A 288,358-nucleotide genomic window follows, 5' to 3' on the forward strand; every position below is an offset into this window, starting at 1 on the left:
ATAATTTCAAAACCACTATGCAATCTTGCGTAGTCAGTATATGTTGTGGGCTTATATAGTGCTCAGATCTTCTAAAAAGTAAGCCCAAGACCACATAACAAAGCTGGCAGAGCAGAATATGATTTAGGATCAACCACTGACCATATGGCACTTACTTCTCCATCCTATGCTGCTTCTTGATCATGTGAAGCTAGTCACAGCTCTAGCAACAGAAATAGCAGGAGTTGTTTATTATCCTCAGTGTAGTAATGATACCTCAGGCCACAGTGACAAGTAATTGAAACAACAGGGGTCTTAGAGATACTTAAAACCAGAGATCTTAAAATATACAGAAACCAGTGTAGACAAATGGAATGTGTAACTAATAAATTGTCATCTATCTGCAGTATAGTATTACAGACCAAATTCAGTCATTCCAGAGACTTCCACAGTGCCACTTGCTACTCCTCAGAGTGTAAATCTCCATCAGGCTGAGGCTAAAATAACAGCAATAATAATAATAATTAGTTATTCACACATACATTTGCCTAAAGGGATTTCTACTTGTAAATGTCAGACAGGTGAAGAGTAAATTTAACACCAAGGTGTGACAACAATCACATCCAATTAAAGACCTAGTGGTGTGCAGTACTGAATATATATGGCCTAAAGCTGATGAGGAGTTAATCAAGTAAATAGCGATCTTTATAAATATTGTTGACTTATTGTATCATGTTGTGCTGTCCTGAAAATATGTTGTGTCATACTGACTACAGATTTAGAGATTAAAAACAAACCAGAGTGGTTTCTCCACAGTTGTATTTGCCCTAAAGAGATGTCATGGAGCCCTTTATTAGAAGCTCTCAGGAAGGAAGGATACAATCTTCAAAGTAAGTCTTATGCCATCAGACTCACTGATGTGTATTTCTCTGTGTTCTTTATTAAATGAGATTGCATTTGATATTTTTCATTTGCCTTTATGATCTATTAATAACACTTTACCCACCCATCACTCTCTATTTTCTGCATCATTTTATCCAGTGCTTTTGCTTTTAAGATGGTCCTAGAATTTATAGTACTATTCCATGTACTGTATGCATTTTGGGCATATATTTTATGCATTTGAGATATATCATACTTAACAGAAAGTTTTGCAAAACCATAGTCTCACACTGTAATGAGATACAGAGAGATTAAGTCTATTTTAGTACTTTGGCTACTGGATGGCAGGTGAAGGACAATATGATTAAATGCAAGATAAAACTGTGAGCTGAGTGATAAAACCAGACAAGTACATGAAAGATTCTTCTGTCAGAGGTTTTTCTTATTTGTCATGTAAATATTGCCTGAATGCACTATTACTGAAACTAAAGTTTGTAATTTTGTGGCTAATAATTCTCCATTAGAGGTGCTGTTTCATTTATCACTATGGGATTGTCTTTGGAAGACTAGGAAATAAGACAAAGTCATATAACAGTAGTCTCCCCTAACCCGTGCTCACTTGGCTCTACTGTTTATTTCTAGTAGTGTGCACCATTTGCCAGGGGTGAGATCTAGCAAGGTATCACAGAGTGCTGCCAGTGTGGCTCTGCAATGTATAAAATCGTCAGCTGGCTCCAACAAAGTGCTCAAAAAAAAAAAAGAACCAAACAAGAAAATCATATTGCTAGGCTCTCTAGATCTTCAGAGGGGAGAGATATGTACATCTGCTGGGCGGTTAATGTGCTGAGCGGGGAAGCACCAAGGATATGCTGAGCAGCAGAACCTACTCAAACATCACCGTAGATTGTTTCTGCCATTAAAGTGTGGAAGACTGGAGAAAAAATGGGTATGACACTCTGGCAACCTCAGGTGATCTTTTCAGGACCCAAGGTGATGCTTTGGAAAAGTCCCAGTTTGCTCAGCCCTGGTTTGGGGATCCTGATGCTGCACTAGCGAGTGTGGTGGGGCTTTGGTTCCCTCAGTTTCAGCCCACTTCCCCTGGCTTACTGGGAAAATTGCCCTGATTTTGAGGGTGTCAGTATATGAAGAATGGGGGTATTAACAGTTGGAGTTATCTCTCTGATAACAGCATTTCCATCAGGAAAAATAGAAGACCCCTTGCTAGCAATATTCCAGCTCCATTTTTGTATCATGCCATAGAAACCCAGTCTGATCTAGGTTTTGGAATGTGGCTGCAGCACCTGAGCCTCACACCACCAGTGCACACTAGTTCTAGCAAGGGATGAGGTTTGCAGAGGTTTGCAGAGGTTACCCATGCCTCTCGCTGAAAGGCTGTGGGGGCTGCCTGCCTGCTCTGACGCAGCTTTGGAGGAAGACAGTGCTCACCATAAGCTACTTGAGAAAATTGTAGGCTCTGTAAGTTGCAAAAAATTACTGGCCAAAGATTTTGAACAGTGAATACATTTGTTCTCAAGCTATTTATGAACAGGAAAAAAACCAAACCTCATAAAAACCAGTGACGGGTTGAATACACTTTGTTTGTCTGGCATTAATGGATGTCTGAAGGAGCTGGGTTGCATGACTCATTCAATCAAGCTGTAGAGATAATCAAAAGGGGTGAGAAATGCTTCCAAAGGATCTGCATTCTTCAAACATCCCAAACTCCCAGTGAGTTCATAGAGAAGAATTAAGATGAGGTTTCCATCCTTGCAGGTCTCCTGTCTCCCTGGTACTTTCTGTACAGCAGAACCGAGACTAAACCATCTCCCAGAGCTCACCTGGGAGCTGCACAACTGCCCCTTTCTGTATGACATTTGTTACATGCATTTCTAGTCCCTGGGCTGGATCTAAGCAGTGTGCATGTGACCTGCTGCCTGCCTCCTGCCACACTCTTTCCCTGTCACCTGGGGATGAAGACTTGCTGTGCAGCCCTGGGTGTCTTGGTAATGAGCTATCTGGCTGCTCTTGCTGAAGTTCTGGGGTCCCTCATGGATATGTGACACCCAGGAGTAAAATGGAATTATCACTATAAAAAAATCTGATCTTTTCATGTCTATAATTTGTTCCTGTTTTTGTGTGCTATTGCATTGCATTAAGCTCCATCTAAAAATAAAAAGCTACAATTCATAATCAGAGAGAGAGAGAGAGAGAGAGAATAATGCTGGGAATCCCAGATTACTGAAAAGGAGGGGAAAAAAAGAACCAACACAAAATTTCTGCCTGAGATGATTAAAGATACTTCAAAATTTTATAGGGAACAGCCTAGAAAATTGCTACAGAAAATGGTGGGAGATAAGGCAGAAAAGGAGTTGGTTATCAGAGGAAGAAATTGGGGATCTTTTTTGAAAAAAAGTCTCCATATGAAAATATCCTCCTGGTCTCCCCCCAGAAAAGGTGTCAAGAGCAGATATAACCACAGAACATACAAATGATCAGTGTCCCATGCTTCATTCAATCAGGCAATCAAGATAATTAGAAAGTATGGGAAAGATTGATTAATGGCCAAGACAGACATTGAGTTGACCTTTTCTTTATTACTACAGCAGTGCATTTAAATAGTCTCCACTTAGTAGGGTTTAAAATAGAAAAGTGAGCTGTTATAGATATAGTAAATGTGTAACTAAGAATGCATGATCTAACACCCCTATTCTAGCTTGCTTCCCACCTTTAATCTCCACATCATCTCATCTAAATTTGAATTAGTTTAATTTCTTGAATCCATGCTCTAGCAGCAGTACTAGTTACTATCTTAGAGACATGAATTTATTTAATGGTAGTAAAATAAATATAGTTTTAAATGTTTTTATATTGAAAATATGAAGACCTAGGGGTCAGTGCTACTTTCTGAATTAGCATTAGTCATGTTATTCGGGAGAATAGGACCAAGGGAACTGGAACAGACTCCTCACACTGGGAGCCCCAGGCTCAGTGATGAATGAGGGACCTTTTCCAGGGCTTCTTGGTGGTACCTGCTGCTAGGAGAGCCTGGTGTGTCCACAGCTGGGTAACCTGGGATGCTCCTTCTTCATGTCAGGGTTTTTGTCTCAGTGACCCACAGCTGGGGCCAATGGAGCTGCCATAGCACCAGTGCCAGCAGTGACAGTGGCAGAACACAGAGAGCTGGCAGAAATCTGAAGGGGGAAGAAACTTTTCTAAGGCATCTTTAGCAGTATTAACCAGTTTGATGGGTACTAAATGAGAGCTACAAAACAAGCTAGAGGGTAGGAGTTCGTCTGTGGTGGGGACTGTGTGAGTGCATAGCAGGAAGGGGACACCATGCAGGAGAAGCTTGCAAGGACTTGTGGTACCCATAAAAAGAGATCCTGAGCCAAAATATGTGGCTGGCAATGCTCATCTGATGGGGGCTGAAAATAAAACATGGGTCACAAGTTGCATAGGCTGTCTGACTTGTGCTGGTGGGCTGATGGTACGGAGCTGGTCACTTAAGCAGCAGAGTGCAGGGCACAGCAGTGCTGTCCTGGTCATGCAGGGAAGTGGGGACTCAGCTGTGTCTTTCAACCCTTTGAAGAAGGGTTTAATTTACCTTTTTATACAAATCATCCTTCACTCCAGTGAGAAATACAGCAAGCTGGACTCTATAAGATGACCCTAATAGCAAATGTAAATGAGAAGCAGAGGTAGGTACAGACACTTCTTGGAGGCAGAGAGTGGGAATGAATGATGCTGGATTTTGCCTGGAGGCAACCCAGGGCAGCACTGTTGTCAGATCTCGAAGAAAGATTGTGCACTGTGCATCCTGCCCTCAACAAGGGCTGGATGGCAAGTGGTGTGGGTCTGAGTGCCACCAAGCCCGCTGTGGAGGGCTCAGTTTCCCACTGAGGTCCAGTGATACCTGCTGAAGAGTCACAGCGTTTTCTCAGGAGCTGAGCTGAAGAACTGTGTGTAGTGCTCAAGGCTGTTTGCTGAACAGTGCTCTTCCTCACAGGCAGGTCTGCAGGGAAAAGTGAGGGAAGTTAATTAGTAAAACTGGAAGGCATTTAGAAAGAAAAGTACGTATTTGGAAAAAAATCCACACCAGTCTCTGTGGTATAACACAGGTGAAATAAACGGATTTCTACAGATAGAGTATTTGCAGAAGTTTACAAAATCTGAAGGGAAATTATAACATTAAGCAACGTTTACAACTACAGAACGGTGTTTGAAGCAAAAAATGTTACGTCAATCTGCCCCCCTCCAAATGGATTGTTAGACTTTTAGTTTTGTAGACTTGAAAGTCATTGACATATTGTATGAAAAGTTTTCTTCTGTGAGTTATCTCTATTAAGTAGAAATAATCTTGATCACCAGCATTGGATCAGGCATTCAGCTCATGTAAATCAGCAGAACTCCTCTGGTGTCAATAAAACCACCTTGATTTACAGTAGCAGGAGATCTGAGCAGAGTACTGCTTTGAAAAATTAAGGTGTACGTTTATTCATTGTTTCAAAGGTAGAGGCTTGATCTACTCTGCAGGGGCACAGCCTTGCTGTGCCAGGCAGCTCTGCTGAGGTCCCTGCAGGCTCAGGAGGACCAGGGCTTGCTTACAGCATGTACTTTGCAGCATCAGCTCCTCATTGAATAGGAGCAAGTCCAGCACTTCCTGAGGAATGCCTCTTTACCCTGGCCCATCAAAAACGCACTTGCAATGGCAATTAATTGGTTCTGGGATACCCTCCAATGCAAATGGCCAGATCCAAAGCCCTCTATTTTGCTGGCTTCAAAGGGCACCAGCTTAGTCTCAAGGGTGTCAGTTTTGAGACTGGTGCTGGTGCTTTATATGCATCTAGGTCACATTTCATCTGTGACCAAACACGCGAGCTGTGATCCTGGGCTGATCTCAAAATGGGTGTAGGGCCACGTGAAGCCTTTTTTAACCCCACTGCTCCACTTGCTGCTGAATGGGTATGACAGTGGAGGGGGGGTTACTCAAGTGCATGGAGGTGTTGTTGCCTGTCTGTGTATGCTGGACTGGACCCAGACTTTGTAGTCCTGTTCCTATAGCACTGGCAGGTAGGTGAGACTCCAGAGCTGGTCTTGTTGAGAATGTTGCTCTAATTCAAAGAAATATGTTTTAAAAGGCTAATAATGAAATGTGTAACTCACAATATGGAAATGTAGCTGCATTTTAAACCAGAGGGCAACAAACAGCTGTTTTGGAGACTGCAGAAGGTGCCATTGGGTTAGAGCAGGGTTTTATTTGGTGATTATACTGCATTAAATGCCATAGAACTGGTAGTTCAATGTGGTGAGATACAGAGTACTTCTGTCTAGTGCTGAGCATTTTCCACTCTCATTGACTTCACCAGAGCAAACTGAGGGAGCTCAGCACCTTGGAAGGTAGCTGCAAGCTCTGACATTTGAATCATATTAATAAAATAAGTTCCCTGAGTGGGATATGCATTTCCCCTCCCCCTAAGTTTCAAATAATACTACTCCTTAAAGTAGGAACAAACATTTCACTTATGGCTAGAATGCATTTATTGGTAATTTTCACATAAATCAACTTATATGAAAATGTATTCATAATCCAAGCCTTCTCTATAGTGATAAAATGTTTCTGCTTCTGTGGTAGAAAATAGCTTATTATGCAAACAGCATTGCTAGTGTTACATTATGCATGGGATTCACCTGGAGAACATCACAAAAGCTTCAACCAAAAGGAAAAAAAAGAGGGGAGAAAATCGGGTGTTCCATTTACTGCACCACTTGCCTATTATAATTAGCTGTAAATGAGCTGATATCTGTACTTTGAAATGTATTTCATATATGCCTTGGTAACACTATACAAATAAGAAAAGCAGAACAGAATGGAAGAATATGAAACTCACCAAGGAATGGCCTTGCAAAATGTCACCCCAATTAAAAAGCAAAAGCCAGTTGCCATTTAAAACGGGTTTGTTGTATTTACTTTGAGAATACCTTCGTTATATTTATATACTACTTGATTCAATTCAGGATGCTGCAAGTTCCCACTGGACTGTAATTATGAATGACATTGTTGAGAAGTTTGATTAAAAAAGATCTGCGCAGGTTTAAAAACATATTGCCTCAGATGTTTTTAAAATACTAATGAAAAAAATAATTAGTCCTAGTACAATCATCCAAGGTCCAGTGTCTCATGTGCCCTTTCTTACTGAGAGATAAGAGGGTGGTTTTAAAGAAAAGTAGGAGGATCACTGCAGCAAGGGTAAATCCTCTGGAGACAGTGAATTCTTAGTTGTTCTTGTGGCAACTTCTTTTGGGAAGTTCTGGAGAGACATCACACATCAGAGCAGCTCTTGCCCAGAATAGGTTTATAGTCAGGGCTGGTCAAGATGAGATGTCTGTGATTTTGTAGTCTGAGGGCTGGTTTTCAAGTAATTCTGAGGCTTTCACAAACCACTCAGCTTCAGGAATGTATCTGACTCCCTGCACTAGCCCTATCTTGGCCACTGTCTTTATGCCTACAGTGTTGCTACATCTCTCAAACCTTCACTGGAGGGATTCTTTTGGCTGCAGTCTTCTTGCAGGGGCCAGATGTTTCCATCGTCTTCTCTATATCAGCTTGTAAACAGTGAGCTCTTCTGAAAACATTTGGCTAAGCTGGAGCAATCTCTTTCATGATATATTAGTTTGATCAGCATTTGTGGCAAAGGCAGGTCAAACATAAGCAGGGCTTCACCACCCTTCACAATCTTTTGGCCTTGCCAGTCAGCCAAGAGACAAAGTTAGTCTAGAGAAAAACAAGATGACACTGAAGTGAGGAAGGGAGATACTGTGAACCAAAACTGGTGTGTGGTGTTGCTGCTCTGTGGCTTGCTGTCAGCTGACACACATCCCTCAGGGAGGGTATGGGGCTTTGCAGCGCCCTCCTGCATGCAGCAGGTCTGCTATTAGCATCTACCAGATTCTCCAGTCTGAGGCAGCCTGAAACCTTGTGCAAACCTCTTTGTGAATCAGCAGTTTGCAATGGTGATGTTCCCCAGAGAGTCACTGGGGCTTGGACTGGGTCTGGCCAGGACGGACTATAACTACAAGTTCCTGCTTTTTCTAGCCCAGCCCAAATTTGCTATCATTTTTCATGTCCCTGGAAGATATGGCTGTGTTCATGTGATCTGAGGGAACCGAAAAAGTTATATGGGACCATATCGTGATCTTCCAAGACCCTGAGCACTGAAGGGGCTGGTCTGAGCTCACCGCTCACTAGGCATTTGCTGGCCCGGGAAAGCATGCCCTGACCTTGGAGGAGGGTGGCTGGTAATGCCTCACTGTGACCGGCTCTGCTGGGCTCCAGGGTTTAGAAGTCAGTTCTGCCTCATGAGGTCTCATGTCAGCATCACAGTTGTTTTGCTTAAGCAAGAAGCTCCGTGGCGTTCAGTCTGCAGGGAACTGTACCTTCCAGCATGAGCCAGCTCAGACCAGCCGTCCTGCAGCAGTGGTATCTGTGGCTGACCAGGTAAACTTGGGTACTGAATGAAGGGGGTGTCTTTTTGGCTCTGCACAGCTACCAAATGACACAAGGCAGGAGGAAGAGAAACAACTAAGAAAGTATCCTCAGAAAAAGGCTGGAACTTGAACATTAGAAGTTGAAACTCTCTGAGAATGTGCCAGACAATTGGAGATGGTTTAAATCTCACTTCACTATCCACAAGATATGGATGCTGGCAAACAAGAAGATAATTGGAAGGCAATTTTTTTCTGGCAACACTTTGATCTGAGGCAGCTCATGTGCTTAATGGTTTTCATTTAACTCTTTTGGAGACATCACTGGGAAGTGATGAAATACAACACAGAAGACAAATGTGTTGCTAGCATTGCATATATATACTATATATAAAAAATACATAGTATATACACATATATATACACATGCAAGCATATGTGGATATATACCTATCTATATATCTATAAATCCAAGACTCAAAAAAGAGAAACATAATCTGTGATGCATTTAATGCCAACAAGCCAATCCTGGGGTCCAGAGTCTTTTTTAAGAGACAAGATCACGACAAGAATCTGGGGAACAATACTCACAGGAGTAACTGTTTGAGAAGTCAGAACTCATCTGTGGCAAAGAAAATAACATTTCTGAAAGGCAGTAACTGAAGCTGTATTTTTTCTTATGGAGGCTATGTGAAGTGACACTGTGTCTGGTAAGGGCAATTCAGAATATTAGATGAAAAGAGAGTGGCAGAAAGTCATGGCCAACAAGAATAGCATACAGAGATTCACTGAAAACCAATGTAAGCAAAAATAATGCCTGATATTTGGGAAGATATGCAAAATTGAAATGGATTATGTTACTTTGCAAGAGTGCATATGCCAGCAGAGTGTGCACAGCATGGACAAAGAAGATGACAACAGCATCACTAGCTCAGAGCAATTCCTTCTTTGTACAATGGACACTGCTTGCAGAAGAGGAGTGGAATATTAGCTTGAAATCAAATGGAACATTTATGAATTTTAAGTTGGACACAGGTAGACAAGCTGGTGTGGGGCCAGAAACACAGATATTATCATGGAGATAACAGCCACAGGCAGTAGGAAATGAGTTGGAAATGTTGGGACTTACAGTGGGAAGCTTATCTCTACAAAGGGAATATGTGAACTAAATGTATAGGCAAATAATAAATTTTAAAATAAGGATTTATAGATGTACCAAAGGGGGGGGGGAATCTATTTTTGACTTAAAAACATGTAATAAAAAAAGTACAATTATTAAAATTAAAAAAGACTGAATCTATTTATCAAGAATTTGAGGGGATATTCCAGAGTATAGACAAGGGGGCAAAAAAACCTCCCAGACTAAATCTGAATAAGCCTCTTCATCCCCCATCTAATGCCTCCATAGAGGGTTTTCTCTCATCCTAAACCAGAAGACAAAAGCACAACTAGTGATGTCATTGCTACCAAATCACAGTTAGTGGAGCATCTTTCCAGAGTGGATACAATTTCTGGGGAAAAGAGAACCTGTGGTTACTTACTGATACATTAAATAAGGATGTGAAAGCAAAAGTCTGCTTCTCAGAGAGTGACATCTTTGGAAACATGGACCTTGCCAAAGATACTCTGGGTGTGATGTGCCAGTGCCAGTCAAGAAACTCCCTTGGTGAAAAAGAGTTTGCTGGACCGAATTCGTGTCTTCTCGAGGAGCAGCTAAGGAGCTGCTAATTGCACTAGATCATTGTATGTGCCCATAGGACCAAGTTATGTTCCCGAGGAGAGTTCAGCAGCACCGCCATCATTCTGCACCCAGTTTTTCCATTTTTTTGATTGAGAAATTTGTTTCCACTTTCACAGGTTTTTTTGTCCTATCTCTACCTTGTCTATGATCTTAATTATGTTACAGTACTGATGAGCTGATTTTCTTTTTCTCTTTCTGGATATTATTTAATGAATTACCTAATGAAAAGATATTAAATGAGAGCATACTCTGAAGCTCTGCTGCTTTTCAAACCTTGGGAGACTGTGAGTGCTCCTGGTTCATTCTGGAGCCTGGGTTACAGACCTCTCCCAACTCCATGGTGCCTTTTGCTTCTTTGTCTCAAGACAGAGGTCTGTGTGGCTCTCCAAAGGTTATAGAGAAGTCTTATCTCCACATTTCTTTTATGTCATGAGTTACCCCTGCAGATGGCTGGTGGGCTCACAGTGATAAATCTGCAGAAAAGTCATTGAGGAATATTAACTGAAAACTCACTCTGCCCCCTAACCAGCATCACAAGTGCCCTGCCTGGCTTTGCAAATGAAATGACAGACCTGTGTGAAAAGAGGAGCAAGTCTCTGACATCAGATGTGCAGATTGCAACATTAAACAGGACGCTGAAATCAGCATCCTCAGTTACAGGATGCTGAAAATCCTGCTGCTCTCTGAGTTCAGCCTAAGGAAGGCGAGTCTTTTCTGGCACACAAATGATGATGACCATCCTGATGTCCCTGCTAATTGCAGGGGGCATTGGACTAGATGACATTTAAAGGTTCCTTCCAATGCAAACTGTTCTATAGTCTATGATTCTATGATCCTGCTTGTGTGATGCTGAGCTGGTTTTACTTCTGCATGGAAATGTGTCATGTCTTCATATTCCACCAACCCCACAAACTTTGCCTTCACTTTCTCAGAAAGTTTTATCTCATATTGTAAAAAAAAAAAAAAAAAAGAAAAATCCTTTAACGTTCAATATACTCAGCTGAGTTTAACTAGAAATGACCAAAAATAGGTTTGAGACAAACCAGAGAGGCAGAGACAGTTTAGTGGAATGACCTTTCCTATTCCTAAAGCTATGGCTTCATCAGTAATAGCCTGTTCCTTGAGAGAAGCAGTAGCTGGGCTGGAAAAGGTAGAGTTGCTGCATCACTCTGCCCTTCAGTGGGATGCTACAGGTTCTTTCTGCCCCACTGCAGGCCTTCAGGTCTGGCATGAAGGCCAGTGGGATCACACTTGCTATGGTACAAGCTAATTTTCCTGCTCTTTATGGGAATGCAAATGCCAAGAGATGTAAACGTGTTTAAAGACTTGCGGTATTTTTCCATTTTTCTAGGAAAAATGACAGGTGTGCAAAGGAAGGATCCAGTACTGATGTGACATATGGTGCGGTAAGAGATAGCCAAGGAGCAAGAGCTGGCCTCAAGGACTGGAAGCTTCCTATGAGAGCCTCCCAGGCAGCTGAGATTTTGGGATGGTGGCTGGGAGCAGAGAGGAGCAGGAATTACTGTGCAAGGGTGGAAAAAGGTGGAAAGAAGACGGTGAGACCGTGAGATAAGGTGTCCTTTCAGGCTGCTAGACAAGAGAGAACAGTGCTGCTTCAGACACAAGGCTGGGCTGATAGGGTAATAGCTTGCTATAGTCAAACTGCAGAGTGGGATTATTATGGCTTTGGATAAGAGCTATTAACTATTGTTAAGGTGATTGATCACTTTTATCATTTTGTTATGGAAGGAGTTTCACAATCAGAGCTAATCATGGGGCATTACGGTGCCCCTGTCTGCTTAAACGCTGAAATCCAGAGATAGATTGTGAGATGATTACAGAAATTGCAAGATTGTCATTTCCATATTGAACATGGACTGGGCAAAAATCATAGCAACACAAGTATTGCTGAGACACCCCATGTAGGGGAAAACACTTGTAAAGTTTGCTTTCAGCCTCTGGAGAGGGAAACAAACAAGTTTGCTCACTGTTCTGTTTAGCTTTTCCAGCACACAAAGTTTCTACAGTTTTAAGACTGCACTGCTGTGCATCTCCTATGGTATATGTATGTGTGGGTTCTCTGGTACTGACTTCTGCTGCTGCCAGCAAGATTTGCTGAGGTTTCATCAGGGAAAGCTTTGAGAGAGGTTTAAAGCAAGGAGTAATAAATTGTACCTCACATGCTGTGGGATGGAGAGTCAGATGTAGAAACATGTTTTAACTTAGTGTTGCATGGCCAAAAAGATGTGTTCAGGTGTCTCCAGAGCAGCAGGATGCTTTCCAAGAACACAGACTTCCATCTTACTCTCTTGCATAGTGTTGGTAAGGCCTTTTATGAATGTTTCATCTCAGAAGTAGAAGATGGGAAAAGAAAAATCTGTATTAATTAAAATTATGCAGGTTCTGAGAAAACCAGTTGGATCAAGGCACATAAGTTCTAGGTGAATCCAGCATGGAGATCTGATCAGAAACAGAAGAACTGGTCCACGAGACACACTCTCCATTAGCACATGGCCGATCCTACATTAAGTTTCGAGGTGCCCAGAACATATAAAATAAATTCATATCTACACCTTGATGTGCTCACTAGTGATGAATGAGAGCAAAGAGAGTGTTAGCCATACACTCAGCATCAGGAAAATAGCATCAAGGAAGCAGCTCTTTCTGTGCTTTTTCAAGGCTTATTTTCTCTTCTTGGGCACACCATGAAGAACAACCTACAAAATAATGATATGCACCATAAACAATGTCATGTTCAGCTTCTATTGGAAGGTGCATGTTCAGCTTGGCCTTGCAGAAAATAAGCATATAATAGTAAACACAGTATAAATAAGAGGAAAGATACTGTCTCAGGAATGGACAGAATGGAAGAATACCAATGACACTGTCCTGGCAAGTCAAACTTGGATTCAATTGTAGAAATAATAAATGGTGCAACAAGAATTTTGCAACTAACCATCATATTATTTTGCAAAATATTAATAACATGCCCAACCAGCAGTGCATATGTTCACCAGTGCAATCTCTTGAAATGTTGTTTTTCTGCAGTTACTGACTACTACAGGCAAAAAGAGATATCTTCTACTACAGCTCACCTGCATCAGAGACCTCATGCAAAGAAACCCTTCCCTGTCAGTTCCTTGCTCATTTAGAGTCTGTTACCTCAGGCAGGCCCTTCCTCACATCTTCCCTGTTATTTTTCCACTTTTCCCTGAGAATATGAACTCTTCTAGTCCTAAAGCTCAATATATGCAGAATCTGTTTTTGTACATAACAGGTCTAGTTCTGCTTTGAAATTATCACTTTCATAATCTATGAATGGGAACATCAATAAAAAATGTAAGCTTTGTGGGGTCTTCCTGGTTCAGTGGATTTCAGCACAAGTCCATGTACATGAAGTGCCCAAAAGACATGTGGGTGTTCTCCTATGACATGTATGACCACTGACCAGAATTTAAACCATCAATTCATTGGTCATAGTCCATTCATCTGTCACTGATGCAAGCGAAGTCCTGTTCATAATCCTAGATATTATACCAATGGGTAGAAAAATACATACATAAGATGAATTTGGAGATGTTTTGTATGACTAAACATACCTGCCTTGGGAGGAGATGATTTTACAGGGAATGGAGAGTCAGTGTTAGCTGCTGTGCCCGGATTTCAGACGGCTTTCTGAACAGAGGGGAAAACCAACTCTAAAGTCTTTGAATGTGCATGCTAGCTAGATTAGATTTGTACTGATAGCTTTTGTTTCCGTTCCTTTCTCTCTTGCCTAGTTTAATATGCATGGCTATATATGGAGAAAATGTGTCTCTGTGCTGGCATAGCAAAGATAACCTTGAAGAGTATAAATGAATGTACGTATTGATGGAGCAATTTGTGTTTTTATTGATTTCTTGCTGTGTCTCGCTGAATTCCTAGTATGTAGAATAGGCTGTAACTATTTCGTTATGAAGAATGCTACAGAATATATTTTCCCACACCAATTCTTAAGGGACATGGACAATTTATACGTGAGAATATGAAAGAAAGCATACGGTATATATTGATTATTATTATTTATTGCTACAAGTAGGATTTAGGGCTCCAGCTAGAGATACAAGACTTGATATCAAAAAAGGGTGGCATATTTTCTTTATAGGAAGGCAGAGCTGCCAAGATGAAATAACAAGATTTTAAGCCTAAAATACATAGCTTTTGCCGATGTGGAGAAAGTTGAAGGTGAAAAGGTGACACAGTGATGTGTTCCAGAGAAGAAAAGATGTTGTTGTAGAGCAGTGATTAATGCTGCCAAAATGCAATTGGTGGCTAGGAAAAAGAAGGCTGGTCTCGCTCTCCTCTATGCTGGTGGACCAGCTGGTGTTGTAGGTATTTTTCCAAGCAGGTGAAGTGGGGAAAGGTATCACTGGCATGCAGGGCACTGGGCTGAGATGAGGATGTCGACCTGGTCCAGAGGCAGGTAACACCCCAGGCCCTGATTCTGCACACGCTTCTGGACCTGAGATCCTTTGGTTTATTTAAACTAGTTATCTTCTACATGCACACAGGGGTCTGTAAATTAGGGATCTCGGTTGAATTGGTGACACAGTGATTAGTGATTAGATTAAACTGAAGATGGTGGATGTCATTATGGGTAGCCTGGTTGGATTTTCTTCCGTTCATCTGTTTTGCAATCCATTCTCCTATTGCACATTCCACCTGCTCCGAGGAGAGAAATAAAGCAGAGAAATGTATTGAGTACTAGCTCCTGTGCAATCTTGCTGAGTTTTGGGAGCAGACAATGCAGATCCCCCAAGTGCTGCTTAAGGCAGGTCTATCCCACATTTGAACCAAGCCTCCATTCAGCTCAAGGAGAGGAAACTGCACCTTTCTTGTCTGTTTGCTCATGAACCCGGAGATGAGCAGTGTGTCCGTCCTGCTGCACAGAAATTAGTAACATCAGAGACACCATGCTGGGAAGAAGGCGCTTCCATTTGGCCCAATATTTGCTTTATGAAAGTGCTCAGAAGTAGATGCCTAAGAAAGCACATAAATAACTGCACACATAGCATGACACTTCCATTCAGATACTGAAGGACTTTCTAAGCTAGAGGTTGCCTCTGAATTCATGTTTAATAGTCACCAGTGGCACCATCCTCCATGAATGTGTCTAATCTCTTCTGAGCTCATTTATGCTTTTGGCCTATGTAACATCCTCTGGTATTAAACAGCACAATTTAATTATACTTTGTGAGAAAAAGTACTTCCTTTGATTCCTGTGTAGATCTGGGCCTCTTAATTGTAAATAAGCATACACGGCAATTCATAAGGCTTTTAAAATGGATAACGGAAGTCGTGAAGCTGATCACACTGATCTGCTGTGTGAGGCTGAACACTGAAATGTGGGAGTGGGCAATGCCAAAGGTCTGAGCAACTAAAGGTTGGGAGCAACAAAATGGAATATTAGTACTTTACCAGACCTTGCAAGATTTACAGGCTTCCAGGGAACAGAGAGAATAATTATGTGAAAACACGAGAATGTCAGAACAATGATTAATTGTGTGATGTACATTATCAGTGAAGTTGTGGGTCATCATGCAGGTAACTGTCTATGATGAATGCCTGTAAATGAAGATTGTTTTAGCTTATTTCCTTTCCATTCATCTCCTTACCAAGACTTGAACTGCAGTCTTCAAAATTTGTGTATACCATGGATTTGTACCATTGTATGGTGTTCCTCTTTGTTATTGTTTCTTTCTATATACTACATTCTCAAGAAAAATACAGAATCTTATTTTTGAAGAGTGACAACCTATACCTAGGCCAGCTTTTAATTCATTAATTGAGACAAATATGCAGATTTAACAACGACTTAAAACTGTGAAGTTTCTATGCATAAATGAGCTGCAGGTTTGTCAAGGCAGCTCCCTGTTGAAGGCTGTGGACAAACTTGGTGATCCTTACAGCAACCTGGTGAGATAAGTGTGTCAGTACATCCTCACAGGAGGGCAGTGACTCTCCTGGCCAACTCTGAGCAAGTGCCATGGGGACTTCTGCTCAGACCTGGCACTTCTCTTGCCATCTTGCTTGATTTTTAACAGCATTTTGTTGGCTAAGCAACCTGTTACTGTCTAAAGACGGCTAATTTCCTTGGCCTCCTTCCTCCTGGCTTTGTGGCTTGCAGGGTGAGGGTTTCCACTTGGTAACAGGTGTTGGGGAGAACCCCTCACTTTGCTTCTGACCATGCCACAGATCTCACCTCTGTACTTTGAGCATTTTAGAAAGGCAGATTTTGCTTCACAGCACTCCTGTGGAGACAAACTGGAGAGAGGTGAATGGGCCCACAGCTCATCTGATTTCATAGAAGAGCCTAATTTTCAGTATTCTGTTTTGGAAAAGAGTCCATGGCTCTTGGTCCAAAGGAGACGCAGGACACCCTCCTGGCATGCCACCAAAATGGGCTTCCTGAGCCTGGTTTAAATGCCTCCTCGACTCCATCCACGTTAGCCCAGCTGGAGCAGAGTCTTTGGAGTCCTGCTGCATTTGCTCACATGCTGTGCCTGGCTGGGCATCAGCCCTCAGCTGAGCTGGTGTCCAAAGACCTCCTCCTTAAGATTTCTCTGTGTTGAGTGCAGGAGCCAACCTACCTTCGAGCCAACCCTTTTGACAAAATGGTGCCTTATCAATTAACCTGCAGGACATCGTATCTTCATTAATACCGCTACTGAAGGGAGGAGGAGGTGATGCTAAGGAGCTAGGGATAATAAATTCCCACAGAGCTGACTATAGGATTGTTGTCTTTAGTGAGATATGTGCACAGATTCCTGTTTCTGTGGGAAATTCCAGTGGACTTTCCATTCTGTGGAAGACACAGGAAAGACAACTTCCTGTGGAGCAAGATAGCCAAATGTTCTGTTTGGCATGACTTATATTTACAATTTTATTTTTAATTTAAAATTTCTGAACTAAATAACTTGAGGATAAAATCAAATTATTCTAGACCAAATATGTTGCAACAGATGTTATAACTTTTCAAAAATGTTTTATTAACTGAAACAAAATGTTATTGAAGATTTTCCTGAGAGACATTTCAGTATCAAGTTATGGAATTCTTCTAATTGAAACATTTTCTGACAGAAGATTTCAAGCATACTCTATATTTGTTTTGCATGTGCTTTTTAAGGGTTTTTAATGCATTGTTATAATTTCAAAGTAAATGAAAGAATAATAATAAAGGAAAAAGAAACTCTTTCTGGCATTGAGCATTTAGCAATAATGGACAGTGCAAACCCAGAAAATATTTTTAAAATGGCCTGTACACTCCTACTGTTTTACACTGAGAAGAAATTGCTTTTGTAAGCTACCAGCCTTATTTTATACAATGCTCAGATATTACAGTGCTTTCATTAATTTATGCTGACAATATTGTAAAAGAATCCTCCAGAAGTGCACAGGAGGGGAAACTTCCTGGAGAAGTTTCACATCTCATGGACCATTTGTACCATTTGCTTTTAACAGCAGAAGAGAGTTTCCTGTTTTCATCTCTCTCTCATAGGAGGAGAGTGGTTTGGTGACAAAGGAGCACTCAAAATACATCAGTGTTGCCAAGGCAGAAATATAAAGCAGTAATCTGAGGATCTTGAGGGCACTGCACAGACTATTAAACTAATGGAACAGCTGTTGCTGACAGAGGGGCAAGGTTTCCAGGGCTTTGGGAAACTCTTGTAATTACTTGCTAGGGTTTGTAGTATTGTTGCAGATGTTGGAAATTCAGACACTAACTGTTCAGCACTAAATGTTGTATTTTTTGTGAAAACAACTGAAGGTTAGGAGGGGGATGTATTATCCAACAGGATGATACCAAAAGCCATTTAATGGTCACTCAGAAAATGATGCCAACTTCTTTCAGACCACCAGCTCCTCCATTCAGGACTCTTGGCTAGTACTTCCATCTCAAAGTCTTCTGCTAAGAGCATGCACAGGTTCCCCAAACAGGTAGAGCAGAGATCATTGTTTCTCTTTGGGCGTTTCATGCACCCTAGAGAATGAAATGGTCAGAGGATCTGCTTGCTCTTCTGCAGTGCTCTGTGGTTGGGGCGATGACATGAGAAATAGGAAGTCTGGGATGAGAGCCCCCTTCAGCTTAAATGGGTACAAACTCCTCTGTGTCTGACCATGGTATAAAAAAAACCACTATCAACTGCTCTGAGGTCCTGATTCTGACGGTGTGGCTAGAACCTAGTGGACAGGAGCCTGGCTCAGAGCCTAGCATACAGGAGATCTTTGGGGTGTAGGGAAGAGTGACTAGTTTCTGGTCGTTGGTTGTTCTTACAGAGGAGGTCAATGTGTGCTGAACTGGAGGGATCATCAAAGCTTCTCCAAGAGCTGCATTTCAATAGGCTAGCTGCGTACTGGGTGGGCTTCTTTGGATTTCAGCAGACTTGTGGTATTTAAGACCATATTGTGTCATAATAACAAATTTGGAGTGGCTCGAGAAAAGCAAGATCTCAAAGTATTCTCCTTCTCATCATCGATGTTTCAAGGCAAATGTAAGATTGAATGATGTGAAGGGTTTGTGACTTGAATTTTTAACAGCTTCCATAAACTCTCTCTGAGAGAGATTGGTCCTTCTTTTCGTATCCCAAACACTAACTAGATCCCGTGCTTCTACCTGACAGTGACAACACAGTATCTGCTACTGAGATTTGTTCTAAAGGTTTTGTGATCTGGGCACAGACAACCATGACAACAGAAACTGCATAACGTTTTCACTTATTTCTACACAGGTCATTAAATAAACTTCCTTCTGTTATGAAATACTTATTTTTCAGTACCTTTTGGATGACTGCTAGGTCAGAATCCCACCAGTTTGGATCTTGTATGAATCCATAGAATAAACAGCAGTTGTGATTTCCAGATTGAGAATGAAGCTCCTGAAGCAGGTCTGATTTTCATTATAAATCCCTAGTACCTCTCCTACTGAATTAACCAGAAATTTCTGAAATCATAGGATTTTCTTTCTTTTTTTTTTTTTTTTTAAATGATAACAGAGAACTTTTAACAAAAATGCATACATCCAAAGTCAGTGCACAAATGAGTGTAGATAAGCCAGAAAATTAAGAAATGAAGGGCTTTATTTATATTGATTCTGGGATTTTGCTAATAATTATATGGCAACAAAATACTAAACTAATATTACCAAATACAAAAAGAAAGAGAAAAAAAGTCAATACTTATTATATTCATACTCGGAATGGTCAGATAGCTATGACCAGTTTTTGACACATTTGCCAATATTTCCTTCCCCCCTCCTGTTAGCAGCTGTCTGGCAGAACCTGATGAGTGGACACAAAGGGACAAATCCATCCAGAGTATAGCTCCAAAAGAATGACTCCAGGGACATGCTCAGTCCATTATGGAGAGCGGGGAATGCAGGCTGATTGGCATCTCTCCAACATTACAAGATTGTATTTAAAGATGGAGAAATTACTTTTAGCACATGCTGTTTCCCCACCAAAATGTATGCACAGAAGTGCACACTGTATTTTCAGGAATATGATTGCCTTTGAAAGATAAGCTGCTTGGATATGTTTTTTATTCTTCTGATTTATTTATGGATTTATAGGCTGAAAGGAAGTTTCTCTTGGTGGGGGAAGTTTTTTGTTTTGTTTGTGTCTTTTCTAGGAATTAGCTTATCATATTTGTAATAAGAAGGATGGAATCCATGGGTGTTCAATTAACCTAAAGTAATATGTGAAAGCTGGTGTCATTACAAAAGATTAGGAAGATCTCTTCAGGTGGCACCTTGCCTGAAGAAACTCTTTAGAAATGCCAGTAGATCTATTGGTGACACTGCTAAGATCAAACCTAGCTAAGAACAAATCCTCTTACCTGGAATCAAACACACTTGTTTATAATTGAACTTCCCGAGGTTTCTGAACTTGAATACTTATTGGCTTCCTGGAAGGCCAGCGAGCCAGAGCAGGAGCCATCCTGTTGCTCTGTGCTTGTTCACTGGCTTGTCCAGAGGAGTCCAGGTTATGACCAAGCCACTGAAGCACTACAGCAACGAAGAGCATTGGTCTGTTCCTGGCTCAAACCTTTGCTCTCCTTTTTTAAAACTAGTTTCTCCAGATAACAGCTATGGGCTTGAAGGGACTGACATCTTGAAGTTTTCCAAACGTAAGATAGAATTGCTAAGCTAGGAAAGGTTGCTACGTGTGAGAAGATATATCTTCAAGCCTTTTAAAAGCAAACTCTGAGTGAACTGAAGCTAAGACGTGAAACCAGATGGTTGCTCTGCTGAGGTATGGTGGTGTTCTGTGACCCTGCTTTGTGCAGGATGCTGTCATGTGTCCTACACTTCAGAGTGACAAAGAAATGGGAAGGTCACAAATGGCCACAGTACCACAGCCTTCCTTTTCATGCACAGTTTTTCTGAAGAGGTATGTGGCAGATAGCACTACTGACAATGTAACCAGCTGTCCAGAATTCATTTGTACCAAGGCAATCTGTGTTGTATTATGTCTCTGAAATCTGAGAATGTCACAGGAAAATGTATTTGGCAGCAAAATACAGGTTTCTTTTAAATCTTACTTCTAAATTAAATGGTGCTGGATTACGTCTGGATTATATTAGCATTTACCCTTGGGGATGGTGCTTGAACTCTAAATCTTTGCTTATCAGATCCATACTAGGCAGGTTACTGTCACTGTTTTTCTTGCTGTCATGATTCAAATGTGGACCAGCAGGAATAGTTACAAACATGAACTTTCCTCTTCTTGCAACATCCCCTGGAGTTAATGCATTGCTGTCTGGAATAGTTCACGCTATTCCGAAGAGCTTTAGGGCTTTCCCTCAGTGGCTTAATGACCCTTGGAGCAGCTCTAGGCCGCTCTTCTCCACCCCTCCGCGCCCGGCGGGTGTTGTCAGGTGTGACCAGCGTGCGGAGCAATCCCGCTACACGGAGTGTAACCCCTGAGAACCGAGCAGGCTGCGCGGGCTCCGGGCGGGTGAGTAAGCGAGCCCCTGCCGGGGGATGCTGTCCCCGGGCGCGACGAGGAGCGCGATTCGGTCGGAGCGGGAAGGCCCGCGCCGCCCCGCGCCGCCGCGGCGGCAGGTGTGTGGGCCTCGCCCCTAGGGGGCGCTGCCCGACGCCTTTTGAAGGGGACTGGATTGAAAGCGGCAGGCGCTCCGGAAAAAAAGCAGTAAGGTGCTCAGAAAAGGTGGGTGGTTTGGGGTTTTTTGTTTGGTTTTGTTTGGTTTGTTTGGTTGTTTGGTTGGTTGGTTTTTAAATTAAGGACCATTGTTTTGATTAACATACAAAGCTCTTGAAACAGTCGGAGAATCCCTCCTGCAGTGATCATACACCGGGAGATGTGGCTTACATGTATTTCCATAAGCGCTTCATTTCAAGAAGTAACCGGCCCCACAGGGAGAAGAAAAGGTGGTCAGAGCCTCACGTGGGGTGGGACTCGGGTGGGATTTTACACGCTTCCTCCTGCTCTCCGCTCTCTCCCTTTAAGCACAACTAGTTAACAAGGTTTAGCAATGCTTTGAATAGCTTTGGGCATTGGCTGGAAATGCAGATGCTGAGTGCCCTCCCTTTACTTCACATCGGAGGAACTGTAGGTGAAATAAAGCCTCAAAGAAAGTTCAGTACTTCATGAAATCTTACGAAAAGTACAATTTTCTGAATTAATACATCGAATGAGATTTAGATTTCAGACAGGATTTTTTTTTTTTTCATGTTTCTCTATACCAGATAAGTTTGGACGATGGAGATACAGGTAGCTTATGCTGCACTTTCCAATTCCAATATTTTTTAATTGCATCAATACCTTTAGGATGGATCTTACTGAAAAGTGGTCCTGTTTTCCAGCTAATAGTGTGCAGAGTTTGCCTCAAATAAATATGGATGCTCTTGTCCTAATGGTGAATCTGAAGTCTGCCAAAGTACTAATCTGGCTGTCTGAAAATAAAAGAATATCAAGAAAAAGTCAGTGGCTTTAATTTATTCAGACTACAAACAAGGCGGTAAACTCCTGTAAGTGTTTGGGATGCATCAATGTTTCCCTGAATCTGTCAGTTACGGTTTTTCAGGGCATAACTCGTATTTGTTTGCAGACACAGGCAAGGCAGACAGCGTGCTCTGACGAGCTGCATGCACAGGCTGCTTCAGCAGATTCCAGGGATTTGCTCTAGCTGTTTATTCCAAAAATAAGCACATGTCCTCCTAATAAATGTTGTATGCAAATATGGCTCAGTCATTTCTACATGAGATTCTAATTCATTCATTTAAAGATGTTCATTTTGTAGTGTATGCAAATTTGCATATGTAATTCAGCAAAGGCAGGAGCAATCTTTTATTCTCATCACTTCTGACATTTTAATCAATGATTTATGTCTTATTCCTACATTTATTAGCCCTCCCTCAGAATGCTACAGCAGATTATTATGCATTGATATTTCTATACATATATAAAGCTCATTAAGTCTCTTTGACAGAAAGATGGTCAAAGTGCAAGAACAGGGGGCAGGCGTTTGAGGGCTTATGCTTTACCTTCTCTACAGGCTGGTTGTGCTCATTTGATAAACAACTTCCCCGTGTCACCGTCGTTCCATCTGTACAATAGAGATAGCATTGCCCGAACTCAGAGGTGCGACTAATTGGAGTTTTTAAAGCTTCTTGAGCTCCCTGCCTGGAAGCTACTATATAAATATTCTTCTGGTCACAAAGAAAATTAATGAGGTACAGTCCTATGTAACAGAGATATCACCCGTTATTTCTAGGTTTTTTCTGCATTTAAAGGTGGCTGCAGACAAGGTATCCTCTTCTTCTAGAGACTACACCTTGTAGGTATTCACAGTCACATACTCACTGACTTTTTGACAAAATACAGCTTTTACTGCTATTTCCTTCTTCTAACTTGGTTGGCTTTCCAGATCTGAGGGACTAAACTGGATTTTATTACCTCCTAGGCACCATCAACAGAATAATTTATCTGGTCTCAATGACAGTCAGTCACTCCTCCGTAAATCCTTGGAGGGCAGTTGAGTTACAAAGATGATTGGGAAAGGCCGAATTGTAAGACACAGAATTAGAGAGGAGTCATTTTAAAGGCCTGATTTAACCTACAGACCTTTATGACCGGGATGAATGTGTGAATAGAAAGACATCAGGCAGGATCTCAGATCCCATTTTGAGTCTGAACCAGGTCTCTGTATTTAGAAGAGTTATTTATGATGAGAGAAATCAACAAGGGATTTTTCAAAAGTATAATTTCATCTTAAAGGGTGGAAATATAGTCCTGCAAGTCTCTTAGAGTTAGAGCTTTGCCTAATGTGATTTTTGGAAATATATTTGTATTCCTATATGCAATAAAGGAAGCCCTGCACCCTGCAGGAATCCAGTTCTTATTTCCAGAAGTGTAAATCCATTGATGGTACTTGTCAAAAGCAAAATCTCAACCATGTTTACACTACAGGAACTATAAACTTACACTTTGTGCACGGGATTGTGTGTTTGGTAAATGCCACACCATATTCCTGGAGAACACAGGCATATTTCCTTACTCAGTACAGCTGCTGCATGCAGCTGAAGTTCATGGTGTCCCTGTAAAAGGAAAATTTCTGGAGGACATTGGAAGTGTCAGTTCAAACTCTTTTCAATGGAGTAGTTTATGAATTACACCTGCTGCACACTCCAGTCTGCATCCTATGTTTGAGTAAATCCATGTGATGGCAGTTACTGACTAGTTGGCCCAAAGTAGAATATACAACTGGATGTTTTCATTATAAGAAAATCCAGCCTACATATAATTGCACTCAGGTATTGTTATGAGTCCTATGACTGTCAAGTATATCCAGATAATTTTGATATCATGCTGTCAAGTCCATGATAATGGGGATAAACAGGATAAACAACTTGCATTATGAGTTTCATTCTAAGAACAACAAGTAACTATTATGATACATACAAAAATAAACATTTTTGACATTCGTCTAAAGCTAAAGATTCTAAAGGGGCATGTGTGAATATCTCTGTTCTTGGACATGTAACTTTAAAAAATGCAAGTCGCTACTAGTGAAGAAATGTATTAATTCTAGGGTGGTGCTAAGGACTCAAAGAAAAGTGGGGAAAAGAGGCGCTGTAGTATCTTACCAATCTCACCTCTTCTAAAATCATTAGTCAGACTCTCATCTTCTCTCCTAAGAAAACTATTGTAAGAGTAGCCTAATTCCACAACTCCAAGGCTAGACAACTATCTTGAAAATGAAAGAAAAAAGATTATTCTCAAAATGCCATGATTCCAGGGGCTGGAGCACTAAGAAAGTCACTGTCCATCCTCCTCCTTTTCTTCCTCTTCTCTCTCCTGGCAGGTGAGAAAAAAAGCTCCAGTGTTTCATACTGTCAGGAAATGATATTTATTCTCAACATTGCCAACACATTTCCTATTCCATGTTATGAAGGCATTTCAAACACTTCTAATTTTAAAAAAATCCTTTAGATTTTATTTTATTACATTATATTTTATACCAAATGTGAAAAAAGACAACAGGAATTTAAGTTCTTGCTTCTTCTGGTTTATGTTGTTACTCAGGCTGGACCTCAGCACCACACACAGTTGGCAAAATGGAATGCGGGGAAGAAACTTGATTCTAAATGGAATGGCTTCCACTTTCTGAGGAGCAGTATCACAGAGATTCAGTGAGAAATCATCCAAAGAATAAGATTTCCCCCTTCAAAGGGGAGCTGGTAAGCAGCTACTGTCTGCCAGGAAACACACCCTGTATGAGACAAATCTTGAGTTTAACCCTCCTTGTCCCAAGGGCTTCCAGGTCAAAATACCCAGACCCCTCTCTTCTCCCTCTGCTGTGTCACCAGGTCCTGCAGGAGAGTCCCTGTGACACAGACAGTGTCTCCTCCTGGCAACTTCTGTACCATCCACTGATCCTGGATGCTATCTGGATATGGACTTCCTCCACATGTAGTGTCTCTGCTAAACCTACTATTTCAGGTCTGGAAGGTCTGGGCAGGAGAGCAGAGAGCTGACCAGGGCAGTCCCACAGCTGGGGCAGCCTCGTCCGTCCCTCACCCTTCACTCCTTAATCAGCAAATATACCACTGCCTCTTTCTAACTAGCAAATTCTCTGCCAGAGGAACCTTCTCCAGCACTTCTCAGGGGTTCCTCAATCTGTAATTAAATAAAGAGCTCTGAAAATTTGAATTAATAGTAAACATAGCAAATATAAACCTAAAGGAAAAAGGATGATGGAGGGATGGATAAAGAGAATATACCAAAGGATTTGCAGAAATATTAAACACAGAAAATAGATCAGGAGAAACAAAACAGTACACAGGGATGACTATTGAATGCATTTCTTATCTTTTCATTTGTGCACTTTTTTCATGTGCTATAAAGAGACTTTTGCGCTCTCTGCTATAAGGAGACAATTCTACAGCTGGATCCTCATAGAGGAAATGCCACAGGCAGTGTAGTGCCGCTGCTGGTAGTTAACACTGCTGGCATCTTTCTTTTATAGCACCCACCATCATGTGGATACCTTCAAAGATGTGCTCCAGAACAGAGGCAAGATTGCACCAAGATCAGCAATGCTAGTGCAGAGACCAGTATGGGATCTGATCCCTCTCGTGGGCTGGTGCCACTGACCTCTACCATCCCATGGGAGGCTGAGGACCCCATCACATGCCTTCTTGGTTTGGGAAGGACCTTCTAAGAATATGACCTAATTAGTGCTAGGGAAGCTAGGAGTCTAAGGGATGAACGGGGCCAGACCTGAGCATGGACAGCAAGGCGGTGTGTGGACCACTTACACTGCAGGTTCTTCTCTCAGCTGGGACTTCTGGCTGTGAATCTTAACATTATTTGTAGCACTCTCCCTTTGGAGTCTGTTCTCCGGTGCCAGAAAGGTCCTGCAGAGTGAACACTGAACTTCCTTTAAGTGGGAAAACAGCAAAAGGAAATGAAAAGCGCAAAGTGATTTCTGCTTCTGTATCAGACACCAACAAACCAGACGCATTTTCAGTTAGGTACCCATGTTCTGAATTTTTAATTGCATGATATACGGTGTCACTGAAAAGTCAACCCAGAGCAGCATGTTCTGTGCTGCTGCTCCCTCAGGCTGCTCTTACTGAGCAGAGCTGGTCACCCAGTGCATGAACCTCTCCAGCCATTTGAACATTTCATAAAAAGCTGCACTTCTAGAAGGTTTGATATGTTTGCCAGTACCCACACAGGCCCTAGTGATTTATTTTTTGGTAGTAAGTACTACTCATTCATTGAACTTCAGAGTTTTCCTGTGTGGTTTTAAAAGTAATTTGGCTAGAGGTAAGAGCTGCAGATCCCACGGGCTGTAGTCAGCATTTGTTTCACATAAATCATAGCTTACTTTAGGTTACATTTTCTTTGAAATGGGAAGCTAATTTATTTAGTTATGTTGGTCTGAGGGCATCAAATTGGACCATATTGTCACTCCTAACAAAAACAAGCTCACAGGCTGATCAGGACATCATTAAAGGTAATTGGTCAAATGACTTTGTCCAGCCATAACTCTAAAGGTACATGCCTGATAAGTTAGTCAAAGCTTCACCTTTCATGAGCTGTCAGTTCATATATCACTCCTGACATGAAAAAGGCCTCATTCTCACAGTGTTAGCACCAGAAGGTTTTATTTATTCTTAAAAATAGCATCTGTGCACAAGACAGTCTTGAAAATTTTATACCGTAACTAATATCTTACTGAATCAGACCTTAAGGATAGTTCTCCTGGGATATTTGAGTTTATTTTGTAACTGTTCTTCTCATTCATTGAACTCACACCTTTCAAATCAATCCTTAATATTCAGTCCAAGCAAAAGAAGCAGTCATGCTTCTGGCTTCTAACAGTAAGATGAAATAAGTTTAATTAGTCAGTAAAATTATTTATGGACAAGTGGCTTCTTGGTAGCCTCTGCCATCATTATGTCTCAGATTAACAGAATAATTTTTCAAAATTAAAAGTTTCTTTGCTAATTTATTAATTATATGTCCTCTCTTTTTAAATTTTTAATGCTGCACTTCACAGCACTGTAAAATAATTATAAGGAACAAGACAGTGGTCTCATTTATGATTAACTTGAGGATGTTCCCTCTATTTCTAGAGCAGGCCTTACCAAAACCCCAGGGGTGACCACTGCTGGTGGGGTCCCAGGCATGAGGTCCCAAAGCTTTCCTCGTTTGCTTTAATATGGAAGTAAGGCTGCAGAAAAGAGCTATCTCTAACAGGTAATACTGGATATGGATCCAGATATTGTGGTTCTTTCCTTACACTGACTTTGCTGAAGAATTAAAATTTAGGGAGAATAAAGATATCTCCAACCCCAAACTTTAGTTCTCTTCACAAATTAGAAGGTTGAGCCATCATGTTACAGTGCATTTACCTACGGAATTGGTAATTTTTTTGCCTATTGTCAAACTTTAATAGGCCTGGCTGCACTGATTTTGATGGAATTAATGATCCTAGAGGATCAAAGGTGTTAACATGACCCTGGCTTTGTACAGCATTAAATAATAATGTGCAACATTTCATATGCAGGAACTTCAGCCTCCTTACTCTGATGATCTTTTAATGTTAAAAGGAAGGAAACATTAAATATAGCATTTGAGATCCAACTTATTAAACTTTTTGTTCTAACATAATTTCTTATAAATGTTTTCTACATTTGAAAAAACTTAAGTAAATTCTACTATTTCACATTTTCTTTTCATCCCTTCTTTGACAGGAAGGAGGAGAAAAGAGAAGTGAGGAGAGAAGCAAAAGAAAAAAACCCCGAGCATTAAGAAGCTATTTTGTGTGCTGCTGCTGGGATCTCTTATTTTTCTTCTGGTGGACAAATAAGTAACCTACACACTGGGAAGGATCGACAGGAGGGACAAACTGCAACTAGTACTGACTCCAGCATGTGACCTGGAGAAAAGCAGGTGCAGTAACTGCTCCTGGCAGCCACTCTGACTCCATTGTGGTTGCAAGGCCATATGCCTGTACCACATCTTCACCCGCAGTGACACTCATGCCAGCTGTCAGCCTGGCTTAGCAGAGACCTGACGGTGAGGGGACCTTGCATCCATGCAGCCCGTGGGTGCCCAAGGTGCCTCCCTGGTCCCCAGCCTCAGTCGTGGCTCCACTGGGAAGGATGTGTTTCCAGATGCACCAGCAGTATGCACAAGCACATGGCTCTAGGCTGCAAAAACAAACGCAAGGGAAAATCATGGCATACAGACATACCTCAAGTGCAATCACCCTCTCTGAGTCTTGACGGGCTTGTACCAGACAGAGTCAAGTTGCGCAAGGTATTGTTTGTAGTCATGCTTCCACTCATATCTGGGGGCAGTTTTATCTTTTTCTTGGGTGGAAACTTTTTTCCCTGAAAGATTGTCTAGGAGTTGTTGGGTCTGGAGTTTTTTTGCACATGTATACTTTTAGCATCTGAAATGTCCCATCCTGAAGCTTGATTGATATTTTCTAATTTTGCAGCTACCACCTTGTTGTGGTTTAAACCCAACCAGCAGCCAAACATCATGCAATGGCTCCCTCACCCTCCCCCCATCTGGGGGATGGAGGAGAAAAATTGCAGGGGTAGAGGGAGGCTCATAGGCTGAGATAAAAACAGTTTAACAATTGTAATAAAATAAACCAGTAATAATAATAAGGAAGTACAAACGGGTAAGGCACAATGCAATTGCTCACCACCCACCGACTGGTACCCATCCTGTTTCCACCTAGTGATCCCAAAATACCAAGATCCTGCAATTACAATCCCAGAAGCGAAAGAGAGAACCCCCTCCTTCCCAGCCACCCCTCTTTTATATGCTGAGCATGACATTACATGATATGGAACATTTCATTGGCCAATTTGGGTCCAGTGCTCTGGCTGTGCTCCCTCCCAGCCTCTTGTACACCTGTGCATGGGCAGGACATGGGGAGCTGGAGAGTCCTTGATCTCTTAGCAACAACTGAAAACATCAGTGTATTATCAACATTCTTCTCATACCAAATCCCATACTGAATCCAAAACACAGCACTATTCTAGCTACTAAGAAGCAAAATTAACTCTATCCCAGCAGAAACCAGGACACACCTGCTATTACTAGAAGATATAAAGAACAGCTGTCCCCTATCCACTTTTTCTATGCTATTCATAATTTGACTATATCCTCCCTATGCTGTTTCTGTTCCATGCTAAAGAGCCTTAGTCTGTTCTTACTCCTTGTAATGGAGATACTCTGTTCACTCACTCTTGGCACCATGCCCTTTTCCAGTTGTCCTATTGTCTTTCTGAACCTCTCATCAACACTTTCATCACGTAATGTTTTCTAGCTATTTAGATGTCTGTACTGCATAGTTTACAATCAAGCTAATTTGTTTGTATCATTTAGTAGAAATTCTGTCTCCTTATACCCATGCTAGTATTCAAAAGATGCTAATTCTACAGTATCTAACTAATACCCAAACATTCTGATAATCAGAAATGGACAAATCAGCAATCACATCTCAAACGGATCTCAGCATGACTATATAAATACATGTGGGTACATGGAAAAACAGGCTGTTTCTTCCTAAAAGTCTACAATGTAAAGTTTAATTCCAGACGCTACACAAAAATATGTGCAGACAGGAGACATAAGGCTTTGTTGCTCTCTTAATTCAAACTTGGGTACAAGCTACTGAAAAACTGAACAAAATATTATGCTTTTAGCCCTTCCTATTAGTGGTTTGTCTCACTTTTCTACCTGTTTTCACATTACAACAACTCATTCCAATACATGACCAGAAAAAGAAAATGGAGGCATTATGATATCGGGGAATTGCTCATCTGAGTTTAATAGCTCTATTTTTATCATTATTGATTGAAAATTACTCTCTCTGAGGGCTGTTGAAATATGTTTTCATGATACATTTTGCACCAAAAATGCCAATACTTACTGCTCAATAATCCTGCCTTTAGTTTGCCGAGTCCTTCATCTGCTAAAAAGAGGCTCCTTTGTGTAACACTCCTTTGTGCAGCACACAAATACACCTCGGTGTAGCAATCATTTGTAGTAGGGCTGTCTCACAGTGTCACTGAGATGAAGCAGATTAGAGGAGATGCTAACTTTAAGTGAATGACAAATGATCCAAGGGGATGCACGATTACCAACCACTTGATAATCGCCGCATGATAAGATCATTGTGGCTTGATTGCATGTCAAGGCTGTATGATGCTGCTTGTGCTGTGGCGCACCCTGAAAGGCACCAAGAATGATCTGATATGGAGATCTGTGAGAAAAATATTTGTTGAATTGATGGATAGTTTCTATCTCTTGTATTATCTGAGCTGCAGCATTATGTACAAAATGCAACAGTAATCCTTTGTTTGAGCCTGGTAATCTGGGAATTGCCATCTCCTCATCATATGGTGTTGGAAGCCAGGTTCTGCCTAGCTTTAGCGCAAGAACAGGGGCCTAAGGGTGCCTTTGCCACCCAAGGGCATGAACCACTCACCATTGTCTTCCTTCAGATCAGCAGCCTCCAACCTGGGGGATGTAACTATAAACACTCCAGCTGAAACATTAGGCGGGACTACAGATCTGACAGGGAGAGGGACTGTCATGCTGATGCAGGTGCTAGTGTGTTGACAGGAGAGCAAACAGCAGGGAACCACGAGGAAGCACCATCCCCAGGGTCAGAAGCATCAGCTTCTGGCAGGGATGGGGATCTGCGCAGCGTCCCAAGCAGGGAGCAGAGGGAACACCTCCATCCCACTGCTTGCATGCTAAAATTGGTCCGTGAAGATGTTGTTTCCTGGGATTGCTGTTTCTTCCTTTATGTTTCATAGCACATTTGTAGGTGTCTTTCCTATTACTATTATGTGCAGCAGGTACTGCTGAAGCCTGTTGTGGTTTAGGAGCTGAATCCTACAGAGCCATAAAACTCATGAGTCTCAACAGGCATGTTGATGTTTAAGACTCTCAGGCATTTTAAAATTGTGCAGTCAGCAGAAGTTTCAGTACATAGCTGTGATGGTTTTTTTTGTTTGTGCCCTGAAAAGTCTTGCTCCCAAAAGATGTTGATTAAAAATTTTAACAGTGGTTTTAACAGCCAAGCTACATGAAAATGCTCAGCCTTTAAGTATTGTCCCCAGCATTAATAAAATTAGCAGGAATACACTCTGCATTTGTGTAACAATTATACCCCAGTTTCTATTTCGTTCCTCTAGATCATCTTGCTTGCTTCAAGTATCCTGTCTCCATGATTTATTGCTGGATCTGCTTTGTCACCATCTGCTCTGCTGTTGCTCAAGAAAGAACAAATCCCCAGAAAACATTACTGTCCAGACTAAGCACCATATAAGCATCCCTTGCACATTCAGCCAAACATTGACTAATGGTGAGCTAAGCTATAATCACAAATTCCCTCCTTTCCTGTTCACTACTGTTCAAATTCATATCAAAAACTTGGTGGAATTCAGCTATCTTCCTTGGGGATATAGGTTACCATCTGTCTGGTTTCCAGTGGTACATTTAAAAAACATTTGTCCCATTTTCATAAACCATCCTGCTGCACAGCAACCACTTTAATATCTAATTACACAGCATTATGTATCACATATGTCACAACCAGAATAATTTGACCTAAGTTTCTCTTATCTAGTCTAGTCTGTTTTGCTGTTTTCAATTAAGTTGCCCAAACACCTACAAATCCAAAAGTATGCCTCTAGCTAATGTAATTAAAAAAATAAGTAAATATTGAACTGCCTGAGGAATATTTTGGATTTAATTTGGTGATTTATATAAGATTTTCATTTCAAAAGCAAGCTAGATTTTAAACTAAAGGTTAATGTACTTACCATCACATAAAAAAAAAAAAAAATCCAAATTAGTAAAACCAGGCAAGAGAATAGCAAAAATACCAGTTGTCATGCTGCCCACATAAACACATACAAACACAAAAATACAACAAAACACATTAATTTTCCCCACTCCTCAAATCTTCCTGGCTGTCCCCAGAGGCCTGTGCAAAGAACAAACAATCGTTCTGTGGTCAGTCCACAGAAGAGCACCTTCCCAAGCCACATCTGTTCAGGGTGCTTGATGCAAAGCTTACTCAAGTCTGTTGGAAGCTCCCTGTTGACTCTACCAGGCTGTGGTGCTGTTGGGGGCCCCTGGAGAGGGTCTGGGGACAGGCAGCCAGACTGCACCATAGCTGCGTCCCTCCTCCCCAGCCAACCCATGTGTCATCACCAATGGCACCTCTGAGCATCTTTACAATGCAGATAATGATGATCAGGGCTCAGATGCTTTGCACCGTGATTTCAAGTGCACATGAAACCACTTCATACCAAAATCCCATGGGGCTGTGGCATTCACCATCCTAGACCAGTAGTTTGCCTCACAACACTTTTCCCAGCTGTGCTGTATTTCTGCTTTGCTCATGCCCCAGGATTATGCCTAGGAGAGATTATGCCTAGAGTACCCTACTTCCCCTTCCCCTGGCAAGGATTTTACTTCTTCCCTCCAGCAAAGTGTTGAAGCAGAACAGAATTGCCATGAACACAGTCTTAGAGGGTTAATGGTCTGTAGGTCCTCAGGGGCTTGTTGAGGGTAAAGGATAGGGAAAGTCTTGGAAAACCCACTCAGTTCTTCTGGGAGAGCTCCCAGCCAAAGAGTGGGATAAGAGTGTCTCAGGAGCTGGGGTTCAATGAGAGAGGAAAGGAGAGAGGTGTACTCTACTCAAGTAGACCTCTTGTCCAAAAGTGTTGGTATCCAGCACTAAGTTGTTTCATGATACTTTTCACTACCATCAGGTCCTGGAAGATTCAAATAGTACCTTCCATGACTAGCCCAAGGAGAACAGTTACAGCAGACCTCTCTTGAGATGACAGATGATGGATGCTAGCAATTTTTTTTGAGCACTTTTTTTTTTTTTTTTCCCATTTGTATCTAGTCAGAAAGCAGCTATTTCATTCCCAGCTATTTGCCTAAAAGAAGCTATAAATTTAACATAAGTTCATGGGGAACATACAGTCTTGAGGGTGGTAAGATATTTTCCTGTAATCACATGGGTACTGTCTGCACTAAATCTGAGGAAAATTACTCAGAAGTCTCCCTCAATTTCTCTGAGTCTTCCAGATAGATATGACATAGTTAGTCCAAAGAACGATGTTGATGATGGAGTCTGTAGTGTAGGATTCTTCCCCAAAACTCAGAACCACCTTAGAAGAACAGGCACCATCATACTTGTCCTGAAAACAGAAAAGCTTGATCAACCAGGCTGTCTCCACTCAACTGCCTTGGTATTTTTCCACATGAGGAAGACTCTGGCTGCTTTGCAAAGAAAAGGTCCACTCTGAGGAAGCTGTATTGTTGGAGTGAGGGACAGATTGATGTGTGGAAACAAACTCTACAACTCGGAGAGAGTTATAAAGCAGGTATATTTTATTCCGGTGCTGGGGTGCAAGATGGTGTGTTTGAATATATAGAGGTACCTTGAGAGACTAACTCTGTCATTCCTAGAGCATGAATGACCGTTACATAAAGTGTATGACTGTGCAAAGGAGGCTCACATCCCCTGGGACTGGTCACAGTTTAGTTGCACATTAGCAAGCCTCAGTTGTCTGGTAGCAGTGTCCTGAACAGTGCGGACATTTTTTCAGGCTCCCCGGGGCTCAGAGGGAGATGCAGGAGAGTCAGCAGCACAGGGTTGGAGGTGCACACGTAGTTGGAGCTGCCCGTCTTCTGCAAACGGTCATTATTTTCAGCATGTTATTGGTGTTAAACTGAATTCACAGTAGTAAATGCCAGATTTTATCAGACAGAGAATGATGTCTTTTAAGAAATGGACATTGAATTCTCAGGAAGAATTGCAGCAAAAAAAAAAAAAAGGAAAGTTTGTAAATCACTTAGATTTTAAAGAATTTGTTCTATTCTACAGACATCCCAGTAGGACAGACAAAGCTCTTTGTAAGAAGAACTGCACAGACATCATAAAACATTTCATTATACTGAGCTAGTCAATGAGATTTAGAAAATATTCAGACATCAATACCAAAGCCTATTTGCTAACTACCCCCAGTGGTAATATTATACTATCGGGTGCAGCTAGCTGGGAGAAAAATAATCTAATACCCTTTAAAATTTACCTGCTGTTTCAGGACAGATTATCTGACCAAGTTCAGTATGACTGAAGTTATCTCAGAGGAGACCTCCTGAGCTCTATGGTATTCAAACCAACATCTGAATGAGTAAAAAAGAATGCAGGTAAGTATCATTATTTATGAGATATTTCATTATAAGTCTATCAGTGGACATCTTACCTCCTCAACTAACCAAAACCCAAAGAAATAAATACAGAAGGAAAGCAATCTCTACATTTACTTTGATGTAACTTTGCACTTTTTGCTGAGCAACAGAATCTATAACTTTATGCCCAAAACTTAATTTACACATCCATTTTTGAGCACATTCACGCATACAACAACTGTGATTGCCAGAGCAATCATGCTTGCAGCCAAGGTACAAAATAATCCTCCATTTATGACTTGCCTATGCACAGAGGTCTAAGTACTCCAATAACGGCAGGATTTAACAGCTCATCCCACTTCTCATCATGGAATTAATCAGGACAACTGATGGTAAGGTAGGCTTCCCAGTTAATAAGCAGATAATAGTAATGAGTTTTGTGCACATAAAGAGACAGTATCTGATGTCCCTGAGCTGTATACCATGGGGCAGAAGTCAAAGGTTTGTATAAACTTATTAGAGGTGAGAGTGGAACAAAACAAATAAATTATCTGTATGATTAAGTTGCCTTGTGAAGGAGAGTGGTCACAAGAGGCCATTAGAATAACGAAGTCTTGGCTCTAGCATGGTAAGGAAGCCACTGCTCTGGGCACCTACACGTTTTCCATAGAGATTGCTGTGTCACCAGTTCCCTGCTCCTGCTCATGTGCCATTAATTCACCAGTGGGATGTGCAAGTTAGATCAAATGGATGCTGCTATTTTATTTAACTGAATTAGGGTGCAAATAAGTCTCAGGATGTTTACAAATCCTTTCTGTATCTTTGCTGAGTCTCCACATGGCTGCGCAAGGAGCTGACCAGTGTTCACTCCACGTACTTCCAGTGGTTCTAAGCTTTTTTTGGGGCCAGCTGATAACTAGATTACCTGTTATGCTATTTCTGTAGAGAAAAATAAGAAGAAATCACAAAAACATGAACATGTCTAATCTTTCATCTCAAGCCAATGGGAATACTCTACAGTATTCTTCGCGTAAACCCGAAGTATTCACTAAGACAGGATGTTAATTCCATTTTATGACTGCTGGTAAATGCAAGAGAGAGAATACACATATATCCATCCCAGAATATGCATTAGTAAATTTCACAAGTGTTTTAAGAATGTCAGATGACTGAAACCAAAAAATATGAAGTGTATTTTTATGATTTTCAAGACTGATAATTGTTTTACTGTCTCAGTTTCCATACAACTTCTCCAACTAAATAAAAAGCCCTGACTGGTACAAAGAACTTGAGAACATGAAAAGTGTCTTCAATTTCAAACATGGCTTCTGTTAACCAGAAGCTACCCAAATTCTGTTTTAGGAAAATATTGATAAAATCTGCTTGGTTAGTTAGTAAAAAGGTATTAGAGTTAGTCTGCAAACCACAAATGCATCATCAATATGACAAAACGAGTTGTATTAGTAAAAACCAACCTAAGTATTTCTATTTTTACTGTGCTAAAGACTGTGATTTCCCAAAGCATGTTTTTAATACCTAGGGGATATTTGACAGAGGGTGTGAGAACAAGCCATTATGAAATCTATGTGATCTAGCATCTGCAGCTGAGCATACCTGATGACGGGGGTAATGATGGGAGAACTACCAGTTTCATGTTGTGGTTGTTTGACTTTGGCTAAATGCTAGGTATCCATCAAGTCACTCTATCACTTTCCCCCCTTTCCCCTTGTTTTCTCAACAGGGCAAAGAGGGGAAAGAAAATAAGATAGACCAACCCTTGTGTGTAAAACAAAAGCAGTTTTAATGTAAGCAAAGTGAAGCAAAGGTCCGCGCGTGGAAGCAAAAAAAAGAGACCAGATTTATTCTCTCCTTCCCATGACCAGGCGCTGTTGGGCCTTCTCAGGAGCAGGGCTCCCGTACGTGTAGTGGTTGCCTCGGAGGACCAAGGGTGACCCCACCCCCTCCCTCCTTTCTCCCAGCTTTATACTGAGCAGACGGGATATGGTCTGGAATATCCCTTTGGTCAGTTCGGGTCAGCTGTCCTGGCTGTGTCCCCTCCCAAGATCTTGCCCCCCCCCATCCCACTGGGGGAAATGTCGGGAAGAGCCTTGGTGCTGTGTAAGCGCTGCTCAGCAGCAGCCACAGCACCAGGGTGCCATCAACACCCTGCCAGCTCCCAGCATAAACCACAGCACCAGGAGGGCTGCTGTAGGGGAGAAACAATTCCGGCTCAGCCAGACCCAGTACACATGTAAAGATGTGAGCTTATATTCTGTCTGAACTCTCTTAGGGGTAAAGATCTTGTAATTTACTACCAGAGAGCTTTGCAGAATACTTTCCCCATACTTAAAAGGAACTCTTAAGTGTTTGTGTAATAGAGTTATAATGATTAACTATACAGCATACAGTGAGGTGCAGAACAAAACTTTAGGCTAAGAAAAAGACAAATAGGTGACTGCAAAGAAGTACAATAATTCATCTGAAAATTGTACTAAAGAGTGAAGCAGCTTCTGAGCAAATACAAAACCTCACAGAAACATAAGATTAACTCGTAACTAGGTTAATCTACATGGTGTTTAGCTGTTTTACTCTTTGGTACTCTAAAGAGTAGGATTTGCAATAGGACTATTAATCAAAGTGATGGAATAATAAAATCTTCACACTAAGCCCGGAAGGCATCAAGTCAATATCAAAATCATAACATTTTAAGTTAAAGCCGTCTATCTGGACTTTGGAAATGTTTAGACTACACAACCAAATGTTAGAAACCAAACATTTGAACTAAGCTGATAACAAATGATCATTAATTAAGACTGAAGTCAACAATCTGGCACTGAAGAAATTTCTAGGACCCTGAGCCAAAAGTCTGAAGTAAGATGTCCAAAGTAAGTTCGTAATAATTAATCATCAATTTGAGATGAGATAAGCTCACTGGAGGAAGCCAAACGTGGTTAATACAGGGGACTACAGGCAGCCTGTATGATAAATATTAATTTAGCTTCTGAGAGGGAGGCTAAAGGGGACTCAGGATTCAGCTAATTTAGGACTGTTTTTTCTAATTAGATAAACAGTAATTTAGAGCTGAGGCTATTAACTATTATTGATGTTGTCAAAGATTTATATTGAGATGGCAGCTAACTACCAAACCCAGCTGTTGAACCCAGTTGTGCTAGGCTGTGTCCCAGCACATGTTAGTGCCAGCCCTTGCTCCACCCACCTCGTAGTCTACAACACAGCAGTTTATTGCTACAGGAGAAGTACAAACAGCCTCAGTAATAAAGTAATAAACACAAGTGGGATGTGCTCATTTCATAGCCATCCAGTAGCAAAGGTCTCAGCAGCTAGGTTATGAGCAGAGCATGCTCTGCTGGGCACTGGGGATTTTCAAGCGACAACCCATGGGCTGCTGGTTGTCTGCAAGGCACAGAGAAGTGGGTGGTAAAAGCAGAAGCTGCACGTATCACTGGTTCTTCCCCTGTGTCTACTTCTGCCCTATGCAACGATTCCCAGTTTCATTATCTAGTGTCCTTCAAAAGCTTCTTGAAGAGGACAGTTGTGTATAGGTTAGAAGACGTAAGTGGGGAGCTGAAGGAGGACTCTGAAGTGACATATTTTCTCTTGAGCTTTTTCTGCTGCAGGAGGTAGCCGTGGAGAAAAAGTTGCCCGTGTGCTATTTATATAAGCTATGTGTGTGGTACACTCGGTATCCTCCTGCTTCTCTTCCCCAGGACAGTGTGACACATCCCTATGGAGCTGCTGGCTGTGCCTGAGCAATGCTTGCAGCCTTGTTGTATGGATGATTCAGGCTTGGGGGTGGCCCAAGACTACCCTTCTGCAATCTCTGTAGATCGTCCCAACCTGGCTCTTGGAAAATGCAAGCAGTGGGTAGTAGTGGCTGCTGGCAGGGAGGCGTGAGGTGAAGTGAGAGGCAGCTGGAGAGAGCCAGAGCCAGGGCAGGAGCAGGGAGCTGGGGTATGAAATACCCACTTCCAACCAGCAGCTGGGACCTCACCTGGTGCTCTCACAACACGCCGTGCGGACTGGGCTGTTGTGGTGGGAGCTCTCCCACCAGAAATGGGATGTGCTCCTCCGGCTCTCCCGTGTGGTTTCACCTCTCCGTTCCCAATATGTCCTTGATACTGTAAACAACATCGTTCAGAGAAATAATTCCTCCCCAAACCGTGTCTTAATTCTCAGTCGCGCATATCATAATGGCCCTCCCGCAACACATTCTCTGCACCAACAGAAACTGCTGCTTGAAGAGGAGACTCTGCCACACTTCTTGGTTATGAATCGCCCCTCTCACTTCTCTCAGCGATAAGCAGCTCCTGCAATATCCCAGGCCTGCACCGTAGATGGCGGTGTGCAGTTACTTTCCTTGGCATATTTACCTATTTGCTGGTTTCCTTGACATTTGCTGGAAAACTACTTCACTCAGTAAACAGCAAAACCGATAACATCTGAGACTATATTTAAACACTACTAATTTCACATCTGAAATAGGAGTATTTGTTAAGTGTCTGCTGTAAACTTTAATGTATCATAAATCCAGTTGTTTTTATAGGTCAGATCCCAGAAGAAATCTAAGCAAAGAGGCTGAAATGTAGATAAGCAGAAGAAAGTTTCCTCCAGCTGTTGTATATAAGAATAATAATTAATACTTAGAAGTACAGTTATTAATTCCCCAAACACATGACTACATTCAGCCTATGTGAATACTTTAAGTCAAATTCAAAAGCTAAAGGCTTAAAGCGAACATTACTGCTCTCCAAAATAACTAATGTGTTCACCAAAACATTTTACGAATCTACTCATGGTTCTTTAAAGATTTAGTCCTTTTAGGTTTACTACATGGCAGAGCATAGCCTGTACTAGTTCTGTATTCAAAGATGTCTTCCTACTGTTTTTTTTCCTTGAGTAACAATCAGACTTCACAACTGCATTGCACCTACATGGTGTTTGTGTACCCTGCTGTTTGTGTCACTGAAGTACAGCTGATGTCAGCCAGGAGGGTTTGAGCTGACTTTTGTTCCCTAAAGCTGGGCTTCAGGACAGTCATCTGATGACTAACAACTAAGCATATAGGAAGAGATAAAAGTTTTGTTCCTTGTCCCAAAGATTTTATCTCCCAATTAGGAAAATTGGTGTGGAGACCAAGATGTGAAAGGGCAGAGTGTGGATGGGACTGTCTGGCTTGAGCAGAAGTCACTCCCAGGCTGACTCAGGAGCCCCTAAAGAGCCCCTAGGTCCAATGTCGCTGTGCAAGGCTTTTGCCCCCCACTCCAGCAGAGCCATAAGCAGAGGGGATATTAGGTAAGATGACTATAAATCACACTAGTGGCTGTCTGCTAAAAGTTCTCCAGTGAAAATATTTCTTGCATGATTAAGCGCTGCAAACCAACCCAATCCCTCTCGATGTGAGGCTTGAGCAGCAACAGCAGGCTTGTGTTAGTGACACCAAGTTACTATCGAGAGCACCGTTATTGCACTTGCACACAAAGATGGAGGTGCAAGTGGTCCGGGCCCATCAAGGAGCAGCTATGACATTTGAAAGTCACCGCTTGTTAAACAGCAGTGAGAGAAGAGCTGTTCACAGACATTGTGCCAGAGGACACTGCAAGGCAGTCCACCTTGCAGGCACCCTCCAGCTGGGGAAAGGCAGCTGTTCACATGAAGGAAGGTGCTGTGGGGGGACAAGCACTGGAGTATGTATGTCATCTCTCCGATGAAAGCAAGGGAGGCTCATCAACTAACAGAAGAGGTTGCTCCAGGGGAGAACTGTGGTGGGGCACAAACACAGACCGTGCCTGGCACTACTGAATCAGGTTTGTGATGATGGTAAGAGCCAGTTTATAACTTACCAACTTGTCTGAGGATGACAGATCTCATGAGACAGCCAAACAGAGCAGCCAAGTTTGGAAGAACTGTGACGAGACCTGAGTGAATCAGGTGAGTGGGCACCACAAAGGCAAATGTAATGCAGTGCCTGCAAATACAGGGTACTACTGTTTAGAGAGGCACATTCAGACTTCAGTTTAGACACTTTACAGGAATTTCAGCTCACTGTATAATTTCAGAAAAAGGACAGCTCAGTGAAGACATCTGCTCATTGTTCAGCTGCTGTCAAAAAAATTGCCAGCAAAATATTTTGGAAAGAGTATTAGTGTGCCTGCTCTAGGACTTGAGTTAAAGCCAGCCCCCAGTTATTACTGATACAGAGTTGAAGGCTATTATGTATTGGGCTGACTAGATAAGACCTCTTTCCTGCCCATAAATCGTTTGGGTAAATTTCAGGACTGTGCACTTCAGACCAGAATCCTCAAGAATTTCCTCTCTGTACACCCTGATCAACACGTGCCTAACAGCTTGCTCACTGCACCGGGGAGGTGGAGGTGGTGTTGCAGCAGGGCTTTATACCTCCCCTGAAGCTGTTACTGATGGCCAGAGAGATTATTTTAGATTAGGTAAATGGCAGGATCCATCTGGTTTGGGATCCAGAAGCCCAGCGTATCAGAAGCAACAAGCAGTTGAGCACCACTTGCAGCAACTCTGCTGCTGGTCCAAAAGGCACTAGGTTGACCCAGTCACCTGCCAGGAGCTGAGGCAAAGCTCTTCCTAAATCCTACCCACCTGCAGCCAGAACAAATCATATGTGTTCAGTCTTTAAACTCACCCAATCTTTCATTCACTGATTGGATTATCATAAATATGGATCTAATTTATGTCATCAAATGCTGATTTTTTCAGACCTGCAATGTCTTAGGTACTTTGGGAAATCTGCTGTACATAGGAAATGTTAAGAGTCTGTACCAAGGACAGGACGGATACAATGAATGAACAAAACGTAACTATCTTTTATGAACATGCAATGCGATAAATGCAAACCTTAATGGGTGCCCCTCTGTTGGGTGCAATGTAGCCTGAGGAAATGCATGTGGAGGACCTGAGGCAGAGGAACTGAGGGAATGCTCCCATGTTCAGAGATGCACAATTGGGCCCTAGTTTTTAGCATTGGATAGCTGCTATTTAATGCTCAGAATAAATAGGTAACAGCAGTAATATAAGCATTTTAAAAATTCCTGTTTGTACTATTAAAATATTTAATTATCTAATTGGTTGATGATTGAAGTGTCAGGGAACAGTTTAGTTTATCAGGTTTAGTGCTATGAAGGAATTATTCTTTTAGATCCAGAGGATCCATTGCTGAGTTATTTGTGTAGAACTTTGATGTGTTAAAAATAATCTACTGGTGCTAGACATTAATATATCCTACAGAACTAGTTCTCCCATAGCTCTGTGAATGATGCATCTTACTTGAGGCTTAAGGCACTCTATAACCAGTCCATCTGGAGATTTCTTTACCTATTAATTGTCAGTTATTCTCATGCTTTAGTTTCATAATAATAAAAAATAAACTGCATACTTTTAAACTTAGGCACATGGTTATTAGTCATTCTGTTAATTAAGGTTTGAAAAAGTGCTCTCATATTCAGCACTATTTATTAAAAAAAAAATGCATCGGTATGTATTTACTTTCTCTTTCTGAATGTTCAAATGTTCTTTTTCTTGGTGCGAATGAAAAAAAAAAAACCAAAACCAGTTGTCTTCATCCCCTGGTAAGTACGTTTTCTCTTTACACTAAAATGTCATGTTCTCTCACATCCTTTCACTTTTTTTTGGTCATTAATTCTGTTGCAAAGAAAAAGAAATGCACACTCTGCTACAGAGCAAAGCAGGTCTGACTGATGCTATCTCTCTCCCCTGACCTTTCTGTAGCACTGTTCATTAATATGACTATACCACTAAATCTTGTGTTTGGGGGATTAGGGAATTGCATGGCAATAGCATATTGAGCTTTCCACCTCTAGCTGGTAAGTTTTGGTAAGACTGTTAGAAAACACAGTTATTAACTAGCAATAACTTATTCTTTCTCTATAAATTACAGAGAAGGAGCCAAATTATAGCTGATCAACATTTTCCAGGTGAAACTGGTCAAAGTGTGGCCATTTTTCAATCTTGGGTTTTTTTTGTTGTTGTCAAAACATTTCCCCATGTTCAGTTCTTTCAAAGTAGCTATTGCAAATACAACAAACCAGCCATTTTTACACTTTATTTTTTACTTTTTCTTTAGGATTTTATTGGCTATTGTTGTTGGCAAGAGTTGTTGGTGTAATTACTTACTGTTTTTTTTTCAGAACTGAGAAATGTTGCTTGGAGAATTTGTTTCTGAATTCAACAGCACAGGAACTTCTGGTTTAAAAGCAAATTAAACACCTCTTCAGAAAACCTTGCTTGGTAGCCATAAGACAGGCTATTTTTAGCTGCAGCTGGAGTAAAGGAAAGGTAATTGCACATCCCATAAGATCATCAAGTCCTATCTCTTCTGGACATCTGTCCTTGCTCTTCTATTCCTAACAGCTCTATGTGTGCCTGGATGCTGAGAGAGAGCAGAGAGCTCTGCTGTGGTTGTATAGAAGAGATACATTCAGTGCACGTTAAGTTACTGTACATAAGCAAATATCTTCATGTTTTGTGACATGGTCTATACAGCTCAAGAGTAAGACGAGTGATCTCCTAAAGGATAGATAGGGTGTAGATGGGATAATATGTCCCTTGAACAGGGATGGCTGCATTGCTGGCTTGAGAATGTCTTCTGCTCTTGATGCCTTAGGAGAATAATGATTTCTGAAGTCTGAACCTAACTCCTCCACCTAGCAGTGCTACAGATTTCAAGGGAACATTGCTGCGATATGCATATATACGTACCAAGATACCAGTAACCCAACAGCCTACTTCTTGAGTGAGCCCTGCAGCATTTATAGGGTGATTAATCTCACTTAGTTTGACAGTCATTAGGCTGAGATAGCCTGACTTCTAAATTTTTTTCCAAAAGCTGTAACTGGCTTTCTCCATGGGTTAGTTGTAGGTGAGCATAAGAGGTGCTGCTTTTAATAGCTGGCCCACATAACCTTACCCCTCAAGTATTCCTGAGGGACTTCAGAAAATATGGTGATATTCCTGACTGGTGTGAAAAACAACACAGTGCTGGTCAAACTCCAGAAACATTTATTCAGAAATAAATAATAACAATTTGTCAGACCTGCAGCTCCCAACCCAAAACAGATTAGAATGATCAGATATGCAAGGATACTGAAAAAGAAGCAAGGCAAAAGAAAGAAGAAAAGAACCACATTTCCTCTTGACTCAGTCAACCAAAACACAATTTGCAGGTTTCACAGGTCTGTCTTAATTTGTTGATGTAGGCAAGGGATGGGGCTCTGCACCCAGAGCTGAAGCGGAGACTGGAGACGTGGTGGGAGCCTCCTCAGGGCATGGGACTGAGGCTGAGGCACATCCAGGCTGTGAGTTGTGTGTGGCCTGGCAGGTGACAGAGATGTGTGTGGCCTGGCAGATAGCTCTCCCAGCAAGGTGGTTGTAGGAAGGTCTTAACAACCAGCCAAGAATAAGGATATAGCTTTAGAGAACAGTGTACAGGGTTTTATTCAAAAAGTCCTTATGTGCTTAATGAAGCAACACATGTAGCTAAAGGGTTTGCAACTTAGATTATACATTTTTTAATTTTTTATTTTTTTGAAGGAAATTTGCTTGCACCAGGCTGTTTTTAGAAGCTGGTGACTCAATTAAGCCTTTATGTTCTCTGAAATTCAAGACCATATTCAGTGAAGAGCCAGAGTGAAATGACCAGTCCCGGTGGTTACACCAAGCAAGATCTGAGCTGAGCCTATCAATATCCTAGTCAAGATAGAAGTGTGCAATTATTTAGGAGTGTTTGGAAGATCCAGTCCCTGCTCAGACTCTAGTAGCCAAGCCAGAGTCCCAGGGTTTTACTAACACTGGTAGTGTCTGCCTGAAATGGTAATACAATTAGCTCTCATGGGTCATTGAACATTTTGTAGTCTAAAGGAACCCCGAAAGTATCATAGTGAAAACAGAAAAAAAAAGCCCAACCTAAAAAAACGAGTGTAGTAAAATTACTAGTAGGAACTATGAATTTGTTTAAGGGGATTTTAGTACCTCGTTTTACATTCAATCAATTTGGTAGAAGTGTGGTAATTACTGCAGACATGGATATCATGATTTCAGAGGACATTTAAGAAAAATTGTTCGATCTTGCACTGAAGCAGATGAGGAGTGCTATAATGTGCTCTCCCCATGGATTTGCTGTGGGGACAGTAAGAAATGTTCGGTAAATAATACCTGAAACTACCAATAAAATTATCTTCTCTGCCTGTTACATGCCTAACCTTGCCTTCATTACTTTTAATGCTAAGTTTATAAACAACAGTAATCACAGCAATAGCTATGTGGGGTTTTAAAAACAATGTTTTTCATTCAAAATTGATGATGGCACATCACCTGGAAGCTGGAAGGGTTCATCTAAGAATAAGTAATAAGCAAAGTCGGCATGGGTACTTTACAGGAATGTTACCCAACAAAATACAGTCTAAGTGTGGAACTCCTAGACATCTGATGTCCTCAGACTGCAGATGGAAAACGCTCACCAACAGTCTGCATGATATTTTCTCCTGTATTAATTATTTGTGGGTTTAGTTTAAAGTAGGTAACATAAATAGATGAAAATGAATCTTCTGGCATCTCAGATTTTTTAAGGATGTGGTTATAGAGATGCAACCTTTACAAAGGGGAGTAGAGCAAAGGTTTTTGTCTCTCTGGGTCAAACAACCCAGTTCATCTCCAGTAGAGTCCCATCACATTCTGTAAACTGCATGAGTATTCCAGAGAAAGCAAAAAATAAGCACAAAGAAGTTAAGACCTCAGCAGTTCACAGGAAAACTGCCCACGTATCCTCAGACTTTTAAGGTTGGCTGTAAGAGCAGTACCTGAAATCTGCCTCTGATTTTTATTTGGCACAAGTGAGATAAATCCACACGAGTGAGTGAAATTCCATTTATCCACACAAAAATAAACCAACCATATATGCACTTTAAAGAAAATACTGAAGCCCCTACAGGACTTTTCTTGCAGGATGGGGCAATTTGGGATTCAAAGAAAGAGGGGGCAATTAGGGATTCAAACAAAGAGAAGGGCCATTGTGCCCATCTGGTGGACACCCTGTACAGCTGCCATCAAGCACTGTCAGTTTACACGAGGGGAGCAGAGAGTAGCCTCTGCCTAAAGGAGGACACAAACTTTTTATTAACAGTCCAAGCACTAGAGATGCCACACAGAAGATATAAATCAAGGTCAAAATCTTTGCCGATACCCACAGTTTGGGAGGCGCCCCCCCCCCCCCCCCCCGAATATCTCTGCAATTCCTGCAGTAGCTTAATATCTAAAATACATGTATCAGAAAGTTTCTTTTCAAACCTCTTTTTTTTTTTTTTTTTTTTTTGGAAGCTGGTGATTTAATTAGCAAACTCAACATTCTGATGAACTGTGACACATTTATTTAGCAATTACTCCCAAATGTGGCTTTGCTGCAAATCTCACAGGATGGATCTGTTGTCTCTCTGTCCTCTGCACCTGAGGACTGTTAAACGTACCATGCAGACTTTACTGAGCTCCGGCTCCAAGCCTCATCCTGGTCAACAAAGAGATTCCTTTTGACCTTCCTGGAAGCTGGATTAGGCCTTTAAAAGCCATACATTTTAAAACATTCCATGGAGGCTATGTTTGCTCTAAAACCACAGCAAAGTAAATGCAAAACTGTATTAATATTTAACATTGGCCTGTAAAAACTAGGAACTGAGTCAGGACAGCTGGTACAAGTTTAATTCACATCATCATTTCAAAAGGAAAATGCAGAAAAGGACAGAATATCACATCTTCACGACTGAAATCTATTTTCTTTAATATCCAATTTTGTTATTTCTATACCTACACCTGTTAAATAGCCATGAAAAATATTTTGCATTTATACGATTTTTTAATTTGCTTTTCCTATCCTGTAGTACTGGTCATACTTCAAGAAAGCAAAACGGAAAAAAAAAAAAAAAAGGATCAGAGGGAAAAAAAGAAGAGAATAGGTTACTTAAAAGAAAAACAAACACAAATATTGTGCTTGTGAACTGTATTTGGGGTTGGCCAGAAGTCTAAGGCCTTGATAGATAGCTCTCAGTGCACAATTTTATTGCTGGTACACAGCACACTTTGTTCCTTTTGTTTCACTAAACCTGCCAACTTTGGAAATCAGTGACACAGGCATTCAAAATGTTTGACAAGTGGTCAGACCCCGATATACATATTCATACCTCAGCGGTAAATGATGGCAGGAAGTTTCAGCTGCAGTAAAAATGAATTCTTTAGTTCAGCCCAACTTTAATATAATGCTAGTTTCGTAAGCACGTCTACTGTTATAAAGCAGGAATGCCTCTTAGCACACTGGGGAGACATCACTTAAAGAAATGTTTCTTTGCTTAAACCAGAAGTCCAGATCTGCTCAGTTAATTTATTTTTATTTTTATTTTTTTCTCTAGAATAAATGAATAAGCGGTTTCTTTTGTGGTTTTTCTGATGCTTGGTGACTTGTTATTCTTCTTCCAGCAGAAAAAGGATCAGACGCTCATAAGAACAGATGTGTCCCTCCTCCGCAGCCCCACACTCGCCCTCTCCCTTTGGGAAACAAAGGTGACGGGCCTGATGTTTGACTTTAAAAGAGGCTGTAAATCTTCTGGGGATATACTGCTATGTCTTTGCACATAAAAAGTATCGAGGAAAGGAAACAGGTTAAAAAGCAAAGGGTCTCGGTAATACATCATACGCTGTGCTTGTGTTTTTTTAACTCTTAGAAGCGCGGGGCCGCTTTAATAAACCGCCAGCGCGGTGAGCCCCTCGCGTTGGGGCGTGAGGCGCCGCCGGGCACGCTGGGGTGTGCCGGGGTGAAGACGCCGGCGTTTCCGCTGTGCCGGGGTTGCAGAGGCGCCGAGCCCCCGCGCAGCGCCCGCTGATCCGGCCGCAGACCCCGCTCCGTCCGGGACCGCTCCCGTCCGCCCCGGCGCGACTCCGAGGGCCGGGGGGCGTGCGGGCAGCGGCGTGCGGGCGGCGGGGGGGTGCAGCCCGCCGGCGGCGGAGCGCGGGCCGCGGCGGGGCCGGGGGCGGCAGGTGAGCAAGGGCGGGCGGCCCCGGGAGGGGGGCGCGGCCGCGGGGGGGGGGGGGGGGGGAGCTGCCCCCCACCCCCCGGGCGCGGCGCAGGAGGCCCCGCACCGCACCCGGGGCCGCCCCCTGCCTTGCCCCGGCGGGGCGGGCGGGCGGCGGGGAGATGGCGGGGCGGCGGCGGGCGCCGCTGCTGCTGCTGCGCTGGCTCCTGCTGGGGCTGCTGGGCGGCGGCGGCGGGGGCCAGCCCGGCGGCGGCGAGTACTGCCACGGCTGGGTGGACGGGCAGGGCGGCTACCACGAGGGCTTCCAGTGCCCCGAGGGCTTCGACACGGCGGCCGCCACCATCTGCTGCGGCTCCTGCGTGCTGCGCTACTGCTGCGCCGCCGCCGAGGCGCGCCTGGAGCAGGGCGGCTGCACCAACGACCGGGAGCCCCCGGACCCGGGAGTCACCGCCCGTGAGTGCCCGGCCCGCGGGTCCCGGGGCTGGCGGGAGTCGGTCCCCGCGGAGCATCCCCCTCCCCCCCCTCCCCTGGCGGCCGGCGGCCACCCCCGGGGCTCGCCCGCCCCCGGGGCCCGGCTTGGCCCGGCCCGGCCCGGCCCGGCTTGGCCCGGCGGGTGGGCAGGCGGCGGGCGCGGCTCCAGGTGCGCACCGGGAGGAGGCGCCGGGGGTGCGGGGCCGCGGGCGGCAGAGCGGGCGCCCGGGGGCGCGCTCGGTGGCCAAACCGCACCGACAGAAGGGGCCCCGCAGCGGGACCCACCCCAACTGGAAGGCGCGTTTGCGTTTTCAGTTTGCATCGGCAGACTTAACTGCGTCTTTTTAACTTAATTTTTCCAGGAGGTGAGAGTGGGCTCCGGTTCTCAGCAGCCACAACCCCACCGTGCAAGGGGCCGTCAGGTTTTCAAACAAAAGAAATCCGGTAGCGCACACAGAGACTAGTTCCCCAAGTCACATATTCCGGGATTATTTTCCACTTTACGCGTGGAAGCGACTTAACTGCAGCATTTGAGCTGCGCCTGCAGTTTCAAGCTGTTACATCGGACAGCCCCGACAGTTTTGAGGGGTGAGGGAGGGGGAGAGGAGCGAATTCTTGAGCGAAACGAAACTAGATTCAGCAAATGGGACATGAGAGAGACAGCTTTTACCATTGATAACTATGAGAACTGTCAGCAGAAAGACATTTTGACTGGTATGCACAGGGTTTAAACTTCAATTTTGTTGTAATAATGATTGAAAGCTCCGTCTCCTGAGCAGCTCAGTGTGTTAGTGGGACAGAAAGGATGTGGGGCTTCATAAACTCTGTGGAGCTTATTTCTGTGCAGCAGACCTGTTACTTCAGTAGGCTAATGTGTACGGCTTTTCTTATTCTTTCTTCTCCCAGAACCCATCTACGTTCCATTCCTCATTGTTGGATCAATATTTATTGCCTTCATTATCGTGGGCTCTCTGGTAGCGGTTTATTGTTGCACATGTTTAAGACCTAAACAACCATCACAGCCAATACGATTTTCTCTGCGGAGCTATCAGACCGAGACTTTTCCCATGATCTTGGCCTCCACAAGCTTCAGGACGCCATCGAGGCAGTCCAGTACCGCAACAAGTTCCAGTTCGACCGGCGGCTCGGTTCGCAGGTTCTCCTTTCCCCGGGCAGAGCCAGGGTGCGTTGTGGCATCGCCACCTCCGCCGTACACATCTGGCTGCTTCCAGACAGCCCACGCAGTCCACCTGACCCAGCCGTCGGGATTTCTGGCGTCACCGCCGTACTTCGGGTATCCGCTCCAGCCGGAGCCTACCCTGGCTGTGAAGAGCTGCTCTGATTTTAGTCAGAGCTGAAAGTCTTTGGGAAGAAGTAACGCAGCCTTCGGATGTGCAGGGACCGCTGCTGCTGGGTGTCACACTGGCATGCTCTGTGGCTGTCGAAGTCAGAACTGTTCCCCTGGGTGAGTTGCCCTTGAAAAGTGCAAGGTCTCATTTGGGATCTCATTTCCCAAACTTGGATCACATTTACAAATGAATTGTGAAATATTCCAAACAGTTGCTCTAAAAACTGACTGCTCTGATTGTTCAGTCTAATTTGTGCAGAACATGCTCAGAGACAAGTAGAAAACCCATTTTGGTGTAAAGGTACTCATTTCATGGTGTTATAAATGGCATCTTAACCCTAAATGCTGTTAATTTAGATAACAAACAGCAGCTGCGTTCCACTGATAATAATCAGACTAGTTCTATAAAGCAGTAAAAAGCCTGAGAAGAGTAATACTTACTAAAGAGGATCTTGAAAACAGCTGACTGCTTCCCACTTCCATGAGCAGTGAAAGTAAGAGGAACAATTTTACTACAGATACCAAAATCTATTTTTTTTTTTAAAACACATACCTGAACTTACACTGCATATTTGTATTAGTAAATTTTAACTACAATAGATAAAATGAGTACTAATTAGGCTAGTTGAAAATGAGCCAATCCTAAGCAGACAAATAATTACCTATGAGAAAAGCAGAATGTATTCAGTGTATCACTAATAACTTCTCCAGATAAAATTCTAAAAATGGCATTATATTAAGCATTTTACAGAAGGAAGTATTTATTGTTGGCTTTTTGCTCAGCAACGTCTAAGTTGGACAACTGATCATAAAGTTCTATTTGTAAAATTAGCCATGTATAAAATGTAAAGACAAACTTGTAATTTAAAATGTATTTACAGCATTGACAACACTAATTATTTAGTAGTCACACACAAAAAATTTTATCAATAAACTGTGTAGTTGAAATGTTGTGTCATCTATATGTCACTCTACAGATAGCATTTGATGGGCAAGTTTTCATTTTGATGGTGTAACTATACTGTATTTTTTCCAGTTAAAAATAGTTAATTTTACATCTTCAACTGCACCTGTTGTGCAGATTTAATATCATATAGAATGCTGACTGTATAGCAAACTAATGGACTAATGAATGTCTTTTATATGTAACTGTGGTAAAAATGTGGCAAAAACTACACTGATAGTAGGAATAAATTTTGTTTGCCCTTCTACATTCCTTCGCCCAAGTAAACCAACAAACCAAATGGAGGAAGAAAAAAACGCATCTAAACCAAACATGCGGCAAGCAAATGGAAAACACACAAGAAAAAATGCAGTCACTCAAGGACTTCTCTGTATACTTATTTTTGTGAGCAAATGAAGTAATTCTGTGTGTCAGAATCTACAGTATCAGAGGCTGAACTTTGCTATTTTACCAGCCCCAAACTCCCTGCGTGTAGGATCAGTTGAAGTGCATTACAGCTGACCTATTTCACAAGTCATATTAAAATTACAGCACACTTCTCTGTATTTTAGAAAAGCTTCATTGGCTGTTCTCAATTGATGAATAATTTATTTTTCTTAGTAAACATCTAGCAATCAGTATCTTGGCATTTATGAAAAAATATTTTGAAATAACCCTTTTAATATGCTTTTTATTGTATAATTAACATTACAATCCAACAGATAGTACTGCTTGGAAATGCGGTTTCTAAGCAGAAAAACAAGTTGTGTGCAATGATGTTTTAAGTAATAGGCTCTAGCTTGAATACTGTAAGTTTTACAAACAAAAATCATGATACCCAATAGTGTAAACGTTTTACAAAAATCTAAAAAGTAGATTTTGAGTACTTGGGAAGTTAATTGAAAGGTAAGTGGTTTAGCTTGCAGGTTTTTTTAGTCTTTAAGGAAGGGGGTGGGTAGATTTTTGCCCACCTTTGCTGATGTTTCTTAGGACTCTTCACTGAACATTTTGAATGGGTAAGAAATACAGGACTTCATCAAGTAACTTTCTGTAAAAATCATTTAATATTGCAACAGATACCAGCTGTTGTTTGGAAACATCCTGTGAGATCTGCTGATCATTCCTGTGTAGAGCAGAAACAGATAGTAAAACAATTGAACTATTTTTTACAAATTAGTATAGTCAATCAGTAGAGATCTTTAGTAAACCAAGGCAACACAGATCCTTGTGGAAGCAGAAACCTGATAAATTTTAACTAAGAAGGTGCAATTTTATGTACCTTTAGAGTACTTAGTCATCAGAGCCACTGTTGCAGGTGGTGGGTAGGTGAAATTTAGTTTTCGTCATAGGCTGTACATAGAGAAGCCATGAGTTGGACTGTTAATTGCCTATTAATATTCGGTGGTGTACACTCAACAGGTCACGCTCCTTCACTGTAATGGTCTCAGTGGGCTCTACAGTCAGATCTATGAATGTTTTAATGCAGAGATGGATTTTTGGTACACCTGAGTACAGGCTTAGTAAAGATTTTAATGATTATTCAGCCTAAGTAAAGGCTGTGCAGTTTTCCATGTAGTGTGAAACTCAGCCTAGCAGTGAAGACCCCTCTGAGCTATTTCCTTTCCTCCCCTGATGCTACATAATGAGTTTGACCTTGTAAAATACTTGAAGAACTTGACACACAGGAATAATTTCATTGAATCAGACTTACAGAAGTCTGTAAGTTTACAGAGTGCTAAGCACGGACTGGTGGCCAGAGTGCAACAAATCCTGCAGACGGGTGTCTCAGGCTGGGAAAGATCAAGTGTAGTTAAAATATCTGTACTGGGTTACCTGTAAAAGAAGTGATGTGGGGATTATGCACCATCTGAAAATAAAAAGAAGAATCTGTAAGTTAAGAAGAATCTATAAGTTATTGTTCATGTAGCTACAGTGGCAGTGACCTACATGGCTGAAGGGAGGCGGGCAGAATACAAACCCACAGACAGACATGCTTGTTGCCTGTGCCAGTAGTTTCCAACCCAGATGCAGTCAGAGTGCAGGTGAGAAATGCTGAATTTCCTTCCTAATGAAAAGAACCTACTGGCACTAGATGCTTCTATGACTTACAGAAAACAGTAATTTTTCTAAAACTTGCAGATGACACAAATGGCATTCTGATACAGTTTTAATGACTAATGAAACAGTTTGAAGGGCTAGATGTATGCTTGAACTAAAAGAAATTGCTATCAGAAGTAACATTTACACACTGTTTGCTTTACTGCCATCCTTATTTTTTAACACAGCAGGTTTAACTATTTCTTCTATTTCTTTAGTAATACTGGAGTTAGTTCATATTTTACTAGCAACAACAAAATAAAATGAAACAAAAATCGTGATAAATTAATTATTGTTACACACAATATGCACAAAATGCTTTGATTGCTATTAACTGGTAATGGCAGGTCTGAAACCCAGGCCTTCTGTGGGCAAAGAATAATAGTGGCATGAACTAGATGAGCCATTTGTTTTGTATTTCTACATTTTGGGTTTCTTCATTGTGTAGCTCCAAAATGCATCAAAACTCTACAGTGCTAGGAAAAACATTACACATACTTGCAAGAATGTCTGAAGGATTTTATTTGAAACTGGGTAAGCGGTATGGTATATGGCTGTGTAAACTCATGGATTATTTGTCATACTAATTCCAGTGGAATTAAAAAAAAAGTGACAATTTCAAAATTAGTTTGTCACTACTGTTTAGTTACAGCTTGACAGTAACATTAAGGATATGGAGTCAATTTTCAGCGCTGTTTCTCTGTGTATTGCATTGTGCTCCGTGGACCTGATACTCTGAACAGAGCTGCTTTTGAGGGGGCTGCTGCATAACAATACTCATCAAGTTTTTCATTCGTAATTACACTGAGGCTGTAATTCAGTAATGCCGTCTTCATTAGCAAAGGCAAAGGAAGAAATGCCTTTCTTTCTATTCTCTACACTTGTGCAAATTCAGGGGACTGTGGTGTAAATCAGGTTAGTGAAATGATTTAGTTTAAAAATATAATTTGCCATAAGAAAGGAGGGAAAGGATTTGAAAGGGAGTCTGGATCATTATAAACTGGATTATAACCCGAATAATTTCAATGGCCTCATGACTGCCAGTGTAACAGGGGTGGTGACATACCTTGAGGCAGAATCTTAAACCAGCTCTACCATTAAAGACTGGGCATCATGAAACCAAGAGTGTGAAAGATGCATCTATTATCGAACCTGCCTTGACAGAATACAAAAATCTACGAAATAAATTAATTGTCTACCGTGTATATAAAGAATCAAGTCACCTATCTACAACCAAAACTCAGTTTAGGTTTGGATATGCTCATTTATATTCAGTGGCTGGGCACTGTTAGGAGAAAGAAATAGCCAAAGGATACAGTATTTATCACTGTCATCTGAAACAGGAGATGATGTTTCTTTATTCCCACTTGGTATCATTCTTGCACTGCATACTTCTCTTTCAAAAAATGGTATCACCACCAGAGTATGTTAGGGCTCTGCTGCAAATCACTAAATTGCAGACCTCTGTGCTCCTCCCCCCCCCCCCCCCTTTTTTTTTTAAAAAAAAAACAAACCTTTTTTGGACATCATATGAGAACTGGAAAAGGCTTTTAAAAATAACCTTAAAACCATTTTCTGCTTTTTCAGTTTACCTTAATAATGTAAGAATTCTTTGGTATTTGTGAAATGCTATTTCTGGTATGTCCCATTTTAAAGAATTCAAAAACAAGAGTGATGAGATATATGTTTTCCTTTGAAAGTAATCCCTAGTATTTGCAACCAATCAATTCAACAAAACTTCTTCATTTAATGGCAAAGTTTATTCATTTTTTAACAATTAAAAGACAAAACATTTAAAATTTGCAGTTCAAAACATGCACATTCACCAAATGCCAATGACATGTAACACTGCATAGAACTGAATGTGTTACTAAAAGAGAAGAACTATTTATAAAACACAGTGCATTTAACATCCAGTTAAAACTAAACCTGAGAAACTACCATAAACACTGAGTCAAAAAGTCTTCATTCATGCAGCTTCATAATTTCCACGACAGTTTCAGCAGTAATGGCTTAGTGGAGCTGTAAAACCTCACTTTATCTTGAATGCAAATTTTGCTATTACAGACTGACTGCTTTTTGCAGCAGTTCATACATATCAAACACTGAAAATCTTAATGAAAAATTACGTTGAAGTAGAAAAACAATATTAATGCATTTATGGCTTCTATTCTACAATAAAGAAACACCATAAAATATGGTTTAAAAAAATAATTGTTCTGGTCACAGCTTTGCAATAACAAATCACTCTCTTCCTGGAAAAAGTATCAACCCTCTGAAGTGCCCAACTTTGCACATCATTGCTCAGAGTAGTCCTTATACTCACAAACAGTCCTGTTGAAGCCCCTGTGAGTAACGGTTTGCATAAGCAGGAACCAGGTTTGGAATGCTAAAATATTCCTTTGTTTAATAAAGATCTATTGGCTAACAGTGAGGAAACTGGGGAAGCAAGGGCAGAGCGGGGGAAGGAGAAACTGATTTGTTGAGTTTTGTCACCAGTGAAAACATCCAGTACCAAGAAAGTTGAACTGATAAACTCATTTGCTTACATAGTACTAGCTTCTCGATATATTATGAGCAGACTTTTAACAAAGGCATTAAAAAACAGGGAACAGCAACCACCATGCATTGCCTCAGAACACTTAGAAATATTGCCTCATGCAGACAGAATGATAAATTCATCAGAACTACAAGTGCTTTTACACAATACATAAGAAAAAAAGGGAAAAAACTCTCCTTTAACACGTATTTCAAATTACTCATCATTCAAGATGGGTTTAAATATAACGAAAGAATTCTTAAGACACTTCACGCTCATCTCTGTAACACTGAATTTTATGGATGCATGTGGACATATAGGAATCTTCAGCTATCTCTCAGTGTTTGAAAATATTTATCATTTTATACAAATAGAATGATGACTAAGTATAAATCTGTTGAAACTGCTTTGCAAAAATAAGTGTAAAATTAGGAAATGGCAAGAAAAAATTCCAAATACAAATTGTCAATAGATTTGTTAAAATTTGTTTCCCGTTACTTACTCTTTTGATTCATTTATATATATATGTATATATTTAAAAATAATCAAGCAACAGCATTTATATAAGATATCTGATTTCTAAGTGGCACTGGTTCAACTTTTTGATGGAAATTTTTAATACTAACTTGTAGTTGTTATGCAGTGCACATGAAACATGGAAAAGTCCATGTGAATTCTGTATTTAATACAGATTTGAACTTTCAAACAATAAGAACAGAGGCATTGTTACAAGCATTTTTGCCTAAATGTTTTTTTCTTTAAACAAACATATGCACAATCCCCTTACTTTAACAAAGATATGATGTACTAACAGGATGGTAACAGATTATATTACTTTGTACTCAACATGAAAATAAAGTGCATATTGTATACTTGACCTGATTTAAAAATGGGCACACATAGCTAAGTTGATCTTATATTTTAAAATGGAAATGTATGAGCAATCAAATAGAATTGCCACACTGTGTTTTTTACTATTTCCAAGAAGCAATATCTTCCAACCACTAATTACCAGAAAAAGTATAGAGACAGTAGAAAAACCCATCAGAAGTAATAAAACTGAAAAATGCACTTTGTGAAATAATACTTGAAATGCTGTAAATATGTAAGGATGAAATACTGTGATAAGACTATCTTAAAAACCTTAAATTACAGTCTAAATTTAGAATCTTAGAGCTGTTTCAATTGCTTTCTTCCTTTTTAAGATATTTAAACTGGGGATATACTGTGTGTTGTTTTCCACAAACTATATTACAATGGTGAGACAGAATTTTATTTCGCAGGAAGAATAAGAGATCATATAAATTTCTCATTGTAAATATTTTACAATGTATTCTAGTCCTCGTGTTCTTTTCTGCAAAATCAGCAATTAAACCATTTAGAACAGAAAAAAAAAAAAATTACCCATAAAGAGAGTATGTATAGATTGAGTTGTTTTATATGAGTTAAGTACACTGAAAGATTATAAAGGAGCAACAGTGTCATGGTTAATTTCAGAAATATTTTGAAGTTGGTCATTGTCCCTTGGATGACAGAAAATAAGGATTCCCATTTTAGGAAAGGGGCATGCCCCCAAATTTTTTCTTGCCTTAGGTCAAGTGATTTGGCCCTCCCATATTGATCCATCTATTTATCTATGCCTGAAATGGCTTTTCTGAAGGCAGTTCTTGTCTGCATGACTGACTGGCAGTACTGTCTCTAGTGGGATACGTTCCCTTTGTCCCTGTGTCTTCTGTTTTCTGTTTAAAGATCACTCCGGGAAAGTGAGAGGAAGACATTGCATAACATGCATATGAAATGCAGACTGCCTTCCCATTTATACACCTTCCTAAAGATGTACTTTTATATAGTGCCTTTTGTTGGGCTTTCCATGTGTATTTGTAAGTTTCCCTTAGAATGGAGCATCAGAAACTTGGATAGTGCAATAAGGTTTTATGTTAAGTTTAGTTAGATGAAAGGCAAGGAGGTAAAGTCACCTTTTGTGAGTGTAAGACTAATGAAGGAGGGCAAAGAAAAGATGGGAATGGATGACTTGTTACTTTTAAGTTGAAAGTGGATGATTTGGAGAGCAGAGGAAATTCTTAATTTAATAGATCACTGGGGATGTCATTGTTCTGTTTTTCCATCTAGTTGATCTCTGTTCAAAGAAAAAAAAGATCATTTCTATACAATCCACAGAAATGTAATTAAAAATAAAATCAACTGCTACTATAGAAAAATGTATTTTAAATGTAATGATCATGGCTTTTAAACTCAGAATTAACCATGGACTAAAAAGCTACAATGTGATTTAACTAAATCCTGAAGTTAAAGCAGCTTTTCTTAGTTTGAAACCTGATGGTTGTTGCATGGTAAGCTGGGAAATACCATGTATAACAACTTTAAAAAGCCATCACAATGTTCTCATTTAACACCTCCCTCTTTTTTTTTTCCTTAAACCAGGCATCTATCTTTTTCTGCAGTCACTTCCTCTCCATTCTTCATTAAAGGTGAGAGTATACAGGTATTCTGCATGACCAGTAAGTTGTAAAGAGGCTGCTGCAATGTATTTCACAACTTTATAGGAAGTGGCTTTAGTGCAAATAAAACAGTACATACCACAGAATAGTGAAGGGCATGCTTTGCTCTCTATTTCAGTGTATACATTTCAAATAATTTAATATAAAAAATTCAAAATTTAACTTTTTAAAAAATAAGTTAAAACAAATTTTCTTTTTAACCTACAGTGTAAGCAGATACAACTAAGCATCGCAAAAATAATTAATGTTTGCTAAAGGGAAGTAAGGCAGAGCAATTATTAAAACTGAACAAAATAATATGTGTACTCAATTTTACAAGGTGGCAGCCATTTTCAACATATGCAATACTAAATGAAAATAAGGGGAAATCTTGTATAAGGCCAAAGGTGCAAAGACTTGCAGTTTTGAAAGCAAATGCCATAAAGGCCAGACACACTGTACTGTAAATCTTTCTCCTCAAGTGTGGAGACTCAAGCGTGTAGTTCTGAGATCAGGACTGGAGTTAATTTCTTTTAAAATTATTTCTAACAACAGAAGACATTTATGGAACTTCTTTGGCAAATGTTTTTAGGTTTGTTTGACACAAATGTCTATAAACATCTTGACTCAAAATTTTTCTTGAAGGTGAATGAACACCATTAAGATGCTATTTTTTTCAGCACTTGTTGAAATCAAAGGCTTGTTATCAACCATATTTAAATATATTAACACTTAAAAACCTTCACAGATGCTAATGGTCTGTTTATGTAAAGTATGTTTAGCGATCTGACCATTGCTTCCGAGTATATGACCAGTCACCTTCATTGTAAAATAAGCAGGCTGGCAAGATACAAGGTAAATTCCAATCTGTTTACAAAGGCTAAGCAAATACTTGTTAAAAAATTTAGAGATGGTGTTTTACAGTATTGTTGCACAGTGCTTATGTCTACTGAATACACAAATCCAAACTTTATGGAACAAGACTATCATAGATCTGGTAACTGGGCCATGGTCACAGCTCCCAGCAAAGATCTAGCAGTCTGTCTCACAAAAGTAACTACTAAGGCCCAAATCTTGAGCTGTGTTCCTTCACCATTCCTCAGGCCTTTGTTTCGTGGTATCGTAAGCTCTTATTACTTCAGACTGGGAAACGATTCCATTTTCATCTTGAGAAAAGGCGTAGCCATCTACAGATACAAACCAAACCAGAAACCAATTAAGTTTTGATCCCATTTTTTTCTTAAAGCTTTAATAAAAACAGCTTAACAAAGGTTAATAGAGGGGAATAAACCTCTTTTCAGCAGTTAGTAGATAGAAAACCCATGCCATTTCTTAAATAATTTTGCAATTGTAAAATAGCAGAAAGAACTGTGCAATATCTTAGGAATGAAGAGAAACCTACCAACAGGCAAAGAAGGCTGTCTACTGGTTTTAGGATACTGCATCTTTTATTTTAAACAAATGCAGTGAAAGATAGAATTTTACTTCTATATTATTAATGGATGTTAATTTTTATTTGTCAGTGAGCACTTACGAAGCAAGTTTTGCTGCAGCGAGTCAGAGCGATACAAGTTCACATGGTTCTTCTTAAAAACGTTCTTCAGTAGTTGGGCTCTTTCAGTTAAGCTAGAAAGAAAATGGAGACGTGTGAAAAATACTTACTTATTAAATACGGTATCCCTTTATCTTTGACTCCATTAAATGAAAATTAATTATTAAATGAAAAGTGTTGATTCTTTTTCAATTGTGCCTGAACAACAACATGAGTAAAAGTGTGTGCAAGGGCAGATTATGAAGTCCAGATCACTGGTAATGTTTTTACTTGTCACAGTACAGGCAAAACATCTGTGTGAAGCACTGTTGTGTGCTGACAATAAAAATAAATGAATAGTATTGTAAACATTTGAATATGACTCCTTTAGAAACACGCAGTGTAAAGGGAAGGCACTGGCTTCCTTAATGTAGCGTGGCTTGATCAGTGCCAGGCTGAATTACAGTCTTTCTTACATAAGACAGTGCTCTTAGCCTCTACTGTCACAGAACCCCAAAGGGATGGGAAAAGAAGATGGAGGGGAAGTCACATCTGTGGCCATCAGCTGTGTGTACAGAAACATACTACTTTCATGAAGTGTTGTAGCAAGGTGTATTCCACATGAAACTCTAGCGGGTGTTTTTCTGGAGATCATACCCAAATAACAGACTATTATTACTAGAGTTTGGTCACTTCAGGCCATCTCCTTCCTTCTCAGCAGTATTGTGTCTGTTGTGTTATGTGTTTATTGTGCTTTAATATGATTCAAGCAACTCCATTTCAGTCCAACTAGAAAACAGGAGTATTAAGCAGTTTTTCAGTTGAGACTCGAGCATCAGCTGCATGATGCAAACTGTAGAGAATGGAGTAGTGAAGGTATCAGTTTTCCTTACTGTCCATCTTTCTTACATTTGAAGTTCTCTCAAATAGGATTCTACATAAATAAATAAATAACAGATGGACTAGCCATAGCTCAGAAAGCTTTTGAAATCTGACAGTTTTGATATTAAAGATGTGCAAGGGACCATATGAAAAATACCTCACACAAAAGCTTCAATTTCTTCCTCTAGATTTGATATTCACTGTGTATTAGAGCTTCTGTTTCAGAGAAATACCAACCCATCATTTAAACATTTCCAGTGCTGAAAAATCCAGCCTCTCCCTTTGTGAACTGGTCTAAAAATTAGTTATCTTAAAAAAAAAAAAAAAAGTATCTTACGTTTATTCTGACTTGCTTTGGTTATAGTTTTGCTAGTAGTAACAGATTTCACATACCTATATTACTGAGTTTTGATCAGTCAAATGAATTTTTAATATTGTCAATTAGCTCAAAAGACTTACTTTCCCAGGCTACCAACCAGACTAAATGGTGCAAGAAATGGCTTCTCTTACTAGATTAGCATTCAATCATTAAATTACAAGTTCTCACTGTTTCTTCACTGAGTATATACTTCTTATATAAGAAATTGAACCACTGTGTTAAACGGAAGATACTAATGGTCTATCTCCCCTTTCTGGTCCCCTCCAGTCTGGTAGTTAAAGCATATAACCAGAGGTGAAAGCTTGGCTCTTCCAAACTGGAAGAGGGAAATAAACCCACTATTCCCACACCCATAGAGGAATGTTAACTGCAAAATCTACACGGTAAGGGGATAAACAAGGTAAACTGCTTCTGTGGTCATGTTTTGAATGAAAAGATGGAATGAGACTTCCTTGTAAAAAAGGAATTAGGTAGCAATTCCAGGAAAGCAGTTGGCATCTGCTGACTGAACCAAGAATGGAGAGGTTAGAGTGCTGAGACACACCTTACTCAGTGTTTTCATAAGCTACCTCTTTGAGGATGGTTTTTTTCATCCTGATTGCTCCTCTAGTATGTGTAGGAGCCTTGTTTTTTAGTTCAGAGCTACAAACTGTTAAAGTGACAGGATTATAAAAAATTTAGGACTGAGATTTAAACCACAAGGATACTCAGATTGAATAAATAAATAATATCATGTAAGATGGGAGGTCAAAGAGGTGGAAGACCATGTGAATACTTAGATACAGTTATCAGTTGTATCTTCTTTGCAATACATCTGAGAAACCCTTCTTCATGTGAGCTGAAATCAACAAATTTCTATGAAACTTTTGGTTTTGAAGAGTGTTATTTTTTAATAAAAGCTAATTTTTTAAAAACATAGCAGGCCTATTCTAGCATTTTTGGTACCATCATTGTTCTTTGCTTGTGCTCCAGAATGAAATGTTCAGACTGCTTAAATGCTAAGTACTGAAAATAGTGCCTTAAATTTTACAAGAACATAAAGTATGCACATTTCTTAGTTTTATGTGTAATGAAGTTTCTACTGCACAGAACCGATTGTTTGGTACAGAAAATACAAATCAAGTAGGAAATACATTTGTGAAAAGTGTTTCCAGCTATTCAGGTATTAAATTCCACTCTATTCTTATACTTGAAAAATTCCAGGCTCTTTATTATGAATCACCCTATTGCCATTCAAAAGCATATTTAAAAATCTAGATGCAAAGCCATGAAAACGTGGTTTCATAATTAACCAATGATAAATCAGAGTAACTAAATGCCTATGCTCATTATATGTACCTATATGGACAAGCAGAATATTAACTGATTTTGAACATGAAATGTGTACATTTACAGGCAATTAATCTCGTTCATAGAAAAAAAAAACAACCTACTTTATATATTCCTGACCAACCACTTGGCTGGTCTAAAAGTAATTTCCAAGTGGACTGAATGAGAAACAATGATTATATGAAACAGCATTTGCAGTATATATCTCTAAAGATGTTTCCACAAGTTTGGGCTCTTATTCATGTTATTGTTAGTCTATGTAGTAGTCAACTCAGTAAAAATATTTTTGGAGTAATGATTAATACTGTTGTTTTGGTTTAAGCATTGTATATAAAATATCAGAAAACAGTTTCTGAACAATGGTTTATATACAAAAAGTATCATTTTACCTTAGTCATTTCAATTTTAAGCAGAAATGGCATTGTGGCATTTCAATTACAATGGCTCTAATGATAGAAATCATACTTTTTTGTGGTACAAATTTATTAATCCACTGAAGCTGTTCTATTATTTATGCTATCAAGGCATCCTTAAGTCAATTCTATTCCAACATGAAACTTTACTTTCTGCCGGAAAAGTGCCATGAAAAAGTCACACCTTCTTGCTCAAAATATATTCCTACTTAAATGGACAAATATATGTGATAAAACCAATTTCAATGTGTTGCCTACAGAAGAACAAAGTATTTTTGGACAGTTTTGGGGAAAATTCTGATTACACATCTTTACAGACATGGGAACACAAGATACGATAGGAATGCTCTTCCCAAGCCTTCAATAATAAGTTCAAAAACCTTTTCAAATCTGCAATGTAAAAGTACAAGGGATGACAGATTTTTAAGACTATATTAGCAGACCCTACTTTTAAAGCATATGCTAAAATACAAGGAAGATATTTGGAGACAATATTTTAAATTATTTCAAAGTAAATGTCAATTTTGATCCTAATTTTAGGAAAACAGCTGAAAGCACGAATTGAGAATTTAATAGAAAATTCCCATCTAAGATTGTTTGATAGGAAAACATCAAAAGGTGAAGCCTTACAATCTTAGTTGTATTTAAATGCATGCAATATCCAGTCAACACAGTTCTAAAAATCTGCAACAAATATACTCTAGCTGAAAAAAACAGCAATAAAAACTAACACTAATATGCTTCTAAGTAAACATTCAGATACTGTTTGATTACAGCATCTAGCCAATAGTAGAATCCTGACCTGTTATCTGTGGACGTTGAGCCTCTTATTTTGTGTTGTAATATTTTTAAGATGTGAATGGACAGAGTGGAAAAGTTCCTGAGTTATCTTTCTCACTGTTTCCCAGTTACTTCTTAAACAGGGTTAGGTTATTTTGGCATTTCTTGAGAACAAACCCTTCCTGATACAGCATAAAAAGGTACTTCCAGAGGTATGCACGCTAGAAAAATATTATTTGGTGCTGAAAAATACACATTAAGTTTTTAAAAAACAACTATTTGTTGTTGCATGAAAAGCACTACAACTCAAGAATGAAAAAAGTCTCATGTACATATTTAAAACATATGTAGGGGACATTCCTTACCAATTTAACTACTTTGTACTGGTAACTAGTTAATCCATGCTTCTGCAATTTAGAAGACTCAAAAATGTTTACAATAGTTCAGTCAAATTTTTGAAGATTCAAGTAAGTCAGTTCAACAGATCATTTCTTTAAAAATTAATACTTTATCCATAAAAGGTGAAGTTTTGGCTCTATTATCTGAATTAAGATATAATGTAAAAAACAAGGGAGGGAATAAATCCTTAAGAGATGTTAAGATGTCTAACATCCATTGATTTCTATGTTAGGTGGATGCTTGTTTGAATACAGGTCTAAAAATAACTTTGTGGAGAAGGAATGGATCCAAGAGACATTCTGGCAGGTAACTAAACAACTTTTATGAAGCCCTTGTAACTACTTAACTGTGGGATAAAAAGGTAATTATAAAACTAGTGGTGAAATCGCCAAATTCCTCTTACCTAAATAAGAAGGGATTTGGAAGACATTCTGTAGGATGAAGGAAGCGCATATTGCTACACAGCTGAAGTAAAAGTAGCTGAACTGGGGAATGCAAGAGAAGTCTTGGGAATTCAGGTATGCAACACTAAAGGTACATGACCTTACTTTCTTCTACACCCACAAGATGTTCTCCTTTTAGCACTGTCTAGTACTAACGTCAGCTTTCTTTTCTGCAATTCATTCTTCTACAACTTTTGCTCTTCGCAAAACAGCACACAGCATAACATTGCTTCTGGCTCAAAGCTTGGCACATTGATATATGAGTGGGTTAATTTGGAGGAAATTCTTGCCCTGAAGCTGCCTGAAATGGGCACTGCCAATGGAGAGAGGCATCCATCACAACCAATTTAGATCACCTTTAAAGGTAAGAGAACTTACTCTTGCAAGTAGCAGTTGGGTCTTCCCGTGATGAAGGAAAAGTATGCTCAGTGCAGGAATTGTCATCAACTAGGGGATTTTGCAGTACCTCCAGCTGTTACAAAGACATCATAGAGCCTGATCGGAGACACTGTAGGAATGTGCTCCTATGCAGCCTGCACTAGACTAGGTATTCCACGCCTAATGGTATTTCCCCTGGTATTTGTCTATGGTACCAGGGAAGATGAATTCCACTAGAGACAAAACATTCTTGTGAAAATAATTTCTGAGAAAAGAAAGGAAAAGGAGTAAACAGACAAGCTGGATGTTTCACCCATTAGAAATTGTGGTCATCACCCTGGTATCCAATGTAAAATTTGGTCTCAACCTGGTAAATCCTAGTAAGCTGATTCTCACTGAACTGGAGGAGGGATACAGTAAGACTGAAGGAGCAAGGGAACTTAAGTATCTTTATGAACAAAAGGTGCTTCCTGAAAATTGAACCTACAGTAAACGAAGTGTCTGTTTGTGTTTTTTCTGGTCTCTTTCTGTGTAAAGCTTAGTAGGAAAAAAGAGTTCTTGGCTAAGCCTTTTGCCATGAAGATACTAGAAGAACAGCAGTCTGAAGGAAAGAAAGAATAGGAAAATCAAGTATCAACAGTTTCGGCTTTTTTTAGACTTCAAAAAAACTCATGAAAATGAAGACAAGGAAAGAAAGCCCTAGCTCAGCCAAACAGTACTAATGAATTGGAAGGGGAGAGAGCGGGTCTTTGTCATCTCATATTCCCAATTCAGCAAGTGTTTGCTACAAGCTAGGGTGAAAAATTCTGAAGTATAGTAGTGAGAGCACACCTTTATGCTGAGTTTACACATAGAAATTGTCCAGCTGATCAGTTTTACTTTCTCCCTTTTCAAATTACCTGTCTGACTCATGATGGAGGATGCAACAAGGCAACTCTTGTGGAATCTTAAAGTTATTTCTTACCTCATACAGGTTAGCCAAATCTGTTTGCTCTGGACTGGCATTAGATATAAAGCCATCTTGTTCTATTAAATTTCAGCAAATCCTAGACGTATTTTGCTATTTGCCCCTATGCTATCAAGCAGGTTTTAAATTTTTAGATTTTTTTAACTGTGCTTAGACCCAATTTATAACTATACTAGTGAATGATGAAGGTTTAAACTCAATTTGTATTAATTGTTAACACAGTCAAAAGTGACAGAATTAAAATCATACCTCAAGTCTGTTCTATATATAATAACTAGAAACGTGACAGTCAGCTACAAGAAACACATCAGTTAAAGCCTTTGGTAAAAAACCTACATCTGAGCACATGAAAAAACCATACGGGCTCAGCAGACCTGAAACCTCTTTACGGATGCCTTTTGTTTGTATGGATTTTTAGAAGTAACCTTTTGTCTTTGATACATATATAAGGCTGAAAATATTTAAGTCTGTTGTTTGGGGTTTTTCTAAGACAATAATCTACAGATTTTTACAGTACCTCTTCCCATGCACAACTGCCCCAGGATCCTCAGATTTTGCTTCCAACTCCTGAACTTCATCTACCAGTGTCTTAAAAGTAGTTCTCTTTACTCTGTAAATAATACAAAATACTGCCAGATTTACTCTTCTTGAAAGTAAAAGAAGAGATTGCTTTAACACTTACATAAACATTCAATTTAAAAATAAAATTTCCCAGATGACTTAAAATTAAGCTTTACAAGAATATTACAAAGTCTAAATAATGTATTTTATCAGCTGTTCTCACAAATTAGAAACAAATATTTATAAAAAAGACATTACAATTATCGAAACATTTAAAATACTAAAATGTCAAAAAACCAAACAAGGTGAAAAATAATTTTATATAATCACCAGAGCCGATCTTCATTTGCTTTTCTTATATTAGTAATTAGAACACACATTTAAAAGTCAGTACTTTCTCCCGTAAACCTGGACATTTCTGTACTCACACTTTGTATACTACATCAAAAAGTAAAGCTGTCATAGGAATACACAGAAGTCCCATCCAAAACACTCCAGAACTGAACATCATAGCTGCCTGGAGGGGAAAAAAGTACAAAAATGTGATGATGTCATGACAAGAACTAGGAAAAATACCTTAGAAATATCAATTACTTTGTTCAGAGAATCAAAAGCAAGCTTAAACAAACTATTCTAGACTCTCTAATGTGAAATAAAACTCCTTTCTAAAATCCCCTGAGTTGATATAGAAATCCAGTAGCTAGTGAGGACTAATTCATGTTAAGAAGCTGGTAGAAAGATCGCACTGCTTAGCTCCTTGAGAGAGGGGGAATCTAAGCCTCCACAACCCTGCTCTGAACCACTATGCTGATTGTAGCCATTTCTATTAAAATCAGGTTTACTGAAAATCCATCCCCTCCCTGCCTTGTGCAATCTTTGTCAATACATTATGAGCACAATTTCTTATTTGCAATCAACCCTAACAGAATATAATGGTTCGTGAGCCTTGATATGGATATTGGATGCTGTTACAATCATTTTGCAATATAACTCAGATCAAAGTTATCTCCAACAGAACTCACTGTACCACAGTTCCCACACTGCCACAGACTCCTTGTTCAACAAACTGCTTAAAAATGAGAACTAAGAAAACAGCTAATTACATAATTATGGAAGCATGCAACATATTGTTAAATGAAGATCTGACACATTAATGCTCAGAGAAATATTTGCAAACCAGATCATTGCTTTTAGCTGTGTATTTGCTTTTTTACATACTGCTTTATATTAATACATAGGGATTTCTCCTGTTCATAACTGGGTCTGTAAACATACTAATAACTAAAACACGTTAAAAAGCCAAAACAAACATAATGTATGGACATTAAAGGAAAAAACCCCCTTTAATCTACCCTTGTAATACATGCTCAAGTGTCTACATCAATAATATTATGGATGCAAGGAGTATGATAAATACTTAATGAAGCATATTACTAAAAGATTGTTTTACAATCAGTATTAAAAAAACCTTTGTAATAGAATTAGGTTGCACAGAGATTGAAAGTAACATTGCTACACGGCGGTATCCTTTCAAATCCTTTGATTCATTACTTAGAGACTAATTCATTTCAAAGGTTAAACCTCAGTACATAACTAAAATAAATAAGCTGAAATTTTAGTAGTATTAATTAGCAGACAAAGGCAGGTAGCTTCCAGTAGCTAAAGTCTAATTTCTGAATGTGCATACATGAAAATTTTAGAATTATACTTGATACATTCATACGTACAACCAAAAGTGAATTTGCATATAAGTAAAAAGTTCTATTTACCTTGTTTTTGTATCCCAAATTCCTACTGACACTGATACTTTGGAAAGCATTAGAATGTATTTTAACTAAAAAATCGGTAGACTTTCCACAGCTATGTTAAAAGGACATAGCTATTGCCCTGAGATTCTAGTAATTATTTCTGCCAACAGTTGTCAGCAAAGGTGTAAACACTGAGCAATGACAGGTTCAAAATAAAACAATTCACATTTTCAACAGAGGAAAAAAAAAAAGAAAATTTTGTATCAGGAAGTGGAGAAAATGTATTAGCACAGTTACTTTATAAGCAAAACATGACTTTTGACATACTTGATGAAATACTAATTTCCTAAACCAGCAGCTAATAGGAAATGTCTATCACAACTATATTTTGCAAGACATTTTATAATTAGCAATTAAAGAGACAAAGTTTCCTAAAAACCAAGAATAAGCATAAAAATACAACTTGAAATAATTACGACTCCTACTTCCTATTATTAACAAAATTTTTTAATTTGTAAGAACATAGCAAAGAGCTGTCCTTCCGTTAGCCACCCTGTATTAAATGTTTGCTGGTGAAACACCAAAAGTGATAATGTAGGTCTTAGGATGTTAATTCTGACCATTGTAATGCTAACTATGAATGAAGGAACAACTGGCGCCTACTATTCAGTCCATCCAGCCTTTGGCTTTACAAATGAACAACATGAATTGAGGAAAAAAAAAAAAAGTTTTTCTGCGTCATATTTGAAAGCCTGTCAGATTTTTTTTCTTTTACAGAGTTAATCCAAACCTAAAAGATTTAAAGCCGACATTCGCATTAAAGACAGAGGGCCTCTTTGTATTTTTTGGACGAAGAGGGGAAAAAATAAAATCCCACAGAGGTATTTCCTTCCTTTCTGTACAAGAAAGCTCTCCCCTCACTCTGTAGAAAACATTTTTGTCTCTAACTTTTCACATCTCTCTACACATAGGCAGGTCATCTGGGAAATGGCAAACCAATCCTTTTCAGACAATGGCACTAACAGGAGCAGCCTGTTCTGGGGACGGACTCTGGCTGCCTCTGTTCGTGGTTTACAAATTGTTCCTAATGTGAGAGATTTGTGGTCTATGCCAAGTTTTCCCCCTTTAGGCCTTGTGAAACCAAATGGAATCTGCCACAAAAGTGGCTCCCAGGGGAATTCAGAAGTAATCCAAAATGAGTGCTGGGAAGCCTAGTTTATTGTAGGAATTACAAATCCTGCAGGGAGGATAAATTATTTGTTGTATGTGTAGCTCATATTCAGCATTGGGACTTTCTAAAATGAAATAGCATTGTTTATTAAGTGCAATGTACAGATATTTATATAAGTTCTTATTTTTTAAAAAAGGAAAAAAAGAAAGCTGAGAAATACTTCCTTTCATGGCTAGTGGCATATTAGAAATCCTGGTTGCAAAAACATTTTTAATGCACTGATGAAGATGTACTGTTAGGAAATGACGTGCCAAAATGAACAGAGAATATTCCCTTTTTTTTTCACTATGAAATCATCTGGCAGACGAGCTAGCTCAGATTTTGAAAAGCCTTCTAAAAGTAGAGAGCAAGATGAAAAGAACAGTAAAATTCTTGTTGCAAAAAAGCTTATGAAAATCCTTTTCAGTTTATCTGTTTCAGATATCACCTAGGTACATATCCTCTTCCCTGCAAACCACAGAACTATCATAATACCTCCTCAACACCATCAAACCAGAAACAGTTTCTCAAGAGCCTACAGAGACAACTTAATTAGTTTTAGTTATCTGCATGTGTTTGCCTTCATACATGCCAAACTTACTGTTGTAATATTAACAGATCTGCACTGACTCCCAGTGCAGTGAAGTTCTACAAATGAGTTTTTGTACAGGACTAGAAGGCCTCTAGTCCTCCTTTGCTATTTAGAGTTTAAAAACCATATCAGAGTTCCTACTAATTAAAAACTAAGTAGGAACTCTGTTTATTAAATATATTAAGAAGGGAGTCCCTCCATTTTCTGCAAATACAAACAATACAACAAATAGTAAGAGGTACTGAAACTGAGGGAGTACCAGGCAGTCAGGAAGCAGATAACTGTGGATATCTGCAGGCAGAATCTTACTTGAACAGATCTCCTATATATGATGAGGAAAACAAGTAAGGACAGACTAAGGAATATGCCTTTACTTTTTCCCTAGATCTTCTCATTCTCTTCAGCTAAGGATACAAATAGTTGACTGCAAGATCACCAATTTCCTCACTGCAGGTGGGTATGAAGAGTGGACTGTATCCCACAGAGGGATGATGAAAATGATTGTCTTAATTATATAAACACAAATAATAAATATTATTGTAAATAATAAATATATAGAAAAGTTCACAAACAAAGACATGTACTATAAAACCTAAAGCTTCAAGAAGTATGTCTGTGGTGATACAAAGCAATACAGAGACTTAGGCCAGGTCTCTTGTCTACAGATGTGTCCTTAGTTCAGCCCCTTGTTTCGGTTAATATTTTAAGTATTATTGGAACACACATCTTGCCTTTTCCTAGAGAGTACCTTAATCACTCAGGCTGAGCAAAAGCCAGCACATTGTCTCTTCTGATCCAGTAAATATTTGATTATTCCATACAAAGAAGAACAGCAGAAGACACAGTTCTCTGTTCAATCACCCTTTCAGCAGAAAACATTACCCTGAAAATTGCAAAGGAGACAGAAACTTAAATCTGGCTTTTGGATAACATTCATGAATATTCTAGTATTTAACTGTTGGATAAATGGGTATTTTAAAAAACATAGGTGATAAAGGTCTAACTGTGGGAGGTAGTTCAGGTTTGTGAATCATCAGATTAGTACTTATCTCTAACCACAGTAAGGCATTTGAGTCCAGAAAGGGATGAAATGCAAGACTGCACCTCATCACACGTTCTTGTAACTAGCTTAGAGTGGCTGGTCATTTTCACTTTGTGAATTAAGTTCACAGTCATTTAATTCCTTGCTTGCATTTTATAAAAGTCTATGTTACCTCAATAGATATTTCACATTTGGAAAAAAGAGCCAAACCAGCAATTAATCATGGTGCCAGAAATAGCTGTTATGAATTTTATCAGTAGCTATCTCTGTTGACTCTAGACAAAACAGTGATGGAAGTGCTTTCAAAGATAAAAAGCAAGAAAAAAGAAAAAAAGGCTTCACAATAAATACTAATACCTGGAAATTTCCTCAAAAAAATGCAGAGGAGAATGACACACAAACAAATAAAGCTTTCCTGAGAATGAGGAGAGAAGGTTCTGTTAGCAGAAATTTGGCTTTTGTTAGTGGTACAGCTTGAGCTAACAGATCTGAAAAGTAACCTTTAGAAAATTAAAGAGAAATAGCCACTTGGATGTAAAATTCAACAAGCTAGAAAATGTTGGCAAGGTGAGATTTATCACACTACTTTTAATCATGCTTGTAATCAGAGAACATTAATTGTTCTGCAAGAAAAGACTAAACTTGTCCTCTTTTGTCTCAGAGTAAAAGGTTCACAGGGAAACCTGCCTGAGTCGATTAAAAGATGATGTAAGAAAGAGTATCTGGAAAAAGGAGATGTAAAGCCACAATAAACAGATGAATTCTGGTGATTCTACAGTTTGTTACCAGGGTAAGGGTTCTCTGAACTGCAATACATGTGACAGGAAGGAGTACAGGAAACACTTAACGAGTTTCACTAGAATTCCTACAGAACTGGTCATTCCTCACTACTGAGCATCAGAAGAGGAAGTTGCTATGGAGAAAGATGGCAGCTGAGTATCATTAATCTTTTAAGTGTTGCTGTATGCATGACTACAACAGGAATGTGTACTAAATTTGATTCAGAACATTTTAAACAGAAAAACCACATAACTTTTATTTATAAAGGAGATTGGCAATATTATGCTGAGGGAAAGAATTCAGTTAGAATACTGATACTGGGAAATGACTAACCAATAAAAAGGAAGACTATTAGAATGGTAATATTACCAAGACAGACCATCACAAGCAGAACGGGTGAATTTGACAGTTCAAAGATCATGTCTGCTGTTTCTGTTTGTACCTGTGCAGTTAAAAAACAAGAATGAGAATGTAGTTGCTGAATATGGAATCTCTGAAGTATATCTGGGAATAGCATACTCTGGCTCCAAGTATCTAGTACTAGACTAAGTACAATTAAACTGCGAAGGTCAGAGGACTCAAAATGGAAACTACCTAATGGGAATTAAACGGAAAAAGAAAAACCCTTTATGAAAATATTTTGGATTCCTGAAGTGAAAGACTAAAAGCAAACTTTATATTTAAAGAATTAAATAAGCTTAAAATAAGTTATCAGAATAGTAACAGAATATTGGGCTCTCAGATAAGGATAGATAACTAAAATGGGTGTTAAAGGATGAATTCTGATTTGCTTCAAAAAATCTTCGAGTTATTTTATGAAGTAATAATATTCGCCGCAAATGTACATTGATTTACTTCTCTAAACAAGAGGTTCACATAGGTATGTAGGGGAAGACATATACAAATACCTGATTATTGATCTGTGAAGACACACAGGTTTGTAAAAGAAAGCTAGGAAAAAACTTGGAGGGGGATGAAAACGTGCTAAAAATGTGGGAAAATGCCTATAGGGGCCTTTTGCTGAGAATGGGATTGAACAAGTTTTGGACTAGGAACAAAGACCATAGCTTTTGTTGTTTAATTATTTCAATGTTCTTGAAAACTGTATTTTAGACATGTTCTGTAAATAAACAACAGTCCCCTCACTGAAAGTTTACTACACCAACTAGTCCCCCCAAAATGAAGACCCAGAATTTTGGATAACATTTTAATCCAGATTGGGAATACGCAGTGAAGCACAGGGGAAAAAAAAAAAATCTACCAGCTAACTCTGCATACCTACTCCAGATATTAGCCACTGAAGAATGGCTATTTTCCACAAGTTTTGTGATAATGAAGTAAGAATTGAGACTTTGGTATTTGTTTACCATATAGAGCTCAAGGCAATTTTTAGAAATACAGATTGTCAACTGAGTTATATGACAGGTTCCCTTAAAAGCATGGCACAGTACTTCTCTTGTTTCATTGGAAAATTTAAAGGGAACCATTAGTTTTCAAATTTTAGGGGCATTATTTACACACACAGCACACACACACACACCTGCTAATATTGAGGATAAGTACCATAGCAGTTTTCTTATTTATTTATTATGATGTATTCTGTAAAAGTTACTAAAACAACACTCATCTGTTTTAAAAATGCAAGAGACAGGTATCCATTAATTGCACCTTTTACAGCTGGAGGGACAACACCACAGGGCGTAAGTGATAAGATCCTTATAGAGAAGCTGTTGATGTATGGGCTAGATGAACAGACTGCAAACTGGCTGAATGGCTGGATCCAGAGGGTGGTGATCAGTGGCACAGTCTAGCTGGTGTCCAATAGCTAACATCATACCCTAGGGGTCAATACTGTGGTCAGTCCTGTTTAACATCTTCATTAAAGACCTGGATGGTAGGGTACAGTGTACCCTCAGGAAGTTTGTTAATGACATAAAACTGGAAGGAGCGGCAGATGCACCAGAGGGTTGTGTTGCATCCAGAGAAACCTCAACAGGTTGGAGAAGCAGGCTGACAGGAACTTCATGAGCTTCAACCAGGAGAAATGCAAAGTCCTGCAGCTGGTGAGGAACAACCCCAGGCATCAGCATATGCTAGGGGCCACCCAGATGGAAAGCAGCTTGGCAGAAAAGGACTTGGTTCTGATGGACACCAAGTTGAACATGAGCCAGCAATATACCCTTGCAGCAAAGAATGTGAATTGTATTTTCGGCTTCATTAGATGAAATATTGCCAGTGGAGGATGAGGCAGGTCCCCTCTACTCCGCACTGATGCGATCACACCTAGAGAAGTGTCCAGTTCTGGATTCCCCAGTACAAGACACACGGACATACTGGAGGGAGTCCAGTGAATGGCCATGAAGATGATGAAGGGCCTGGCGCATCTCTCATACGAGAAGAAAGACTGAAATAGTTGGGAGTATCTAGCCCAGAAAAGGCACAGGGGGGATCTTATCAATGAAGATAAATTCCTGAACAGAGGGTGTAAAGAAGACAGAGCCAGGCTATTTCCAGTGGTGCCCTGTGACAGGACAAGAGACAATAAGCACAAACTGAAACACATCTGAACATCAGGAAATACTGTCTTACTGTGAGGGTGACTGAACACTGGCACGTGTCGTCCAGAGAAGTTATGGAGTCCCCATCCTTGGTGATATTCAAAAGCCATCTGGATGTGGTCCTGGCAACTTGGTGTAGGTGTTGTGGGGGCTGGACCAGATGACCTCCAGAGGTCTGTTCGAACCTCAACCATTCCATGATTGTATACCAGCCTGAATACTGGCTTTGCTCTGCATCAGACTAAAAGAAATTCCCCCTTTCAGATTAGACTTCAGATAAACATCTCCCTCGAAAAGACCTGTTCATTAGAGATTGAAGTACCTGGACAGCTACCTTTTTAAAATTGTGTGTGGGTTTTTTTGTGTCTAAGGGGATTAAAGGATGTATATCTAATATTTTAAAAAGCACAATTCCATATAAGCAGGTTATGTGGAATAATACAGACAGAAGCAACATTTAAGAAACTATTAGTACAGTATATTCTAATACATCTTTCCTACATGGTACAGCTAAATCATCCAACAAGTAATATTATTGTTTTTCACAAAGATTCTGCAAACCTCAATCAAATTCTGTAAAATACATGCTTGTTCCTTCAGTTTCTGTCAGTAGTTTTATAGATCCCCAGGGTCAAACAGAGCAGAAACATAGTGCTCTGGAGAACTTTACAGTGCATTATCTACAGTACCACAATCAATTAAAAAGTTCTGCATATACTGAACTTTTGCTTTTAATCTCAAAGTCATACTTCTTATTCCAGTAAGTATTATAATTTTAAGATGATTTATTAATCACTTCAGTGTATAAAAAGAGGCCTGACAACTGGAGCACATAATAGTAAACACCCAAAAGAGTCAGGAGTTGTACTAGTGTGAGGTATACAACAGGTTGGTTTATTTTTCCCCCCCTCCCCAACTACTGGTTTTCAACTCAAACCACAACCATTTTTGTTCAAGAGTTACCTGTACCAGCTTAGAAATATATCTATTTTATAATTTTAAAAGTCAATCTGCTTTTTTAAAGTGGCATTAAAAAGAAAAGTAGCCTTTTGAATTGCAAAGATGGAAACATTAATGGAAAGGTTCTAGCAGCTTTATACCCTACTGACACATGAATGGTAATTACACTTACTAGGTGATATAAGTTACTGAAACTTCATTAGTTAATGCAATTATTGCAAAAGGACTACACAGATGTAAAAACATATAACAATTTAATCACAGCATCATTTATTTCTTTCAGGTAGGTATAATGCACAATATGACAAAACACGGCCAACAGGAAACTTCTGGTAATGCACTGGATCACAGATTAAAAATGCATTTTGTTCAGCATCACAGAACAGTTTTCTGTGTATTGAAGAGTCTCAAAGAAAAAAAAATAAATCACATCTGCAATGTAAATACCTCATCAACTACGAAGAGACTTGGCATTTACTTTTAGATATTTGTGCAAACTACATGTGGTTTAAACTGAGAAAATACTGTAATTTGTTTAAAAAAATATTTGAAGTATACTTCACTTACTCTCTTTGTTAATGTCATACATAAAACAGAACTATCAACTTCAGTTACATCAATGCAGTAGAGAAAGAGATCCATGCAGTTGATCTACTCAAGTCTGCAATGAAAACGTTCAGGTCTGTAGTGGCACCTTTTCTGAAATTAAATAGAGCTTGTTTCATGTAATGGGTCAAAAAAGATGTCCTGTGGTATGACCCACTTCTCCATAACGGTGTTAGATCTAACCACAAAACACCTACAAAGAACTTGTTTTGGGTTTTTTCTTCTTTCTTTCTTTCTTGTGCATCTAGATGTAAAAGCACAATCTTTACCGGTAAAATATTAAGAAAATAGCCTGTAAAGGTGGTTGTTCAGATGTTTCCACACTAGACAGTACTGACAGACAACAAACGTGGGAATAAACATTACTGCAGATGAACACTGTACTGTAATAAAGACTGTGTTACAGAGACTACAAAATTGCTACAAAATCACTGAAAACTTCTGAAATGTTTCCCATATTTCTCTTGTACACTGTGCATCAAGTTCCCTCACACAGAAATAATGTTTTTCTACTACTACCAAAATCCTCCTGGTAGAAAAAATATTTTAACACTTTGCTATAAGCAGATAAAACTTGCATTTTTAGTATTTTAGGATCTGTGTCTAAGACTAGAAGAATATAGTCCCTAATTCTTGGAATAAACTGAAGAAGAAAATTTTTTAAATGAATGGGTCTAAAGTACAAACAAAAATAATATGAAGGTAAATAATAACTTCAGCTTAATTAATGATAAAATATGTAAGTCTTATTTCAGACTACTAAAAGACTTGTAACAAAGTTGATCTGCTACAATACCTGAACTAGCCATGGATACTATATAATTAACTACTAACTACTTAGGTTATCATCCCTTTTTTATCACATATCCTTCTTCAATTTTACAGCCTATTTTCCCATTTTCTTCTGCTTCGTAAATCCTATTGCTTCTCTCACTTTTTTGTCCATTTTTCCTTCTAGGCTGTGTCTACAGAAAGACAATGGTGAACGGACAATTTTCATCTGAATAGCATCAGTGAGGGAAAATGAAGTTTTCTTCACTAGGGACTTTTATTTTTTTTAAACTGGAATAGAAACTGGTTTAGGGTTGACAAAATATAACTGGTTTCTTGTTTGAATGTTGATTCTAAGGTTTTGTCAGAATTTTACTGCGGAAACATGTTTCAGCTACTATAACCCAGATGCCTGTTATCAATCTCTAACAGATATCAGCTATGTAACTACCAGTTATTCGTATCAGGAGAATACCTGTGCTAGGATACCTCCGCTTATGTGAGCCAGAAGCCACCTTTCAACTCTTCTGATGCACCACCTATTTGGCAACCTAGTTACCACTCTTTGGACTTACGAGTACTGTAACATGGAGAGCCATCTAGTTCCCATACTGTGAGGAATGGTACTGTACAGTTAGGATGAGCTGGTCCAGTGTGGGAGTAGCAATCTCGAATGCCCAGAAAACAAAGGTCTTGACTTAGAATGCTGAGGCAGTTCTGGCATCAACAGGGCATTTTGGATCAAAGGGTTCTTGTTTGGTTTTTTTGGGAAAACTCGGAGCCAAAGAGAGGAAAACAAAAATGCACTCGATTACAGTATTAGGAACATGACAAAGAAGGAGGGGGGCAGTGGCCTAGACAATGAACAAAACTGCTGGCACTCTGTCAGAAAGTCATAGTTTTTCATTTCACTATATTTTCTTTCAGAGCAGAGTATTCTACAGTATTTCCTTCTGTATTACTAACATACAGAGACATGTGTAAAAGCCATCTTCAATTATCTTCTCTCCAACTGGAATGATTCACAAAATGCTGGAAACAAAATTAGTGTAAAAAGTAGGGAAAACTTGCAAAAATATGTGACACACTTGTTTCTTTGTTCAGTAAATTATTGAGTGATGCTTTGATACTAAAAGATGAACACAAACCAGAATTCTTACGATTTAACTTTGGGCTGCTGGCCTCAGTGCTCCAACGTGAGTGTTTCTGCAGCATAAACAGACTCTTTTCTTCTATTACAACTCTTTTTTTTTTTTTTTTTTCTTAAGGCATTATCTTTTAGTGTTCTCCATTTAAACACATTTATCAGAGCTGCATTGGTATTTCATAGGAATAGATGAAAAATCCAAGTTTCAAAATACTTAGATGAAACCTTTCCTCGGTATCCAATGAATGAGTTTTCCATCAGCTCCATATGCTTTTTCTCTCCCCTTCAAGAGCTTTAGTATTTTTTTTTAACAGAAGCAGCAATAAGCAGCAAGAATCTTATTATTTTAATGACATTAATATGAAGTTAGACCGAATCCTTATTAAAGTGTTTCAGTAGGTTCTTTTCTGTCTAAAAGAAGCCATGAAAAACATGTTTGTAGAAGACGGATATAATCTAGTTGTGACTGAATAGTTGGATGAACATTGTATCAAGAATACTCACTACTAAGACTATAAACCAAGGCAGAACCCTTGTTACCAGCTCTAAGGAGCTGAAAGAGAATACTTTTAAACTTTGCAAGGATTATAGTTGGTAAAATCTTCTTATAAATCTACAGTTTATTAAAAAGGGGGCAATTTTTAATTAACACATTTGGAAAAAAAAAACCCTGAAAATCCCCTTCAGCATGATTTATCAGATCAGGCCAAGGCAAAACAGACAAAAAGTTACAGAAGTAAGGTCAGCTTTTGACTTGTTCATTTAATTTCTGACAAACGTACTTGGATGAATTCTTCAAGTTTGACTTGCACATTTGAAGAAATCAGACAAGTAGTATTTGCACAGGCAAGCAGAGGTGTCCATATGGATTTCTTTCTATCATACCACAATCTTTTCCACAGTTGAATTTGTGAATCTTTTTGTTCAAATACTTATGGAAGGTCTGGACTTGCTTCAGAGAAACCCAGTGAATTCTGCCCTGCCAGACACCACCTGGTCAGCGAGGTGGGCTCTGTGAGACCATACGAAAAATCCTGCTTCCAGTCTGAGCTGCAGTATTTGTCAACAGGACTTTTAGCCAGAGTAGAGCTCAAAAAGCTAGACCAGAGCTTTTAGAATAAGCTCTTACAGTCTGTGAGATGTTTAGGAGACTTTATTCTGACGTTACAGACCTCTAACTATATTCTTAGACAGAAAACAAAACCAAAACCAACCTCACTTCACAACTACCCCCTCAAACAATTGCATGCATGTACACACATCAAAAGCTACTATATACACACGCATAAGCAAACACTAACAAGATATCTATTTCAAGTACGTTTTTATCATAACAAATAAATTAATTTGGGTTCGTAAGTCAGACTACTTTGGTGTCATGTTGAATTCAAACCCTAAGGGTATTTATTTTTGTGGACAGCTAGATCTCTTTATGAAGAGAGGTATTTCCAAGTTCATAGGAACTACATTCCCTTCAGAAACATATTTTTCTCGCAATAACTTCAGACACTGAACATGTACTAAGTAAAATATTCAGTTACTTCAACAGTGAAGTAGCCACCTTTATGTCATACCAAGTATAACACACCCTGCTGCTCCCACTGTGCTTATCACTATAAAAGTTATTGTGTTAAAGAACAATGTATACATTTTTTACAAAAGTACTTAATTCTTTGTGCCTTCCATTAAAATGTAGTAGCGACAGAAATGGCTATACACTATTTTTCCCATAACTGCTTATGTAGAAGATGAGTTTGTGGGTCCAAATTACCTCCAAGTGAGGGAGAGATACACATCTAAATTTCCCACATCCTGTATTAATTTTTAAATTGTTTAACTATTTCACAGGGGTGGAGTTAAAGGCACTCTTTTACTGGTGAAAGGCTTGATTTAGTTGATATGCTTTGAGAACTGTTAGAAGAATATCTTTCTGAAACAAGCAGGTATTCTCAGTTTCTGATTCCCCCCGAGAATGAACTAAACTTCTCAGCTCAAGAGGTATTGGCCATGTCCAGAAGCAGACATTAGTGTCCGGTAAATTAATCCTAAACTTCAGATGTTTCTGGAGCTGAATTGTTTTGAGAATTTGGGACTGAAGTCCCAATTACATCAGCACAGGCAGCAATTAAGCATCCTTTATGGATTCAGTCCTATTTGCAATATTCAGAGCAGGTTTACACAAATGGAATAATAAATGAAAGAAAAACCAGTAAGTACTGTCAAAAGGTTAAAGATACAGTATAATAATGCATTCCAAGCAGTACATTAATAGAAAAGGAAATGAGTGCATGACAAGCAGCTGCTCATGCACCTCAAATTTTTTGTGGCATTCTACAGTTTGAAACACTTAGCAAATTTGTATAATTGAAAATGAAAAAACAGCCTTAACCAGTGCACTACTTGTGCTGTCTCATTATTAATAAACCTCCAGACAAATAAGCACCGTAATTCTGAGTTCTGAATTTGGTAAGACTTCTCTTCAGAAAATTAAAACTTACTAAAGAACTGCACAGCAGCTTACTTGTCTATTCTTCCTCACTAGACCATATAATCACAGCTTGTTAGTTGAGCTCCATTTTCACAAGAGTAAAAATTAATTCTGTTTTAAACAAACATGGCTACCACATTGAAAGTATAAAAGAAGGAGCCCTCTTATGCACCTCTAGTTAGCGAAAGGATCCAATAAAGATTAGGCCTGTACTAAAGACTGAAATAATATTTTTTTGCATACATTCGGGTATTAGTTAAAATACACTTTTACCTCTCCTGACATATCAGGTGCCATGGGAATGACTGGCCACAAAGAAGAGTAGATTCCAAAAAACACTACCCAAAGTGCTATGCTGCCCCAGATAGCTATATGGCTGAACTGTTAAAACAAACAAAAAAGAAAACAGAACAAACATCACAGATGCATTATGACATAACAAAAGATCTTTGCTACTTAGTATTTACAATGTGATTTTGATATACTGGATGAAATTTCCATGCCTTGTATTAATTTAACTCTGCTATTTCGGTTAGCTATTTTTTAAAGCAAAATGATACTTTCAGCAGCAATATTCCTGCATTTTAAACCAATTTAAGTTCAGTTACAATCAATTGAGAGTAATTTGATTTTTCTAGTTTAAGGATTACTTTAAGCCTTATCCCAATGTCCTCCTTTTCAATATTAAGCATTATTTTTTGTATGTGGATATTCTCTCTTTCCATGAAGTAACCACAGTTTAATTTGACACTGTTGGGAGGGCTGACAAACTATAAGGGCATAATGTAATAAATAAGAAGAATACAATTATTCATCCACCATATTTTATAGAACATTTGAGAATATGGTAAAGACATCTGCTTACCAATGTCCAATATGAGGTCTCTAATCCAGCCTTCAAACACACAGTTAGAACCACAAACTTAAAAGAGAAAGAGAGAGAGAGAGAGAGAGGATTCTTATTTAATATGGGGATCTTACTTAACACACTCAATTTATTAGTATGGGTAAACTTTCAAGAAAACCAAAGAAAAAGTTTAATGATTTTCATATTGCATGTTTACTTGCACAAATAAAATAAGGGAAAGGATAACCAATCTCCAATTTAAATGTGACTTCCTTAATAATATTCAACAAAGTACTGTGTATGTCAATGCACGTAGTTGTGTAATAGGATCCAAACCAAAGCCTGTAAAGCAAACCACAATCATTTCTATGGACCTGAAGAAGCTATGGAATAGCTTTTCCACTTTAATAGAATCTGGTCCCCCCAAAAAGCAGCAGCCCCAAAGTGAAATTCTTTTAGACCACAGCTACCTGTATTTCTCCTTTTTTTTGTAAGTGTGTGCTCTTAAATCTGAAGTTCAAATGCCTATTTGAAATGACTGCAGCAGAATAGCACTGCTATTATGATTTATAGATACACCCCAGTTACGAGCTAGTAATAGAACACTAGGAATGATTAGCTTTCATTAACAGTCACCACTCATTTGATTTGGAAAACTCTTCTTTTGTATTAGAAATCTTAATTTCCCTTGCCTCCTAGAACTTTGCAAGTCTGGCTCTTACTGAGTCATTAGCTTCTTTACTGATGGTATTTTGGTGACACAGACAGGTTCATGAAAAGTGTATTCCACTTCAGCAGAGATATCAGACCCCCTAGCTATGGAAGGGATGACTACTACTTTCTACACAGAGAGAGATTTAGAAGATCTAGACGCTGAGCTGAAAGCTTGCAACTGCTCAAGCTTACATTAGTCTAAATTAGAACAAAAGTTCACTTTATTAGTACTTTGTTAGTAAATAAGTCACCTTTGTCAAACCCTGAAAGCCAGAGTTAAACGTTTGCAGCTTAAGACCTTTGTTCTGCATACAAGTAACACGTTGAATAAATCTGTTATGGAATTTTCATTCTTCCCTCTCATCTTTACTTTTTCTATAGAGCAGTCTCTGAAAACATCATGTTACTGTCCTGTAGGACATGTTTTATTTTAGTTTAGTGATGATTGAAAGTTTATAATCCCACAGCAAGGACTAGTTGATTAAGGAAAATTGTTTATCTCCTTCCTTTGAAATTCACACAGATGTGTTTTCTGTTTAGCAAAGAAATAGTTATTACATTATGTTACTCATGTGAAAACGTATCACAAGTTTTGCTTTATGTGCAGCTGAAGAACATAAGGCTGAAAACCTGAGTCACAAAGACCAAGCTGCAACCGTAACATCTATAATTTAAACTCTAGTTTGTTGGCCAGGTTGGCAGCTATGATGTCAGTTTGCCTGTGGCTGAACTTTGAGTAGCCTCAGAAACTCAACAAGAAATTTACTTAAGTGAGAAGTTGAAAATAACTGGTTAAATATGTATGACAAGTCTTTCACTATATTTAGCGCATAGAAGGATGCAAATCCTGCCAGAAAGCTTTCACCCTAGCTAGAAGTTTATGCTTTTATTTCTGGAATCTTGGATTTCAGTTATCACTGTATTATTAAGGACAAAATAAAAAAAAAATACCATGGTGCCACAATTCCATTACCTAAAACATGTGTGAAATACAATTAGAAGAAAATTAAAGACCATTATGAGTGTTATAATTTACTGAGTCTATCCAGTTGTGGTGCTGTATTTGGATGTGAAAAAAAAAATGAATTATGGCAAGAAAAAAAGCATTCATCTGGAACACTTGCTTGCTACTTTTGAGTCAGTTGTAAGAAAAGAAAATATCCTTCCTTAAGATGAGATCAAGAATTCTCATTGCACAGACAAAACACACACTGCAGGTCTCTAATAAAGGAGATGTACCTTTTTTATATATACACCCTCCCTGCATCTTAACTGATACCCCCAACAAAGTTACCAACTATGCACAGTGGCTTCCTCAAGAATATGGGTTTTATTGCTTCCTCCTCCCCTTGATCCAAACTAACAATAGCTCACTGAATCCCACCCAGGAAACAGGAAATCAAACTTGTATTCTGTATAAAGCACTGAGCTTTTTAAAAAAGACCTCTCAAGAATGGTTGTACAAATATTTTCATGGCACTCTACTCCTATTTGAAATCTATGTTTGAAGAAATAATTCCAGGACATGATATGAATCAGTGGACATTCCTGACTTTCTCTGTAGATCCAAAGAAACTATATTAATTTCTGAATCCCTTTGCTACTGACTTGTGTGCAAGCGATGAATGTAGACTTCCTAAAACCAGATTAAAAGCAATGGGAAAAATGAGAAGCTCTTAGCCTTGTGATTTTGATATTTCAAAGCAATGACTGACAATTGTCAGTGCATGTACACTTCACGTTCGCAGATTTCAAAAAAAATCTTCAACATCCCCCAATTTTGAAAGCCTTTCAAATATGCATGTGTTCTCCGGACCTCCTTGAGTTCCTGTGCAAGAACAGGAATACATCAATTACAACTCCCATCTCTCCCTAGATTTTCTATCTGAAGTGGAGAATCTGGAAAACAAATGAAAAAGCAGGTTGTCTGGACTTAAAATGGTGAAATAATGTTTTCTTGGGAAATTCCTGGCCATTCTGCAGGTTAGTAGCAAGCAGTTAGGCTCTCAAGATGATGAAGCTTCAGCTTTCCTAGTTGAAAACCAGTTGCAGGTGACAGAACTATTGCAGTGTGACCTCTGTTTTAACATTTATGGATACAATTTGACAAGTAGTAATAAGAAGCTCCAGGTTACTATGTTTAAAGTATAGGTGATGGAAAATGTTGTCACAAATCTGAAAATGCAGGCTTTGATGTTTTTGAGTCAGCTGATGTCACAGATTATACTCAAGATATTCTGCAGTACAGTAAGTTTTCAAACTCTCAGTTCCACAGGACCTAGTGTAATCCAGTAAACTCTTAGTACAGCTATGTAACTTGTTTCCTCCTGGTGTCAAGCTTGGTTTTTGGAAAGAAGCACAGAGCAAAGCAACTGTGTGGGATGAAGTTCTGAGATTGCTTCAGGAAAGAACTTCAGCTGTGATTGCAACAGTGTGTTGAATAATTGGGCTTAACAAGTGTACAGTTCTAACTCACTGTACAAAATGATGGCCAATACAAAGGATAATTTTAGACCAATCAGGGAAAAGGAGATGCTATCAGAAAACTTAGGTGTTAGCCTTTGGTGCTAGAGTAGGTGAAGTTACCCAACTCATGTACACGTACATACAATTCATAAAATAAACCTCTGCCCAACTAAGCAAGGTTGCAACTTCCAAGTACAGTAAATAATGAAACATTTGCAGATAGGGTGAAAACTCAGTGCAGAGAACCTCTCCCCAAGAACAACCTGTGTCACTTAGAACAACAAGTGGTTCTGGTAAATACTCTTATGATGGGGAAAGGAGTGACATTCAGATAAATGATTGACTTCTAAACACTGCCTGGTGTTATGAGATCATAATGCAAATAGACCTGTGTCAGTTGAACTACTACTGTCAGGACTGAGCTATGACAATGACTATGACCTTACATCTTAATTTTATTAAGACTTGCACAGAAAACACTTACTCGGGATACTCCATCCATCCCTAATGGAGAGGAGTTCATCATATGATAGATTGCATACTATGGATAGCAAAACATGCTGTGCTTGCCTTTTGGAACAGGGAATGGGAGGTGTAGAGCAATACATTTTTAAGAGAATGTGTGAACAAACAATTTTTCAATGTGCCTGAAAGAACCTGTTTAAAGTCCATGTACTGACTGGCAGAAGAAACATTTTAACTGCCACAGCAGTAGAAAATACACAGAATATCCCTCCTGGTTAGCTGATCAGAAAACACTATTCAACATATTCTCTCATACACAGGAGATGCTGACTGTAGCTACATTCTCAAAGCACTACAATGTATTCTAGAATACTTTCCTTTTATTTCAGTTATGATGTTTCCCTATTCCCTAAGGAAATCCATTTTGACGTGAATTTGTATATGTATTACAGGTCTTTTATTCTGAAGAATTAGTTTCTTTTTTGTATCTGCCAATAACAGGAATTTGAAAATTAATTAAAATCTTAACGTTGAAGAACAGAGGAGAGTACGCATGAGTCTAACTTTGCTTCTATGAGATCTTGGAAAACCCTCATTTATTGGTTAACATTGATACCTAGCAAGTGAAAAAGAGATATTTAGCTTCATTAATTTATTCTAAGAGATAAAATATTAAAAGAAAAAAAGCAATACTGACTAGTATCTATGAGAACAACAGAAGATTACTGTTAGGTGTGGGGCAGGTGAAATTCTGGAATTTTGGTTGTCTCTGAAGAGGCATCCCACAAACCTTGGTTGCATATGGCTCCATCCCTCTTTCGAGGCCCCATGGTAAATTGAGAGAGGGAGAACAGAACTGTATCTTCACAAGTCCACAAACCAGTTCCATATCCAATAACCTGGAAGTTCTCCAGTGCAGAATCTTATCTTAAATTAATAAGCATGCTAATTACAATTCTCATTATTTAAAAAAATAGACCGTTTCCAGTAAAGAACAGGTGTATCTTCTGCATATTCCTTAAACTGCTTTGTTTTAAAAACTGGGATTAGAATGCAAAATGCACTTCAAAGCTTCTCAAAGAGCCATTCAAATGAATCGTAGGCAATGTAGATAGTCAGCTGCTAGATCACCAGATAGCTGTAGGAAGATTTACAGTGTATACAGTGTTACCCAGACTTACAGTGTATACAGTGTTACCCAGGAGCAGGTAATCTGAAGTTTTACCACTGCCAAATACGGTACCTGGAGAAAGAAACAGTGACAAAAATAAAAGCATGTAAACATTTAAATATCCATAATAGCACTATATATATATAAAAATCTTATTTTTGGTATGGAAGAGATGGTAGCACTTCCTACAGGATAAAACCAGCAGATTTCATCTTGAACTGTATTGAACAGTAAACATCTATGACTTTTATAATTGCTAGTTCTTTAAGACACTCAGCGTCTTCAGGAATTACGCTAGAAACACAAGCTTTTTGTAACATCATATATCAATATGAGTAATACAGATTTCAGTAATAATTCAATTAGAGTGACTTTTACAATCAAAGATACAGTATCTTCCCTTCAGTAAAATATGAAATGTAATAGCTATAGTGTACATTTATTGTAACATATAAGTAAACAGAAAGCTTAGAGAGTCAGATTGTCACTGATTCTGGATATTTTTGGTATAGAAACTTATCTTTGCTCTCATCCGTATTTCTGAGATTCGGTTTAAGTAAAAACACAAAATATACTCAATTTTAATTCTTGAGATGCTTGTTATTCATAACATTTTCAAAATGTACCCAACTCAAATCTGTGGACTCATATAAATATGTATCCATTTTACTCATGTGGATACACACACAGCATTTATGCAAAGAATCAATGCCCTAAAGAGATGTGATTGCATAAAAATCACATCTACTGTGGTTCTTAAGTTCAGAACTCTGAAGCAGTACATTTATGCTTATTTAAGAGAACATATTTTATGACTATTGCTAGAGTACAGGCTTTTCTGATCCCAGTTCTGTGAAGGTTCTTGGCATGGGACAACGCACAACTAAACTAGAGGGAATTCCTCATTCTCAATCAGAATTATTGAGTTTGCTAAATTTTTTACGTGTTCAGTTCAGGAACGCTTTTAGCACTCGAAATTGTTCATATACTGCAACTAAACTAGAGCCCTTACTCTGCTGTAGAGATTCTAATCACTGGGATATTGCTTTTTATTTCCATCAAATAAAGAGATATCAAAATATTGTGCATGTAGTAAGGAAGGATAAAATTATAAGACACCAAAAATAAAGAAAAAGAAAACCCACTAATGCTTAGAGAACATAAGGAAAGATGTTTTAAAAAAGCTATGTTGGAAGAAAGAAGAATAAAGGTGTTTTGGTTTTTTTTGGGGGGGTGGAGTGGGTTTAAAACTCCTTCTATGGGGCTGGACAAAGAAAGGTTACAAGCTGATAAAAACAATCTGTTGCGGGAGATATGGACACACACACACGACCAATACCATCAAGCAATGCCAATTTATTGAAGGTAAGCAAGCCCTTTTATAGGTTTCTCCTGTGCATGCGAACGGTACGTGGTACAATCCTTATGACTGGACAGTTAGCTTTGTCCACGCGCTTCAAGCCTTCTCGCGATTGGATAATAAGCGCCACACTCAAATGTCTTTCTCTGCCCAACCCATCTCCTGGAGTTGGTTGCTGAGTTCTTTGTTCTCCCTTCAGGGTTATGTCCTTGTCATGTCCTTGCTGAGGCGTGCACACGTGCAGGATTGCTCACATGTCCATTATCTCCCAACATATCCCTCTTTTTGTTTTTGATCAATCCACATTCCTTGTGGGCTTTTTTGCAACGATTGTTTAATAGAACAAACTAAGCATGGTAAAATAATGACAAACATCACAATTACAATTCCAACAATTCCCCCTTGTAACAACTGCTTCAACTATCCTGTGAACATAGTTAACTTTCCTATGTAACTTGGGCCCCCTACTGGTTTGGAAGGGATTTCAATAAACTAATCACTGTCAGAACCATCGCAAGGCTTAGGATTGTGAGCTTGACCTTCTTTCCAAGGCCGCACCCAGCAAGATGGAATCCACCGTAAGCCATGATCTGTAAGCAAACACATATAAACTCTGCCTAAAGTTAATTGTACTTTAACATGTCCTTCCCATTGCCCAGTATTTAAGTTTTTGAACATAACTAACGGTTGCTGTGTGCCCATACATCACTCAGCGTCACCTTTTATTGCTAAACTGTGAATCATCATTGGTGGTTCCTGACATTCTCCTGTAAGCCTCAAAAAATTTAAAACATATAAAACTTTGTTTAATCGTTCAGCTGGGATCATACCTGACATTCCCCCTTTTTGTTTTTGAAGCATTTGCTCGATGATCGCTTGTCCAGTGGGAGAGTGTGGAATTCCTGTGCAGTGTTTAATGCCCCATAAGATACAGAAGCGTTGGAAGCATCCAGAAATATATGCTGGACCATTGTCTGTTTTGATCTTTCTTGGCACCCCAAGTACAGCAAAAGAACTATATAAGTGTTTTTCAACATGTTTAGCTGTCTCTCCAGCTTGAGCTGTAGCCCAAATAGCCATGGAGAAGGTATCAATAACAACGTGTACATATTTTAACCTACCAAATTCTGCTATGTGAGTAACATCCATTTGCCATAACTGCAAAGGTGATAGGCCCCGTGGGTTAACTCCTGTTCCCAGGCCAAACCCTATTTTTTGTCAGGATGGGCAAGAGGCAACAATGCCCTTCGTATCTGCAAAAGGAATTTTAAATTGTTTATGCAACATTTTTGCTGACTGATGCAAAAAACTATGAGATTCTCTAGCTTGTGCAAACAAATTTGGAGAGGGTCCAGACCACGCTGGAGCAACTAATTGATCGGCTAGTTCATTTCCATACCCTGATCCTTCTTTGGATTGGTGACTTCTGATGTGAGTAATGAAGTAGACAATGCTTCTCTGATCAAGAGTGTGAACTAGTTGTTGCAACAGTTTCCCTAAGCATTTTTTTTTTTTTTTTCTCTTTTCTCTTTTACTTGTCCTCGTTCAATCCTTTTTACTATTCCTACTACATAGAGTGAATCAGACACCACATTTAATCCCAAATCTGGCCAGGACAAAAATGCCCACAAAACTGCTTGGAGTTCTAATTGTATTCGTTGTGCATGACACAATTCTATCTGTTCTATAATTTTTTGCAAAGCAATTTTATGTTTACTATCAGCTTAAACAGTAATGTTCAATAATGGCGTTAACGGCTTTAGATCATCATTGGTAATACCACATGAATTTCTAACCCACTGGATGTCTCCAATCATTTTTTGGACATCATTTAATGTGTCAGAGATCATGTAAAAGTCACTATTTATTACTTTTCTGAGTTACCCGAGCTAATAAGCAATCTGCTCACCGATATTATGGTTATATCTGCGTTAGTATTTAAAATGCCTGTCAGTTCAACAGATTCTTTAGCTTTAGTGAGGGCACATTTTACTAGAGGTTAACCTTGTGTTACTGTCTGAGCTCAAAATATTTGAGAAGTACCTGTTGATCTAAATCCTAAGTCATTGCAGCTTCTCGGCATACTATTAGCACAGCAATTTTTGACCTTTTTGTGACAATATTTTAATGAGGCAGATGGTACAGAGGTGCACTTTCAAGACAATAATTAACATAGAATTACTGCCTCCTGCTAGAGGAGTTATTTCCCTTAAGACACTTAAAACACTTAGCCCGAACAAAGAGCAGCACTGATGACCCAGTGGGCGGGCTCTAGGGCCCTCCGCCACTTCATTCCTCCCTGGCCGCTTCCCTGGCGGGTCGGAAAACTGCACTCCGCGGTTGCAGCTGGGCTGCATCTCACACACGCAAAACAATCACTCACGGAAAACAATCACACAGCCAGAGAAGCTTCTTACACTTATTACTTACACAACATAAAATGACGAATATCACAAATATCAAAATGCCATTGTTCTGAGCAGATTGGTAGCAGGTACTGGAATGGAATACTCTGGTGGTGGGTCAGGAGCAGACAGTTGTGGTTCTGTGCCAGATGAAAAGGTATATGATCTGCGCTCCATCTTCTCCCCCCATGTTGCAGCCAGTTTTTCAAGCTTGTCCACAAGTTGCAGGAGTAAGGTTTCTGTGTTTGAAACACCGACTTGTGAGGCGGGGCTCTGCTCTCCCTGCGAGGAAGGTGCAGGCGGTAATACGTCGGTGCTGCCCACGTTCCCATCGCACCTCGCCCACTGCTGGACTCCAGCGGCTCCCCCGCTCTCTCCTCACTCTCTCCAATGGCGCCAGGTGCGCTTCTGGCATCTCTGGCTCCCGCCCGCGCAGCCCCGGTCTAGCCCCCGCTGCCTGCCGCGGACCTAACACGATGGGATCTGCCAGCGGCACAGGCACGGGAGGCGGCATATCAGAGCCAGAAGCCGCTTCTACAGCTGCAAAGGCAGAAGCGACAGCCATGTGGTCGCCACTCAGCTCCTCCATTGTCTCGCGGATCAGCTTCCAGAGCATGGGATAGCCTCTCACTTCTGCTGACCTTCCCCCCTCGCTGATTGAGTCCCAAAGCTGTTTTCCTATGGATTCCCAGGTAGATATCTCAAATGTCAGACCTGCACTGGAGACAAGTCCTCTTTCCTGGCTCCATTGTTCCAAGCCTGTCAGGGTGGACTTATCGTATTTTATGCCTCTCATGGAGAGGATATTTTGGAGAACTTTCACCACTGCTCACTTGTCCCTGTCGAGAGCAGACCCCATTCCTCCACGGCCGCCGCTTCTTTTCGCGAATCTTCAACCCAAATTACAGCGCGCTGCTTCCTTACTCTCAGACTCCGGGGCAGAGTCTGGATCAGTTTTGACCAGCTTTCCACCCTAGATTGCACCTCCGTCGAGTCCTCAGCGAAGACTTGTGCCAATCTTGAGGGTCCCTGTTTGGGCACCACTTTGCGGGAGATATGGACACGCACACGACCAATATGATCAAGCAATGCCAATTTATTGAAGGTAAGCAAGCCCTTTTATAATGCTCTCTCCTGTGCATGTGAACGGTACGTGGTACAATCCTTATGATTGGATAGTCAGCTTTGTCCACGCGCTTCAAGCCTTCTCGCGATTGGATAATAAGCACCACACTCAGTGTCTTTCTGCACCCAAGACATCTCCTGGAGTTGTTTGTTTGCTGAGTTCTTTGTTCTCCCTTCAGGGTTATGCCCTTGCTGAGGTGTGCACACGTGCAGGATTGCTCACATGTCCATTATCTCCCACCAATCTGTAGTTGAAAACATTTAGTCTTCCACTATCTTCAGCTATAATAGCATATGGTATATTAAATGCTGCTAATTAAGTATGTTTTCACGTTTGTATCCAGTGTTTTTCCAGCCTTCATATCACCTTTACACATACTTGAAATGAAATTCACTTCAGTTATGGATGAAGTGTGCTCCTTTCTAAAAGCTTTTCAGAAACTGTAAAGCCATTTATCACAGGAAAAAAAAGTTCTATTTATTGATATTCTGGAAGAGACAGCAGGTGAAAGTTCACACAAAAGAACAGAATAAAAAAGCTTGCAAATAGTTCTCCTTAACTTAGTCCTCTCCCATTGCAAGACAAGGAGCTCACAACGGCTGTCTCCTTAGGTCTAGTGATACTGGTTGCCTTCCGGGGACTTCCCGATTTAACCTCCTCCCTGAACAGGGTTGCACACCACAAAGGACTACAAGAGCACTGGAAGCCTGAAAACAAAGCTGAGACCATGACTCAATTCAAAGGTTATACAAAAGAGGGAGAGTTGGTAGGTTTACTTGTATATAAGTTTGGCTTCTGTCATTTACTATTATGCTGGCAAAATTGCATCAGAAGAAGCTTCTGTGAAGATTTACGTCCTTGTCACTTTTCATATCCACATGACAGTACATAGAGTGCAAAGACTGTAGTTTTGGTTACTACACAATAGCTAGGTCCCATGAAGCAAATTCTGACAAACAATACTTACAAATCCATACCTACTGTCTGATCACAAATTTCTTGGTAAACTCTACTACAATGTGTGCAATTTGAGATTTTCCACTTGCAGACAAGAAAGAGGTGGACAAGTGAGACTAAAGAGTACACAGGAGAAAATGCTCAAAAAAAGAATGACTGTGAGCTTTGGGAGTTCTTCATGATCTTCAAAATTTGATTTTCAATGTTCTAATAAATACCTGATCAAACACATACTCTCTGCTGCTTAACAATATATATCTAGCAGTAAGCATAATGAGGATAAAACAGAGGAACAGGCAGACAGCTAAGTCTGTTCCCATTAGTCAGAGTGCTGGGACTCAGCATTCTTATGTACTTTTGCACTTAAAGCTGAGCTATCCCTCATTCTTCCCATTCCTCCTTTCATGTCTCAGGATCCTTCTGCACCTTTTCTTTGCTAAAAGAAGGTGGAGGCTGAGACTTGTTCTCAGAAGTTCCTCTCTCTGGTGGATCTTTGTGGCAGGCATCAGTTCCTCCCTAGGAAATCAGTAGCATTAGTTCCCTTTCCTCTTTACACACACAGTCATCAGATATAATTAACTGCAGCTCCCATCCTGTGCTCATTTCCTCTTCAAGCAGAACTCTCTGCACTATCCAGACCCATGGCAGGTACTGGTTATACTGTCCACCATGTACACAATCCCCAGGTCCCATTTCTACTCTCCTTTCTCACCTGGCCTTTTTCTAGGAATGAAAGAGGAAAACAGAAGGCAATGTGTTCAGACTTAGAGACAGCCACATTCCAACATGTCAGTTCTAGCCCAGGGCCTGTGAGCAGAAGAGCCCTGTGCTATACAGTGCTCTCACAGGTGCTCGTGCAAGCATCTCAGCTTTGCTATTCACACATGAACTCTATTCTGCATCACCACATATATTCATTAAACATTTCTCCATTATGTAATAGTTCTCACACAGATTGGCTACAGCTTTGAACAGGGATTTCAGTTTGGATTTGAGGTTGTGTTGTTAAGGTATGCATTGACATTTTGGGACCTCTTTCCTCCTGGGCTGTCTAAACCTCTCCAACACAAACTACTGCCACTGAACTCACATCCAGTGTGATGTGAGTGACCTTTCAGAGAAAACAGGCTGCTACCTACTCCCTTTAACCCATCACAAGTTACTGAGTATAAAATACTCCGCAAGTAATCTTCCCCTTAACCTTTTTTGGCACAGAAGCTGTGACCATCTTGCTCTCATTTCAACAGTTTCAAAATGTCCATGAGAATACTTCTGTCCCCTATGCCAGAGCAGACTGTCTGGCTATATCAGGAAAACTGAGAAGAGTACTGATTTTACAGACAAGCTGCAGGGTACACACTTTTTTTTTCCCTCCCCACAAGGTGGAAGCAAAACAACCCCCCACCCCTATGAGAACTAACACACAAACATGCCCACAAACTGGAAGCAGTGCTTTCAAGTTTGCTCTAATTAATAAAGCTTTACTCTCAACCACCCTGTTTCCTTCTGCAGCTCAGATGCATATACAACAGTTGAACTAGAAAAATGACAGGACTTGAGCTATCCAAGATGTCCCAGTTTCCTCTGTCTCACAAGCCTACTCATATAGATGTAAACTAACGGGTTAGTATGCCCTTGAAGTAACAGGGGAGAAAGTATACACAGAAATGGAAGTGTACAAAATGTAGCAGATGCTGCAAGGGACAGCAGTGATTTAGGATCTTGTAGGTATTTATCATGGTAGTGTAATATATAAAAAAATAGCATAATTAAATAGCAATCTCTTTTTTTCCATCTTGTTTCAGTTTACTAAAAATCTATTTATATAGTTTCATGTACATAATATTACTCTTACTTTTAAACAGATTTTAAATAAAGCATTTTAAATATAATGCATTTGCTCTAGTTCTAGAAATGGTATCTTGAAATTTAATCACACAAAACTGTTAGTATTGTAAAGTTTTCCTAAGAAAAAAAAAAGTTATAGATATTTTGTACCTTTCAACATTTATATTTGTATTTTTCATAATACTTACCATGCTGGAGGGCTTTTAGTGGAAACCAAAACAGAATGAATGAGTGGAAGAGGCCATTTAAACAATGAACCCAGAAAACCTAGGGGAAAACAGAGAAACCATGAGAACCATTTGCAATAAACTAGCTCTGTGAACCTTGACCTTTCTTTTTATCTGTGTGTTAGATTCACAAAATGTGTTTGTCAGGCCACCACTGTGAAGTAATATAACTGACAGGCACTTTCTGCCTCTTAGCTCTTCATGGGTCATTTGTTTATTTTTATGTTTTGAAAAAAAGTGTGTATTATCGCCTTCTTTTAATTTCAAATCAGAAGGGAAATTAAAATGCATACATACGGAAATATCATCAGAAAAATTAAACTAAAGCAGACAACTGGAACAATTGCTACATAGTAGGGAATTAGAGGACTCTAGCTTTTACAATTTATGTTTTGTGTAATAAGAAATTTCGATGGTAGGAAAATCAAAACCTTAGTTTTACATATACCTACCTACATATTTCCACACACAAAGCAATTACAAAAGGACAAATAGAAATATCTTCTTTAGATTTCTTCTTACATGCTCTATTCTTGAAGTGCATAGCTGCATCATATTAACCTTCCTTTAATGTATTTGCTAAATAATTCAAATTTTACTTTCAAACTTAGTTTCTTTTGTAAAATATGCCTTCTACAAATAACTGTATCAAGTTGAAGGATAAACAAGCTATTGACTCTTTCCATAATATATTGTATAAAAACATAAAAAGACTCAAAAATATGTAACCCATTTCCTTCAGTATAGCAATCATGTTTTTTCATTAACAATGCTTTTGACTACTATAGCCTTTATTGTAACTAACTTATGTGTGTTATGACTGTTAAGGTGTTCAAACAATTGAAATTAAGTTGCCTGTCTCATAACATTTTCCACAATGTTTCAAAGTCTTTTGTTAGATTATACAACTAACTAGGTTGTACGATCCAATTTACACTCCAATACTTTGCACATTTGAACTTGTGCTACTCATTAACCTTTGTCTCTCCTTCTTGCTATGTCATTACCAGAAGTTTTTATTTGACAGAAAGCACAGGTGGGTGCAAGAAAAATTAGTTCTACTTTTCCATTTTCCTGACAAATTCTTATTGTTCCGTGCTAATCCTTTAACCTCTGTCATGACCTCGTAACCTTTGATCCCTTTTACCATAACAAACATCTGCATCAACATTCAAGGCAGTAAAGTTTCCAAATCTTTAACACCATCTATTCAACTTATATAGGTGGGAATTTTGTAGCTGGGAAGTTTGCAGACATTTACTCATAGCAAGTATTATATGGGAATAGTCACAGAATTTCCAATGAAGTCAACAATACCTCTGTGCAATAATAAAAATTACAGGCTTATTTAAAAACAGAAACATCCAACAATTTTAACTCATGACTCACATTATTTATCAAAACTATCACAACACAAAAGTGTCTGTATTAATGGACCATGAAAAGTCTGATATTTGCAAAGCTTCACAGTGCCACAATAAACTATTTTCCCTAGTTTCCTTCCAACTTTCAGGTTTGTTCTTGTAGGTGAAGGGATGAAGTAATGAAGGAGAAAAATCTCATATACTTTAGTGAACAAAGATAGTTTAGACAAGTAATTTTATATATAGAGATACTCTAGTTTTACAGCACAAGTGGCATAGATACGAGAGGCAAGTATGCTGTATTATCTCTGCACATCTACCACAGAACATCACATGTAAGCATTAATTCAATGACAGACTGAAAATGTCCCCAAGCTCAACATACAATGACATTACTTGAAATGTCCCAATTATATTTAGAAAAATCAAATAAAATCAGAAGGAACTCTTACAAACATCATGGTATTCATGAAATTGCCTATTCAGGAACAAGTTTAATTTAGGTTTTTTAGAGATTATTTATGGACAAATCTGTAGAAACTGTGTATTTTAAATATTAAAGAGACCTACATTCTTTTACTACTTCTTGTACTAGTCTCTCCAAGATGAATGTTGCCCATGTCCCATCAAAAGTAGCCTCAGATTCTTTTTGATCCACCCTGACACATTCTTAACTGGCTCCGAGTATTTTTTCCCCAAACTCAAAATTAAACCATAAAATCACAATTCCAAATTGACAAAGAATAGTACCAAGTCCCTCCCTCTACAAATCTAATGACAGCTCTTATTGTCCCCTGCAACACTTCTCCACAGGCTTCAGTAATCCATTTCCATATAACAGTACAAATACATACAGCTCAGCAACAGAGGTCTAATCACTTCTGCCTATAGAAGACAGCTTTATTACCAGCAGAAAAAAAAAAATCATGGCTGAAAAAAATAAAATGCTTGCTGTCCATTTCGGTACTTGCTAAAAATGGCTAAGTATTAATTGTACCGTCCACAGAGAAGTGGACAACTGGAAACAGTAGTAATAAAAATCCCTGCCATTTTTAATTATGAGCAACATGGAACAAAAAGGGTAACTATACTGAATTCCTATAAATTTCTGCTTTAATTATGTTTAATTTTTTTAAATCTACCTTAGTATTAAAGTCCAGTGCATTCTGGGAAGTCTTGTATAACTCAGGATATTTCAGCATGTTTTCTTTTCGGCAGGATCTCTCAAATATTCCAAGAGTTAGTGGAGGCATTGCTGTAAACATCTAGATGGATTAAAAAACCACATATTGTAAAACATTAGAGGCAAAGACTTGCTTAAAGACTGCTTACTCAAGAAACTTTCATGATTATTGTTGAAAGTAACTAAAAACACACAAATCATCTTACCACATTGTAAAGACCTATACACCATCTTTCAAAAAGAATCTGTCCAGAAAAGCCATTGACAAATGCAAACCAGATCTGAAAAACAGGAGGACTGTGTATTACTCAAATGCCTTGCAAGATAAGATATGTAGATTTCTTCCTTAGCTTCACAAAAGTGGGTATCCCTAGAACACATTTACAATACAGCTGAAAATGTTCTGCTTTAAATCTATTTTAAAAAAAAACCCAACCCAACTTGCGTTCAGGAACGGATAATGGGAAATCTAGTCAAATATATGAGCAATTCCATCTAAATATGAAAAGGAGGAATTCTTTTAGAATTTAAATATCTAAATTTAGATATTATTTTAGAATTTAGATATCTAAATATCTAAAGGAGGTATCTATTTTCAGAAGAAATTTCATGTTCTTTAAGTATTTAAGAGTGATTTAAGTTCACTGCATTTGTATTGTACTTAATTCTTCATGAAATAAAAATTCTGAGAAATACAGAGTGAGGAACCTACAGATTAGATGCAGTCATTGTCTTATTAGCAAACTTTCTAACTAATACAATTCATACAGTAAGCTGCAGTTCGAAACTGGAAACTGTACTAATATTCCTTACTCATACAGGAAACTCATGAGAGGATGAGGCTTTACCAGAGCACTAAATCAACTACAACTCTTAGTTAACAAATACAAATTCACCTACAGAGAACTTTAGAGAGGCAACTGGATAGCTCTTTCATTGCATAAATTTTATCACTTTTTGCTAAAAGGTTAAAAAAAAATTAATTTGGAAGGCACAATAACACATCTTATGTTTTTCAGTACAGAATGCAGCATGACTGCTTTCTTCTATTTCTTCATGCTTATATTAGTTCAATGACAAAGTGGAGAAGCAGCATGTCTAATGAATCTTTATTATAAGTTACACTGAAACTATATTGCCTATGACAAACATCAAGCTGTAAAGTGACAGAAGTTAGGATTATCTCAACAACATTCTATTCAATTTAAGACTCATTTTTCAAGTGAATTTTAGATGCCACTTTGCAGAGACTTTGCTGCAGTTCACATCTGACTTTATTATGGAAGTATGAAATGCTACAATCAATGTGTACATTTATTGACACATACTCAGGCTGGCCTCCAGGTGACCAGGTTCTATGACCAAGTTCAGGTATTTTTATCATGTGGTGGAATGTTTGAACATGTTTGTTAATACTTTGAGATGGAACCCCCCCTAAAATTAGCAACTACTAACACTAAAAATGGAAGGTAAAATCCAGCCAAAATTGCTGTTTGTTCAACCAATAAATGAAAAGTACATAGATTTATTTGGTGGCCACTTACTGGAACAAGATTGCATACAGTCATGAATGTTAGAGGCTGCAATACAGAGATATAGAATACACTGAATTTCCTGAAGTCTTATAATTCTAAATGTCTTTACTTTGGTTGACTTAACAGTAACAAGCACTATTTTCTAACCTTTTAGTCCATTCATTGAAAAGACAGTGAAATTACTTTATGCCAGCTGAATCAGATTTTTATAAGCTTGTGCATTTTGATTTTTGACTTTTGAAATAGGAGTTATGATTTAACAGTGATGAATTTAGCAGACATTTGTTAGCAGCAGTTTCTCAGTAGTTGAATATGAGGGAGTGAGATGAGTGCAGATGTTCAGTAATGAACAACTGATTATGCACTCAATATCAGCACAGTTTTTTGGATGCTTCACAACTAAGATAAATGTGTGAACCTAATTCACAGCCTCATTACCACTGCTGGACTCCCACTGCTGGAACCACTGTTGTGCTTCTCATCATACATAGTTTCTACATTATTTTACTTCCAACCTAGGAAGACGGCTCTTGAGAGAGTAGTGAGGGAAAGATAATTATTAAGTGATTTATCTTTTTTTTTTCCTCTGGTTTGTATCAAATGCTGGACTAAATTTTAGAATTCTTAATTTCAAAGGGTTAGAGTGGTGGAAAAAGATAGTTTTAATAGAGAACATGTGACTCAGTAGCAGGGCATAAATACGTGTATATCTCATTGCTGGTAATTTCAGACAGTGTTTAACAAAAGTACTACTCTCCAGGAAGAAAATAAAACAGATCGCAAGTAGACATATATCTGACCCTTCATAATCAAGGAGTATATGGAAAGAATATTAACTTTCAGTTGTGATTTAACTAGCAGTCACAATGTTACAAAACAAATTTATAAAGAAAAGGCCTAAATACATGTACTGAATCTATTCCACATATTCACTACTATTAAAAGTAAGTGATGTTAAGCAACACTTGAAATTGTTTTGGAGTGACTGTTTCAAAGAAATGCAAATATTTAAGAAAAAAATTTAATTTGCAATGGAACGACATAGATGAAGTTGCTACCAAGCCTCTCAGAAATGCTATGCATCATATTATTCCTTAAAAACCCTTTCAATTTTATTTTGTGCAGAATTTGTTAAAATTTTCAAGCTTTTAAAACTGAAAACAGTTTTACTGTAGCATTGTAAATAAATCCTTTAAGGCATAATATTAACTTCCTGAAATCTTAGCATTTACTTTATTCCAAAGAAAGCATGTAAGTTGTAGGCATTTTAGTTCAGTTTATTGTAATAAGGAACTGGAACACATCTTGGTGAGAGCTCTAGATTCAGGCCAAGAAGAAATTATATTTGGTAGCACCCTATGGTTCTAAAGTTCTCGCTGAATCTATCAAAAAATGGCTGGGAAAATAAACCTTTTAATATGGCCAAAACCAATGCCCCCTGTAGTAGAAACAATACTGTTATGTGTAATACCAGATATACTACTTTAAGAGACAAAGCACCTTTAAGCAGAAACAGAGATTTTTCTACTGTTTACAAGGTAGTATTTGAATGTTGACATTAACACCACTTATGGCTAAAAAGTAATTAGCAGATCTAGGGAGGAAAAAAAGGCAGGAAGGATAAATACAACCCTCATCTCAAACTGTATGAGGGGAAGAAAGTAAGCCACCTACTTACCCTAACTTCTGAACCTTGGACCCTAGAAAATTGCATTCTTAACCATACATAGAAAAACCACTATGGAGCTTACTATATTATTAATAGTAACAGTGACAAAAACACTTGCGTCACAGTGGGAAATTTATTCATAGACAAGTGTATTTCAACCTAATTATGATGCACAATGAAAGCAGCTGTACCTGCAAAATAAGTTTTTAGGATATGTTGTATATGATACTAATTTAGGAGCAGACTCAGTCACTTCTCTCTTAGGGCATAGGTCCTACTCTAAGAGCTCAAATTACTATTCCAGTACCCCTATACAGAAGGACAGGTGATAGGTGTTCTTAAGAAGCAATTTAGACTATGTAAGTGAGGGGAAAGTGAAAATTCAAATAATTTTATAGTTTAATGGTTGCATAATTTCCGAGGAAAATGAAGGATTTAGGTTTGCAGCCTATCTAAAATGAGATGGACCTCAATGCAGATCCTTGTATTTCTAAGTTTTCAAATCATATCTTGCCAAGAAGTGGGCATAAGCACAACCACTTTCTGTTGAGTGTGTTTTAAACTGAACGTGATTCTCTCTGCATACTTTAGTATGCTATGGCATGTTGAACGACAGCAACTAAACTCTACAGCTCAGATGCAGTACAGGTATATACAGAAAGTCTGCTCATGTTTGGAGTTCTGCAGATACAGGTCTCAGTATGACCACAGGCATTCATATAATGTGTCAGGCAAAGGAAATCTGGAACAAAATGGTAAACTTCAGTTACGGACAGGAGCAGCAGAAAGTGTAACTCAGCAATGGGACGAAAAGGGCTTGGGAGGGGGGAAAAAAACCCCAACCAAACCATAACCACCATCTAACATTTACTGAGTGAAGAAGAGGCTGTTACAGCTTTAATTACTTGGTATAACTGAATTGTTTATATAGTATCACTTAAATTGGTACAAATGGCCATGTTTAAGGATCTGTGACTGAACTTCAAACCTAAACTCCACACATGTTTCTTCTGTTTGTGTCCTGGTCTCTTTTGTTTGAATTTTCCCCTACAGGAAACATGAATGACCTATGCAGATCTTCAAAATTATTTTTTTTTTTAAATTTTAAACCTTTTTTATTTAACATAAACCAGTTATGTTATTACTAGTTATTAATAAGTAGCAAAACAAAAAGTAGGAATAGGAAGATTTTGTCCCTCTGATGTTGGAGATTTGCTTAACTTCACAAAATGAGTAGTTTACAAGAGTGTACGCAGTATAATTTGGTAATTATAAAACCCAATCCAATCTACAAGAGTTCTCAATTGCTAGATCAATCACAATACCAACCATCATTATGAGGTAATGAAAGCCCCCCAAAATAAGTATGAGACTCTGCACAGGCTTATCCTATGTGACCGTGAGGCTCAGTACAGGCTTAATAATGCACATTAGCAGACTATCAGAAATTCAGAGTTTTCACTTGCAACTTATGATACTTCAGAATATAACCTTTAAAGTTTCTGCCACTGGTCCCATACAAAAGATGAGGTCCATGTTTAAATATCCATAGAGTTAAGATACAGAGTAAAAAAAGTTATTACAGGTCACTTCTAGTTTCTTATGAATAGGAGTTTAAATGTCAGTAAACCCTAATCAGTGTGCAGGAGTATTACTACAGACCTTTACTGTTTTCCTGAACCAAGAAAGAAATGGCACTTATTTCATATCACCCCATAGCCGCCTAGGAAAAAGGCTGTATTTTAGATTAAATGGAATCCATTACATTAATTGTTTGATTAGTATTGAGCAGATAATTAAAAATATAAGATGTATCTATTAAGTAAAGGTAGGTATTTTTAGTTATTGTCAGCAAATAAAAGGCAACTTATTTAAAGCAACTTCCAGACATGCCTTTCAAAGTATTATTTTCTAAACTCCAAGACTGAGAAGGCGTGGCCACAAAAGCTTCACAGACATTTTCCTGATGTAGCATTTCTGCATATTAAGCAGCAGCTTACAAATACTCATTGAGCGCTCTGCTCCCACGCCTGATCTGTACAAAAAACTGAAAAGAGAGATTCAAGACTGGCAGTTGTCCTTTCTAGAGACATTCAATGATGAATTTCTGCCCATTCACTCACAGTATTGACATGAGCTATTAACATCTGTGAAAGTTTTTTGAGCTGACAAATGTTGGGCAGACAGGAATTCAAGTAGAAGTCATCTTGTCTTCCAGAGAAGGTGTATATTGTAAAATGGTTGTATGCATTATATATAAAGGGTCATAAGCCATATAAAAATGACCTCTTTGCCTCTCCATTTGCTCAGGAAGCAGAGACTACCTCTTCTAGTCTTTTGTATTTTCAGACTATGATCTCCATACTTTGCATTTAACTTTCTTTCACAAAGAATACAAACAGTACAATTTTATATGCATATTATAAATTTACAATGTGTTTACAGGTGACAATGACAGAAAATTAAGAAAGATAAGGTACTATGTTCTAAAGCCAAATTTTGTATGTTATCTATAAACACAAAGTATACATTAATACTGTTTTTTCAAATACTTCAACAGCTACTACTAATCAAGTACTTCTGAAAGTCTGATCATTTAATCAGATATTCAGCTTTTGAAATGCAGGATTCAACGTCTGCCATCACTTCTAAAGCAAAAAAGGATCTTTAATGGATTTGCTTTTTCTATGGCTTCCCACTTCATGTTTTTCTAAATAGGCTACAACCTTGCTACTACTTAGATTGAAATCTATTTACATTAAAAACACAATAAAGTGGGAAAAAAGGAAAATTTAGAAAATGTAAAAAATATGCTAAGAAAAATGCACATTTTTTGGCTACAACACTTGTACATAAAAAGATGTTCAAAGTATTTTCACATCTTGAAACAGTGTAAAATCACATATATAAATATAAAAGTCAGAAATATTAATGTTTACATCAAGTATAATAAAAATAAGTAATTTTCTTTCAGTAAAAACCACATACATACTATGCAAGTTTAAGACATTTTTTAAGATATTTTCAAATTAACAAGTAAGTTTTAAGAATAACTGTTAAATCCATTAATATACAGGACTGACTTATAAAACTTATTTTGTTATCAAGCTTTGCAACAAATTAAATTTCCCCCCCCATTTTTAACCTAAAGTATCATTGTGAATATAAAGTTTGATGAATTATAAACATAGTTACTATATACATATTTTGTTATAAAAAAGCAAACAGCTGTTGAAAGAAAAAGAGGAAGGGGGGGAGAAAAAAATTTTAAAATCCATTTAAAAATACATTCAAAATTTTAAGGCTGTCACGTGGTCATGAAACTAGCTATACATGCAGTCTTAACCATACCTACCAATAAACATACAGTTATTACAGCACAGTCCTCTCATACTACTGTATTTTCCACAAGACTCCAGTCTCCTTAAAATCCCAAGTGACAAAACTAGATGAGTTACTTTCAGGAAAAGTAGCCCTGTTCATGAACTAGAGCTTAGGGAGACATGGTTATCCCATCAACTAGTGAAAGGTACACAACAGTGTAACTAAACACATATGTGCAAACCATAAGCACTGTTCTGAACAGCAACAGCCCTGCAGTTCAACAGTGACCTGAAAAAGGGCTTCAGACTGTGAACCGGACAGTTACTGGCATCAGCTCAAAGAGCTTATGGCTACTTCTAATTGTATTCCTTAAATACTGTAATGATATTGTAGACACAGAGTTTTAATAAGTTAGCAGTATTATGCAACTCAACATTCAGTACTAATATTCAGTACATATTTTAAAGAAAATTTGGTCGTCAAAAGTTAAAAAAATATTAATAATATTAATCAGTACTAGTGTTTATTGACAGTTTAAATGTTTTTAAAATCATATATAATAATAAAAAGCTCAAAATAAAGGTTTTACTTTCAAGAAGTAACTTTTACTGTACTGTAAAATTACCTCAATAATATAAAGGACTATATTCTTGTAGAAACAATACAAGATGCATTTAGCTACTCTGTTATAATTCCAGGCTCCGTGAACCAGCAACAAGTTCTTCAAATACTTGAACTGCAAAAAATGAAAAATGAACAAACATACAATCAGAACACGCATATACTAATAGCAATCTGATATTAAACTACATTATTGTAGTATTTTACAGTGTAATGACTTACCTGAGCAATTGAGTAGTCTGAAGAATTAGCAGCCTGTAGACCTTCATTCCCACTAATACCAACACCAACATGTGCTGTTTGTATCATACTAACATCATTTGCTCCATCACCAATTGCTAGAGTCACTACTTTAACTTGTTTTTTAACCATTTCTACAACTTCAGATTTTTGAAGTGGTGATACCCTAGGGGTAACAGAAAGAAAAAGGTTTAATAGAGGACTTTCAAATGAATTTATTTTGAAAACTTACTTTATATTCTGTGAAAAGGTATAAAACCAGGCCAACTAACATTCTGGTCAGTGACATGGTCTTGTTATTGCCCTTTAGGCTATATGCTAAAAGCATATTAACAGCAAAATTCATAGAAACCTTGGATTTGTTGAAGCAAGTTGTTAACAGGACTGGAGAGACATAAATTAAACAGCAGCGGGACCCTAAAACTGAGTAATCTAAGAAACCCCAAACACTGCCACTACCAGTATTAACTTTAACTAATTGCAGATTTTGGCATATTTTGTTGTTATGCTTCTTTATTTTCCTCTCTGTTTAAATATGTATTTCATAAACAAACAACAAGATATTTAAGACGGAGATGTCACAGCAAACAGGAGCAAACTGGAGTGGACTGACACTATGTTAACATAGACCACATTGCTAAATTACAGGAAGTAACTTTGAACACTGACTCTTGATCCTCCACTTAAAACTGCTGGTAATTTCTCCCTTGTTCTTTTCAGGACTGTTCCAACTATCCATCATTAAGAAAATGCCCGGTCATAGTTGATGGGACAAATTGTTCCAGTGATGAAACTATCAGTTTTGGCTCCATCTACTATTATGTGTACCACACCTGTACCTTCCATTTAATATTGTAGAAGTTCTACTTCATATGCTGAAATTCAGTCCTTGTAGTATTTGAGATACCATAACAGAAAATAATATACAGAAATTAAGTGCTAGGACTGTGTGTTTCACAGGGTGGGAAAAGGAAGAAACAACCCTAAGCAGTGTGGCAACCCACTCTTGTCTTTCCTGGCTCTGGAGTCAAAGATCAGACCCTGCCCCTCTCCTTTTGTGGTACAAACACAAACAAGAAGTGCAAAAAACTGTGCAAGTCTGTCTTCCCCTAAAAAAGCAGAAATAGTCTTTAAGTAATTTTGAGGAATATGACCTTAAGAAATGCAAATTTCACCAAACCAACATTAATTTCCTATGAAAGGAAAACACTTTCCCACTAAAATAAAGGCTACTTAAGTTATTAGCCATCTAAGGTTGATCATGATTATTCTGAAACATAGCTTAAAACTGCAGGAGAAAACCAAGGTCTTCTAGACATGCTTTCTCCATCCTGAAACACACATTCATGTAACATTAAAGAAGAATTAATTTTTGTCTAAAACAGTAAATTATAGTAACAATCACAATTCTCACTATAGTTAAAACTTATAAATACCATTTCTGAAACTCAGACTACGTAGGAGCTGAAAGAGGATCCCAAACTATTCCTGGTGGAGGAAGTCAGTTTATCAAGCATATTAGAGAGCTCTTTTAAAACATCAAATTTTAAACAGAAATGATTTTTTAAAAGTTGAGACATTATGATCTGTCTTCCTGCATATTATTTTATATGCAGATATGCAACTTCTGAAATTAAAGCACACTATCTTTTCTATATATTCATTAATATTACATTTGAAGCATATTTGTTTGTTTCAACTACAATCCCCCTTGTATTCTGTAGAATGAGATCTTACGTACACTTGAGGTCACATTCAGCATAATCACATTTCACTCTACACCATACTTTCAATGATATCAGTTTATGACTTCAGTCTGTATCACCAAGGTACTCATTTTACTACAGAACAGACTTATTCTTGATCTGATTTCAATGTCACAGAAGAAATAGGAAGGAATAATATGAGCTCCATAGCTCATTTGTAAAAGAAAAAAGTATTCTCTTCTAGCAAATGTCACTATATTTTCATTTTGTCTACCACAGAAAATTATAGGAATAAAAAAATAATTAAAAAAAGTGTTTCAACAAATAGACTAAGAGTCAACATCAGAGAGGTTACTGAGTAACTGGGTACCCTTGTGCTGCTATTGGTGCTTGCCTCTTTTCTAGAGCACGGTGCTTAACACTGATACAGTGTTACGAGAAACTCAGTACACTGTGACTACACTCATCTGTGCTCACACACAATATTCTAATTCATACTGGGTCCAGTAACATCTCTGTAGCTCTTCTGGTTCTCCTCTCCATACGCCAAAGGACACCACCTCACAGTTCACCTGTGGGCAATGCCCCATCACTGGGGAAAAAAAAAACCAATGCCAATTCTGTGCCAATTAAGTAAAATTTCTTAAGCTTTAAGTACAATAAATCAGAGAATGAAAGGTTGCATAAAATTTAATTGCATAATTTTGCAAAAGGAAAAAAATAAAGGAGTGAAAATTAATACAGCCTTTGGATTGAAGGTAGCTATCTAGTTACTTTATTCAGCAGCGTGTACAACACATGCTATCAGAGTTTTGAGAAAGGTACTTGGGAGGAGTACAACCTTGTGGCGAACTTGATTGATACGGAAGCTTCTGAGCAACAGCCCTTCAGAAGAATTCTATGGTTCAAGTATATCAAAGGATTTATATGATATTTTGTTACATGTTTTATTTAAACTCTGCTGATGAGTACAGTATCAAGACTTGCTACAGAGAGCTTCTACAAAAGATTCCTGACCTGAGAACTTCTTTTTCAACTTTTTAACTTTCCAGGAACTGTGGCTCATTTTCCTTTCAGACAGTGTTATATAGGGGCAGATGGCTCTTACTTTCATTGCCTGGCGCATCAAATTTATGGTGAAACCAATTAAAACTATCTTTTTGTTCATTTTGTTCACTTAGCTGTACATTTTTACTACAGAATAATCCATTTAACAGTCTTCTTGCACATTACTCTGAAGTTGGAGTTGGAATTCAGTTTGTCAAAGTTTTTAAGCCAAACATCTGCTTAGAATTAACAACATAGAGATTTTTGAAGTGAAACATCTCCTGAATATTTGTCAGCTTCATCTGTGCTATGGCTAGTCTTTGTAAGAGTCTATTGGTAATAAATGCTTCTGAAAACTTCAAAGAAAGTGATGTAATTTGGACTTTTAAAACAAAGGAGTGCTTAAAATGTTTACTACTGTTATATGAAAAGAGGCCTACATTTTCATTTAGTCGGGACAATATGTTTAAGTGATTTACATTAATTAATTTTTTTTTAAAATTAATTTCACAAACAAGGAAATTTATTACTAATGATGTAGCATTAAAAGAAATGTTTTTTTGACAGATTCTAACTTTTGAGAAGCATGTGATATTAAAAAAGCATGTACTGAACCAGTGACTGCTACAAGCAAATATTTTAGTTTTAAACTTGCAGCCAATTTTTAAACAACCACAAAATATGTCAGAGCATATATCTAGACATGTATTGAAACTAGCTGATCTAAGTATATTACAGAAATGGCAAAGAGAACACTACCAGAACAGAAACTTTCATTTGCCACTTTTTGTTGTTTCATCACAAAAATGCTGCTCATAAAAGACAGCTATATGTACAGAGTATCTTTCAGTGGTTTTACAGTTTAACAGAAATGGCAATATTGTCTCTTCAAACAGCATAAAATGTATTTTCAAATCAAGGAAAGAAGAAAAACACACACAGTTTTGGAAAAGCAGTTCTACACACATCCCCTGCTTGTTACTACTATACTGAACACAACTGGAACTAGTAGAACAAGCACAAAGCTCCAACTTGCCTGTCAGAAAGACTACTGTCATTTGAAAAAATTTTATCCTCAATATGAACTGTGTATCAGTGTAAGATCTCAGTTTAAAAGACAGTAAGACCTTAGTTTGAAATTCAGAGTGTTTTGTGCTGGAACATGGCTACAAAGCTAAACCATAAAAAAAAATAAATATAAAAAAACCCCCCACTTGGTGGCATAACATATCACTTGACAGAAGGACTGAAAGACTACAAACCAGGTGTTTATTTGGATACCATAACCTCATTTGCTTTTCCCTGTCCTTTTGCAAGGCAGAAAATAGTTCAATTTTTGAACACTGATTTTTCAGATTAATCTTAATGCAACACTATTAAACTCTCTACCTGAACATGAGAACCTTCTATTTATTTATTTTATTAATCAAAAGCAGACAATATATTAAGGTGTATTTACAATAGTGTTCATATTTGTACACACCATGTCTCTACCTTCAGGTAGATAACAGGATGGGCAATAATGAAGTAGTAGGCAGTAAACTTATATAATTTATTAAAAGAAGATTTTAATTTGGTAAGAAGTGATGTTGAATTCTGAGAATTATTTCATTCTTGTACAAAAACCAGGCAGACATTTTTCATAGATTCTTTTTCTAAAGCAATTATAACAAGACATAGCATCCTATTCAAATATGGAATTAGATGTAACTTGAATACACAGACAACCCTAAAAATTTCAGTACTATATTCATTGTGAGAACTTGAGTTTGTGACACTGTGCATGCCATAGGGAGTCTAGAAGAGCTTGAATACCTTGTTTCTGAGTTAACTTTTCCTGTTCCAATATAGGAAACAGCTTTTGCTATGATCTACAAATACCAAAATAGTGAAAAATACTCTGAGAACATTAAACTGGCTATACTTATTAATAGTTACCTCAGACACTGATGAAAATAACAGTGATTTTCACAGTTCTGGAATGTTTGATTGCATTTCTAATGCAGATGTCCTACCTGTCTTGCCAATGATCTTGTAAAGAAAAGTTCTTGCTTCTGCTTTTTGACAGATTAATCACTTGGCCTAAACCAAGTTCTTTAAAACACTGACAAGAGCAGTTCTTGTCATCTAGCTACCAAGCATCCAGCTTCCCTTTCATTCAAGCATACAAATGTAGAAAGGTGATGTACTGCTCAGGAGATGCTTGCAGGTTTTGTGTTTAAAGCCATAAAAATGCAAGAAGGCCCCAAAACACAAAAGCTATCACTTATACAGTCCTACATATTCCTTCTTAAATATAAATCTGGAAATATTAAAAGGCAAGCCAAACTGCTTTCATATTGTGTATATTCAAAGAATGCAGATATTGAATTTTCTTGGATCTAGAAAAAGTTCTCTTGTTATGGTAAGCTTACAGCTCTAATATCTGACGTTTACAGGAAAGGATTAAATAGCTTATTGTATAAAAGAACCCTCAAACAATCAGGAGTAATAATAACAAAAAAGGTGTTCTTATCAGCTTCAGGAAATAAAATCACCTTTAACATTTTTGTGCCATTCTTATGCAATGTTATACATGGCTTACAGAAAAAGCAAAGATACAAAATCTTGTCTGTGGAGGAAGCTCTATGAAAGAATCCAGATGTGCTAAAACCTGCAGTTAACTCGTATCAATTTAAGATCAAGATCAGTGTCTCAATCTTACTGAGATTATCCTTGATTGATAACTAACTATTTTTCTAGGTATATGCAAGCTGAATGACTTTGTTTGAAAAGTACGCTCTGTAGCAGACTGCTCTACAGAAATGTTTTGCTTGAATGACTGTATTTCATAAGTTTCTACTGAAGGTGGAGTGGTTTTTACATTTCATGGTTGGACAACATGGATACGTGTGTTTTCTCTGAAATAAAAGAAGTTTCTTAATTTTTGTGTGTCAATAAAAATACTGTAGAGCAAGAATAATGTAAACTTACCTGCAACAAATAACAGCTTTACATGACAAAGCCAAATCCAGGAAATATTGTCTCACTCCAAATGTCAAAGCATACTTCAGAGATTTACCATCAATGATGAGAGCAAAATCATTTTCCTTCCTTAAAGCATCACCAAGAGTACTGCAATGATGGCTAAGTGTCTCTCTCGTTCCCTGTTGCACAGAAAAATTGTGTCCGTTATTTTAAATTCCTATTATTCTTCAGTCCAAATTTTTTTTTCCGGAGTGATCAGAAACACTGGCATTTCCTTTTTGAGGAAATTACCTTTTGATTATGCTATCAAATAGACAGTATAAAATGAAAAAAAAAATTTGTAACAGCTGTACTATTAGAAACCACAGTAGAAATGGTGTGTAGGATTGCTACTGTACTCTGCCAAAAAAACCAACAATGTGTATAAGTTACGGTGGAACTTTTAATGCTCTTTGAATGTCAACAATAGTTGCATAAGTGTTTGCAAAAAGCTATTATTAAATAAGTTTTCTATATACTTAAGTAAAAGAAAATCCACATATGTAGATATAAGAAACAATTTCTGATCACTATTATATAAAATGGTCCTAAATGTTCAGAAAAAAGAAACATCAGAGATAATTTCATAAGTACATGCATTAGTACATGCATTATAACTGATAATTCTAACTATCATATTAAATTTATATGTTAAGACCACAACTAAATATTATACAAGGCATCATATTTTGTATTTTTCAGTTGCTAAGGAGAGTTTGAATCATGCAACACAAGTCCCTATCTGTGATCGAGTACTGAGAACTTCATGTTATATTCAGTAGACAATACATTCATCTGTATTTACTCAGCACAACTTCATAGCCTGCTTTGGGGAGGTCACTAGTAACTAGCTAGTTACAGTACAGCTCTACCATAGAGTGTCATGAAGAAGAAAAAAATTGCTTGTTCTTTTTGAATAGTCTTCATAGAGCTACAACATACTAATCTTCTAGTGCTTCCTGCTGCACAGTCCAGAGGCAGCATTTTAGAGAAAGATGAAAATAAAACTTCTTCTTATAAAGTATTGAATTTGGAAACCAGTAACATCATATGATAACAACATTCTTGTATTTTCTACAAGTTTAACAACCAAACATTTGTGCTACTTCAGTGATGTCAGGCATATGTAAATAAAATTTGGTGTAACCACCTAAAAATAAAACACTGAGTAGTAATTACAAATCTCAAACACTCTGAAATGAAACTTAATAATAAACTTTGCCTTCTCCACCCAACTTACTCCTCCCAGTTTCACACACACTTGTCCACAGTTTTTGCCTACTTTACTTCCACTGGCCTTCTAAAGATTCACCGGTTTATTTAAAAGGAGATTAGGCTGCTGGGGAAGTCTGTGCTTCAAGTTTCCTGGCTCTCCCCCAATAGAAACTCCAAGGGAAACAAGGTACCACTGTTTAAAATTACATGTTAGAAAATCTTTAAAATGACAATAGCTTCTGTAACTATTTTGCAGACCATCTTCTCTGATTAAGAAATATTGCAACATAAAAAAAAAATAAATCAATTTTTCTCATCTCCATGGACTATTTAGCTTCTGACTGAATTTAAGCAATACAAGAAGCCTGAAACTTTATACTCCTCTCATCTGTTGTTTCTTCTCATACATGCAGTATAAATTCTTCCGTTTAAATGTACCTTAAGTTTTTATCACATACATGCCATCAGGTAGCTCCAGGCATGCTACATAAAAAAACCAAACAAAAAAATCCGAAGACAATACGATACACTATCCCAACTGTAAAACTGTAATCTTTAAAATTCCTTTGTGGGCTTACATGTAGTTCTATGCTGAAATCCAATGCCTTAAATTAGAAGCTGTATCAGAACATCCCTTATTCACTTCTACACCATTTCCATTAAATATTTCTCAGTGAAACTGGATGGTTATTAAACTATTTTCTGTTATTAGTAAGTTCACAATTAAAAGAATGAAGCTATATTTTTCATGATTTCTGTCTACAATTAACTGTACTATACTGAAATGTAGCAGTCCATTAAGTTAATATGAAGGCAAAATAAAATCCAGTGTTCTTTTGTACAACTGTAAGAACTTACTAATAAGAACATGTTTTGTTTGTGAAGCTAAGCAGATGTTCAGGGGAGTAAAGCCTCCAAACAAATCATGTTGCAAAAAATAGATATACATAAATGCTTCCTGGAAGTCTTTCCAGTTCTATCCCAGCCAATGCTAATTGGGGAGTGGAGTTTGGGGTATTCTTTTAATTCCATAAATAAGGATATTCGTTCATACAAAAGAGGGTCTCTTATTTCAGCATAATCTTTGTAAACTCAGTTCACAGAGCTGGAATACAGTCTAAACACACAGAGCTGGAATACAGTCTAAACATTTTTTTTTTTTTTTTACTCTAACTTCCTCTGTCTTGCATGCTAAGGTTGTAATAGTGACCAAATTGAGGAGGTATTTGTTTTAAGTCTGTTTTTACATGTCTTAGGGACAGGGGATTCTGCCTGATCCTAAAAGGATTAGAGCTGAGTTAGCTCTTTTTTAGAAGCTGCCACTGGTATGCAACAGGTATTATACTAATATCACAATAGCAAGGGCAAGAAGCATCCACTTACTGCCACTCTTTTCAGTAATGCAAAGAGTACGGAGACCAAGAGAAGCCAGACTTCTTAACTCTCACAAACATACCAACAGTTTTATACAGCCAAGAGACTACACCCATACCTTGCAGAGCCAAGGAGGAGAGGACTGCTACAGACCAACTCCTCTCCAAGATCCTAACACAGGTTCTGCTACACTGGGATTTTTTTCTTCAAGGTTGCATGGCTGCTCAGTTCCTCCTGTGCTGAGGGAACTGTGTTGTCCAGCAGCACTCATGGGATCACAGTTCCCCTGCAAGGTAAGGGACAGACTCCCAGTCCAGCACAGGTGGACCTATCCTACACAAAAGGCAAAGTTTCCGCCACATTCCTTGAGACAATACTCCCAACTATTATGTCCTCCTGACGGCTACTGTTGATATGCAGAAAGCAAAGAGGAATTGCATCTACCCTCGCAGCTGAATGGACTCGAGGTTCTGCAATCACTGCAGTCCACCCCTCTCTCCATTTCCTGAGACCCACTCTACTCCTCCAACAGAATTTTCAAGGCCATTTTTGATGCTACCAGTTGCACTAGAAATGGAGACTGACATCTAATTCCAAACACACCAGCAGGCAAAAGGTAGGAGACAAGGTATACATTAACCAAACAGTAAAACGTGCACCATGAAACGAGGCGGAAAACTATTAATGGAGTCTCTTGTTAAAATATTGGCACAGAGCTAGTTTATTATTATTTGAACTGCCTCTTGCCCTCAAACTATCCAATCACTGCATTTATCTGCTCCTGGATTATGTTATCACCACACAGATTTGCAAGTTACCAGTTTGCATATTCAATTCAGCTGCCACGACATCTGCATCCCCCCATACTTTGACTGTGCTTTGTGTGTGTAGGAAAAGGATATGTCATTCTCTACACAATCTATACACTTCAGTATGAAATAGGGAGTACAGTACAGCTATCATATCAGATACTATATTTTATTCTTAAAGCATATTTACATACATTTATTCTTAAAATATATTAATTCAACTTTTTCATGATCACACTAGAAGTGGTTAATGTGCAATGCTTGTTTACTGAGTTTTTGTTGGATTCCTTTTACTAGTTAAGTAAAACTACCTCTATTTCATTACATATGAAATATACAAACATATATCTGTATAAATAACCTAATAAATACAGAAGTTGTCCCTTGCACTGGTTAATTTTCAGTGAGATTGGTTGAGGAGTGAAAAACTCAAATGCAAAGTTAAGGGCTCAAACCAAAAACCTTTCCTGTTTTTATAACAAACAATAACAATCTTTCTAAAGCTATCCAAATGAACTAAACTAAGAAAATTGCCTCTCTTCATTAGTATTACAGGCTACTTGTGTCAAAAGTTGCTTACTATATCAACAGATTCTGGTTCCAGACATTTATCAAGAGCTTCTGCCTGCTCTGTGTTTGAGATTTTCTTTTAAATTTTATCAGCAAAAATACGTTGCTTAGAACAATTTATATTTGAAGTACAGTCATTGCGATTAAATTCATACTGATGTTGAAAATGTGCATTTAAAAAAGTACTTATTTTAAAAAAAGGAAGTATTTTAATTCATGTTATAGCCTACTCTTACACGCTAACCATTGAATCCTTCAGTTAAGGATTTTTTGCTGATTCTTAAACTTTCTTTTCACTTTCCTCTCACTTTCTCTCCCCAAGTCCTATCTTGAGCAACCTGACCACAATACAGAGTAAGGTAAACTTAATTTCAGAGTTTTCTCCTGAAGCCTTTTCTTCTGAGGAAATTCTTGCACTTCTAAGATAATTTAAGACTCTCTTAGATGGTGGTAACAGAATTTATTTTTTTTTTCCCCTCATGGGATTTTTCAGTTAATACTGCATTCCCACCTTATCTGAAGAATCTCTTCTCTACAAAATACCGTATAATTGCAAGTTAGCAGTTTCAACCCTTACTCGTACTTCAACACCTGATCACAATTTCAGCTGTTTAACCAGACAATAACAATTAATTTTTGGCAGATACTAAGTATTCTGTAAGAAACAGAATTAGAAAGCAATTTAGGATTAGTTTGTTTGGGCATTACTAGGTGCTACCAGAAGCATGGGAAGCTCCTGGCTTTGTGCCTGCATGGATGGAGTCATTTCACTATATGAAATTGGTTTGCTCATTATTCTAAAGTTCATTTGTGTAGTAACTCCAATGTGGTTTTGGAAGCCGTAGAATAATTTTCTAGTTATTCATTAACATTTTGTCACAAAGATATACAGTATTCCAAGTATGCAATACTCAAATTAACTGAGAAGATTATAAAAACAAACAAAAAAGCAACCCTCCTTAACAAACAGAAATAAAACCCCCCACCAAACAGGAGTTTTAGCAGAATTTTCTGTGTTTGTCCAGATAAATAAGATGCTCCAAGTTATTTTTCAGGCTACCTCCACCATGATGTCTGGATATTTTAAGCAGTAAAATAACATATCATTAACTGAAAATCTTTCAGGTTTTACTTACGTCAAGGGAGCCTTCATTTATAACAATCAGTCCCATGTTTTTTCTCAAAAGTTTACAGGAGTGACCTGTTAAAAACATTTGTGTTTTCAAAAATTTTTTCCACAATATGCATTATAATATAACAAAGCATTATTTTTCCTGTAAGAGAACTACAGCCAGAATTAAAAACACGACTCCCACAGATGAAAACATTGGTAAAAAAATAATACTTCATTCTATAAAAATTACACATACAGGTCTTAAGTCAAAACAGTCGGAACTTTCCGTGTGACTGATCTGGCTTATTCACAAAGGTGCTCAGCAGAAGGACAAGAAACCTCTTTACAGGGAGTTACAGAAAACAGGGAACAGATCTCCCTTAGCCTTGCAAATTTTTGGAATGCAACTTGCATTTCATACTAAATTTCTTTTATTCTTTTTTCATACAAAATTTCTTTTATTCTTTTTTCATACAAAATTTCTTTTATTCTTTGATGCTTTAAATAGTATGTATGCTAATGATGCAGGCTGCCTAGACAAATATATGTCACCATTCTTAATAAATTAAAAAGTACTGGTATTATGTGTATTGCCTCAAACCTGAAGGTACTGATGAAAATAACCTTAGATCATGTGTACCATGTGTGTACAAAAAGTTCTTTAAGATTAAAAATAAAAATAGTAATAAAAAGGATCCACGTGACAAAAAATAATTCTTTATTTTGGGCACATATCTAGGCTACTGCAGAAGTGCTGATATGCTCACATGCAAATAATATTAAAAAGCAGCTTTCATATATTACTATTTAAAAATACAGATTTATCACTGTTGAAATTAGTTAATTCATGATTCTTTTTCTTTCCTCCTTTACAATAAAAGGAAAGAATAAAAGGAAACCTCTGATGGTAAAGTTTACACTACTTTAATGGACAATCTATATTGTTTTGCTTTAGTTAAGATTACAGTCCCTACCAGCTTTCTTGGAAAGAAGGAAAAATACAGAAGGGAAAATAAGAATACTTCTATCTTCTTAATATTACTCCCTCTCACTGTCAAGACCCAAACAATGTATTCTTTATAATTAATTTTAGATGCTACAAAAAAGCACAAACGCCTATTTTTTTTCCTCCCCGCTATGGTACCATGAATTTTTCTTGCTGTTACTGCTTTAACAGAAGAAGTATCTACCATTACTCACTCTCTTCCTACCAGTGACTGAAAAATAAGTTAACATTTAAATTCTGGAATGCCATATAATATTATTCTTCTTTACAAGATACCTTTCCTTTTTGAAAGCAATTTTACTCTAGCAACTTCTATAATTTCTAAATCTGTAACAAAGCCACCAAATAAATGCAAATGTAATACCGATGTTAATGGCAGTCTCTTGTTTGTCCCCAGTAAGTATCCAAATTTTTATGTCTGCCTTCATAAGTGTCTCTATGGTTTCAGGCACTTTGTCTTGTAGTTTATCTTCAATTGCTGTTGCTCCAAGCAGCTGAAGATTCTGTGAATGTAAAATATTCAGTACACACAGTTTTTCTGGATTAAATTCAGTTTTAATCTTTCTTTTGTTTAACTTTCCATATTTATGACAGGATTAATGCTCTCTAAATTCATTAATCAGATTTGATATTAACTAATAACGATCTTTCAGTTTATTCCTATGAGCTTTAAAGTAAACATCTATGTGTCTTGACAAACTGCACAGCGTAACCACTAAAACTTCATTCAATTCACAATCTCAATAGTTTGTTCAGCAACAGCTACCTTTTCCTGAGAGGCACCCCTCTGATTTGAATACTTGAGGGGTGCTATTATATCTTCTCTCACTTGTAATGACTTCTGTTCCCCTTGTAAAGAAAATACCTGTCAATTCATCTTAATTTTAAAACTATAACCTTGATTATGTTTGGTTTTAACTTCCCACGCAGGAAACATATACTGTTTTTGTGAATACAGCCATTTTTATATTTCATATTACTGTACCTTTAAAACTAGCTAAAACCCTGTTAATGACACCATTATAAACCTAATAGTGTGCAATCCTGGCTGCAGCATGGCCTACATACTACATGCTGAGCTAATACAAAAATTTGTAGTGACAGCAGGGTTGCCATGGCATTAACAGAGTTATATGGTTTTAAGACTGTCTTGTGCATGTCTGAATAAGCTGCTCATCTATATAAACTGAAGTCCCACAAGTGACTGAAGCTATATACCCTCAGTCTTCTTTTTCATGAATTAAATACTGCAGGTTTTTGAGGCTCTGAGTTTTATGCAGTTTCATGAAAGTAATCTCTCTTATGCTTTACAAGGGAAAAAAGAAAACAAACCCCCCACCCCAAGTCAAGTATCAAAACTTCAAAGAATATTGGTCTCATGAAGTCCTTTTGCTTATACATTTAAGAGCCACAGGAGCCGTTTTTGTTGAGGCAGTGAAGTCCAACCACATGCTTGGCTACTCCAGCAGCAACATTGCCAGAAACTCAAGGGAAAGTGATTATGGCTCTGCTCTTGTGAGGCTGCATCTGGGTATCACCTCCTTTTCTGAGCCGTCAGTACAAGAGAGGTTGACAAAGTGGGGCAAGTCCAGTGGAGGGACACAAAAATAGCTTGGGGCCCAGAGCACACTATATTAAGAGTGCCTGAAGAAGCAGGGTGAATTTAACATGGGAAAAAAGTAGGCTAAGGGAAGGATTCCATGGCTGCCTTCTGCTAACTGAAGAGGGCTTGCAGAGAAGCCACCTTCCTCTAAGAGGTGCATGGTGAAAGGGCAAGAGGCAACAGTCAAATTCTGCAGCAACAGAAATTTTAATTCAGAAAAAGGGCAAAAAGAATAGTTGAGCATTAAAAAAAATAAAATGCCTACTGCAGCTGGGAAAACTCCCCTCTTTCCAAATACTCAAAACTTCACCAAAGTGTTGGGCAAACAAAATTAGCCCTGCTTTGAGGACGGATTTGTGTCTAGATGGCCTCCAGAAGTCCCTTCCAACCTTAACTACTCTATGGTTCCAAGATCATACAATGAAGCAGATGCTTGTCTGTTATTACACTTTTTTTACACAACAGAGCAACTCTGAAAAAAACTTTTCAGTAGTTCAACTCAAAATCAACACTTTTTGGCAAGCTAGCTACTTGCTGCAAAAACTTTTTCAAATTAATCTTTCCTCCATTTTGATCACCTAAACTGCAAGGGCTACATGACACAGCTGTCAGTATATTGCTAGATTTTCTTGTGTCTAATTATTATTCCTCAATAATGATTCAGATTTCATGGTATAGAAAGCAAGGACATTAATTAAAAAAACCACTCTCCTCACCCCCTGCCCCCTCCCCACTCCAAACCAAAAAGCTACACATACTTTTTCAATTAGTTCATAGCTCTCCTCAAGTTTGAGTGCTCTGTTTTGAATAGCTGTAGAAGCACGGTGATAGACATCTAACCACTCTTGATAATCACTTTCTGAAATCTCAGCCACAGCAAAACACAGAGTTCTTAAGCCTAAAGAGAAATCAGACAGTAAGCATGATTCAGTATTTGTTAGTCCCTTCCTTGATATGCCCTGTAATGCATAACTAAAAGCTGAACTTATTCTGTATTTTACTTTTTTTTTTTTTGCCAGATTTTCAATTTACTGCTGCATGTCTTGAAGAAATTATAAAGTAAAAACATGATATAAATAGAAATATTAGCTGAATGTAATACAGATGATGTACTTAATGGAAAAAAACCCTAAATTTTACACAAATTCGACTTATCTTAAACTGTAAACAAAACAGGAAGCAATCCCAAATTACACTTGCTGAACAGGTATATATATTAGATTTTTAGGAACATTAAAACGGTAAGATTTATATTTCTGAATAAAAATTTTATAAACTTTGTAACTTTCCAGCATAGCAACATTTAAGTTAAAATATATCAGCATAATGTTACAACTACCCTCTTCTTCACCCCTCCTCAATACCTTTAGGAAATTCTTGGTTGAAGTTTGAAATTTACCATCTAGAAGCTGATTTTCAGTCCCCTCAGATTTAATTTTCCCATTTCTGATTCTTTCAGCTTTCCAAATTCTTAAAATAAAATCTTTGTGTACAGGCAACATTTGGATATTTTACTTAATTTTTGAGGTGGTTATACTTAACAGATTTTTTCCTTGAACAGAGTCTGAATTAAGCACCACAGCAAGAATCTGAGATTGCAAGATTATAAGAAACATCTATTTTTTGACAACACACATTTACATTCAATTTAAGTAGCTAGGTGTGAATGTTCTAACAGTTCATTTTCACATATTATCAGATTCTTAAATCTCTAGAGCATGAAATTGGCATAACTCTTTGTATACAAAGAAAAGCACTGCTGTAGCCAAATGATGTCTTATGAAGCCACAATTTGCAGGCAAATAGATTTAGGAAGGGGATAGACAGGACTAATGTAGTTAGTGCCTTTGGTCATCTGCCCACTCCGCTGCAGGAGATGAACAGCACCATAACTGAGGATGGCTCAATGCAATCTTTATCTGTTCACAGGTTTCTATTGTGTACAGCTCAGCACCAGCAGCAATTTTGAAATGATCAAGAGGCTGGGTATGAAATAATACATATGTGTCTTTCATCCTGAAGATATTAAATTACTGTTTTAGATGTAAACCATGTGTAATCCTAATATCTTGACAACTGAACAGCATTAGGAACACAGCATCTCACCATCTAGACCTAGAGAATAAACTTAATGCTGACAAATGAACTGATTTTTTTTTTCCTCTGTGCAATAAGGATATGCTAGCAAGGTCCAAAGCAATGAATATGAGGTGAAGGGGAGGCAAGGAATTTATAACTGACTAATATGGATACTATTTCCACAATAACTTCAAAATATTTTGTGCAGATGATAAAATGAAGAAAAGAAATCAGTGTATATAGAATATTAGCAATAAAGTTTTTCAAGGCATTTCTTTTTCTTTTTAAATCAGAGATTAATTATTTTTTCTATTTTTAATTTTAAAAATATACTTTTAATTGTGATTTTAAAAAATCTTCCAAATGAAAAGTGGAAAACAAAATGTCATTAAGTCTGCTTCTTAACAGACTGGAACAACAACACAGGAAAATTACACACTTTTTCTGTTTATCCAGCAGGCATTAACACTCAAGCTTAATAAATGCTTAAATATAAATGCCAGCCATGCTAACCACTTCATTTTTGAACAACACACCAAGAGCATGCAGCAAATGCCAAGGACATACTGTACTGCCACATGAAAGGATACTCATGAGGAATTTTGCAACGTCATCGGCTGCAATTTAAATCTGATGCAAAAATAAATACCGATTTCTTTAATCGATTCCAGAGAGAGAGGTACTTTTTTTTTTTTTAAAAAAAGATTGAATTTATGCTTTTGAAAGGTTAGTAATTCATTCTTCTGAAGAGTAAATCTTTTCATCTGTAGAAAAGAAGGTTACAAAAAGTACTTGAACAAACTTCTTAACACTAATATGTATGTACAGTGGTTTTAAAGGCGGGTGGAATTTTTAACTTTTTATGTTGATTTATTCAGTCTGACCTGACTGCTAAGGAAAAAATTGTATCAGTTGTACCACTGATTTAATGAGAACAGTAATTAAGAATTGGATTGAAATTTCCAGATCAGTTCAGACAGTATAACAGATATTGGTCTATTTTTACCTTTTCTTTAAGGTATATATATAGCCATATATATATATAAATATACAGCCTTATGACTCAAACTATCTTCACATATAAGTAAATTTTCCTGGATCAACCCTGGTTAGGCCTTTATAAAACCCCAAACTGGCCAATCAGTTCACACAACTAGATTCATGAGTTCAACAGGGGTATCTGAGGCTTTAAGTAGTACCATCAAATCTGTTTGTTTTTAGTTCTGCTTTCAACTTTATTATATAATTTATTATATCTTTGATACCCTAAGATTATTTAAAGCTAGCCAAATGTTTCCTGCAGAGATCTTGATATGGAAAACTAACAAAAGAAACAGATCTGTGGCTTGCTTATGCTGTCACTGACAGAATCAAAAGACTGAAGGTGCTGACTATGACACTAATCAAAACGCCAAATTCCATTATAAATCAAAAGAGAAGAATTAGAGAAGTCATATGTTTAACAGACAGAAAGAGGACCTTTCCTGATACAAAATGATCTGTCTGGACATCAGTTGCCAAAAGGTAAGAATTGTATTTGAGAAGGAAAATATTTCAATAGTTTGCTTCCCAGTGTAAGCTTATTTCTTGAGGCACACTAAAGATAACAACTTCAATGTTCTAGTAACAGTGTATTAAAAAAATTAAGAGGTAGAAAAATTGCAGTTCAGATTCCCATAACTATTGGAATTTTTCTCCGAACTACTCTCTCCCAACTCATCAATAAATTAAAATACTATGATACTTCACTGTACAACTCTATAAGGCTTTACGAAGATACCAGAAAGGAGGCATGGCATGGAACATCTAGGAATTGTGCTAGAAGAATTTAACACGAAAACAGAAACTTTTCTACAGTCTGCTTTTCTGCTCACATCTGTACTGAGAAATCCACTATTATTAAGTAACTAGCTGTTTGTATCAATCATCTTAATTTCACAGCCTTTTAAATTGTACTTATTACTCCTACTTGGAACGTGGAGGGGTTCTCCACCCTCAGCAACTGCTTTGTAAGAGTGACTGTTAAAACAGCAGAGATACCACAACACACTATATGGAAAGCTAGTGCTAGCAGTTCCCCTTATTGTGACTGATGACAGAAATAATATAGCATTAAACTACCTTAAAAAGCACCACGCTAATCACTTCCAAGCATCTTCAGTTTGGCTGCTTCTTCCTGTGTGCCAGCCCTACAGCATCCATTGTGTGTGAGACACGAAAGTGATCATGGGAAATGAGATCTTCACAGAAACAATATGCAATGTGTTTGCTCTCTGGAAAAATATATTTTGTCTAAAGGACTCTACTGTGTACTCGGTGTATAGTTTTTGTTTGTTTGTTTTTAAGCATGAACTTATTACTGAAACTTCTCAGGAAGAGGAAGATCTTTTTTAGAAGGCATTACTAAAACATAATTTTCAAACATAACATGAACAAAACATTACAGCAACATAAAATTGCAAAACTGAAAAGTTCAGCAGTAACTCAATTTCATATTTAGTTTTTTATTGAATAATATCACCCACCTTCTGTAGCAAACTGCTCTAGATGTTTTAAGGTGATTTCTTTGTATTTTGAACTTTCAGCAAGACGGTCATAAATTACAGTATCCTACAAAACAAATAAATTAATTCAAAACAATTTAACAAAAAATATTTTTTATGTAGGCAATACAAATCATGTAGAAAAATGGCAGAAAAATATGCAGCACTGCATTAATTTATTTCAGCATCAAAAATGAATAGAAGTAATTTTATTTCAAAGGAAGGAAAAAAGGACATTCCAAACCCTCAGATTCTCTAAATATACAAATTCAGCTATGATGCAGTATTTCTTTCCTACATTTTCTGCTGTTACTTCCTTTCATTTTGAAAAGCGCTGCATCTTCCTTTGGCTTGCCATGTGAGTTCTTTTGATCTCCTAAAATGATTTCTTCCTCTTTAATATTAAGCCCCAAAGGTAAAATTAGTGTTTCATAACTGCCATTCTCAGATTTTTGAAGCCAGCTTGATATACGGGATATTAACAACAGCTTCTTCTCTCCACTTAAGAAGATACAGACTGGACATTTATATTCGATCAACTTCAATTTTTTAAACCTTTCGAGAACTAGATTTGCATCCCCCTCCCCCTCAAACTTGACTTAAGATACAAAACAAGCGCTAACGAGCAACTCTGCCATTCTCAGCTACATTATGATTAAGATATCTTCCCATAGATGCTGTGTTCAGGAAAATTTACTTCTAGTATGACATCAATGGTAGGTTAAAATTCTCATCTAGTGACTTACGCTAAATTACTATTTCTACCTAGTGACTCATGCTCAGCTACTACAGCAAGTAACTAATACATGCATCCATTTTCTTGGGAGTACAGAAGGAAGCAATTAATAATAGCAAACATAAAGGTATTAATCCACTACAAAGAACAGGCTGAACAGGTCGTCATTCCTTTATAGGCAGTTAGTAAAACCAGACATTAACTAGTGCACCACATTAAACAGTTGCATAATAAAATTATGTAAATTGAAAAAGGCATCAACATTCCCTCCCCCACATTTTCAATGTTTTCACTGCAGCTATAACAACTTTTTGTTTATGCATTTGTATTGGTAGCACATGTTCTTCGATACAGTGAAAACAGAATAAAACTCACGGCTCCTTTGCAGTAGAGTCTTAACTTTCCCGAAGGTGTGCGAACTATCACCGACATTCTCTTCCTAGAGCTGAAAGAGAAATAAATGCCCTATATAAGGTGGTTCATAAATATAAATATTTACCAACATTTTACCTAAGAATATCAAAATATATCTTACATAAGAAAAAGAAAAATAAGTAAGGTCTATCTAGTCTATGTTCTAGATGGTGACTGGGATGGAAAAACAGTTTTACTGTCCAATAATTAGAGTGAATACTGGTTTTCTGTGCATAATTCTGTAGGCTTTTTCCCACAAAAACAAATCTGAGAATCTTCACCTTTACTGAATACTGTCTACTGATCACAAAAAAGGATCTTAAAGCACAAAGCATTTATGACCAAGATGTACTGCATCATGGACCATTGCACCTTTTTCTTCTTTCACAGCCAAAAAGAGTCTCTTGTACACTATACTGTGCTGCAATCCTATTTCAGTCATCCCAGAGTTTCATTCACCACGCAAAGTTTTAAGTATGCTAAGAACTTGAAAGGGGCTCACCTCATTTTAACTACTCTCGGGCTCTCAGTTGTTAATAAGAACTAAGTATTTTTTCTTTTTGTCCTCATGACTGAGGTAGGAATTGGAAAAAAGCATGGAGAAGACTGTCACTCTCCTGCTTTCTGTCTTCCCTTGGAAGTCCTCCAACAAGCATACTTTAGATTCAAGATCATATAAGTACACATTTTGACTGGACAATTCTTTCAAATGCCAACTTTTTAAATAAATCCACAGAAACTATGCAGGGAACAAAATACATTTCTCACACAAGAGTTCACAGTAAAATACACAAAAGACATAAAAGTAAATGGTCCCTTTACAAATCCAGTTCCCATTGGCACTGGATCCCATTTATACATCATTAAATAGCATTATTGCATGAATGGTTCCTGAAGTTCAGACTGCTGTAGAAAACATCCAATAAGTGGAATGTATGGAGATAGGTGAAGGAAAGAATTTTTTAATTACCACTGAAGTGACTGAATAGTATCTTCAAGAAAATATTTTCCTATTCCACCTGTGCATGCGCTTTGCTTCAAGTACAGACATCCAAACTGCAATACTGAATTAATTTTTTACTGTGAATATTGCACAAGAAAGCATAAAAAAGCATTAACTGCTGCAACTCTTACTCCATCTCTAATCTAAAAAACCTCAGATAAGCAGAATTCCAAAAACTTTTAGACAGTGTCCAGTTGGGGATCTGCTTAGACAACAGTGGCAAAATTCAGATCATCTAAACCACAGTTAAGTTGCCTAAAATAAAAGCAAATCTCAGATCAACTTTGATTCCTGGCAAGATTATCTAGCCTACTGCTACTTAAATTCATTACACTTGCTTGAACGTTCTGTTAAGGAACTGTGGAGGAATTAGTCATTTAGGCTTTGTATAAACAATAATTTGGTATATATGCCCTTGACAGGTAAAAACTCAGCAGTTTTGTACTTCTCTTGCAATACCAGAAGACTGCAATCCTGAAGTTCTGCATACAGCTGCCTATCTACTGAAGATGTCTCAGAGAATAACCAATGTTTCCTGTAGCGTTCTGAAGCTTTAGCTATGAAGACAGATATTGAATCTTGGCTGACATACATTTTCTTAGTAAAACTGCAATAAAGCTAATGAGCAGGACTTACTGTCAAGGACTTCTAACTTTTTATGAGCCTTTTCATTGCAGTGACAGTTTTATTTCCTTTTACTGGCGAAATACAGAAAACCACAAAATTGCACTACTACAAATAACTGTCAGTGTGAGACCATTTTTTTGTTTTGTTTTCTTCCCCATAAAAGTGATGTGAGCAGCCATAAAGGTGACCTGGTTATAAGGGGAAAAATACCGAACAGAAGATGTCTGCTGAAACACTGACAGAGAAAAGCCTGGGAAGCAGAAGCATCCTTGAGAACTGCAGCAGTATCTCTGAAGTAGAGCTGGGTACCTAGAAACCAGAAACATCCTGAGACACCACAAGTGCGAAACAAGGAACTGTAACTGCAATAGTTACAGTTAACAGGTAAAAAGTCTGGAAAAGGGAGAAAACATCCTGGGAAAGTAGGAATCAGCAACCACAACTGGTTGTTCTAATTGAAAGAACAGGAAAACAGTCTGGAAAAATAGAAATTTGTCTGAGAGAAAACACCATCATCTATTGGCTGTCCCAGATGAAAAACAGAAGTTAGCAGCATCTATTGACTGTTCCAGGTGGTGGTGTCCTACATCCCCTCATGTCTCTGTCATAAAAAAATGACTTGCTTTTACCCCAAATGGAGCCTCTCTCTCTGACAACCATCCCTGCATAATTTTTTCTCCGAGATCCCCTAGACAAGCTATTGGACCATCACCAGGAACACCTGGCTGACTTCAGACTCTCACTCTTTGAAGTGAGACTGTCCATCATCAACTTTGAGGCCCCACTCCTGGGATCTGTTTGGTGAGCACTGTACCTCTACTATTTTGAATAATATATATATATATGTGTGTGTGTGTATGTGCATGCACATATAGGTAACTGATTGTATGTGTATTTCTTCACTAGTGGTAATTTAGTAGCAACTTGTAATATACAGACATATATACTTGCTGATACTATTGATGGCTGATACTATTAAAATATAAATGTACTTTATTACTTATGCATATACTTGGCTTTACTAATAGTAATTTGTAGTAATCTGTAATAAAGAAATTTAGAAAATAAAACCTCTGTGCTCTTGTGTGCCATGGAATCCTGCAAACCCACTGTCATGATCTCTATATAGCCAGAGGCCAGGTAAACCTTTGGCTTATGACAAGGAGGCAGAATAGCTGGTAATTCCCATCACAGGCTGGGTAAACCTTTGGGTTGTGACAAGGAGGCAGAATAGCTGGCAATTCCCATGGAGTTGCCATGGGATTACAGATGGACAGAAACATCTTAAGAGGACAGAAATACTTCCTTGGTCTCAAGATTTGCCACTTCCAGAAGCGGCTCTTCATGGGCCCCGTTACTTTAAAATTTGTCTCAGGTGTAAGATGAAAATTTCTTCAGAGTGTGAGCACAAAAAAACATACTGCTGCAGAGGTTTTGGTACTTCCTCTGTCAGCCACTCTTTCTACATTTAGAAGTATCAGTCTTTATTCACAAAACAGGATCAGTATATTCTGGACCTGTTTGAATGACTGAGAGGAGATAAAAGTCTCAAATGCTCTAGAGGGAGGCCTTCTGTCTGCCCAGTAGAACACCAAGGCAACACGGATTATTCATAAAACTGATCAGATAGCGGACTATCAAGCTATTGCTGTACTTCAGGTAAATACACTGGCATTCTACATCAAAAATATTTAGGTTTTGTACAAGAAGCTTTGCTCCGTAACTCTCACACAAACGGTTTCTGCTAGACTGTGGAGGTATGCCCCAGTGATACAGATGAAAATCAGTCATTATATCAACAGACGGTACATACTCCAGATATTGAGATGTTATTACTATATCTATACTCAATGCTTGCCAGCGAAATTAATTCTGTTACTAAAAGTTTAATTCATTCCCCTAAGAAAGCAAGCAGATACAAGTCAATATCTCATTCAGTAGCACTGCCAGTAATGACACGTTGATGCAAGGACTGGTGCAATTTATGCACTGATCATGGGCATCGCTTATGCTTACTGAAACAAGGAATCACACACTCATGCTCATCTTTGCAACTGGCCCAGGTGAAGTAGTTGGCACAGGGATGACAGTAAGCATAAGATTTTCTATGCTTCTGGATCCTTAACTAACATAGAGCCTTGTCTTCCTCTGCTTCGCAGATACATATTTTAGGAGCTGTTTAGGCTCCCAAGAGATAGCTGCATTTTTCCTATTTGTTACATTTTCAGGTGACAGAATACAAGAACAGGCACAACACCACACAGTTGCTTTCCTGACAGCATGGAGAGCCCTGAACAGCAGAATGTCTGAACAACCCTTCCTTGAGTTTAAGGTACCACAGCAGTTGTGGCATCTGAGTAGAGTATCTACTGGATACAACTTAAACTCAGCACAAGTTATCAAGACACTATTTGCTCCACAGGGATTAGCACTACATTTTAGGAATAATTAGCTGGTTAAGGATTATCAGTGGCTTTCAGTATGCTCACCTGCCAGTTAGACTGAAAGCTACTTCCTTGCTATAATCAGCATATAAGTCTGCTACTTCTCTTTTCACAGGCACAGCTATGATCACTGTAAAAAAGAGACTGCCATAAAAGACAACTCTACCAAACATTCCTACAAGTTTTATTTCTGTAACATACTTCTCCAAAAGTCTATCCTATCAAATGTTGACACTGTTGCACACTACTTGCAGAAGAGTCTTGTCTGGCTTTTACTGGAAGGTGGCAATGAATTAGTTTCCATTTTTTCTGGGAAAAACTTGAAACACCTGGAAACTCTTAACTCAATAGTCTAATCGTTACGATTACTCCTCTGAAGGTATGTGCTCCTACCCATAGAGATGGTGTTTTGGAGCCAAAATTTCTCTTGCTCTGGAACAAGGGTGACCTCTAGCGCCTCCAACAAGTCAGTTCCAAGCAAAGCTAAATATTACAGAATTAAGAACAAAAACAGCTATTAAAAAATGAATGCTTCATAAAGTTGGGTGTTTGGTTTCCACCAAAACGCTTAATCCTCCAAAAGGTTAATATTTAAAAGCAATTATCCTTTCTCTGTAAAGTACCACTGTTTAAATTATAACTTTAGACTGACACAGAAATTTAAAAAGATCTGTGAAATCAAGACAAAGATCAAAACCAGAAGCAATATAAGAATCCTTCACTGCTATTCCATGAATGGAGCATAAAGTTTCAGAGATATCAAACTAACAACAATGCACTTTTTGCTACATACTTGCTAACTTTCTGGAACAGAAAGAGAAAGAAGTTGCTACGGAAGAAAGAAACCATGGCATAAATCTGAAAACTTTCAAATATGTCCTCTACAATATATAAAATGAACAGTAATTGCAAACAGTCATTAAAAGACATTAGAAGGCTTTCAAACTATAATTATTACCTTCTGTCACAATTTTTTTTTTACTGTGGTGTTCTTTCTATGTTTCACATTATTATTGCTATTATCATAACTATAGGCAACTACTTCTCTCAGTTCACCCAACCTATAAGTCTTCATCCTGTTTCTGCGGTTATTGCCCTGGATTTTTATTTTTGATCTTTTTGATTCTCTAGCTAAGCTTAAGGAAACATAATAGGACAGGAAGGAAAACAGTGATAACCTTACGCAGGCACAATTATAAGTAATCATTCTAAGAAAAAAAGAGCTTCCTCTACATACAAATCCCTTCCCCATCCTGTGCCAAAATAAGAAAATAGGCCTACACAAACACTTGGAACACCTATGGCATACATGGATACAATTTAAACAGATTTACGTAACAAGTGAAACTGCATCCAGATTTCTTATGGGTGCCTTTATAATTCCAAGAGCTCTGACAGAAAATTTTTACTGAAAGCAAAGCATGTGATGTTGCTCAGAAGAGAATAGGTTTCAGTCTAGAGTATTTAAACAAGTAAGAATTATGCAAGTATATTCAAGGTCAAATGCAAAATCTCATTCTATCAGTCAAAGCAAACATAAGTTATGTAACGTTTATTTGAATCTTCCCCCCGTCCACAAATATGAAATTTTTAATAAATCACATGGTGCCGGGGCTTTCAGAAATACATTTAAAAGTTCAAGTACTTTCCTATACTATCTTTTCACACAATTTTTTGAAGTTTTGAGATAACAGTTTTTTCAATCTTGGTGAAAAAAGTGAAAAATACTAGTCAAAAAAGGAGACGAGAAAAAATACATGCCTCTGAAAATGCTTTACAATAAAACCAAAAGTGTGATCTTAATCACGGACACTGCTTTGCTTAAAGTATAATCACATATTACAGAAATAAAAGCCATACAGTCTGCATACTTTGCTGATACAAATATAAAAAATGCAAACACTTTTACCCATAAGAAAAATTCATAAAGTATTTTAGTATTTTCACAAAAAGACACTAAGCACACAACATGCTGTTTACCTTGTAAATTCCAGGACATTTAGCAGTTCGTATCTCTCCTCCTGTCCCAGCTAAAGAATTAAAAAAAAAAAGTGAGAATTAATGCAAAAAACCTCAAGCAAAAGAACCAAAACCAGCCAAACAATGTCACAATAGATACGTACCATGATGCACTTATTGAGAAATTATTTAATACAGCAAGAGTAAATACAGCAAATTACACCGTTACTCCAATGTACTTACAGACTCTATGATTACTGAGTCAGGTGTCCTTCCAGTGAATACAAAACGAAGATGCCTGGCTGCTCTGACCAATGCTCCTTCATCTGCAACAAGTCAATTAGTCATTTTGCAGATGTACCAGAAAACTGTGAGTTTATCCAATGATTTAATGGATACATTCTAAGCTTTTCTACTTTTGACTTCCTTTTTCCTTTAAGGATTTTTAAGATTAGAAGTGGTGCTGGAAAGAACTCTTTGTTTCTACTGTGAAAACCGATGAAATGAATTTACAGTTCAGAGGAAGTAAGCCCCCAAAGGAACATGCCTCTCAGCTCAGTAACAAGAACATCCTCTTCAAAGCACCTAGGCAAGCACTTTCCTCAGTGGGGCACTGGACAAGATACATTTCTTTTTGTTTAAGTTCTGTTTTAGAAGAGAAGAGTGGTAAGTCATTCCTGTAAATAATAGATTAACTTCAATAACTACATGCAGGAAACATTTCAAGCAACAACCCAGCCTCCCACAGGCATCAGTTTTCTCCAAATGGCACAGGATGTCAGAAGGGAATTTGCTCACGATGACCAGTAAAACATTGCCATGGCCCAGTTAGCTTTATTTATAGCTCTACCTCTGTCCTTCAATTGCTGAAGGACAGAATTTAGAAAGAGAGCCACCTAGGAGCTGGGACAGACAGAAAAGACAAAGGCTGAAGACTCTCTGCACTTCATGTCATTTCTCCCATCATAACTTGTTACAATAGATTAGCTCAGCAGAGTTAAGCATATTTTAATAATTTTGCCTTTCTTCATCATTTCCTGAATTAAAAAATTGTCTATAAGCCACAGTAGGCTTGAACCAGACCTTTTGTACTATAATCTGTACTCACTCTCTAGTACAACTTATCACAACTTTTATGCTATGAAAAACATTCCTCCTTCATTTTTTATTACAAACACAGTCTGTTCTAAATCAATACTATGGTTACCAAGTACAGAATAGGTTCACAAACAAGGACATCAATTTGTCTCCTGATCTGATTTCTATTTGCATTAGAGCAGTTCCTTCAGACTTTCACAGCAATCTGACAGCAATTTAGGAGTGCTGAATCACCCTTCGCCCTTACATAATCCACAGGATATCCATATGTATTTTCCAAAGCAAATGAGAAAAGTATAAACCCATTTTTGACAAAACTGATTTTAGCTGACACCAATTCTTTTTTTCAGGAATGTGTTTTCTTTTTTAATTTTGAAGATACTTCAAAAAACAATAAACTTTGAATAAAATTTGGTTGTTGAGTTGATAGAATACTTCACTGCATGTTCACTCAATTATTTTAGTCTCACCTGGAGATGCTGCTTGATATATAATTTTATCACCTTCTCTTTCTGGAACTGCTGTATGACACACTGCCATCATTGTCAAAAACTCACATATTATAGGTGCAGTTGGCTTTAAAAAAAAAAAATGTCAGAGCGTGATTAATCATTTAAGCAATAACTAACTGAAATGTAATAATAGATATAGACAACTAATTATCAGGAAAAAAATTAGTGAAATATTTTTCCTCTCTCCTTTAAAAAATAGCAACAATTAAACAAACCAGATATTACCTGCACACTAATTTCAACTTGCAGAATAAATTCTCGCTGCTGTAGTTCAGTATCAGCTATACAGACAGAATTTAGTGGCATTTGCTATCTACAAAAGTAGATAACCAGAAACACAGAATAATTCAAATAAGCATTTTTTAGGGAAGGTAAGTCTGGACGCTGTATGAAAAGAATTTTACTTTATTCACTTAAGTCTCCTTGGATTTTGTCTTTTTTACTAAAATATTACTTTTGTCTAATACCATATTTGATAACCCTTTTTTAAGAATCTTTATCGAATTCAAAAATCATGTGGAAAATGCTGCAAGGGCAGGCAGACAGCTTTCAGAGGAAGACATTTAGATGAATGTACTGGGGACATCAGAGTCTACAAAGCTGAAACAATTTTAAGTTATTTAGCCAAAAGAGGGGAAAAAGAGTGTATGTAGGAAAAACAGTTGACCGTTTTTGACAAAATACAGCTAAAAATCTTATTAGTACAGCTGAAATTTGCAAAATGAATGAACTGACTCCTGAATGGTTGGTCAAAAGAAACTCCAGCGTCACCTCAACTGAGGTTTTTTGTAGCATTTTTATATTAGTAACAGACTAAGCATTTGAACAATGAAGATAACATTATAATTACTCTATAAAATACAATAATCTCTGAAAACCTAACTTAATTCCATAGTGCAGAAACACTAATGGGAGCAGGTTCCTGTCCGCTTAAACTGAGGGTCCCTAGATCCTGCAAGATGTATTCAGAAGGCTGAATTTACAGATTCTTTTCCAAAGCACTTCAGAACACATTTAACACACAACGGTGAAACCTCTCACTGAATGTGTGCCTGAATTTAACTTTAAGATGTATAAAAATGTATTTTTCTAGCTCATATATATACTTAAGACTACCTAACTGAAAGCTTTCAACATTCAACCATCTGCATGCCAAGGATTTTCTAGACAACAGCAGTAACTGGACAATGCCTCTTCCAAGCAGTCTATGTCAATAGCACTGAAAATGACCTGTGCAGGTAAGTATAAGAGCCCTCTCTGCTTTAGATACACTTGAGACTTGCACTCAGATGTCTAGCATTTAAGACTGTGCCATCTGTAAGAACATAATGCTTCACTGTCTGACAGTTACCCTGAAATTATCCTCCCAGGAAGACAAGATTTAAGGAAAGAAAACAGTAGTTTATTTGCACTCTTCAAAAAGAGAATAAAGTTACACTACTTAAGGTATATGTTCTTGGTTATGATTAAGGAAAATCATCTCCTGTATAAATAACGAACAGAAAGTGGTAATTTCTTAGTCAAATCAAATCAAGCTATTAACTTTCTGGGAAATCTATTGTCCCTCTGGGACAAATACCAGCCTCTAGAATGCCTGTTTCATTTCATCATCTGAACTGATGAGCTAACCTCATGAAAGCATATACACAAACCCAACGTACATGGTTAACTCCTGAGTCTTGTCTAAGCCTTGGCACAGAAATACTAAGTCATGTCAGGATAGTAAGTTAATTTGACTGATCCTGACAGCTTTGATGGATGTCATGACATCATCTGGACAGCATAATTAATGTTAAAACACCCACAGAATGAAGAATGTAAGACTACTGTATTTCAAATCCACAACTTCTGAATTATACCATAAAAAATAGAAAAAAGAAAAAAGAAAAAAGAAAGGCTGGATCTAATTAACAAGTATTAACAACAATTGTACAACTATACATGAGGACATGCTGATTTTGTGTAAATATGTAATTTATTTATTTTCCTTCAAAGGACACAATCTTTTGACTTACTGAAAGGAATTGTTTGATTTCATAAAACAACAGTAATTGTTTTTATATAACTTACATGATTGTTTTGAAGATTCTCCAGTAATGATGAGTCGCTAAATGTTTTTTCTTCTCCATTTTGTGAACCCTGCCTAGAAATAATTAAGCAGAAAAGAAATCATCATTAGCATAGTCTTAACCATTCATATACAGATCATCCACACTACTGTGCTAAGGTCAAACACAAATTTTGGTTTGTAGCTGTTACAACAAAGGCTGAAATCACATTCTGGGAGAAAATTAAGTGAAAAGATACTTGTTTCACATCTCCACAGTTTATCTAATTTTAAGAAACCTTGATTTATATAAATACACTTAAATTCAGGGAAGTTTCTCTGCTGACTTCAGGTAATGCAGGATGAAGTAAAACTAAATCTACAATGTAAGACTATGGCTTCTTGCCTTCCGATCTCTAGAATGAGATTACTGAAGAGAGTCAGAACAAGATATGCCTGAAGAGATGACATTTCTTGAGAAATTAGCAGTTTTGGAAAACGTTTGCAAGTGTTTGCAAAAAAGAAAGTATGGTATCTGAAAGGGGTAAGCAAACTGACTTCAGAAATAAGGGAAGTCTTCATAGAGAGGGTTTGTTTTCTATTATTACCAAAGAAGGAATCTAGTAAACTGATGGATAGAAAAGACACAGCAACAACAGTGAAGCAGAAAGGGACTGAACAGATGCAAGTGGAGATGGTTCTGGAGAAATAAAGTAATATATTAACATCTCTCAATTTGCACAAGTCTTCTGGCCAAAGCTGAAAAATGTAGATATTTCTAGGAATACTTGTTACTGCAGATGACTTGAGTATTAAGACAATATACTTGAGTTTGAATATCAGTAAAACAAAACAGTGCTGAAAAGTGAACCAGGTTGGAGCAAAGTATTCTTTTTTCATTTACTTTGGAACTTGCCTGGGTTCACATAATCCTAGAAGAGAGGGAACATGTTTGGTGTTCAGTTGAAGGATAAGCCGTATACAAAGTCAGTCTAATGATTCTCTATGAAAACCAAAAGCAAGCTGTTTTAGTCCTGCACTACCATGAAGGAATATAAAGTGTCAGTACCTCCTCTATATGACCACTTAAGGACTACTTTTTTAAAAAACCCAATATTAAAATGAGAAATTCAAAGCATCCTCATTCACCAAGCTGTTTTTTTAAAATACAAATAGAACCTGAAGTGCCAAATGTTAACACTTCAGATACTTTAAATTTGTTTAGAGTCTAAAGTTTAAGCTTTGTTTCCTTAAAGCTTTCTGACAGAAAGACTTTTTCCAGATTCTCAGTGCTAAAAAAAAAATAGTATTTGCCTGTGTATGTTGTGTCAAACAGTTCTTTCAAAAAAAAAAAAGAAGAGATTTAAAATATTTGGAATTCAGTACATTACTGTCAAACAGATTCTATTAATTACAATAGATTTGTATACACAAAATTTTCATCTTAAGTATCTTATCTCGTAAGTATATACAAGATGTTACTCACTTATAAAAGGGAATGTTTTGGGTTTTTTAAACTGCAGTTCAGGCATCAGTTTATCAATTTCAGATGTGCTTATAAAGATTTTGATGTGTATTAGTCAAAAACAGTGTTATTTCATAAATATCTTATGAGGAAGCATGCTTAATTTTATGTAAGCGTTGCATTATTCTAATGAAATCACTCAGTTGTGTGCAGTTAAGCAAGCACACACACATCTTCCTAAGAAACATCTTGCTACTATATCAAATGATGATATTCAGATGGGGTGAAATTTTGGGGTCTGCTTGTGTGCCACTTCTTACGTGTATGTGGTGGAGATTTTTCAGGTTTTTTTTTTTAATAGTGAGGAAGAGTGACTAATTGTAATCTAGCAAAGCAAGGTTTTGCTCTTTCAAACTTTTTAAACTTGACAACGCTACAGTTTTGTGTGACATACCTTGTTGTGACTGCCTGAACAAACACAACAGCGGTAATTCAAAGACTGTAAATGACATTTTTTCCCAATCTGAGTGTATTTTGAGCAATATTGAATATATTTAATTTAAGAAAGTATGATGAAGTAGTACAAGGCATCATGCAGATGGCAGCAGAAAGGATGACAGGACTGTCTCTCCTGAGGTACCTGTTAGGAGATTAACGCTGGCCCCAAGTGTATTTAGGTGCTTTAATCTCAGTTTCAGTTAAGAACTAGGTAGTGCTAATACTCTAAAACTAGCTGTAGGAAGGAAAATATTAACAATAACTTATTACACATTTTTCACTCTCAAATATGGACCTTTTTTTCAAACATGTTACAGATTATTACTAACCTATTACTAAGTAACAGTAGAAAAGTTTGATCAAAGTTATCATAATACCAACTACCTTAACAAAGGACAAAACTGAATTCTGAATTGTACAGAATTGTCAGTAGAATAATTGATTGCACTTTACTTCAGTGTCCCTATCAGCAATTCTATTCCAGAGTACACTGCTAATGCTGTAGAATACTGATGGCACAGATTTGAGTAAGAGTCTGTCAGTCTGCATCAATTTGAAGCTAAAATAACTTTTGAGTAACATATCTCACATTTAGCTCTTGTTTCTAAATGTCTCGCTCATTGGTTTTGAGCTTGAATCTTCAACAAACACCACACACTGAATGACTTTTAGAGCTTACCAATCATCTGAAGGAACACTATAATCCTCAGGCTCAGGGCAATGGCTGCACAAGAAGTAAGGGAAGAATAGAAACAGGGAGAGGAAAAAGAATCATAAAGGCTAAAAAATTGGATCACATATAAAAAAAGTTAATGAAATCAAATTACTAAAAAATGTCTTAAAGTTATCTTAACTGAGTATTTTGCTAGTGCTTAGATTACAATAAAATATTGCAAAAGTATGTTTCTCTTGAGGCTTCATAAACTATAATTAATCATTTTTTTCAACTGAAAGCTTGTCTACTTACTAACTTGTACTAGCAGATATAAAGGCATTTGCCCTCTTTATAAATCTTGCTTTATATTTCAGTATATATACATTGTTATAGTTTCTCATTAAAAAAAAGGTATTTTTTTAATTATCTGAAGCCATGCTAATGCAGCTTGTCTGGCTGAATTCACATAATGCTGATGAATAAAGCTAGTCATAGAACACAGAGAACTCTCCCATGCGATGACAGAGGTCTGAATATATCACAATTTATAACACAAAGAGGCATGGGAGACAGAACAGTCAATTTTACCCTCTTCTGTGTTCTCAACTTCTTATTTGCATCAATACAGAAAGACAGAGTGATTTTGTTCTCTGAGCAGCTATAAGAGATGCTGGAATGGCTATTCAATGTAAAGAGAAACTCTGCTTTCTGAACAGTGATGCTAATCAGAAAAACAGTCTATGTCTTTTCAAAATGAGGTGGATGGGAGCTGGAAAGTATAGAAAGAAAAAAATCAGATAATTTTTTCTGAAAAATACATTCACACCTAGGTTTCATAAAGGAATAATTTTAGAATTTGTGCTATACCAACTTCACGTGAAGATATATCATGAACTGAGTATCAAATACTGGTTTTAAGTACCATTATCATTAATGATTTTTTTTAATCTTAAAAACTGGTGTACAAAGAATTTGAAAACAGTTAGCTTAGAGCAGTTTCTCTGTAGTCAAAAAATTAGCTCATGTGGTTGAAACTGAGTCCTATATATACACATACACACACTTTTATACACATATTTGAAATACTGGGGTTAGATCTGTATTTTACTACAACTGTTAGTTAAGAAAATCATCAGTATGGTTAATGCAATAAGGGTGTAAGTTATTTCAAAACAGAAAGCCTAGATTAGACTCCTGAAAACTAGGATGTTCAAAGGGATCCAAATGATAAAGCCACAAAAGCCAAATCACCACCTTTATCACAAGCCCAACACTTAATTTCATAACCTCTGCTTGATCTCTGCCCAGCTCTAGAGGTGTATAATTATCTGCTACTGAATGTTCTGAGATTGGCCCAGGTCCAGCATCTCACATACTGGTAAGCCACAATGGCATTTATAATGTAGGTGCTTCGGCTCTATTTATTGTTCTAATCGTATTTTTTCATAGTAAACAGTCTTAGAAGTTTGGGGCATTTACAAAATCTGTTGAAGGAGTTGGCTGCAAATGTTAATAAAGAAATAGTAAAATGCTTTGCTTGCCTTTATTTGGAAAGATTTCTTAATAGCAACATTGATATTTGGAGTTATATCACTATAACAGTATTCATAAAAGCCACCTGAATGGTGGCTACAGTACTGTAGTTCATGCTGCAATTCAAATTCTTGTTCATCCTGCATATTAGTGCAAGAGCATGTGCCTTCATATAATTTTCCATGCTCCATATTTTATAAGTTTTTGCAAGAATGAGGGAAATCATCTTTTTTGTAACATTAAGCAGACTGAGCAATAGAAAAAACATGCAAACTGAAGTTGTGTTACAGCAATAAGCCTTTGGTATTTAAGCTTTATTTTTGTTCCTGCTTGCAAAAAGAGATGTCATGACTGAAGTGATGATACCTCTCATAAGTAACACTTCATGGTCACAAACTGACTTCTAGTTGTACATATTGCCATGCATAAATTTATTTTAACTGTAGTAATAATGCATGGGTAAATATGCACAGGCAGAGGAAAAGAAAGGCACAGAGATAAAGAAAAGTATATAAAAATACCTACCCATAAGCAACTCCTGCTACAGTACACTTCTTAAATTGCATGACGTTGCATGTCAGGGTACCCGTTTTGTCAGAAAATATGTATTTGACCTAGATGAATGATAAAATTAATTATATGTTAACATTCAGAAGTTATTCACATATCTAGTACAATTCAAGAATATAAACACACTAAATATTTTTACCAGTTCTGCAATCTTCATATTTTATAGAAAAAAAAATACAACAGATAAACATGGCAGATGTAGAGTCTCGACACCCATTTCGAAACATAGTAACCAACTGAGATGTCAGGAACCTTAAGCCTGCTTCAGTGCATGGTGGTATACTTAACTAACCCTCACTCTGTGTATTGTTGAAATGCAAAATTGGTGAAGACCAATGGCTTTGCTAGTAAAATATTCTGTTTCTGACAGAAAGGAACACAGTAGAAGAAAAATATCTATATGCATTTCTAAACCCCTCTTTTGACATAGAAATATCTTAAAGGTAAAACATATAGTGAAAAAACAACAGTTCAGAAGTCCCAAGTTGCAGGAATAGAAGAAATATGTTCCTTTCTACCTATGTCAGGTCTCCTATTTCCCTAACAGCATAAATCCTTCCTCTCAGAAACTACGTATGTATTTTAAAAACTGAAGCTGAAATACATGTATCTGTAATATATTTAAATTTAGTTCAAACCTAATCTTAAGAAAAAAGTTAATATAAGAAGAAACGAAGTGGTCTGTGATGAAACAACAGCTCTATTAAGCAAAGGTGAACTTCAACTTAATTAAAATTTATTTCTCATTAAAAAAATCACAGTAATTTTAATTAGGAATTAACTGCATTATACATGGAGCTAATAAGGCTATTCATTAGTACAATTTACTCACCGTCTCCTGTTTAAAGATTCTATTTCTGAGGGATTATAACTTAGCCAAATCAGTAGTTAGAACAAATGTTCCATGCCAGGTTTACGCTTCAAACTGCATTTTCTCGTGTGTAAAGCAGGAATTGCAGCTAAGAAAACTCAGTCTTTTTTTCCAACACCAAAGTTTTGCCTTTCTTAAAAGCTGAAGATCTCTTGGGGGAAATCTCTTCATTATGTACAGTCCTCACATACTTCTGAGAAGACAGCTGCTCTTTTTATTAGCAGAGTCTCCTTTGGCCTCCCTACAAAAATCTGCTCAAATTAAAAATCTCTCAAAAAAGTAGAAGTGGCAATCCCAAGAAGTCTGACTAGATCTTAGTGGTGAAAGTGACTTTGATGAGAAACTTAAGAAATGAAAACAAGAAATGTCAAAAAGAAAATGTGTGTGGGAATGTAAATAACAAACTAACTGCAGAGAGAGAAAAAAAATAGATTGTGTAAAATGATATAATAGGAAAGCTAAAATTCAACAGTTTCTTCCCCACTAGAGGAGCTTGTATTCCCCTTTAAGGCCTGGAAGAGAATGAAATTTTCTGCTATCTGCACTTCCTAAACCCAGTAGGCAAAAGTCCTGTCTTTCTCTATGTAGACCAATGTTAGACAATGTTAACCTGAAACTACTGTTCTCCCAAAAGGCAGGTCTCTGAAGTATTAGTCCCTAAGACTTGTTTGCTACATGGGTAAAAATATGTTATTATTTATTGTACTTGGAAAGCTAAAACCAACTTTTACATTCCCATGCAATAAACTAAAGAATTAGTTATGAAAACTTCTAGGTTAGGAAATGCAAGAATACGTATTCTTGTGTGTAAAATACAGTTCAATTAAATGAGCACATGCTATTTTTTCCACAGGTCAGTTTACCATTACCAGTCAGTGTAATTTTTAGCATGTTTTTAAAGCAAGATGGCAAATCCAGTGGGCTGTAACAGCAAATATAACATGCACTGCTTATGGAAGCATGTCCTGTGCCCCAGACACACTTCTACAAAGTCGTACTTCCATAAAATGAAGAACATAATCCAAGTGATCTCTTATAAAAAGTCTAACTGATTTTGTAGTATTAAAGGAGAACTCTAAAACAAAAGGAAGAATTAAGCCCAAATTTCCAGGGCTTAATTCAGCCATGAGCCCCTGTTCCAATCTTCAGTGGCAAAAAAAGGTAATGTCTTCTACCATGATTCAGCTCTTGAGCATACCCACTGTCTCTTCTAAGCAAGGCAGAGTATGCAAAAAAAATTACATACTGCAGATATACACTATAATAGGGTATATACAGAGACTAAGTTTTTGTGCCACAGAATTCCTCTACTTTTGTAACTTTAATGATACTCTTCAACCTTCTGCAATTACCACATACACACTGATACATAAAGCACTGTTTATTCATTTAATACTGGTTTCAAAAATTTAACTCCCACATACTGCAAAGTGTTTTTAAAAATATCTGACAAAATGAAGAGAACAGAACTAAACAAAGACTATGGCAATAATATGTTTTTTGAAATGAATAATCACATTATTTTAATAATTTGGATTGTAAACCCGTATGAATTAATTTCAATACACAGAGTTAGAACCAGTAATCTTTTTTCTACCTGTCCAAGTTCTTCATTGAGATTAGAAGTACGAGCCATCGCAGCAGTGTCTGTAGGCTCATAGTGCATGTCTACATCCTACAGATAAAAAAAAAAGAGTATATATATTTAAAAAAATAGTTTTCCATAACTTATTGCAAGAAATCTAGTACATAAATAGAAAAGGTAAGTGTAGAAGAGCAGACAAAACATGAATACAAGTTATTTACTTATGATTATTTCAACAGGGGAAGACACAGATGCAATCAGATCACTTCCAAGAGTCCCCAGAAAAAAATTTCCTCTTTAAAACAAAAAATCTGTACGGTTCTTTGAGATTTTACTCCGATTATTTCCAGTTATCTGTCTTATTGAAAGACTGTTGTACCCATGCATCTCAAACAGATTTAGCAACAAGCAGAAATACTACACTGTAACACTTAAAGAGGTCAGTCTTATCTGTATTTTATGCATAACCAGTCATTTCTAAATAGCAAGATAAATATACCTTCAGATAAAACCATGAAGATTTTAAGAGTACATATTAAATGTACAGTACATTGTAAATTGTGTGGGTTTTGTTCTGTAGAGGTTTTTTTGGGGGGGGGGGGGGGGGGGGGGTTGTTTGTTTTTTACTTGTTAAAAAAAACCCTCCCACCAGAGTTTATTTTTAAATATAGTAAAAGATGAAAACATTGTGAAGTATGGCAATGTAATGTAACAGACTGCAGATGACCAACTTCTCTATACCACTATGATATCCACACAAAGATAGTGTTTAAGATAATAAATGTCCAGAGTCCAGATTAAGATAAATTAAAGATAACTAATCCCTCGTGATGTGAGATGGAGGCGGGGGGAATATAAATTAAAACTGTCTTTTGGATTTGTTGTATAAATAGTTGCCAATCTACACATTCAAAATGGTTGAGCCTTTGTTGAATATTTATTTTAGAATGTAAATGAAGAACTTCATTGCATTCTCTTACTGGTCAACAACTTGTTCTATGGTCCAAAAGAAATGAAGAATCAGAACCAGCTGGCTGTTCACAAAAAGATTTAACTTTTAAAGCATACACTTCACCTGCTATTCCACATACACTTTTATCTGTATCTGCATGACATCATATGTCACACACACAAATGTATTTCACACATACGATCAAGGAATCAGATTAAAGTGTTCAGATAAAGTTTCCAAACTTGCATTTGGAAAAAATGGAAAAACTGAAGGCATGCTATTAAAAACACTTACGTGGCTTTAAGGAGAATACCTCACCCCCACCCCAAAGAGAGTAAACCCTTCTTTTCGCCCATTAATTCATTAAGAAAAAAATTAAAGGATGCCAAAATGATCTGTATATATTTTGTTAGAGATAATACTAACAAACACTAGTTTTGTACAAAAAAAACCCCATTAAACTATAGTTGTGGTAGGAAAATCATCAAAATAAAAAAAAAAATAATCCAAAGTTATGCTTAGAAAGAAGAAATGAAACTGGACAAAACTCCACTGGACCACAAAACACATTCTTTGGATCATTATGGATGAAATTGCTTTTTGGATCATATTTTTATGTGTTTTGCACTACCTTATTATTCAAGTATCAATGTGATGCAGGTATAAAAGCACTAAATAAAACCTTTTATTATTGCTGGAATATGAGAAGGTAATAATAAATAGCATTCTTAAGTACTTACATTAAGAAAAAGTTTGAAAAAAATGTACACATAGACAAGCAATCAATCATTTCACTTACTTGTAAACCACTTGATTTTACAAGTCAATGCATATTGTGAAAATAATAGTTACCCAATTTATGAAATAAGCCTGGATAAATTTAACAACTTCAAGTGTAACCAACAAACTGATTGGAATAAGATTATTGAAGAGTATGATAAAAGTCAAGAAATTCAATCCAAAGTTGCTTGCTCCACCATCTGCCAACAAACAAAGCAAAAAAAAAAAAAAAAAAGAATTTAAGACCATACTTAAAAGTATGTATATACTATGTATTCAGAATATTGCATTAACTGCTGATTTTTAAAAAGTTCTGTGTGTAAGAAGAAACTTCAGAATTAATTACAATATCATTTTTGTATAAATATGACTTTCACAAGGGTTAAAGATCTCTATTATAAAGTGGAGTTCAAATTTAGAAATCTCTGACATCTTCAATTTCTGAAAAGCAAACTCAGCAGCCATTCCTTCTTTTGCTACATTTTAACATGATGGTCTGAGATTATCTATATATAGCAACCAAATTCTAAACTCTACGTTTTAGAGTTTTATATTTTTAAAGGGGGAAATACGGAGTGGAATTAATTTTTTCACTATCCATTCTCATACCTTCCTAATTCTCCCGCCTCCAACCCAGCAAAACATTATGAAAAAGGCAAATTCACATCACATGAAAAGAAGAGATGAAATTAGAGTTTACTGAAAGTTCTAAAAGAACTGGAAATGTCAATATATATATATATAGATATATATACATATATATACATATATTAACATATGTAAAAAGCAGTTTTATACTAGTTTTTCCTTTTAAAGTTTTAGATAACTCTAGTAGTAGCACCACAGAGAGCATGCAAATGGAAAACAGCAATCTGCTCCCCAGTATAGCAGAAGGGTAAAAGATGTAGCCGGTCTGTCTGTATTCAAAGACCTCTTGAAGAAAAACAACCTCAGACAGGTTTCCACTACCTATGGAATGTGGATCTGGTGGTTATTCTAAAATCCAAGAGAGCAGGTTTTGGATACTTTTATTAATACCAATTACAGCATTAAAGGAAATTCAAATCTAAAAGATCAGAGAGCTAACATTCACCATGACATTGATATTCTCAATAATGACTACCAAGAGTAAATGGAATTTAAATAAAAGTTATTTATTATTAACATTTAAATATTATTAACATTGCCACTTTTTTGTAATTATCCACAGGCAACAGACTGTTTTAACTAAATGCTAGCAGCATTCAGATGGGGCACTGCTAAGAACCTGTTTCACTCTGACATAATAATTAAATAACTGAAGGGAAAGGGGAATAAATTGCTTCTTATATATTGAAAGTACCTGGTACAAGAACAATTATGACTTTTTTTTTAATGACAAAAAAAAGCAGATTTAAAGGGGATACCTTACAAAATCCAACACAATTTCATTTAATCATGGGGCATACATCTGAAAATAAACTGACACAAGGACAATCACTTGAAGAATACACAAAATATCAGTGGGCAGTATTTCATATTTCTTTTTTCAGGAATAAAAACAAAAGCTTCTGAACTGCTTCACTACTGTGCTGACCACTATATTCTGAAAACTTTCACATTTCCCAGAAAAGAAGAAAAATGCACTGAAAAGAAGAATCAGATGAAAAATCACAAATGATGAAGTACATCTAATGCTATCCTTTTATATTACTGGAAATTGTCAATATTCCATTACTGATTTCACTTTTTTCCACCTCAAAATGGAAATATGAAACTTAGGTTTCTTTCTTTTTTTTAGAAAAAGTTTATTCCTCAACATGAAAAAGAAGAGAAGCAATGTTCTCAATAAACAAAAGTTCATCATAAATGCAGAGAACTGTGTTGTTCAACAGAAGCTTTAGGAGAGTGCCTTCAAATCAAAATTCTAAGACTTTTCTTTCAAAACTGACCGAACCACCTCTAAATCCCTCCTTTGATGACTACATTCAGCAACTTCGCATTCAAGACTGTTATTTCAGAAGAAGAAAGCCTAGTTCTGGTTTTACTGCCTAAGAAGGCTCTAGGCCTACCATAAGAAATTCCAAAAACATGAATAGACCACCAATTGTATTTACAAAAACTTTAAATCTAGTTCCCTCACTGAGGGTCAGGTTATGTCAGTACGGTGCATGCTGCTGTGAAGGCTGACATAACATCACATTGCCTTACATCCACTGTGAGTACAGCTATTCAGTATGTTAGATGAGATCTTTTGTGTCTGTTCTATCTTTTTGAGGAGCAGTTTGCTAAGATCTGATGTTGGCAGCCAATAACTAGTTAGATCTCTGTATAATAAAAATTATAAAGCCACAGCATCATTTCCTGGGATGTGGGAGCATAAAAATTAAAAAAAAGTCACTGCAGTTTTAAATGTAATCCATTGGTAAGAGATGAAAATAGCTTTAGCCTGATGACTAGGAAGCTGACTGTTTATGCCAGTGGAATGCCGATACAGACCTTGCTGAGCTGCAGAGATGTTGAGGCTGAAAGATGTAGAGGCGAACAACAAAACTCTCCTTCCTGAATTTAGCAAGACCTCAGATGGCGCAGTAAGGTAAATTTTATACTTGCTGTGATATACCTAGTCTAAATGACTTTAGTCAACAACCAGTAAAGACTGATAAAAACCACACTGTCTAAAGGATGATAATCATCCTTTCCAAACATGAAAGACAACTAAGCACTAAAATATATTATTTTACATCTTACAGTTTAGATCAAGATACCAGTCTCTCCCAGTATGCCTTCGATTCCATATAGCTGAACCAATAGAGCAAATCAAAGACATGGCAATAAGGATGCAGAACAGAATCAAAATCTGAATATTTGTAATTCGTTCCACATTAGACATTTTAAGAGGTGGACTTGTTGAATTCTGCAAAACACAAAAAACAACAGTGGCTATTAAATACTAGAAGAGATACACACAGTTCTCACTTTTCAAATTACATGTTACTGCATCCTTTTCTAAACGTTCTCCCAAATATATCATAATCATAAATGGCATAACGGTTCACTCAAAAGAAAAAGAGAAGCAGCTTATAAATCCATGAATTAGAGCTTTAGATTTGTGTCACAAGCAGTTTAAACAATCACACAGAACACTCGTAACAGCAACAGCTAACAGCAAATTTTAAAAATGAATGCATACACTTTATCAGTGATATAGAAGACAATTGCCAATACAATCAAACTTTTCCAAATAATTGTTTTACAAATCAGAAAAGCAATAAATAAGATACATGCATGACCAATCTTAAATCTTTTTTCCTCGACAAATGCATCTCCATTTTGGTATTTCAAACAGCACTAGAAAAAGTAATTTCATAGTCTGAGAATGGTCTCTTCCCTCCTCATTTTGCAAATAAAGTTTCACTTTGTTTTTTGACAAGAATGCTTACCTTTTTACTTGAAAGAAAGCTCCACAAGAGGACAGTTTTAGGAGCAGTCAAAAATAAAAAAAGATGAACAGGCAAACTATAATGATCTGATTTGCTAATAAAGCAGTTTTCAAAACGCAAGTTACAAAACAGAATGAACAAATATGCTTACTAGTGGAAAAACTACTCTGAGGCTAAGTGACTAATAATAACAAGAAATTATTTTTATTGGTTTTACTGCGTAAGAAAGATGCTCTATTACTGACATTTTAACTACTATATTGAATCTAGATATGTTTTCTGAAAGGATTTTCCATGCTGCATAACGGCATAATAAGGTAACAAAACAGATAATTTAGAGAAAACCCAAGTGACAAACCTGCATAAGTTTTGTGTCATGTCCCGTATAGACAACTATCCCATGAACCCACTGAGTATTTCTCAGCTGAGCTCCTCGTAGTAGAATCTGATCAGATCCCAATGGAACAGTGCTAGAAGGAAGGAGTTTTATATTTTAGCATTAAAACAATCAATGTCAGTGAATAAATGTAACCAGCAGTTGTTAAAACTCATTAGCTAATTTCTCAAAATTTAGATATTATTGCAATCATATTGCTGGGAAACTAATTTTCAGAGTTAACTTTTTGGAAGTGTTGACAAAGAGAAGACTTGACAGTTTAAAGTAAGTCCAAAAATCTAAGTTTGCAAAAATATTACTTACCACTTAATTTTGACTATGGACAGTAAAGATATGTTACTACTTACCAAGCATACTGAAATTAACACAGGCTAAAAGATTTAAATGTGGTGTAACCACCAACTGCCACTAGCCGAGGAGATCAGTGCTGGTGCAGGTACGTCCTGCAGCAGAGGGGGGGATCACAGCATACAAGGGGAGGTTTCCTGAGCCAGGACACCCCAAGTGGAGCACAGAGACCTGCCAGAAGCTGGTAGCTCTCACAGGACAGAGTGGCTGATGACGTCTGGGTGGGGCCTGCAGTAATGGTGGTAGATTAAATAGAGTGTAACTACCATTAATTGTCACTCACTGAGGCCATCAGCTCTGGTTCAGGCCAAGGGCACTCATCTTACTTGACCCTCAAGGCAGAATAGTGGGTACTACTTGCTTGAGAGCAAAGGTTACAGCTCTGGCTAGGGGATAGGCACCATCTACCCCAGTGGTGGCCGATGCCTTCACCCAGATGAAGCTGCTGAAGGGAGAGGCTGCAGTGCAGACCTCAGGCTGCAGAAGTGCCCAGACCTTTCCCCTGGGGCAGAGCTGCCTGCAAAAGCTGTGCCCAGGTGGAGGATCTCCAGCAGCAGTGGCTGAGCTGCAGGAGGTGGTGAGAAGGCTGCGTAGCATCAAGTGAAGATGGGAAGGAGTTAGCTGGTTCTAAGTGCAGCCTGCAGTGGACCCACAGCCCACGACTGACCAACCAGCCAAAGACTCCCCCACCAGCACACACAGAAGGGAGGGGGGACAATAACACAGAAGAATGGAAGCTTGCAGCAGCAGGGACCTGCAGGATGAAGAGACATCCCCCGAAACCTGAGGTGCCCTTGCAGAACTGCTGCACCACTCTGCAGACTGAAGAAGAAAAATCCATCACATCAGAAGAGAAAGTGGAGGCAGCCCAGTCTGTCCCTCATATAACCACCAGTGCAACTAAGAAAAGGTGATGGGTGACAGTAGTAGGCAACTCTCTTCTGAAAGGTATGGAGGCATCCATCTGCCGACCTGAAGTACTCCCTAGAGAGGTGTGCTGCTTACCGGTGGCTTGTATCAGGGATGTTACTGAGAGACTACTGAGCCTTGTACAGTCCACTACTACTATCTGCTGCTGTTGTTTCATGTGGGAACCAACGATACAGCCAGGACCAATCTGAGGAGTATACAGAGCCCTGGAAGCAACAGTAAGCCTTGCCTGCGTGACCATAAAATGGCGGAGGTCAAGATCCTCAGGGCAGCGAGGAGGGTGCACAGCAAGCTCCCTACCCTGGACTTCGGGAGAGGAGACTTTGGCCTATTCAGGGATCTGCTTGTTAGAGTACCATGAAAGCCCTGGGCGGAAGAGGGGTCCAAGAAAGCTGGTTAATATTCAGGGATCACCTCCTCCAAACTCAGGAGTGATGCATCACAACAAAGAGAAAGTCAGGCAAAAATGCCAGGAAGACTGCAGGGATGAACAAGGAGCTCCTGGACAAGCTCAAACACAAAAAGGAAACCTACAGAGGGTGGAGGCCAGGACAGGTAACCTAGGAGAAATACAGATACTATGTGACCAGCCATGGGTCAGGTTACAAAAGCCAAAGCCCTGGTAGAGTTAGATCTGGCCAGGTATGTCAAAGGCAAAAAGAAAATAAAAAGGTACATCAGTGATAAAAGGAAGACTGGGGAAAATGTGGGCCCACTCTGGGAGGAAAGGAGAGATCTGGTTACCTGGGCTGTGGAGAAGGCTGAGGTACTCAGTGACTTTTTTGCCTCAGTCTTCACTGGCAAGTGCTCCAGCCACATGGCCCAGGATGCAGAAGGCAAAGGAGGGGACTGGGAGAATGAAGAACCCCCCACTGTAGGAGAAGATCAGGTTCAAGACCATCTAAGGAACCTGAAGTTGTATAAGTCCACAGGACCTGATAAGATGCATCTGTGGGTTCTGAGAAAACTGGTGGGTGAAGTGGCTAAGCTACTATCCATCATATTTGAGAAGCTGTGGAAGCCTGGTGAAGTTCCCACTGATTGGAAAAGGGAAAACATAACCTCCATTTTTGAAAAGGGAAAAAAAAGAAGACCTGGGGAACTACAGGCCAGTCAGTCTCACCTCTGTGCCTGGCAAGACCACAGAGTGAATCCTCCTGAAAATTATGCTAGGGGACATGGAAAATAAGGAGATGACTGCTGACAGCCAATATGGCTTCACTAAGAAGAAATCATGCCTGACAAATTTGATGGCTTTCTACGATGGGGTTACAGTGTTTGTGTATAAGGGTAGAGCAACTGACGTCATCTACCTGGACTTGTACAAAACACTGTTCGCATGACATCCTTGTCTATAAGTTGGAGAGACATGGATTTGATGGGTGGACTGCTTGATGAATAAGGAATTGGCTGGATGGCTGCACTCAAGAGTTGTGGTCAATGGCTCAATGTCCAAGTGGAGAGCAGTGATGAGCAGCGTTTCTCAGGGACTGGTATTGGGACCAGTGCTGTTTAACATCTTTGTTAGCAATATGGACAGCGGGATTGAGTGCACCCTCAGCAAGTCTGGTGAAACGCTGGAACAGGTTGCCCAGAGATATAGTACATGCCCCCTCCCTGGAAGTGTTCAAGGCCAGGTTGGACGGGGTTTTGAGCAACCTGGTCTAGTGGAAGGTGTCCCTGCCCATGGCAGGGGGGTTGGAATTAGATGATTTTTAAGGTTCCTTCCAACCCGAGCCATTCTGTGATTCTAATTTTCCTTTGATTCATGATTATGAAATTTTTTTCTAAGTCTATGCTGAAACTCAACTACTCTTACAAAATTGATTTTCCAAAGCAATTTTCAAGTGAAATAATCTTCTGACCTTTTAGCTTAATCCACTCTTCCAGTGAAATAAAGTGTCCTTTATAAACAGGAATAACTGTTTAAAATCCACAATATTTCCTGCACCTTCTTTAAATTCAAAAACCAAGTAAGTTTACTTGAGTTATTCCTTTGAAACTGCACTGAGTAAACGAGCAACAAAACCACATAAGACTCTGGAAACATATAACTGTCTTAAATTTAGACAGCTGACTTTATACATATACTGTAGTTCAGGTTTTTCTTAAAATATAAAAAGTTTTAGATAATTAATACTCTTTTCCTGGGACAAATAATACCCTATTTTTTGCACTTTTCTTTCTATAAATACCAGCTAGTGGTTCAGACTTGCCAATAGTGCTCTAGTGGTTGTCATTCTTACCTAAAACTATTATCTCAACAGTTGTTTCAAACTAACACATTACGAAGATCACAAATAAATTGCTTAATGACAGCAACTACATCTGTGATATATAAGCTATAAAGAGTCTGAGTAAGCCCTGATATTTGGTAACATTTCTGGTAGCACAAAGAGCATAGTCAGTCTTAGCGAGTACGCTTCAGCTAATAATTTTTTCTCGTTCACCATGTCTCCTTCTCTCCTCTCCTATACAAGCTTTTAAGATTCAGACTGCAAGTAAAGAGGAAACCAACACATTCTTCCTCCCCTAAAATTAACAGCAGCAATGTTAATTTGCATAAAAAAATAATTGATCTGGAAAAATATTTGAGTGCTTTCCCATAAAACCCAAACAAATAACAAACACCACTCCACTACAACTCAGTCCACTTACTTTCTAGGAAACTAGCATGGAGCATACTGATTGTTCAAGGAATCATTCTCCCCACCAAGTAAGTATGTTTCAACAACTGAAATGTTGAATGATACTGCCATGGAAAATAACTTCCAGGTGCAGGCACTTAATCAAAAGGCAGATTTGGAAAAAAAAATGAATATAAAAAATACTGAGATTTACTTGCTTTCTAAATCTGAACTGTACTGCTCTTGTATTTGAGATGTGTTCATATTGTGGCAAAATTAAGAGATTAAATGTCCCTTCTAGTATGAAAGGAACTGCTGGGATTTCAATTATACAAGAATCATTAAGAAGGACTTCTGTTGCCATCACAGATTGCTTCTGCAGTTACTTTTATTTAGTTAGTTAGTTGCATTCCTGGATCAGAATCATTCTAAGTTTTTTGGACCATCCATCAGCACAATACATTGACATTTCAGTTAAGGAATGGATTACATGTCATTCCAAGAATAATTAGATATTTTTATTCTATTAACACTAATAAGTATGTCACAGAATACAAAATGCGTATAACCAGAGAAAGTTACTTTTAAGTTCCTTAAAGATAAATTTGAAACCTTTTCAACTATGGACTTTCTCTGGAATGCAAAATGACTTTCTATCTCTTCTACTAACACAAGAATCTCTAGAAAGGCAGGAGTCAAAAAACCTTCCACTCTTTATTGTTGCATTCGTCGAAGAGTCAAGTGAGTTCTAAGACTCTTCCTGCCACCTCCTGATCTTCCTCTTTGTTTTCCCCTCTTAAAAACTATGAAGAGCATGCAGTAATGTCTTTTCTATTGCAGGATCCATTGATTCTTTTTTCCATCAGGACACTGGCTCTCAAATGGATACCCTTCAAACAACTTGGGACAGGAATTTATCCTCCAGGATCTGTTATTGGAAAGACAATCAGTGGGAGCTGTCTCCAGGAGAACTGCTGCATAGATCAAGGAGATGAAAACAGACAGCAAAACAACCAGGGACATAAAAAGCCCAGATCTGCCAGGAGTCATGCTGATCCTCAACACTGTGATCTTACCCCACTCTCTAATGAGGTGATGGTGCAATGAGACTTAATAGAGCTCTCAAGTCTCTATTTCCTGGCCTCAGTCTCCTCAAAACTCTTCACCTCATCTGATTCTTCTTCTATGCTACATAACTAATGACTCCTCAGCAACATATTTGAGTTGTATTTGGTAAGGGATTTTCTCAATGGGAAATAGCCTTTCAGCATACTTTTCTGCCAGGGCTGTCAAGGGCATATGAGTAGCTAATAATTTCTATGACACATTTGAAAGTTTACATATCAAATGTTTTTATAATAAGCATAATTATTCTTATTCAAATGTTCTTAAGAATGTCTTCAGGAAAACATTTATTTTAGGTCTGGATAATCGATATCTGCCCCTGTTTTCAACTTGCTCACTCCTTTTCTCTGAGCCATTGTTTAATCATAATTTCATATTTATTCAAGCTAAAGAACTTTTCTCCTTTCTTGTCATGTCTTAATTGCCTCAGATGACGCAAAAATGTTAAAATGGTAGTGGATAAAGTGGAAATCACAACTGATGGATCTACATAACCTGTTAGGAAGGTCTTAAAGATCTGGATAAACAAATACCGGTTAGATGAACCTGTGCTACTTCTAAAATGAACAGAAACAGAATTCATCCCTCATTTTTTCAGGCTGCAAATAAGTTCAGGATCCAAAAAGTGTTACTTACCTGCAATTCTTTTTCACTGAAGGTAAGCATTATATTAGAGACACACTTTCAAAACTATCCTACTGCACCGAAACTATATTCAAAACATTCCAAAACTGAATTTCTCAAATGACAAATTGCTTGACCAGCAGGTGGCGAGCTCCTACACATTCTTGAGGCATAAGAGCCATTAGCACATTTAATGCTTCTTTCTTAAAATAAAAATTTTAAATTAAAGAATTAGATTAAAAAGAAAAATATGTTTTTTTTCTCTAGTCAGAGAGGAAGGATGAATGTGTGGATCTATTATAACTATTACCATCAGAGAAGAACTACAGGTAAATGTTTTTCTCTTCTTAATAACAAGTACAGTGGAATTATAATAGATCCACACTCTTGTGACTGAAAACTCCTTGAATGCATCTGTAAGAAATCCGTAAATAAAGAATGGAATTTAAAAAAGTATCTAATAACTGATTAGTACTATACATATCAGTCTAAAACCACACACATGAATAATATTGTATACAGAGAAATAAATGCCTACCAAATAAAAAAGAAATCATGTAAATCTTTGGGAATGAAGGAGAATTCTGGATGTAGTAAAGAAATTTATACTCTTAATACAGCACATTTGGTTCAAACCCATAGAAAATTCCAAATATCAATATTTGGTAAGCACTTAAGTATTTTAAGGATTTTTGAAGCAGTTCTACATGCATGTATGTGGGAATTGCACTGAGACTGTCCATTTTTTACAGAAACATATTTTCACTAAGCTAAGGTATTAAATGTCTTTCAGTGACCAAATCAGAAGAATTTGAGGTATATAGTGATGGATTCAGTTACACCCCAGAGTTAGACAAAAGAAAACAACAATAAAGAAGACAGACAAGAAAATACTTCTATTCACTTCTATAATAGAAACTTAACAGACAAAGAATGAGATGCTTAAGAAGTGAGTTACTAGTACATATTCTAAAACTACTAGAATTTGATTAGCATGCCCTTTATTATTAATAGCTATTGCTTTATAAAGGTCAGCTAGTATAAAAACTCAAGTTGTAGACATTAGAAGTACAGTTTTACCTCTGAAGTTTTTTTAAAGAATAGTCTAATAAAGAATATATCACTAGACATTTTTACCTCTCTAGTCTTAACAGAATGAAGACTTTACTATTCATATTTTAACTTGAGTAGTTTAACAACACATAGCTATCTATTGTTAGATTGAATCTACTGAGATGATCTTCCTGCTATTTACATACCCATGCCCATCCAGTCTGATGTTTCCAACGAAGTCATAGAGATGTCGGTTTGGGCTCTCACATTCAATTCTGCCTGAAAGTCTCATCAGGTTTTCTATGTCCTTTATGTCTGACGTTAGTGGCAAACCCTGTAAACAAAATTAGTTTGTCATGACATTACATATCACTTCCCAATATAGAAACCTATGTATTATAAATCTGATAAAAAATGGAAAACCAGTATCCCTTTGGGAACAAAATGAGACTGCTACACTTAGCTGGCACACTGCTGGATGCTATGACAGTAAAAAAGTCATCTTGGTATCTTTTCTCAAAGAAAAACCCAAAAATAAAGTACAAAGTATAACTTAGGAGTAACCATTTGTTTCTTCTGCTTAATTAACTGAACGGAAACTTTTATGTCAATAACCTGCAGCTTTTTATTCAAACCATTAAAATTTCCCAGTCTTCTAAAATGAAATAATATATTTTTATAAGCAATAAAAGATTAAAATAATAGTAGAAATATTATAAAAAAATTAAATTCCTACCTGTCGAATTTTTAAATTTGTCTCACCATCTAAGTTAGATGTTTCAATGTAGCACATAGCTTGTGGTTCACTATTAAGAAAAAAAAATTCTTAATTTTAAATTATAATGGCAAAATTCATTAACCTTCTGTAATCTTTTACTAGTTATTTATGCAATCTTTTTTTATCAAATCTTCAGAACTAGAATAATTTACAGCCTAATCTGTAACACCAACAAATACTTTACATTTTCAGAAAAGTTTGCCAAAATCTACCTACCTTAGATGCTAAAAATGTTGCATGTAGTACATTTTCTATGTTTTTACATGAGAGGAAGGTACAGGCACAAACGCAGTGCATTTGTAGTGACTCCTACTGTAGGCAGCAGTAGTTTAGACATGAAAGTTTTCTTGTAAAGTGTTCTCTTATGAAAAAAGTTTATATTATGAGTAACATAATCACTTTTTGAAATATGTCCTTTTTATGCAATTTAAAAAGCTTTTTTATAAAATGAAAGTATTAAGTTTATGCAGAACATTAGTACCTGAATAGTTCATCTATGACATACTTACAAAAGGCTTATCGCATTTAATTTTTCAATATAATTTTTTGATGTGTAACACAGCAGTATTCTGTAAAATACTTGCAGGTTTTAAAACATCTTACAACCATTATAGAGTGTTAACTAGGAAAATAGAGATACAGAAGGACAAAATTACTTTTCTGCAAGTAGATAATAAACAAGAACAGGTCTAACAGGTCAGGATTTCTGAATTACTCCACTCAGCTCCCATTTTCTGGGCATGAGGACAGAACATCTACTACTTATATCTACAATAGAAAGAATTTTTGATCCTGTAAAGGACCAGAGGAGTCATAAAAGTCCCTTACAACTTAAAAGAATAAATGTTTACTTTCTACACCACTTCAAAGCTTCAAATATTTTCCTTCTTTCTAGCATGAAATTCAAGCATCAAGTGTTTTTTAAGATTTGATTTCTTAATGCAACAGTGGCTACTGATTTGCAACTTAGTTTTAAAATGCTTGCAGAATAAAGTTATGTAGGGTATTTAACATTTCTGGAAAGCAAAAGCATTAAAATGTGATAAATTCTTTTCATAAATTCCTTTCAGGCTAGCATTTTCTTTTTGGTGAACTTTTCTAAAAATGTAAATAACTTCCGTTTAGATTGCTTGGATGGAATCATCTGTATAGAACATTATTACAATTCTAGCATTTTTATTAATTAACAGTAAAAACCAAACAATATTTTTGTGAAGCACTTTTAAAACAGACTAAGGCAACAACGACATTTCAAGTGAGACATGCTTAATTGCAATTACTGTAGCAGATAGCAGTGACCTCCAAAGTAAGTAAGTTACAGTTAGATCAAGGCAGTCCCATTGATTTGTTAAGGAAAGACATAGCGCAGTAACAGTGCAGACAATAGCATAAAGCTGACGCGTCTAAAAGACATGCATTTTGTCACAATACACAAAAACAGCGCTGCTTTTGCCATTGCATGCAGCAGAGATTGTGCAACATCCAAGTTTGTGCAGAGGGTCCTCCACCAGTCCTACCAACATTAAACTATATTCTTTGCTGAAAATATGGAGTTGGTATAAAACATGTATATTCTTTTTAATTTGCTCTAAGGAATTAAATATATATTTAACCTGGTGTGTGTTTATTCAATGACAACTTGTCTCAAAATTTCATGGGGATAGTGTAAAAACAGGACTAAAACAAATTTTAATTTCTTGGAGTGTTATTGTGCATTAATGCTTTAATGATCTGTACATTTATTAACTGAACTCTTTCTAACTTTATAAATGTCTGGGTTCTGGTGAAGAAAGGTGAAAACAAAGCCAAGATTATCAGCGCAACAGCGTTGTTCATATTTGGTATATGAGGACCCACGTACACGTATCCTGTGCAACTAGTTTATTCTAACCTTGATGACAGACTGATGAGATCAGCTGGGAGATGTTCCCCATTGGTCACTTTCACTACTTCCCCTACTGCCACCTACACATCCCAGTTTGAAAATGGTTAGAACAGAAAAATAAGTGACAGGGAAAAAAAACAAAAACAAAACCAAACCCAAACAAATGGACAAAGACAAAAAGACAGAGTTTGAAATTATTATACAAACAATTCATGTTAATTAAAATGTCTGATGACATTTTTTTCAAAATCTATTTTAATCAGGTCAGGAATAAAAGATCTAGAATATTTTAATTTTTTACTTGAGTGGATTGTTTTACTGTAAGGCACCAATTTTAAGCTGCTAAGCACATTGATATTCTACACTAAAAATAAAAAGTTCTTATGCTTATTTCTTTAGTGACAAAGTTTTTAGCAATTCCATACATTGACTAAAAAAATAAAAGCCACAACAAAAGATTTTCCACCAACTTTTCTGAAAAGTCAGGTGACAAGAACCTCTCTATGTATACATGCTGAAAATGATTTTGTGTTTTGTTTCAGCTTTGTAAATTTCAATGTACACTGAACTAGCAAGAACCAAAAGAAATTAAATCTTGGAGGTCTGTGGCCTTCCACTGTAAGAGATTCTAGTTTCCTAAAATAATTAAGATCCTCTTATTCTCAAAAAACTGCTATTGCCTTTAAAAAGAACCAAGTATTATTAGTTTGAAAAAAAATCAGGCCCACAGGCTCACATTGCTATTGAAACCTAATATGCAATTGGGCATCAATAAACACTGGGAAAGCAAAACTGACAAGATTGCCTTCCTGGAGGATGCATGGCCATGTGGAGATGAGAGGTGGAGGCAGTGAACACATGACATTATGAAGGCAGAATTAAGAGGTAATGTAGTACAGGGTTCTTTCCTGGAAGGAGGGCTGCAACAGGACCCTTGTAATATAACTAGAAGGAAGTTTTAGCTGGAAGAAATGCCAGAACTGGGCCCAGAAAAGCAATCACAATTCAGAGTCCCCTTTGCAAGCCTGATCCTAGAAGAAAACCGCCTAGGAGGAAATTCAAGGTGAATAATGGTCATAGGATGGTGTGTTCTGACAAGGGCCATGAAGTGAGGTTAAACAAAGAGGTATCAGTCCTGACAAGTCCAGTAGTAGCTAGCTACTATTTCAATTTATCAACACGTGATTCCTTCAGAGGGGGCAAGGCTTGGAATACAGGCTTTGCAGGCAATCAGTATTTTTCTGTGTGTATACTGGAACTGGGGAACACTGTGAATCAAACATCCTCCAAATTCAAAAGGGCAAAACAGTGAAGACATCCAGGCAAAGACTCAAATTTAGGAGCTTAGGAAGATTATAAAGAAGCTGCTCTGAGAGGATGTAATCTATTTCACTTGCAAAACACTAGGGTTAGCACGACAGAAGCTATTATCAGGTCAATAGAACAAATGCTCTTACTGCATGGTGTATTGCCTGTGAAGATCTTGGTGGAGAAGCACCAATAAAATTTATAAATGATTCTTGAAGCACAGAAATAAAAGGTTTATAGATGATATTCAATACAATATCTGAAGTTATGACAAATATTAGTACTGAAGACAGACTGTGGGGAAAATTTACAGTATTATCCAGCAACTACTTTACATTTGATAATAATTTAATGGAGGCGTTTTAGAAACAGCTACACTTAATTTTGAGCTACAATAGAAGATGGAATAAACAATGTACTATACCACAGTCTGTGACAGAAACACTTAAAATCCTAACCTTATTAATTATATGTATGAGTGGATTTGTTAACTTCAGTGGGATCATATGCATTACAATAATGTGTCCTCTTGTGCCAGAAAAAAATGTGGAAATTGCATTGTAAATATCCAGTAATAAATCAAAATAAAATTGATCATATTTAAATAATCTTAAATTTAAAAAATTCTTAGAATTTATTTACTGACCTGATGAAATAGATGTTGAAAAATGTGCATCTTCCACGTAATATGTGGATTTCTTAAATAAAACTGTCCAAGGAAATGATGATAAACAACCTCTGATTGTCCATGTAAAAAGAGCCACAGCATTACATGCTATAAATTAAGTATTGCTTTCAGTGCTGAAATTATTCATAATATATATGTATTAGGGAATAAAGTGAATGTTCAGCTCAGGGCCCACATCTCATGTTCACTTTTTTTCCTGATTCAGCTATTAAGCTAGTGACTCTATCCACTAAAAAACATTTCTGTTCTCTGTAATGTATCCATTTAAATTAATTTCTATGATGCAATTTGTTAGGTACATATCGCCAACCTGGTTAAATATGGCAGTTGAAGTTCAATTTTTAGACAGATAATCAGCATTTTTTAATTAAATCCAACAACAAAATAACATACTGTTTTTCTTAGGAGTAAATTGAATGACAGTATAATTTTAAAACTGTAATTGTCACAGTTTAAAGAAACAGTGCCTGAAATGATAAAATGTCCAAATGAACAAAAGAATACACTTCAGAACAGCAGCATTTTTGTTTATTCCTTATTTCCTTGGAGCAATCACAAAAAAATAAATAAATAAATGCAGGGTAGAGAAACCAGCCTCTACACTATAAGCATCAGTGGGCATCTCTACCTTGATGAGAGCAGTACAGTGTCAGCAGGTATATACTCTTTGCCTTTTATTATAACTATATCTCCAACATCTACCTGAAAGAAAACTGGGAATTGGTTAATGGTCTCAAACAAAATATGTTATCCCTTTGTTTTAAGCACAGTAAATATTTACCTGCTGAATTTGCTAGAAAGACTGTTAGAAACTCACAGACTTGGAGAACCTATAAGGTATTGGGTACTCAAAGATCACTGGAATTCTTTGGAGATCTGTTCTTTAACAGGCCTAATCCTGACCTTCTCTATGCAGTTCTTTACTTTTGCTGGTTACTCTAAAATATTTTATTGGAAAACAGAAGTTGAGTTAAAGAAACTAATCTTCCCTAAGATCACAGTTCTGCTGCATCACACTATATACCTTATCCTTGCTTCTCCAAATGTGTAAAACAACTTCATCTGAACCTTGCCTCCAAATTACTGTGGGTCAAATTTTGTTCAAGCTTTCAGGTATGAAATCCAATAGAACTAAGGCACTAAATAGACAGCATAAGATTTAGTCCTTGAGTTACCTTTAACAGTCCCTTCATAAGTACTGCATAACAGTCTTGACAGTTCTCACGGTTTAAGCCGAAGAAGTTCAGCAAATACACAAAGTAACAAGTTTCCAGAAAGAAGTTTCTGCCCTGGCACACAAAATAATACTAAGGGACTGTATAATTTTGCCATATGCAAATACTCTTAAGTCAAAGATATTATACGAATTATCTTTCACTGAACCTAAAGCCCACCATTTAATGGCAGTTTTGCCTGACTCATGTAATCAAAACTGACTTGACTTAAAAGTACATTCTGAGACATGTATTAACATACAAAAAATAAAATACAAAAGACTATACATTTCCCATTAGACCAGTTAATTTATATTAATGACAATTATCTGGAGAAACAAAGCAGATATTAAGTCTGTGTTATGCTCTAAAAATCATCAACATAAACACACACCTTTTCCCAGTGGACAATCTCCCATGCACCATTTCGTAGTACTGGAAAAAAAAGAAGAAAAATTTTGCAGTTGTACAATCTAATTGCAGTATACAAGTATGCATTAGATTCCTTATGAAAAGCTGTAAAGTCACAACTCATTTACACAATATTTTACCACATGCTTTGTTTCTATAAATTCAGGTCAAGCATTTCAATTATACAGCACATATTCTGTGTAAGTTTTTGTACCATATCTTATTACAGAGTCAATCAGAACATTTGACAGGGTTTGAGAATCAAATAAATCTGATACAGAATGCTTATTTAAGTATCTGATCAGGATCTCATTTTTATGCAAGCAGGTCTTGATTTCAAGAAAGTGGATCAAAATCTGGGAATACATATGGCCTTTACCTCTAAGTTTTCCTTGAGGTTCTGTCCAGACTAACCCCTTTTCTTACAGTATGTGATATACATATCTCAATGATTTCTGAGAGTTGTTATCCAGCATGCTTAATAAATCTTTAGGAAGAGAGAAATTCTCTTACCCTTCCTTCCCCCAGATTAGTTCTGATATGCTTAGGGCAATAGTAAATGGAGCAGATCCCCTTTCAGGCAGTAAGCAAGGTATTTTAATGATTGTCTCACTAAGCAGTTAAATCATTACACAAAATCTATTCTGACAAACCATTTTCCTTCACTCGGAAAACTACAGATCCAGAGTGAGGACTGGTTGTAATACTGTCCTAAGGAACCCAAGACATTTGATAACTGTACCACCAACTACCTACTTCCATACCCTTGTACCAGCAGTACTGTTTGTGGGGCCATGGTATCAGATAACAGGACTGATGAGGATTAAAAATACACCTTGCATCAATCCAGATGACTAGATTTCACAAACAGATATAGTAGAATAATTGACAGTGGAGTTCTGCAGGTCTGAAATGTAAATAAGCTGCCAAAGGTGGGCAGGGGCTTCTTAAGAAGTGCTGGCTGTAGAAGCACTTGCACCGCTGAAATACATCCTAAGACTGTTCCACATGCGGTCAAGCTGACCTAACATAACACTGCCCCTACAAACGGAAGGTCCTGTTCTGCCCTCACTCCATGCAAAGGTGTGTGCCCTCATTGCTTAATGCATGCTGTCTCTGATGTTTGTTGGACCCTTTGATGAGCCAGTTTAACCCACCAAATGTAAGGAAACTGTCAGTTTTTCTTTCTGGATTTGTTTCTTGCTGGTTTAGCTGGTTAAAATCAGCTCACAAACACGAGTCAGACTCATGAAAATATGCTGAGACACCCAAAATCTCAAGTACTCTAACCCTAGCTTGATCCAATAAGCTTTTAAGCACAATTAGCATACACTGACATTCAATTAAATCCATTTCCTTATGAGAAGAAAAAAAGAAGTGGTGTTGCTATGCACCTTTTATATATTAGTTAGAGAACTTGTGCCATAAAGTCTTCTGCAGCCTGGCTTTTACACTTGTATCTCCCATTTTTCAGCTGTCTATAACAACCAACTTTCAAAAGCATGCTCCATCTTCTCTACAGAAGACTACTTCACTGAACTGCAGAAATGCACATTTCATCGTCTGACAGTGTCTGACTGTGTCCTGCTGTATATGTATGCAGCCTGAGCTAACAAAAACCACCACTAATGCAGCTTAATAAATTCAAATCCTTTTCAAAAGGTTTAATAGTAACAGAACTTTAGAAAGTTAATGACTGACTGAAGGTTAACTGAGATATAGATGGTCTTTAAATAACAGACAGATGAAGGGAAACTCATATACAGAATCTATACATCCACATGTCATTTCACTAACAATTGTGTATGTTTAAAAACAACAAAAAGTGGAGATAGATATATAATGTACTACGTGCATTGCTACTTTTCAGGGTTACAGAACTGCTGAATACGTGAAAACAAAGTAAGAGAGTACCATACTGATTAACTTTTTATTTATTGCTTTGACAATACATTTAAATATTGCTTTGACAGTACACTAGGATCGATGCTGTACTCATGGGAATCCTGCATTAGCTTAAAAAACTTCTTTCTTAGGGATATCAATATTTTATGTATCCTCAATTCACTTTCAACTTCCAAGACGCAATTTTGCATGCATCAGACACTGAGGAATTTTAGGAACAGTCACAAAAGAGCCTAATGAGAGATACGCAAGAAGAAAACAAAGTCTTTTACTGATTTGTACATTCTGGATAAGAAAAAAATTGAAAAGGCACTTCAAGATTCACCGCCACCTAAAACTGTTGGTTGCAAACTCAAAGGCTATGATGAAAGAATTGTGGATGTCTACATTAAGCTTCCCTTTGTTTTGTATGTATAGATGTTATCTGTTTCCCCAGGCCTGTTCTCTGAAGACGTTTAATCCCAGTGCTTTCAGTCAATAGTTTCCCTGTCCTAATCTCTCTATACCTCCTACTGAACTACATGCTCAGTAGTTTCATAAGTTATCTTCCCCTCCATCTCCAATAAATTTTACAGTAAACTTTAAGATTTATGTACAATTTAGGTAGGCTTTAAAATTTTTGTTTTAAATTAGAGACATTTCGAGTGGTTAGCAGTGATAAGCAATTATGATTATCTTCAGTCAATGGCTACAAGCCTTCCTAAAAAACTTAAGGTTAAACTTTGTTATCTATTTAAGTAAGATTCCATGCAAGAATCTGCTCTTTGTGGTAATTTTCATACTTTTTGCAGTCAAATTCACATGACACTCATTCCTACTACTGTTTATAAAACCAGGATCAGCTCTGGATAGAGAGGCCTAGCTCAGAACACGTAACATGAAAAGTTAAAGAGCAGTAAAGCCAGAACTTAAACTTTGGACTTCCTACCCGACAAGCATGTTTAGGGCATATTAGCTAACATCTCCCTCATTTTCTGAGCTAAAATAATCCTCTGGATTTAACACTTTTATCATTTTTTAAAAATAATCATCATATTCCAAAGTTTTGGGTTGGGTACACTGGCTAAATAGCTCATTATCTCCAATCAAACCATTAAATTGATTTAAGAAAAAAACACACAAACAAAAGCAAAAAACTCCATTCATCTTTATCCAATTTTGAAGCATCATCAAATGTTCCATTTTCTGACTTCTCCTTCCAATTCTAGAGTTTTCCAAAATCTAATTATTCAAGATTTGCTGGTTGAATAAAATTATAATTAGAAATGTATACACTTTTCATCACAATCCAGGCCCACCAAATATAGTGGTGATTACAATCTTTTAAAGAGCTACAGCATCCCCTGTGTTAAATGAGTAAATTTTCAAGTTTCTTAGCAACCTCATGAACTTAATCTAGAGCCATTTTGTGGGACAAATATGACTGCAAACTTATTTCAACTGTTTAGATTCCAAATTTGGAAGTAATCTGCATAAGCATTTTCCCACTCAATTACCTATCAACAGTCTAGATTACATTTCCACCACTTGCAAAAAATTCAAAAAAGCAACCCCACCCAACCCACAATTAATAGGTTTTTAAAAATTTCCTACCTTGAGTTTGTTTCTTGTTCACTGCATTATCAGCTTTATGCCTTTTCTAAATTAAAAATGCACAGGGGTTAAACAATTCCATGGACATGATAAAGCTTTCACACTTAAGATAAAAATCACATGTATTAGCCCCTCCCACTCATCAGTTCAACAAACAGATGTAAAAAACATTTTAAATAGGACTATGGACTACTTGCATAGTTATGATCATCAAGAAAGTCACACCCAGTTCCAGGCTAATTGTGTTGTACTAAATTGCCTCTCACAGGCAATCACTATCTAAACACATCAAGGAAGTGGTCCATTTGTGTACCAGAACTTTTCCCTTTCCTGCAACTGAGAGTAAAGATCACGGAACCATTCTTCATACAAATGTCTTCTACAGATCTGAAGTCAAGCAATAACTGTGTAAGCATATGACTTCATTTCCACATTAAGTGCCTGTAGACTTCAGCAACAGTAAAAAACAGAAGAGAAACATACAAAGAAAAATCCACAAAACCCTCCACCCTAAACGGGCCATGATGTTTCTCGGTTTTAATACAGTTGTGAGAAACCTTTTGATACAACTACTAACCACCGGCATTTTCAAGGTATAAACAAACTCAGCTGCAAAAATCTTAGGAGACTACTAGTTTAAACATAGTGTTTAAGAGTAATGTACTTAGTTCTTCCTGAGCAGGAGCATGATTTTGAAAATTAATTTAAACAGAATTAGCTGGTTTAGGTTAACCCTTTTGAATAGAGCTACAGAATTCATGCCTTTGAAATACAATCAGAAACAATCTTGTAAGTTGAAAGAAAAGTAAGTTAATTAAGGGATTTATTACTAATAGAATGCCGGTATGACTCTGAGCTAGCAGCTCTTAAAAGGCCACCTTATCACTTTGCGAAGACTAAGTTATTATTTTTCTACTAGATTTTCATAGATTATCAGCAGATTCTCCTTTCCAAAAGATGGCTGATCTCACAGATAAATAACCTTTGATGAATGGAAAGGCAAAACATCTTGACCAAAGCAGATGTTTATTTGCCCACAGGGAGAGTTTCCTTCAGCTTGAAAAGTTTGATGTCAGTTGCTTTCTGAGCTATGCTGGGTGACAATCATTGGAAATTTTATGACATTGCACATCATAAATTTTGCTAGCACATCTGAAGCATATTCATGGACAGTATGTGTTTTCCATATAATGTCTCCTGATAACATCTTCCACTTCTTGGAATTTCACTCCAGAAAGGAAGCATTTGGTTCCTGAAAGTATTATTTTGATAAGTATTTGTTGATATTGATATATAAGAGTTCCATCCACAAGACAACTAATCTTGCTTAATGTTAGATGAGATAGCCATTCCTAGAGATATCAGATATCTCACTGTGTAAAGAAGCTAAGACATAATGAAAATTAAAGGTTAAGGGAAAACACACTAAATATTTTACTATGCATCAAGTGGTCAACTTTCACAGGAAAAATAGTACAGCTGTCAGTCAGCCAAATACTCTGGCATGATATAACCAGCAGGCAACATTAGATTTCAAAAAATAAGCAAATAGTTTTGTCTGGACTATGGTCTGTAAAACTCAACTGTGCAAGTGAGAAATTCATAAAGTGAGCATCAGCTGTGTATACACGCAAACACACACACATATATATACACACACAGAGCCTTTAAATTAGGAGCTAAATTCTCCCATTCAGTTTCAACTAAGTACAGCAGGAATTAACTATGTCCTGAGGAACTGTTTTTCTTTCTGTTAAGTTTACATTATCTGATATGCCTTTAGGTACCTCTGTAGTATTTAGTAATGAGAAATTTATTGTTTTAGCTGATACACACAGAAAACCCTAAACCTGTTCCCTGTCTTCCTACACACACCAAACTGTACACTTCAAGTTGCAAATAGCAAATGGTACAAACGAATGACATAAAAGAAAAATGAGTGGATGAGATAACTTTAAAGAGGACACTTTGTACAGTAGCAGCAGCCTCAGTTTTATATTTGCCTAGACACCAACAGATGGTTTGTCTGTAAGCATTGACAGCAGAATGGTTAAAAATATCTGAAAGAACATGAATTGATTTTGTTTATGCAAAGAGAAAGCAACAAAGACACTTAAGGAGAAATTGACTATTGGGCAGCAAATACTAGAAATGCAAAACAGAACAAAAACATTTGGTGGAAACATCATTGCCTCTTGCAGGACCACTCAACCCTGTCACTCAGGAGCAACCCAGGGGGACAATATAACCTGCCTACATCCATTCACAGAGGTAACTGAGAAGATTGAGTTTACTGTTATCAGCAGGAAAGGCTGCCCAGCCACCCTCCATTTCAGAGCTTTGCAGCTCACTGCTCTTCCCCTTGATTATGTTTCTGCACATTGCAATTCTGCTCAAGCACAATAAATGTGATGCTGCCAGAAAGCCTACTATTTGTGTGCAGGGAAAGACTACACTACCTGCAACCTTTCCAAAAATTAAGAAAACAGCTCACAACATCTAAAAAAGAAAAAAGAAAAAAAGGGAACACTACTCCTCTAGTAGACAAAGCAATCTGCCATATAGTGATGTATCTAACTTCTTGTCCTCCATGTAACATTCGCAGAACTAAAACAGGAGAGGATGAACCAATTCTTAGCATCTACAGTGATTTGGTAAATGATCAAGACTAGTTCCTTAGAAACAAGAGTCATCTTCTGAAAGACTCTCAATTATGTTATGCAAATTAGAGAGACACGTTCTACCATATGCTTTCAGTGAAGAGCAGGCAGGAAAGTACTCAGAAAACCTCAACATCTTCTGTATGAAGTGAAACAGACCCTGGAAGTCCTTTCAATACCCACAGATTAGAAGTCGTCAGACGGTACACTTCCAAGCCATGACAATATCCCAGCTCTTTTAAAGCTTTCACTCAATGCAAGAAGAAAGCAGAAGATCCACTACCACAAACAGTGACTGGAGAGAGCCAAGGAAAGCTTGGTGTAGGTGGGGGCACCTGCCTGACAAGGACAAGTGTTCCATGACTATTCCTGGCCATCAGGCATCAGCATATCCCACCTAGCACCAAGACATAAAAGACTAACAATAAATTGCATTGGGCTAGAGCAACAAGAAAAAATGAAAAAGGCTGATTCCCCTTGCTGTCTACTAAAACATGCAATAATGTCACAACAGTGAAATCAAGCATTTTATGCATGTGACTTTAGAAACAGAGAAATGCATCAGATGCATGGACCTGGATTTAACAACTGGTGAAAATCCATTTTTAAAACCTAAAAATGGCACATCAGTGACCTGTACTCATTCACCTAAAATGCATCGAACCAAACAGATTACTATTCTAAACATACTAAAAAAGTGTCACATTATAATTATAGTAGCAAGTTAAAAGATACTTTTTAGAAAGGTCTAAGAATTTAGTCATGAAACAAAAATCCATCTAGTTCTGGGTAAGGAGGACAAGTGAAAATGCTTGAGACTATGCAGCCTCCTAGATCCTCAAGCCTGAGTTCCTCAGGGCTTATCTTTTTTTTTTTTTTTAAAGGCACCTCAAATAAAGATGTAAAAATAAGAATCCTGGGAAGATTGTTTTTTTAATCCTACCTTCTTCATGAACTAAAGCCAGAAGTTCTCACAATTTTTCTATAAAATGTTAGTCTAGTATTCATTCACAGATTGATCTTAAACCCAGCTCACAAGTATCATTAGTGGGAGTAAAGGACTCTACCCCTGCAGGAAGGAAAAAAAGAGTATTTTTCTAACCAAATTAATAGAGGTTATTTGGTTTTAAAATAGATTCCACTTGAGATGAATTCAGTAGCTTCTTATCGTCTTTTAGCAGAGCCCTTGTTTGAGTAAATTGGCAGTATTCTGGACTTGACTGGCTTCTGTGGAGTCTTTGGTTCCAGTTCACACTTTAAAAATATGCTCGTCCTTCATTAATAAGAAGTGTTTGAATAGAAGCCATGTATGTAATAAACACAACACTGTTTTACTACGCTGTCACTTGTACATATAGTAAATACACTTTCAAATCATAATACCATATTCTAAAGATTTCACCTTCCCAAGTATGTAGCTTTAGAAGCTTTCAAAAGCATCCAGAAGGCAAGAATGGTTCAACAGAGAATACATTACAAAAATTTTGTTGAATGAATCTATGAAAAATTTGAAAGCTATTTACAAAATATTGCTAGTAAATACTTACAATATCCTCTATTATCTCCTTCACTGCAGCGACAGCTAAAATAAATAAAAGAGGGACCAATGTTGTGTAACGGCCTGTTGGTGATACATCTGGTATTTGCTATTAAAAAGAACAAGAAAAAAATTGTTTACGTTTCTGGTTGAAACACATTTTTAATACAAGAAGCAGTACTTTCTGTGCAAATATAGACAAGGCAACTGGATTCACTTTTTAGACATGGTATTGATTATTTCCAAGAGAGGATTATTATCTTCAATTCAAAAGAAGCTGATACAATAAAACAACATTTGCATTTTAAATAGCAGTAACAGTGGAGTTACATCCAGAGGCTTTAGTGTCTGGAGAATGTTCACCTTCCTTTTCTGTGTTTCAAATTAGAATATGTATTTATAAAATACAACTAACTTTTTCAGTTTAGATTTTTGTTAGAGTGGACACAAGTCTAAGCTTGGGGAGGAGTGGCTGGAGCTGTCTGGAAGAGAAGGATCTGGGAATTCTGACTGACAAGAAGCTGAACATGAGCCAGCAGTGTGCCCAGGTGCCAAGAAAGCCAACGGCATCCTGGCTTGTATTAGAAATAACATGACCAGCAGAAGTAGGGAGGTGATAGTCCCCCTGTACTCTGCACTGGTGAGGCCACACCTGGAGTATTGTGTCCAGTCTGGGGCACCTCAATATGGGAGAGATATCGAGGTGCTGGAGCGAGTGCAGGGGAGGGCAAAGCAGCTGGTGAAGGGCCTGAAGAATAAATCCTATGAGGAGTGATTGAAGGAGCTGGGACTGTTCAGTTTGAGGAGGAGAAGGCTGAGGGGAGACCTCATCACTCTCTACAGCTACCTGAAAGGACATTGTAGAGAGGTTGGTGCTGGTCTCTTCTCACAGGTGATCAGTGACAAAACAAGGGGGAACGGCTTTAAACTGCAACAGGGGAGGTTCAGACTGGACAGTAGGAAAAAAAATTTTCACAGAAAGAGTGGTCAGACAGTGGAATAGGCTGCCCAGGGAGGTGGTGGAGTCACCATCCCTGGGTGTGTTTAAGGGTCGATTGGATGAGATGTTGAGGGATATGGTGTAGGGGAGAACTTTGCAGAGTAGGGCTGATGGTTGGACTTGGTGATCCCAAGGGTCTTTTCCAACCTGAAGGATTCTATGATTCTATTTTTACTTCCTTACAGTTTTAATCTCCAAGGGATATTTCGTATCATAGTAGTTACTAACTGACAAATTTCAAATATCTGCTTTCTGCCAGACTATAGAAAGAAACCCATTTTTGCCAAGCAGGTCTGGGCACAGATGATGCAAGCAAATGCATATGTAAAACAAATGCTGAGAACATGCAGCTACTCAAGTGATATACATGGATGATTATTCGTAATAATTTTTATATTGACTATAGTTGTTAATGGCAACATTGACGAGTGAGAGGACTGCTGCCTTAACAGACTTATAGTGGTTAATATGGGCCATATGACTACAATGAGATCTTTGCAAGGATAGAGTACACTAACTAAAGTGGTGCCTCAATGTGCTTAGCAGATATCCTCAATTTCTGAAAAACAGCCAATGTTATGTATGAATGATATACATTTCTTTTTGCTACCACCACATAGTGCATTTGAAAGAAAACAGGATGTTATATGTACATATGCTATGTTTCTTGGAGTAAGACCAATATAGATCTATTTTCCAGGTTACTCTAGGCCACATTTTTCAAGCAATTATGTGGAAACGAGGCAGAAGGTTACTGCTGGGTAAGTATCTATGTACTGGCTACAAGAGAAAGGGATCTATCACTTCTCCAGCTATTCCTACCCTTTCTCTCCTCCCTACATGTATGATCAAAGTTCCACATTCCACTTACAAATTATTTTCCAGGCAAAATATGAAAGCAAAAGGGGCACCAGCCTGTACCCTGGTTCCATTACCCCGTATTTCTTACTCCTGCCACTGTGGTCTCACCAATAGCCTGACAGGAAATGGTGAACTTCTCCACCCCAAACACCTACCTGCCAGCCTCTCACCCAGCCCTGCCAAGCTTCAAACAGCTTCTAAACCTCACTAGCTTGACGTGCACAGTGGCACCACAAGAAATGCTGCTGGACCACTGGATTAGCCTGAGATGCCAGGTGGGGTCAAAGGGCTGTTTATTAAGAAGTCACAGGTTTGCAGGCAGACAACCTAATTAAACACTGAACTTCAGATTTTTTACGCTTAGAAAACAGCATAAGATAGCTGTACAGACATATCCTAAGAAACTGCTCCAAGCACTTAGAGTGGAAGCAAAGAAATATGAGTAAGTACTGAGGAATAAACTTTCACTTGCTGAAACATCTGAAGTGAGAGAAGAAAAAGTACACATGGTAGTATATGTGCCATTATTTTAGTAATTTTTTTGTTTGCTATGTCAATTCCTAACTCTATGATCTCTACAACTGGCAAATCAACACATTCTAAAACATGCACTGGAAATTATGCAGAAAATGTGTTTTTATCAAATATGATTAAGAACACAGAACTAGCCAATGGTAATTATCACTGCACATGCCCACAGTTCAATTTTCATTCATCATCAGCTATTGCATTAATAGAACACAAAACCTCATAATCTGCTTTATCAACTAGAATTACTGCAAAATTAAAATATTCTCATATATCTGCAAAATGTTATATACTTTTTCAAAAATGCGTCAGTAAGCTTGGTCACGGATAGCCCTTTGAAAACATACTGAATGAAGCTACAGTGGTGGTATAGAAAAAGGCTGTGTGCTTTCTTCCGAGCCAGCACAGTTAACCAGCTGGGATATGGGAAGTAGCTGCTACAGCAGTGGATTCCCCTGTTGTTTTTCTTCAATCTAGACCCAGCTTCAATCCTTACCAGCTACACTTAAAGAATAAATAATCATTTCTCTCCAGCTGCAATTCCTACACCTCAAAAACAGATTACAGGATTAAATTTCATAAAGTTTGGGGTTTTAGGCAGTATCCTCCATTAAGAGAAATGTCAGCCACAGGTAACATTTTTCTATGTATGCTAGATATTTTTAGCTGGGATTTTCCTGCCACACCAGTCTTTTTTCACCTGACAGTACTTCAGCTATACTTAACCTGTTTTACAGGAAAACCTATGTGTGTATGGTGTTATCTCCAAGGAGTAAAAAACCCCACAAACCCAAATATTTATTAAAGGTATGTTTACACAATTCAGATATTCTGCAAGGTTAATGAGCTCAGAAAGAACAGTAGACCAACCTCAGTATCTCTGCAAATGTCTATGTTATAAATGCTCTTAGCAAGTTTCAAACATTAGCATCTTCTTGTTGATCTTACCTGAAGTAATGCAATAAAAAGAAAAAATGCATTAGCAGCTCTTCTGAACTGGGAATAAAGGAACCTTGGCAGGAATGTGATTATGTTGTACTTTGCAGTGCTGAGAGAAAAAGACAAAAACAGGCGCTATTGTTACAGTAAAAAATATTCCTTCCCTCTCAGTTATACAAGCTTTCAAATTAAACAGAACCTTCTGTGATTTCTGTGCTAGCAAACAGATTTGTTTTGGCTGAAACAGAAACCAAAAGACTTATACAGAGACAGTCCTGCAGGCAACCACGAACCAGCTAACCCAGGGAAGCACCACCACCCACAGAAACTGTTGCAAGCTTCCATGTTGAGGCAAGAAATTCCCTTGTCACCTCTGCCTGACCTGTGGGAATCAGTCAAGCCCTACTGCCACTCAGTTACAGGCAACGAGGAGAAGAAAAAAAGAAAGATAAGCTAACAGTCAGGCAGTTGCACCACTGTTGAGGGAGCAGGTAGGGCAGGCTCCAGCCCTGCAGGTCTTGGGCCCAGAGAAGCACCCTACCCCACAAGCTATGGCATATGCTGGGCAGGAAACTCTGCACAACAGCTCCAGTTCAGACAAAATTCTTGAGGAAAGAGGTATAACAAGCCTAATGAGGAGGGTGCTAAGTCAGAACTGAGGAGCTGTGGAGCTTCTGCGCTAGGTGTCAGTTTGCACGATTCAATGCAAAAAGCCCCAACAACAGGATCAACTGAATTTAAATGATGCATTTAAGAAATGATTAAAATTATAAAATTCTATTGAAAGATTTAAAAACTACACCCTTAATTGAATGGAAAGTTGACTTTATTTTTAAACTGATAAATATTGGATATTGTGTAAGTTTTTTCTAGGCTGGAAGAACAGAATACAGTTTATCCTAGTGTAATGATTTCCGCAAAGCCATCATCACAGAATGTTTGAACACCCAGTTCTTTGTCAGCCTTACATTTAAGAACAGACTGCTACCATCTAAGGTCCTAAAACAGTAAGGAAATAATCATGCCAAAACCTGAGAAACTGAAGACTTGGAAGTCTATTTTAACCCCTTTCAAAGTTAGTAATATTTAATTTCATATAAACCAGTCAATTTAAATGTGGAATGAATATATTCTGCAAAAAGCTCAGCACTGTCAAGAAACAAAGGGAAAGACAGAAAAGGCACGTTGTGTATGCAAACAAAAAGCATTATAAAGTATCTCAAGTCCATGAAAAACACCATGTTATTCTCAATGTCTATAAAATTTCTGCATATATCAAAAGTATTTTCAGAAAAACATACCTACTTGGGACAGGGATATCTTTGCTATTCATTTACTTTGAATTTTAACAACAGAATTGAGGATGTTTTCAGATCTAAATATAGATTATTTATGAGTATTCAGTGCATTACTTAAAATTCAATAAAAACTAACAGAGAAGCTGCACCATAAATCATCACCAGAGTCCTAAAGCCCAAACTCAAAATTAAAGCAACCACAGCATCTTTGCAGCTGGTTGACAGTTTCCAAAGCACCAGCAATGCCATACTCAAGAGAAGCACATCCACATTAGCATCCAGCTACCAGAATTATATTCAAAGATGAACTAAACTTCCACTGAACTGAAAGCTGAAGAACAAATTCATACTTCAGGGGTATGCTGATTGTGCAGCTGTAAAGGCAACTCTTTCCCAATCAAGACCTTCCTCACCCCATTCTTAAAAATTTGGAAGGTCGCCTTTGTAATTGAAACAGCTTGCTGCTCTCAGTCCACTTCATTCCCCCCTCCACAGTCTGAGACTCTAACTAGTGTCAAAGGAAATGGCAGAAGCAGAATAAACAGTCTTCATTTTTGCTACGCTATATGCAACGTTCTGAAATTCAGTATGTATCAACAAAAATACCTGACATGATTATTGCAGAATTTGGTTAGCTGGGGCTGATTGATGAATATAGTTCTCAGTTCCTCTTGATCAGCTAGAGAAGTTTTCTCTGAAACATCATCTGTTTTCTCATAGCCTGTAAAAACACAGCATGATTTTCCATATAAATAGATATACACAAGATTCAAGGCACTTAATGACAAAAAAAGACATCTATTGTGATTGTGAACTCAATGCATTTGCCATTTCTTACAGTAACAAGTAATGTTCATTTAAAAACAAAAGAGTTCCAGTCTTTCAAAAAAATTTTAATTAGATATGAAGATAAAAGGTATATAGTCAATATCGTCTGTATATGGTAATGAATAATAACTGTAAATCTGCTGAATTCATGAGTACTCTTAAATAGCTTGTGCCACTTTATGGCAATATGAACTATGGTCTATTGATTAATCAGAATCCAGAAATGAGTATACAAAAAAACCCACATTAATTTTTCCACTTCTCCCAGCTTGATCTTGAGTTAAAAACCTGCAAAATTCTGGAAATTACTTCCAATACGAGGTAAATGTTTTAAAAGAAAGATGCCAAGAGAAATATATGAATGCTAACATAAAAAAGTAAGAAGTTCAAGAATGTAATTCAGAGCAACATGTAGCGAAAAATGTAGTTCTCTGACAAATAAGCATTACACACTCAGAAGATCTTTATATTGTACAGAGATCATTCAGCAGATCAGTTTTCAAGTTTTGCATGTCAAAATTTAACATTGGTCACTGCTGAATTTACAGGGAAGACATATTTAAGGGATATTTATTATAACCTTTATACAATTCATTTAAAACTATTTAATCTATGTTCCTGCACTATGTCTGCCCAATATACACATAACACACTTTCCCCTTTGTGCTTCTTTTAAACTAGTGTTACACACATGCACACATCCTATAGTAGTGTAACAGTTAGGAGTTTGCAAAAGAATGCATAAATATGTAAATTTCTTATAAAAACTTTATGAAAATTTAAACATTAATCTCAATGGTAGAAAAAGGGTTTACCAAGAGGATGTCTGAACAATGAAATTAAATACAAAATCATGTCTCGTATAGCCACCTTAAATCAAAATGATTCGATTTGTTTGCACAATCACCTGTTCTGAGAAGGACTCATTGAAAATTCATTGTAACAATTAAAACGAAGCAGACACAGGAAACCAGTGTAAGCAAACATAGAAAACTAACGTAAACTACCCTACAGTGAGATCAGTTATATCCTTCCAGTTCTCAGGAACTATCTCCAGATCATCATGACCTTTCAAACATAACCAAGAGCGGCCTAACAGCGAGACCTGCCAGTTACCACTGCACTCATGAATGTATCTGATCAAATCCCATGGACTCATGTATTCCCAGTTTTAAGTGTTCCCAAACCTGGTCCTCGCTCCAGACTTTCCCACTGGTATCAGGAACCTGTGGTTCCTGAAGCTGATCTTAGCAGAGACCAAAGTGAAGAAGGTTCCAAGTACTGCATCCTCTTCTGTGTCCTTGGTCTCCAGGTTCCCTGACCCATTCAGCAGCAGGCCCACACTTTCCATAGTCATTATCTCCATGCTGTTACATCTGAAGGAGAACAAGAAGGGCTTCTACAAGTTCTTGACTGGATGGGCTTTGGCTTTGCTAACCCCAGCCCTCTATACTCCTCTCCAGTCATCTGTCCTTACTTCCAGCTCTCGTATGTCCTTTTTTTACATTTGAGTTTTGTCAGGGGCTTCTTGTTCATCCATGCAGCTCTACCGCCACCATTGCTCGATTTCTTGCTCATCGACATGGACCAATCTTCAGCTGGGAGGAGGTGATCCTTGGAAAGCAAGACCACTAAGTGTTTGTTGGTTAATGGGATACCATTCCTCCACCTGGTATAAGTTTTCTGCATGACACTAGCCAGATTATTCCCAGAGAAGCAACATCACTATATTCTTCATTTTGTGTGGGCTTAACTTGAAATGGTATTATTAGAGTTACAGACATTCTCAGTACCTGCCTCCACTAGTCAGAGAAAGCTAAGCTTTGTGTATATTCTTCTATAAGCTACGAGGAATTTTGTACCAACTTGCATCATAACTTTTATCTGTAAAAGGGGATACCAATGTATTCTCTCTCAAGACTTTTCACTAATGTTTTGTCAATCTCTCAGCCATTACAATGATGATCACAGGCTTAAGTAGTCTATTCAGGTTTCAGCTTGTAAAGTAAAACACAGGCGTGGCATAAATCAGCCACCAAAAAGTTATAAAACAGTAACAATAATCTATGTGTGTATAGCTTCTTGTTGAATAAGCACTGTTCATTCTGTATGCCAAATAAGAAAGATACATGGAAAAAGATAATGTTAGCTTGCAACTGAATTCATCATGAATGCACGTTAAAGATAATTAAGGTTGTACATGAGAACTTAAAGCTTATTACTAGCACATTCTATAAATCCTTACAAACAGGTTATGCAAAATCCAAGTCATCCTCCAGTTCACTGCCCACTACATATCCTATTATATCAGAACATGTATTTCAGACACTACCTTGCAAGGTCAAGTCTCCACACACTGTGCAAAAACTTAGCAGAAACTTGTCATTTCATGCCATTTCCCATGCAGAATTCACAGATTCCATTACACTGCAGGAAATCCCCACTACTACATTCTTCCACTGCACTTTCTTTATTCCCTTCCTTCCAGTCTCCCCAGTGAAAGGCACACATCCAACAAACTTCTATTCAAATTTCAGTATTTATCTCCAAAAGACCCTTCAGAGGAACGGCGGCCAGTCTAACAGACTGGACTCACCTGAACAAGTGTTCACACAATACTCCTTGACTCAGGAAACCACATGGGCACACATGGCTGACTAAGCATGCCATTTCCTATTCTTGTCATTACCTCTCTTTGGAGTGACAACCATCGCACAACTGGCTACACATGACCAATCACATGTTTATACCTGACCAACCCCAAAGCCATCACACAGCAAGCACAACCGTTCCAGGTGTAGAACACTTACTTTCCAGTTGCTTGATGAAGGAACAAACATGAAGTATGGTTCCTGTGAGAGCACGTTGATGGAAAAGTTGGAAACTATCATGTTAAAATACCAACCTAGCCTAAGTTCAGGAAATAAAGAGTTCACATATACTACCTTAATTTTAAGGCATTTGTTATAAAACATAACAGTGTAAGTCTTGAATACTGACAGTGCTAGAGTTAAAGCAAATGTTAGCATCCATTAAACACTATATATTAACTATTTGTTAAAAGAGACTGTGAAACTATAGACATTTATTTTCATATATCAGTATTACAGCATTTATTTTTTCTCCTTTAATCAAAATGACAGCAAAAAGGTGCTGAGGAGCTTCATAAACATTCACCGCCTCACTTCCTACTACCTCGAATTCACTATTTTCAATTTTCACTTGAAAAGCAACCTTATGAGTTATGTTCTGATCCTCACATGTAGCCCTCTATACACTGCAGCTTCAGTAAAACCAGCTATCCTGCCCTAGGTGCATTATACTACCGTGAAAGCTTTAAAGGTTACAAATGTCCTATCACCTCCCTGCCTAAACTTTAGAATACCGTCACTTAAAAGTACACAGACTAAGCAGAGCTCAGTATCAACGAGATACAATTTTTCCTCAGTGTTTGTCTATATGTGTATATATACAGAAAAATATCTAAAAGCTGATGTTACTCAAATTATTATGTCGTCTCAAATGGTAAATATGCTTAATTTAAATGACTAAGATGTTTTACAAGCAACAAGACATAAAATATTCTTTGATATGCTCTGCTTTCATATACGATTATCAGTAAGAATGTTTAAAACAAAAAAATTAATTCAGCACTTGCTACAGACCTTCTACATCCTACCCTCCTCACAACGCCCTGTCTTTAAATATGCATATACCACCCTTTGCAACAATACCATTATGTCTTGCTTGCATTACCTACCCAACAACATCAGTCAAGAGTTAGCACACCTGAGTTTCAGCTCCTGTGCAGCTACACATCTATCCTGATTAGCGAATAGATACCCAATGCCTGGCCAGAGATTGAGCACACTCTTCTTGGCAGGTAGCTACTGATTTTCAGAACTGCCTGAGGTCAAAGAGAACTCTTGTCTGCACAGCTGCAAGGCAAGCCAAAGGTCAGGCACTGCTGCTGGGCTCTCAGCATGTCAAATGTCTTCAAGGGATACTAGAGCCCCCAGAGTCTGTGGGCTGGGCAGACCTACCCTAACACAGGGGGTTTGTTTTGTTTTTAAAGTCTATATATTATGGTTTGTAAGTGAAATATTCCACTAATTTGTCAGATATAGGACCATATGTTCATAGGTATCACTTTGAGCGTGGCTGGGAGTTTCCCCATGATGCATTCACTAGAATTGCAACTAAAATATCTATTGCATTACCAGGGTTTGTTTGTATTCTGCATCTTCAGAAAACTATCATAAAGCATTTCCAATTTGTGCCATGCCTCACCCACACTCATCTAGCATAAACAGATTAAATCATCAAAGCTTTATTTAATTATATTCTTTCTTTCAAATACAACCTGCAAGGAAATCTTCAATTTGTTTTATTTACATAAGGTGAGCAAAGAATTTGACATCAACTGGTTGGTATTCAAAAGGCCCAAAATAATGTCAGGAATGAAAATGAAAAAAGGGATACACTTTTCAACAGGGATGGATATTAAATGCTGTGGTAGTTTATACATTCATATGAAACGCCTACCAATCTATAGCTAAGAGGATAGAAATCAAGACTGCAGACTTGTGCCACTATTACAGTCGCTGATGTAATCTGGTACCTTACAGGAAATCACATCTAAGATGCGTATCATTTCAACTCTTCACTTTCAAATATAAGAAGGACATCTATCAAACCACACTTGTAAACCTGTGTCTAACTGCATTACGTTATGCCCTGACTTTTAAGCGCTACCCTATGAAATTTTAAAAACCAAAACTATAAGATAATCTAAGAAAAAGTCTCACATATTAGTGCAGCAGGTCTACATAAAAGTTCACTACTTCACAAAAAAGAAGCTACTAAGTGCTATGTTTCTTCCTCCAGAAGAGTGAGGATCTACTGGTATCAAGCCGATTTGTATGAACTCAGCCTATTAATCAAATAAGCAGAGGACAGTCTGTCACAAAAATACTGCCTACAAGTAATCACAGGAACAATAAAAGCATACCCATACTTGAGAAGGGAAATTCCACCAGATCACCTCTTGGTAAAAGTAGCTACATTTTTGATGAAGGCATGTTTGAGAAGATGCAAAATTTAAAAGAGTTGGTCGCCCTTCTGTAATCCATTAGAAGGTTCCAAGACAATAGAAGAATGCTGACCCAAACATTCAGAAAGTTCACAAAGAAAAAAAATATAAAACCTGAAGTATAGAATCCAGACAGGAAGGATAAAAAACTCACAACACATTCGCAAACAATAGCAGAGCATCTGCTGTTACAAAATCTGATTACAAAAAAAAACAGTGTGAAGAAGGAGAGTAAGAATTTAAGATGAAACATTCTACTCTTTTTTTTTCTTTTTTTTAAGTGTAGTTATTGCTGTGTTACAGGTATTAAACTGATATTCACCTAACTTCTTGTTTATTCATTGCACTAACCTGTCAGAAAAGCTTAATTCCAGGGCTTAAAAGTAGCACCACTCTTTTTGGTCTAAAGGCCACAACAATTTAACATCACAACAAACTCTGAAGTACTCTTAGTAACAATTTTCAAGTCTTTTATATACGTAACAAGAGTAAACCAGCAATTATTACATTTCAGACAGGAACTGTGATGCTATACTAGTAAGACCTGACATTCAGAACTTAGAATGAATACATTCCAAGACTTTTCTTCTTCTGCTGTGGCTTGCAACATTGCTGATATTTAACCAGAGTTGAACTGATATTTGACCACAGCTGAATTATCAAACAGATTCTATGACATAGGTTATTTACATGCCCCCACTGACAGAAAGGCATCTGACTTTAAAAAACCTGTAAGTCATCACTTAAAAAAGAATAATAGAAAATGCCAACACATCATACTACTCTGACAACTGATGACATAGCAATGGCAAGTTTCAAAACTAATTTCCTCTTAATACTCAGAATCAAACTTTCTGATAATACATTGATTGTTTTACTATTTTATGTCACTACAGGGCCAAAACCATTAAGAATATGCTTTGATATCAATGGAATGCTACTATTACCCTAAACAAATAGTTCATTTACAAAGCTGTTGCATAAACTAGAATGACCGTACATAATATTTTGTTCTGCACTCTGAAATTATTTGCTAGCAGAACACAGAACCTGGAAGTTATTATCGGATAAGCACAAACCACCACGAATTTCAATAAGTAACTGAGGTTTTGGTTCAGGATTTCCTTTAATTTGTCCAAAGTCAAAGAATAGACCTGCTCCTACAGGTCCGTGTCTTTCCTGTGCTGAGGACTCCAGAGCTGGATGCAGTGCTCCAGGTGGGGTCTCACCAGAGTGGAGTAGAGGGGCAGAATCCCCTCCCCTGACCTGCTGGCCACACTTCTTTTGATGCAGCCCCGGATACAGCTGACCTGCTGGACTGAAAGCACACATTGCCAGCTCATGTCCAGCTTTTCATCCACCAGTACCTCCAAATCCTTGGCAGGCCTGCTCAATCCCTTCATCTCCTAGCCTGTACTGATACCAGAGGTTGCCCTAACTCAGGTGCAGGATCTCGGCCTTGTTGGACCTCATGAGGGTTCACATGGACCCACTTCTCAAGCCTGTCAAGATCCCTCTGGATGGCATCCTGTGCCTTGGGCATGTCAACCGCACAACTCAGCTTGGTGTCATCTGCAGACTTGCTGATGGTGCACTTGACCCCACTATGTCACTGATGAAGAAGATATTAAAGTCATCTCATCTTGCACAATTTCAGCTTCACCTAGTTTTCATATAGGCATTTACCTCCACTGATATAAAGAACTAGTTATTACCTACTGTTGTTGCTAGGCAGCACCAAGGCATCTCACATTTCTACCCTTTCTCAGTGACCTTATATAGTTCACTGAACTCCACCAATACACAGAAGAAAAGCATTAAACTTCAGGAGAATCCTACTAAGAACTCTCAACCACAATTCCAGTCTCCCAGAGTCTCTCAAAAGAAACAAAACACTTTGAATGATTCCATTTCATATTATTTAATGGATGTATATATTAAATGTGTAGTTATATATAGCTAAAACAATCATAGTTAATTACTGTATTTAATAAGGCTAGATGTAGACTACACTACTCAAAGATTCCCCATGTGTTTTGTAACTGCAGAATACTTGACACCAATGCTATTTCCACAGCACCAAATGTCTGAAGCCCAGGCAGGATTCTGAACTCAGGTTACTGGTGGTAAAAACACAGGTAGAGCTTTGCTAAATTCATTTAGGAGGGCCAGACCTTCCATGCCTCCAGACTTTATTGGTACACATACCACTTTAGGACTGCTATGTTTCCTATGCTTGTGGTAAACTGCAAGTGTTCCTCCTTGCAACAGGAATAACAAGAACAAAATTCTATTTAAAAAAAGATTCTAAGCATGCCCAGTTATCTTTCATCAGCCATGAAGAACACCAGAACCTGCACAGGTTTGAAAAAGTGCCATGAAAATAGTTCCTTTTTGAACAAGTTCCTTTCTCTATGCAGGTAGCATGTTGTCTTACAGATATTAAAACACCTACAATTTTTATTTTGTAATAATTTACAGACTGTAGTGTGAATTCCTCTGTGTGACTGCTGACCAACTCTTGGGAATGATAGTTGTGTGCACTGTCCTGACCTGATTTAGTTTCATCTGAACACACCAGTTGATTTTCTCTAACAGTATTACTATCTCTTCATGTCAGAGAGAGCTTAGTTCTGAGATGTCAAGACAGTCCAGACTGATAAGGTAGCTCATGATCCGTGGAAAAGGTCTCTGAAGCAGAAATTAGCTGCTGCAGTGACAGAAAAGAAAAATGATGTTTTAACCCCAAAGATACAATAAGAACCAAACAACCTAGATTAAGGGAAGTAATATTAAGCTTCCCTACCAGACCCCACAAGTCTTAGGCTGCTCTAAGGGATGGTCCATGCCCTAACAGCACTTACGTAGGCTGCTGTTTGTGATTACAGTAGTACCAGAGCCTTCCAAAGACCACACAGGAATGCTGCCAATAACAAGAATTTCCTACTCTGCACTGTAGGTAGGACTTTGGTGGAGGTCTCAGAAAGCAGTCTTATCATCACTTGCACAGCACTTATCCAAGAGGCTCCTGTGGAGGCCAGAGCTAGGGTTTTATGGTTCCTTTATGTCACTGTGAAACACTAGGAATGAGACCCACACTGCAGCACTCTGGAGTTCTCTTTTAGAAAACAGTAACATTTACTTATGAAGAACTGTTTACAAATGCCAGCCACACAATCCAAATGTGTGGACTAATTAGATTGGGAGCCATTAATCTCAAAAAGAAAAAGGGAAGTAAAAGACTCATTGAAATTGGTTTCATTGTGAATGAACCGAGTATAAACAAACTGAACTGAACATAAATAAAATGAACTAATAAGCATCACATTAATCTAGGAGTAAGTAAACAGAATAGTTTTTTGATTATTTTCTTGGGGTAATAGTATATATAGTACAGTATGAGTCAATAACATCATTGCTATGATGAAAATCATGTCATTTTCCAAAAGTTGTTTCTTAGAAGAAGGTTCATACCTATTTTCAGTATTTTTGAGAAACCTCTTAAACCCTGTATTAAACTGTTTTACAGTCATCCAACCTTTAACACTATTGAAATAAGCTACACTCTTTTTCTTTTTACTGCATCTGCACATCTTAGACATTTACCTTTAGAGAACATCATATTTGTTGATTTAATAACCACTAAGATTCCTGTAATTGGATCATTTTAAAGAGAGCATCAATTTTTTCAGTTTATTTGTGCTAATCTTGCAGTGAAAATCCACTGTCTTTAAAAGAATGACTGGAAAAGAACCGAAATTAAGCACCAAAAACTTGGACATTTAACATATGCGTCTAATCGCTGTTGGTACAGCCACACAGCTGCTCTGTCTGTAAACGCATTTCAAACATCTCCCTGGAAGGGTGTACCTTCTTTCTTCCCTTCTCAGAAAGATCTATTCTTCTATTTCTTGGCCAGATAACATTTCCCAGGTAGAGGCAGAGCCAGACCTCCTACAGACCTACTTTTGGGGGAGGAAGGCATGTAACATGGGAGAAAGAGAAAAGAACATCAAGAGCTTAACGTCCAATCTATGTTCCTTCATGCTCCTCCTAGCACACGGAGAAAATAAAACCCTTTGTTTGGAAGAAGAAAGATACAGGGAGAACGCTTCTGCTGTCTTATATAGCCAAACAAAGCAAAAAATAATCAGCCTGATGTAATGGTTTCAGTGCAAAAACTTTCAGACAAAGGGCTAAGACCTGCACACCTGCCTCAGGGAGTATGTGTCATTACAGTGACACTGCTGCCATCACCTACAGCAGCTGAAAATCGGATACTGTCCCAACAGACTGATGCTTTGGTACCAGTGGTTTCAAATTTTACTTTTGCACGCAATACATATGACATTGAGGTAATTTCACTGCAGTAATTCTTTTTACAAAGCAGTTCTTGACATGTTGTTATCGGAAGGCTGAGCAACCCTAACCCTGAGTTAGGCATGAAACAGCAGCATGGCCTGAAGCGTTCCGGCACGTTCCCTGTACCAGAACCGGTTCCCTGTCGCGACCAGCGTGCGGTTACACACTGCGCACTGAAGCGGTACCCGACTTATTCCCGGGACGACTATCCCGGCCGTGAGCCACCGCTGCCTCGCCCCTTCGCCGCTCGGGGCCGGCGGGCCGTGCAGCCAGACACCGGGGAACACAAAACAACCGCTCGCCCTGAAGCGCTGCCATCGCTGACGCGTGAACCGCTGCCCGGGGGCTCTCCGCCCCCCGGCAGACACGGGCAGCCCTGCATACGGGGCAGCCATGCACACGAGACCGCCCGCAGCACGCCACGCCACCGGCAACGCTCACGCCCAGCGCGGCGGTCGATGCGCGGCCGCGGCAAGCGCCCGCCGCCGCAGCCCCGCCGGAGGCGGCGGGAGACGCACGGCGCGACCGGAGGCCGCGGTAAGGGGCGGCGGGCGGCGCTGCAGCAGCTGGCGCGACACCGGGTCCCGCCGCCTCCTCGTCTCCCCGCCGCCCCCTCCCGGCCAGGCGGCGCAGACCCCGCCGCAGCTCCGCGCCGGAGGGTCGCGGAGTGCCGGCCGGGCTCCCCCCGTCCTTCCCCGCGGGCGGGGAGAGGCGGACGCCGGGCGGCACTTACCCTCCGCGCGGGAGCGGATCTCGGACACCGTTTTCTGCACCGCCGGCATCGCCGCCGGGCGGGGAGCGGTGGCGCGGCCGCCTCCTCCCGCGCGCCCTGCACCTGCCGCACGCCGGAGCGCGCCCCGCGCCGCAGCGAGCCCCGGGGCGAGGGCGGCGGCACCGGCAGCAGCGGGACGCGGCGGCGGCGGCTCCTCCTCCGGCAGACCGAGGCGACAGGCTCCCGCCCCGGCTGCGCCTCCCTCCGCTGGCGGCGCCGCTCCTAACTGACAGCCGCGGCGGCAGGCGCCTGCCCCCTCCGGAACCACCGGCTCCGCCCCCCTCCCCGCCTCCTCGTCCCGCCGCCATGTCCCGCCGCCGCCGGGCTCAGGCTTTGCCGGGCCGCTACGTCTAACCGCGCACCGGCGCTACGGGCGGTTTATGTCCCGCTGCTGGAAGGAGCGGAGGGTTTCCCATGTGACACCCTACGCCCCCGTGAGAATGGAACGCGCCGAGCCCCGGGCCGCTGCCCGGCAGAGGGGCGCGGGCGGGCGGGGGCAGCCCCCGAGAAGGGCGGCCGGTGCCTCCGTCCCCGGCAGCCGAGGCGGTGGAGCTCAGCCTCGGCGGGGCGGGCAGCGGCGGGGGGCCGGGCGGGGCGAGGTGGGCTGCGGAGGGCGGCGATCCTCGTGTGGGCGCACGCTTGTGGGGGCGGTGCGGCCGGCGCGGCGGCCTGGATAGGGCGTGTCGGCGGGCGGAGGGCAGGAGGCCGGGCGGGCAGCCTGCAGGGCTGGCAGGCGGGGGGGGAGCCTGCAGGGCGGCCCGGCCTTGCTTATCTGCAGAGGGGGCTCCTCCCGTCCTTTGGTCGAGGTATAAAGGAAGCGAAGGGCGCGGTGGGGGGTGGGAGGCGTTCGTCCGGAGAGGGAATTTGAAACGTTGCTCTCAAGCCCTCATTCGGGGGGATAGAGGGTTAGTGCCGCTCTCTGCTTGACAGGCAGCTCTCAAACTCTCGCCTAATTTTTTTATTTTTAATTTCTCATAAATTAGAGTGCTGCAGATTGGCAGCCCTGAGTCAGTGTGAATCCAGGCTCTCCTCTTGTGTGGGCTGGTGGAAAGGAGGTCCCAGCTGCAGATGCCTCGGGCTGAAGCAGCGGCGACAGTTTTACTTCTCAGACGTGACACTTGGGTGACTGCAACAGGCTGAGCAGCGTGTCTCTGGCACGTTGTCCCTACGTCTCGATAAAAACAGCCACAGCAAAAACACGATGAAAATGAAAATAGGAAAGGTGATAGGATTTGGAGGTAGGTCTTCTTGACATACTTACGTTTTGCATCCATTTCACTCAGGCATAGAGCATACTGACTGCCTAGAGGATGATGGAAGTTATGAAATAGAATAAAGCTACTGTTGTCCCATGAATCTTGAGAGGATTTGAGGCTGACATGTTCACTAAAGGCCACCATTGTCTCCTCCAGAAAATACATAACACTGTCAGATTACAGATGTGGGATTGCTGCAGATTTCTTTACAGGGCATACATCTATGGCATGAGAAAATAAGATATATCTAGTCTTAACAGCAGCAGAGTTAGTCTTTTTGTTTGATAAAATTGTATAAATTTAATCTGTGTAAATCGATCGGGCAGCACGTCATTCATGGAGAAAAGTAAACCAAAATTTTGTTTTTCTTAGATCCCAGGAAAGAGGAATACTTTGCTTCACAAAAGACTACACTGGGAAATAAATGCAGCTTTTTTTTTCAAGCCATGGGCCAGAAAAGTCCTGGAGGACTCCTCTCCGAAGGAGATTGCTCCTCTGCATCATCCTATGCAGCAATCAGTGGGTTGTTTGTAGTTTTGTTTTTGTTTGTTTTTGGGGGGGGTCAGTTTTGTTTTTTTTTTCTGAACCAGAAACAAAGATTGTAGAAAGATCTCTCTTCATGATTTTTTACTGGAGAAACAAATGCGTGCATGCACTGCTCATCCAGTTCTAAGAAATACTCAGTGTAGGTCAGTCAGCCGTGGGCAGAGGCTTGGCCAATGCATTAATTTCTCTAAGAAACAGCTTTTAGTTTTCTGTTGAGATTCCATTGAAGCCTGACTGAAGCAGTCATTTAGGAGACTCAACATATATATAACCCTCCCAGCATAAATAGGATCCTTTCATGAAAAAGGATTTTGCGTGTGGGGTTTTTTGCAGTTCACAGCAGCTACACTATTGTTAAAAGACTGCAACCAGACTGAAACTCACTATAAATTTATATGCATGCCAGTCAACATACATTTTACCCCAAATCACTGCAATGCTTGTGACAAATAGGATTGTCACTTAAATCCACTTTTAAATCCCATTTTATGTCTGAACTTTTTTTGGCTGCAAGATCCCTGGCAAGTGGTGCTAATTACCAGTGCCTTTGGGCAACTGGAAATTTACCCACTTGAGTAGAGAAGATACTAAAATAATGCTGCCAAGTGCTATTTAAAATTGTGAATAGTTATTTTACAAATAAGATCACTATCCACATCACAAAACAGCACAGCAACAAAATCAGTAGCTTTATTCCTGGTATACTTGAGTTATTGTGAATGCTTAATATCGCCCTTTTTTTTTTTTTTTTTTTTAAAGAAAAAGCCTTTTTTTAGTTTATAGTACAAATAATATTTGAAAAAAAAGATAAGGAATGGGGTTTTATTAAATCTTACCATCACTTAATAAATTCTCCAGTTTTTATTCTACAAAGCCTCGCTGGTAAGCTAAACACATTTAACCATTTAGTTACACAACAGTTCATCCAGATGTCCTCCAAATGTAGGAAACAACTATATTACATAACAGTCCCCATCCACTTGAAATATTATTGCAAGAGAAGGCCAGCAGTCTCTATCCTTTTTCCCTTCCCCCCACAAGATCTGCCAGCAGAACCAACTGGCCCTTGTATTTATTTAATTCCTTTGGAAATCAGGTGTATGAGGTCCATCCCTTCACCTCTTCAATGGTAAATGCAGCCTGTGTCACTCAAGTGGTTTCCAGCTCTGTATACCACCGTTCTCATTTTGATATAAACAGGTCAGAAAAGGCTTCTGCAGCTTTTTAACCTGAGAGTACACACAGTTGCGCACGCTTGAGTGTGCGTTCTATATTTAAGGAATCCAATATTTGTTTCTGAATCATCACTTCTTTGGAATGTGCATGACAGGGCTGCAAAACGGAAGCAAGCCAGTCAGCTTTCCAGCAAAGGTGTAAATTAAACAGTATACCTATATTATGCTTTAAAGATTAAATGACACTCTAGTTTGAGCTTCCTCTTTGATTTCAATGTGTATTTTGAAATATGTGGAAGCTCTAATGGAACTGATAGCAATTTATTAGGATTTATTTATTAGCACTACCTTTTGGCACACAAGAGGACAGCAACCTAATTTTTTAAATATATGCAAGTTATTTCAGATGGAGAAAAAGCCTTGCAATGTCAGCTGAAACGTTGAGCTGGTAAAATACCTTGATTACAAGTCTATTTGTCTGTCAAAAATATTATGTATACTACTTCATAGTTTTATGGATTAGACTGAGCTGTGGTGAGGCAGCCTTATCTCACCACTTCATCTTTAATGGCTTTCGGTTGTATAGACCACTTCACCCAACTGAAATCTGTTCTTGCAAATGGTATAAATGCTTATTAGAACTTTAGAAGCTTCCATTATTTACAATATACCAACTGTCCACTGTAGTAGCCTCCCAGAGAAGAAATTTACAAAGTTATATGTCAACTCATTGTTATTTTATAAAGTTTGAAATCTCTTATGTTAAGCTTGATTATTCTCAGATAAATAAATCTTCAAAGCAAGTTTATTTAAATTATTTGACTTTTCTTTGCTGATATTTCAAGTACTCCCAGTGAAATTCCTGATAGTTCTCTGTGTGGTTTAACAGAAACCAGCAAATCTTGTTTGCCCAGATGTGACATCAGAAACAATAACTGTCCTATACTCTAAGCCAGCAAAGACTGTTCAGTGTTCACATGTACTTATCAGTATCTCACTTCAAGATATGAAGATTTGTCTTCTACTTGCTATTGTTTATGTAATGATGCTTTGCCCTTAACTGTTCTGTTCCCCATCCCTCTGGCTTAAAAACAGATCACCTGTGGAAACAGGTTGTGAAGTTTTCATTATAGAATGTTTGATCTGTACAAGCCAGTATAAATTTATATTGTGTGCATCCTTTATGATTACAAAAGACAAAACTTCTCCTTCCCTGAGGCCAGATATGTTAATGAAAGAAACCTCAATCCCCTGAAGTGGATATTTAAACATATAGAACATACCACAAAACACATCAGATAATTCAACCTCTAGGCTGATTTATAGAAACCCTTGAAGGCATTCCTCTTGGTTTTTCACTCAGTTGCTGTAGCAATGTCTGAGTGCATAAACAAAGCATAGGAAGGCCAAAAACCCCAGACAAACAGAAACTAAGCAGATCCAGAGTATAACGGCTACATATCCAGAGTATAAAGGCTACATCTAGATATCCTTTTCTTTGTAGACCCAGCTCTACACCTGAGCCTAAACATTCTTTACTCAAATTTCCTTTATACACTGTTAGATTCATGTTCAGGGCACTGGAGGAAAAAGACTTAGCGATACATAATTCCATGGTTTATACCAAAACCCACAGTTGCTTGCAATGGAAATCTGCAAGGAAATGTGTGCATCCTGTAACACCTTGTGGCAGCATCAAAGAACCTAGTTCCTGAAGAGATCTGTGGTAGTTGGAAGCAGTCTACTTACAGATGTCCACAATGATGCAATGTAGTTATGGTCAGTTCTTGGTCTATTTTCTAGCTTGGCCTTGGACAGACAGTAGAGATATTAAACATGTTGTCAGAAACATTCTTTCTGGTCAACAAAAGTGAACCTATCAGTACTTCTTAAAATCCACCTCATTATCCTTTTCTGAGAAGATGGGCAACATAGCTTTTTTTTTTTTTACATGTGGAGGGAAGGGAAGTTATCTTTTCCCAAAATACACTCCAATAACTCAATTTGCATTTAAGAATGATGAGATGGATATAGACAGAAAGAGAGGCTATGTGAGAAGCGATCCTTGGGAACCTCTGCTATCCTAATTGTGCCATATACTTCTGTAGGAGTTGTCACATATGACTTCCAAATTCTCAACTTTGGAAGCTTTCTTTTACCTTTTGAATGGATTTTAGGGTAACTTTATGACATAGCAAGAGATGCATGTTTGGGGATTGCATATTTATTTGTACTATCACCTTTACAGGAGTATAAAAAAGTGAGATACCTATATTCTCTTCCTAAGTGTGCCAAGGAACTTGTTGTGTGACCTTGGATAAACACTTTCTGACAGCTTTAATTCCATTTCTTTGTGATTTGAGCTGTTTGCAGGAAAATTTCTCTCTTGATATTCATTTGAGTAGTGCCAGCCCCACTACAGTGTGGTCCTGGCCTCAGTAATAGTGCTATTAACAGTGCTTAGCCTTTCATAGAAGGTGTTCAATACTGTGGTCTTTAAGTAGTAGATCTAGGTCATGGTAGAGAGAATTTCTTACAGGATTGCCAGTACCTAGCTGCTGTACCCACAGGACCTCATATGCTACCACAGGTTAAACAGGAAGAGCAGTCAGACAAAAGCAGACTGCTAAAGGAAAACATGAAAGTCCATGTTTGTATGTGACTCTCTTGATAGTCACTCACAGCTGTAGAAAATATCAGGATCAAGAACATAATGCCTGAAATAAAAACTGCCAGAAAGCAAGGCAAAGATTTGAACTCTTGCCAGACTACTTGGCATTCATAGTGGGTTCAAGGCTATTGTAGCATTCTGCAGGCATCCCTTGATGTTTGTGAAGCTGCAACAAACACACAAGCACCCGTTGCTCAGCAGACAGAAACCAAAGCAGTTGTGCTGGTAGTTTCAGTATAATATCATGGCGAGCAGATCTGTCACACAAGGAACATGGCACGGGAGCAAGCATTGTTGGCACATAAATAGAATGGATCAGGAAGAGCGTGGCCAACCAGATGGCCTCTTTGTGGCTCATCACACGCTTATGCAAATACTAGATTAAAACCACAGAAGAGAAGAAAAATGCAGATGTTTATGTTAGATTGGTTTTTTCTGTGAGGGCAAACCATGTAAAAAAATGCTAAGAGGGTAAGGACAAGTAATGTACACAGGTCTTAATTATATAACATGACCATTTAATCCTGCTGTTCAGTGATTACTTTCACCTCGATAAATTGGTGAAAATTTTAAGTTATAGGGATTTCCATTGATAGCAATAGTATAATTTGCTGCTGCTTTCCTCTATTTTATGCTGTCTTTAACACTTTCAATTTTAAAGATGTTATGACACTGTAAATGTGGAATAACTGGATGGTGAACGAGGGCCCTGAAGTTTAAATTTAAAATAAAAATTTTAAATCTGCAGATACTTTTCCGATAGCATTGTTAAAATACTCATATCCAATTAGATACATGTTTCTGGGAGAAAGAAGGAGAACCTCTGTCAAAAATGCTTCCAGTTTTCCCAGCAGTCAGTTACAAAAAGCACTTCCAAGCAATTTATATATCTATTGGTATAGATACCACCGGGAGCTATGGTAGCAGGAGCATTCAAATGCTAGTAAAGAAAAGGAAATCATAAACCAAAAATGCATCATCAATCTGAAATCCACCCAAAGCAGAATAGATTCTGTTAAACAAATCAATATAGTACAAGAGTCAGCTCCCTGTTTTGAAAAGAGTGAGCAGGTGTCATTCTCTCTGTAGCAGTAGGGCAGTACAACGGGCACTATCTGTTGTCCTGCAGTGTAGCAGATTTGAGCTTGGAAACAGATCTCCATGCTGCCTTGTCTCTCACTGATTTCGCTGCACCCAAATATGAGCAGGCAGCCTTTCGAGAGGGAGAAAATAGTGTGTGGTGGGGGAATCCTACGTTAAATATTAACTGATCATTTAGTTGAGAAGCTGCAGAACCTTTGCTGAGATGGAGGTGATCTGTCTGATCGTCAGAGGAGAGCTTTATGATGTTGCTCAGAAGAAATTGAAAATAAAGTCAAATGAAATTGGGCGAATTGGACTCAGTACATCTGAGCTTGCAGATTCCCAGTGCAGTCAGTGTTTGACAGCCAAATCTCTGAAGATTACACAGTTTGCCAAATATATTCTCTCCTAGGACTACCGGGAGAGAGCAGGTTTCCCTTCTGTAATAGCTCTTTCCAGTGTCTTCCCTGGTATCAGGAGGGCCATTAGTAGATTAACATTCAACCAAGAAAAAAAAAATATTTCCTGTGCTTTTCAATGGCACTTCCCAAGACAACTGTGTGCCAGGAAGGATGAATTGGGATTGCAGCACTGAGGACTGGAGTCAGGAACTACTCGTGAGTAGGGAAGATTGTAAGGGAACATTGTACAAATCAAAGGAGGAAAGATCTGGCCTGTGAGTTAAAACTAAAGTGGATACACTGGATAAAGTGTATTTAGCTACCAAAGTACACCTCTCCTAGGACATCAGGAAGCTCATGCTTTCTACAGAATCATGCACAAATGTCTGGTGTGTGACACTGGGGTGGGTGGTTGTCCTAATCCTTGGTTAAGAGTCTCAGCTCTTTGACTCTTTTGAGTAATAACCAAATATCAAACAACTCCAGCAACAGGTAAGGCTTGAAACTTGTGACTGTAAGTATACTCATGGAGTTTACTGCATGCTTCAGCCAGTGGTTCCGGGAGGATATTAGTCCATCTGTAAAAGGATAACTTTGCAATAAAGGCATCAGATGGTTTAGATCTAAATCTTATAGTTTTAATGAAACCTAATGAAAATAACCTGCATGATGGATTTTTAAATCATTGATTCTAGAATGCCTTTGAAACTGTAGGAAGTTTCACTGTAAGGCTACAGAGCCAGTTTAGAAGAAATCACAGCATTCTGGCTGCCTGTTGAATCTTACAGGCTTTAACTTATTCATGAAACACTGTCCAGTTTAGACTTTGATCACAAATCACTTTTCCTGAGTTCTCAAAGAAGTTTCTTTTTCATACTTCTGTGAAAACTTTCTTTTGACATCTTCCACATCCTTCAGTAAAAAGAAAAGCTCAGAAAGGAATCCTGGATATGCTGGACATGACAGTTCTTTTTTGCTATTGACCTTAGGAGTGCAAGGATACTGCCCAGAATTTTTTTCAGTAGTTTTAAACCCATCATGTTACTATCTAGTCAGTAAAAGCAAACCACAAACCTCTTCTGACTAAAAAATACAGTGCCAAATAATGTTATGCTATAAAACAGGATTATTCTGCAATAATCTGACCTATTGCGTTATCCATTTTCTTTCTGTCCTCTCTGCAGCAAGGTAGTGTGGGATAATTATAAAAATATGAAGGTCAAAGGGGCTTTCTCATATAATCTTTAGAAGAGTGTTATTACTAAATGAAGAATGTAATTATGTCTAGCATGTTTTGGATGTACATGACATGGTATTTTACTTTCTACTACAATAAATTCGGTCTTCAGCGTTCATTTAGCTCTGCAGTATCACAGTGAAGAGAGCTGTAAGAGTACCTAGATAGAAAGGCAGCAATAACACACTCCAAAAAAGAAGATTCTCATGTATTTTGTTTCAGGAGTTTTTGAACAACCAATGTGATGGACTAAAACATCCCACTTTCACTTTAAGAGTACCCATTCATTTGCAGACATTGGATTTGGCATATGTCTAGTTGCCATGGGATAATATTTACCATTACAGAACAGCATTATTTTCATCTATCTCTTTGATAAACTTGATCAGTTGTGTTGATGTAACTGTAAGCATTTACAATGTGTATTCTCTTTTACATAGGTAATAAATACAGATAAATCTGAGGAATGAGATCATGGCTCATGTACTCAAAACCTTGCAACACTGGGTCTTTATGAAATAGTCTAACCAGGTGCATGTATGAAATATTTTTCTTAAAGAGTGTACTCAGCTAATGCTTTGCATGACCTTTAAACAGAATAATGTCCTTGTGCTGGGTTCATTACAGGATGAAAACATGCAGCGTGGTAGGAGTCTCTAAAAAGCTTTGAGAGGTTCTAATATAGATAGAGTGAATGTAACAGATGCCCATTATTCTGTGTTAGGGAGGTGAGAATTTATGTTTTATTTTTGAGATGTTTGACATGCCAAAAAATCTCTATCAGTCTGAGTAATCAACAGTGTAACAAATGATTTAGCTCATTCTCTTCGGCTCCCTTTTTATTTATGTATCTTCACACTATAACAATTATGTGCTCTTCTATTTCTGTTTTTCAGAAACATGCTGCATGATTAGTCTGTTAAATCTCTGTATGCACATCTCTATTGCTTTGTTTATATCTTAATAGGCCAGATTAATCACAGACATTCTCAGATAAAGGCAGTGGAATGAAATCAAATGAAATGAGCATTGACTGGCAAGTGGAGTGTTAGGAAGGTGTGCAAGGAGCCAGGTATATATCTTCCATTAGTCCAAAATAATGCCTGCTATCTGAGTGGATGACTTGGCAGAAACAAGATGATCACAGCTCTTAGTTACCAAGCACTTAGGACAAGTGCCTGTACTTCATGTATGTGTTCCCAGGTTATCTGCTCTAAATCTGAATTTAGCTGAGTGTGTCAGTTTAAAATATCAGACCTTAGAGGTAAAGATGGGCTTAATGTTTCTTTACAGATGTCATTGCTCAAAGGTGGAGGCTTAGCAGAGTTCTTGGCATTGAAGCTGAAAATGCCAAGCATTATCTGTCTCTATGATAACTCTTCCCCAGAACTCAGAAACCATAGCTTTTATAATAGTGTTGGGAATATATAAGATGCTTTCTGATCCTTTGCAGACATCCGGCTAAGCTGCTGAAATTTCTGGTATCACATGGGACCTATTTTATTCTGTAGTATGAATGAATACTTTTTCAGCAGGAGCTCTAAAAGTTCTCATGGACTTTAATGATCTTCAGTGGGTCTGCAGAGGCTTTTTACCATGAGCAAGGAGGTGGGATTTTTTAAAATCATCAGCAAGGAAGGGTTTTTTTCTTTTTCTTTTTGCTTTGTTTTTTACTATGAGCAAGGAAGTGTGTTTTTTTTTTCTTTTTTTTTTACCATGAGCTAGGAAATGTTTTTTTTTACCACGAGGTAGGAAGTGAATCCTTTTTGACAAGAAGCAGTTACGAACTTCTGGAAGTAGAATTTCCTCATCTTCTGCAGTGTTTTTCTATATAAGTTCTGAAAAGGCCACAAAACTTGTGAAGTGCATATTGTGTGCATTATACCTTCAGGATATGCTCTGCATCAAAATTTCATTGATACTTTCCCATCATCTATATTGAATGGCTTCAGTGTTGTAGAGATCACTAAGACTATAGCCACAGTCACACCAGTGCAACATCTTCCTCTGAGTCAGAGCCTAATGGCATTACAAGGTCTGCAACAGCTGTTGCAGAGATATATGGGTGACTCATCTGAAAGCTCACTATGAATAAAGCACTAATCCAGCATCATAGCCTATTTTGCTGGCCAAAGAAAAATGTTAAATATAAATAAATCTGTAACAGAATGCAAATATAGTGGAAGGTTGGTATGATTTCAGAGAAATCAAAAAGCTCTATTATCCCAGAAAAAGATAAGTGAAGGGGAAATTAAAAAAAAACATTTTCTCCAAGTGTTCAATTTCCATTTATCTTTTAGTTCTCTAGAGATACCAACAACTATTCAGATAGACTCCATGAGACTCATCTGAGAGAAAAGGATCATAAAATGTAGATTACCAAGTAAAACCACTATTACGTCAGAATTTTGGAAATTAAAGCAGATGATTACTCAGATTTTGAAATACAGATCAGTATTCACCATGGGTGAAGTTTAACTAGTTCATCTAATGTCAGCTGCAAAAGCTCCATCAGCTTCAGTAATGCTGGTTTTCATTTTGTATCTCTTACCAAGCTAATTTTATGCATGCTAGAATATAAAGATTGGCTTCCTCTAAGCCAAAAAAATATTGCTTTTTACATTATTTTAATTCTCAAACATTAGCCTGCTGGAAAGGATGCTATTCCTACTCAGAGAAATACGTGGTGTAAACTTAGGTCTGGAGAGATCACATTCACTGTCACTTTTCCCTGCAGTGCTCTGGAATAAACTCAGTTCAGTGTTACTGAATGTAAAGATCGGAATTAATAGAACTGAATGTGGTTTGTGCAATTTCTCAGTTTTAGTAAGCTTAGTTATGGCTTTAAAACCCACTGAGTTGGTAATCTATTTGTATTTTGGCAATACCAGACACAGCTGCAGTGTGCTTAGGATCTACAGAACAAAGTGTTCTTGAACCAAATGAACTCTATGAAGAGCTGATTTAAGCAGAAAGTAAATATTACTTTTCTGTATAAATACAGAAAATAAAAATATTATTTGCTAAACTGGATGCTTTTCTGGGAAAGGGGAGGGAGAAAAGTAAAGGCGCTTCACTCTTATTAAAGAGCAGCGTGTCCCACTGACAGTGTCCCCTTTTTATTTACTTGTTTTCTTCACTAAGCTAGAAAGCAGATGTTAATTTAGCTCCAGATAATGCCTCTCATTTCCTGCAGTGATTTCTACAATTGTCTGTCTACCAGTAAAATGTAGCTGATAATAGCTTTTGGTAACATTTATAAAATTCTTAGTTTAGAACAAATGAATGGTACTGCTTACTTTTCATTCTGGTCTAGTAAAGGGGCAAATATAGAAAACTAACTAAAGTTTTCAAAATAACAATGTATAAAATTATGTATTATTTTATAGTCATACTAAGCATTTCCTGTATATTTATGGAGAACCGTTTTAGTTGTGGTGATGAGTTGCCTCTAATGATTGGCAATGTTGAATCATTACTCAGTGTGCAGTGATCAAACACGAACTGCAACTGCCTTGTAAATCAAAGCAATGACTCAGCTTTCAGCACATGATCTTTGCCTTACTGTCCTTTCCCAAAGAAAATGTGGCAGTGAAAAGAAACTGATTCCTTTCTCCCATAGGGAGGGAGCAGAGAGGAACAGAAACCTGCCCAGTTTCCTGCAGGGTCCCTTCCCTCCTCTCAATTCTCTCTGTGAGTGTGGCCAGCAGCTGCACTCCCGGGACTTTCACTCTTACTGTCTTTCTCCTCTTAATGGGAACTGCCTGTTGCCACCTGGAAGAAAACTGTAGCTTCTGCTATAATTGCCATGTGAGGGTGTCAAATATATTTGGGCAGTATGATCACAGGCCACTCATGAAAAGGAAAGATAGAGGTAGGCCCTGTCTAAAGGGGAAGCTGAAGAGTCATGCAGATGTGCTGCTGGTGCAAGTGTGTTAGCCAGTGCAAAGCACCTCTGCTTCAAGAAATGTTGCCTTACACAAGGCTGAGGCAGAGGCTGCAAAAGCTGGATCTCTCTTTTAAAGCCCAAAATGTCAAGATAAAACCAAGGAGACACATACACTAATTGCATTTTTGTTGATTGTGCAAGAACATTATATTTACTTAGCTTTGTGATTAAATCATTCTGGGGAAGTGGATGTTGTCACTGAAAAAGCACCTGTTATAAACTGCATTTGACAGATAATAAAATTCATGTTATCAGTTGAAGTCGCTGCCTTTGCACACACAGCTGAGAGTAAAAGAAGCAGTCCTGAGCTTATCCTTACAATCTCTGACTGAACAACTTTAGCATGCTTTTTTCTGTAAAATGAGTTTGATTTTTAGTCCTGTGCATGAAAATCCTCTGTTTCTGTGGAAGGCAAATGGCCAACTGTAATGCTGTACTGTTTTTGACAATAACATAAACTGCAAGAGAAAAAGAAAAAATATTAGCTGGCAGCAATCATCTTATTATGTATATTCCATACATAATTACAGCACAGAAGGAAAAAAGCAATTGTGAGTGGTCATTTATGAAACTGAAGTAGGACATTCATTCACAGTGTAAAGGAGAGTACTGGGAATCCCATGAGATGCTGGTAATCACTTTTACAAGAATTAGTATAGCGAACTCATTCATTCCCCATTCCGCAGCACTTATTAATTATTCAATTAATCCTGTCTGAGAAGACACATGTTGTATGCTATAGGAGCACATACTATGGTATTTATTAATTTAGTTCGATGTTTGACAAGATTCAAATTTGCTTTGCCAAGTATTATTGGTTTAGTTGCTTTATTTTGCTTATCACTGAGTTTACAACAATCACCACCATCTGTGTTTTTACTTGACAAGCTTTCTGAAAAGAATTAATTAATTAAAAAAATGTTTGGTGTTTTAAAAATCTATTGTAGACATTTTGTCTCAGATATTAGCAGTATCTGTCAGCCACCAAATAAACATAGCTAATCTTTTCATGCCTTGGAACACTTTAATTAGGTTTTAAACTTCATTTTTAATCTAGATCTTAAATCAACAGTGATTTCAAATTCAAACTGATATGCGTTTATGAACTGATAAAAATCAATACATTTGATGAACAGTTGGACAAAGTGCTGAACGGATCCTCATTATCCATTTGGGTGCAAAAAGGTTGGTTGAAGTTAAAGTGCTTGCTGGAGCACCATGCCGTGCCTTAAGGCACAGGTTACTGCTACCGCGTGCTTTGTGTCGGGGCTGCAGTCCTCAATGTTCTGTACTTCTGCAGACTTCAGATACATTTGGCATTCTTTTTTAATTTGTCCATGTATTTTATAGATGAGCCATTTTGTTTCATATTTTACCATGAAATACTTAGTATATTGGTCCAAACCCACTGTTTATATGGTTAAAGTGAAGATGTCACTGCTCTGGTGAGTGCCTTTCTTACTCAAATTGTGACTTGATTACACTGGGAGCAAAAGAGATGTAGTGAAGAGCTTATAATTACACAGTGAAACGGGACATACTCTCTACCTGATGCAATTTTCACTTGTGTAGTCCTTTCTGTCCTTGCAGCAGACAGTTGAGTGGCTGAAGAGCAACTTTACTATGTTGGGAACTCCTCTGTTGCACTGCAGCATTGCAATCATTCTGCCTGTGTGCCGTTGCAGCGGGCCGAACAAACGCCTTTGTCAGCTGCGTGCTAGGATCAAGAGCCAGCACAGTGACAAAAAGACCAGTAGTTTTCCTAAACACTTGCTTTCCAGGAAAATAGCTTGCCTTTTCTCACCCCTAGAAACTTCTCTCATTCTCAGTATGTGCTTAATCTGTTATCATCCTCTTCTAAAAGATCTGAGGATTGCTCGACCTGATGCAAACCCTGTCTCTGGGACAGCAAGGCGAGTTGGATGAAAGAGTCTCTGTCAAAAATATTTATCTGATGGCATTGCAATGTGAATGCATATGATAATTCTGAAAATATATGGAAGAGCATGTATATCAGAACAGTGCTTGATAATTCTGACACAGATTTAACCATATAAGATTATTCAGTACCTAACTGACAATACACCTGAAAATAAATTAAAACAAATACAAAAGATAGGATATGTGCAAGAACCAGTTTTAGTGATCAGAGATAACTGTTCTGTTAGCAGAAGATTAACACAGTTTCTCCACAGTCCTTGTGCTTGGGGCACCTACACGAGCAGTTTAGCTGCCATCCCTAACTTGGGTTTTGCATACACCAGACCAGTCCCTGCCTTGCCAGGCCTCCCTGTTCCTATGTCCAGACTCACATCTTCCTTTTCTGTCTCAGTATGAGAAAAAGGGAAAAGTCTGAATCCTCAAAATAGGATATAAAATGGCATATGTGCATGCATGTATGGGGACACACACTAGATATACACCTATATTTCTTCATGAAAACAAAGAAGGAAATAATTTCAGGTGATTTCAGGTGCCCAGGGCCCAGGTATGTTAATCATTACAGGCAAAAGACAAAAAGAAATGCAGCTTCAAATAAAGTACTGTTTATCAGAGATATGTTTTGTAAGAATTACAAAGTAACTATTCTCTGAATTGTGTATACAGCTGTGATGCCAAAAAATATGTTATTCTCTGGAAATTCTTATTTCTGTGGAGAAGAGGAAGGGAATGATGAATGCTTTAATACAGCAGTAGATTTTCCTCTCGAGTTTACAAATAGGCCTTGAATTCTCCTCCTGGGTTTTCCATCATTATAATTCCACTTGACCTGAATCTTCCTTGCATACTTTGATTTTATAACACGGTCAATTTTGTTTGGCAACGGACTTATTTTCATCCTAATTACTTTTCTTGTCTGTGTTTGTTATTTTCACAAAGTGATACCGAGACTAGAAAGAAATAATAAAAAATAAAAGTAACCATAGAAGTCCTAATATTTGCCAAATGTTTTATTTTGTTTAGCCTGGCAACTCTCCACTGTGAAAAATGCTGGTGATCAGTGTTGGACCTGGCTGGAAAAAGTCTGAGTTACCAGTGAGGTGACACATAAACAAAACTACTTTAAGAATGCAAGAGTGCAAGTCTACATAGGATTGGGCTTCATCAACCTTATAATTTAGGAAATTTGTGTCAAAATTTATTTCCATATCCGGACTGTCTGAGGCTTTTTTGCACATTATTATCTTTTGCTACCAATAACTAGCATTGTACTGAATATATGCTTTATACAGAAGTGCATTGCTTTGATTACCTTTCTTTGTCTTTCCCTCCCATCCCTGACTGATACTGAATATATCCCCTGTATTAAACTTTTTCAACAAGATTTTAATCATGTGTTTTCTAACCTTGCCAGATTTTTATTTACCTGTGTTTTCTCTTTTTATCTGCTGTTGTTTGGTGGATAGGTTTAATTAACTCAGTTTATGGAATACTTCTCAAATTATTCCTGCTAGCAGGGATAATAATTACTCCATATAAGCTCTGTTTTGTAAATTAGAAGGTAGTAAAGACATTTACTTCTCACTTACTAGTAAAAGATGCATTGGTTTCTTCCAATGTTGCCATGTGTTCCAACACAATGAGAACTATCCGCTTTTTTTAAGAAAATTTTTTTTGCACTCCTTCACATCTGAATGTTCTAGAACATAGGAGAAGGACTTGTCAAATGAGTCAGTTGTTTTGCTTGGGATATTGATTCTGCTTCCTGTTTAGAGGACACATTTAAACTTTATATACTGGTTGGCTTTTTGGGTTTTGTTTTTGTTTTTTTCTCATTTCCTGGAGCCATTTTATATGGGAACTTTTCTTTGCTCTGAAAAAAATTTTACTTTTCATCAGTTTCTTCTTTCTTGAAATATAGTTACATACTATACCAAATGAGTAAGAAAAACAATTAAGACACAATGGTAAGTTAAAAATAAAAGCCTCAGTCTAGAAATTCAGGATCCCTCTGAACTTCAAGTATAGTGATTTTGCCTTACCTCCTGGCTTTGCCTGCATTGCTCTTTTACAACCTGAGAAGCTAAGATAATAGGGTAAAATGTGTCTGTCTGTCTGTCAAACATAATAGTAGTAGCCATAACATTGAAATTCAGTTCTGCTTTAAGATTTTTTTTAAAAAAACAGTTACTAAATAACCTTAGAAAAGCAATGTCCAGAAAGGATTGGGAATGTGATTGTGTCAAGATTAACTGGCCAAACTCTGCACTCAGCAGTTTCAGTCTGAAACATTTGCTGCTTCCCCTCCTCATCTCCAACCTTCTGCCCCTGATCTCCCCCTCTTGCTCTTATCTTGGCATTTCAAAACCTTTGAGCATCTAAACAATTATACATAGAGATGGTAAACACTTAATCTGGGATTTTTTCCTCTCCTTCCTTTTTAAAAAATAAATTTTTTGAATTCCAGTTCTTTAAAGTGTATGTCAAATGATTATTTCACTGTCTTGAATTTTGAAAGGCAGTAAGATAGATTTTAAATTCTACTGTATGTTGTTCCATTGAGCAATATTCCAAGTTATAGTTTAATGGGGTGATTGGCAGGGTATAATAAGAAAATAAAAAATGTTTTTAGACAAATTTTCAAAATCTGATTAAACTGGTTTTGTAATTACTTATGAGAGTAATATTAGACCTACTCTTCTATTTGTGTCTGCCTAGTTTCTAAAAATACATCAGACAAAGAATTGTAGTTACATTTTAATGCCACCCTTGAAAACGTGTGTGTTGATTTTTTGGGGTGTGGTTTTGTTTGGTATTTTTTTTCATTAGGAAAGGTCTTGCTACAGAGCACTGCTTTCACAGATAAATGGTAGGCATGTATGACACAGAAGGTGTTCTGTTGGTATTGCTGATGCCCAGCAGAACAGGAAGAAAGCAGAAGCAGACATTGCACATTGCACAGGCTCCTACAGGATTAGAAAAGAAACATTTCACTCAACTGCCAACAGTGTCACAGCAGCAGATTCCTAGTGCTTGATTACAGAAGTGTTGACCCTTCTTCATTCTTTAGGACTTATTTTGTTTTCTGGGGGAGTGGTGGAATTTGGCTTTGGTGTCCAAACTTCCCTCGGGCTCTGAGTATCACATGCAACACTGGACATGTCTCCACTGTGGAGATAATTTGAACAAGTCTGTTTTCTTGGATTAAACCAGCACAGGTGGGACTGTCCACATAAAAAATGGCATTTGAGCCTTTGTATCCACCTTCCTGATGGAGTGACTACTACTGATGTTACAAGGTCTGGGGACCAACCCATGACTCTCCTCACTGCAGTCTGTTTCTTTGATAGGTCCTGCACAGGGAACAGGGGGAAAACTATACTCTCATTCTCTCACTGCCTTTAGGTCTTTTCAGTATCCCACATTCAACAGTATGGTTACAGTTGGGGTTTTTTTAATTCAGAAAAATTTTAGTAGTTCCTTCAATTTAAATTGTTCCTTACATCTGGAAGATGTCAAATTGGTTCTTGAGGTGATAATAAATCACTGTAACAATGATAAATAGGAAAAATGGGAAGAAATTTTGGTTTGTGTTCCTCACTTTCTTTTGGAAGAGCCTTTTCCCTTGCTGTTTGCCTTCTGTTTTTGCTACAGGCTCTAATGAGAACAGAGACCATGATGTGCTAGGAGATCTGTTACTAAGAATTTGAGGATTATACAAGTTGGGTTCATGGTGATATCACCCTATCTTCTGAGCCAACAATAAGGTCTATTACATTCAATTCATCAGTTAACTTTCAAGACAGTAGAGACATCTGTGTAATTTTTCAAATATAGCCAATAAGCAGAGCTATGAAAGTTCAGTCTTCTACATTGCTTTAACTTTCTAGATTAGCTGTTTCATTATAACCACCAAGTCATTCTTTCTTGGCATCACACTCACATTTCCTCTGTCTCCCTTTCCCTGAAGAGACTTATATTTAAATATTAAATTAGTGTTAAGTGAAGAATAATTTGAAATGTCTAGAAAATTAAATTTTAAACACTGATCTAAGCTATTCCCTCTACGTCAGATATTACCCTCATTACTTGAAGCAATTCTGTGCCATCTCGCATCATGCGCCACCACAGATTACTAGGTTGAATGCATGGTCATTAAAGACAGGATGATGAGAGAGAGAATAATCCCCTTAAGTGTCTTTTTCATCTGTCAGCTCCCTGGCTAACATGACACAGGGACTCCACTCCACTCTGCAGAAAGACAGACTAATATGGGTCTGTGGCCAACCTTGTGTTACTGTGGTATTCCAGCTACCTCTTTTCTCATTATCCACAATCAGTGTGCAACTTTTGGCCTAATATTGCTTGTTTTCATGTACTTATTTTCCTCATAGATATTATGAAGTCCACACCTGTAGACATGATTTCTGGAGAAATGATCAAATATGAAACAAAGCTTCCCATAAAAGGTAGTGCCAGAGGCTGACAAGAGGGACAGAATCTAGCAAGGGCTGGAAAAACTTGTGTTACAGCAATGTCGTTGCCATACTACACTGCATTTCATTACTCAGATACAGTTTTTTCCTTCTTAGAGTATTGCTGCACTGTTTCATGTAAACATGGGTGTACTTTTCCAGAGCATCTGCTTTTAAAACCTCACCTGGTTTTACCCTGCTCCCTGAGTATCAACAAAGTGACAGTAAAGTAAAGATTTAGGGTACCCTTATGTTTCTCCTCCTATTGCTTTCTTGGGAGGTGAATTTATGATTACAGCGCTATGGCTGTGGGTGTGTGGTAGGGAGAAGGTTTGATCCAGTCAAAGTACAGGGCAAGACACTACCATTAACCTGACCCAGTCGTAAAGTCCAGCAACTTGGCAGGAATATCTGAGCAAAAGAGGTGGCATGCTTTCCTTAAATTAGACTACTTGTCTATTTTAGGTATTTTTCAGTTGTGTTTGGCAGCACAACGTTACAGCTAGATTTTACCAGAGGAAAACAGGGAGCCCTGAGTCGCAAATGCAAAGAAACTGTGCCCGTCAGTAAGTGTCACTGCAAAGGAACGTGCCACCTTGCTAAGGTAACGTGCAATAATATCCACCATTCTAGATTGATACAATCTTTATTTCCAGGCTAATTATCTGGTTTCAGACTAAAGGTCATCCTAGGCTGTGAAATGGATTTCGACCTTTAAAAATAGCTATATCTTGAGTGTGCTCTGCTCTTAGTTTATAAGTTAGAATTCCACTTTTGCCTCAGTTTATTTCCATACTTCTACTCTAATCACACTGAGGCAAGCTGTGCTTGCAGGGGCCCACAGAAAGACCAGGATCTGGGAACTTTTGTAGCTGCAGAATGTAAACACTTTTAGATGTCTAAAGAAAATAATCATGACAGAAGGGTGACTACTTTAAATCATCATGGTTTTCCTTTTTTTCTATGTTTACTAGGTCAACTACTATGAGATGTAAATGTTCCCAAGACTTTCTAAGAGTCAGCACAGGCCCACATTTGCTGTGTACTCTGGAAATCTGATCTAGAATTTCAAACATTCTGCTAGTTTGCAGCAGATTAAGCAACTGTGAGCTGATTTTGCTTCTCAGCAATTCAGCTTTTTAAATTTCTAGCTCTACTTGCTTAAGGCAGAGCCTGTCACATGCACTGGGAGACAGGTTAGAGAACGCTTTACCTCTTCACCTTCAGTTACACCTGTCTTTTAAACATAAACTATTTTTCTGCTTCAGACTTTCAAACAAACTCTCCTTGTGATTGGGAGCAGTTTACCTTCAAAACTCTGTGAGGAGCAGAACTTCTCAGATCGCATCCTAATGAAGTGGGCTTCAGCCTCAGGCACAAGCATCCTGGCACAGCTCAGAAGCAAAAGGGCACACTGGGAATTGTGCAAACCGGCATCCCTAGGCACTGGGGCTTGTAAATTTCCTGATGGACAAACTATGAGTACTGTGATGTGTTCAGTAAAAGTCTTATACCAAACAGTGGCAAGGATGAGGACATGAAATTGTAATGTTACTCAAAGGTTACAAAAAGTAGCAATCATAGCCTTTACGTGGTGTGCATTACTTTGGAGATGGGGTAAATGTTGAAGGATCTTTCATTTCCTCTCTAATTTATTTTTTTAAAGATATGTTATACCAAAAAAGGAGGGGGAGAGGAAGGCAAACCACTGTGATTGATTGTTATTAATTTTCAATAGCTGCACAGAAAAAATCTGGCCACTGACTTTGAAAGATCTGTGGTGTAGACTCCATATTAATATGGATATTGCTAGTTCAGTACTGACAAAGAGTATTCAATACATTACATAGAAAGAAGTTTTGAATTTTCAGAATGTGAACTGCATTCAAAGGAACTGCACAACCATTTCCAGTCTCAAGTGAATGGTTTTCCTCCTACTTGCAATTGAGAACATCCCCTTGATAACCACAAGATATAATTAGGTGTAATAACATTAGAAAAGAATGTGGTTTTTTAAAACTTATTTTTTAAAAAATATAGATTACTCTGTGTGCTTACACACACACATACTTATTTAATTTCCTTCTCTCTTTTCCTCTGCTGTACCTTCTTACGCTTAACAGCTAAAAGAAAAAGAAATTAATACCTCACTAACTGCAGCTTGGAAATCTCTGTTGAAAGGAACTTCACGAAGAAAGCAGTTGTTTGACTATGCCTGTTGATCAGTGTACTGACTATGCTTAGGAATTTAATGACTGATTTGAAAGATTAACATAGGTGGTTTCACTGTCAATTTAAGTCATTGGTTACATTCTGCTCACGTAAGTTTCAGTGGGTTCATGTGGGCCACTGTCCCGATCCGATATCGAGGAGGGTTCTTAAACAATCCTGAGAGCGAGATTAAGACACAAACGAGGTCAGATGCTGCATAACCTTATAAACTTTATTTTCTATAACAACTAATAAGAGCGATAGGACAGAGAGGAAAAGAAAGGAAAAGGTCAGAATCCCTAAGCAAGAACACGGTAGAGGCGCAACTAATTACCACCACCACGACTGGGGATCCGGCGATGTTCTGTTGGTCTGATGATGCTCCACGTTCCTGGCTCCGAGTTGGTTCCCCTCTTCTAGTTGGTTCCTATCTTCGAGTTGGTTTCCCTCTCCAAAGGAGTACACAGTCTGTCTTTTTTATAGTCCCTGTCCCCACAGTTTGTCTGCCCATTTCCACGGGGCTCGTTGTTGTAGGTGCCACCCCGTGGTCCTCCGTGCGCGCATGCCCGGGTGTCCATGTGGTCGTGCTGGCGAGGGGCCGATCTGTCTCGCCGTGGTTTCCCCTCCACCCGGCTCACGCATAGGCGCAGCTCGATGGGGGACAGCTGAGACTGCTGATGTTCTCGTCTAGGGCAGATGTGGTTTTCATCGGGGACTGTATGTTTCCTTCAAGATGTGCTCCTTTATGCTGAGTCAGGAAGTGGTCGTCGTGGAGACAGCGATGTTGAGACATACTAAAAATCCAAAAAGTTCCTTACACCACCCCATGGCTCAACATCGCTCTCTTCGTAATGGTGTGAAAGATAACAGTACAGAAAGAGGAGAAAGAAAAGCTAGAAAAGTGCACAATACAACAACAAATGAATTTTTTTTCTTTCTTTTTGATAAACATTTTTTTTAAACACTATTCTTAACAACAATAAACATTTTTTAACACTATTTTAAAACATTTTTAGTCTAACAAGTATATATTTTTATCAATATTTTTAACAGTGAACATTTTTATCTAACAAACATATTTTTAACAATATTTAAACATTTTTATCTAACAATTTTAACAGATATATCATATTTAAACTAATTAACCTTATAAAACTAGAACATCTTATAAACTAGTTTTAAGGCTCTGAATCCGCAGAGGGATGCAGCGACAGTCTCCATGGAAAGCACTTACAGGGACAAAACAGAAGTATGACAATAATAAGCAAAATAATAGCCAACAGAACAGAAAGGGCAACATGAATTAAAAGTAATGCTAAAAAGCAATCCATTGTAAACAAAAAAATACCACAAAATGGTCAGGGCCCTGCAAGCGCACGTGGTCTGCTGCTCCGGTCTGTTGGAATCGGGATCAGTATGCGCAGAGGGAAAAAGGGCTTTCCTTATCCCAAAGCGCATGTGTCATTTGAGCCTGGAAAATTCTATTTTAAATTTAAACCAAAACAAACTAACATTTCTAAAAATATTAAAACTGATTAACTTTATAAAACAAAGACATCTTACAAACTAAACTTGAGATTCAGGAAAATCATCAGAACAACACGAGGGCAGTTGAGATTCGGGTAAAGCGGCAGAAAAACATGATGGTTGGGGTTCAGGAACAACGGCAAAAGAACAGGATGGTTGAGGCTCAGGAACAGTGGCAGGAGAAGACGATGACTGAGGAGGAGACGCAGGGGAATCAGCAGAGGAATCTAGCGGTTGTTGCTCAGGTGAAGCGGCAGAGGAAGACGAAGGTAGTTTACAAAAATGACATTCGCAATGGCAAAAGAAACATTACAATAACAAACAAGGCAATAGCCGATAAAACAAGGATTAAAGCTAACGCAGAAATGCAATCCATATCCATGGTTGCAATAGACTGAAAAAAATTGCGGAGCTGCAAAATGATGGTCTAGTTTGCCTGAGTTGGGGGTCCGTCTACGCAGCAAGAAAATGGATTTCCACGCGCCCCGCCCAAAGCGCATGTGTTGTTTAGGCCTCAAAGCACCTATCCTAAATATAAACAAGGATACATGTGTAGATACATACAAGGCCCAAATGATTGATACAGCGGTAGACTTTGATTGGCAAACAGCACGAATCTGTTTTACACCATCAGGTGAGGCGGTAGATCTAAATTGCATGTTGGATACAACATGTTGGATTAACTGAACAAAGCAAGGAATGATACAGGGCAAAAACGTCAAGGCAATAAATGCACATAACAGATAAAATAAAAGCCATTTTACCCATGGTGCTCCAGGTAACCAAGACCATAAATCACCATTCCAGCCATTCCATGTTTGAACAGGGATGTGGGCCAGTTTCACTATAGTTACTTACAATTTGTGCTGGGGCAAGGGGTGTAGAGACCCATGGCCAGCTTGACAATCCTAGAGGTCCTCCACAAACCCAGCAGTGACTTAAAGGTTTGACTTACAGTTTTTGCTAACAAAACAAACTCATTGTCCTCAAACGGGTCATATGGGTTGAGGGGAAATGGAGGAATTGGTTTCCCTTCACTCCCATAGGTAAATGCACAGAATACTATCATAAAAAAATAGCATATACATCCTAACCAAATTACACTAAAATCTGCATCTGCTTCACTTCTTCTGTGGGTGCGTCTGTGTCGCTTGCTTCCTCCTGAAAGTGAAACAAAAGAACAAATTCGCTTCTCGGGTTAGAAGGAGGGAACAATCCATCTAGTGTGAATCTTGTGAGTTTTCCCACAGGCATCTTTTGCTTTCCAGGTGTATTTATTAAGAGGTGTGTCCAACACCAGTGGCACTTTGCCCACTGTGAGGAGTTCAACCAAGACAGGTTGTCCTGGGAAATGAGATGCGTTGCTAGCATGGTCGGGACCGTGTGGGGCTGGCATGATTGCTGGAGGTTTAGGACAGAATGCTGTGATCTTTGGGCATCCATTTACTCCCCAGCAACTGTTGACGCTGGTCACTGCATCCCACACCCGCTCAGCCCATCCTGGCTTATGTGGTTTGAGGAAGCGTTTCAGTAGACCATTCGTTCTTTCCACAATTCCATTCGCTTGTGGGTAATACGGAGTATGCAACGCCCACAAAATTCCTTCCTGAGCTACCCACTCTTGGACCACTTTGGCTGTGAAATGTGAGCCATTATCTGATTGGATCGACTGTGGTTTGGGGAAGATTCCAAACCATTCTTTCAGAGCTTTTACTGTGTTTTCTCCTGTTGCTTCAGAACATGCTTTAGCTTGCACTAGCCCAGACACTATCTCTACACCTACCAGTATATAGTATTTGCCTTCTGACTTTCGAAAGGGACTGATGTAATTGATCTGCCAGGCCTCCCATAGGCCTTTTCCCTCTCTTAAGTGCAGGGGGTCACTCCCCAGTGGATGTCTGTCCAGATGGACACGGCATTGTTCACAAGAAGATACACAAGTTTTACACTCTTCCCTGGTAACTGGCCACCCTTGGGCTTGTGCCTCACAATACAGGTCTTTAATTCCTGAATGTTTCCTTTTTACATGTAGCCATTCTAACAGGCGTTCCCAATTTTCTGCTGAGTGCTTTGTAGGGGAGCCAGCCGAGCTAGTTCATCCACCTCAGCGTTCCATCGGCTCACAGGGGTATTATCTTGCTGATGAGGTGCCACCCAAGCTACTGCAAATTTCCCTTGTCTGGCAGTGGTAAGGATTTCCTGCCATTTTTCCTTTTGCCATACGGGTATTCTGTTGACCTCCCATCCATTTTGTTCCCAGAACGGAAGCCATTCAGTGCAACCTTTAAACACAGCATAAGAGTCAGTATAGATATAGACAGAAGAAGCAGACTGAGCCTCGTGTTGGAAAACACTCCACACAGCAACTAATTCTCCTACTTGTGCACTACCTTCTCCTTTGGTAATGATCTGTTCCTTGGTGTCTATCCGAAGTGCCACAGCTCGGTATTTCCAAATTTTTCCCTCTCACTTTGATGAGGCATCAGTAAACCAGACATTTCACAATTGTTCAGAAAACGGAGAAGCTACTTGTATTACAGGCAAAAGCTTGGGTGTTTCCCTACTCGGGTCTACCTCATCCTGTATATTTAACACTTTTGTGGTTCCTTCAGTTACAGAAAAGATTTCACAATAATGTTCTATTTGTGTATACCATTTTCACACGGAGGCTCTCTGGGCTTACTCCATCAGGGGGTGGAGTTCCTGACAAAACTGCTTTGATCACTTTAAATGGGCCTCTGAGAATTATAGATTGTTGCCGAATGGTGCGTTCGGCTTCTCTTAAAGCTAGACTGACTACAAATAGAGCTTTTGTGTTGCAGGTGAGTTGTCTTACAAACATCCATCCTCCGCATCCCCCCCTCACCTTTGGGGAGCGGAGGGTCTAGTTTACTGTCACCTTCTCTTCTCCAGTCGGCTCCTCCCCAAGGTCTATTAAGGGTGGAGCAGTAGGGGTATGTTTGGAAGTGACCTTTTGCTCGGGCCATTTCTCCACAAGTTGCTCTAATTTTTGAGTCATGAGTCCATCCATCAATTTCCGAGGAATGCCTTTTTGAAGCCCTAATTGCCACAATCCCAATCGAGTTAGGGACCTCTCTCTCCCAGGATTCTGAAATCGGGGTGATCCGAAGCCTTGTCCCTTCCTCACTGATGATTGTTGCCCACTAATTTGCTCTGCAGCCCGCACAACCCTGGTTTCAGTTCTTTGAGACGGTCCACCAACAGGACCATATTTTATCCCAAAATTAATCAATTCCTGGGCTACATCTCCCCATGTCCATACTTTCTTCCCTGGCCATTGATGGTCAGGGGTCACTATCCCCTCCAGAGCGGCCGTTATTCTTTCTCCAGTAGGAGTGTTTTGAATCTTCCCTTGCAATTGAATATCAATGGGTTTCAGGGAGTCAGGGAGTCCTCGTATCAGAGGACTCATCCTTTCTGGGTCCACAGGCATCATCATCGGAGAGCCTTGGTGGGGCTTGAGCTCCCGATCATACATCATCTGCAGACAGGCTGCCTTCTGTACACTTTCCACTAATTGATCCACCGTCCCTGTTATGGCAAGGGGATCTCCCCTCTCCAAGGGGTTCAGCCCTCTGGCCCAGTATGCAACTCTCTGAGTCAAAGACCATGGGGCTCGGCAGTCGCCAGTGGTTAGAAACACACCAGGACCCCAATATCCTTCTGCTTCTTTCTCAGACAATAAAATTCCATCCCCTCCTGACAGAGACACTCTCCACACGTACTCTGTCTCTGATACTTTTGCAGTCCTTGAAAAATCTTTTTTCAGTTTTGCCAGTTCAGTTGATGTAAATGGGACTTCTTTGGTGATAACCTGAGGATGATTATCACTATTGTCCTCATATAGATACTCTGTTTTAACCAGTGGATACATGTGGGGGTAACTTTCTAAAGTTTCTTTTGCCTTCTGCAAATCTCCTTGGGGATAGATTTGACGTATCCCTTTCTCCAGAAGTTTCACTTCTGCCTCGGCATGGGTATCTGTCTCTGCCAAAATGTATTCTCTCAATTCGTCTTTCAATATTCTATTTTGATCCCTTTCCTCCTCTAACAACCCTTTAGTATCTCTCAATTGGTTCTGCAGGGTCTATATGACCGTCTGCAGCGAGTCTATCAAAGTGTCAGTTTGGCTAGATTTCTCCTTTTTTTCTTCCATTGCAGCTGCCAGACTCGCTCCTAGCACTGCACAAATTATAGCTTTTCCTTTCCCCTTTCTAACCTTAGCTTCCTTCTGCAATACCCTTATCTGATCCACCACACTCTGTGGTTGGAACCAGTGGTTTTTCGCCCAGTCTCGCCCCTGAATTGAGGGACGGGATCTGTGTGCCTCCAAAAGATCATATAATATATCTATTCCTTCAGCCTCTGAGGGCGCATCATCACAGCCATTCCTTTTCCCTTTTTCTGATACAAAGGAGACATCGTCCTGAGAGGGTCAAACCTTAATGTCAGATTTCCCCTATTCTCTCCCAGGAGACCAAATGTGAATCTCACACAAAAGCAATGCAAAGGGGTTTTCGTCCTGAGAGGGCCACAACTTGATAAATAACTTTCACCTGTTCACTCTCAAGAGATCACAACTTAACCCAAACACAAATGCAACATCACTGTTCGCGCTTTCCCTGTTTGCTCTCAGGAGATCACAACTTAATATAAAACACAGAGAACTTTTTCACCCTGAGAGGTTTGCATTCAAGACAACGAGGTAACACAGCACTCTCGTCTCAAGGGATCCTGTCCGTGACGCCAATTTAAAAAATGTCCCGATCCGATATCGGGGAGGGTTCTTAAACAATCCCGAGAGCGAGATTAAGACACAAACGAGGTCAGATGCTGCATAACCTTATAAACTTTATTTTCTATAACAACTAATAAGAGCGATAAGACAGAGAGGAAAAGAAAGGAAAAGGTCGGAATCCCTAAGCAAGAACACGGTAGAGGCGCAACTAATTACCACCACCACGACTGGGGATCCGGCGATGTTCTGTTGGTCTGATGATGCTCCACGTTCCTGGCTCCGAGTTGGTTCCCCTCTTCTAGTTGGTTCCCATCTTCGAGTTGGTTTCCCTCTCCAAAGGAGTACACAGTCTGTCTTTTTTATAGTCCCCGTCCCCACAGTTTGTCTGCCCATTTCCACGGGGCTCGTTGTTGTAGGTGCCACCCCGTGGTCCTCCGTGCGCGCATGCCTGGGTGTCCATGGTGGTCGTGCTGGCGAGGGCCCGATCTGTCTCGCCGTGGTTTCCCCTCCACCCGGCTCACGTGTAGGCGCAGCTCGATGGGGGACAGCTGAGACTGCTGATGTTCTCGTCTAGGGCAGATGTGGTTTTCATCGGGGACTGTATGTTTCCTTCAAGATGTGCTCCTTTATGCTGAGTCAGGAAGTGGTCATCGTGGAGACAGCGATGTTGAGACATACTAAAAGTCCAAAAAATTCCTTACAGCCACTAACCATATTTGTCATTTACATGGCTAATTCTAATGGAAGCTTTATTTGTTGCATTACATGATAAACCACTTCTCCACTTCTTCTAAGCATGCAGTTACAAGCTTCAGAGCAGCACCTTGCTCTTGCTGTGTCTCACTTCAGAGGACTGTCTTTCCCTGTGGGTTTTTAGTGTCTGGAAAACATTCATGCACATCATGGAAAGAAGGAAATATTACACTGCTTTCTACAAAAAATATCTTTCCCAATTCCCTTCCCCATTCCTTTCTGAGATGTTTTTAGGTCAGATATTGCTATTTAAAAGTGAAATCTCTCTCTTACCCATGGCTCAAGCAAATGAACTCTTTGCAGGGAATCTGCTGGAAATTGCAGTGCAGGAAGAAATTTTCCTGTAAAACTACAAAACAACTGCAGTCCCAGAATAGCAATAAGCTCTGGGAAGCCATTTCTCAGCTACCAGAATTGCTTGCCTTCCTACACTGGTCTACAGCAAGTCCTGTGTATGCCATGTGCTGTCTTGCACCCAAGAGTTGCTATCTGTGTAGTCAAAACCAGACCTTCCTTGACTGGGGACAGAGATGACTAAACTTCACCCCCAAATAAGAAAGTAAGGCAGAAGTTTTTAAAATAACTATATTCTATTCATTAACTATCCATCATAAGGAAAGATCTGCAGAATCCCAACAGCAGCTTACCATGGCTCAGTGGTTTCTGATGGGAAAACAAATACATCACATAAAGGGAATAAAGTGCTTTTCTCTGGTTATCATTCCACTCCAGACTTTTGTGTCGCAGATTTCCTGGCAGACTCTCACAATTGTTTCCTCCTGCAGCTTCTGGAAATGATCTTTTCTTCACTACAGAGAAATATGCCCACAGCAGAGATGGGTTTTATTTGTAGTATTCTTTTGTATTTTTCCATTTTACCATTAACTGATTTTTAAGCTCTCAATCTCTTTCATGTGTATGAACATCCTTGCTGTCAAGACTTGTACAGTGCTCCAGGTATTTGTTGATATGTCCTGAAATCTCTGCCTATTAAGGTATTCATATTGTTGTTAAATCTTTGATGAGCACACTGGGTCTGAGTCATCCCATGGACTGCATCGAGCAGCTGGTGCATTTCAGTAGTGCAAATCTGGATGCATATGAGGAGCTGAAGGAGTGCACAGAGCAGGTCCCAAAGAAGTGGGTCTGATACAAAGTTCCATACACAGCTGAAATAATACTCCATAAATGAACTTTCCTTTTTGATTTGTTAAAATTCATGTGCACAGGCTGTCATGAAATCTACTATTCCAAATGGGTTATTAAAGAAAAATATCCAAAACAACTACTTTTAACTTTGAGTCTGATTATTTAGCTAATGAAATGGAACAGCAGGCATTTGGATATGAGCTAGCTGGCTAGTCCTTGCTCAGAGAGTGCCTTTTCTCCTCCCCCATTCCTCCTCCTCGGTAGCTAAAGCAGTGGCAGCTCCTTCTCCCGAGGTTGCTCTAGCACAGCGCTGCATGGGGGCCAGCTGGCTCGTTTGTCTTGCCTGGATACTGTGCCACCTTGGAAACACACCAAGTCCCCACCTGTGCAAGGCCTTAGGATTGAACAGTGGCCTGCGAATTGCAGGATATTTGACTATGATTCAAATGGATACCACTAGGGTTTTTTTTTTCCCCTAGCCAATGTGACTGCAAAGCACATTTCTGTGAGGGCTGGGGAAGAGCATATTGAGCCTATCACCTGATGAAGTGGTTAATCTCTGCATGGCATCTTTTACCTGATGAAAGACATCACATGTGGAAGTTAGCATTGCTAGCTGTTTTCCTCATGACACCTGAAATATCTCAGAATGAATGGGTTCAGAAATGAGCATTCCCTGCCTCTCCATCACTTCCAACTCCACTGTGAAACATACTCATTTCTTCCATTACTTTCTTCAGTGATTTCAGTTGCTTCCTATGTACACAGCATTATTTATGTCTGTGCTTGTGATTCGTTACATTGCTTACAGGTGTCTAGAGTCTGGAAGCCTCCTGTAAAACGTGATTTGTAAATACATCCTCCATGTGAGGTGGGGAGGAAGAGAGGGCTCTAGCACTTTGTTGCCTGCTGCACTGCTGAAGTATGAAGGTAAGAAATAAAAAAAAAATCTGTTCAAAGAAATCTGTTCTCTATTGAAAGACCTTAAAAAGGACATTTAAAATTAAGAGGAATGGTAAATTGTGTATATACATATATTTATCACTAAAGTACCGTTTGGTTTTAAATCATAGCTGCAAAAACAATTCCATCCTTACTTTTGAGAGAGAACGAGATGAGGGGACTGAGAATTGTCCAGGCTCTTCCCCTCAGTCCTTCTGCCCATTCTAGAACATTGCTTGGTGTTTCTCTCTGCTCCTAGCATGTAAGCAGAATTTGGCAGCTAAATGCTGCGAGAAATTAAATGGAGCAGTCCCACCTGAGATGTGATGGGAAATAGAGTCAGTCTTTAATCTAGTTTTCTATACCTTTGATGTCTCTGACTTTGCAACTTCTCTGCATTTTTTCCCTGCATATTTCCTAGATTTAACCACTCTAAGAACTGAGGAAACCAATGCTGCCACAGAAAAATCATATTGACTATAATAACATGGCAGGGTCAAACAGCAGTATCGAACATCTAAAATCCAATACACAAATCTCTTGACTCTATCACAGGGTGAGATAACAACTTGTCACTCTGTTCCCAGAGCAGCCATATGATGAGAACAAGATGAGCTTCTGCTAGCAGTGGAAGGATGGGGAATCTGGTGATATCTGGCTCTGTCAGGGTTTGAAACAGAGAGTGCTGCCTGACGCAAGCCCAAGGCTGTGCTTCTATCTTCACCTTTGACCTCTCCCTCCCTCAAGTGCAGATTCTTTCTGTCTTATCCCAATACTCCCTCCTCCTTCTTTGTCTGAGACACCAATTTCTCTCAAAATGGTTAGAACCAGCCTCTTTTTCTGTTTGGGAATAGCCCCCCGGAAACCAAAATAGAGATCTGAACCTTGCTTTACTCAAGCCCTTCTGCTGCAACTTTCAGCATCTAGGTGTTTTTTTTTTCCATGGTCACACAGATCCAGCCACTTGATCAGCTGCAACACCTTGCAAGGACTGGGAAAAACAATTGGCAAGCAGATTCCTGTTTAGTTAACTGGTTTCAGTAATGTGGAAAAAGCAGTGCATTCCCCTCCTCCATCAGCTCTCCTCTGTGACACAGCAGAGTATTTTTTTCTCTGCAGTGCTTCCAACAAAACTCAGCCTGAGGCAGAGAATCTGGCATAGAAAATTTTAGTCCAAATAGTTAGGCAGAGATATAAACAGCTAAAATAGGATCTTTCAATGGAAACTGTCAGGCAACTGACAATAGGTGGTATCACCAGCTCTGTCTATTGCCATGTATATCCAGCCTTCCTGTGCACCCTGTGTTTGGTGGGGCGACCTCAGAGGAAAGGAAGACTTGAACAAGGGAGTGTGAACCTTTCTCTGTAAGTTGCCTATAGCTGTTCAGATGTTTTCCATTTTATCAGCATCAGTGGCAAGATGTAGCATAATGAATGTATGAGTATTATTAAACAATTAGCCAGGTGACATTTTTGGATTTTATATTACCCTCTAGTAAAATGTGTAACACTCATACATTAGTAAGTGATTAAGTATTCTGCTGGGTCTCAGACTGCAAGTAATTATGTGTCATTTTAAAGACAGCCAAAGGAGCAATGTAAAATGCTTAAATGAAAAAGAGAGAAAGTAGAGAAAGACAGACCTCAAGAAAATGAGAAAAAACTCATGATCTGCACTACCTTATACTTAGAAGATACTGATGTAGCATAACACACTTAAAATTACAGCTGCATCAATACCTGATGGGAAAAAATAATTTAGCTCAAACCAAAAAGAAAACTGAAATGTTTTTACTGAAATAAAAATTCTTCTCAATGTCTTATACAAGTCTTCCAGAGGTTAATTACAAAAATAGCTCCTTGTTACAGCCAAGCCTTAGGTAGAAGTAGCCTTCTCTACAGACCAAGTGGCAAATAACATCTCTCACCTTCTAGACAAATAAATACAATTTGTATTCTATTCCATTCTATGAGCTCAGCCTTTCTCCCTTGTTAGAGGGGAGCTTTATCCCATAAAACCCCTTTCCCTCCCCCAAAGTACTTATGGTTAGAACAATGATACTTGTTTGCTGACTTGAGACTGAAGCAGAACTGCCATCTTTCCCCCCACCAGCCATTTGAGTCCTTGCCATGTTACACTAAGTGTACTACCACTAGTAGTAATTGCAGATGACTAAGTAGCGCATTGGTCCAAGAGGGAATGCTTTTTACCCTTCCCTGTTTGACAGTGGTGGAGAGAGATGGAAGTCAGTTCCATCACAAAATCCACATGCAATTTAAAACAACAACAGTAAGAAATATAGCTGGGCATGTTTTCTGCTACCTCCTCCACAGACTTGTCTCTGTTCGTCCAGTGGGTGGCATGTTCATAAGAACATCCTGCAAAATGATTGGGACTATCTAGAGATGATCTGGGAGTCCCTCATCCTTTTCCAGGGATGTAAGGCTGCTGTCCCAAAAACAGCTCTCAGAGAAGCCAGGTGGCAACAGAAGCCTCAGGAACTTTCCAATTTCATGCAACAGCTGGACTGATTCTGGAGTCCTAATAGGAGAATAAGAGCAAGGCTTCCCTGCCTGGTGGAGACTGTAGAAGATGCTTTTTTGCAGATGTATCTCTTCTTTTCTGGGATGCCCAGCCTCTGATATCTCTACCTTGCACACCTGTACAAAGGAGGTGAAAGGTCCCAAACCACTTTCAGCTAACACAGAACAGGCTTCACTGAAACACTCTCAGATGAACTTCAAGGTGGAGTTTTTTTTAACCTTGACTACAGGAGGCTCTGTGTAATTAATCTGTACAATAGAATGAGTCCTGAGAACATTTCAATATGGAGGCAATATTTAGCTGTAGATCTAATGTTAATGTTTCAGTACTGTTTGTTGGAGGAAGACTGGCATTTGCCTTGCTGTTCTTGCTATATGTGTCCCTTCCCACCCATGAACTGCTTAAAGTAATTTTTTAAGCCACACCAACCCAGACTCCTGGAAACTAACCCCTGATGGATGATGTAATTTGAATGAAGGATTCCTTATCTTCTTCTAGAGTAGAGGCACTTTAGCTGTTCCTCCTTCAGATATTTTACAACCAGCAGTAACAATAAAAGAAAGAAAGAAAGAAAGAAAGAAAGAAAGAAAGAAAGAAAGAAAGAAAGAAAGAGAAAGAAAAAACCCTGGAAACTTTTTACATTTTTCCTATTGCTATGGAAACGAATTTTTATTTTATTTCCACACATCAGTGCATGTTATTATGCTTTATTATGAAACTCTGGTAAGTCTTATCTTCCTATAATGAAGAGCTTTAATGTAATTTATGTAATGTCCCTTGAATTGTTGCAGAAGTGGTAAATCTAGACTTTGAAGTAATGCTTTACAGTACAATTTTAATGGGATATTTTGCATATCAGCATCTGTGGTTTCAATGACAAGTTTTTGCCTACCTGAGAGAAACTTGGGTGGGTTATTTGAAGACACCAGAAAAATGGCTACAGGTGGTGTCTCCAGGCAGACACTGAAGGTACAAGAAAGAGATCTGAAAGAGATCTCACTATATGCAGTGCTACAGATATCTCCTTAGATGCAGACATCCCTCTGGAGATCCTGTTATTTCCTGTTAATCTTCTGCAATCTACCATGTAGACTTCATTTATGCTGTGCTGGGGGGATCTTAATTTGTTTTCTAAGACTCTCTGCCTGTGCTCTTCTCAATATCCATACCTAGACCAGCTGTGGAAGCAAAACATCTTTTTCCTTAGAGTATTAAGTAGGCATTATATCCCGTCACGTACTCCATGAACAGTCAGATATATGAGAAAAGCTGAAAATTAATCAATCCATGCCTTTTCCATGCTGAATTTGTTAAGTCCTACAGAGATCATAGTTTTGATTAATACTTGCCACATGAGACAACTGACTGTATCTAGTGCTGTCCTAGTTGGCCTGTATCTAGTGCCAGCCACTAGTTGGTCAAGCCCAGGTGTACTGTGTGTTGGTGGAAAAGTGTTGGTAGTGGGTGGGCTGCAGTGTGACCTCTGAGGGGAGACTGGAGGCTGCCTCATGTTGGAGACAGCCAGTTTCAGCCAACGGCCCCACTGCAGAACACAGCTGAGCCTGCCATCCCAGCTGGTGGTGCCTTGATAAAAGCATATTTAAGAAACAGCTTTTTTTCTGTCAGAGCAGAAAAATACAAACCAAACGATGGGGCCTCCTTTTGAAGATAACATAACATAACATCAGTCAAGAGAAGCACACCTCTATTAAACCCAACTCCTCCCAGGAGAGTTTAGCAATATGCCTTGAGGACCTTCCTGGGTGCCCAAGCTGGACTACTAGCTGGATGCTCAGGAGGAGTTTCCAACCTCATGCTCAGCACTTCCTGGGGGCCTGAGAGCTGAGGGACCAGCCGGAGAGGTCACTCCAACCCCACTTTCCCCTGAGCCAGCTAGATTCTCCCAGGACTTCTGTCATTTAGTTTTCACTGTAAATAGCAAAGGGTAAGGGATGGTTCAGGACCAGACCAAATGGTCTTGACAAGTAGCTCTTGCAGCTGCTGTTGGTCCATCTCTCTCTCAGGGCTCATAAACTAAAAACTACTGTTGCAGGCTGGCTGCTTAAAAGAACTATTTCCCACTTCTGGCTCTAGATTCATCTAATCCCTCTGCTACTAGTGCCAGTCCTGCTGAGTCAGCTCCCTTCTCTGCTGGACCAGCATCTGTATCTCCTGACTTTGCAACTCCTGCAGCATCAGTTTATCTATTTTACAGCACCTTTGAGCACACAGTAGAGAGTGGGGTCAAAACCAGAGACAATACCTTTGTACTGCATATCTGGAGGTCTTTTGCAAAGCTATATAGATGAGGAAAAAAAAAACCCAACAGCACAACACTGCTTCCTGGGCTTCATACAGAAACTGCTGCACAACCCATCCATCAACTAGTACAGGTGCAAGCCAACAGCTGGGTTTTTTTGCTTAAACAGTGAATATACTTGCTGGAGTGGCGCTTACTGATCATATCAGCTATCACTGAAGTATTGTTTTGCAGTCATTGTAGCCTCTTGGGATCCATACAGGAGCATGCAGGAAGATTGTACTCCTTTTTCTGTCACAAAAAACTTGAGGTCTCTAAACCTTGTCTTCCATAAAGCTCAGTCTGCTCACAGAAGAGATGCTCTGCTGACCTGTCTCTATCACCCCCACTTCTAATTATTGTGGGAATAAACCATCTTGGAAATTAGCTACCTGCAGTTTTACGTGGGAATGGACTGTCTGTGGATTTTTAGATATGGAAGAAACCATGACTATGTGTGTCTATCATCTGGGGTAATATTTCAGCATGGGTTTATGAAAGGCTGGTCCTGCTTGACAAACCTGATCTTCTGCAACAGGGCAACCTGCTTATTGGATGATGAAAGGCTGTGGATGTTGTCTACCATGACTTTAGCAAGGCCTTTGACACCGTTTCCCACAGCATTCTCCTGATGAAACTGGCTGCTTGTGGCTTGGATGGGCACACAATTCGCTGGTAAAAAACTGGCTGTATGGCCGGGCCCAAAGTGTTGTGGTGAACGGAGTTAAATCCAGTTGGTGGTCGGTCACGTGTGGTGTCCCCCAGGGCTCAGTTTTGGGGCCACTCCTGTTTAACATCTTTATTGATGATCTAGACGAGGGGATCGAGTGCACCCTCAGTAAGTTTGCAGATGACACCCAGTTGGGTGGGAGTGTTGATCTGCTCGAGGGTAGGGAGGCTCTGCAGAGAGACCTGGACAGGCTGGAGCCATGGGCTGAGGCCAACTGGAGGAGTTTCAATAAGGGCAAATGCTGGGGGCTGCCCTTGGGCCACAACAACCCCCAGCAGCGCTACAGGCTTGGGGAGGAGTGGCTGGAGAGCTGCCAGTCAGAGAGGGACCTGGAGGTGTTGATTGACAGCCGGCTGAACAGGAGCCAGCAGTGTGCCCAGGTGGCCAAGAAGGTCAATGGCATCCTGGCTTGTGTCAGCAATAGCGTGGCCAGCAGGGACAGGGAAGGGATCTTACCCCTGTACTCAGCACTGGTGAGGCCGCCCCTAGATTCCTGTGTTCAGTTTTGGGCCCCTCACTACAAAAAGGACATTGAATGACTCGAGCGTGTCCAGAGAAGGGCAACGGAGCTGGTGCAGGGTCTGGAGCACAGGTCGTACGGGGAGCGGCTGAGGGAACTGGGGGTGTTTAGTCTGGAGAAGAGGAGACTGAGAGGAGACCTCATCGCTCTCCACAACTACCTGAAAGGAGGGTGCAGAGAGCTGGGGATGAGTCTTTTTAGCCAAGTAACAAGTGATAGGACAGGAGGAAATGGCCTTAAGTTGCATCAGGGAAGGTTTAGACTGAATATTAGGAAGTTAGGGGGTTGTTAGGTGTTGGAATGAGCTGCCCAGGGAGGTGGTGGAGTCCCCATCCCTGGAGGTGTTTAAGAGTTGAGTTGACATAGCTCTTAGGGATATGGTGTAGTTGAGAATGGTCAGTATTAGGTTAATGTTTGGACTGGATGATCTTCAAGGTCTTTTCCAACCTAGGTGATTCTGTAATATGGGTGCTAGGACCATGATTCTGTCTTGGAGACAGAATTAGAGGAGAGAAATGATAGGGTAGATTTACCTATGTCTAGACAGTCACAGGAATAAACACTGAAGATAGATGGTTCATATTTGGTGTGGAATTGCCAAATGCTGGTAGTTCTGAGCTAGCATGGGGAAGTGAGGGATATAGTGCTATGGAGGGGTAAGCATGGCCAGGACATCTTCTGAAGAGGGCTCAGTCCAGGCCAGTATTCATCACAATCAGGTTGAAATTTTAGAGGAGAAGTTTAATGGAAGTTAAACACAGAGTAAGAGTTGCCTATTTGATGTAAATTTCTGTTTAAATTTCTCTCTTTTTGTTTAATGGGGACAAGACCAGGCCATTAAAACCACTGAATAATTTCTAATAATACTTGGTGACTAATTTTAACATATTAAAAATCTGTGGTGCTATTGAAGTGGAATACTTTGAACACTAACCATTTTGCTTTGTCAAAATATTGTAATTTCACTGTCTTTGATTTAAATGTAGTTCCTTAAATCTCAGCTACACATAAGAAGTGAGTCATGAATTTAAATGGCACAGATTAAAGTCTAACCAAATATATTCATCATTTTCACAGGAGATATTGATCTTGTCTGCCCTTTACATTGTAGCTATATGTAATACAACATGGCTGTTACTGTCAATAGGGTATGTTCATATGAAAGGGAAGAGTTTCTGGTAAAAATACTGTATTTCCCGTTGAATGCCCATGTACCTGCAGAGCATGTATATTCTTTTAAATATATCTGTGATTGCAGCTCCCATATTTTCTGTTCTCATTTCTAGAAGGGAGACATTTTGCATTCTTTGCCCAGTACACATAGTCTGGCCATTTCTGAAAGATGCATTAAAGTAAAAAAAATATAAGATATGTGTTAGGTAAGAGCACAGAAGCAAACAAAAGTGTTTTTTTTTTTGAAGTGGGAATATGTTAAAGCTGCAGACTCTAACTCTAAACCTAAATACCTAAAATGACATAACTTATCCAGACACACATAGTTCCTACACATCTTCCTCTTCCATCTTTATACTGTAAGGACCTCTTTGTACATATCTTCCACTGGCTTCAAATTAATCCAGATCTCTGTTACCTGGGTAGTTACATGCTCATGGTTTTGGTCAGTAATGGCACAACTTTGCAATATATGTAAATATATGTACGTTCCTGGTATATATATGTAAATATGTATATATACATGTTCCAGAATCTTGCCTTGTGAAGATTTCAGGAATATACTGCCAGGATAGTGGCTATGGGGAAGAGAGATTGGAGAGTGCTGTAGGGATCCTTCCCAGCAGTCTCATACTTGCATTTTCTCTTACATGGTGCAGCATTTCTCCTAAGAGAATGTGCCCTGGGGACATTCAGGTGCAATAGGTAGGGTTTCAGTTACACCAGACTATTAAGTAGATCTTGCAACACAGAGAAATTTACTGCATATTCATTCCTATACCTCCTTTTCTCAAATGCTTGTAATGTTGCAGAAATGCTTATGTATAATTCATTCTCTATCTTCTTTCCTCAGGTCTGCTTTTGCATTTGTTGGCATAGTGCTTGTAGATATAAGATTTAATGTCGAGCTCTGGCCCATTGCTTCTACATTTCATATAGTGAATCATAAGCTTTGTTTCTCTAAATAAACAAGGATTATCTCACTTGATTTTCTGGGACTTGTTGTCACCTTGTGTGTAAATTATCATCATGGTTTTGCCACTGACCTGCTGCCATCTTAAGGTCTTTATACTGTAAAATATTTTTCTCACACAAATTCCCTGCTGTTCCCAGAAGAGTTATGTTAGTTAGTGTGTGTGTGTGAGCTTTTGGGATTTGAATTTGCTCTCATTTTGATTTGTTTTAGCTTCAGTGTGGTGTTTCCTTTTTTTGGTTTGTTTGGTTTTTTTTTTCTCTTTAATTTTTTCTTCTTTTTCTTCATCTGGACCTTTTTCTTCTTAATTTGTCTTATTTCCACTCATCATTTTTGTAGTCTTAATTGATCCTTTTCTCTTTCCTGGATCCATTTTACCCTTGATCAGTTTTTTCTATCGGGCAGTTCCTCTGTCATTGGCCCGAGATGCTATCTGGTAACATGGGAGCCTAAGAAAATAAAGGAGGATTATCATAAAATGTCAGTTAAATCTGGTTGGAAAAAGCCACAATGGTGAGGAAAGAAGAGATAAGATATGTGAATACGTGGCAAGACAAAGATTCACTACTTCTGAAACAACCAAAACAATGTTGTAACAGGAGATGAAATCATCTGGAAAATGTCTATAATTTTCACTCTAAGGCAATCTCCTACTAGGTAAAGATTTCAAGATGAGCAACTAAAAAACATATGAGAGAAACCCGCTGCGTTTTTCACTTCAAGACACAAACCACGTTTTTGTAGAATATCCAACTGTTTGCTTTTTGCTTTTTAAAATGATAATTTCTTTTCCTGCTGCTCTTTTATGACTTGTATCTCCCATGCAACAGATACATTGGTACAGTTTTCTCCCACCACTTTTGTAGAGAGTGAAGATGGGTAAGTGATAATATCAAAATCAGCTTTGAGATCCAACAGAAGGTGATATTAGATGACCCTCATGCTAAGCTGCAAGGAGACAGTCAGGAAGTCACTGAAGCAAGGTGGTTAGCAAAATGCTCTAAGAAGAGGGCAATATTGAAAGTAGGGCCAAAGGCATGCATAATGCTTCTTTGGCCCAAAGCAAGATTGATATTTTATGGTGGTGACATTTTATTTTTTGTAATAAAAAGAGAGGGAGAGTAGTTTTCAGTGAGACAGGTAATTCAGTGAAGGAAAAATAGCTGACTTGTCATGCTGAGAGATGCCCTGTGGAATGAATGTAACTTGAAAACTGGAACTGGAAAGAGATGGAGGGGAGTGGGTCATTTAATTAAAACATCAGCTTGTTTAACATTTGTTTAACAGAGAACAGAACTGATGAAGTGGTGAAAGCTTATTGACAGCAACAGCAGATCTGAGTTTAAGACTGCGTTTAACAGGTGTCTGTCCTGTGGTAAGTTTAGTAAGTTATTCTCTTATTCTCCAGATAAAATTAAAGTCCAAATCACTGTCCAAAGTAAGAAAAAAGTGGTAATTTTCAGACCACCTACCCTAGTACATGAAATGATCTACTGTGGCTTTTAAGCTTGAAGGAGGAGTGAGCTTACTCAATTGGGCCTGCTGGACCATTGGTTCTTGCATAGACTTTAGAAGAATGGCACCAAATCAGTGCCATTTTCAGGTTTTGTATGAGAGATATTAAAGCACTTTTACCAATATTGCAAGTGTTGGATGATGTGACATTGCAAAGCCTGCCTTGTCTTAAGGCATGTCCCCATCCATCTCAATGTTGCTCATGCTGCATGCTATAAAGTATTTCTTCTTATGACAAATAGGGTGCCTTCGTGGAAGACTTTTCCTGGCAGAACAGCCATGCTTTAAAAGCAAAGATATAAGCAGTATCACTGATGTTATTCATGGCTCCAAGACACTTACTTTAGTGAGAAAAAATTGGCTGATATACTTTCCAGGGTAGCCACTGTGTTCTTGTGGTCTAATTGTCATGTGTTGCATAAGACACAGGATTCTGGTTTGAAAGCCAGGATCTTGAGAGTCATAAGGCAACTGAAAACCCAAGGATAGGCTTTCCTCTTGTTCAGGTAGGACCTCAGCCCTGGTTTAGCAGGTGTCTGTCATTCCAGAAAGGTGTGAAGGCCAAGGCGAACAAGGGTATGTAAACCTTGTGTGCGGCGGGCGGAGGAAGCAAGCAGCCGATTCAATGTGAATGATAGAGCAAGCTTCAACTTTATTGAAAGAAATCACACCTTATATAAGCACTCTACAATAATCATGCATACTGCTGACAAATCTATTGGATACATGTAAAAAGCTACATTATAATATCCCAGCCCCTTGTGGCATTTCAGATATGTCACAACATCTTCCCTCTTCTGAAACTGTTTTTTCTCCCAGGGCCGTTCCTTTATCATATACAAGGTCATAATGTACCTTAGTTTCTCTCTTAGTTAACATAACAGTCCGTTGTTAGCATAACTGTACCCTGGGTTTTTTCCTTTGTTTACCTCAGATGGCTGCAATCAGCTCCTGCAGAGACCCATGGCCTTGCTCTCTGCAAGCCTTCTCCAACACTTGTGTGCCTCCTTTCCAAAGTGTGGTATAGACACAACTGAGGCCTCTCCAGTGAAGATGCTACTGGAGTGAGTGGAAAAGCATCACTGAGCCTTGGAAACTGGCATAAAGTTCTGTGATCCTACCACAGAGCAATATATACACAGCCTGGCCAGTTCTGATGCCTTAATAGGTCATTGTCTCTGAATGAGTTGATCTTTAATGTGTCACTTTCCCTTCAGCTTCTAACAGGAGACTTAAGCCACTGCTCAAGTGGAAAATATGAAATAAAGCTGTTGGTAAAGAAAATAAAGCAAGCCTAGAAGTGCTATTAATCTTTCATGGACTACCTGTTACAAAAAAAGATGAAATTAATATATTAGCTGCAAGAGGATATTGTTATTGTAACGTGTCCCACTCTAAACTTAAAAACTTATATTAACCCTTAGAAAACAAGTTCTTGTAGGTCAATGCCTACAAGAGCAGTTGCAAAGACAGTAATTTGGATGACTAGGAGATTGTTTGCTTGGAGAAAAATCTTGTAGATCCCTCTTCATAGAGCTCACTGGGGAAAGCAGTGGCTAGAGAACTGGTGGGTTATTGTTGTGAGAAGTCATCTTTTATTTAAATTTGGGACTTTGAAACATCCTTGCCTTCTTTTGTTGTTATCATAAGACTGTCATTAATTTGGTCGCAGGCAGAAGCTTTGTATATCCAGCTTTACATCAAGGGCTTGAAAGAGAGATCATTTCCACAATTGTTTTTGAACTCAGCATTCATCTCCAGAACATCCTCCAAACAGTAACAGCAGAACAAGATCAAATAATTTTGCTCTTGATCATATTTACTCCAGATGGAAAACTGTCTTTCACTTTGAGCTTCTATGTGGAACATTCACGTTCTCTGTGAACAGCTGCTCTCAAATTTCTTGTAGTTGAACAGGCACACATCACTTACCTCTTCACCTTATTTATAATACTGTTTTCCTCTAATTATGGGAGTCATATACAGTGATTTCAGTCTTTCAGGTCTCACTACATGAATGAAAGTAGATGAGACACTCCAGAAATCACAACTTTGAAATCAAATCAGAGTTCAGATTCTGTTCAAAGTCATGGTGCAAGTATTTTTTTGTAACTACATTTCTGTTTACATACCTTGCAAACCTAGATTTATATACCAAGAAATGGCATGGCAATAACTAGTTCTGTGTGGTCATGACCAAGCGACCTTGGTACAAAACTTCAGTTTGTTCAAAGCACCGTTAATGTGCTTTCATTTTTATAGTGGCTAATTCAACAACCTTAGGAAAACACTCCATTGGGATATGTACAGAATATCTTAATGCTATCATTGCCAGGTGCTCCAGGCTGCTATTGTTTCTTATGTCCTCATCTTCTCAGTGGAAGCCAAATTTATCAGTTTTGGAGGTCTCAAAGGATTTTACTCAGAACTCTACTTTGATTTTGAAAAAAACGAAAAATTTAATTTTGCCAGTTTTCTGGAAACAGACTAAAGTTGTCTGTTGCCCTGTTATGCAACTTAGGGTATTACCTTTTTGTCAAGTTCTGTAATGAAATTTTAGCTGGAGGTATGTAAGAAATAGATTTGTTAGACATATACAGAAATCCTACTATGTATATGAGAACCCCATATATTTATTTTTTTTTATAATTTGAGGGATTTTTTACATAAATGAGAAAAAAGGTAATGTAATAAGAGGATAACAGATTGCTTGATACTAAGTGTATTCCAAAACATTTTGCATTTTTAGATAACATAATGGGCAGTATTTAGCATAATTTTTTTCATATCGTATAAAACTTTAATGTTTTATAATGTTTTAACTCTTCAGAAAGAAGATCTGAAATCTGCATCAAAGATACACAAACATATGACCATATTTGTACCAGAATTTCAGGTTTCATGTGCAATTTCACACTTGGGTGTAATTTCATGCTCAGGTGATTGATTATCTGCCTATTTAGTTAGACATTTTTACCATCAATTATAGTAATTTGTACAAAATTTCAGTAAAGGAATAGATGATTTCCACGAACTTTTGTCTAATGATAGTTTAAAACTACATGTAGTTATTCATGACAGTAACAAAATACAGTGAAATAATTTTTTAATTCCTAAATAATTTTTTTCTATTTCTTCTGAGATTTTCTGGGAATTGCAAAAGTAAAAAAGAACATCCCTAGTCCTCCATTACTGGTTATTACTTGAGCCTGAATATCAGGTTAGAAGGACTTTTGGTCTTCTGACTTGACACAGCCCTTTACATGTTTTTTTAAAAGCCATTTAAAAAAATTGAATTTTTCTCCTTTATGAAATACTAAATCAATTTCACTTTGCAAGGAAGTAGTCATTCTTTCAATATAGAAATACTTGGGACATATAATAGTTCTCTAGTATAATGAAGAGGGAGTTATAAGCTTCTGTTGTAAAATACCTGGATTCATTTTATAGAGTGTCTTTTGCTCTTATACAATAAAGATAATGGAGCCTGTATTCTCAGTGCATCTGAAATACATTCACTTTCAAACTTATGTGTTCAAGAGCTACTGTCTTATTACCCTGTAAATTTGACTGCAAAAGGAATGAATCATTTTCTCATGTGTGTTACTACTGACTTTCTCCTGATTTCAACAATCCTGAAACATTCTTCTAATCTCTGGATGAGTTAAAAGATTAAAGTAAAGCAATCATGCATCATATGCTTGAAAACTTGGTTAAGGAAAAGTGGCATTGATTTTTTTTTTTTTTACAGTATTGTTGATGCATTTGCCATACTAGGATTTACAACAAATAGACTATTTCTGCAGTTTTAATTACATATGATTGGCTTAAAATGTGAAAGTAGTAAGCAGGAATTATAAATGGTTGTTTGCCTGTGGATGGGGTTTAGTGTTTGTAACTTAGAAACATATTTTTAACTTGAAAGTAACATTTAGACTGACTATTTCAATATATAGAATATGAATTAAACCCAGAAAAGATACTCAGTCATTTGTGGACTCAGAGCTGAACAAATACTGAAGGGCACGTAATAAAAAATTCTGATAAACGTTATAACCCTACAGTCTGTAAAGGCATTGCTCATAAAAGAGAAGTGGCCTTTGTACACCAGTTTCCATTCTGAAGTCTGCCACCCTGCCACTGGAACATCAACTATCACATCAACATTCTCAAACAGGAAGATTTACATTAGAAATGATTACATGATTCACCAGTCCCATGGTAATGAGGTTTACTTGCAAGAAACAGGGGTCCATCTTATTGTTAAAACAAGAGGGAGACTTTGTGCCATAGCTGGCTTGCTGCTTATCATTATGGCAGATCCCATCTTCATTAGCTCATTTGTTAAACACCTTATTTTTGTAACTGCAGATATATGGTAGTTTTGATTCATTTGTCTGCTAGAACTTCCTCCGTGCCTTCTTCAGCAAGAAGAGTTGTACTCTTGTGTGAGTCTACTCAGCATATCCTCTGGAAGCCCTAATGTACTTTGGAATATGCACAGGATTTTTGTGTTCCTTTTACACCATTTATGAAATAGCAGCTGATGAGAGAAAGGCTCTTTACAGACTGCTGGGTAGATTGGAGCTCACTTGGCTTTCATCAGCAAGAGACTCTTTTCTCTATGACGAAGTAACAAGAGTATGATCTGACTGAAATGCCATAGGGCATGTGCAGCCTCTTTGGCTCTGTCATATTGACATTACTCTGCCTTCTCTAATTGGAGACATTTTTAAAAAAAGGTGGAATCTCTCCAGGAAAAAAAGATACATTGTAACCAGTAAACTCATGTCAAGAGAACTAAACTAGGATTTATCTGGTTTGTATTGAAGATGATGGAATTCAATATTAACCTAATATTCAATACGCTGTAATATTTGTTGAATCAGTGAGATTCTTTCCATTGACTGCTGTGGATTTGGCTTAGAGCTTTGTTATCTCTTTTTGCTGGATCATTCCACTTGGCCTCAAAACAGGCAAAACTGTTTTTATCAAGTAAATCAGAGAGAGGAATTAAAACACTTCTTTATCCGTTTTCCCCGAACTTTCTGCTTCTTGGGAAATAGATTGTTTTTCAGTTAAGAAAATGTTATTGGTGAATACATGGACTTTGATATTTTTATTCATATTACGAAAAACATATCACTGTTGCTATTTTTTTTTTTTTCAAGATGAAGGAAAATAAGAGAGTTCCACCTTGAGCTATGCCCAGGTATTGCAGATAACTGTTAGACTCCGTAATTCTGTGTGAGCACATTTGAAAAGTAAAAAGACTCAAAGTCTGTGTTGGTGTATAACTAGAGATGGCTAGATATACTAGAGTAGTATATACTCACTGAAAGGGAAGGAAAGAAAGATAATGTTTGTTGCAAATTAGTGCCAGAGAAATGTGATGTAAGATTTATCATTTATTCCAGCTGCCATATAAATATTTTTTTCTTCTACATGAATGGCAACTTCCAGTCTTGATTCTACAAAGACACATGCAAATGTCATTTGCTTTCTTGCAGTTACTGGGACTCCCTGTAATGACCAACATTATGCTTGCACTCACAACTCTGAGCAAGTAGGCTATCTGCTCCAGATTCTGACAATACATACAATTCATGGTAGTGAAAAAATGTAACTACAGGGTGTTCGTGTCTCCTATGGCAGTGGCTACTGCAGTGCTGTCAAAGTACAAAATAGGGAAATATCCTGTTGGAGGAAGACTGTCATAAAATCTGAGACATGTTTACAGGTTTTGGTTTTTTCATTTTAGTTGTGTTCCCATTTTTTAAGTTCTGCTTTCTTGCTAGGCTCTATTCAGATTCCTGTATTTTTAATTTTTGCTATCATCAAAAATTGAAAACTCATAAAAAATAGGAAAATTGTTGAGGAAATACTTCTCCTATAGTTGCATTACCACCTTCAGATGTATCTTTTGCTTTATGTTCATTGATTTTTACATGTTTTTCTCTTTATAAACTTGGCAATTTAATTTCTTTTGAATCATCCTTAATGTTCTTGGTGCATTTTTAAAAATTGCTTCTTATATTTGATGCTATTGCCTTTTGTAATTATGATTTTTCTCTAAGAAGTATATTATATAGTCTGACTTCTGCTTCCTTCATTTTATTCACATTGGATGTAACAGTGAAAGCCTGCTTTTATTATCTCATATCCCAAGCACATTAAGACCTGTTTCCTTACTTGAATTCTAAACATCTAAGCTACTGCAAAAGTTGTCTCTCATGGCTTTATATGGAGTCTCAGGATACTTGGAGAATATCAATAAAGCTTTTCTTCTCAAGTTAGATTATGATGCTCTTTCTGGAAAAAAAAGTAAAATTAGGACTATGAAAGCACCAGAGTTCACAAGTCAAAGACAAAAACTTCCTCATCTTTTTAACTCATAAATTTTAAGCCAACACATCTAATGGCTCAGCATTTATCAAAAAGATAGTGGCAGTGCCACTGCTTCTCTATGTGTTATCTCCCTGTCAGTAACATTGCCAGAATTCTTTGTGTGCTCTGGTTCCCTCTGTTGTACAAGGTGTAAGTACTTGAGTCTAAGGAGAACTTTGTCCAACTGACATACATAGTGGGGATATATATATATATTCAGGCTTTGATTTAACAGGAATTCTATGTTATTATTTGTAGTTTCTTGTATTATGTTCTATATGTAATCACAACCATATTTATTACACTGATTTTGCTATTAGTTTTCAAATATGCTTTTTTTTTTTTTCTGAATTTACCAATAGAACCTGAACAACTCAGACATATCTGATCCCAGGATTAGGCATAATGTGCCACCTTATAAATCCAAGAGTTTGAATAATACACAATAGGTGTGATGATAGTTCACAGAATGTAATGCTCTCCAAAATAAGCTTTCTATGTCTATTGTCTTTGGTTCAGCACTTTCTTAAAAAATTTTCTTCATCACTTTCATTAGTAGAGAAAGCCAACAACATTTTGTCTATAAACCATCTTTTTTTCTTATTTTCCTTATTCTTGCTGTTGTTGTACTTAACTGCTTCACTCGGATTTTTCAAACAATGCTGTAGCAAGAATGAGCCGTTGGCCAAAGACGACTACCATCTAATATTGCAAGAGCAAATAAGGAAAACAAAGGCAGAGAATTTTCCAATTTGTTTCATAGCAATGACACAAATCTTTAATAATGTTTTCATTGATTACACTCGCTTGCTCAGCATTTGCGCTAACAGAAAAATTATTACAGTCTGTAATGTGCAGGACTCAAGCACTGATGAACGTTTTACTGTGTCTATCAGCTACTTAATTAGAATTAATTATTCATAGACTTCCCTGATGAAAGACCTCATTATTACAATAATCATATAATGTAGGTTGTCAGTGTTTTCTGAAATACCTTGCCTAATGGGGTTATGGAAATTGCTTGTGATTTTAGTCTAGCAAAAACAAATATTAGAAAGAATCCTGAAATGTGCTCTGACAGAATTATCTCATTGCTGTACATTGAGGCAGTCCAGCAGATTGCAGAGCCTGGTGCCAGGCCCAGACCAGCCCCTTCATAGGAGCAGAGGGTGAGGACCATACCCATGTCCAAGTAGGTTGTGAGAGGTGCAGTATGTTCCTAGGGAGGTTATGGCAGGACCTCAGCAAGCACAACGCAGGACTGAAATCTGGGGAGAATGGGAGCAGGTGAGTGGCAGTTCTGTCTGCTGGCAGACCTCTGCAGACTGTTGAGGTGTTGGGCTGAAACCTTTCAAGAAACTAGTGCCTCTCTAGAGAATGTCAGCTATTGCTAACTGGCATGAACTAATACTAGCAGATGTTAACTTGTGGGGGGCAGGTGAAGGAGCACGAGGGTAGCAGGTACTCCGAGAGAGCTGGAGAGCCAAGGCTGTCTTGTGGAGCATGAGTGCTCAGGGTGAAAGCCATGAAAATTCCGGACACTACACACTTTCCTTGCAGATCCAGATGAGATGTTTTGTTTGTTAGAACACGTCTGCCTTAATCATCCCTGAACATTTTCCTTTTTTGAGATGTTCCTTAGAGTTTCCAGTTAATTTTAAAGAACACTCACTTATTTTAGAGTTGAGTTCCTTCTACTTCAAATGAGAAGAAATGGCAGAAACATGGTAGGACAGAGTTAAGCTCACTCAAAAGGAATATTTTCTCTGCCGTGTGCTGCCTTGGTCTTCATTAACTACTTTGTAGTGTGGCAGCAGCCCCTGAGAGGTGAGTGATTAGCAAATGAAATGAATGGCACAGAGAAAAACAGGTTGTAACAGCTACCTGGCTGCATAGCATATCATAGGAATTCCAGGGCCATTAGTTTTATTTTGGTAATTTATTAAAAAGATATTGTTCACATAAGATGTTCAAGCCTTTACTCTGCAATTACTGGGAGGACACTGAATTAGCAAAGGCTGTATAAATGGGGCTTGAGGGCTCTCACTTTGGCACTGTGCTTAAACCCAAACTGGAGAGAAAATGTCATGTTTAAAACTAGAAATGAAGCTATTGATATGTCATTGCTTTGTCATATGCTCATGGCATAAGATGTAGTCTCTTATATTTATTTTGTGACCAACAGAAATCTTTCAGAATTCTACTTTTGCATTTTTTAGATAGCATGTAGAAGGTGTGTGGTGCAGTTGACACACTGAAGGGAACAGATGCCATTCAGAGACGCATTGACAGGCTTGAGAGGAGGGCCCATGAAAATCTCATGAAATTCAACAAGGCCAAGTGCAAGGCTCTGCACATGGCTCAGGGCAATCTCAAGCACAAATAGAGGCTGGGCAATGAGTTGACTGAGCGCAGCCCTGAGGAGAAGGACTTGGGGGTATTAGTGGATGGAAAACTGATTATGACCTGACAATATGATCTTGAAGCCCAGAAATCCAACAATATCCTGAGCTGCATCAAGAGGAGTGTGGCCAGCAGGTCAAGGGAGGGGATTCTCCTCTAATCTGCTCTCATGAGATCTCACCTGAAGTACTATGTTCAGCTCTGGGGTCCCCAGCATAAGCAGGACATGGACCTGCTTGAGTGGGTCCAGAGGAGGCCACGAGGATGATCAGGGGGCTGGAGCACCTCCCTGATGACGATGGGCTGAGAGAGTTGGGGTTGTTCAGCCTGGAGAAGAGAAGGCTCCAGGGAGACCTTATAGCGGCCTTCCAGTACTTAAAGGGGGCTACAGAAAAGATGGGGAGAGACTTTTTACAAGGGCTTGTTGTGATAGGACAATGGGTAATGGCTTTAAACTGAAAGCAGATAGATTTAGGTTAGGTGTAAGGAGGAAATTCTTTACTGTGAGGGTGGTGAGACACTGGCACAGGTTGCCCAGAGAAGCTGTGTCTGCCCCCTCCCTGGCAGTGTTCAAGGTCAGGTTGGACGGGGCTTTGAGCAACCTGGTCTAGTGGAAGGTGTCCCTGCCCATGGCAGGGGGGGTGGAACTAGATGATCTTTAAGGTCCCTTCCAAACCAAACCATTCTGTGATTCTGTGATTTCCCAATGGTGCCTGCTATGGTATCTGATATGTCAAAGGAGAAAGAAGCAAATAGATTAGTTTGTTAGTCAGTGTTTTATCTAACCCAGAGAGAGAGAGAATGAAAGCAGTCTAGGAATGTGGTATCTTTTTACAAAAGTGAATTTCTGCCATGAAATTTAAGATCTAATTCCTTATTTTATCTTCTTGGTCTTTGGGTAGCAGTGTCTTTGGTAGGAGTATTTCCCAACAAAATTTGATCTGAAGTTTTAGATATTCTAGATCTATTTTTAAGCTGCCTGGAAAGGACCAGGGCAATTGGCATCTATCCCTCTATTCTTGGAAATGAGGCTGTTTACCTAACTAGTTCTGTGGATTAACTAGAGTCATGGAGAAAGATCTCAATCTGTCTAAGCATTAAATGATCTGAACTACTTTCTGTATTGTGATTGATGGTGGCTGTCAAGCTGCTGAAGTATCTCACTTAGGCTTATTGGTAAGGATGATATCCTTTGAATTGTTCAGGCTGGGCTTCATCTGGAACAAAAAATTGCAAAGCTTAAAGACAGTGAAGTTTGAGGCCACTCAATCTTAGAGACAAGGCTTTCTTGTAGATCTGTGCCTGATCTCATTCTGTCTGCTTTCTCTTTCTTCTCTTTCAGTGGTCAGTAGGTTAGTTGGGTATCTACCCATAAATGTCTAGCAAGGACAAAACCCCAGCTGACTGCTCTGGTGATTACTAGATCGCTGCCTGTTAGCTTAGTGCTGTTGAGGCTGTGAAGGTAAGAGTTACCTCTCACATGAAAATGTAAGTTGCAGAAATGTGGGGAAGAAGGAAGGAAACGAGAGTGTTGGGAAAGAAGGGGAAAGGAAGGGAAATGGAGAAATCTCCTTCCCTCCTTCTGCAAAGAACATAAGATACTTTGTGCAGTTAGTATTGCTCATTTGACAAAAAGCATTTAAACAATTTTGAACTTTCTGTGAAGTTAGTATAAAATAGCAGCTCTTAGAATAGCATACCATTATTAATTCTGAAATTGTTTCAAAGTCTCCTTTTTCCTCCCACTCCACACATTACATAGACAAAGCTACTGTTATTTTTATGCTTAACTCCCAGTATATCTGAAAATGAACAATGAAGTATGCTCGTATTAGGACCAAATACATACATCATTTAATTCTGCTTCAGTTACACTGCTCTGTAGCATGCATAGGGAAGCCTGTTCCTCAGCTCTGTGCTAAAACTGGTTCAAGTGAAGGTAATAGTAGCCCTTTAGCTTTTTCAGTATTTGAAAATGTAGAAATCAATTTAACAAATTTCTATTGACTTGCTTGCATGAAATTATTGCACTGTCATCTGCTTTTCACAGAAGTAGATGTAAAGCTAAAGATTTTTGTGCAAGCCTGTCAAATAATTGTGGTCATCTTGTAAATGATGAAAAGTTATTTTTACCTGAGAGTTATTGCCGTGATGTTGATGTGTGTCGGGCTGACACAGAGCTGGTGGGAGTGAGATATTACTGCCCTCAGAAAATACCCCAAGCTTGTAGTGCCACGCAGTTCATTCTGGTCAGGGGAAGGTGTAAATGATGGAGTAGCCCCTTCGGTATGTTTATTTACTGGGATGCATACCCTCGTGTGGCAGACTGCACGTATTGCATCGACACGGAAAAGGAGAAGCTTGGAAAGCTTCAAAAGACCTTTGCCCCTACTATGGCAAAATGCAACATAAATAGATGTTATGACATCTGTCTGGAGGAAGGGTTGGCTGCCAGAGAAAGAAGAAACTGACCACGTCTCTGTTTCTTTCTGTGAACTTGAATGGGGATGAGTTCAGTAGAATTAGACCTTGTGGGATTTTATTTTTTCCCAGATATTTGGGAATGGTCATCTGGGATGGTACAAATAACGAGTCAAAACAACTCTTAGCTTCCTACAGGAAAAAGTATTCACACATGCCAGTGACTCAAATTAATTTAATTTACCATATGAGTCAAATATGAATCATGATGGATAGAAACATAATTTCTGATTGTCTTGTGATTATTTGCTCTTTCTGAAATCCCTGTGTATATGGTTGGCTAAAACTTTTTTGTGGTATATCAATATATTTTAACTTGTCGTTACATTTTTGAATCACAACATTTGGAATCTTTACTGTATAAGACAGTATCTTCACTATCTTTGTTCTACAACAGTTCTATCTCACCATTTTCACAGCCATAAAAGCACGCTAGGCACATTGTGAGGGATTGAGGCACAGTTTAGGCCTAAACTAGCATGGGACTGGGCATTTTAATAATAAAGTTATAAAATATTTCAGTCACCACTTTGAATACAAGTGTATTTACTCGCACCGGATTTCATAATGTGTATTCCTTCTTAGGGAGCTGGGAAAACAATGCAGTCATATCTGTGTTAGGAAAAAAAGGTGGGTCAAAACTAACATGACCAACAGGCCTAGGAGAGGATAGGAGAAGTAGAAACCTGACATTTTGTGCCGGTTTTTTATAAAATTAGTATGGTTGTCACTAAGGAGGGATTTGTCTCAGCACTCTTACTTAACTCTCATTAAATAATATTCTGCTGGATAAATTTCACTTTTTTCCAATACAAATTTCAGATTTCAGTTTGTCATTATTAACAAATCTGGGTTTTGCTGGAGCTATTTTACTGGCAAATATCTGTTTTGAAAATATGTCTGACCAACTAAATTCAGGCTTAATGAAAACACGGTATTTACAAATGTTGTACAATTCCAGGACCGGATGATCACACTGATGTTTTTCCACAGTGTCACAGTGTAATTAATGGTGGTAATCAGAGACTGGGAATGGGGTGACTGTATATTTTTATGAAATCATAGGTCCATCTTCACTGATTGGAGCCATGTGATCATTTCTTGTAACATTCTCTATGAATCACAGGTCATTATACTTCTTCCATCTATCCTGGACTGAGCGCAGTCCCTTAGATCCTGAAAGATATCTAACTTCATTTTAGGATATTAATGTGCATTTGGCTTCAGTTTCTCATATTCCATGGTGTCTGAATGGAGTTGGACATGAACTCAGAAGAGTATTGTCATGTCTAAATAATGTGATGCTGTGCCTGGCCAGAGATCCCCGGGCTAGTTTTGAGCAGGCTGGCACATGTTCATGATGTAGGGCAGCCTTATGTTGAAGTACTAGCACAAATTCTGGAAACAATTGAGGAGGAGATGGAACAGGAAGCAAACAACCCTTGTTCTCAGCTGGGCTTGTTTGCACTGCGTTGTTGTGGTTGTATGACTTTCCACTGCTAGCTTGACAAACACTGGCCAGTATCTTGGCCAGTGCTGCAGCAGGGACACATTTTTCTGTTCTAGAGTATTTTCTCCAATCTTGAATAATTTATTTCACTCTTGCCTGCACCTCAACTTTATTACCATGCTCTAACACTGGGTTTATCAAAACTGGATCCACTAGCTTGTATGCTTTTTCCAGCAATCTAGATGAAGTTCTGAATAGAATTACTCAGAGATATTTTTCAGATTCACTACTTTTCTGATTCATTTGTTTTGGCTGTATAGTTTATATTAATTTTTTCTAGATGTAAAAAACTACATTTTGCTGAGTTGAACTGTGATTTTGATGTTTGGCCTCTACCCCTCTGATTTATTACATGCACTTTATTGACAACTGTGTAATACTGATTTGTAGTCGTATTTTGTCATGTTGCTGTACATCAAATACCTTACAGAGCTGTGTGGATTGCGTCTGCTTAGTTATTTTAAATCAACAAAATTTATGTTCTTAAAGAATGCAGTTGGATTTGTTTGACAAAACTGATCTATTTCCCACAGAACCATAGTGACTGATATTAATTAGATTCCTGCAATTCTTAATCAATTAAATCATGTACCAGCTTCTCCTTGATTTTATCCAGGACCGATGTCATGCAAAAGTACGCTCTTTTTGAATCTTTTTCTGTTTTGCAAACACATCTTACCAAGAACCCCATAATAGATAGTGCATTTGTATACAGCAGCTGGGCAGCTGAGAATGCATTAATTAGTGTATTGTAGCAGTGACACATTATTTATTATGCCATCATCAGAGAACACAATTAAGTTATTGTAGAGTTGCTATGGTTTCCAAAGGAGGTACAGTGCAGACTAATTACCTCAAGATGCCAGATGGTGCTGAATAATTCCTGAGCAAATGCCCCATCACCTCTGCCTCTCCTCCATTTGTATAGTAAACAAAACATTGATAAAATGGAGGCTGAAAATGTAGTGATTTCCCTTTATAGGTCTCCACAGGTTTCTGTTTGCCCTGAGCATATTTACATTCTTCAGACTTTATTGTTTAATTTTCTTCCATCTGTGCAGTGATCCTAATGAATGAACTGCAAACAAGCACATAAGAAAACTTTGCTGCTGGACATCTTGACTGCAAATACTTCACCTGCACTATACCAGCAATTTTCCTATTGTCTGTCATGGCTATCCCAAGGATATGTTTGACAGAAAGATACCTGATCCTGTCAACATGGCAAGTTAGCTATAAGATCCACTTTAAGCACCGTCTACATCCAAGATAACTCTTTAGCCTAAAAATCCAGTACTTTGTGGATTATGGGGACATTCTACAGTGCAGCAATGTAGATGAACATCTATTTGGACTTTAAGCTTGACCTGTAGGATGCTCCACATAGTGTACATGTAGTCACTGGGATTTAAAAAAATTGCAAAGCTTAAAGACAGTGAAGTTTGAGGCCACTCAATCTTAGAGACAAGGCTTTCTTGTAGATCTGTGCCTGATCTCATTCTGTCTGCTTTCTCTTTCTTCTCTTTCAGTGGTCAATAGGTTAGTTGGGTGTCTGCAGAATCTTCAATTATACAGCCTGAGAGGCAGATAGATGAACTCCAGGTCTACATATGTAGTAAGTGCCAAACTATAATTTTACCATCAGGAGATACCACAAAATATGAGGCCCTAAAGAAAAGTCTTTGGGATAGTGTGTCACAGAGATGCATGCCATAGCCCAAAAATTCAATCAGTCCACAACCAGAATGTCAGTACACAACCAGAAAACCTACAGCATCAGGTCAATACAACAAGTAGGTCAAGCTTTGGGCAAGGGCTTTTGTGCCGTACTTCTACTACCAGTATCATAGGATTGACAACACACTGCCTTAAGAACCAGCCTTTTAATTTAGTATATCCCCCATTCAGAATGTAAATGTACATCTGCAGTGTGATTGGTCTAGAAAAACAGCCATGAAAAACCAGAAGAGCAAATGTTTCCCCTCCAAATTCAGAGCTTTGCCTATACAGAGCTTGCTTAGGCTTTTCCAAGTATTTGGGATTATCTAATAGATATCTCACTTCTACGCAACTTCATGGGTCTTGCTTGTCTCTGAGCTGGTCCAAGCTGGTGGGGCTTCAAGTTTTTTTAGCTTCCCTGTGGGGTTTCAGTAATTCCCATTAAGGGAACTCCCATGAGTAGGGCTAACAGAGGCAGCCACAGATGCAGCAGTTTGTGTGTTGCTCTGCGGGTCTGCTTCAGGAGCTTCTGGACCTTCTGAGGACAAGGTCCAGGATCACTGGTGAATGCCTGGGAAACCTCTAAGAAACTTAAAGGGTGCTTTCTACTGCTGGGTAAGGATGAGGTAAGGGGAGATACAAGGGTGTGATCCCAAGGAAACTCCAGCAGCTTCCCACATGCATGATCAGCTACTCTTGACCCACATTGATTGAAGCCTTTGTTGCAGCTGCCACCAGTAAGGGAGGATCGAACACCCTTTTAGCCAGTGCTTGGGACAGACCTATATAAGAGCTAGGTGCCTAATTGTAGTGGTGACACATGATAGAGCAGTTTCCCCAGAAGGTGTTTGGGCAGATGTCCCTGCTAGGGCAGAGGCTTTGTCACAGACTGAGCTTCAGATGGCAGATGCATCCTACACCTGGGGCCTCTCTCTGAAGCCAGGAGAGAAGCAGGCAGTGTCCACACCTAGTCTTAAGGTAAGTGCAACGTCTGGAGTAGGTTGGAAAGGTTGGAAGCTGGTGACTTCTACCACCAAGAGGAAGGATCCTGTCCCATCTACAGGCTTACAAGTACAGAACAGGTCCAGTACACTCAAAGGTGAAGAAAAGCCAGATGTGCCTCCAAGCAAAGGATCTGGTCCACAAGGAAGAGTTTAGTTAATGGAAAGGAGGTTCAAGAATGGCAAAAAAGTGGCTCTGGAAATAGAATAAATTGGGAATAGGTATAAAATCAGGTAAGGAACACAGGAGGGGGTGAATCTTCTGACACTAAGAGCATAGATGTCTACAAACACTAATGAAGCTGACTTGTGGATTGGGATGCTGGCCCATCTTTTTGGGTGCTGGAGGGAGCTCTCTTAGAAAACCCCCTGAAATTTCCGTGAGGTCTATGTCTGAAAACAGATGGGAGTTGCAGCCAAGTACTAACTGGTGGGAGGAGGGAAGGGTGATAGAGTTGTAATTCAATGGTATTTGTGTGTGTTTCATAATACTTAAGTGCTAATAGCTTTATAATTGTATGCAATAATTATGCAAAATTATATAACTCAGTAGAAGTGATATGCTTATTATTTAATTATATTATCAGATAATTACTTTCTTAGTAGTGTATTGCTTAATCAGTAAATGCTTAATCATTGTGGTCTCCTACATCAGTAATATTTCATGCCTTCAGATTATAGGGTGTGAGTTAGACCCATGAAGCCACAATGTCCAAAGGAGAAAATACTAAAAACTGCTAAGATATAAATATCAACTCTTATTTTGCAGTGTTGGACCCTAGGTACAAAAATGGCTGTCTGCCTTGTCAGATTGTTTAAATATTTAAAGGAGAAATTAGTTTAATCATAGGAATTGCAGTCATTGCATCAGTTCAAGCTCCATTTGAAAAGATACTTAAATATTTTATTCCTGCATAAATTTTGGTTCTTTCTTGATTACAGCAAAGGAAATAATAATTGAAATGCCCAGATCAAATGAAATACTACATTTCTTCCCTTAAAGTACTAGCTTCTTAGAAACCTTGAAGACAGATTGCTTTCTCAAGTCAACAAGTTGGAAAAGAAAGCACTGTTAAAGCATCAGCCAGTTCACTTTAGGAATATGTGTTTCCCAAGATAACACATTCAGCTGCACAGTTAGTTTGAGGATAATACATATAATTCTGGTATAATAAAATTATTTCATTACAGGAGCCAGAGAGGTATGAAATAACTTCTTGCATTATACCATCTATTGATCATGAAACAGCAGATTGCATAGTTGGATAATTTGTTGGGAAATGACTTGGCTGTAATCTATCTTGTTCCAGTCAGAGGAACTAAGTATTTCTTGTATATAGCTAACAAACCAGGACTTTACTGAACACAAATACTTCTACTGCTGAAAGTTTACAAGCTAGACATTCTAAATAGTAATTTTATTTTATTGTAAAAAGTAGTGTAGAGATTCAGCTCCTCCAAGGAAGGATCCAAGAAGGAGGTCAGACATAGAAGACAGGCAAAATGGTGAGGCTGAGAGGCGAGGGAAGCAGATTGAGTAGGTAATCAAAGCAATGGACTAAATCAAAACCAGGACTGGGGAAGTTTTGCTCAACATGCAAATGTTCATGCTCTGACTACTCTATTTGCCATGAATTTTGAATTTGATTAAAAGGCTTTTAGAAAATTGCTTATTACAAAATATTTGCTTGTAATGAAATCATTGCATATGAAACTAATGGAAATTATTATACAAATTGATATCTTTCTCAATTATTATACAAACTAATATCTTTCTCACTCTGCTTTATTTTCTAGTTAATGGTGCCTGAAAGTTAGAGGAAAATGTTTCAAGCTGGGAGAAGTTTGGCCAGAGAAAGGGAAGTGTAAGGACAGCAAATATGACCCTGAAACAGGAACACTAACATACGTACAAATAGTTTGTCAAATTGAACAACATATGCCAAAGAAGTTGTGATATACACATGAAATATATCGGTATGTGCGTTTGTTTTATTTTTAACAAAGAAAGACCACCAGCATTTTTAATTTACTTTGAAGTAGAGTGAGACTCTTCTGCTCCAGCTGATAGCACCAAATCCAATTACTGTGCACCAAGGAAACCTACCAACTCTTGAAATAAGTCATCTCATGTATGCTGGCTGGTGCAGTCTTATGAAATAAGGGTTACAACTATGAACCATCAGGGAGGAAATAATTTTCCTTTTCGTCCAAAAAGAAAAATAACAAGACACTTTCAGACATTTCATTCCAATGAGTGTATATGTGTGTACATCTACTCTACCTGTAGTCACAGACAAACAAAACTTGGACTTCAAGTTTGTTCAAGTATTTATCAGCATAAAGCAGTAATTTTATAGTACATATGTATTTTCTGAAATGCAATCATGGTATTCTTGTAAGCTATATCATCACAGTCTATGCCTACTTTTATACCACAATAAACATTTTTTCAGGCCCGTGAACCATATTACATGATAAGTAATGTCCTAAGTAACAGAAGTACATGTAATTGAAGGTGTAAAATTTCTAATTTTTCAGCTACAGTGTTTGCTTAAAGTAGTCTCTGTATAATTGTGTGCATCATTTACGTGAAAATTCTTGGGTCTCAGAAAACTGATATACCTGTATTATGTGACAAATAATTGTAATACAGAGCTGCTAAAAACATGGAAAGGCATTCTATGAGAATGTCTTCAATTTTGCTTCAAATTTGACAAATTAATGTGTTTTAAAAGCCATACTTTAATGTTGTCTATAAGCAAACACAGTGTTAAAGATGTAGCTGAGTTTCTAAAGCAAAAAACCCCTTCCCTTAGTGTTCTTGACATGAACTTTATCCTGTTTGCTCATGCGAATGATAACTCAGTTCCCTGCTGCACTGTGATGCTCTCCACTGTCAAGCGGCCTGAGGGAAACAGCAGAAAAAGCCCCCACTTCAGCACTTGACCCTTTCTTGTCTCAGTATGGCTTTAACCTTCTGGCTTATTGTGTGCTTCTGGTATTTTTAAAGGAAAGAAGGACTGAAACAACAAAAATAAAATTTGACAGGTGGTCTAGTGCTCAGTCTTTTAATCAAGAAAGACTGGGACAACCATTTGAGCTCCAACAGTGGGACAGTTCAGGTCAATGCCATATGTTACCACACTTGCTGTGTAGTCTGTCTCTGAGCTGCTCAGAAACTCCAGCTGCTGAGACTTAGGTCTGTCTGGTAGGAGTGCCTAAATATTATTGAGGATCTGAGTAATGGCACTAGATTATCATTAAGGTCCCTTCCAACCCAAACCATTCCATGATTCATTCTATGATTCTATATATGATTACTTTGAAGATCAGAATACTTCTGCCATTAGCTGCTGGCATCCGTGTTGTGTTTACACCAACCTTCACAAGACATCTGCCCTTGTAGCAGGCAACATTGGCATCCCTGTGATAAAGGTCTATATTGACCTGGTCTGTAAGGAAATAACAAAATGCTATCACTAAAATGCCAGGTAGAACGATTAAGGCCATGTGAACTATAAATGGAGCTGTATCCAGCATCTGTAAAACAGTTCACCCCTGTGGTCACTCCATATCTCAAGTCCTCCCACAGCAAGGGGTGACAACTTGCTTCCCAGCTGTTACCAGGTTAAGCAATGAAAATAACTGATGAATGCTTTTGCACCTCTTTGTGAAGATATTCTACAAAAAAATGAGGTGCTTACACACTGTGGTAATAGGGAACACAGTAGAATGGCCAGTAAAAAAATCCATGTAAGCAGGTAGCTGATGGTTTAGCAGATGCCAGGTTTTGAGGTCTCTTCTCACTGAAGAGAATAATTTTGCTGTGTGAGTTAATCTTTTGCTTTTCATTGTGTGACTAAATCTTTTGCTAGCCTGTACCTTACATGATAAACTGTACTGAGGATGTTCAAGAGAGGTGCAAGGTGCTGTGTGCACCCTGTTGCACCTCACCCTAAGAGGCTAGATTTGGCAATCCTTATGATTTTGCTGTGAGCATCACAATAACTAGTGATCTTCAGCAAAAGAGTGAAAAATGTGGACATACTCAAAACCTGGCTGGACGTGGTCCTGGGCAAATGCATAACTACTGAAGTAAAACGATTGCACATAGATCTCAGCTTCCATGAAAAATGTGATTGCTCTCTATGTTGCTGCATGCCAAGGTTTGAAAATATTGAAGGAGTGCAATAACAGGATCAAGATCAAAGAGAAAAGAAATACATACATTTTAAAAATGTACAATTGTACATTTACCCAGTCTGAAGATTTTATGGGACCCAACTCATGTTTTGTGAACATTTATGAAATAACGTTGGTGACTAAGATTCATATGGGTCACTTGCTGGGACATCCTTAAATAATGTGGTATCTGTGCTAGAGCTAACCCACCAAAACGCTTCACTTATTCAAGAGGAATCTTCACCTGCCCAGTTGATTTAGCTTCCATCTGGATTTTTGTTGCTGAAAATAAATGAAGTGTGCTGCAGAAAAATGAGAATCTGCCCCACAAAAATGTAAAATACAGCAAAATTTGTGAAGGAAACCTCACAAATTACTTGGTCTGGAACTGAAGTGCCAGCACAAGGAAGATTTTGAGTCCAATAAATGCAAGTCTTTGGAGACCACAGTATAATGGTATTCTAGTGACAGTGCATATCTATGAAAATTCACTGCAGTATCAGACATCCCAGGTGCCTATTTTATCGGGAATCATTTCGCTGCTCAGTGTTCCAGGAACAGTTCTGGACAATGAAATAGCTTTTCCATTCAAAGAGGTGACATTTAGTCACCAGGCATTTAGCTGCCGGGCATAAAGGCCACTACCTGTGAAAGGGGTTTGTTTGAAAGAAGACAGTGCACATGTATGTTATTAACTGGAGACTAAGGGTAACCTTTTAAATTAAATATGCCACAGCTCAGTCAATATCTTGGGCTCAACATCATTGATGGGGGATGATGGTGAGGTCTGAGTTCCCACTGAGCTTACTTAGACTTAAGACTGCCACTGAGCCTCACCAAAGATTTGGTTTGAAATCTTGCCTTTGTGAATAGATATTTTGAATGTAAGAATCTAATAAAATGAGCATTTGAATTTGAATTTGTCTCTGATGAATATGCACCACAGAGGAAACAGTAATTTATATACAAGTGTTCAGCTGAAGGCTGCATCCTTTGGGAACTGATGTAATTCAGCAGTCTCCTCAGCTCCGGGGAGCAAAGAAATAAGAAATAGTAAGCGAACAGTTGCAGTAAAACTAATCAAACCAAACCAAATAAATACAAAACAAAGAAACCCTTCAAAAGGTATTCTGACCGGAAAACCTTTTTATAAATTAAAGAATGTCTCATTCATGAGAAGAATCTTGTAACTAAAAGGTGGAACTAGCATGTGGTCAGTAATAAAGTTATGGGACTGGGTGCACTGAAAAGCTCTGACAGGTAGGCTCAGGGCACAGCCCTTGGGCATGGCTGTTAGAAAGAGCACTGAATACTGTCACTCCCTCATCTGTGAAAAATAGAGGTAGAACTCAAAAGACAGAGATACAGAGAGAGAAATAATTATTTCTTTTGCATGAAATAACTTTAAGATGAATCAGAAATTTGAGTTAGCATAAAAGCCTGTTGGCAAGTCAGTCATTTTTTGTAAATATTTGACCAGAAAGCCTATAGAGAAATCCACATTAAAAAAAAAAAAAAAGGTATTACAATTTTCCTTTCAGTTTCTTTGCCACTTTCTTTACCTGTTGGATAAGAAAGCAGACTGATGCTGTACTAGGAGCTTCTGAGGTTTTAAAACCCAGGGTCCATTCTGACATTGCAGATCCCTGTGGAGACACACTGTCTTCCCCTTTCATTTGCAGTCTGGTTAATGAGCCTGTAAATTGAATTAGATCAGTCTAAGATGAAATGAAACCAAGACTAGAATAGCATTGAGAGACTATACTTCTTTTGGTGTCTTTGGTTTCCTGAAGAATGCAGTAAGATTGAAATAATAATAATATCACCACCACCAATAATAACAACAACTAAAGAACGTGTGACTGAAGATAGGTGATTCATTATAATGTATAAATCAACCTATTAAACAGTGTTCAAATATCGGGTACTCAGCTGGTGAGTCAGTATTTCCCAGTTCTAAAGAGATTGAGGGTAGCTAAAGGAAAAGGCATCGTATTTTTCTTTTCTCCCCAGTGCTACGGTATGTGCATATGCTTTTGGACAAAGTCTGACATCTTTTCATTAAATAGCAAATAAGAGGTCTAGGAAAGTTACTGCAAGTTGGAGTCATGAATAACTGGATTTATAACAACAATGCACTGAAGCGAAAAATCTGGACAGAACTGCGTCATTTGTTCTCAATGATTTTTAAGCAATCAGTGCTAAAAGAAGAAAACATAATCTGTCATCCCAGCTTTTCCTTTCTCTATAGATCAAAAAGTGCCTGTTTTTCTGTTAGCAAACAGAAAAGGAAGGCCTGTCTCCTCTGTTGGCTGTGCCTCTCTAGTCCCCTCTGCACCTGCCGGGGGCTGCTATGTGCCAGCCTTACCCAGAGACTGACTCTGACAGTGCCTGACATCCCTGCACCAACCGGTGAATCACCAGCCCAGGCTCCTCCATTTGCACTAAGCTCTGAATTTCTGCTGGTATAAGGCAGAGATTTCATCCAGCATCAGTGTGGTTTCATCAGTCAGTCCAGACAAGCATTTGCTGACATTATTTCCCTGCTCATAGTAAAGATTTGCCTGGATCAGACTAGGTGAGGTGATTCCCAGTTCGGTGGCTGAGATCCACAGAGCCTAAATGACTTAATGATTCATTGCTCTTGCAATTAGCTCAGCCATTAAACAGACCAATAGCCTAATCCCCTGACGTCCACCTGGTCTTTGTTCACCTCTATACTCAGTCATGGGTTACTGTCATACGGAAAAATCAAACCAGCCTCCTCTCTTCTGCATTCATGAATGGCTCTTCTGCATCCATGAATGGCTCTTCTGCCTCCAGGTCTCATAAACATTCACCTTTGGGAAGTCAGGGCTGTTAAACACTCCTCAGGGGTACACAAGACAAAGCTGATATGTTTCTGTTCTCCTGAAGGCTGTATTAAATTCTATCTTTTCCTTCCCATCTATGATTTAATGCATTTGGAATATATAAATAATTCCTTCACCAAAACTGATGTCCACCTGAAATGCTGGGTTTTCAACCCCAAGCCCCAAATTAAGGTTGACACATGGGTGATTCCCACAGCCCTTCACAAAGGGGGGGTGAGTTTGCCTTTAGGCTTCCCTCCAGGGCGCGGCCGGCCTGGCAGACAGAGCCATTGGGTAAATGAGCCCCAGGGGTCCCACATTAAGTCAGCAAAGGTCAGGTGTTCCACTTCGGGATGAAAGCTGAGACCACTTGCAGGAAGGGGCAGTGTCTGTCTGTGAGGTGGATGCCCTGTGCAGAGTTTCCTGTTGGGGAAGGATCTCCTGCCTCCCTGGGACTGGGCTCTAGTCAGGTCTGGCTTTTGTAAACGTGGGCTGTGTAGAGGTTCAGTATGTGGCTTCCTTGGTCTTATGTATTTGGCTTGTTGACTTGGTTCTCTCCTGTCCCTTCTATGGGAGACTGCATTTCACCACTTATTCCCCCCATTGTTGGTTGTGTGGTGGTGTTGTTGGGGTCAGTGGGATTGATGTCAATTATGTATAATCTGACTGTCTTGTTTGTACCCCCAGTGCTCACCCATGTACTGAACCTTTTGTATCAAATATGATTTGGTTCTTGGTTCATCTTTATGCTGGCTGTGTCCTTTATGCTAGGCCTAATAATTGGCAAAACACCACCCTATGTTAAATTAAAAATAGCACAGTCCTGGGATTGGATGACTTCTGTCAGCTACTGGCTGTATGGGAAATCACAGTATGTGCAGATCATCTTCCTTATGCAGGAGTTAGTCTGCTGTTACATACATGAGAAAAACAAAACAAGATTTTGTTCTTTCTTTTCTTAACAATGACCTGAAGACAGGTAAAACAAACAACATATAAGGATTTATCAAGTATTGAATAAAAAGACACCCACAGAAGGAATACTAGCAGTAACATTAACTAGAAACAATGCGAATAAATAAAAGTCCTTTACCTTATTTTATTCACTCTTATTCCACTTGTGAAATGAGAGCTAAGCTTCATTATTATATGTTATTATCTCTCGAGTATCTACTGTCTACAATCACGATAATGACATGGTGTTCTGAGGAGGAAAAAAATGATAGGAAGAAAACACTAAATATGATTTTCCCCTGTGAAAGCCAGAGATGCAAAAAAAAATATTTTAAATCACTAGTAGTCATATTTTTGGCTCAAAAATATATGTCAAAAATACTACTGAGTGGAAAGTTTGACAGAGGCATGCAAGATCTGTGCTTCAAGTCAGATATAGGGTTTTGGTAGACATTTGCATGCTCAGTAACAGAATTTCCATACAGTCTGCTAGCAGTAACTTGTACATACTCCCACATAAGAGTAAATCTGACCAAAAAAAGGGCTGCTTAATGTTGTTTAGCATTGATCACCTCAGAGTTAAAGTCCCCAAATAAATATTACCCATCCAAAACCCCAGGTTGGATATATACCAACCTGAAAAATATTTTCATAATCTAAGAATAAAATTTAAAAACCATAAGTCTACTCACAGTACTTATAAATCCTTTCTGTTTAATTATGAGAATCTCAGAGTAATTCTAGTAAAACTATATAATTAAATCTTTCTTGTCTCTAAGGAACATTTAAGAGATGTGTTTAAATAAGGTCACACACTAATGAAGTGTTGACAGCTCATCAGCAGGACTCAACAGCTGTTTAACAGAACATAGCAACACAAGGGGAAGACCACCATATCAAAAATTTAACAATGCAGCATTCAATGATCTAGCTGGAATTTGTCCAAAATATTGAAAGCAACATGTAGGCCTAACATATCTACCTTACAAAAGGGGCTGTAAAGATTTTGTGTCTGAAATATATATGAATATATGTATTTATGGGTCAAAAGATGACAGAAGTTTGATAGAGTTTGTTTTAATTTTTATTTAGCTGATATTACTCAGGGATGCTATCTGTGAACATGGACAACCTGGAAAGTGTACTTGGGGTACTTAACAAACAGTAATGAATCACATGAGGAAGAGAAATACTAAATTGAATTTCACTAGAATGTTCTTTCCACTCATTTTATTGCAATGTAACTGAATGCCAGATCCTTTTAATCCTTATACTTCTGTTACTTTCATTTTTTCAATAAGCCCAACACAGAAAGATGTCTCTAGTGTTTCTAGTGGGAGCTAAGAGAAATAGAAGTATGAGGAATCTCAGGACAGGGTTCAGGTATCGCTGCTGCTGCAGTTTTATGTGGAGCTCTGAGAATGGAAATGACTCTCTGGAGCTTTCATGTTGATTTTTACATCTTTGTTCACAAAGAAGAGGGACTGCTTGCAATCCCTGAAAATTAGCTTTGAGAACTATCATGAGTCTGAGCATCATTTTTCTTTCCAAGCAAAAAATAAAAGTTCCCGGTTGTTCCTTTGTCATTAAAATAATGATAAAATGCAGCATGGGTATAGAAGAGGATATTGTTCCTACTGAATCAGTGCTTCCTGTAGCAGGTGGTTCTTCCAAATCTTTGGTAGTATTTGGATTGTGACATTTGATGGAGGAGGACTATCAGATTTAGGCCAGATTTCAAAGGTGTTATAAAACACACCAAAAAAGAAGGGAGCACATTTTATGTTTAGGAAGTTTAAGCAGAACTTACAAGAAATGTGTACAAATATTTTACTCTACTATTAATGTCTTCTAATCTTCAGTTTTTTCTTTTTCAACACAGCCTCACTTATGGTTTCCAGTATTAATGACAGTAAACCTGATCTGAGATGGGCTCAAGCAGAGCCAATCATCAGGAAGGAATCATCAGACAAAAACCAACATTTTTGTCGTATTTTTTATGGTTGCTCCACAGTTTAGCAACCCTTTAGTTGACAGTGACCCTCAGATATGTTCTGTGCTAACTTCTGGCATCCAGACCTCCTTCCCTGGGACTTGTTTGTCATGCTCAGTTGGGAGGTGGCTTGGTGGAGAGTTCGTACTCTGTTCTTAATCCTGTGCTGAGTAGGACTGCATATGTGGTCCCGCAAACTGGTAGGTTCACAATTCACTGTGGTATAGCAGAACTTAATGTCTAGCTTAATATCTAGCCAGTACATTATACAACGGAACAGTCTGGCTGTTCAATTACATCTTATGACATGTTTTTTTGTTCTCTTCTGAACTGGAGTTTTTTATTTTCCTGATGCATTGTATCTCTAAATTTTTTTTTTCATAACATATTTGTTCTTTCATCTACAAATTGCTGCTGTAACAGAAATATTTTTCTCTCACCATTTTTACCTGTTCAACTAGAACACAGGAGAATATATAACAAAGATCTTAATGGAGATCAGCATATAAATTCAATTCCATTCTAGACTCTACATTTTATGGCCAACAAAAATTTTGGTGGCCAACTACTGGCTAAAGCTTCAGAGAGACAGTTAACACATACATCCTATGATGACTGCTTACATGACTAGAAAAAATGGAGCTACAAACAATGAATTTTGAGACTGGCTGTGTAAGAGAAGTAACTATGCCTGTTATCAGTCATCTGACATGGTTCAAAGTTTCCAGCCACTAGTCTTTCAGTTGACTAGAAGTATTTGAAAGGCTCTCCTAAAGGAAAACTGGTTTGTGCCTCGTATAACTCAGATATTTAACACATTTAAGAGCTGACCTTTTACTTTGTTCAGAGTAAATAAACAAAATAAGTTTTCAGCAGAAGCTGAACTACCACATCAAGACAGAAGCTCTTCATGAACTGCCGCTTCTGCGTTTAGCTCAGCAGCTTGACTCCTATGGAAACCTACTGTGGAAAAAGCAGAAATGAAAGGACTATGTTGAAATCACTGTGAATTTAAAGATAGTAATTGTCTACCTTTTCAGATACAATGTAGAGCATTTCTCCCTGAAGGTTTGGAAATGGAGGATTTCTTCTACCCCTGGTAAAAAGGGTAGCAGAAAGATCCCATACGTCCTCTTACTTCATTGTGTGCTTGTGTGCATGGCCTAGGTACATGTGTTGATTTCCTCATTTAATTCCATTATATAAATTGAAAAACCAGTGTGCCCAACTCACTAATGTTAACAGAAACATAAACACAGAAACCCTGCCATTCTGTCTAACAATTGTTTAACAGAAGTTAAAATCTACAAATAAAATGAAATGGCAGTTTAAGGTACCTGTCATATGAATAATTAGACATTATCGTGGCAACAGTATGCTTGGTCTATTCTCATCTGTAGTATTTCTGTTTAGCAGCTGCTATGTCTGACAAACGACTGCCAGATGCAAGAGTTCCCTGATGGATACCTGAACACGTTCTGTGTGTCCTCCTGAACTTTCCCACTGTTAAAATGTTATTCTGGACCTGCAGAAAAGTAGACAGATGTTTTGCCAGTTTAGCAAATGGGAATATTCTTTCTCTGAGCAAGTGGGAAATGCACTAAATCTCTCTGATAGAAACAATTTTAGCACTGCTGTTCAAATCATATGCTTTTGTAATCTCTAAAGCATAGAGCACATTGTTCGCAAATTTTACTTAACTTGTAGCAGAATAACCAAACTCAACTTTCCACATGTGCTTTTACAAACCAAAATACTTGCTTCCCAAAACCAGATGGGACATCTAGGGCTCTTGAATATCCGAGTCCTGATGATCATTCTGCTAACTGTACGTTAACAGTTAGAGATTACAGAATATGCTTTGATTACTACCAGTGTAATGAAGTCAGAGGCAGTTGCAAACAGACTTTGTAGAGTGAAGAAAAATTTGTATCACAAGACATGTCACTGTGAATTCATGCCATCTGTCTAATGATGAATGACACCCGTGTGAATGGTATCAAGTCAGCCTACAGATTTGCTATATATACTTAGTAACCTGCAAATACACAAGGCAAGATGGCCTCACTTACACTGTGCATCGAAACAGAGAGTATAACACTTTGTCATAGGGTAAACCACTCTATTAAAATTATCACATGTTCAGAAATAAAGAAGGCATTTGTGATTTCAACTTGGTTTATTTCTTTTTTGGATATCTGTTTTCCTCCAAAAGTCTCATTTTCATCATTCAGGTTTCATTTTGCTGTTATTTTAATACTACCAATTCTAACAGCTCTTCATACCTTTTATTCTCTGATCAATGCCACAAGGTCCATTTTTACTGTAGTTTCAAATAGCACACTCTATATTTCTTCAGCAAAAGCAAACAATCTTTGCTGCTTAATACACATGGCTAGATATTCTTTCAAGCATTTTGCTGCAGTTTAATGTTATTGATTTGTGGTCCTTTCCTGAGGTAAAGCTGGTAGTGCTCCAAACTTACAGAAATGGAGTGCCTAGGACAGATTCTCTACTTGTATAAGCTGCTGAAATTGAAGTATATATGATGAACTCTGACAGTTAGATGTCACTTACATATTAAAGAAATTGTGTCAGGGTTATAAATGAGACTGGAATTTCCTTTTATTATCTTCTGCTCTTTTTTCCCCCTTTCTGATACAACTATAAAGATCTCACTCGGAAAAATATGACTGCTACTTTAGCTTATTTCAAACCTTTCATCTTAAAAGTATTAAAGAGTTTGGCTCACCTGACCTAATTTCAGCCATTTAAAAGGTAAATATTCAGAATAAGCTTGTTAGTCAGACTTTCTTTGCTTTCTCTGTCATGGAAGAAAGATGTGATGAATTGCCCTCTGCAGGCATCTTCTTGCATGGATTGTGGAAGATTCTTAGATGTGTATCTCAGAGCAGATGTTTGCCTTTCAGGCTGCATTGTACAGCATCTATCTCCTGGGCTTCATCCAGTATTGTTATCTTGACTCTGTGTCAAGAAGAAGCATCAGAAGTGAGCAACTAGCAGAAGCATCATCTTCTTTGTTCCTTTTGACTTGGTGATAAATTTAAATGTGATAAAATGTGAGGGGTTTTCTGGAAACCATATTATTTAGTACAACATCAAGATAATGGGCTGGTACACTTCCCTGGGAGATGGAACAGAGTCAAAGAGGCAACGGAGGTAATATCTTCTTTCCAGGTGTTTTTTGCGGAGTGCTTCTCTATTAAGGAGTTATCTCTGTAGTGACAACTTTTTTTCTCTGTATGCTTGATGCTATGTGTGCTGGAACCCCTGGCCTTGAATTAATCAATGGCAGAACATTAGAACCAAACTAAGAAGAAACAAAACCTAACAGTAGCCAAATGATTCAGAAAGTGTCATAATTACAGGTAAGCAATATTACTGCAAAACCCTGCCACCACATTAGCTTTTAATGAATACTGCTCATTATACGAAATCGCCCTTTGAATGAAGTTTGCCTAGAGAAGCTCGAAAATGCTAAACACAAATATATATCAGCTGTCAGGGTGCAGCATCAAACTGAGTAAGTGGAGTTAGTGTCACCATTTGCTACAAATCTTCTTCTACAGGAAGGACAGAGATGCTTAATCAAGTTCCATCCTTTCTGCCTTTGTTGAGAACATGGAGCCAGAAGATGGGAGAAATATGTGCATTGCAGGTCTTTGAGCCCTCAGATGTCTTATGTCATTAATGCAACCAATTTAGCCTGTGATTTGTTTCCTGCTGGCAATGTGCACATACCCCCAAAATCACATGTTTGCTCAGAGAAGGTCCACAGCTGAAACATCAAGATGACATCTTATGCCTGTAAGTGCCTTTGTCAAGGGGCAAATTCCCCTTGTTAATAGTTAAGGGGTGTTTAACTATTCTCTGCAGAGAAATCTGTGCATATACTTTCTCATTTCTCATAACCAGACATAAAAATATTTCCCAGTGAATAATGGAATTGCCATAAAACTAAACAATGAACTAATTTCTACTAACAGACAACAAGATGATAACAGTATTTGGAGTGTTTTTAAAATGTGTTCTGATTAACTCTGTATTTATTCAACGCTACATTAACTTTTTTAATCACTCAGCATCAAAACCTTTGCACTACAGACAATACAGGCTTTCTCATTTCCTGCATAGGAGTAAAATGGTTTCTGTATTAAAGAATATATAGCATCAACTGAAGAAGATAAAAATATTATGAAAATCTTTGTGCAAAATATTTCTGTTATAGTAGCTCAGATTTTTTAATTTGTGGCAATTCATTGCAAAGTACTTGGGTTTTAAATAAAAAAAGAGAATATAAACAAAGTTAATTACTGCAGGTTTCTAAGAGAAGATCACTCAGGTAATCATGGAAACATGATACAGTTAACTTTGGGGTAGGTAACAACTAAACATTTCCTCCAGGTACCTTGCAGGCCCATTTGAATAATTCCATAATAGATATTTTGAAATATTCATTCTACTACAGAATGTTCTTAGAACTAAAGTCAGTTTTTGGTAATAATGAACGGTATTTATTGTCAAAGCTTCTGTGGGCAAGTGGCTATATCACAGTCAGTGTGATTCAAACCATCCCCAAATAAATTTCACAAGGTGTCTTATAACTGTATTCAGTATTAGTACAGACTTGGATAAAAGCTTTTTTTTCTTCTCTGAAAAAAGAGCAACAATGCATTTTAGCGCTTGTAACATTATTTTTACCTATTTTTTTCTGTGTGAATAATTGTAATTGATAATATAGTGAATTATCTCATTTTAGAAATAAGTGTGGTAACCACTAGCACTATGAAATGTCACTAATCATTTGTGTTTCCATTTTGTAGATGGAAAATAAGTAATTTTAGAGTTTAGTCACAAGCATTGTGATTTTACTTGAGCTGAAAAGCAGCATTTTCTTGCCTGTTGTTCAAAAGTCACAATAACCGCTACCTAGTTGCTGAAAGATTGGAGCCTGCATTTCCAAAATTTTGGCCAGAAAGCCTCCTCAGATGCTTGAAGCTCTGCAGCTGCTTGTGACCGCAGGCGTTACCATTCCGAGCGTCTAGGGACTCATTTCATGCCTACACCTGTTGGGGGGGTCACAGGCTTCAGGAAGCAATTCAGTATTCATGAGTCTAGAGAGAAAATGAACCTGTAGGGAGTGTGTAAGGAATGTTTGCCAGGAAAGTGAGAAGGGGATGGAGTTCTCAATTCTGCTCTAAGAAATGCTTTGCATTTTACTTTGAATGAAGAAAATGCAGAAATGGCACTGTAAGTAGGGAACATAATGCGAGTTCAGAAACAGCTTGGGGGTCTAAGGTGCCACTACATGATATTGGGAGGACATAGTCAGAAACCTTAAGTGTGGTTTGTTATTTTTGCATCTAGATCCTAGTTGTCTAACACTGTGCCAAGCTCTACTTGTGATTTGCTCGGATAGGGGAATTTCCTTCCCCTGTGGTTGAATTCACCTTCCCCTACTTTTCTTTGTTTGATGCTTGTTGCCCCAATTAATTAGCTTTCTCCTATTCCTTGTTCAGATTCCTTTGGTCCAGTCCCTTGAATTATTGGCAAAACAGATCAGAAGCTGTGGTTACTGCATGGCACTAGTTGTGGTTCAGTTTTATTGAATAACACAATGTTGCTCTGTGCAACAAATTGTGACTAATTTCTTCTCCACTGCTCTGCCAGTATGTGCAAAGGCCAACATCACAAAACACCAAGTCAGAGCTCCCCAGTGAATCTTTGTGAGCTTATATGTAAGGCAAACATTGGTGAATGAAGTCTGACCGGTAGGGGAATGAAGTGTTCTTTCTGGTGAAAGAAACATGGCCATCATTGATTTCTTTTCAGTGCTGAAGTCTGCGATTTTCCCCTCAGGTGTAATGTACATAAACAGTTTTTACTCTGCAGATCTTGCAAAAAACTCTTCCTCTTTGTCTTTCTCAGAAAACAAAAACTGCATTCATATAAACTCATGTAATTTCTGTTAGTTGGTTTATTATGTGTGCGTTTGGATTTTTATTTTAATCAATTAATATAATTTCTCCCTTTCTTGCTTTCTTCCTCAGTGCTAAAAAGTACACAATGGCTTTTTAATATTTAATTGACAAGATCGTTTTACAGGTTTTAGTTTAAAGGTAACCATAGCACAAATGCATCTATTATTAACTGCAGAACGCCAGTGTTGCTTCTTGGGAACCCTCTTTAGTTTAATATGAGAACCCCTGTCAACAGAAAACAGCGCTGATATTGTTGTTAAGTGTGACAAACTGGCAAATGCAATGGGCACCACACTGGAACAATGCAAACTGCTTATATCAATGGAAGAGGCGATGTTTAAAAGTGAAATGAAGGCGGACAGTGAGAGGCTGTCGAGGAAGGTTCGATTCCGTGTTGCGTCCTCGCACAGCGGGAGGGTGCTGAAGGAGGTCTATGCCGATGGGGAGGCTGCTGACTCTCTGGACTCCGAGTATGCCAGTAGCTCGGAGACTGACCAAACCAGCCGGCTGAGTGAAGTGGAAGGACAGCAAAATGGACACGTAGGGTCTGAGTGTGATGAAAATGAAAATGAGCAGGATGACTTGCTCATTTTAGTCAGAGCCACTAAAGAGAGGGGGTTTGGTACAAAGCGAGTCAACATCCTCAGCAAAAATGGCACAGTCAGGGGAGTCAAGCACAAAGTCAGCGCTGGTCAAGCCCTCTTTGACAATTTGGCAAAAGTATTTCAGGTAGGTGATGTGGTTCTGCTGGCTGTAAGCCCTGTGTCTGTCCCTCTTAGCTACCCATGTTATTCTTCCCTTTGTCCAAACTTCTCTCATTTATGATTTCTCAATATTCTGCCTCATTCTCATTTCTATCCACTTGCTGTTGTTGCACAGGAGTGGGTCATTGCTCTTTCTGGTATAAAACAGCTCCACACTCCAAATTGACTGTGAACTTTTTCTTTCAAAACTGACTTAAAGTTTGCTGAGTAGAAATGTGTATGTTGTGTTTCTCATGTATGGACCAGGAAAGAAACATAACAGGGCAATTAACTGGGGCTTTATTGGAGATCTGTACAGATCCACTGTACAGGCATGTGTCATGTTTCCACTCCTATTATATTAGTTCTAATGAGTTTATGATGTTATCTACTGTCCCCTTTACGTAAATATGTATACTTGCAAATTCCATTGTGTTTAATCATCAAAGTAGATCAAATTAGGTGCAGGGTGGCAGCAATGATGGTTTTCCCACATGAAAATTTCAAAGGAATGAAATCTTAGTCGGAGGTCTCTTTTATTAATGTCTGTTTTCCATTTATTTTGTAGAAGGAGCAGAATATATGTATTTGAAAGAGTATATGCCACACTGACACCTTAATCAGAGAAACATAGGTCTCAAAAAAATCGAGATAAATGTTCTAAAGAATTTAGGCCATATATATAATTTATCTATATATGTTATTCAAGCCCTTAAATCATTAATATTCAAACAAAAGAGTAACAAGTGTGCAACAAAACTCTTTCTAAAGGTTGTTATAATCTAGAATTATGATGGTCACTTAACCTGTAATTGGCTTCAGAGCATTGTTTTAAAAGCATTTATGCAGTTTTAAAGCATGGGGAATTTGGTATTAGTAATGACTGTCATGTATTGAAATTAAATCTTATAGTTCTTACTTTGAAACGAAGTCATTACATAATATGTTTAGAAATGACTACAGATTAACACTGTCTTGCGTCTGAATATGCATTTATCCTGTATGTTGTACCTAAATTATAACAGTCTTTTTGTCAATACCAACGTTCCTGTGGAAGCTGGGTATTTCAAAGATGAATGTTCATTTTTGTTCTTTACATCACATAGCATTCAAGTAGCTTGCTTTCTTTCAAGCCACTCACTGAAGAGTTTGTCCTTGAGTTCTCTACTCTGATAAAATTTGTAATAAACTCACTTTTTCTAAGTAGATATGAGTTAGGAAGTGTTAACTGGGGCATGTCTGGGTTCTTCGTTGACCTTGATTCCAAATACTATTATGTGGTGTTTCCCTACATGGAGTACGCCATTTTACCTCACTAACCTCATTCCTTTCTAAAAACTTTTTTCCTCTGCATCAGTGACACCATGCTAATAAATTTGAATCAGCTAAATAGATGGACCCATCTGAAAGCATTTGTACCTTAGTGTCCCTGTCATCTTGTTGTTTCTGTCTCCAGTTTTAGGTTGGAAGTTCTTCAGGAAAAGTTCATGGACTAAAATCAATGTACTTTGATTTCATTAAAGTTTCTTTTTATTGCTAGCAGAGTTACAGCTAGGACTAGCACTATTTCCAGGAGGTGTTTTGCCAGAAGAAAGTAATGCTTGAGAGGAGGCAAATCTACAACAGAAGTCCATAATTAAAACCTGTAAAATAATGAATAACTTAAAAGCTGATAAGGAGTATTGGTATTTTACAACAGAAGAAAATGGAAAAATTGAATTATCAGGCAAAACCAAACTAAACAGTTTTTCATACAACACATAATTAAATTTAAGAACTCTCTGCTACAGGCATTGTAAAGGCCAAAAGAATAGACAGATTTTTAAAGCAGTCGGGGAAAATATATGGGGAACTGAGTATCTTCATATTAGCTAGGCCTAGATAACTGATTTCCAGAAATAAGCATGTATTCTTACCTTAAATATCTACTGGATCAAAGACATATATTCAATGATACAGAGAACATAATGATTTGAGGTTTCTATACAAACAAGTTCTCATTTACTCAGAGATAAATTATGAAGTCTAGGGAAGAAGAATGATGGTTTGCATATCTTTTATGTCATACTGCTAGCCAATTTTCTGTGCCACATGGTGAACATAGAGGAGAGCAAAGCACAAAGGTTGGCTTTGAGACTCATTTGAAACTGATCCCAATGTAAAATAGGATTGAAATCTGTCCAATTACAAATGAAGTAATGACTTTTAGGATGAGATTAGAAGATGATTTTGAATTTTCTGTAAGTATGTTCCAGACAATTAATTGTGCAGTAATACCACTTACAGAACAAGAGTTCTTAATTCAAAGAAATGATAAGATAGAAATATGCCTCTATTAGAAAATATAACTCAAAAACTCTTGATCTGGGCATTTCTGTAAATTTCCCCCTTGATTATGTGAGGTCATCTGCAGTTATATGTTTTGCCTCTCTTAGATAAGCAACAGCAGATGTATAACAATAGTTAAGATGTATACAAAGTCCCCTATCCCCGGGGAGAGCCCATTTCTGCCTCTATGATGACTGAGCAGTAGATGACCTCATTATACATTCCTCAGAGTTACTGGTATTTAGCAGGTATTTGTAATCTCAGAGTATGGACATGAACTCTCAGCAGCCCTAAATCCTGAGCACTGATAAATTCTTGAATGCAAATGCTTCTTATTTAGTATTTGATGTATCACTTCTTATTAACTAAAATGTGTATGCAAGAAGACAAATGCTGGGTGTGAGTGTCCTGTGATCATGAAACTGGGGGGGCGGGGGGTGTTTAAGATTTTTTGCAGTGTCAGCATTCTGATTCTTCAGGCTGTATCTGCAAACTTCTTTACTATGCTGTTACCTCAAATCCCCAGATGCTCCCTGTGATACAGGAGACATCCTTTAAAACAAATCGCTTTGCTCAGATCTTCCAGGGATGTGCAGGGATTCATTAACTGAGCTTTTAAAGTTGTACAGTCAAGAACTTTGATGTTTTCTGTTCAAATATCTGTGCTAAAATCACTTCTAGGTATGTTAATGTTCCATGGAATATTTTTTTGGAATATGCTTTCCACATTTTCTAACTACAGTGTCTCTACACAATTGCTTCAGACAGTTTTTTCCCATAGCAGACTCATCTGAAAAAAAACACACCTTCTGGAGTTTTTGGGAATATTAAGAGTGATGTAATACAGGAAGTATTTAAGAAAAGGTGGGTTTGTTGTTATTGTTATATGATACAAGCCTGGCCCGAGAATGTATACCTACTGCCAAGTATACATATATCCCCTGCTACATCTTCCCATGTACATGCACTGAGCACTTCCATCACCAGCACAATCAGCAACTTTTCATTTACACTGTTCCTTGAGAAGAGAAGCTAGGTCCCTTGCTGTATCCCCGGACACGAGCTCCTCCAGCACTGTGACAGTAAAAGTTCTCCCATCAGGTTGTCTCTGCACGGCTGGTGAAGATTGTGAGCTCTGTGGGAGCAGCCGTGTGCGGCTGGGGCCATGGAGATGGGGTAGGACACAGCAGGACATGTAAGGGTTATCTCAGCTTCCGAGCAGGACATTTTGGGGACAGAAAGGCTGGGAAGAGACCAGCCCTATTGATGCTTCAGGGGAGCATGGTTTCCATGGCAACCCCTCCAGCCGTTCCCTCCCAGGGGTGGATGCCACAAGGAGAGCGTTGACATAGCAACCACATTCTGGGAGTGGGGGTGGGGAATGAGAGGGCGTTGCTGTGGCAACACCTCCCCATCCCCTGCTTGACTGGGAAGGTGGAAGGCCAGTCAGCGGTGATCAGTAGAGGTCAGCGATGGTCACAGGTGTCCACCTGGCCTCTACATGCACCTAACCTGAGACTGGAGGGGTGGCCTTCTACCGGGCTGGCAGTACAGTGGTTAAACAGTTAGGAACATTTTATTCATGAGAAATGTACACTCCTGAAAAGCATGAATAACAAAAAGGATCTGGAGCTTCCATTCTCCCTCTTTGTGCACCTCCTTGGTATAAGTGAAATTATCTCCTGCTGAAACATTAACACTGTGTCAACAACTCCAGAACTGGGGACATAACCTGCTAATTGCATCAGAAGCATAAGCCCCTTCTCTGAATATCCAAAGTAATTGTGGTCATATTTCAGTACATTACTAGAAATTTTGTTTTATAATACTTAGAATACTCTTAAAATGTGAATGGGTGTGAATATTTCCTATATTCTCCCATAGAAAGTAGTAGAGAAATAGTTCTTGTTTCATTTAAATTAATTCTCTTCATGACCAATTTTTATGACTAGGCCATCCTTATGATGGCTTCCAGGTGACACAGAACAAAACTCTTTGGGTTGCCTGGTATATTACTAAGTAGTGCAATGGTCATTTCATGCCAGACTGGGTTTCTACCCCAACGTCCAATGTAATGGAGCTCAGCCAAAGGTTTTACACAGGTATCCCCTCATTTTCACTGTTTCAGCATGGGTCCTTTCCTCCATTTCCATACTTGCATACTTCATTGGCCTTCCAGCCTCATTTGAAAGGTCATCTTCTGCTAAATTGGCTACAGATATCATTCTCAGGCAGGGCCGGCTGACGTCTATTACTAAAGAGCAGGTCTGGTTAACATACCTGATTAATGCCTTTGTGAACATTGCATCAGAGGCGATACAGGTGAAGGGTCACACATAATGTACTTGGTCTTTATGATATTTTCCAGTATGGGGTGTCTCAGGTAGAGCTAACATTTAAAGTTGCAAAGTGTAAGTCAATATTCAGCCTGATAAAAAATTAACTTATTAATGGTTAGAGAGTTGGGAAATAGTTAAGAATCAGGTAGAAGTTTGTTAAGAGAAGGAGAGCTATTGGGCTATTGGTTTAGTTCATTTTCATCTTTTTTTACTTGTAGATGACCTGGAAAAGTGAATACACAGGAGGACACACAGAGCTTACAAACCAGTAGGGCTAGCTAATAACATAGAGAAAATAAAATGAAAGACAGCAGTAAAACCAACTGTCTTCCAAAGAAGGCAGGTGCTACAAAGTGCTGTTAAGGAAAGTTTCTGGTGCAATAGTACAAGCAAACATTTTAGGGTGGGTGACACGTTGAATACCACTCCAGCCCCTGGAGCATATTTATCACTACAATCCCCAAAACTCTGTGGAGAAGAGAGAGAGAGATATGTCTGCATAGTCACTGGAAAGGTCACGATGTTGTCCTGTTCACTTCTTTAGCAGATGGTCAGTGCTGACACTCCAGCACTATTGGACTCTTTGAACTCATAGACCTCTGCTAGGACTAGACTAAGATTGTAAAATGTCTCTGAACTTCCCCTTCATATTCTTATCCATACACACTGCCCCATGACTTCCAAATGGGTATAGCTTGCAAAGGGAAGACATGCTGGATTGTTTGTACCTACTAACAGCAACGTTCAGGAAACCTGCTGATGACCTAAAGCCATAACATTTGCCGTAGTAATGCCACCTATATGGATGGAGACAAATCCCAGTGAACTGTAGGTACCTCCTCTGAGGTGTAAAGTTCAATGCTAGAAGGACAACTGGATTCCCACAGCATAGTGTCCCTTCAGAACTTCCTTTGTACCTTCTTAAGTGCTTTGATCTGTGACCACAGTGCATGGACCAGTGATTCAAGTGATTCGGCTGATTAAGTCACAGTTAAAATGGGTCCTTTCCAGAGCTGTTGGCTGAATAGCCACACTGATTTTTAAAAGGAAGATGTTCAGGTCTGTGAGCTTTTAACTGCAGCCTGGGATTCGTCAGTACTTAAGATATTGGTATTTATTCTCGTGTTCTATAAATCATCTGTAAAGCACTGAGCTCAGACAAGTCTATTATTAGACTGTTCATGATATTTTAGGATTAGCTGCTGTTGGACTTGAAACCCATATTTGACATAGACTTGAAATGATCTGTACATAGACTTTAAAACTCTGAAAGTGAGTTAAGAAAGACTTAACTGAGTCATTTTTTAAAAATGTAGGTAAGGGATAACTTGATTTTTCAATACACTCAGCACTGGGAAGCTTAGCAACAAAACCATGATTACATTTATCACTCTTCAAGACTGAATAATTGGAGAAAAAATAGTTGTTAGACTTTTATGCAGTCTAATCAGCATGTACTGGACACCTGTCCAACCTCCCAGAGCACTGCCTCTGATGTGTCCTGGTTCTTGTAAAGGATCCATAAATGAGGTCACTGTTCTTGACACACCCTGGTGTACTGTATGGGGCTAAGTTGAAGCAAGTCTGATGAAAATAAACATTTCTGTTACTGAGTGCTACTGAATAGAGTGGTCTCAGGTTTGCCCTGGCTAGGGTCTAAGTGCCTGTTGTCCAAGGAGATTGTGCAGCCTGTAGGAAAAAGCAGAGCTGCTGCCCTAGGCTGTGAGGGAGAACAGAATTAAATCATTCCCTCTGTGAAGTCTATGCCATGTGTCTACTTTTCCAGAGTGATTTATTAATAAGCCTCATCCCCTGGCCTTCTCCTTTGTATGGCAAAGAAGCTGTGATAATACTTCAGTGAATATGTATATGCAGAATATGTAGTACTAGAGTGAATCAAGACTTTAGGTATAGATGCAAAAACCCCATAGGCTTCTGAAGAAGGACTTAGACACCAAGCTCCAAAAACGTGATCCTCCGAACCTCTCTTTGTTGCCACCTTGTCTCAAAGGCAGCAAAAACCTTTTATTAATGAAAATTTGACTAATGATCTGCCTTGGCCATGCGCCTCAGCATTTCAGTATTGACAGGACGTGACGGTTACCTCCTACTCACGTCCTATGGGAACCACAAAACAGGCGTTCCTTCGCCTGTCTCACCTGCAGGGCTTGATGCTGTAGGTGTCCTCTGAGCATGACTAGTGGATCAGATCCTACACAAAATGTACATAAGCAGATGCTGCTTTGTTACAAATCGTGTCTGCAGGAGGCAGTGGTGGGAGTTGTACTTTGAATTAGACAGTCACAAGACAGTATGAATAAGTTGCTGGAACAGGAGTGGAACATAGGCTTGCTGATTTCAACTTACCATACCGAATACTACTATACTTCAGCATCATGCTTGACTTCCATTTCTTTCTTTCTCCCTCTTAAGCATTATAGTGATGGCATTACTTCAGCATGGAGGTATTCTAAAAAAGCTTGGAGCCTGTGACTTTCTTGTTAGGTACAAGAGGCAGAGGGGAGACTGAATCCAGGTAGCCAAGACATGAGAGATTGCAAGTGACCATGTTCTGCCACCTTGTTTCATCCTCTCTCTTTAAATCTAAAAATACTTTTGCTTTTTTTTTTTAAAGAAAGAACCAGTGTACTTGTTCTCAGGCAATGAATGTGAATGCCAAATGGAAAAGATGCTTCCTGGTTGTACTAAGTGGGATTCTTAAATCATATTGGCCTCAGGAAATTGTCTGAGCTGAAAATAATCATAAAATGAGAGGGTATTAGGAGGAAATATCATATATGCTTTCCATCCTTTTACTTTTAATTATCATTTTGGTAGATGACCTGGAATACTAGACAAACACTAGGTCCAAGTCTGTGTACTGCTCTGGGACTCTTACATAATGTCCCTTTGTGGAAATTCTCAATAAGGTACTCAACTTTTGAATTAACATGGAAAATACTTTGTCTTACTTCAAACTGACTTGAAAAAGAGTAATGTTACATAAACAGCCTATCAAAAGATATCTTAGGGTGCTAGTGAAGAAATTTATTCTACTTATTCTGACAGTAGGGAATTTTTTTTTTTTCCTGAATTGGCCTCTTACAACAGAGATGAAAAAGATGATTAGACTTAATCATTAATTAGTAGCAATAACTCTTCACTTTTTCGAGCTGTAGACCTCAACTCAGTAACTCAGCAGGACAATTAGGAGAAAATGTCTTTTGAAGTATTCTTAAAACTAGGATTATTAAGAAAAGTTTTTGGGTTTTTTTTTTTGTTTTTTTTTTTTTACATGATACAACAGGCTGCCTGCTAGCTTGCTTGCTGTGTCCTCTTTCCCCTGAATATCTGTGTGCCTTTGACACAGCAAACACAAATTTGGTGGAACACATAAAGCTGAAATAAATTGCCTATAAATATGAACTATCCTATATGCTTAATTACTAGCATCATTCTTTGTCATTGACACCTAATTTTGTGTACGAATAAATTACTCTGCAACCAAATATTTAATGGTCGTCATTGCACCTGAGTGTCTTAAGTGAGGTATGTTTTAGTTAAATTTGCAAACATGGAAGCAAATATTTGGCTATACTGGGCCAATTTGTCACCAGATTGCACAGCTGTGCAGTTGTGCAATTGCAAAAATATGGTAATAAAGAGGATGAAATACAGCTCCTTTATTAAAAACAAAACAAACCAAAAAAAAGAATGGTTCAAAAGAGTGTGAAATTGTCTTTACCTTAGTGGTATGATTCTCCAGGCATGTACTAATGCTTTTGATTTCATGCCATGGAAGGCATTAGCAAAAATAGTTTCTAACAAGTTAATTACATTAAAGTTGGATTTAGTTTACCGATCTCAGAACTGTTTCAGTTCTGAACTAGGATTTGCAAATACTTAGGCTAGTAAGCTTACATAAGCTTGACAAATATAAATATGCACATGACATACAGGTATTGTGTTACAATGACCCAGAAAAACTGTATTTTAGCAGTTGACTGAAATTACATTTCAGGAGTCACCTGCTGCCAATTTAATTGGCATGTAGGTGTCATTGAGGGCTATTTCCTTCCCTAAGAGAGAAGAAATGAAGTCATGCTTTATTTGCAGATAATGCTTGCTAGACTGCTCTGGTCTGTCAGCAGCCTGCTCTGACATTTGTCTACTAATGTTGGCAGTTTATTACACACTACAGCAACCCAAGGTCTATGATTAACAGCTTGAAAGAAAGAAATGGTCTAAGAGATACTGCTTTTTTTTTGGCTGGAGCTTTAACCTGTGACTGAAATGTTTGGCAGCATCATAAGTTTGCAGCTCAAGCACAATAAAACATGTTTCAGAATGGACTTTGCAGCCAGAGAGAAAAGGGTATGACTTTCATGCATGAAAGCCACCTTCATTGCTGCAACATCCAGTACTAGGTAGTAGAAAGCATAAAACTCAAATCTCACTGAATTTTTCAAAAACTTTAAAGGTAAATAGTAATTAGGACAGCATCCCCAGCCCGTTTATTTTGAAAAGGAGCTGGAAAAATACAGCTCCTCATCCAAACAGGCAATCTTGTGGTTTTGCTTAACACAGTAGTTATGTTGTGGAGAGGCTGCCACAGCACAACTTTTTACAGCCTCCATCATACAAAGCAACAGAAATGGTCACAGATGAGCAGATGGAGTCAGTGAGGTAGAGATTCATTTCACGCACAGCAAGAAAAAAGACAGAAAAACCATAATTCATTGATAGTATGAATTGTGGAAAGCATTTTAACAACCTTAGTCTAGAGACAGCATCCATCAATAATGTCAGAGGAGTATGTCTTCTATACTGCGGAAATACAACATGGACACTCATTCTTTCTCCACTTCTCAAAAGAAATATGGAAAAACTTACTGGCCAATATTTTATAACAACATGCTGTATTATGTTCTGCATTGACAAATCAGTCAATGCTTGTGCAAAGGCAAAGAAATTTTTCCTTGGGATTGACTCCTGGTAGACTTGATTGCTAATTATCTAAGAAGTTTTTAAAATATTAAGAATAAAAAGAAGTCATACACTATTATTTAAGAAAAATCTATTTCCCCATGCAACTTCTGTAAGACAGAAACCCATCAGTTTCTAAATCTGCAACTGAAGTCACAGCTTTTTAAAGAAAATGTAATTTCATGCCCAGCTGCTCATGTCCTGCGCTTGCTTTACTACCTCTAAATGCAAGGGACTCTCCCTCCTAGCCCCACAGGCAATTGTGAAACATTTCATTGCTGTTCAAGTAGAGAATGTTGTAAGCAACAGACTGATAGACATTGAAAAAAGAGACCTTTAAGCATTCTTGCTGGAGTTCTTTCTGGCTATTGGAGGTCTTAATCTGCCTTTTGAGATCTTCCCTTTCCAGGTGTTGGCTGATGCTTTCAATCAGATTCACAAACTAGGTAAGGCCATTTGTTCTTCCAAATCCTACCATGACCCAAAAATATAACTAACTATTCAGTCCCTCCAAGTCCAAACTTAAGCTGTCATGAAGATTTAAAAGAGGCAGAAGTTCCTATATGACTTGTTCAGGAAATAGATTCTGTTCATTTAAACCTGTCTGCAAAATTTTGCCATGGCAGCTGTTGTTTCTTTATCTGCTGGGTGGTCAGGCCTTTTGCAAACCTATCATCTGCTTCATGCATGATGTTCTTGTGGATCCTCATGTGAGACACTGTGAGGTGAAAGGACACTTTTACAGGCCAATATTTGCAGCTGGATACAGATGACTATCCTTTCTTCTGCTGCCACTGACTGGCAGCATCCTTGAATAATGTAGTTGCTTCAGCCAGGTAGTTTTATCCTCAGCCGCTCCAGCAGTTCTCTTCTGAAGTCACAACAGATAAGGGCAAGATCTGTCGAAAAAAAGATAGATATCTAGTGAACTTTCTCACCTGTCTTTCATGCTGTCTTAGTTCTCCTTTTGGCAGAAGGTTATGCAACTGGCAGAAATTTAATCAGTATGGAGTTTCAGCATCGTTTGAAGACATGATATGATATTAGACTAAATGTTGTTATTGATTTTTCTTGCTGCAGGGGATTAAATGATATCTATGTAAAGGACCGATTGAAATGTTGCTCCAAAAGAAAAGCAGATAGCTAATTTAATTATCTCAACATCTGCATTTGTAGTCATATTCCTCGATCAGAACACATTTAACTTGATGACATGATATAGATTCTAGCCCTATTATAAGAACATTATAATTTGAAAAGTATGATTTTAAGAATAACTATTTCTGGTTTATTTTAAAAATACACATCTCTGGGCCAAATCCTAAATCAGACTAGATCATAAAGCTGCTCACACTGACCTTGCTAAAAAGTTACTCCAACCATAGATGTGATATATATGGAATAACTAACTTGGCAGCTATTTTGACTAACAGGTTTAGGAGCTGGTATAAAGTGTACAGCCTGCTACATTCTGATTTTCAGACATTTTACCTATTTGGTTAAAAAAGCCAAAAATAGTTTACACCGAGCAGCAAAGTCTATAATTCTGCTCCACAGAATTTTGTTCTATTTTGCTCACATAGAAATAGTGGATGAGTCATCTGTCCCCTTTTGTACATCGAGTCTAGCAGCCACAGTATAGCCTATTCTAGGGCAGAGCTGGTTTATGTGTGTCTAGGAGTCACATCCTCTATGTCTGCATAAAAATCTCAAGCTCTCTGCCTTTGGTTTTGGAATCTATTGCATAAAAAAAATGAATGAGGCATTGTATGTGTGCAATGCGGATGGATCTTTAATTTAAAGAAATGGAGACTGAGTGTATAACTAGTAATTAACTACTCAGGGTTTGAAGATGAAGGTACCAAAGTTCTAGGTATTGTTAAGTAATGAGATAGCAGAGAGCATAGTTCCAATTAGGTTAAGTAATATAACAGGGAAACAGGGTCCTTCATCCCTCAGTGCTAATATGGAATGAAGTAGTGCTATAACTACAAGAGTTTTGTTTCCATCAGTATGGTATATTGAGTGATAAGGCTCTCTTTCATTGAGGAGTAAGGACTGAATCAGCACTTCATCAGCACTTTGTTGCATTAAGCTTAACTTTGCTCTTTGCCTCATTCAAAGACCTGTGCAAAATTCATTACTGGTTGCAGAGCGCTTTGTGACTCTCTGCAAGAATACGCTCTGTGTCCACCTGTAAAATGGTTGGCCTTCTCCTTAACTGTGCAGTACAAATGACAACTTCAACATTTTACAAAATAGCCTGTTTTTATCTCAGACCAGATGAGTAACATTTTCAGGTAGAATTTAAATTGTATAAAGCGGCAGGAAAGAAAAAGCGCATTTGCCAGGTGTTTGGAAATGAAAACTAAGCATACTGGGAGGGTGACGGATTCCCAGTTTTGTTCAACACTCCTTAGGAGTTTCAGGATCTCAGTGCATCTCATTCCAGTTTCCATTCACAGGAATACAGTAAAAGATAAAATAACTTTTGAGAGAAAGCTTGTTATCTGCCAAACATGAAAACTCCAGGGTGTATCCCAAATCAAAACCACACTTCATTTAAATCTTTCCTCTGATTTTATTGCTTGGGAAGGTAAATTGTGAAGAATGAATCATAATTTTGAATTTTCTCTGCTGGTTGCAGTTGAGAATGGCACCTTATTTCAGTTATACTTTAGTTGTTTTCTGAGTGAGCAGATGTAGTTCTGTTGTGTAAGACACACTGACTTGAGGGTGTAATTAATCTGCATATGCCAATGAAAATGCAGTAAATTTTCAACCGAGCTAAGTCTAACTGATCTTTCCTGAATACTGGTTTTTACTTACTGATTGTCTTTAACACTACAAAAATCACCAATTGTAGCACTGCTGTAAGTAAGAAAGAAGTCATAGACTATTGTGCTGTTTCCTATGATATTCTGGTTTATTGAAGGTAAATCTTAGGAAAACAGATCCATTCACCACACAAAGCATAGCCTGGCAAAGAAGGAAGAGCCATGTAATATCATGAGCAGGATCTCACCAGCTAACCAGTTTATTCTCCAGTCAGAAACATGATGTATCACATTTGTAAGAAGCTCAACAGACTAGAATTCATTTTCATAGACCACTAATGCCTTTTAAGTAACCAAACTGTAATTGACATTTGGGAACTATAAAAGGGATTACTGCATGAGTAAACTGCACCTGGCTATGTTTAAATTTAAAATTACTCAGAGATACATGTATATATGTATGTAATATTATTAGTATGTTATCATTAGCATCTATCAGTCTCTCTAGCAGTCTAAGGATACAAAGGGAATATTTTAGAAAGGATGAGTAAGGGACTGGTGAAAGAGAGGAGAAAAGAGAAAGAGGGAAAGGATAGTAACCACCTTTTTTTTTTTTTTTTTTTAAAAAAAAACCCCAACTTCATCTGCCTGCTGGAGAAAAGTAAACAGGGTTTTCCAAAGCTGCTGCCAAGTTAAAAAGAAATGGGCCAGAGTAGACATAGTAATTTTCATGGCAGCCATTTGCTGCTGATCAACACAAGTCTGTTGCTCTGCAGTAGGAAATGTTCTACTGAGTGAAGCAGCAATGATTACAGACAGATGGGACCAGCATGCTCAAACCAGCACTCACTTGGAGCCATGTCATTTGCTAGCTTTTCCACGTGATCTGAGATAGCAAACAACTTTATCTGCCCACCCTCAGAAAGTCCTGTTCTATTTCATTTCTGGCTAAAGCCATTCTTACTTACAGAATATTCTCAAACAGGACACAAACTACCAAGTGATCCTCCCTGGACAGGCATCTAAAGATTCAAACATCTTGAACAGTGTGATAAATAACAAGCAAAAGAAAAAGCTGCTTATGACAAAAAAAAAAAAAAAAAAGGATCGGGCCCACAACTAAGGGTCCAGTTTAAAACAAATATGTTGTAGTATTTTCTTAAAAATTCAGGGTGGCATATGGGAGATAGTACATAAGTAAATAGTAGAATTACCACCAAAGTCTGAGTAAGTAGCAGGACAAAACATTCCCTCTCATGACAATTAAACGTATTTGAAATGTCCTACTCATATTATTAGAAATCAAGCCCCAAAGTAACAATAGGTGAACTGACAGTAAGAAAAATTACTACACAAGAAAAATAACTAGTCATTCAATAAATATAACCAAATATAAACAAGTTTAGATATGTTTAAAAGTTCTTTTGAGCAAGTGACCAAATGCTTAGTATCAGTGAGAACTCTTTAAAGTTGACCTACATGCTGTCTTCTTTTATTTCCAGCCCTTCTTCTTGTTTTGAGTAGAACTAGAAAACAGAAAGGCCCAGAAAAAAAAAGAATGTAAAAATTGAATGTTTTTTAAACTTGAGAAAAAGTTCCATTTTACTAACATTCAATTCTCATTTTACTCAGTCTATTTCTTCCTGTTGCTAGTGAAAAAGAGATAGAAGGGGAATAAACACTGATCAAATGTTAATAATAATTATTTTTCATACTCCTGCATATAACTGTTATCACCAAGTAGTAACTCATAACTGTTAAGCAATAGGAAATTCGATGGTGTAATCTAGGACAAATCTTCTTCTAATAATAGACTTATACTCAGATTTCCTGGGCTTGCACATTGTTTAGAATTATATAGTTAATATTAACACTCTTTTCATCACCCATCTGTGATCCATTGTTTCAGTTCTCTGGTCTTCCACAGTATTTACAGATGTAGCTTTAGGCAGGCAGATGCTATGCAGCTCAGTCCATATATTTTTAATTTAGCAATGGCAGCATTTCTTTAGGTGACATGCAGTAGACTTTTTTTTTTTTCTTGTTATATTAATTAGTTTCTGTTTTCAAGGTATGTTGGAAAGGCAACAGTGACCTTCCAATTTTTCTGTTCTCTAACTTCATGTTGTCTGTTAGTAGACACAGAAAATGGGTAGGAATTGTGAGTCTACCATTTTTATTTTCACATTCTGTTTGACTTCCCAATTTTCCAGGCATTTTAAATTGCCTGTATCTTTCTCATGTCAAAGGCACATTTCATAAACTGTTATGCTGCTGTTCTGTGAACAGAGTCTTCCGAAAACTGTCTCCAGGTAAACAGCTGCAAACAGTCAAAGTAGAAATTAATCTCTTTTTCTTTTTCATTGATGTAACACAATCATAAACCCTCACTGGGATAATTTAAAAGCTATGTCCCCTTAGTTTTGCATAGATCAGACATGATATTGGAGCCTATGATTATGAGTCTAATTTGCAATGAAAGTTCAGGCTGAAATTTAGACCTAAATTAACAGACCTCCAAATGGTCACATGATTCATGCAACAACATAATGTTTTACTTTTTTGTAGACATCACAGCTGTATTCAGGCCTGCCAGAACACAAGATATATCTGCCAGAAATAATATTCTTTCAGAGGTGGGAATTTTCAGGTTGACAACTAATATGTCACCATGCTTCATAGCTACCATGTTTTCTGTGGACTGGGTGTGAATTTTAGTGCAAATTATTTACAAACAGTCAAATACCTCATTACTGTAGTAAATACTTTGTATCTGATGTTTTTAAATGGGATTCGGCTTACATCAAACAGTGCAGGAGGTGAGACAAAACTCTGATGAGTAAAACTGGGTAAAACACAAGAGGTTATTGGTGGGGGAAGCAGAGGTCCTTCTCTTCTCCAAGATGATAAAGGTAACTGAAGTCCTTGGAGAAACTTCTCTGAGTAAAGCTGATAGGATGAAATTTATGTAAGATCCTTGTCAATTTATTCTGTAGACATATTTGAAAAGATGAAGCTAAACAAGAACCAGAACTAGTGGAAACCAGAAACTAGTGGCCAGATTGTAAATCCTGAGATAAAGTAATTAGTTTGGAGAAATTCTCAGGTGGTAGTTAGGCAAGGGCTGTGACTGAATATATGGGATAGGCTGGAGAGGAATAAAATAGGAACACTGATACTGTAGTGGGAATTCAAGAGATAAATCAAATACTTGTGAAGGAAAACTGAGTTTATCCATGGGATGCTGGAGAAAGCTTCCTACTATCTGGATTCACAGAGACATCTTGGAGGGAAATGGTAGAGCTGTGATTGTCAGTGTTTGGAATGTTTGTGAGCCTGAAAAGCTGATGTGATGGCTGTGAAATTCCTCAACAAACCTAACAGAGAGGGAAGTGATGATTTGAATTCATCACATTTCAGATATAAACTGCAACCAAGACAAAGCTTTGAAGGTTTTGGCTCAGTCTCTCCCTGGCTTAGCTTGTGGCACTAGTTTATACCAGAAAGGCAGAGTTCATCAGAAATGGTGGCATTATGCATGCTCCATAACAATGCATGGTGATGATCTTCATATGAAAGGATATGTGTGACAGTTTCAGTAAGACATGTCCAGAAACCTGGAAACTGTTCACAGCAAATGCTTCTGGGTTTGATTTGGGGATGTCTATCTGCTTAGTGGTCTGAGTCCTCGGGTGGGCTTCTGTCTCATTTTGTCTGATTCATTACATCCTCAGCCTTACTGAAACATAGGAAGTAAGCACTGTCTACTTCTGAGCTGGCACCATGGAAACCTCTAGATCCCAGTCGTTCTTGCACCCCACCTGCAACATGGGCTTGTAATTTTGACTTTATTTAAGTCTCATGAAAAGATAACAGCTGCACTTAAACCAGTCCCTCAATAGTTGCCGAAATTTCAAGTGTGACAATGAAGCACTCTGTCTTGAGAGAATAAAGCAGACAGCGAGAGGCAGGTTTCTGCATGGTAGCAGTGTTGGAGGAAGTACAAATGTCTCCGGGAGGCCTGGGGAAAACTGAGTGTTAAATCCTGAGAGATGACTTTAACCTTGAAGAAAGATGAAGAGCCATCAGGCTTGTTAGAGGGGAAGGGAAGCTTAGTCTGCAATCTAATCAGTTCTCTGTAGTAAAGAGAAAGAAAAAAGGACTATGGAAACATGAGTTTTCAATTAGAGCTTGAATTCAGAAGGTTTGGCAAAGCCGGATGAATGGGAATGTTTCTTACAGTGTACCGCAACAACATCTGTTGGTGACCAACATTAGCAATAATCCTTTTGTCCATTCTTTTGATTACAACTTAAAAATACGTATAATTTAACCACATCTATGGTGAATTTTCTTCCTAACTTTGTTTTAGGCAGAACAACAAATGTCAGCATAATTTTCCACCAGAACTTCAGTTCTGACCACAAGGGAAATTGAAGTTCTGCAAAATTTTTGCAGTTATTACCATTGAATTTTCTTGAATTTAGCTCTTCATCTGTATCTGACTGGCACAGTCTACTTCTTAAGAAGTGGTTTTAAAAATTTAATATGGATTTCTAATTAGCGGTTTTTTTATGCAAAAACCCAAGAAGCAAATCAGAGAGCTTATATCTCCTGTAACACAACTTTGCAGAAGTATAGGTTTCAATTTCCTGATCCAGCAATTACATCACACAAAGAGAAATTGTTTACATTGCCACTCAGATTGTTCAGCTGAAAGCTATTTATCAAACATAGCAGATAATCAAACATTAGTAAAACTAGCTGGTAACTCTCCTACTAAAACTGCACCTGTAGAAAACAATTACTTCCCTGGTTGGATGTCAGGTCACATCATGCTACAATCAGTCTTTCAACACAGTGTAGGCACAGAGAGGAAATATGGAATAACTCATTGCTAAAGAAAATTCATTGTTAGAACAGGTGCTGGCTGAAGTTTGCATTATATGCTCTGTATAGGTTAAGGTAGGTATCAAACGTAGTCATATTACAGTACAACAGCTATGACAAGAGAAAATTACTTACCAGAAACAGCAGCATTTCCCCTGAAAATCTGAATTTGTTTTGCTGGAAAGAAAAAGTTTTATAGGCTAGTGCTGTTCATTGTCTCAAAAGAGCCATTTTGCAAATACTGTGTTTATAAGTAATCCCATCACCTTTCCTCTTGTGTAGGAAGTCCTGTTACTCTGAAATGAATTGATGAAGGAAGAAGAGAGTAATAGATGAACTGGTTGTTTGATGAGCAGCATCAGAGTAATTTTTAGCTTTCTTCACTCTCCTCTTTCCTGATCAGTTTGTTTCAGAGCTGACATTACAGTTATTGAACTAACAGATGAAAGAACAAGACCAGATTATATTGTGGCCCTGTCACTGAAGGCTGAGAAACAATCAAGCTCTCGGTGAAGGTGAAGATCAGTATCATAAAAAGCAAATGTATTTCCCATGTGGTTTGAGGCCACTTTTCTCACCTGACAAGCAAACACTGTATTTGGTAAAACGCATACACTGAGAAACTCCCATGGAACTTTATCCAGGTGAATGATCACTGATGTGTGCTTTAGGAATTGTGGTCCATGAGCTAGAAAATCACTGAATGAAATTTGCTTCCAGTCAGCATTCTCAGTGACAAATATTTTCCCTTTACATAGTGTTTTCTAGGAATATTGCTGTTTCATTCACTTTGTATAGTGAATGCCGTGTGAATGGCAGAACATTTCCTCCACCATGTTTGTTTATTTTTACAGGACTGAATCTTGATTATCCATTTGAACTGACTAAAAAACTCCAAGTGTATCTGTATTGTTAGTCAAGCCAATTGATATAAAATAATAATCCTAGAGTAATGCTTTCCATGGTTTAGAATGATTGATATACTCAAAGAAACTATAGCAATGGGGCAACCCCCAAATCCTGATTTTAAGTGTTATTTAATCCAGGTAATATTTTGCTCCAGTGTCATATTTTGTAGGTGAGATCATAATAAGGCTGAAGGATAATATATCAGGTTTCAACTGTTTATATAGGTGTAAGATCCCATGGCACACTTTGCAAACAAAGGGGAAAGTTATCATATGCCTTGCTGAAACTCAGTTTAAATATTTCCTGACTGCTGCCTTAAAATTCCACTGGTAATTTCCTGCTGTAAAAGCCAAAAAACTGAATCTGTATGTCCTAAAAAATAATTGCATATTATTTTTGCATGGTGATTGTTCTGGTTGATGAAAATTTTCTGAAATCTATTTCTCTGGCTAGTGCTGTTAAGAAAATTGTACTGTCCTGAATTATGTGTCAGATTTTTCTGACATGGATGGAGTCATAAAGATTTTCTTTGTACTGGTAGTGGAAGTTTCAAAGTTACTGGCAGTCCAAAATTTATACAGGTCAATTGTAAAAAGATTGCCTGCGGAACCATTTTTGTGGCTCTAATATTTTATTGCTACTTGCTTTGTGTTTCCTAGAATTGTATTTTTCTTGGTGTCTTTATATGGCTGATGAGAGGGGAGGAGGATGATAGCGAATTGAATGACAGAGATATCTGCAATAAGGAAGGGATTTAAATAGTGAAAAAAAAAAAAAGTCTATCAATTTTTTTCTTACTACCATCACTGGATTATCTGAGAAACATTTTTCAAATGCATTTTAAGAACAGTGTAACAGCATTTTTCAATTAACATTGTAATTATATTTCACTTATAAGCAACATTTTGGGCAGTTACATTAATGGATACATGAACAGTATTTGATGAGGAGTATATCATTTGAAGGTTTTTCCCAATGCACAGGGATTATGTTTGAGGGTTTTGCATGGGAACTGAAACAGGGAAACCACATTTTGGCAATTTGTGATATCTATTGTTTCCAGGACAATATTCTGGCCATTATTACTCCTTGATGTAATAATTTCTTCTACTGTTCTTCCTAAATAGATGTAATTGACTGCTCAAAAAAAAAGGTGTATGAGAGGTAATACTTTGCTGAGATGTGGTTTGATCCTCTAAATGCTTACATTTTATCAGCTATAAAATACATTATTGTGCTGACTATGAAGCATAAGATACTTCAGGGATCAAAAATACCCTATCATTTCTTTTAAGTCACTATATTTCCTTTAGAAAGAAAAAGAAAGATGAGATCAACTAATTTGATGAGGACTAACGTATAGCAGACAGAAACACTCAACTAGTGTAAACAGCTCAGCTATTGCCTGTTTTAACAGTTGGCCCATATGCTAGACTACCACAAGTAGCTTCGTTGATGTTACAAGACAGTCCAGGCACAACTTGTCCAGCTTCAGGCTTCTTCTGCTGTGTACATGAACAGTTCAAAGAACTGCACAATATAAAAAGGGGGTTGTTGGACACTTTCATCAAACAGCTTCTAGTGCTTCATGTAAACTGCTGAGGACAAAACTATTTTCAGTAGCTCTTGCTTTTTCCCCTTCAGTCTTTGTGGATGGTATCCTTGCACAACAAAGAAATGCTTCTCCTTTCTTAAAAACCTATATAACATATCCAAGGGTCTTCCCAGAGACGCTCTCTCTTTTTTCTCTGGGAAGAATTTCTTGGAGATGTCAAATTGGTAAATATGGAGAGAGAAATAAGGAGTGAGCAAGCAAAAGAGAGAATCAAGCATTATATCAGTGTTGTTTCTTCCTGCAAGAATTGCAGATTAGGTTAGAACTATTCACAGGATTATCCTTTGCTTCTGATTTTCAAAGGTTTCATTTATTCCTGTCATATGAAGAATGGTATAAATAAACTAATAAGAAAATACTGATAGACCTTTGAACATTTGATAAATAAAATCCAGTTAGACATGGACAGATATGAATCTTCTTTCGACTAATTTGAGCGCTAATAAATTTTGCCCTGGCTGACTTCCACAGCATTGCTGTGCCTTGTTGAACAGGAACCACTTTTTTCCCCAGAGTCAGTGCCACACTTGTATCTGACAGTTTGACTTTAGAAAGCCTATACAAGCAGAGGCATCAGGGTCTAGCAGAGATGATGAACCCTGGGGAGATAACCTGTTCTCTTATCTGAGCTCGGGTCACCTGAGAGCAGGCTGTAGCCTGGTTGTATGGGTGTATGCCGGATGAACGGTAATAAGGACATTGGGAGGTGAGCTCAGTTGTAGTCTTTGTAGCTTCTGAACCTGCCGATAGCTGAATGCTTACAAAGAACAGGGAGAGGAAGGGTCATGACCTGTACTCCTTTGATGTGGTATGGTAAGTAATTTTTCTGCTTTGAAATGAAAACACTTTGACATCCCCTGAACAGCAGTCTGTGCCAGAAGATATGTGGGAAAAGCTGCAGTGCAGAAAAAAGGTATGATGTTTTATTGTATTATTTGAGGAACAGAAAGAGTGAAAACACACATATAGTGTCAGAAGATGGAAAGCCCTTCTTTTGTAGTTTTTTGGGTGGGGTTTTTTTGTTTGTTTGTTTTTTGGTTTTTTGTTTGTTTTTTTTTTTTTTTAGTATTCAGTCAAGTGATTTTAGGATGAAAGGAACGGTATAAATATCATATGCAATATTATTATTTTTGTTATTCTCATCTGACATTCCCTAAATTGATATATGACCTGAAAAGTACAAATAAATTACAGACATATATAAATCTACTATATCAATGTCTTTGGTATAATGACATCCTATATCTATTTTATGTTGCAGCTGAGGATGCCAAACTTAAGGAGGTAAAACTGCTATTTTACATTCAGCAGTATGTGGCAGGTGTGTAGATAAGAGAGATAACAGTTGTCCAGAAGTTAGAAAATCAAAGATTTCAGGTTCTTGCTGGATCACAGCCTTTCTCTGTTATCAGAGTTATCTAGCCCTATGAAACTGAAACAAGAAAAAATGAGATGTTTCATGCTCTATGTTGGGGAACTCAATCAGGCAGAGGACCCTACACTCCTGTACAGCTTTTGGAAATTGGTACATTCCTAGGGCTGCTGTTTGTGGGTGAAGGTGAGTGCCAGAATACAGGCAGACAAAATGCATACAAGTTTTTGTGCTTTTAAAAGCTGAGAAAAACAGTGACCTGACCACTTTCTCGGGGAAATCAAAACTAGTATCTATATTTGGAACTGTCCCAGGCTCACTGGCTACCTTGTTTAGGAGTGCAGCTCTTAATGCCCTCACTTGTAAACTGGTATTGATAGATATTTCCAGCTTGCTGATGGTTATGAGGTAGATAACTGGTGATATCATTCCACTGTCTCAGGGGGTCACAAACTCCAAGTTCAACAGTTACAGTCCATGTAATTACCAAAACTGGATTAAGAAAAATAGTAGTGGTTTTGAAACAATGTATTTAAGAGAAGGTCAGTACATGTTTAGACTTGAGTATATGACTTGCACTGTTGCTCAAATTTAGTCTTTATTCGACTGAGCTTTACTAAAATACACGGTTTTCTGAATTTAATAAAGTTCAAGTTTTGAATTTTCCTGAATATTGATCTAGTGCCAGGTTCTTGAAGACAATGCAAACAGGACTACAGACTTAGCATAATAAAGCACTTAAGAGACTGCTTAAATTTCAATTTAAGAGCACACTGTGCTTTGCTGTGCGAGAGCCCATGGAGGGTTGGAACTGCAAACAGTGAAGTGGAAGAGAATGTGATTTTGTACCAAGAGTGCACACTGTGGCTGGGGACCACTTGAAATTCCCCCTGTATGCATAAGTACATCTTACCTACCAAAGAAAAACATTTTACTTTAGTCAATGAGGTCTGTTTGTTGGAAGAGGCCTTCTGGTTGGCAAATCAGTTCTTCCTGAAAAATGCCATTAAAAGCTTTAATTTGAACGAGGCAACCAGCAATGACAGAGAGAAGGGGCTGGTTCATAACTCTGTTAACACTGTACTGTGTTGTGGTGACAAATATTGCAGTTTTCACTAGAACTCAAACCTTCAGTCTCCAGCCATCTCATTCAAAGGATGTTGCACATTTTCACCTAAACAGTGACAAGATGAAAAATATACTTTTCATTAAATGCTATACATTTTGGAAAACATGTAAATTCTCATGAAGTGTCACACAGAAAAAAATGGAAACATTTTGATGATAACTTTTAACTTTAAAATAATCTTTCAGAATGTTCGTTATTTTTAATATACATTTTGAAAGCCTTTTAAAACTCAAAATCTGGTAAAAGCTTTTCAGACTTGCAGAAATTAAATGTTTAAATTGAATTATTTTTTTTCTGCAGAACCTCTTCAACAAGAAAGTTGTAGCTATTTTCTTCCCTTCTGTTTCTGAGTGGAAAATAAAAACAAAAAGTCCAAACCAGATTGTAGTCAGAAAATTAGTATTAGACCATAATTCTTCTTGCCACTCAGTTCCTGATACTAATTCAAGCTATAAGCTATGCAATACCAATTATGAAGAGAACAGTTTAATTCAAAGCTTCTAGATATGCAAGCATACATAAAAATATGTATGTATGCATATATATGCATACGTACATATGTGTGTATATATATACACACACGCTCATTTTCTCTTGCTCAACATTTTCTTGAGATCATGAATGCTGCATTTACTCACTGAAGCAGCTCTGGTGCAGGATTTGTAATGTGCTCTAGATTCCTGCCTCAGCCAACTTAGTGGACAGCAGATACTTCTGCCAGTCTGATAGTATCTAATTACAGAGCCAAAGGGTGCATATTTCAGTAGAACACTCCAAGGTGTTGAAAGATGATATCTGGAGACAGAGAAGGGCATATCAGCCATTGATTTAGGTCACAGAAGCAATTCACTACTGCATGAATAACATTAGTTGAATGTTATATCCGAACATAGTAAAAACCTTTACAAATCTCATATGTGATAAAGGTTGGCATTAACATTTCAGCTTTTGCTAAAGTACTATACCAGCCCATAAATCTTAGCTGAAAAATATTCTGCTTTTGCTAGAATACAATTGCTCATGTAATGCATATAATGCAAAGTATAGAGTGGGTTTGGTGGTGTTTGGTTGTTGTTTTTTCTTTTTTTAATGCCACCACTGAAATAAATTATTTATGGATATGAATATAAATAGCTATTTTCTCATACCAATGGGTTAAAACATTTATTTATACCTTCTATCCAGAGAGAGGATTAAAAAAATAAAAATCCCATGACTACTTTTGTAGTGGTGCTGTCACAGTTTTCATTTGCATCCAAATAAAAATGAGAAAAATGAGGTTGATGTCATGAGTATTCCTCTTAATGCTGGGTTTGTCTGTTTACTTGCTTGCAGACATGGTCATATACAAAGATTTTCAAAAAGAAAATTTTACCACTGTTTTATGAGCATTCACTTTATGCCCCAAGGTCCAGCACTGGTCCTTACACGACAAGTAGAAGAGCATTGGATTAGACCACTTCCTTGGCTCTGAATTTGTCCAGCTCTTATCTGTGCTGCAAAAATACGTTATGAGTTTCAGTCCAAAGATAAAGAGCCACTCAAAGGCAGCAAGGCAGACATAAAAGTGTCATAAAAGATATTAAAGAAAATCTATAGCCTTGGAAAAGCAATTCATGGCAAATATGTTGAAGAAATAATCTAGTATTTTTATTCAGTAACTCATTTTATAAATTCACCTCACCAATAGGAGTGTAAGTGCTATCTGCTCAGACTGGGGGGACTGGCCAGGGCCATGGTAGCTATGGGTCTAGTAAAGAAACATGGACCCTTTTGGCTGTTACTTCAGTTGCGGCTGGATCCAGAAGCCAGGGATAAGATGCAGAGACAACCGTGGGAGTTTTATGGCACACATATTTAGCTGTCTTTCAGAAGCACCATGGAAACACCTGTTATACTATATTTTCAGAGCTACTGAGAAGTCTGTTATTATTGTCATGGTAGCTGTCATACAGAAATCATAAATTCTCAAACACATATTTTAGGAGTATGATTCCCAAATATTTCATATTTCTGCAGCTCCAGTAATACATAAAGTGGTTTTTTTTTTTAAAAAAAATATTTTAAAAACTCGGAGACTCACCTATTCTATAATGTATTTGTTGTTGTACACTTACACTGGCTACCAGGATTTCTTTTAAAAAAAGTTCAGGATGTCATATTTCATTGACCTTCTCTCTGCTTCATCAGTTACTTTGTTTTGTTTCATTGTCTGTCTTTTTTTGTCATATTTTTCATGTCTTTGTTTCTACATTTAGTTTCTACTACTCTTCATTTGTCAGTATCCTGACATTCTGAGTTTTGGTTTATTGTCTATTTTTGGTTATTTCTGACTTTTCAGCCCTATTTCAGTCTACTGCATCTCTCCATTTTGTTGCTCATCTGCTTGCTCTATTAAGCCTTTTCTTTTTCATCATCAATTTCTTCTTCTGTTCTGTTGTCTCTTTTGATGCTAAGCTCACATATTTAGCCTCATGGGATGACATACCTCACACTCTTTGCAGAAGATTTAGTTGCAATCATGTCAGATGGATGCCAGTGAGATGGCAGAGTGGTAGGTTTCCCCAGTTATACACCAAAGTATAACCAACTACTCATTTGCAAAAGCCCTGATCCACCTGGTAGAGAAGTCTGGGAAAAGACTGAGTCAGGCACAAAATAAGAAAGATCTTTGGTTTTCTCATGTTCAACCATGAACAGGATTGAACTGGTACAAAAATTGCTTTTTCTCTCTAGACAGAAAAAAAGGGCAGCTGTTCCTGTGTCACTGGGAGTGGTGTCTGTACCATAAAGTGATGCAGGTCATGCTACTGCTGTTGCTGCCTACTTGGTGCTCTCAAGAAGAATGCGAGATCTTCAGTCTGATGCAGTAAAACAGATACTGCCGTTGGACACTTAGGGAGTTAGTAGCACTGTGCTGTTAAACTAAGAGCTGTAAATAATCTAGAGCATTGTTACTCAAGCAAATTTACTTCCCTCTGAAAGCTTAAATCTCTTTCTTGGCAGTCTTTTTACATGGACATTTTCTCTGAAGCACACTCTTGGCCCATGTGCATTGGGTTTTCCAAATCTGACACAAAAGTTGCCACCTCAGACCAAATGATTTCCGTAAGTTTCAGGTTTCAGTGAGAATCCCGCTTACAGGAAGTGTGAGAAAGTGGTCAGTGTGAGTTGCTCCAGATCTGGTTTGTTCATCTGTCCAAATTCCATGGCCCAAGTGAAATTTTGTCATGCCCATTAACCAGAGCATTACCTTCTGTTTAACTTCAGCTAAAATTTCATGTGCATTTGTGAGTTATATGAGAAGATTCTACTTTGAAGTTTGTTATGCAAAGTTGTAAAAGTTCATTTTCTAAAATGTCTTTCTATTCATTTGTTTACATGTCATTTATGATGTTTTTGGTACATTTCCAACCTAGGAAGGAGAAGCACAGTGTTCAAACATTATTCTGCTGATTTACTTCAAGAGCATACTCCAGTCACTAAGTATTACAGGCTGTAACCATTGAACTGGGTAGCAAAACAGTAATTATCACAGATTCTCATTAAGAAAAACTCTGTAAATCTCTCTGTCTTGACTCCTATTTTTAATTGCCAGTGTAGTTCCAGGCAGGTGAAAGGAAGGATTTTCCTGGTATGATAAAGTCCTGCCAAGGACAAGTTCTGTGCATTTATAGCACAGAAAACAAGGTGTTTTTACTAAAATTTCCCTACGGAATTATTTAGTCAATGCCCTTGATACTTCTCTGCAGGGCAAACAAGGGTATTTCTTCACTGCCACATTAGGAAAAAATAAAGGAATAAACATAAAAGTGACTGTGTGTACACACCTTCCACTTGATATCTTTCCAGATCACGTTACAACTTTCCATTTTTCCGTCTCTTCAGCTGCTTATTTGTATGCTGTGGGGACACCACAGTACTGATGTTTCGCTAGATAATGACCGTCTGTATCTATGCTACCAGCCTGTGGTGTCTGGGAACAAACAGCGTTAGAGATTAGAGCTATGAAGAAACAAGAATTTCCATCCTGTTGAATAGTTTTGCACTTCAAAATGCATTTTCACTCCAAAGAGGAGGAAACAGAGTATGTGAAATTATCTTTTTAGGGTCTATTTCAAGAACTCCCTTTGGTTACTTCTGAAAAGGGTGAACTCCTCTTCCTTCCAGGAACCCATGTGTGGTTACTAAAATATTTGGCAGTGTTTATGTAGAGTACTTGTTTTTAAGTAGAGGACGAGCTAATCCTCTCACTTGGAATGTGTGAACAATATGCTGGAGAAGAGTCACTGCTGCAGTATCAGTATAACAGATTTTCAACCTAGAAAACAGTCTGGAGAAAAGCCCACTTTTTGTAACATTCTTTCCTAAAATTGAACTTCTGACATCTATTAGAAGAGAAATAAATACTGACCTGTCAAACATGCATCCTTCCAGGAATGGGAGATGGAAAACTATTACATTACATATGTTTGCAATTACACTTCCAGTGATCTATAAGTGATCTGTGAAATGCAAATCTTTTTCCTGAGAACTCTTCACCGTAAGTCAAACCTTGTAAACACCTTTCTAAGCAGGCTATACTTTTTGCAATGACTTCTTTTTTGCATTTACATAGTAAGATAAATCATGACTTCATTATATGGCAAAATCTGCAAAGACATCTGCCCAATTTTACAGCTGTATCTTTACAGTTATTTTATGGTATAGTTCAAAAATTATCTATTCATCCATCAAGGTTCATTTTCCATAGATTGCTACGGTGTGTTACAGGTAGCCTTGCTTTTTATTTTCTAACTTGTGTTTTTACTCCTGGAATACTGCTGAAATGATTAAATATATTTTATTGAATATAATGGATAATTCAAAAAACTTGGAAATGCCTTGGACCTTTTTAAAAAGCTAGGGTTTTAGCTGTTTATCTAAACGTAATATCTTTGTTTAGAGCAATGACTGGAAAATGTACTGGTCCATCTTGGGCAAGCTAATCCCTGTAGTATTTACACTCCTTAATTTTTTTCATCCCAGAAAGGAAAGATGCAGCATAAGCTTTTACATATGAAGAAGTGGGGTAAAAAGTCGAATCTGAATTGCAGTATGAAAATTTTACAGCCAAGGGAACTGCCTCCCCTAGCTGCAGTGGGCTTTGAATTGGACACTGAATACGTACAAAATGTACTTTTTAATTGTAGGTTGGACGTTAGCGTAATTTCATGTGGATCTACACTAAAAATTAAGGATACATCTGTCCCCTCTGCAGTCACAATCTAGTTCAGCATGGAAAGACCTGAAGTATTCTGGGTTAATGTTGGCTCATGGATATGATGAAGCTTAGCTTAGGCTCCTATCCTTGTTTAAAGGAGGCTGTCAACAACACCTGAGCTAGTAAGTTTAGACTTAGTCTGGGTACTACCAGACTGTGTGCAAACACGAGTCACTGTTACAACAGAATCAGACATCAACAGAATGGTGATGATTTATTCACATTTGGAAGTCCACCAGTATCTAAAATATATATTTTTTGAAAATGTTAAACTTGATTCACCATATCTAAAACTCTCCAAAAAAAGTAAAGTTGCACCTTACTTAGATAAATAGTTTAAATTGCCTTAAGTTGGTGATTGAAAGAACTTAATTCCTCTCCTTCCATCTTTACATTTGAAAAATGTAGAATGTTAGATTGTGTTTTCAAGATGCACTATTTTTGCTTAAATAACATTCTAAATTAAATTACTCAATGCTTGGAAAATATTAACACCTTGTTTAATGTAATGGAACCTTTTTTTTTTTTTTTTTTTCCAGGTATCAACAGTGCCAGAATTTGGCCGCATAGTAATTTATACTACCAGTCTTCGTGTGGTGAGAACCACTTTTGAAAGATGCGAACTGGTTAGAAAGATCTTTCAAAATCATAGAGTTAAATTTGAAGAAAAAAACATTGCTCTGAACAGTGATTATGGAAAAGAACTAGATGAAAGATGCAGGAGGGTCTGCGAAGTTCCCTCACTCCCTGTTGTGTTTATAGATGGCCATTATCTTGGGGTAAGTAAAGCATGAACCTATATTTTATTCTGCGGTCTAAAAGAACAGATTAAAATCTTGATGAATAAGAGGCAGAGTTTTTAGAAGATTACTTGCAATGCTTGAATGATGGGAACAATCAAAGACAGATATCCCTTTGTGATATGTGCAGCACAGATCCACACTGATAGGTTTGATCAGAAGATGCAAAAGATAACCGGAGAGAGGCTATCAGGAGGGGAATAAGAGGCAGTAATACAATATAGGTTATCCTGTGTTTCTTTAAAAAGTAGCTTATCTTTGTAGCTGAAACCATGAAAATATAGAGAAATGGATTTTTTTTTTTTTCCTGATGGGAACTTGTATGTATGATTGACCCAGGAAGATGAACACACATAGCATAAACCTGTCATTTAATAATATCTCTATTGAATATGAAACTAACAGTTTGGCGTGTGTGACCTTAAACATAATTTGATATGATGTAGTCTGTATCAGGATCTGTAATCATCTGAACATGAGTTTAGGTACAGAATTTGTTAATAATTTTAGAAAAATCTAGCAATAACAGAGAAAAACATCCCAACTCTGCCCTGTGTTGCGAAACATAAACCCCAGATGGAAAACTATAATCCAAATCTGTACTGGTACTCTGGGTCTAAAAGCCTGTTGATGTTTGAAATCACTTTTTCATTAAAGCCAGCCTGTACTTTCAAAATATATTTCTCAGCAACTGAAAAAATCAGAGTTTAAAAGAAAAAGATTCTGGAAAGTGGCACAAGGAAAACAGCTTGATTGCTCAGAGAAGGTATTTGTCTTGAGTGGTAAAGAACTAGCAATTAGCACCAACAGCGAGACTGTGATTTATGAAGACAAACTATATTTGAACACAGTGGGGTTATTGTGTTCTTATTGCTTAACACTTAAATTTTCATAAGTGATTTAAGTAATGAAATGAAATGTAATCAACAATCAGGCATAACTGATATTGGGCCTGTATACTTGAGTACCCTTTCTCTCCTTTTGTCCCGTTCCTTTCCCAGATCTCCATGTGCTCTGCAGAAGACAGGCTTCCCTGAGCACTGTAACAAATACATTTGCTGATACAGGGCTCGCTTGTGTCAAATCGTCTGTATGCATGATATTAGCAAACAGTGATTTTTATTTCATAGTAGAGGATGCTTTTATCAAAAACCTGGGTTGGAGAGTTCTCCAGCCATCCAGGAGCAGAAGTGCTACATTCAAAAGCAGCTTAAAATTCATCAGGATTCAGATTAGGATTTGCTCACATAATTATCATGTTGAAAATAAAAGTAGTGAGTTATGACCAATTCCAAGAAAATCTGTCTGTGTGTGATCAATTTGTCCAAAGAATTCAGTTAAGATATAAAATGTTCAATAAATTATTTGCTCAGCTGTAGCTGAAACCTGGTTACAGTCATTTTGGTGTGATAGATGGCCCATTAATTCCCTGCTGCCTTTTTTTTTTTTTTTTTTAAGATCATGGGAAACTTGTCTTTTAACAGAGGAGCAACAGTGTAACAAGTAATACAATCTCATTAAAACTGTTTAAGTTTGTGTAAGATACTTTGGATAGGTATGGAAAAGAAGAAATGTGAATTAGGAAGCTGGCTGGCTGTGGGAGAGATGAATCTAGCTGTCCAACCACCTGCTGACAGGTAGTCAGCAGGTTTTACCTCCTGTAGGTAAAAAATTAGGAAAGAATTTGGTGTTCTAGTCTACAGACATTTATTACAGCATGACAACTGCGTTCATATTGTTTAACACAAGAACACAAATGGTATTGATCTGTTAATAACCAGGAAAAAAATCTGATTTGGGGGTGTGTTTTCTTTCTTTTTCTTTTTTTGATTAAATTGATGGGGCATACTGTGGTTAAATGGAACAGACTTTAGCTCCAGGAGAGGGTTAAAGCTATTCCATGTAAGTGCAATATTATTTGTGGAGAATTTGCTTTGTGGGCAGGGAGCAGTCCAGGAGACATCTGTTCTGCTCATGGGGAGCATCATGGACAGCCAGGATGAAGGCAGCCCTTTGCTCTGCCAGCGTGGGTGCCTCACACCTGTGCTCATGGATGAGGTTTCTGTCCTCCACTGCTCTCCACTAACCATCATCAGACTGGGGGGCACTACTGCTTGCTACAGAATTGTTCTCTAATATACTTTAGTTGAGATGAACCAGGATGGGAAAACTGAGTTCAGTGCGAGCAGAGCTAACTCAGGCAGCGCACTGTGACTGCCAACAGGAGCACAGCAGCTGGCAGGGTGATGAGAAAGGAGAGCCCCAGCGTGAATCTGTCCTTTGCACTGGCAAGGGACCTGTGTCCACACACTCTCTTTGGTAAATGTGGCAGAACCCATTATTTTAAGGCAGTTTTTATTTCTCTGTCTTAACATGGCTTCGTAAGACAGGTTGGCTTCATTCATTTAGGAAGAGAAATAAGGAGGGGGGCACTTTGCATATTGAGAAGGTCTGACAATGAAGTATTCACCCCCCAGCTATGTCAATGCCTGGTGGATGTGGTACCTTAAGAAGACTGCATCAGTGACCCTAAAGGCAGTAAGTTGGCTGAAACCTGTGCTGGGCTTGTGTTTCATTAAAATATGACAGAACTAATTACAGCAGTTGGTCTTGCTGGTAACTGGATATTTCTATAATGCCTTTTATGATAATTATCTTCTGATATGCAAATGCAACACAGAAATCCAGAAGCCTGGTGTGTCAGTAAATTAATCCTGCAATATTTTTTTTCTCTCTTTTTAAAATTTTGAATATTTATTTCCTGGCAAATCCCTCCCTGAAGGAGACTGCATATAGTAATACAAAGGAGAATCTATATTGAGGCATGCACCTTTCAATGAGTCATAAGGAGAAAAAAAATCCCCAATCCCTAATTAAAATATGAACAGTTTTGAAAGGGGACAAGAATATTTTTAATGAGATAAATGTAACAAAAGCACCAGAACACAGCATATGTGCATCTGTATACAGTATCCAAGCATTTCAGAAGCACAGACAAGGTTGTTAGGGCACTGCAGGCTGTGTGGATAAATCTTCACGGTGCTATGGAATTTATCATTGCCTGCACAGGGGAAATGAAACAAACCCACGACTTGGGCAGAAGCAATAGAAAAAAAAAAAATCATATTTAGCCCCTGTCAAGCAAAGTCCTGTGTGTTACAGTACAGCAGTTTTTTAATCTTCTCATTTTTTTCACGACTGAATGATTGTATTTCTTGACACACACTGTCTAAATATCAGTCTGTCAGGAAATTGCAGGTTCTTTCTGCAGCATGCTCTTTACCAGTTGATCTAATCCCTCCTTTTCACCTGAGGCTGCCACCATCTGAAATGGAACTCTGCCATCTGCTGGGACACCAAAGCAGAATAAGAAATGTCTTCCAAAAAACAGCCACACGGAAGAAGACCTGGAGGATTCATTTACTCTTTTAGAAAGGCACTCAGGATTGTTAGAGGTTTATGTTATGCAAAGACCCACTCTGCTGGAAAAGGGATGCACATAAAAAAAAGGCAAATAGAGTCATCCTTAGTAAGCATATTAGCTCACTGTGTAATAGTTTTAAAATACATTTATTTTATTTTTCATTTTAAATACATGATTGAATTTCAGTATTCACTTGCCATACAAACTTAATTGAAACTTTTTCAAATATGTGAATTGAATATATTTTTTTTCCTGAAGAAACTGTTTCCTATTTAGTTTTCCCATCTGTAATGAATCCATTAGAGAATGAGATTTACAGTAAAATTATTTTGACTCATTGGTTATGATTATTTCCCGAGACTGGTGAGGCTATTTTTGTAACTGACTTTTAGAAAATACTTGTGTAACATTTTTTGTTACACAAGAATTAAGTTTCCTTTATGCTGCTTTCCAGTGGCATACATGATTAGTAGCTCTCAACTGTGTCCATATTTTGTTGAAGAAAACACATTCTCCTGGCATTGACTTGATGAGGTGGATATGAGTGACTCTGTGGCAGTAAAACTAAGATGTAATTATTGCATCAATCATCTAACTTGTTTCCTCCATCCATTCCCACTTGTTTCCTCCACTTTTGCAGTTTAACATTTCAGGAACAGCAGGGTTCAATTAATATGATAGCTCTTTACACATCTGTCTTTCAGTTCTTTACATATCAAATCCAACTTTTCTGGTGCTGGTACTATACTGCAGTGTCAATTTTCTCCGTTTATGGGCAGATTTCCAGGCATTTATTCATACCCCTTGAGTGTCTGCTGCCAAGGGACACCTCGTTAAGAGAAGTGCAGTGTTGGAGGCTGAAGAGCATGTGAACTCTGGGCAAAGATGGGTATATACTGCCTGTCTTCTCAGTAAATTTCATTGAAAAATCATGGCAGGTCCAGTAGTGGTAGGGCATGTGATTGCATTCTGCTGCCTTAGCAAGATGCCTCACCCATATACTTACGATAGTAAAATTTTGTTTCTAAGGAAATAAGGGATGTAATTTATCAGCACAGCAAATGTGTCTGCAAGAGAGATGTTGCAGTGCTGGGAGTAATTTTTCTCTGTATATAAGGAAGGATATGGAAGAGAGGTTGCTTCCCAAAATCAGCAGCTATTCTAGTACAGCCAAATGCAGAGCTGTATATCTATGTGTATTCCTTGATGAAAAATTACGATGTGAAAATATTAATGGATTACTTCCAAGACAGGTGAGCAACAGACTGGTTTAATGACAGGACAGAGTTCAGGCATTAGGAAACTTAGTGGACCTTGGATGTGTCCTAGTTCTGCAGTCAGCGGGACAACACCTGAAATACGATGTTAATTTCTAGACATTCTCGTAAGAAAATTGGGAAAGTATTTTGGAGAATGAAAATGGTCTAGAAAACCTGTTGAGTGATTTAGCCACTTGGTTGCATTTCCTTGCCAAAAGAAGGGCAAAGACATGCCAGCAACTCCTAGGGCCCTCCAACATGGTAGAGAGCTATTGACATTAGTAGATAAAGGATTCACAGGCTGGTGCTTTGAAATTTAACTGGTGAATAAAACTGATAACTCACTTCTCCCTGCTGCTTCTGTAAATGTTATGTCCACTGTCCCTCATGTTCATTAGGTGAGTCTTAGGAGGAACAGACTCTTTAATGTTTCACATCCTCTTGTGTGTACTTGTGTACTGAGCACAATCTGGGAAGAAAAAAAAAGGCATCACTTTCTGGTCAGACAGCAGCTATTGGTCTTACTTAAGAGCTGCTTTAATTATTCTATTAATTACAGACTCTGTGTGTTACGATTAATAGATCCAAGGGAAGGTTAACCTCTGCAAAGTATCTTTTATTCAAATTTCACTTGAGGCAGCTATTAATCAGAAAGACACGCTGAAACACTTAAAAACATTGATAGCCATTTGGACGTTTGGTTTTTAATTTTAAAACTGTAGTAATGAGGCTTTCTGCTTCAAAAGTAACACAGCTGGCTGACTGAATGTCATCTGAAATATAAATCCTTTAAAATATGAATCTATAATGGGAAACCTGTCAGACTTTTAATTATACTGCTGTAAAAGCCAGTCAGCATTATCATGTAGCATTACCGTGACATGGAGCAGAAGTCACAAGAATGCTTTTGCCAGCTGTTACTGCAGAGAAGAGATTCTTTCCTAAACAGGGGCAAATCAGGGCTTCCCCTAGCTTAGGGAATTTGCAGTGCTGCAATTACATCAATAAAGCTGCAAATCCTTAATGTCTGCATCAGATGGGCAACTCAAGCTTTGTCTTAAGCCACTGCAGTGTATTCAGGCCCAGAGCTAATACTCCGTGGGCTGCCCTGGCAAACCCTCTCTTTGTTGTGCCAATCACTCCTATTGCTCGTTCTGTGTGAAAGCAGAGAAAGATTAGAGGGCAAGCATGAAATGGGCTGACAGACTGCTAAAAGCTGCTCTGCTGGGGATACAGAGAGCCTAATGCATATGTTGAAGCTGGTACACTCTGTGCCCATGATCTATAACAGATTTCAATAGAAGAGTCAGCACAAGTAAGGCTAGCCAATCTGAGTCTCCTGTCATCTTCTGTGACTAATTAACCACAACGAATTACCTTGTAGATACTTTTTTTTTTTTTAAAAAAAAAAGTCTCTTTGAAAGTGTAGCACCGTAAGAGTAGCATTCACTAGAAAAATGGCACTCATCCACCAAAATATTAATATTTTGCTTTTCAACTGAAATAAAAATCATCAAACACAGTCAAAAGTGCTTCATTTTGCACAAAGTCAGAGCAAAATGACATTCTGCAGGGAAACTAACTTTAGTAGGGTGTCATACAAAATCCGTTGCAGTGTTTTGGTAGCCCTTAGCTGGCTTTTGGGCAACACACGTGTATCCTCTGCAGTCCCCAGCAAGGCACTGTGAATGGTTGGACACTAACATGTACATTAGCGGTCCATATGTGTTCCCTGTGCTCCCTAGCACCCTTTCTAGTACCTCTCAGTAACAAGGGGAGGGGTGCTGTGGTCTGCTCAAAGCAATGGCACATCTGAGCCATGTGCCAGCTTTCCACCACACCTCAGCCATGCACCAGCATCCCACTGTACTTCAGCCCTCTGCCAGCATCCCAGCCCACCTTCCAGCTCATGCTGGAAGCAAACCCAAAGATGAAATTTAACAGTCCGGGCATGCAGGGACTAGCAAACTGGGGAGCACAGTGGCATGAACCCACCACCCAATCTAGATGTGGCCAATTGTCCTTAGTAAGGGCTGTGCAGTTCCCTCCATCTGGGACTCAGTTGCCTCACCTTTTGTCTGTTTCATGTGATCCACTGATTTAAAGTGTCTGCAAGTGTTTGGTAATATTTAGTATTCAGTGAATTTATACATGAAGTATAAGCATTCAAATGTGGCCGTCTAACTAGAAGAAAAGGGAAAAAAACAGTCTTATATAATCTTTGACTCTTTGTCTGCCATAATCTCTTAACATCTACTTTCAGGAGGAAAAAAGTTACTTCAGTACCTTCTTGGTTCAGATCACAGAACCCCTCAGAGACTTAATGTACTCAGACTAAATTATTATTATTCATTGTTGTGTCTGACTTTAATGTTGTTACAGTATTTTCATTA

The 288,358-nt window shown here is 38.2% G+C and overlaps 3 protein-coding genes, 1 long non-coding RNA gene and 1 pseudogene across 5 annotated transcripts in view; 3 read left to right on the forward strand and 2 right to left on the reverse strand.

Annotated features, from left to right (window-relative positions):
- Positions 1-47,587: 47,587 nt before the first annotated feature.
- On the forward strand, positions 47,588-50,154 carry SHISA3 (shisa family member 3). Its single transcript, XM_074903814.1, has 2 exons — positions 47,588-47,879; positions 48,804-50,154. The coding sequence occupies exons 1-2, from the start codon at positions 47,588-47,590 to the stop codon at positions 49,253-49,255; spliced, it is 744 nt and encodes a 247-aa protein (XP_074759915.1). The 3' UTR covers positions 49,256-50,154.
- A 3,869-nt stretch (positions 50,155-54,023) lies between these two features.
- ATP8A1 (ATPase phospholipid transporting 8A1) lies at positions 54,024-181,011 on the reverse strand. Of its 2 annotated transcripts, none has more exons than XM_074904721.1 (37): positions 180,776-181,011; positions 170,367-170,481; positions 168,472-168,571; positions 165,145-165,243; positions 160,938-160,983; positions 157,423-157,463; positions 153,825-153,898; positions 151,892-151,961; positions 151,362-151,489; positions 144,410-144,521; positions 143,360-143,525; positions 140,702-140,829; positions 138,910-138,987; positions 136,397-136,485; positions 134,363-134,407; positions 131,744-131,816; positions 129,632-129,737; positions 128,307-128,389; positions 128,085-128,134; positions 121,992-122,061; positions 120,863-120,947; positions 117,017-117,156; positions 115,020-115,158; positions 113,672-113,736; positions 108,535-108,707; positions 102,791-102,974; positions 102,573-102,683; positions 95,626-95,700; positions 95,379-95,501; positions 92,834-92,912; positions 84,960-85,021; positions 80,152-80,208; positions 79,560-79,667; positions 65,813-65,901; positions 65,341-65,433; positions 58,857-58,948; positions 54,024-58,509 (listed from the first exon to the last, which is right to left on the reverse strand). In XM_074904721.1, the coding sequence occupies exons 1-37, from the start codon at positions 180,822-180,824 to the stop codon at positions 58,412-58,414; spliced, it is 3,495 nt and encodes a 1,164-aa protein (XP_074760822.1). In that variant the 5' UTR covers positions 180,825-181,011; the 3' UTR covers positions 54,024-58,411. The 2 variants fall into 2 exon arrangements, with proteins under 2 accessions (XP_074760822.1, XP_074760823.1); XM_074904722.1 differs by lacking the exon at positions 153,825-153,898 and adding an exon at positions 156,443-156,516.
- A 121-nt stretch (positions 181,012-181,132) lies between these two features.
- Positions 181,133-184,582, forward strand: LOC141959621 (uncharacterized). Its single transcript, XR_012633479.1, has 3 exons — positions 181,133-181,248; positions 181,798-182,052; positions 182,443-184,582. It is a non-coding gene; the product is annotated as an uncharacterized LOC141959621 (long non-coding RNA).
- A 21,588-nt stretch (positions 184,583-206,170) lies between these two features.
- Positions 206,171-209,075, reverse strand: LOC141959887 (uncharacterized; annotated as a pseudogene).
- A 43,389-nt stretch (positions 209,076-252,464) lies between these two features.
- GRXCR1 (glutaredoxin and cysteine rich domain containing 1) overlaps positions 252,465-288,358 on the forward strand; it is a 39,873-nt gene continuing 3,979 nt past the window's right edge. Inside the window, exons 1-4 of the mRNA XM_074903815.1 lie at positions 252,465-252,860; positions 256,347-256,353; positions 276,040-276,051; positions 281,038-281,261. Coding sequence (XP_074759916.1) covers positions 252,465-252,860; positions 256,347-256,353; positions 276,040-276,051; positions 281,038-281,261 — 639 coding nt within the window. The remainder of the gene's footprint in view (positions 252,861-256,346; positions 256,354-276,039; positions 276,052-281,037; positions 281,262-288,358) is intronic.

The sequence above is a fragment of the Athene noctua genome, chromosome 4, assembly GCF_965140245.1.
Source record: "Athene noctua chromosome 4, bAthNoc1.hap1.1, whole genome shotgun sequence".
NCBI classification, from domain to species: domain Eukaryota; kingdom Metazoa; phylum Chordata; class Aves; order Strigiformes; family Strigidae; genus Athene; species Athene noctua.

Excerpts from the sequence above, each read along its gene's own strand:
- SHISA3 (XM_074903814.1), top strand. The coding sequence starts at position 47,588 with ATGGCGGGGCGGCGGCGGGCGCCGCTGCTGCTGCTGCGCTGGCTCCTG. Across the intron at positions 47,880-48,803 it reads GGACCCGGGAGTCACCGCCC|AACCCATCTACGTTCCATTC; the intron begins GTGAGTGCCCGG and ends TTCTTCTCCCAG.
- ATP8A1 (XM_074904721.1), bottom strand. The coding sequence starts at position 180,824 with ATGCCGGCGGTGCAGAAAACGGTGTCCGAGATCCGCTCCCGCGCGGAG. Across the intron at positions 165,244-168,471 it reads TTTTTATTGCATTACTTCAG|CAAATACCAGATGTATCACC; the intron begins GTAAGATCAACA and ends TCTTTTTAATAG. Across the intron at positions 128,135-128,306 it reads ACTCAGTAATCATAGAGTCT|CTGGGACAGGAGGAGAGATA; the intron begins GTAAGTACATTG and ends TTAATTCTTTAG.